At 47.2% G+C, this 280,709-nt stretch overlaps 10 protein-coding genes, 1 long non-coding RNA gene, 2 other non-coding genes and 1 pseudogene across 29 annotated transcripts; 6 read left to right on the forward strand and 8 right to left on the reverse strand.

Annotated features, from left to right (window-relative positions):
• Positions 1–3,973: 3,973 nt before the first annotated feature.
• ZBTB8OS (zinc finger and BTB domain containing 8 opposite strand) lies at positions 3,974–22,715 on the reverse strand. Of its 2 annotated transcripts, none has more exons than XM_030325487.2 (7): positions 22,463–22,715; positions 12,768–12,792; positions 12,117–12,238; positions 11,812–11,894; positions 10,781–10,833; positions 8,755–8,791; positions 3,974–6,063 (listed from the first exon to the last, which is right to left on the reverse strand). In XM_030325487.2, the coding sequence occupies exons 1-7, from the start codon at positions 22,593–22,595 to the stop codon at positions 5,977–5,979; spliced, it is 540 nt and encodes a 179-aa protein (XP_030181347.1). In that variant the 5' UTR covers positions 22,596–22,715; the 3' UTR covers positions 3,974–5,976. The 2 variants fall into 2 exon arrangements, with proteins under 2 accessions (XP_030181347.1, XP_030181348.1); XM_030325488.1 differs by having other exon boundaries at positions 5,964–6,063; positions 22,459–22,534.
• Positions 22,716–23,204: 489 nt separating this feature from the next.
• Positions 23,205–44,837, forward strand: RBBP4 (RB binding protein 4, chromatin remodeling factor). Its single transcript, XM_030327213.2, has 12 exons — positions 23,205–23,361; positions 23,943–24,090; positions 28,550–28,695; positions 35,624–35,797; positions 36,145–36,260; positions 36,378–36,538; positions 36,635–36,761; positions 36,899–36,976; positions 39,254–39,330; positions 39,437–39,494; positions 39,585–39,695; positions 43,840–44,837. Exons 1-12 carry the CDS (start codon positions 23,346–23,348, stop codon positions 43,903–43,905), a joined length of 1,278 nt encoding a protein of 425 aa, XP_030183073.1. The 5' UTR covers positions 23,205–23,345; the 3' UTR covers positions 43,906–44,837.
• A 1,076-nt stretch (positions 44,838–45,913) lies between these two features.
• Positions 45,914–61,183, reverse strand: SYNC (syncoilin, intermediate filament protein). 2 transcript variants are annotated; one of them, XM_030327211.1, is made up of 5 exons: positions 61,131–61,183; positions 54,512–55,652; positions 47,594–47,718; positions 47,351–47,427; positions 45,957–46,019 (listed from the first exon to the last, which is right to left on the reverse strand). In XM_030327211.1, exons 1-5 carry the CDS (start codon positions 61,181–61,183, stop codon positions 46,009–46,011), a joined length of 1,407 nt encoding a protein of 468 aa, XP_030183071.1. In that variant the 3' UTR covers positions 45,957–46,008. The 2 variants fall into 2 exon arrangements, with proteins under 2 accessions (XP_030183072.1, XP_030183071.1); XM_030327212.1 differs by lacking the exon at positions 47,351–47,427 and having other exon boundaries at positions 45,914–46,019.
• An 11,888-nt stretch (positions 61,184–73,071) lies between these two features.
• On the reverse strand, positions 73,072–78,064 carry LOC115521778. Its single transcript, XR_003971167.1, has 3 exons — positions 77,898–78,064; positions 74,489–74,617; positions 73,072–74,020 (listed from the first exon to the last, which is right to left on the reverse strand). It is a non-coding gene; the product is annotated as an uncharacterized LOC115521778 (long non-coding RNA).
• Positions 78,065–89,640: 11,576 nt separating this feature from the next.
• On the forward strand, positions 89,641–116,823 carry KIAA1522 (KIAA1522 ortholog). Of its 3 annotated transcripts, none has more exons than XM_030327205.1 (7): positions 89,641–89,875; positions 110,086–110,256; positions 110,341–110,396; positions 110,690–110,813; positions 111,393–111,509; positions 111,601–114,165; positions 114,596–116,823. In XM_030327205.1, exons 1-7 carry the CDS (start codon positions 89,641–89,643, stop codon positions 114,616–114,618), a joined length of 3,291 nt encoding a protein of 1,096 aa, XP_030183065.1. In that variant the 3' UTR covers positions 114,619–116,823. The 3 variants fall into 3 exon arrangements, with proteins under 3 accessions (XP_030183065.1, XP_030183066.1, XP_030183067.1); XM_030327206.1 differs by lacking the exon at positions 89,641–89,875 and adding an exon at positions 98,709–98,799; XM_030327207.1 differs by lacking the exon at positions 89,641–89,875 and adding an exon at positions 108,038–108,123.
• A 294-nt stretch (positions 116,824–117,117) lies between these two features.
• On the reverse strand, positions 117,118–146,523 carry YARS1 (tyrosyl-tRNA synthetase 1). Of its 2 annotated transcripts, none has more exons than XM_030327209.1 (13): positions 146,350–146,523; positions 143,180–143,326; positions 142,865–143,040; positions 137,498–137,627; positions 135,079–135,159; positions 128,836–128,928; positions 126,700–126,835; positions 126,151–126,236; positions 122,592–122,727; positions 121,710–121,807; positions 120,641–120,834; positions 119,956–120,097; positions 117,118–117,986 (listed from the first exon to the last, which is right to left on the reverse strand). In XM_030327209.1, the coding sequence occupies exons 1-13, from the start codon at positions 146,512–146,514 to the stop codon at positions 117,876–117,878; spliced, it is 1,695 nt and encodes a 564-aa protein (XP_030183069.1). In that variant the 5' UTR covers positions 146,515–146,523; the 3' UTR covers positions 117,118–117,875. The 2 variants fall into 2 exon arrangements, with proteins under 2 accessions (XP_030183069.1, XP_030183070.1); XM_030327210.1 differs by having other exon boundaries at positions 143,180–143,386; positions 146,350–146,431.
• On the forward strand, positions 136,014–184,473 carry LOC115521775 (S100P binding protein). 8 transcript variants are annotated; one of them, XM_032594250.1, is made up of 7 exons: positions 146,785–146,853; positions 153,167–153,279; positions 153,998–154,842; positions 155,487–155,575; positions 157,258–157,361; positions 161,238–161,265; positions 179,910–179,997. In XM_032594250.1, the coding sequence occupies exons 3-6, from the start codon at positions 154,000–154,002 to the stop codon at positions 161,240–161,242; spliced, it is 1,041 nt and encodes a 346-aa protein (XP_032450141.1). In that variant the 5' UTR covers positions 146,785–146,853; positions 153,167–153,279; positions 153,998–153,999; the 3' UTR covers positions 161,243–161,265; positions 179,910–179,997. The 8 variants fall into 8 exon arrangements, with proteins under 8 accessions (XP_030183077.1, XP_030183079.1, XP_030183078.1 ...); XM_030327214.1 differs by lacking the exon at positions 161,238–161,265 and adding an exon at positions 181,818–184,473 and having other exon boundaries at positions 146,786–146,853; XM_032594248.1 differs by lacking the exon at positions 161,238–161,265 and adding an exon at positions 181,818–184,473 and having other exon boundaries at positions 146,791–146,853; positions 155,490–155,575.
• Positions 184,474–187,556: 3,083 nt separating this feature from the next.
• Positions 187,557–195,078, reverse strand: FNDC5 (fibronectin type III domain containing 5). The gene is made up of 7 exons (XM_032594073.1): positions 195,006–195,078; positions 194,046–194,061; positions 193,247–193,418; positions 192,549–192,747; positions 192,117–192,206; positions 189,946–190,079; positions 187,557–189,077 (listed from the first exon to the last, which is right to left on the reverse strand). Exons 1-7 carry the CDS (start codon positions 195,076–195,078, stop codon positions 189,039–189,041), a joined length of 723 nt encoding a protein of 240 aa, XP_032449964.1. The 3' UTR covers positions 187,557–189,038.
• A 13,523-nt stretch (positions 195,079–208,601) lies between these two features.
• Positions 208,602–217,602, forward strand: HPCA (hippocalcin). Of its 3 annotated transcripts, XM_032594251.1 has the most exons (5): positions 209,295–209,339; positions 211,703–212,101; positions 216,408–216,513; positions 216,635–216,746; positions 217,427–217,602. In XM_032594251.1, the coding sequence occupies exons 2-4, from the start codon at positions 211,724–211,726 to the stop codon at positions 216,730–216,732; spliced, it is 582 nt and encodes a 193-aa protein (XP_032450142.1). In that variant the 5' UTR covers positions 209,295–209,339; positions 211,703–211,723; the 3' UTR covers positions 216,733–216,746; positions 217,427–217,602. The 3 variants fall into 3 exon arrangements, with proteins under 3 accessions (XP_030183298.1, XP_032450142.1, XP_030183297.1); XM_030327438.1 differs by lacking the exon at positions 209,295–209,339 and adding an exon at positions 208,602–208,636 and having other exon boundaries at positions 216,635–217,602; XM_030327437.1 differs by having other exon boundaries at positions 216,635–217,602.
• TMEM54 (transmembrane protein 54) lies at positions 217,551–223,716 on the reverse strand. The gene is made up of 6 exons (XM_030327434.1): positions 223,638–223,716; positions 220,731–220,924; positions 218,875–218,934; positions 218,543–218,731; positions 218,258–218,392; positions 217,551–217,838 (listed from the first exon to the last, which is right to left on the reverse strand). Exons 1-6 carry the CDS (start codon positions 223,651–223,653, stop codon positions 217,764–217,766), a joined length of 669 nt encoding a protein of 222 aa, XP_030183294.1. The 5' UTR covers positions 223,654–223,716; the 3' UTR covers positions 217,551–217,763.
• Positions 223,717–235,313: 11,597 nt separating this feature from the next.
• Positions 235,314–235,473, forward strand: LOC115522688. The gene has a single exon (XR_003971570.1). It is a non-coding gene; the product is annotated as a U1 spliceosomal RNA (small nuclear RNA).
• A 12,390-nt stretch (positions 235,474–247,863) lies between these two features.
• RNF19B (ring finger protein 19B) lies at positions 247,864–269,165 on the reverse strand. 3 transcript variants are annotated; one of them, XM_030323644.1, is made up of 9 exons: positions 268,392–269,143; positions 258,398–258,603; positions 256,864–257,008; positions 255,264–255,426; positions 254,702–254,816; positions 253,514–253,654; positions 252,108–252,315; positions 249,506–249,637; positions 247,864–248,697 (listed from the first exon to the last, which is right to left on the reverse strand). In XM_030323644.1, the coding sequence occupies exons 1-9, from the start codon at positions 269,021–269,023 to the stop codon at positions 248,235–248,237; spliced, it is 2,205 nt and encodes a 734-aa protein (XP_030179504.1). In that variant the 5' UTR covers positions 269,024–269,143; the 3' UTR covers positions 247,864–248,234. The 3 variants fall into 3 exon arrangements, with proteins under 3 accessions (XP_030179504.1, XP_030179505.1, XP_030179506.1); XM_030323645.1 differs by having other exon boundaries at positions 256,864–257,005; positions 268,392–269,142; XM_030323646.1 differs by having other exon boundaries at positions 248,694–248,747; positions 256,864–257,005; positions 268,392–269,165.
• A 4,429-nt stretch (positions 269,166–273,594) lies between these two features.
• LOC115522546 lies at positions 273,595–273,701 on the reverse strand. Its single transcript, XR_003971449.1, has one exon. It is a non-coding gene; the product is annotated as a U6 spliceosomal RNA (small nuclear RNA).
• Positions 273,702–278,937: 5,236 nt separating this feature from the next.
• LOC115519696 lies at positions 278,938–279,863 on the forward strand (annotated as a pseudogene).
• Positions 279,864–280,709: the final 846 nt, after the last annotated feature.

Below are 280,709 nucleotides of genomic sequence, written 5' to 3' on the forward strand. Positions count from 1 at the left end.
GGCTTACCAGGACTGTTCAGGGACCCCAGTGATCTGGCTCTGGTTTGTGCTGTTTACAACACAGTCCAAACCCTCAAAATAACGCTAGCGTAGTCCACAGCTCCAAGTGTAATTCCAAAATTACTCCCCTTTTTTTTTTCATTTACAAAATAAGATTCTTAATGACCCCAGTGATGCTGGGGTATTGCACAGCAACCTGGTCTGTCAGTGGTCATCCTCCCCATTTCAGAGTCGAGGAGACTAAGCCTCAGATAGGTTAAGGAAATTTCCTGAAGTCCTACAGTTCATGAATGACAGAGTCAGCATCAGAATCCATGACTCTAATGACCTTAACAGTTATACTTGGAAGCAGTTTAAAAAACACACACGGGGGCCTGGCTGGCCTAGTCAGTGAAGCATACAGCTCTTGATCTTGGGGTCATGAGTTCGAGCCCCACATTGGGTGTGGAGTCTACTTAAAAATACATAGATATAGGGGCGCCTGGGGAGCTCAGTCCGTTAAACATCCGACTTCAGCTAAAGTCATGATCTTGCAGTCTGTGAATTCAAGCCCCACGTCAGGCTCTGTGCTGATAGCAGTCCTGGAGCCTGCTTCGGATTCTGTGTCTCCCTCTCTCTCTGCTCCTCCCCCACTCATGCTCTGTCTCTGTCTCTGAAAAATGAATAAATGTTTAAAAAATTTAATATATAGATATAAATTAAAACACACACACAGAGTTGTATATTTATTTGACAGTGGGAAGAAACAGTAGAAATCCACCATTCTTTACTGTCTTGTCCTAGGAAACCAGATGTTTCTATAGTTCAAATGTCTCTGCTAAATAACATTAACTTTTGAACTTTCAGAATAAATGTCAGAGAAAGTGGCACAATCTTTGTCAGTGATCTCTTTTTGGGTTGTACCTTAGAAATATCACCCAAACATGAAGTGTTTCCTTATATATAAAATGTGAGTGATGGCTGCTATACTAACCTCAGAGGATCATTACATAAATGTGATTTGTTATATATTAAAGGATATGGTATGAAGACAATGAAGAGAGTCATACAGCCAGGTGGTTCTAGGTGTTACTAATTTCCATGTTTGTAAAATGCAGATACCACATATAGAAATACTGGAAGAACATGGAACACCTATGTGGCTCAGTCGGTTAAGCGTCTGACTCTTGATTTTGGCTCAGGTCATAAACCCATGGGCTGGGCATAGAGCCTGCTTAAGATTCTCTCTCTCCTTCTGCCCCTCCCCGACTCATGTGCACGCTCTCTAAAAAAAGGAAGAAAAGAAAAAAATACTGTAAGGACAAATGGGAAACATACTGAAAGCACTTGGGAAAATACTTCACACAGACCAGTCCTGGATATGCGTTTATGACAAAATAAATGTTGGCCCTTTTCCTAAGAGTACTTTCTTGCATGTCCAGAATTAGACATCGTTCATTTGATAGGTAACAAAATAAAAATTATTTATGTACATTAGATGGGCAACAACATTGATAAAGTACTATAGTCACTAAGTTCTGTGGATATTTGCTCTGAAAGCTTTTGGAGGACATCCTTTCCAATTCCCTGGTTTCTTAGACGAAGAAACAGAATCCTCGGTCTCAATCTGGAATCCTCAAAGCCTTCTGATTGAAGCTCAGACTTCAGAGGTGGGGACGGGCCAGAATTCTAGTTCACTCAGTGCACATGCCTCACCTTGAGGAGGGTATAAATTGTTCTTTTTCCACCCTTCTTGAACATTTTCTTCCAAAGCCCAAGTGGCAAAATAACAAAGTGGAAAGAGAATTGGCAAAGGGGTCACAGAGACAGATAACCACTTAGCCCACTTGGGAGGAAGAGACACCAGTGAGAAAAGGTCACCATGCCACTATGGAATGTCCACTATGGCAAATCGCTGCCATCAGAGCACATCCAGCCATACTCACAACAAAGGCTGTCTGATAAGAGTGAATGAGAAGATGCTGATGGGTGTGCTTTGGACCTAAACAAACAGAAACTGCAGAAACCTGCTCGTTCTCAGCTCACTTGTTTAAAATACAGTATACAGGATCACAGAAACTTAAAACTGGAAAGTTCAGGAATCACTAACACTCCCGTTTCATTTGTTTCCTTATTTTAAATGTTTATTTTTGACAGAGCCCATGCAGGAGGGAGACAGAGGTTGACAGAGGATCCGAAGCAGTGTGTGCACTGACATCAACAAGCCCGATGTGGGCCTCAAACTCACGAACTACGAGATCATGACCTAAGCCAAAGTCAGAAGCTCAACCAACTGGGCCACCCAGGTGCCCCACTAACACTTATAATATGCAGATGGGGAAGCAGGTCCAAGGTTAGACAGCAGAGTGAGGGCTAGAAATTGAGGCTTGTGACTTGCAATCTTACACTTTTGTAGATCTGCTCAAGGAGCTGATCTCTCAGAGCTCAAGCTCTGCTTGAGCTTGATGCAGTTCCAAGATGCTTAACCCAGAGACCACCAGGCGGTGATGGACCATCCGTTATGTGCCATCGGGAAGCACTCCTTCTGTTTAGAGGGATGAGCCTAGCAAACACTGAACAATTAAAACATTAAGTCTGCAAATCTTTAAAGCTAACTAGGGAGACATAAAGACCACAGAAGGCTAGAATATTAGGAAGGCCTCAAGAAAATGGGACTTGAGCTTTTTTTTTTTTTTAGTATTTCTTTTGAAGTTTATGTTTTTATTTTGAGAGGAATCGCGTGCGAGCAGGGGCGGGGCAGAGAAATCAGGAGACAGAATCCCAAGCAGGCTCCTTAGCAGAGCCTGAGGCAGGGTTCGAACTCACAAACTGTGAGATCATGACCTGAGCCGAAATCAACGGACGCTTAACCAACTAAGCCACCCAGGCGCCCCTTGAGCTGTGCTTTAAAGCAGGACTTTCCAACCAGCAACCTGTGGACGAGATTCAGCCTGCATTTTCCCATTGTGATGATCTATAGTAGTTTTTTTTCTTCTTTCCCCAAACTTGGGACTTTCACATAAAAATCCCAATTGTGGAGTGTCACGAAAAGTGCAGCACTAGGCCTGTATTCACAGTAGCAATAAGGGCAAGAGCTGTGAGGCAGCTGCCCCCGTAGCTACTGCATAAATCTTCAGCCAAACACCCACAGTTCACTCTCATTGCTTCTGTGACTCCTTGGGCACTGGATGTGCTGTTCATGTTTTCGGAAAGGGGCAAGACAGCCCAGATAGGAGAATAAGACACAAAAGTGACAATGAGTGGGAATGTTATACGGTAGGAGAAAAATATGCTCCCGAGGCCAAGACATAGCTGAAACTAAGAGTCGGGGGCGGCAGGGGAGACTGTACGACCATCTCAATAAAAAAACAAAAATGAACAAATAAATTGTGTGCTGCTGCTGGGTCAAGAATGCCAACTTCACACACAAAAGTTAACATACTCATTTTTCTTCCACTGAGTATCTTCATTTTGGCATATTTAAAAATGAACACAAACTGCATTTAAAAGAAAAAGTTTTTTTAATATTTATTTTTGAAAGAGAGACAGAGTGTGAGTAGGGAAGGAGCAGAGAGAGAGGTAGACAGAATCCGAAGCAGGCTCCAGGCCCTGAGCTGTCAGCACAGAGTCCAACATGGGGCTCAAACTCACAAACTGTGAGATCATAACCTGAGCCAATGTCAGACGCTCAACCGACTGAGCCCCCCAAGCACCCCTAACACAAACTGCATTTTATTTTATTTTTTTTTTATTTTTATTTTTTAACATTTATTTTATTTTTGAAACAGAGAGAGACAGAGCATGAACAGGGGAGGGCCAGAGAGAGAGGGAGACACAGAATCTGAAATAGGCTCCAGGCTCTGAGCTGTCAGCACAGAGCCCGATGCGGGGCTCGAACTCACGGACCGCGAGATCATGACCTGAGCCGAAGTCGGACGCTTACCCGACTGAGCCACCCAGGCGCCCCACAAACTGCATTTTAAAATTCACATAAAACAGTTAATAAATTATAAATTTATTATAAATAAAAGGAAATAGAATTCGTATTGTGTAATTAAAACTGACTTGCTTTTACTAAACCCCATTACACAGCACTGGTGGTAAGAGGTGCAGTTACCCGTTTTTTTCCCAGTCAAGACTATACCCTACTTGGCTTAATACATCCCAAGAGCTCTTATTCTGGATTCAGCTCTTCCACTGGACTCACAATATCCTCCTGCTCATTTTCACAATCAATGTCCCAAATAGCACATGATATACAAAGGGGTCTATGAAAAAAAGGGACCTGGGTTAGCCTGGAAATTCACCCTGACAAAAGGCAGAGAGGTTCTTCTAGACAGTTTTTGCTTAGAGGGCCACAATTCAAATAAAATGTACCTCAAAATAAAGAAGGGGAAGAAACACCACCCCAGTGATCCTGCTATGTATTCACTGCAAGAACTACTATTTAAATGGTAGGCTCTTGGCCTAGTCTCCATTAGCTCTATTTTCTAGAGAGCTAGCAAAAGATACAGTGCTGAGAACACTTCGGAAGCTCACCATTTCGTTTTAGGTCAAGTTTAGCATGCCGTAATGGTATCTGGCACCACCCAGTGGCAATCTTTTCTCCTGTATGTGCGAATAAATAGCAACTTTGCAAATTCTTGTGGTGGCAACAAATACCTCAATCAATGAATAGAGAACAGAATAATGTTGCAAATCAAACAGAAGCAGTTTCATTACATTACCAACTTTGAGAAGTTTAGATCATTTTTAACGTGGTTTTTTTCCACAATGAAGAACTTAGAAAAACACAAAGAAATGTAAAACACTTTTCTTCTCCAACTGTATAAATATATGGGCTTTAATATAAAATCACATTAGAAGGGCCCATTTTTTTATTTAAAAATTTTTTTAATGTTTATTTATTTTTTGAGAGAGAGAAAGAAACAGAGTGAGACTAGGGGTGGAGCAGAGACAGAGGGAGACACAATCTGAAGCAGGCTCCAGGCTCCAAGCTGTCAGCACAGAGCCTGATACAACGTTCGAACCCATGAACTGCAGTGAGAATCATGATCTGAGCTGAAGTCTGACACTTAACTGACCGAGCCACCCAGGCACTCCTGGAAGGGGCTCATTTGTAAGGGCACTGACTTGTTCTTACGAGAAAATAGGAAAAGTGTCCATACATTAGTGCTTTAAAATAGTGAGAAAGAGAGAAACTCAGGACTCTTTCTAGAGAAGTCTTCCAAATGTTCCAACTATAATTATTTCTTCTAAGAAAACCGAGTGGCATACAGGATGGCTCTGTCCCACAGGAAATCTAAAACAAAACCTCTCTTAATGTATATATAGAAAATATATGTGTTAACCAATTCAGAAAAAAGCAAAGTCCTGGTTGTAGGATTTCTCAAATTATATATTTTTTTTCAAACTGAATTCGATAAGACTATGGAAGGTTCAGAGTATCCTGGGCTGCTGGTGACACCGTTGGTCCCTCTGGGGACCAGGCAGGACGTTTCACTAGAAGGGTGCTACTACAGCAGGGGACTAAGAGATGAGAAGCCATACTTGCCACCTGAAGAATTCTTTAAAGTTTGAGTATTTGCGTAACACGGACCAAACCTGCACCTTGATGTTCCATTTCTGAAAGTCACACTTTAAGTTAAAAAGTTCTGTTCTGTGGGCGCCCGGGTGGCTGAGTTGGTTAAGTGTCTGACTTTGGCTCAGGTCATGATCTTGCGGTTCATGAATTTGAGCCCTACGTCGGGCTCTGTGCTGTCAGTGCAGAGCCCACTTCGGATCTTCTGTCTGTCTCTCTCTGTCCCTTCTCCACTCACACTCTCTCTAGTTCGAAAATAAACAAACATTAAAAAAAAAAAAAAAAGTTCTGTTCTGCAAATCTCCATATATCAACAGATACTGTAGAATTTATATCATGGTATCATGGTATCTTCTTAAAAAGAAGAGAAAAAACAGTTCTTCATAGGAGGGGGTTTTTCTTGTTTTTTTGGTATCTTAAATGTCAATGATCACAAAAACTTCTGGCTTCTCTTCATTATAGACCTGCATTGCTGAGTACGTTATTGCCTTGACTTCAGTGCCCTAAAGTTGGGGTTAGAGAAACAACAAATAGGAAAAAATGAAAATCAAACTCAGGATCAGTAACTCTACAACAATAGGCAGAAAGGCCAAATTTTACTATTATTCTGAAAAACTAAAAACTCACGTGATACAAGCAGTTATTTGTACAGCATTGTACAGTCATCCGGTAAAAATGAGAAGCCACATTGTGCACAGGGAAAGAGCGCTGACTGGGAGGTAAGAGATGAAGCTCTAATCCTGGCTTTGTTTCCACCTGGATAAGGAGGCTGGCTGACCTCTCCAGCATCCCCTTTTTCATTTACCAAGTGGACTGAGTCAAGGAGCCCAAAGCTTTCCTACGGTCTGGCTCAGAGCTCCTTCTCGGGACCTCCTCCTTATAGTCTAACCTGGGGCCTAGGAACACAGACTCCTCTCCTCCTCAGCTGCCAACTCACTTTACTTCCTGGGTTCTCTCTCCACATGTTTCTGATACATGACAATCCCCCCTCGCCTGCCCTGGTTTAAAACCACAGGATTAGATGTTCTCTTGGTTCCTTCCCATTCTAGAAAAGAATCTACAATAATTCTTTGCAGCACAAAACATAGCCAGCAATAGGCAACTGGCATTTGCTAGCTCTATGGCACAAAAGAAATCTGAACGTTTCCCAGATGGATCTGAATGGCACCCACCTTTGCTTTTTTCCCTCCGCCATAATCACCCGGTGAAACCACAACCTAAATCAAATTCAACTTTCTGCCTACGGCAGCACACACCATACTAAGTGGTGTCACTTTAAATCACATCCACAATCTCAAAAGGGCACTCAGCACTGACTAGTCATCCTACATTTGCCACTAAATTCCCTTGCTCAGTCTCTGAAACAATTACTTTCCATCTTCACCTCTAGGATTCCTCCCTCATTCTCACCCTCACACCAGGCCTCCTAGAGAAAACAGGAGCAATCAGTAAGAAGTGACTTATCTTCTCCATCCGTACTCACATTAGCCTTTCCTCCTATTACAATGAACAGCCCATCCCTGCTCCTATCAGAAGATCAGCTCCTGTACCTGAACACACCACCCCACACCCCCCTTTACCAAAACTTAAGGTCTTTGTTCTGAAATTATTCTCTTCCTCTCCAGCATGATCAATTTGCCCCAAGTTCCTAGATCATTTCCACACAGCCTACGCTGGTGCTACAAACCTTGTAGCTAAAACAAGACACACACACACACACACACACACACACAAACTGCTCCCTTTCCAACCGCATTCCCCTCTGGCTAGTACTGTTCTATTTGTTCCCCTTTTCAAACTCTTCAAAAGAACTGTCTCAATACACTGCCTCCACTTTCCTATCTTTCATTCTCTCTTTGACTCATGTATCTTTCCACTGATTTGTAAACCCATGGATAATTCTCAATCCTCATCTTACGCAACCTCTGAGCAGTCTCAAGATCATTAGATATCTGGCTTTAAGGGCACCCCCTCTTCTTTTGCTCCCTTTCATGAGGTTCTCCTTGTCTTTTACTTTTTGGCTCTGTCTCTTCCAAACTTAGTACCCCAGGGCTCAGTCCCCTCTATACTCTCTCTTATCTATACTCCCTCCGACATAATCTCATCTAATCCTATGGCTATAGATATCCTCTGCTCAGTGGTGGCTCCCAGATTTATGTTTGCAGAGATAGCTATCTCCTGAATAAGACATCCTATAGGCAAATGCCTATTATGAGACATTTCCATTTAGATGTCTAATATATACCTCACACATAAGATGTTCAAAAGAAAATTCCACGTGTCGTTGGTATTGTAATTCACATGCTCCCTTCTAGCGGTTTCTCTCTTTTTAAGCTTCTCTCCCAAAGTTCCCTCATCAGGCTTCATTTCATTATGTTGTGCTTGAAGAAATGATACTGCAGCTACTAGAAGCAACCAGGACTTCCCAGTCACTCTCAACTAATTTAGGTCTCTTTGGCCTAAACACAAGGGTCAGCAACTTGCAAATCACAGGGCAAACCCAGGCTGCCACCTGGTTTTGTATAGTCCTACCACCTAAGAATGGTTTTTACATGTCTAAATGGTTGGGGGGGAAAAAAACCACAAAAGAATACCTCATGACATTTGAAAACGATATGAAATTGAAATTTCAATGTCCATGAAGTTTTATTGGGATACAACCACATTCATTCGTTTATGTATTGTCTATGGTGGCTATAGTGATACAATAAAGGAGCTAAATATTGTTCTTCTATCACTCTTGTTCCACAAAGCTTTAAACATTATCTAGCCCTTTACAGAAAAAATTTGCCTCCCGCTATTCCTATATACAGATTTGACTGATATAGAGTGGAGTCATACAGGTTGGCAAATACAGAATCCGGAGAAGCACAGAAAGTAGAAGGTACTTTAGAGAACATTCAGTCTAAAACCTTCATCACAGGAAGAGATACAGAAGCTTGAAAAGGCAAAGGGACTTTTAAACCCCATAAAAATCTATAACAAACCTGACCCTGGAGCCCAAGTGCTGACTCCTAATCCACCAAATCAGATGTGTGGAATCAGCGTTTAAACATAACATGGTCAGGGAAGCCTGAGGAAAACTTACCACTTACTTCACACCAATTTGTTAGAACTCACTAAAGTTTACTGGCATATACTAACTTTATGGTAAGAAAGTAAAAAATGTTTTTAATGGCTGGATTTAAACATACCTGAGGGTGCTTGGACAATGAAAATTCTTCTCCCCACCTTAAGAAGGAAAATTAAAACATGATTTAGACTTCCAGGATTTAATACCTGTTCTCCCTTTACATATTTTAAAATAAATCTTATAAATGTGGTTAAGATATGAGAAGGCCAAAAGAGATGGGAGGGATAAGGGGCTTTAAATTTCAGTTTGAGGGGCACCTGGGTGGCTCAGTCAGTTAAGCGTCTAACTTCGACTCGGGTCATGATCTCGTGGTTCGTGAGTTAGAGCCGCGCATTGGCTCTGTGCTGACAGCACAGAGCATGAAGCCTAGAGACTGTTTGTAGTTCTGCGTCTCCCTCTCTGCCCCCGTGTCTCCCTCTCTCTGCCCCTCCCCCACTCATGCACCTGTGCTCTCTCTCAAAAATAAGCATTAAAAAATGTTTTTAATAGGGGCACCTGGGTGGCTCAGTCAGTTGAGCAGCCAACTTCGGCTCAGGTCATGATCTCATGGTCAGTGAGTTCAAGCCGCGCATCAGGCTCTGTGCTGACAGCTCAGAGCCTGGAGCCTGCTTCAGCTTCTGTGTCTCCCTCTCTCTCTGCCCCTCCCCTGTTCATGCTTTGTCTCTTTCTCAAAAATAAACATTAAAAAAAAGTTTTTAATAAATAAATACAGCAGCATGTTTAAAATTTTCACTGTACTTGGGGCGCCTGGGTGGCTCAGTCGGTTGGGCGGCCGACTTCGGCTCGGGTCATGATCTCGCAGTCTGTGAGTTCGAGCCCCGCGTCGGGCTCTGTGCTGACAGCTCGGAGCCTGGAGCCTGTTTCAGATTCTGTGTCTCCCTCTCTCTGACCCTCCCCTGTTCATGCTCTGTCTCTCTCTGTCTCAAAAATAAATAAACGTTAAAAAAAAAAAAAATTAAAATTTTCACTGTACTCAAGGCTATACAATGATTTAAATACTATCTCCCACTGGAGAAAGTAGGCCTGAGTATCACAGAGGCAAAATACTACATTCTGTAATATGCTCTTATTTTATAACTTTTGAAAAAGTGTCCATGGTCTGTGTATAGAAGGCCCTAGAAGGGTACTTTCCTAGAACCCGGGATAAGTATCTTCTCTCCCTTCAAGATGAATGTGGCTAGAGATCACAGTTGGAGAAGCAGTATTGGTAGTGAAAAGAACAAAGTTTTAAATTTCTGTTCAACCATTTATTAGCTAAATACCCTTGGATAAGGCTGATTCCATACCCATTTAAAAAAAAAAAAAAGGAGGGAGGAGAATAAAAGACCTCACTTTACAAAAAGAAAAAAGAAATGAATCAAATTCAACATGAAGTGGAAAAAATAGGCTTTACATAGAAATAACCTAAAAGAGGGGAGCCTGGGTGGCTCAGCTGGTTGAGTATACGGCTCTTGATTTCAGCTCAGTTCATGATCACACGGCTGTGGGACTGAGCCCTACGTGGGGTTCACACTGAGCATGGAGCCTGCTTATGATTCTCTCTCTCTGCCCCTCTACCCTACTCACACTCTCTCTAAAATAAATCTTAAAAACAAAACAAAACAAAACAAAACAAAACAAAACAAAACAAACCAGGGGTGCCTGGGTGGCTCAGTTGGTTAAGCGTCTGACTTCGGCTCAGGTCATGATCACAGTTCGTGGGTTCGAGTCCTGCATTGGGCTCTGCTGTACTGACAGCTCAGAGCCTGGAGTCTGCTTCAGATTCTGTGTCTCCCTCTCTTTCTGTCCCTCCTGGGCTTGCACTCTCTCTCTCTCTCTCAATAATAAATAAACAAAAAAAAATCAATAAATTGGGAATCAGGTTTAAGAACCAAAATTAACTCTGTTCTGACACATTTCTGGTCTTCCAAAGCTGAGGACCAAAGCCCTTGCTCCTAGGGTTCACAAAGCTTAATCTGCAGAGGCCCACTGGGCTGCAATGGGACCTCTGACTTAACATTTCTGTCTTCCTGCCCAGTACGTTCAGTGAAGAATATAATTTTAACATCTTTCATGGCTTGTTACTTAAAAAGATCTTCAAAACATACCCAATTGACCGTAATTTGAAATTTCTTTGATCGATATGAAGTACCTTCACTTCCTAAAGAGGAAAAGAAAATTTAATTTAAAAAAATGTTCATAATAGACCATCTACTAAAACATGTCTAATAACTGTCAAAACACTATGTTGTACACCTGAAACTGACATAATATTGTATGTCAGTTATACTTTAATTAACAAAAATATGTCTAGGTTGTCCCCTTTCCTAGAAAATAACAATGTACAACTTCCCTGAAGCAAAGAAAATTAAAATGTTAACTAAAGTAGAACAACAAACTAAATATATTTCAAGGAAATAAGGTTTTTTTCTTATATAGTGAAGAGAAACGTTCTTGAAAAATGTACACTCTAAAAACAGGAGTCAAGAACTTTCTCTGTAAAATAGAATAGAATGATACAGGATTTCAATCATTCTTGGCCCATTTTTAACTAACACTGTAGGCTCTTGAACTCTGCAGGACAAGGGACCAGTTAGAGGAGTGTATGTAGCATAGCTGGGAAGGGAGAGAATGGAGTGATTATGGAAGCAAGGAAGCAAGGCGCTGTGTGTTAGGTAACAGTGATGTTGAGATAGATTCCCTTCTAGAGGCTGATGGCAACAGGCAACCTCCATTTGGATTTTCCTTTTTCATGTTAAGGAAAACTGACAGCAATTTTTAAATTTAGGCCAACATGGCAGAGTTGCTAAATTTCACAAGGGACAAAGGAACATATGGATGGACATAAATATAGCTCAAACTAGGGAGACATAAAAAGTGTGGGTGAAGACAGCAGGTGCATTCTTATCACACAATCCTGATTAGTGACAAGTATATGGTAAGAGATCTAAATATTACAAGATGCATATCCATAGGCAAAGGCAGATTAACCAAGGAGTCCCTGTTTTCTACAAATCAGTATCATCTTAGGATCTGTATGGCTTGGTTTTGCATCACACATTCTATTCTCAATCATTTGTTCTCTTAAAATCTGAACTAGAACCCGTTTGCTCAGTAAAAAAGAAAAAACGTTGCTTACCCGGGGTATGAAGAATTCGTCAGCACTGAACTTATAAAGCCACTCATCCAAAAAGTGAAACAGAAGAGACTCTAAGTCATCTCCTACACAGGATCAAGAAGAACCATGACAGTATGATGTTTAATGATTCTCCTCTCTAAAAACTTGTTTGAATTTAAAAGTGTAATGAATTTCTTAGGCTAGCTGAAAAGAGGAAGAACAAGCTCATAATTAATTTAGTTGCTCTTATTGTGAAAATATACTGAAATCATGTACAACACTGCACATTTGCATAACAATTTCTTCCCTGAAAACAAATTGGTTACCTTGGGTTTCTACTTCTAGTGTTTGGAGGGGCTCCACAGTCCCAGTATCTGTCATGTAACCAAACATGGCCATTGCACATTGCTCAAATGCTTCCTCCAGAGTATCTCCCCACGCATGTAACCTAAAGAAATACATTTATGCCCTGTGTAATAAAATTCAAGACAGCAAGAGAGAAAACTTGACAGCAAAGTCAAAATAAAATTAGCATGGTAAATACAAAACCAAAGGCAGCAATCAGTTTAATGGCACAGAAACTGGGTCCTTTTAAACCATCATTTTCATGTTGTAAAGGAACGAAAATAGGAAGAGAAAATTAAAATTAGGGACATCAAGGGGCATCTAGGTGGTTCAGTTGGTTAAGTGTCCAACTCTTGATCTCAGCTCAGGTCATGATCTCACAGTTCGTGGGTCTGAGCCCCACGTCAGGCTCTGTGCTGACAGAGAGGATTCTCCCTCTCCCTCGCTGTCTGTCCCTCCCTGGGTTGTGTGTGCATCTGTGTGCACATTCTCTCTCCCTGCCTCACAAAATAAATAAACTTTAAAAAATAAATAGATAAATAATAAAATAAAATTAGGGACATCGAGATTAAAACATCGGACTTCCTATTTAAGAACATGATTTCAAAGACATAAATTGCAGGTATACTCACTGGACATCTGCCGTATGATCCAAATCTGAGGGAGAGAGGGGAAAACACATATGTCATTGAACTTGACTTGCAAGTCACAAGAAACTCTAGTTCATTATTAAGAATATTATCCTTCTGTGGTGCCTGGATGGCTCAGTCAGTTGAGCATTCAACTCTGTTTCAGGTCATGAGCTCACGGGGTTCAAGAGTTCGAGCCCCCCTCAGGCTCACTGCTGTCAGCACAGGCACGCTTCAGATCCTGTCTCCCTCTCTCTCTGCCCCTCCTCTTCTTGCTCTCTTTTTCAAAAATAAATAAATTATTGAAAAAAAAAAGTAGGGGTGCCTGGGTGGCTCAGTCGGTTAAGTGTCCGACTTCAGCTCAGGTCATGATCTCACGGTTCACTGAGTTGGGAGTCCCGTGTCGGACTCTCTGCTGTCACCATACAGCCCGCTTCAGATCCTCTGTCTCCCTCTCTGTGCCCCTACATTCGTGCTTTCTCTCTCTCAAAAGTAAACAAACATTAAAAAATTTTAAAAAAAAGTAAACTCAACACGATGTTTATGAGCTTCTTCCTGATTATCCCCACAGAAACACCTGAAAGCAACACCTGCTACTACAGCAAACTCCCACTGGATCTGTTATCCCAACATTTCAGTCTACTCTTCACTGTTATCATGACTTCTGTCAGTTCTTCCTACTTAGATCATTGAATATTCAGGCTAGAAGGAAGCCTTGCAGCTCATTTAATATAATTCCCTCACGGACAAGAAGAAAACTGGGGCACCGAGCTGGCTCAATCTGTAGAGCGCGTAACTTCTTGACCTTGGGTTGTGAGTTTGAGACCATGGTGGGTGTAGACATTACTTTAAAATTTTTTTTAAAAAGAAGAAACCTGAAATCCGAAGAGATCGTGGGACTTGTTAAAGACTACTGTTGTTTAGAGGCAAAGTTGGGCCTAGAATTGAGACGTCTTGAGTGCCAGTGTAGTAGATTTTGTACCATAACACATAGTTTTTTGTTGACACTCAAGGCTCAAATTCTTCTCCAAGTCACTCAAAAATATTCCCGTGGACTTAATATGTTTTAGGCACCAGAGATGATCAGCAGAGATGATAAAGAAATTAAAAGAAAATGACAGGTATTAACCTTAGAGTAATGAAAGCATGTGTCCAGAATGCTCACAGCAGTGGATTCCCCAAAATGAAAAACCGAAAGTTCACCGATAAGAGAACAGATAAAGATGCGATGCAATACTACTCAGCGATAAAATGGTGTGACTTACTGGGGCACCTGGATGGCTCAGTTCCTTAAGAATCCAACTCTTGGTTTTGGGTCAGGCCATGATCTCATGGTTCATGGGTCTGAGCCCCGCGACAGGCCCTGCGCTCACGGCAAGAAGCCTTTTTAGGATTCTCTCCCTTCCTCTCTCTCTGTCCTCCCTCCCCCCTCCGCTTGCACTCTCTCTCTCTCAAAAATTAATAAATGAACATTTTTTTTTAATGGTGTGATCTACTGACTCATGCATTAACATGAATCTCAAAAACATTAAGTGAAAACTGCAGAACTCTCAGCATGTAACAGCTCTATCCAAACTCCTCTGTGACAAGAGTGATCAAACTTTAGTACAGCTGGACTTCTAGCAGCATAAGCCTAGTTCCGAGGATCACCCAGGCCCGAAAGCATTAGATTACCTGCTGGGGGGGAAAGAGCTACACAGACAGGAGAATTTATTGTTCATTCCAACCAAAACCTAACAATAGGCCCTTAACCTCCCTTTCTTAAAGCATTTACTATAAAGGACTTACAACTGTGAATATTTATCTCTTACAACTCAGCAGGGTCCTTCTCAAGGACTCCAGAGCCACTCCTTTGAAATGTAATCAGCATAAAGGACTCCTGGTCTCAGTGGGAGGATCGAATCCTAACTTCCGTAACTGCCTGCTACCAAATCCTGCAGGCCTAATCAAATTTACGCAGACTAACTGTTTGTAATTTTTCACTTCTCTGAATCTATGAGGCTCCTGCTCTCCCCTCTTCTCAATTCTCCCTTTAAAAGGCCCCATCACCTCTGCAAAATTTGGAATGGAGTTCAGTTCTTTCTTTTACTATAATTACTGAAAAAAAGTCATTCACCACTTTAATGTCTGGCTGTGTTTATCTTTGATACTAAGTGAAGAAGCCAGGCATAAAAGAATCTATACTGTGTGAAACTTTAAAATAGGCAAAATTATGCTCTGGTAATAGAAATCCAAACTGCCTCAAAGTAAGGACATGGTGGGGGGAGGCTTATAGGAAAAAAAGCAAAAGGGAACTTTCTAGGGTGATGGAAATGTTCTACAATCCAATGTATAATACACTCCAATCATAAATGGATATATATGTTTATCAAAACTTATCAGACTCTACACTTAAGATCTGAGCACTTCTACCATATGTAAATTATATCTCCATTTTAAAAAACAATTTGAAAGAACAATGACAGATTACTATAGGCCAGTAGTTCTCAAATTTTTGGTCTTAGGAACCCTTTACTCAAATATTATTGAAGATCCCAAAAAGGTTTGATTTATGTGTTGTATCTGTCCATGTTAACCATACTAGAAATTTTAACGAAAAAACGTTTAAATACTTATTAATTCATTTAAAAACAACAACAAAATTGGGGCACATAGCTGGCTCAGTCAGTAGAACATGTGACCCTTGATCTCAGGATTGAGTTCTAGCCCAACATTGGGTATAGAGATTACTTAAAAATAAAATCTTTAGAAAATAGTAATAATCAATAAAAAACAAAGCCATTTCACTAAACATAAATTGCATACCTTTATAAAAAATAACCATATTTCCCCAAAACTTTAGTGAGAAGAGTGGCATCGTTTAGGTAAGTATTTTGAATGTCTTTCAATGTGTTGCAATATATTGATTTAGTTGAAACACGTACATAAAATCAACCTCACATATATGTAGGAGAAAAAGGGAGGAGTATCTTAATAGCTTTTCACAAAACTATATATAATCTTCCATGATGCTATACCGAAACTAGAAACATGCAATGTGGAATTTGAAGCTGTTATAATGAATTTTCATACTCTGTAACATTAAAATCCGTAACTCTATCTTGTGCCTAGAACGGATCTTATCTGTGCCTGATGGTATAACACCAAAGCACTGGTCTTTTGAAAAAATATTAGTTCATTGATTTATACAGGTAATGTCGACACATTTAATTATATGAAGTGAAATTACATATATACGTATATTTGGTTTTTTTTATTTTTTTTTCAACGTTTTTATTTATTTTTGGGACAGAGAGAGACAGAGCATGAATGGGGGAGGGGCAAAGAGAGAGACACAGAATCGGAAACAGGCTCCAGGCTCCGAGCCATCAGCCCAGAGCCTGACGCGGGGCTCGAACTCAAGGACCGCGAGATCGTGACCTGGCTGAAGTCGGAAGCTTAACTGACTGCGCCACCCAGGCGCCCCGCGTATATTTGTTAATATCACCACCAATCTCATCAGAAAGATCTTTTAGTACTAGGAAACTGTCAAGCTCATGATGACAGACACAAGTTTTCCAAAATTCGAATTTCACTCAAATACTTGAATTTTATCATTGCCAACAAACATTGTGTTCTTTTCCTTGAAGTGTTTTAAAGAAATTATCTGCCAAATACCCCTATCTGAATAACAACACTACATCTTTCAGTCCTTCTTTGGAGGAAAACAAAGGGGGGGGGGGGTCTTCCATGAAAAACAAAACCAAAACAAAAAACCAGCTCACAACTCAATTACACAAGTTCTTTTCCTCAAGGTAATCATCAATACCTTGACAAGCAACAGAAACACTGTATGCACATTTCCCATTCTGTTTCACAGAACATTAAAAAGGCATGTACTCACTGGTCAAGATTTAATTAAACTGACAGTCCTTACTGATTCATCAAGGACATCTCTAAGTGAAAATGATTTTTTCTTTTAACCTTAGGTACATAGTGGTTAAGGAATAAAGTGATTACCAGTACAGTTTGGTGTTGCCTCAATTTGTGCTAAGGGGACAGCAGGTGTACCTACCAATGCTTTTGCACCATCAGCACAAATACCAACACAGCGAAAGAGCAAGTATCTCAGTATTATTGCAAAAGTTTTTTGACATCACAGATCCTCTGAAAGGGTCTGGGGAACCCCAGGGGTCCAAGGGTCACACTTTGAGAACTGAAACATAGGAGAGACTAGGAAATAAACTTAACTTGGACTGAATTCCCAAAGGAAACAAGACTTAACATTGTAAGTGCCAAAAGACTAAGGGTGCTCTGTACGTGTTTGCTCATTCTCTTATTTCCAATTTTTGTTCAATGCATGATACACAACAGGTGTTCAATCATATTGCTGAATGAATCAATAAGATGACAACTACACGGTTGTCTACACAGTCTTAAAGGAAAAAACAGGGCTACAGGAAAAGCTTGGGGAGAGATTTGGGGGTGGTCTATGGAAAGAAATGAAGCTGGGAGAAAATACAGACTAATCTCACATGACATCAATTCAAAGACTGTACAAAATGTTGCCAAGTAGAATCCAGTATGACCAAGTGGGATTTATTCCTGGAATGCATGGATTCAGTTATTAGGAAATAGATTAATGTAATTCATATATGATCCTCTCCATAGATACAATCATGAAACATATTATAAAAATATTGACAGGATTTTTGAGCAAAAAGTTTTTTCTGTACAAATTAAAAAGTTAAACTATTTTTCTTCTCTCATTCTTTTTAATGCTTATTTTGAGAGAGAGAGAGAGAGAGAGGACGTGTGCAGGGGGAGGGGCAGAGAGAGAGAGAAAGAGAATCCTAAGCAGACTCCCAGCACAGAGCCCAACACAGTGCTCCATCCCACAAATGGGGAGATCATGATCTGAACCAAAATCAAGAGTCGGACGCTTAACCAACTGAGCCACCTAGGAGCCCCTTTTCTCTTATTCTTAATTGCTATATTTACTGAATGTTTCTGTGGTGTAATAAAGATATATATTTGGTCTTTGTCCCTGGTTTCTGGCAAAGCTCCTAAAACCCTTGGATTCTCCTGAGTGATGAGTGTTTTGTTATTCATTAATTATTACCTTCTGTCCACACCTGAATCTATGCCATGGTGGTGACTCAGGGTAAGGTCCCTAGATAGCCTTAGAATGGGGCAGTCACCAGGAAGATCATGATTAAAGAGCAGGAACTTCCAGCCCCACCCCCTCACCACCAGGTGTGAGTGCCTGGCCTGTGGAGGGTGGAGCAGGAGACTGAGTTATAGACTCTTAAAGAGATTTGGAGAACATCCCATTGGTGAGCTCATCCATGTGCTAGGAGGACGACAAGCCCAGAGGGGGCATGGAAGCTCCAGACCCTCTCCCCATACCTTGCTCTATGCATGGCATCCGTCTGGTTGTTCCTCAGTTGGATCCCCTATAATAAACTGGTAAACCTAAGTAAAGCATGGTTACCTGAGTTCTGTGAATTGTTCTAGCAAATTACTGAACTTGAGCCCAAGGAGGAGTGGGAGGAGAATGCATGGGAACACCAGAATTTGCAACTGGTTAGGCAGAAGTGTGGGTAGCTTGGGTACCCCATTTGGGGCTGCCATATGAAGTGGAAGCAGTCTTGTGCAATTCAGCCCTTAAACTGTGGGGTCTGTGTTAATTCCAGGGAGTTAGGATCAGAACAGAATTGAATTGACTGATACCCAAGTTGGTGTCAGAGAACTGGAAAACTGCTTGATGTGGAGAAACCACACACTTGACGTCAGAAGTGGTATTAGAGGAAAGAAAACAGAGTTTTATAATGCATATATTATTATAATACAGTTGAACACACAAAATTCAAAGTGTACGATGAAAAAAATTTGGATACTCTTGGGTATCAACTGAAAATTTTACTAACTATAAGGGAATACTATAAGGAAGCAGGGTAAAAAATTAATTATACAACTCAGCAGCTTTCACAATTATAGTTAATAACAGGATAGACAAGAGATGATATCAGGGCAGAAAAGATCATTTACATCAGAAACAAAAAAGGTGTGGGGGCCTGGCTGACTCAGTGAGTAGAGCACGTGACTCCTGATCTCAGGGTCATGAGTTTGAGTCCCACAATGCCAAAGACATTACTGTAAAAAAATAAATAAATAAATAACAATAGATGGGCGCCTGGGTGGCTCATTCAGTTAAGCATCCAACTCTTGACTTTGGCTCAGGTCATGATCTCCTGGTTTGTGAGATACAGCCCCATGTCAGGCTCTGCACTGACAGCATGGAGCCTCCTTGGGATTCTCTCTCTCCTTCTCCTGCCCCACCCACACTCACTCGCTCTCTCTCATAATAAATAAGTATTTTTTTAAAAAGGAAAAGAAACAAAAAAGATGAAATACCTAAAAATAACCTTCTCAGGATACACAAGATTTGAAAAATGGAAAGGCATACACCATTCCTCAAAAAAATCCTAATATAAATATTAAAGTTTTAATTCTCCCTAAATTTATAATTAATATGATTGAGAAAATACCAATAGTATTTTTTATCTGTGGTTTATTTTTAAAAGTTTTTGTTTATTTAAGTAATCTCTATACCCATTGTGGGGCTAGAACTCACAACACCAAGACCAAGAGTCACATGCTCTACCTCCTAAGCCAGCCAGGTGCCCCTATCTGCAGTTTACTTTAAAATAAATGAAAAGGAGGTGAAAGGTAGCCAGAAATATGCCACTCAGGTATAAAGATTATTTTGAGTTGAAGACAAATGAGAGAAGATACAAGAAAAATTCTCTGCCCTCCCACTATATGTCTAAAACATAAATGTATAAAGGTGCTCCCCTTTGCCTATCAGCAAGGACAGAAATCAATCATTAAAGAAAACTCTAGACCCTTATCCACCCAGTCAGCACCAGAGGAATCTACATAATAAAGTTTCCTAACTAGCCCTCACCTTCCATTAGTTTTCTATATATTTATCATCCCACAATTGGCCGCCCCAGAAGTACAAAATGCTTTTCCTTTGTCTTGTCATTTCTCTACAAAATTACTGCTCCTGTTAAGACGCTATATAAGCTCAAGTTCTAACCAGCCCTTTGAGTTACTCATCACTGAATACTCCTATGTGAGGGGCACCTGGGTGATTCAGTCGGTTAAGCAACCGACTCTTGACTTCAGCTGTTTGGGAGTTTGAGCCCTACTTTGGGCTGGGCTGACCGTGCAGAGCCTGCTTGGGATTCTTTCTCTCTCCCTGCCCTTCCTCCACTCACTCACACACTCTCTCAAAATAATTTTTAAAATGTTTTTTAAGTTTATTTATTTTGAGAGAGACAGAGAGCAAAGGGGGCAGAGAGAGAGAATCCGAAGCAGGCTCTGCACTGCCAGCGCAGAGCCTGATACAGGGTCAAACCCATGAACCGTGAGACCATGACCTGAGCCGAAACCACGAGTCAGACGCTCAACCCACTGAACCACACAGGCACCCCTCAAAATAAACTTAAAAAAAAAATACTTCCAGGTGAATGTGCAACACATGTGTTTATAAGTTTGTTTTTTCTAACTGATTTGTAGGGACCCAGCCAATGTACCTATGATGGGTATAGGAGAAAGATTTTTTTCCTCCCCTACAGAGGTATAAGGGTACAGATAAAAAAAGGTAAACCATTAACTGATCATTGCTGAAGCTGGGTGATGTGCAGATGGAAGACATCATACTAGTTTTGTATATATTTACACATAGCTGATGTTTATCTACATATAGAAAAAAAAACAAAACAAGAATGGCAGGAAAGGGGCCAATAGTGAGGGGAGAGTGTCCTACAACATATTAAAAGATAGAATAGGGGCACCTCGGCGGCTTAGTCGGTTAAGCGTCTGACTCTTGATTTTGCCTCAGCATGATCTCACTGTGAGTTTGAGCCCCAGTGTAGAGCCTACTTGGAATTCTCTATTTCTCTCTCAAAATAAATAAACATAAAAAAACAAAAACAAAAACAGGCAAAGATAATCTATGATGTTAAAAGTTAGGTTAATGGGGGGCACCTGGCTGGCTCAATTGGTGGCATGGGCAACTCTTGATCTCAGGGTTGTGAATTCGAGTCCTATGTTGGGTGTAGAGATTTCTTAAAAATAAAATCTTTAAAAAAAAGTCAGGATAATGGGAGCAGTGGGGAGGGCGGTGGTGACTGGAAAGGGGCATAAGACAGGATGCTGTAATATTGTTTATCCACATGGTTATTAGGTATACAGGTGTATTCAGTGTGTGAACATTCACTTATGGTATGTGCATTCTTCTGTATATTATACTTCAATGTAAGTTTGCATTTCCAAGGGCACCTGGCTGGCTCAGTTGGTAGAGCATGCCACTCTTGAACTCAGGGTGGTGAGTTCAAGCTCCACACTGAGCACAGAGCTTACTTAAATTAAAAAAAAAAAAAAGTTTTCATTTCCAAATGTACAAGAAAACACAGAATTGTTTTACAATCTTAGAGTGGACAAAGCCTTCCTAAGTATGACTACCCAGAAGTCATAAAAAGGGTTAATAAATTTCACTACATAAAAATAAATTTCTGCAGAGTAAAATAAGACCAACAATCCAATAGAAAAATGGGTTCAAAATATGAATATACACATCCCAGAAATGGACATACAAATAGCTCCAAACATACTTAAGTATGTTCAACTTCACTTATAATAAGAAAAATGCCAGGGTGCCTGGGTGGTTCAGTCGGTTGAGCATCTGACTTCAGCTCAGGTCATGATCTTGACTTCGGCTCAGGTCATGATCTTGTGTTCCTGAATTTGAGCCCCATGTCTGGCTCTGTGCTGACAGCTCAGAGCCTGGAGCCTGCTTCGGATTCTGTGTCTGCCTGTCTCTCTGCCCCTGTACCGCTTATATTCTGTCTCTCAAAAAATAAATAAATGTTAAAAAAAATTTAAATGCAACTAATATTACAAAATATTTAAATTGGAAAAGACAAAGTATGGTAATGCAGTAAATGGGCGGAAGTGTGAGGACTAAAGCACGCTCACATAATGACAGTGAGAGTATAAACTGTTACAACATCACTGGAGATCAATTTAGCAAAAACTGTTAAAGTTAAAAATGCACATATCTTGGGGTGCCTGGGTGGCTCAGTCTATTGAGCGTGGGACTCCTGATTTTGGCGCAGGTCATGATCTCGCGGTTCATGGGACTGAGCCCCAACATGAGGTTGACAGGGCAGAGCCTGCCTGGTATTCTCTGCCTCCCTCCAATATAAATAAATAAAAATCTTAAAAATGCACATATCCTTTGACAAAGCAACGTAACATCGGAAATTTACAGATACACTTGCACACGTGCAAAACAAAGGATGCACAAGTATATTCACTGCTCTAACCATCCCACTGTTGGGAGATACGTAGGGGAGACAACCCCGCAAATGCTTAGAAATATGGTTATCTCTAGAATACACTGATAAAATTCCCACAAGATAAATGTGACTAGATATATGTAGAAAGAGTTCAAAAGACTGTAGACGCAGCAGCCCAGTTCCCGCCTCTCAGACCAGGTGGGTTTTTCCTCCAGCATCCCCCGGACTCGTACCTACAATACAGGGCGAAATGGGATCACGCCTGAAGCACCTAATGGGGTAAAGCCGGAGAGGCCAGAAGACCTGGGCAAGGAAAGAGGGCATGAGAAAACTGAGCCACCTACTCACACTCGTATTTCCGAATGACTGGAGGATACTTGGCCTTGATTGCCTTCTGCTCTTCAGTCAAATTGTAATCTCGAATATCTTCCTCTTCCTGCGCCATAATTACAACCCTGGACACTCCACTTCCGCCCTTCATTAGCCGGACTTCAGCCCTGATTTACAACTTCCGCTCTAGACTCCGCCCCTTGGCACACACCCTTAAAGGACCAGAACTCCATTCACCCAGATGTACTTATACCCTAAGACTCCTGGCCTAGGACCCGCCGGTGGAAAAACGTCTTTAATAGACTTAGGCCCTATTCTCTGCGTTTGCTTCATCACTTCTAAGAACCCAGGAAACAAGTAAATTGGGGGACCTGGAAGTAGTAAGACACTTGAGCTGGACACTCCTATGCCTGAGTGGTAGACGTGTTTTCTTTCTGCCTCATTCCCAGAGTTGATAACTAGACCCGAAAGCATCCCAGATTTTTCACGTCAGTGCTCTGAAATTGTCGCGAGCTGAAAGGCCTTTAAGAAAATGGCTGCCCCCTGTAGAGTGCGGACTAAACATCTCACGTGACCCGGCGGGCGCCCTCCCACCAGCTCCGCGCGCGCGCAATCGAAGGAAGTCGGCTCCCGGCCGAGTGGGGGCAGGGGAGGGGCGCGCTCCTGGGCCCCGCAGAAAGCGATTTTGCGCCTCTGGATAGGCTGCGAACGCGGCTTCCCCGCCCACCCCACGGTTCGCTGCGCTCGGATTGGCCAGTGTTGGCGCGAAGGTGCGCGAGTCGGCCCTCACGCAGGGGCAGCAGGAAACAATAGAGGCCGCGCGCGCCGAGCGAGCGCCCGTAGCCTCCCCGCCCCTCCCGCAACGCTCGACCCCGGGATCCCCCCGGCTTGCCTGCCCGCCATGGCCGACAAGGAAGGTGAGGGTGCTGGGGCTGCCCCAGGAGGGCGGGGGTGCCGGGCTGGCGCCGCAGCCTCGACAGGGCCTAGCAGTGAAGGCAAGCCCGACTCTTGAGTGTTGTCTCCACCATCGAAGGCGTGAGGAGAAATCGCCCCGCGGGGTCGGGCTAACGGCGCGCCTGTTCCAGCGGCGCGGAGGCCTGTCGCCGCGGCGTGGAGCTGCCGGAGTGGCGGGGGGGGGGGGGGGGCGGAGGCTGTTTGGTCCCTCCCCGCGCTCCCTGTCGGTCGGCCCGCTTCTCCCGGGAGTGCCTACGCCGTTCCCTATCCCAGAGGCCGGTGCTCGGGCCTCCTCACCGGCTCCGTGGACCTAGCGCGTACCGGAGCGTGCTCCCGAGCTCGACGCCGTCGCCCCAACGCCTAACGGAGTGACTGGCCCGAGAGTGGTTGCGGGCCCGCGACGGTAGGGAGGGGGGTCGGTACCTCCGCCTGGGGGAGATTGAGGCAAATCTCCATTTCAGAATCGAGCTGTGCCGGTAGCTTTGGAAGTGTTTCCTCCGTTTCCATTTGTGTTTGCTAACTTAATTTGTTTTTAACTTTTTAGCAGCCTTTGATGACGCAGTAGAAGAACGTGTGATCAACGAAGAGTACAAAATATGGAAAAAGAACACCCCTTTTCTTTACGATTTGGTGATGACCCATGCTCTGGAGTGGCCTAGCCTAACTGCACAGTGGCTTCCAGATGTAACCAGGTGACGTGAATCTTTTGAACGTTATTTTGTTGTGTCCTCCTCAGTGGAGATTTCTCACATTGATTTTCCCTATTTTCCGCCAGTCTCTTGGAGAGGGCACGTGATCAAAGCCTATTGGTGACGTTTTTTTCTAGGCCAAAAAATAAATAAATAAAACAAAATGTAAAAATAATTTTGCAACTTAGCTGATAAGGGAAAATTTGTTTCCTTTTCCTGATATGAAATGAATAGCCTGTTAAGAACTATAGTTGGCCAAATAATATAAAACGTGTCAGCTTTCAAAAAATGCCATGATGGGTCATTCTAGTACTTTCAGGAAAACGTTTGAATGTATAGGTAGTAGCTGGTTAGTACACAGATGTGTATGACATGGTACCTGCCTTCAAGGAGCACATGTCTAGTTAGTTGAAGAGGCTGGTGTAGACTAATAATTATAGATACATGTGCTAAGAGCAGTTTTACGGAGATACTTAGGATATTTAGAACTAACACCTGAGGATGGGATGGTTTTTATATAAGGGAATTATGCATAGTGAAAGATTAATCACTTGTGTGTCTTACACGTGAGAAACTTACCTCTAAGAGGATAAAATAATATTTCATTTAGCTTACATTTATTGAGGGTCTGGTAGGTGCCACATATCAGGGTGTACAAATTGAGATAAGTCACCTTCCCTACCTCGACTCCTTGTGTATATGGTATGGTAGATTTCCCCTCCCCCAAACCTTATTTGTAGGGAATATGGCCCAAGATCCCCAGTGGATGCCTGGAGCCATGGATAGTTCTGAACTCTATGTGTTATGTTTCTTCCTATACATGCATAACTGACAAAGTTTAAACAATGTAGGCACAATAAGAGACTAATGATAAAGCAGGATGATTATAATATACCATAACAAAAGCTGAGTGAATAATGTACCATAATAAAAGCTGGTCTCTTGCTGTCAAAATTTCTCACTGTACTCACCCTTCTTGTGATGTTGAGAAGATAAAATGCACATGTGATGAAATAAAGTGAGGTGAATGACATGGGCCTTGTGATGAAGTATTAGGCTACTACTGACCTGATGTTAAGTCAGAAGGAAGATCATCTGCTTCCGGATGGGACTGTAGTTGACCAAACTGAAGGAGGGGTGCTACTATATTACAGTGAAAAATAATTATCATGAGAGTGGCACAGATAAAATTATCAGAGGAAGGAAAAAATCGCCTCAATTTAGGGTATCCTGAAAGGCTCCCAGGAGGAAATAACAATGCAAAGATGAAGGTGAATTTAAATAATACAAGGTTTTATAAAAACCAGTGTGCCTGTTGGAATAATGGGTTTTCTATTATAAAACTGTTTCACTTTTCAGAATAGCATTTAAAAATTACATTGTGTATTAAATAACTCCATTTCTTCAAAATTCATGTCTTTAGAATTCAAGATATTTGCCGAATATGGTTAATTAGGCCATGTTTCAGCTCAACAAGTAATAAAATTTGATACAAATTTTACTAATGACTTAAGAACAAGGCTGCTACCTTCACAGTGGCATTAAAAATGAGGAGATCTGTCCTAATGGTGTTTAACAAACTTCTAAAAAAAATACCTAGAAATTTAGAGTCAGAAGCTTTGTCATGACCAGGAATTCCCATGTTTAACTGATCATCAGAATTACTTGAGTTCAGGTTAAGTGGAGCCATTTCTGTCAGGAGTTCTCAATGGTAGTTCAAACCATTTAGGAGCTGGTGGCAGAGTAATTGATGAAAAATAGTTGAATGGTGATTCCACAATCATGAGCTGCATGCATCATATTGGAACAGTGGATCCCAAATACTGGCCACTGCATACCTACTAAATCATTCTGGAACCATATTTTTAAAAACCTTCCTATATAATGTAGTTAGTAGCTCAATTTAGAAAGCAATGAATTAGACTAAAGTTTATTTATTTTGAGTGGGGGAGGGGGGATAGAGAGTTGTGCCCGGTCAGTGCAGAGCCCGATGGAAGGGCTCAAACTCACAAACCATGAGATGATGACCTGAGCTGAAGTCGTAAACTTAACCGACTGAGCCACCCAGGAGCCCCAAAGCTAATTTTTTTAAGACGAGGGTTACTTAGAAGCAAGCATACCTATTGGCTTAGTGTTTAATATTTTGTGTCTGTTGGTCTTTTTCTTTTCTTTTTTTTCTTGTGGGGATGGTGTTTATTCATATCCTTTTTAAAAAAAAATACTACTATAGTTCTGTAGTATCTTTTTCCCCCACTTCCTGTGGTTCTTTGTTTAGCCGTCTAAATGTAGACATTCCCAGTTTTGTGTTGACAATTCTCTTTTCTTTCCTCTACTTTTTCTATGTAGCATATAGATGCCTATTGCCTCTGTGCAGAGGAATTTCTATTGGTTCTCTCTAGACCCAATTTCTGAGTTCTTCCTGAATTTTCAGCAGCCTACTGGTGTCTTCTCTAAACTATCTTACTGGGTTCCCCAACATGACATTTTCCAAACTGAGTATATTCTTTCCATAGAGGTCCCAATCGGCTTTCTCCTATTGTTCCTATTTCTCTTTATCATACTTGACTTTGGTTTGACATTTCCTAGGTTCTTCTCTTTTTCCACTTGATGGTTCATTTATAAGCCTCAATGAATTACATTTGTATAATATCTCTTATCTAGACCAAAGGTTCTCAAACTTTAACATGCATTGTAATCAGCTGGAGGGATTGTAAAATAGATTGTGGTGCCCTGCATTCCAGGTTTCTGATTTAGTAGGTCTGGAGTGGATCTGAGAATTTAATTTGCCTTTCTGGATGAAGTTCCTAGATGCTGATGCTGGTGGTCCTGATACCACACTTGAAGAACCTCTACTTTGCACTGTCAGATTAATCCTCCTGTGATAATTCAAATGGTGCTGTGTCCTTAGAAATTTTCCATGGTCCTTTGTTCCCTCTATAGTATAGAGTCTTGAATTCCTTAAGGTGGCACTCAGTACCCTAGAATCTGCTTTCTTGCCTTCTCTTTCCATTTTGCAATGTCCAAAGTCAGTTGGGATGTTGGTCCTAGTAGGTGTGAGTTCTTTTGTTTATTTTTAAAATAATCTCTACACCCAACGTGAGGTTTAAACTCAGGACCCCCAAGATCTAAAGCCATATGCTCTACCAACTGAGCCAGCCAGGTGCCCCTCTAGTAGTTGTGTGATCTTAGGCAAGTTGCCTAATTTTCCTAAACCTCAAGTTCATCTTCATCTTTTGATGCATGGTTTGTAAGTGTTTAACATGATATCTGGCATTTTGTAGACCTGCCCTTTGCTCAGTTCCCTTTCTTTGGAATACTGTCTTTCAAAACCCTTGTCTCTTCTAGGTTTTATCTCTCATTTTGATATCTGCTTAAGTATCACCTCTTTCATGAATACTTCTTTAATTCCAGAAGCAATCTTATTTATTTATTTATTTAAATTTTTTTTAGCGTTTATTTATTATTGGGAGACAGTCACAGAGCGAGAGTAGGGGAGGGGCAGAGAGAGGGAGACACAGAATCTGAAGCAGGCTCCAGGCTCTGAGCTGTCAGCACAGAGCCCAACGCAGGGCTCGAACTCAACAAACTGCGAGATCATGACCTGAGCCGAAGTCAGTTGCTTAACCAACTGAGCCACCCAGGCGCCCCTATTTATTTATTTTTAAATTCTCATATTCTTATGTACGTTTCATGTATTTATTGACTTGTGTTTTAATTATTTGTATATGTGATTAATTGCCCCTGGCTTTTTAAGGGCATGAATCATGTCTTAATCATTTTTTGTACTTCGTAGTTTTTGGCACAATGTGTCACTGATTAGGCACTTAGTAAATATTTGAACAATTAGTTTATCTAATAATTATTTTCTTTTCTATACCTTTTAATGAAATTAATGAAGTAACCTGAAGTGTTAGTGTACCCAGCGATTACTTTGTTTACCTCCAACCCATTGTGGAGGGTGAGAAATTAATTCACATTTTATTCTGTTAGATGTTTTACCCAAAGTAATTATAAATTTTTTGTCAAGAAAATGAAGTGCTATGTAGTCCTATTAAGTGCTAGGTAGTCTTCTCTATGGAAGACACATTAAAAGTCAGAAATGTGTAGGGGTGCCTGGGTGGCTCAGTCAGTTAAGTGTCCGACTTCAGCTCAGGTCATGATCTCACAATTCGTGAGTTCAAGCCCCGCGTTGGGCTCTGTGCTGACAGCTTGGAGCCTGGAGCCTGCTTTGGATTCTGTGTCTTCCTCTGTCTCTGCCCCTCCTTTGCTCATGCTGTCTATCTCTCAAAAGTAAATAAATGTTAAAAAGATTTTTTAAAAGTTAGAAATGTGGCTCATAATGACTTTGTTCTCTCAAAACCTGGTTATAATTGTGCCTTTTTGCGTGTATATGTATATCACTACTTCATTGTCTCTATCAGTGTTGCTAATTTGAATAGTGACCATATGTTGCTGTTAACAGACCAGAAGGGAAAGACTTCAGCATTCATCGACTTGTCCTGGGAACACACACGTCGGATGAACAAAACCACCTTGTGATAGCCAGTGTGCAGCTCCCTAACGATGATGCTCAGTTTGATGCTTCCCACTACGATAGTGAGAAAGGAGGTAGGAATCTTAAAAACAAAAGAAGGAATAATGTGTGGGTTATATTTTTTATATTTTTGAAGTATCATGAAACGAATGTTAAGTTTGATAAATTAGCCTGTCAAGTTAGTAATAAGATTTTGAGCTTTGGAAAGCCTGGGTTTGCAGTACGGATCTTAAGTCTGAGAAGAGCTACTTAACACATAACATGGTTCTGTGCCTTTTCTATAAACCTCTCTCTACTAAGGAGGTTTTTGTTGTTGTTGTCGTTTTCCTTATGTTTATTTATTTGGGGGGGGAGGTGGTATGGAGAACATGCCAAGCAGGCTCCATGCTGCCAGCACAGAGCCCAACGCAGGGCTCAAACTCATGAACCATGAGATCATGACCTGAGCCAAAATCAAGAGTCGGACACTTAACCAACTGAGCCACCCCGGTGCCCCTTTTTATTGTTTTTTAATTTAAGTAATCTCTACACCCAACGTGGGGCTCACACTCAAAACCCCAAGATTAAGAGTTGCATGCTCTATTGACTGAGCCAGCCAGGTGCCCCAAAAGTCTACCATTTCTGTTTTTGTGCATGCATTCTCAGCTTGGGAGATAATTGCCCCCAAGGGGATGAAAATTTGTTCTCAGAGAGTGGGATGTGTGAAAACCATCTTAATTCTTTAAATGTGTAAAGCACAGATGTGCATGGTGTACATAAATATACAGGGTATCTATGGTATTAAAATTTCATCAAGAGTGTCAGAAAAGATGTTTTATAAAACATCTTGTTTCTTGGGGAAAAAAGACTAAGAAACACTGGCTTAAATTACGCTTTCTCAGATTGAAGTGGTAGAAATGACAACCATGGCACTTGATATGTATATAAAAATTAAATGAGCCATTTAATTGTATCCTATTTTTAGGAGATGACCTAAGGGTTTAACTAAATACTTTTTCCCTTTTAGTAGAGGTGGAAATGGGTGAGTTACCTTTGTTGTTACCCTTGAACGCAAGTTAGTACCAAGAGGTAAAAGTTACACTCATTGAGATTTGCGATCTTTTAAAAAAAATGGATGTTTAATGTTTCTTTCTTTAGATTTCTCCTGACTAGCAGAATCCATTTTTTATCTAAGTTCTTTTGAGCTCCCTCCAGTTATTTGCCAGGATCGTTCTGTGCAGTTAATCTTTTGATTACTCCATATTTGCCTTAGGGTGATACAGAATGCAAAGTAGTAAGTTCTTAAGGTAATGATCTGCAAACATGATTTTGTGTCACTGACCCAAGTATATGTGATATGATTATTGGGAAGTTATTTTCTTGATAAGCATTAGTGTTGGGGGGGGGGTGGGCACTGAATCTAAGAATCCGAAGATTTTGGCTTGAGATCCTGTTATGCCTCTCACTAGCTGTGTGGTTTTGGATAAATCATTTAGCCTCTCTGAGCATTAATTTCCTTTTTATTAAATGAAGATAAATTGTGGGTCGCCTGGGTGGCTCAGTCGTTTAAGCATGTGACTGGAGCTCAGGTCATGATCTCACGGTTCGGGAGTTCAAGCCCTGCATCAGGCTCTGTGCTGACAGCTCAGAGCCTGGAGGCTGCTTTGAATTCTGTATCTCCCTCTCTCTCTGCCCCTCCCTCACTTGTGTGTGTTCTCTCTCTCTCTCTAAACATTAAAAATTTTAATTAAAATCTTTAAAAAAAATGAAGATAAGTTGTTTTGAAATAGGATTTTTGGTTTAGTGACAAAGCAATATTCTGATGGGTAATGTAATAAATTATTTTTTTTTTAATTTTTTTTTTCAACGTTTATTTATTTTTGGGACAGAGAGAGACAGAGCATGAACGGGGAAGGGGCAGAGAGAGAGGGAGACACAGAATTGGAAACAGGCTCCAGGCTCTGAGCCATCAGCCCAGAGCCGGACGCGGGGCTCGAACTCACGGACCGCGAGATCGTGACCTGGCTGAAGTCGGACGCCCAACCGACTGCGCCACCCAGGTGCCCCGTAATAAATTATTTTAAAAATCAAAGCAAATACTGAATGCCAGGGTTTTTCCTTGGTACTAGGGATACAGCATAGAATAGGCTTTTCTGGCCTGATGTATCTTGAACATCTTTTTGTGTAAGACATAGCTCCTTTTTTGTTTTGTTTTGTTTAGACATAATTTCCTTTTGATGGTTATATACTGTGTCATAATTAACTATCCCTTATTTGACATTTAGGTGGTTTCCAATTTTCGGACTTCAAAAACAGTACTTGTACCATATGTCCTTTATAGTTTTACTATAGAATAAGTTTTGTTTTTCTTTTTTAATTTTATTTTTTTGATGTTTATTCATTCTTGAGAGAGACAGCATGAGTGGGGCAGAAGCAGAGAGAGAGGGAGACACAGAATGCAAAGCAGGCTCCAGGCTCTGAGCTGTCAGCACAGAGCCCGACGTGGGGCTCTAACTCACAAACAGATCATGACCTGAGCCGAAGTCAGATGCTTAACCAACTTAGCCACCCAGGCGCCCCATTATAGGATAAATTTTCTAAGTGGAAGGCCGATCAGAGCAAAACTGCCCTCCAAAAAACATTCAATCCCACCAATAGCAATCGTATTTGTATGTTTCTCCATGCCCTCGGCAACATTGGATTTACCTGTCCAACTTTTCTCTGATGTCCTTCAGATATTGTGTCATTCTTTGAATGCCTTCATCATTCCAAGATTTTAAAATATTTAGCTGTTGTTTTCTGGTACTTATGTTTTAACCATTAAAACTATAATCTTCCTGGTATTTGTTTTGGTATTGTGTACGGAGTAGGAATCTAAGCATTTTTCTAAGTGGTTAGCAATTTTTTATCTTTATTTAAAAAAAAATTTTTTTTTTAATGTTTGTTTATTTTGAGAGCCCATGCCTGAGCAGGGGAGGGACAGAGAGAGAGGGAGAAAGAGAATCCCAAGCAGACCCTGCACTGTCAGCTCGAAGCCCCATGAGGGGCTCAATCCCACTGTGAGATCAAGACCTGAGCCAAAATCAAGAGTTGGAAACTTAGCCAACTGAGCCACCCAGGCACCCCAGCAATTTTTTAAAAACCATTTGCTGGCAAATTATTTTCTTCACTGGTTTTAGAAGTGGCATTTTTTAACATATATACTCAAGTCTTTTTCTGGTAATTGAGTTTTTTGAACAGCATCAAGCCAATTTTTGCTTCATCCCCCTTAATTAATGTTTAATTATGGAGAAACAACTTAAAATACCAGTAATTATATTTGTACCACTATATAAATCATCCTATTTAATCCTCACAAGGAAACTGATACTCATAGATGTTTTGTAACTTGCCCTAAGGTTACATAGCTTATCTCCCATTTCTCCCTCTTCTCTTTACTTCCCTTCCCTCTTCTCCCCCCCCCCCCCCCATCTTCAGATCACTGGATAGGCTTCTCTCCATATGGTCTTAACAATGATGGAAGTACATAATATCATAGTGTCTCTTAGGTGGTGGTGAAGTAGATAGTTACTAGTCTCTCTCACTCTCAGATGAAATGTCCTGGACTCTCAGATTGAACTATTGTAATGAGTTACCATCCACTTGACCCCATTTGGTTTTAGGTAATTGATGTCAGATAGCTTCAAAAGATCATTGAACTTCCAAAGTGAAAACTAAAAACTGACTTAGTCTTGTTTTGACGTTAAAATAATTTGTGTTTATATTAGGTTCAGCCTGGCTATAGTCACGTTTTAAGCCCTTATAAAATAGATTAGATGTAAAAATTTTTTATTAATACTTATTTTTGAGAGAGAGCAAGTGCACACAAGCAAGCAGAGGAAGGGCAAAGAGAAGGAGACAAAATCTGAAGCAGACACCACTCTGTCAGCGCAAAGCCCATTGTGGGATTTAGGGCTTGGGGCTTGAACCTACTAACTGTAAGATCATGGCCTAAGCCAAAGTCACAACTGACTGAGCCGCCCAGGTGCCTCTAAAATTTACATTTAAATGACTCTGTTACCAAGATCGTCCAATATCAAGTTTATTTCTAGCAACTTATTTGGGGAATTTTTTTTTAAAGATATCTTTAGTCTTTTGTCTGAATTATACATAATAAACTGTTATTACATCATGATGAGATAGTTAACGGATATTAGAGTTTACTCTTTATAGTGAAAAGGTTTTTTGTTTTTTTTTTTTTTTAATTTTTTTTTTCAACGTTTATTTATTTTTGGGACAGAGAGAGACAGAGCATGAACGGGGGAGGGGCAGAGAGAGAGGGAGACACAGAATCGGAAACAGGCTCCAGGCTCTGAGCCATCAGCCCAGAGCCCGACGCAGGGCTCGAACTCACGGACCGCGAGATCGTGACCTGGCTGAAGTCGGACGCTTAACCGACTGCGCCACCCAGGCGCCCCTATAGTGAAAAGGTTTTTATGGGCTGAAAGAGTGACTTAGAGGTAGAAGTCAGTGCCGGTTACCTAGTTCGTTGGGGAAAATACTGGCTGGGAGGGACACAATAGTACCTTCTGGGAGGCTGGAAATTTCTGTATTTTGATCTGGGTGGTGGTTTTCCTAGTGTATACATTTGTAAAAATGTGTCAAACTAGGCACTTATACTACATTGTAGCTCAAGTTTTTTTAATACCACTTTATATGGAGAGAAGCAAACAAAATAGAAATATAACTGGACTTTGATAGCCATTTAATTATTGTACATTGATGCCTCAATCTTTCCTATTTCAGATTTGGCCTTTCATATACCAGCTTTAACTTGAGAACCCCTAATTATTTTTTAAATTGATAAATCATCATCTTCACAAAAACTCAATTGTGAATCCTCTAAGCTGACTTATTACTGTACTTTATCCACAGTTAGAGAGTTCCTCTGTTTAGTATGTATCCCACACCAAAATACCCCACATTCTGTAGTTAATACCCTTGTTCTGCAGACTCTGTGCCAGCTGTTGTTCTTCCCTTGTTATTGGTATCTGTTTTCTGGTAGTTCTGCTTTTTTGTCATAGTCATCTGTAGTTACATTTTATCTCTGTGTGTTTGGACTGAAAGTTCCTTGCAATCACATCCTATCATGCCTTCTTTTTTTACATCATAGATGCTCATGGTCTAGAGTTCTGGGGGAAAATTCATTTAACGTGGTTTTTTTTCTCTTTTAGTGTCTATTTTGAGCTTTTATTTTTAGATTTTTAGCCTGTATGAAACATTTGCATTTCAACGTCTAAAAGTTAACTTGGAAGTTGAAAGTTATCTAATCTGCCAGCCATATTACCCATCTATATCCTTGCTTTTTAAAAAGATTTTTGTCCTGGGGTACCTGGGTGGTTCAGTTGGTTAACTGTCTAACTCTTGGTTTCAGCTCAGGCCGTGATCACTGTTCATGAGATCAAGCCCCATGTTGGGTTCAACACTGACAGCACAGAGCCTTTTGGGGATTCTCCCTCTCCCTGCCACCCTCCCAAATAAACTTAAAAAAAATTTTTTTTTGTCCTTCAAAGTGTAACACTTAGTAACAGTACTCTTGACAGCATTTTCATTTACAAGTTAATTTCACAGCTTTGCTTTATGAATAAAGTATTTGAGGCTCAGAGAAATTGAAGGTCTTCCCCCAAATCACTAAGCTAAGTGGCAGTTAGGCCAACATCCGACTCTTACTTAGATATCTTATTCTGCCTTTTGTAATTCTTTGACTGATAGTTAACTACCTTTGTTTGTGTATATGTTGCTTTGCCAAGATTTACATAATCACAAATTATATTGTTATACATTTTATGGTGACACTTGGGAGAACTAAGTGCATACAGTAGTCAAAAGTGAATAAGAAATGTTTTTATCTATTCTTTGCCTGGTTTATTTCAGCTAAGGATCATGGTTGGCATATGTAAGTGGGGGTTAGGAAAACGAAACTACCTCTTGGGCTCTGTGTTTTGTCACTGGACTAAAAGAAATGGTATAGGGAAAAGATAATGGTGTGATGGTATTTCAGAAAGGACATTCCAAACTAGGTCTTCAAATAAATGGTATAGGAAGAACTCTTTAGTACCTGGCATACTGTGTACTCTAATATTCATTAAAATAGTAACTTAGGTTCTGTTTATTCAGCACTTTCAGTATTTTAAGTGAGATTTAAAAATTGATTATTGACGGTGTTTGGGTGGTTCATTCGGTTAAGCGTCTAACTTCAGCACAGGTCATGATCTCACAGTTCATGGGTTTGATCCCCACGTCGGGCTGTGTGCTGAGAGCCTGGAGCCTCCTTCGGATTCTGTCTCCCTGTCTCTCTCTGCCCCTCCCCTGCTCGCACACTGTCTCTTTTTGCCTCTCAAAAATAATAAATAAAGGTTAAAAAATTTTTTTAATTGCTTGAGAATCTGCTTTTTGATTTATTTTGTTTATTATTTTTGAGAGAGGGAGAGGGAGAACTCCAGCAGGGGAGGGACAGAGAGGGGGAGACAATCTGAAGCAGGCTCTGCGCTGACAGCAGCGAGTGAGATCATGACCTGACTTGAAGTTGAATGCTTAACAAACTGAGCCACCAAAGCACCCCAAGAACCTACTTTTGAAGTGGAATTGGTATAGTGTTCCTACTTTTAGATAGCATATATATTTATTAATTATACAACTCTCCAGAGTTGGTGTAGTTATGGCTGAAAGAATACTAGACTGGGAATCAAAAAATGGGGATTCACATTAGGTTCTGCCAAAGTCATGTCACTAGGAACACATTAATGTAGGTACTCCAGATTTGTTTTTCTTTGTAAAAATTTTGAGGATATTAACTGTTCCCTACTGTGTAGTATTGCAGTAAGAATCAATAAAAGGTGTGAAAACACTTTATACTGCTGACAAATGCCTAGATTACTTCTCTTACATCAGTTTGCTGATAAAAAGCAAACTTGGCCTGTGTCATCATTTGAGTGACATAGGGTATCTCTTGCTTTGTCCTCATTTGCAATTTCTTATTTACAGAATTTGGAGGTTTTGGCTCAGTTAGTGGAAAAATTGAAATAGAGATCAAGATCAACCATGAAGGAGAAGTAAACAGGGCACGCTATATGCCCCAGAACCCTTGCATCATTGCAACAAAGACTCCATCCAGCGATGTTCTTGTTTTTGACTATACCAAACATCCTTCCAAACCAGGTACCTGCCCTCTTTAGTTCAAATACAGATAATGAGTCGCTGTGGGAATACATTGCTCCACTCAATTGGAATTTAATTGCTTGTTATTCTTTGTATAATTTATACTGGTGATTTATACTGGTATGTGTGGGTATTCTTCATTCTTCTTACCCAGGTGGGGAAAAAAGTGCTTTTTTACACAGAATAGAGTGATGCTCATTTAATTTTAAGCATTCTTTGATCATAATGGGTCTGTATCGCTGTAGATAGGAAGAGCCTTCGAACTCTTGATCAAAATTCCATTATGTTTAGTAGACCCAAGGAGGAAGTGGGCTCTGGATAGTCTTGATATGTCGGTTACTTTGCAGACCCTTCTGGAGAGTGCAACCCCGACCTGCGTCTCCGTGGACATCAGAAGGAAGGCTATGGGCTTTCTTGGAACCCAAATCTCAGTGGGCACTTACTTAGTGCTTCAGATGACCATGTGCGTATCCTTCCCATTTTGAAGCAAATCTGGGCTAGTTATCAGTTGGTTTCTTTTCTGGGGTGTGTGGGAAAGTGAGAATCTTCCATTTATATAATAGTTAATTTTACATTTAAGACCATCTGCCTCTGGGACATCAGTGCTGTTCCAAAGGAAGGAAAAGTTGTGGATGCGAAGACCATCTTTACAGGGCATACAGCAGTAGTAGAAGACGTTTCCTGGCATCTGCTCCATGAGTCTCTGTTTGGGTCAGTTGCTGATGATCAGAAACTTATGATGTGAGTAGAATCGTGTTTTAATTTTTTCTTTGTTATCTAAGTTTTATATTGTTACCTATTTTAAGCTTTTTTCCTGTTTTTTCTTTTTTATCAAAGCTGGGATACTCGTTCAAACAATACTTCCAAACCAAGCCACTCAGTTGATGCTCACACTGCTGAAGTGAACTGCCTATCTTTCAATCCTTACAGTGAGTTCATTCTTGCCACAGGATCAGCTGACAAGGTCAGTTTGTTTTATTTTAAGAAAAAACATAGGGTGAATTTCTCTGGCTTCCTTTGAATGCACAGAGATCTTTTAGTTACGGAATTTCTTCTCATTAAAAAAAAATTGATTGTTCTTGCTTTCCTTTTTGTATCTAGACCGTTGCTTTGTGGGATCTGAGAAATCTGAAACTTAAGTTGCATTCCTTTGAATCACATAAGGATGAAATATTCCAAGTAAGAGAAACTAATGTGCTTTTTTTTTTTCTTTAAGGAAAACCTGGATGTGTGAGTAGGCACACTTGTGGTTTATCCCATTACTATAAATAATAAAAACCTTCTACATGTTTATGCTAATCTCTGTAGGAATTGGGATTGTTATTTCTATACTTCCTCAAACTGGTCATTGGCCACTTATATTCTTGAGGTATTAAGAAAATTAGTGCCTGGGGACGCCTGGGTGGCTCAGTCGTTTAGGTGTCCGACTTTGGCTCAGATCATGATCTCCCAGTTAGTGAGTTCAAGCCCCGCGTCAGGCTCCACGCCTGTTTGGGATTCTCCATCTCCTTCCCTGTCTGCCCTTCCCTCCCTCCCTCTTTCTCTCTCTCTCTCAAAATAAATAAACTTAAAAAATTAAACCACAAAAAAAGAAGGAAAATTAGGGTCTGATTTTATTCTTGTCTCTGACCCTTGTCTCTTACCTTATTTCCAGAACTTGCCATGTCTGTTGATTTTGTTGTTGAAGCCTAAAGTGCTAGCTCCCATGTTTCCTGCCTCATGAGTTTAAGCTCCTTTCTTAATCTGGAAAAACTGACTCAGTCAAGAAATGTTGCACTATGTTCAGGGGCGCCTGGGTGGCGCAGTCGGTTAAGCGTCCGACTTCAGCCAGGTCACGATCTCGCGGTCCGGGAGTTCGAGCCCCGCATCGGGCTCTGGGCTGATGGCTCAGAGCCTGGAGCCTGTTTCCGATTCTGTGTCTCCCTCTCTCTCTGCCCCTCCCCCGTTCATGCTCTGTCTCTCTCTGTCCCAAAAATAAATAAACGTTGAAAAAAAAAAAAAATTTAAAAAAAAAAAAAAGAAATGTTGCACTATGTTCAAAGCTTATTGCTGGAAAACTGTGAGGAATATGTTCTAGTCTTTGCTGTCAAAGAGCTTACAATTCTATAGCAAGGAAAGGCCCATTTAGAGTCACCATAATAAAAGATGGTCAAGTGTTAAGAACCTAAAAGTGGTCAAATTTAATTTTGGTTGTGTGAAAGTGGCCTCTGAACTAGTCTCTAGGTGAGCCATTTTCCCATGCACTTAGTCTCACTTAACCTTATTTTCTACTCTCAGCCTCTCCAGTGAACATTTTGTCTTTACTCTGTCTTTTTGTCCTTGCCTGTAATGGTATTCTTGCCAGGAGTATGTCTAAATTCCTCCCTAAATGGGGCGCCTGGGTGGCGCAGTCGGTTAAGCGTCCGACTTCAGCCAGGTCACGATCTCGCGGTCCGTGAGTTCGAGCCCCGCGTCCGGCTCTGGGCTGATGGCTCGGAGCCTGGAGCCTGTTTCCGATTCTGTGTCTCCCTCTCTCTCTGCCCCTCCCCCATTCATGCTCTGTCTCTCTCTGTCCCAAAAAAATAAATAAACGTTGAAAAAAAAAAAAATAAAATAAATTCCTCCCTAAGTATTGGTCACTAATGCACTCTTATCCGTACCGTGAACCTAGGACTTTCTTATCAAACAGTGTAACAATATGTGATTTTGTTGTGTGTGTAGTAGCTAACTTTAATAAAGTCATTATTGTAAGGAGTCATTTTTTATCAGTTTTATAGTGCTGAATTTATAGTAAGTATTTGAGAAAATATTGTGTGTATGTGTTTTGCATTTTGGTTCTAAGGTCAGAATTGGATTACATTCAGCCAGAAGCCAGAATTCGTAAGAATAGATAAGATCAGATCCTCAAAAATATAAGATGAGCACCTGGCTGGCTCAGTTGGTGGAGCATGCAACTCTTGATCTTGGGGTCGTGTGTTCAAGCCCCACTTTGGGTGTGGAGCCTACTTTAAAGTTTAAAAATCTTTAAAATACATACGTGTAAAGTGAAAAAGAACAAAAGCTGACTTCCTAGGTTTAGTGATAGATTATTTCCATATAAGAAACAATATTATCTAGCTGTCAAGTTTTATAACATCTAAAATACGTTGATTTCTTCTTTTATTTACAAAATGTTTTAATTGTTAAATATAATTTAGGTATTTTCTCCTCAATTTTTAAATTTTTTTTTAATGTTTATTTGTGTTTTGAGAGAGAGACAGAACGTGAGTGGGGGAGGAACAGAGAGAGAAGGAGACACAGAATCGGAAGTAGGCTCCAGGCTCTGAGCTGTCAGCACAGAGCCCGACGTGGGGCTCAAACTCATGAACCGTGAGATCACAACCTGAGCTGAAGTCGAACGCTTACTGACTGAGCCACCTAGGTGCCCCCTCCCTGAATTTTCTAAATGCTTTTCTGTTTCCTTCATTCTTACTATAGGTTCAGTGGTCGCCTCACAATGAGACTATTTTGGCTTCCAGTGGTACTGATCGCAGACTGAACGTCTGGGATTTAAGGTAAATCTTGTGTTAGTTACTTTTTGTGGAGTTAACTTTATTTATACTTTCCCAAATTAGTTACTCAGGATAAATGTTTTAACTTATAAAAATTTTCTTGTGCTAGTAAAATTGGAGAGGAACAATCCCCAGAAGATGCAGAAGATGGGCCACCAGAATTGTTGGTATGTTACACACACTGAGTAGTATTGAAATAGTCTGTATTTATTGTCCTCTATCTGTTCCTCATATCTTTGTTTTTCTCCCTCTTGCAGTTTATTCATGGTGGTCACACTGCCAAGATATCTGATTTCTCCTGGAATCCCAATGAACCTTGGGTGATTTGTTCTGTATCAGAAGATAATATCATGCAGGTTTGGCAAATGGTAAGTGTTAATCATTTATTTGGGGGAGGTTAGGTAAATGAGATGTAGTGTCACTTCATATTTATAGACTTTAATGAATACCACTGGCCTCTCTGGTCAGTTTATTCCTGAGTATGACTTTAGCACTTAGCTGCACATTATCATTTTCAAGTGTCTGCTTGTTACCTTTATCTTCTTGTGCCAGTGGTGTTTCAGACTCAAACCAAACTTCTCTCCCCCTTTACCTTACTCCCCTTTCCTCCTGATTTTCCTGTTTCCTGTATGGCTCTAGTGTCTTCTCCAGCTCTTCCAACTTGAAAACTCAAGAGTTTATTATCACTAGACTTCTAAGTCTAGTTCACTTACCAGGTTTAACATTGTCTGTCTGCAGGGTCATATCTATACTCCTCTTACAGAATACACACTTACATACCTACTTTCCTGTTTCTACTACACACCCTAGTTTTTGTCAGATTCTTACTACTACTTTCTAGACTATAATAACCTCCTTGCTGTTGGCTTGCCTTCTGCTTTCCCCTCTTTGCTGGCAGTTGAATCTTTGAGAATGGCATTCCTTTGAAGTGGCTTATGAACATGCCCAGCACATGCCTACCACAGTGGCACAGCATCAAATACTATCATTTCTCCATAAAATTTTAGTAGATGCTGAAAACATCCCTGCCCTTTATACCCCGGTTGGAGGTGATTGAGGTGAATTCTTTGAATTTCCAGAGAGCTTGGAATTTAATAAAAGATAACTATGATGTCTAATATATAGCAGAGTTAGAAACACTTGCCTTCTGGAGATGGATGGTGGTTGATAGTTGGACATAAGGTGAATGGGCTTAATGCCTCTGAACTGTACACTTAATAATGATTCAGATGGGGGCTGTCTGGGTGACTCAGTCGGTCAAGTGTCTGACTTCAGCTCAGGTCATGATCTGGTTAGGTGAGTTCAAGCCCCGAATCAGGCTCACTGCTATCAGTGCAGAGCCCACTTTGGATCTGCTGTATCCCCTTCCCCTTCCCCACTCACACTGTCTCAAAAATGAAACGCTTTTAAAAAGTGGTTAAGATGGTAAATTTAAGATATTTTTCATAAGTTTTTTTGGAGAGAGACCATGTGTGCAAGTGGGGGAGGGGCTGAGAGGGGGAGAATGAGAATCCCAAGCGGGCTCTGTGGTGTCAGCCCTGATCCTGACGCTCAGTCCCACAAACTGTGGGATCATGACCTGAGTCAGAATTAAGAATCGGATATTTAACTGCCTTAGCCATCCAGGCGCCCCAAGATGGTAAATTTTATGTGTTTACCACAGATTTTTTTAAATGTTTATTTTAGTTTTAAAATAGCGTGAGTGGGGGAGGGGCAGAGGGAGAGGGAGACACAGAATTCAAAGCAGGCTCCAGGCTGTCAGCTGTTCGCATAGAGCTGGACACAGAGCTTGAACTCACAAACCATGAGATCATGACCTGAGCGGAAGTCCAATGTTTGAGCCACCCAGGTGCTCCTGAGATTAACATATTGTATGGTGTATCTGTACTTTGGAATATTATGTATCAAAAAGAAATGTGCTTTGTTTTTATAAGATACCCATGACATTTTAAGTAGGAAAAGGACAGGTTGTAGAACAATAGCATGCTGTAATCCCTCATGTTAAAATTATTGTAGCTAGTGTTTAATTAGGGGTGCCTGGGTGCGCCTGCATGCGTGCACTCTCAAAGATAAACATTTTTAAAAAATTATGTGTAACTATTTAGAAGGCTGTTTGTCAAAATGTGGTTGGTATATTTAGGGAGTATTTTTATTTCTTCTTTATTCCTTTTAGTAATAATTATGTGTTATATGTGTAAACAGAAAATCTGGCTCACCTTTTTCCTTGTATTGTACCCACATAAAATTAATATAAAAATTAAAGACGGAAAAGTGAAATAATCTGCCTTGGATAGCCTTTAAATTAAAAATATTTTAGTTGTTCCCATGGGATTGTTGTAGTAGATTGAACTACATCATCTTCAGGCAGGCCAGGTATTTTCTTTACTTGTTTTTTTTAGAATTGTGGTAAAAGAAAAGGAGAATTATAAAATAAATATTTGGTCTTTGTCCAGGTTCCTAGCACAGAGATCCTAAAACCTTTGGAATTGTCAGAGTGGTAGAAGTCTCTATTCCTATTTATAAAGAGCCCCTTTTGGCCACGCCTGAGTTTAGGCTAAGGAGGTAACTTAGGGCCACTGGATAGCCTCAGGATAGGTCTGAACTCCCAAAAGACTGAACAGTTGATTGGAAAACTTTTCAGTCCCTCCCACCCACAAGCAGAGGGGATTGCGCTCTGTAAAGACTCTTGAAAAGCCTCTATAAAACTTCTCGATGCAATGAGCTTCCAAGTTGTTAAATAGATCGATGCTGCCTAGGGAAGGCATGGACGCTCTGTGCTCCCTTTTCACCGTGCCCTGGGCATCACTGCCATTTGACTATTCCTGAGTTTTAAGTTGTAAACTGCTGATACTAAATAAAAGTTTTCATGATTTTATGAATCATTCCAGCAAATTATCAAATCTAAGATGGCAGGGGGTGGGAGGGCAGCCTGTGGAAACCCCCAAGTTTTATAGGCAAGTTGGACAGAAGTACATGGTTAGTCTGGGCACTCCGCTTGACACTGGCCTCTGAAGTGAGGATTATAGTCTTGTGGGACCAGGCCCTTAAACCTGTGGAGTCTGACACTACTTCTAGGTGTAGTTAGTGTCAGGATTGAATTGAATTGTTAGACACCTTTGGGTGAAAAAGACAGTTACACATTCGTTGTCAGAAAACATTACAAAATCGTATACGTTCCTGTTGCAGTCAGATCACAGGCTTTTTAAAGATAAGACTGTCCCATCCTCTGCAGCACCTAGCCTAGTGATTTGTGCACAGTAGATGCTAAGTAAGAACAGTTAACTTTCCCCAAATAAAAGTATTTTCTGTATTTAAGATTATGCCTTTGGCTGCAAGTTTCTCATCAAATAATAGAAGTAGAGTTTATGCTAGAGCAGTTTTCTTTTTTCTTTTTACATTTCTTTTTTTTTTTTTTTTTTGAGAGAGAGCGAGCACATGCGCAAGCAGGGGAGGGGCAGAGAGAAAGAGGGAGACAGGATCTGAAGCAGGCTCCATGCTGACAGCAGAGCACCCGATGTGGGGCTCGAACCCACGACCTGCAAGATCATGACCTGAACCGAAGTTGGACGCCCAACTAACTGAGCCACGCAGGCGTCCCTAGAGCAATTTTCTTTTAAAAATATTCATAAATTGAGATTTGAAACCCATGGTTGGGGGGGGGGGAGTCTCTTAATGAACGCTTATTTATTTTTTACTGTAATCACAGAATTATGCAACCGTCACCACAGTAATTTACCCCTCAGAAAAACTGCATACCCATTAGCCATCACTCCCTATTTTTCTCCAGTCCACCCAACAGTAGGCAATCCCCAGTCCACTTTACGGATTTGCCTGTTCTGGACACTTACTGTAAACTAAATAATACAATATGTGACTACCTTTTTTTTATTGCCACATACCATTTTTATTTATTCATCATTTGATGGGCATTTGTGGTGTTTTTACTTTTTTTAATTCTATAAATTTTTTTTAATGTTTTATATTTTTTTTGAGAGAGAGAGAGAGAGAGCGTGAGCAGGGGAGGGACAGAGAGAGGGAGACACAGAATCTGAAGCAGGCTCCAGGCTCTGAGCTGTCAGCACAGAGCCTGATGCAGGGCTTGAACCCACAAACTGTGAGATCATGACCTGAGCCGGTCTGACGCTCAACCAACTGAGCCACCCAGGCGCCCCTGTCGTTTTTACTTTTTGACTCTTGTGACTAACGTCCAATAAAAGGACTCCTGAAGGTTGAGTGTGAAGACAAACAGTAACCATACTTCAGTTTTGTGGGAATGTCCTAATCTACTTGGCCTGTGGGCCAGCTGCCTGTTTTTATTGGAACATAGCCATACCCATTCATTTTCAGATGGTCAATGGTTGCTTTCATGCAGCAACTGCAGGGCTGAATAGTTGCTACAGAGACTCTGGTTCAGTCTCTCTCTCTGGCCTGATCTGTTTTTGAAACTTTAACTTCAAGAAATATCTTCCATGTTTACTAAATGCCCTTTCTCTGTTTCTTGTTTTTGGGCAGGCAGAGAACATTTATAATGATGAAGACCCTGAAGGAAGCGTGGATCCAGAAGGACAAGGGTCCTAGATATGTCTGCACTTCTTGTGATTTTAGACTCCCCTGTTTTTCCTCTCAACCCTGAGATTGATTTAACACTGGTTTTGAGACACAGACTTTGTTTGGCTATCCCTCTATGATAGATAGGTACCATCAACAATGTTACTAGCCCAAACAGAGGGTGTTTTCTAAATATTAACTGGGGGACTTGATTCAGTAAAACCACAGACTTCTATTTAAATTTTCTTCAGGAATTTTCTAGTAACAAAGGTCTAAAGTAGCCACTTTAGAAAGGGGAATATTGTGTGTGGTTATTTTTCTTCTTAGGCTGTATCCCCAAGTTTTTCAGACTCCTTTAAGTTAAGGCTAAAGTGAGGAAGGAATAGAGCCAAGTGAGGTAGGTGTCTGAGCCATGGAGTATAAATACCACACGATGTCATTTTTATTCAGGAAATGGGGGAGATTCAAGTCCTATAAATTCCTCTTCTGAAATCTTCACACCTGACTTTCCAGGATGCACATTTTCCTATGTAGACCAGTCTCCCCTGTTTCTTCAGTTAAGTCAAACCTATGTGTTCCTCTTTCCCCATATATTTTTGCTTGTTAGTGTATTTCTTGAGCTGTTTTCATATTTCTTTCCTTTCTGTGAAATGGTTTTTTTAAAAAACTTGGGACCACCAAGTTGTAAAGATGTATGTTTTTACCTGACAGTTATACCACAGGTAGACTGTCCAGTTGAGTTGAGAAGAGTGAATTGATAGCTTGTATTTGTTTTTAAAATTAAATTAATCCTGGATAAGAGTTGCCTTTTTTTTTTTTTTTTTAAAGGAGTTAGTCCTTGACCACTAGTTTGGTACCATCTCTATTTTGGGTGACCTGTTTCACCAGCAGGCCTGTTACTCTCCATGACTAACTGTGTAAGTGCTTATAATGGAATAAATTGCTTTTCTACGTAACCCCATGCTGATGGGTTTTATTTAGTACATAACATTCATCAAACACCAGTCTGGCTTCTCGAAGGGTTGTTCAGAGGACAGTAATTGTCTCTGGTCTTTGACTATCAAGAGCAGAATTAAATATAATAGACCCAGAGCTAGAGAAAAGAGGTTCACTCCTTCCCAGGGAAAGTGCAAGACATAAAACGCTGAACCCGAGAGGCACAGGATTAGTCTTTGATAAAATCACATCTTTTTGAAGTCTCTCTAGAGAACTACATGGACTTTCAAGACTGTCAAAGGCAGTGTGGCAGAGAGCATTTAAGGCAAATTTTAAATTTGGAAAAGGTGTTTGAACCTTTTCCCATAGAGAGGTTGAATCTCCCCAGTATATTTTTCACTGGGGTCTGTACTTAGAGGTTAGAAATAATAGGCTCTCGAAAGCCTTTATCACCAAGTACCATAACCAGATAAAATGCCTGGTTCTTTGCCAGGCACTCAATTTAACTGAGTAGATCACTCTGACCCAGAATCATTTTCATGAGACACAGTCTTTGGGAAAATCTGAGTATTCTTAACCTTTAGGTTCAAATCTGGATTGGTTCCTTTTTTCCAAGTCAGTAGTTCTTTTAGAGTATAGCGAAAATTATCTTCACAGAATTAGGAGTAAACTGTATGAGTCTGCACAGACTTAAACTTTGTAAAAGGATTCATTTTAAAGTCTAATACTCATGGCACAAAAGAATTCAAATTGTAAACCCATATAATGAAAATCGGCTGCCTTTTTGACCCTACCTGTGCTCCAAAAAAGGTTTTTGTTTTGGGTCAACACAAGGCAAGATACATTCTTCACAACACTAAAGTGTGTCCATACATCCATCCTTTACTCTGCACGTGGGGGTTGCTACTGGAGAACAGAAGGCTTCTTTTTCCTTTGCTAAGTGCATTTAGCTTGGTACCAGCAGCCTATGAAATAGACTCCACCTAAGCCTTGACTGATGGTGTTCTGCCTCCAGCCAGCCTTAGAATCTTTTTAAACAGGTCAGCCAGTATTTGTAACTTTCCCAGGGTGAATTGCTTGCCAAGTCCCTGGAACTCCCTTCTCTTGGAAAAAAAGTATGTCCAGAGGGTACTTAGTGATCCTTTGCTAAGAAGTTTTGTGTTGCTGTTTCTGGATTGCAGATTTGGCCATATGTTTCTAAACAGCCCCTGTAAAGTTGAGAAAAGAAAAAATAAGTTTATATTTTGTGCAACTTGAAATAATACAGCATGAAGTTCATCACAACTTCCGAAGTTTACTTAGTGCGGGCTAAGTTGGGGAGAGATTGCTAGAGTGTGATTTACATATGATTAGGAACGCATTTCCCTCCAAATGCCTATTAGGGTGCCTCTTACCTGCGAAACTGAATGAATGGTAACCTATGTGGTGGTGATGGGACGGACTAGCTAGAAATTTTCTCTGCCCAGGTTAACCTTGCATGGGTGTTAACAATGACTGAAATTCTCGTTTCTTAAGATGAGTCGTTGCCCTTTCCTTCCCTATTGTACTTTTAATCTGATCCACACAAAGGTGTTTAACATACCATTTTCCTCAATTACAAGGTTCTCTAATCTCCCAAACAATAAGCGTAATCAGTTACTCCTAGGTAAAACATGGTAAAAGAAAATGCTAGTAAGTTACGAAAAGTATTGGTTATAACTGTTATTTGTGAGTTTGTATCTAAGACACAAGACTAGCTAGAAAGTAAAAATTAAATTTATGGGCATCTGTCTAGTATACAACTTAACATAGACCTTTTTTATCCTTAATGTCTTTATCCAAGAGAATCTAGGATTTTATCAGGAATATAAGAACATATTAGTATATAAAGAAATCAATGGATAGGCGTGTTGCTTGTTTCACATATTAAGCAATAATCGTGGAGCACCTAGGTGGCTCAGTCGGTTAAGCATACGACTCTTGATTTGGCTCAGGTCATGATCTAACAGTTCGTGAGTTTGAGCCCCGTGTCCAGCACTGTGCTGCCAGTGCAGAGTCTGCTTGGGATTCTCTCTCCCTCTCTCTCTGCCCCTCCCCTGCTTGCTGTCTGTCACTCAAAATAAACTTTAAAAATAAATTCTGTCCCTCAGGCTAAAACAATACCTACTTGAGTTTTTTGTTTTTGTTTTAACTTCCATATTTAGCCTTCTGGCCTCCTTTGTCGTCTGAATTAGGTAGTATAACTGTCTTCTCTGCTATTCTAAGGAAACTTTATGAATAGCTGATGGGGTAGAATAGGCCAAGGAAAGTGATGCACAGAGCCCCTAGATGTGTCATCCTCTTACAGAATTCCCAGTGATAATTAGGGCATATTTTGAGTCCTGCTAGAAACAGAAACATTCCAAGTGACTGCTGAATGCTTAAATCGGGCAATCTGGAGGTATGTGTTATTCCTAACTGACTTGTCATTTGACACACTTTTTTTTTTTCAAGCATTAGTATTGTTAAGTTAGGAAAGCAGCAACAAGGCAAACACCACTCTTGTACCCTCAAGGATCACCTTGAGACTGTGTCTCGATTCCACCTGTCTGAGAAGTGGGAGCGTTAGCCTGTCCCAGGCTCTTGGATAGCATAGCCCTTTAAAAAAAAGAAAGCCATTTTCCATTTGTCCTGGATGAGCACAGTTTAGAAATCATTTCCCAAGTCATTTTTTTGCTTTTCCATGTTAAGTGAAATTTCCCCTGAGCAACATCTCCCTCCCCAGCCAGTGTCAGTTAAGATCTGAATAGCAGCAAAAACTGACTTATAAGTTGAGAGCTCTTCGGCGAGGCTGATCCTTAGCTGCTCTATCTCTTTGTTCTTCTGTTGCTGGAGTTGTACCCCATTCCTTAACCGCCTTTGTCGTTCTTCCATTTCCTCCAGCTGTTCCTGCAGGTGAGAGGGTCAAGAACATCTCTAGTGAGCAGAACAATAAAAAAACTGGCATTGCCCGTTATAGTTTATAAAGCACTTTCTTAGATGTTTAATCTTCACACCAGTATAGTTTGAGAAACTGGTTCAAAGAAATGTTGGGACAAAGTAATCCTGCTTATGAAAATGGTGACCAGAAAGGAGTCTTGTCTATACTGGCAGACTACTGCTTAATAGAATCCTACAAAGGGTGGGTGGGTAGGTGCTCAGATGGTTTTTTGTTTGTTTTGCAGTTTTAAGAAGTGTTGGGGAGAATTTTGGTCCTCTAGTCAGTGTGCTGAGAGTTTTATGGACCTCTGGCTTTGTGCAAGTTTATTTCTATCAGGATAATCAGTTTTTACATCATCCTGCAACTTAAAGCAATTTAAAAGAAACCAAGTCTTGGGGGTGCCTGGCTGACTCAGTCGGTATAGCATGCAACTCTTGATCTTGGGGTTGTGAGTTCAAGCCCCACGTTGGGTGTAGAACCTACTTTGGAAAAAAAATCAAGTCTTTGTATGCAGTTATTCTTTTTTTTTTTTTTTTTTAATTTTTTTTTTCTTTCCACGTTTTGATTTATTTTTGGGACAGAGAGAGACAGAGCATGAACGGGAGAGGGTCAGAGAGAGAGGGAGACACAGAATCGGAAACAGGCTCCAGGCTCTGAGCCATCAGCCCAGAGCCTGACGCGGGGCTCGAACTCACGGACCGCGAGATCGTGACCTGGCTGAAGTCGGACGCTTAACCGACTGCGCCACCCAGGCGCCCCTGTATGCAGTTATTCTTAACTATTTTTTTGTTTATTTTGAGAGAGTGTGTGTGGGAGGAGCAGACTGAGAAGGGGAGAGAGAATCCCAAACGGGCTCTGTACTGTCAGCACGGAGCCTGATGCAGGGCTCAAACCAACAAACCATAAGGTAATGGCCTGAGCCAAAATTTTGAGAGAGATACAGCACAAGCAGGGGAGGGGCAGAGGGAAGGTGAGACAATCCCAAGCAGGCCTCACACCATCAGCACAGCCTGACATGGGGCTTGAACCCACGACCTATGAGATCATGGCCTAAGCCAAGATCAAGAGTTGGACACTGACTGAGCCATCTAGGCACCCCACTTAGTCTTGGCTATTAAATGTAGTTCTGAGAGAGTTAAAACTATTGGAAGTCCAGTTGTTTACAGGAAAGACTAAACACAAGTTTTGTATTTGAACCTCCTTGAAGTCCAAAATAGCTCTGCCCAGTACTTCTGTAACATCATATGCAAATAGGTGCTTTATTAGGATGTTGGCTATCCTAGTTGTTAATTTATAACCTTATACTGTTTACTTGTTACACAAAAAGACTGAATTTGTTCCAAAGTGCTAAGTTGGAAGATGAAGAAGCTATATACCCCAGAGGCCTTCAGGAGCCTTAAGATGATTGTCCGTTTCCCATTCTGCCCAAACCAAACAGGATATATTCTGTAAACTGTCTCTGCCCAGGATTAATGCCTGAGGAGGTAAGGAAGATGTCAGCAAATCCGTCTCTGGCATAGTTGGTAGCTGGCATGGATCCTCAGGAAGCATGAGGGAGATGGGAAGGGAAGGGTTGCAGCTGGAAGGCCTGTTTTAAAGGGGTAATGACTTCACCTCAGATTTTGAAGAATAATGAGCCAGGAATCCAGTTTAGGTACATGCTGTTATTAGAAGGATCTAAATAATTTGTTCTCTAAGTCATCCTTCATATACCTATGGCACATCATTCTGCAGCGTTTGATACTCTGGCTGAATTTCGACTTTGGTCAACCTTGTCAATAGGCCTTTTTTTAGTGCCTTAGCCATACTTTGGTGCCACAGAGAGATGCGGCCTTGCCATCTAAGCCTGTCTTCTGGAGGGAAGCACCTGCAAACCTCTGCGCCCCAATTCCCCAAGCCTCCCTTCGACATCTAGCAAAGCTGTATTTTGGTGAGACCTAAAAGTACACGCTTGGGAAGACAGTCTGTACCATCAATGATAAACTGACCAGGAGGAGCAACGTTACAAAATGAAACAAATATTGCTACCCTGACTGGCGTTAAAGACAGTCTCCGGTCTTAATCATGTAGCACCACAAGATTAACTTTCTAAAACTGCTTTATCGTGTTCATCTTTCAAAGACTTTCCACCTCTTCAGTCTGGCATTCAGACCCCCTTTAGTCTGACCCCTACCTCTAATTAGAACCTCCACTGCGCTTTCAGATGGACATTTTCCTCTAGCCTGCACTGTGTGGCAGGGAGGCCACGACTAGTCACATGTAGCTAATAAGTACTGGAAATGCAGCTAATCTGAATCCACATGTACCTAAGTATAAGCTACACAGATTTTTAAGACTTGGCATATAAAACAATGTAAAATACCTCAAATTTTGATATTGACTCAATGTTGAAATATTTTTATATACAGAGTTAAATAAAATACTAGTTTCACCTGTTTCTTACTTTTTTTTTTTTTTAATGTGGCTATTAGAAAATTGTAAATGACATCTGTGACTTGCATGATGTTTCTTGGTTCTAGCCTGCTGCTCTAGCCTGACAAATTCACAGATCTCTGTGTCTTTACTCCTGCCATTTCTGTCCCCTAAACAGCATCTGCTATATTACATTACTATTTATCTTTTTTCTTCTTGTGTAACTCCCAGCTTGTAGGTTCCTGTCCAGCACCCTGCACATAATGCTGGATGTGAAGCACGTAGATAGTAAACATTCTATAATCCCGCATTCACGACCTACCAATTTCATCTAAAAACTTGGAGACCATTCTCAGCAAATTCCTCACACCACCCACTGCACCAGTCCCCAAATCCTACCCAAATATTTTACTTCATGTATCTCACATGATCTCTCCCTCATAAGGCTTAAGTGGTCTTTCCAGGCTCCTTCAATCCATCCTACATGCCACCATTTTTAAAACTACGTGCCTGGGGCGCCTGGGTGGCGCAGTCGGTTAAGCGTCCAACTTCAGCCAGGTCACGATCTCGCGGTCCGGGAGTTCGAGCCCCGCGTCAGGCTCTGGGCTGATGGCTCAGAGCCTGGAGCCTGTTTCCGATTCTGTGTCTCCCTCTCTCTCTGCCCCTCCCCCGTTCATGCTCTCTCTCTGTCCCAAAAATAAATAAACGTTGAAAAAAAAAAATAAAATAAAAGTACGTGCCTATGTGCAAGTACTTTACAAAGATTAATTCATTCTTTCCAACAGCCTTATGATGTGTATTATTACTAATCCCATTTTACAGTGAAGGAGCAGAGTCACTGGTGAAGTCATTGGTCCGAAGTTTCCCAGACAGGAAGTAAGCCAGGATTTGCCACTGGCTTAGAAAACTCATACTTTACAACTGTGTTGTTGCCATCTTGTCTGTGGAGCTCTTCAGTGGCTCCTCAAACTGTTTTCCATGAAACCCCAGGAGAAAGCCATATGGAAGTGCCCTTGCCTCAGTTAGAAAGTAGCTCACTTTTACCTGTTTTACATGCTGGCATTCTATATCAAGTTGTGTTTGGGGAAAAGGGTCTGTGGCTTTGGAGAAAACCTTTTTTTTGAAAACCACTGACTTGAAGACTATGGAAAATCCTTCAGTCTGGTCCCAATCTACCTCTACAGCCACATCTATCTAGTCACATTCTTAGGATCCAGCCACACTGAGCGCACTTCCCTTAACATGTCTTTTTATGTTTTCATGCTTTTGTGTAAGTCATTCCCTCTGCCTGGAATGCCTCTTTCCCTTGTCTACCCAACGAATTTATTCTCCAAGGCTTGGTTCAAACACCTTGTGGAAGTTGAATGTGAACTTGGGCTAGATTGCACAGGGTCAGAATCCTCCTTCTGTCACTTCCTGAACAAATGATTTGACTTGTCTGTCTGGTTTCTGTTTTCTCATTTTTCATACAGTGACAGTAATTTATAGCTATCTCACAGAAAGGTAAGGATTAAATGTATTAATACATGTAAAAAACTAAAAGTACATGGTAGCTATTGTTAACTCTTAGGAAATTTCCCCTCCGTGTCCCCAGGCAGGGGTAATTATACGTACTTCATTGGTACAGTGCCTTATTCCTACTACTGTTAATAGTGTTTATCACTTGAAGAATATTAATGATTTCACTGATTCTATGGCTTTCACATTTTAACATTTCAGATCAGGGTGCATCTTAAAATCAAGTGTCTTTGATTTTACGCAATATGTTCATTATATCTGGTATCCTTCCTGGACCATAAACTATTTGAGGTCAGGAACTACCCCTCTCCCCCATTTCTCATCTCATCTCTTCTGCCAGCACATAGTTCACTGCCTGGCACATGGTAAGCAGGCGTAGAAAATATTTGTTGAATGAATAGATGATGGTGATGAAAGAGGCAGAGTGTACAACTGCCAGAGTGAAGTGCACCCTCAAAAAGTAGTCAGATGCCGTAAGTGACCTTTGGCAAACAAGTCTGGGAAGCCATTTCACAAAGCAGAATTTGCTTACTAGGACCTTGATTGCTACTTTATGACAAAGCAATAGGAGACATCCATCAAGAGTATTTTTCATAGAATGATCTTTGGAAAGCTGTACCAATCAGCAAATCTGAAATCCAGCACAGTGATGAAAATCACGGGCGGGTGGGGGGCGGGGACAATTCTACAACCCTAATACTATGTCCAAAAATTCCTCCAGAGGATTTCCTGTTGATGGTACCACTGTCCCAGTTAGCCTTGTCTGAAATCTTGACACCCTCTGTGACTTCTCACCCCTGCCCCCTTCATTCAGTGGCCACATTATCCTGCATTTGTTCTTGCATCCTTCCCCTTCCTTGTATTCCCACATTGGTTCCTCTTACCTATAGTAGCTTCCTGATTAGTCCCCTAGCTTCTAGGTCTCCAGCCCATTTTACACACTGCCACCCGTACTTTTTCTAAAAGTAGAGAAGCAATTATGTTACTCGCTTGATTAAATACCTTTACTGATGCAACTGAGTACTGAATGAAATCCAAACTCCCTAGTTTGGATTTCTGAGTCCTGACATGACCTGGGGCGCCTGGGTGGCTCAGTCAATTGAGTATCCAACTCTTCATTTTGGCTCAGGTCATGATCCCAGGGTTGTGGGATTGAGCCCCACGTCTGGCTCCACACTGAGTGTGGAGCTTGCTTAAGATTCTCTCTCTCTGCCCCCCTTCCCAGCTCACACACTCACTCTCTCTAATTAAAAAAAAAAAAAAAAAAAAAAAAAAAAAGCCCAACATGATCTGCCCCAACCTACCTTTACAGTTCAACTCACCTTTCAATTTTTCACCTGTCATATGCAGCGGGGTTGCAGATGTTGAGTTAATATATATATTAAAATTACTCTCACCTATTTTTTTTATTTTTTTAGTATGGCTACTAGCAAGGTTTAAATTATATTATGTCTTGCATATTTCTTTGGGATAGCACTGGTCTAGATCTTGCCTATATTTTAATACCTAGCTCAAATAACACTGCTTCTTCCATGGAGTGTTGTCTGATTTAATGGATGACTAAAAATAATTTCATTATCCTAGAGCACTCTTACCTGTACCTCTCTTCAATCACATGCTGCTCTTTCCCCTGGATTATAATTATTAATGTAATCTCTGAGTACAACTTAAGGATACATTTTATGCCAAAAAAATAAAAAGATCCTCTTTCACTAGACTGAACCAATTAAAAAGCTGCAGTGGGGGAGGGGATTGCTTTCATAATACAAACTACAGAAAGCTTGACAAAATTTTGAGTGAAGTGAATACAGCCATTTTCAACAGAGGATATGTTCCTTGAAGGATGTATCAGAATCTCTGGAACTTTTTAAGCTTATCCAAAGGAACATGTATTTCAAAAGATGAAAATACTGCTCTGAAAGGAACCACCGCATTGTGGTCCCCTCATAGTGGCCAGCAGCCCTTCAGTCAGCATTTAACTGATGTCCTCTGAGCCCGAGTGGCAGAAAAAAGTAAAGCAATGCTCCCTTCCTTCTGAAAGCTCACAGTCCGTGGGAGAGAGACAAAATTGTGTTTTTACTTTGTATTTATATCCCACCCTGTTCTATAAAGGGATTAGAACTGGCTCACACTTAATCAGAAGTAACTGGAATACAAGTGAAATGGTGATAATGCACAAAGAAGGAAAATGAGGACTAGAGCTTCATAGATTTCATCCCAGTTTTTGCTTTGTTTTGTTTTAAGTAATCTCTATGCCCAACATGGGGCTCAAACTCATGACCTCGAGATCAAGAGTCACACGCTCTACTGAACCAAGCCAGCCAGGCGCCCCTCATCCCAGTTTTAAAACTGGGAAGCTCCAAGGCAGAGATCAGCTAGGTGGGACTTGAGGGTGAATGTGCAGGGAGGGAGAGAATGAAAATCCCACCTCGCCTCATCCCCCTCTTGCTCCCTGCACCCAAGCATGATTCACCAAGAATTGGAAAACTGTGCCGTGGAAAGTGCACGGAAACATTCACGATTGGCCAGGCCGGGGTTCATAAACCACCAGCTCGCTGAGCCTGTTTCCTCATCTATGAAAGTGAGAACACTTGATCTGGAGGCTTAACGAGAGGACCGGGTGACGGTCGGTGTCAGGGCGCCGCCTACATTCTCAGCCCGGAGTGCCGGCCTAACCTGGTGGGATGAAGAGCGGAGTAAAGGAGCGGCCGCCCCGAGGAGTAAGCGGGTCCTCCTGCATGTAGGAGGGCCTCCTTCAAAGTGGCCGCGAGACCTGTGACTCCGGTCACCTTTTCCTGCCCCAGGCTAACTGTCCGTGCCCAGGGGGCCTACCCTGTACTGCTGCACCTCCTCATCTCGTTTCTGCCTCACGAGCAAGATCTGGTCCTCCAGGTTCCTGTTCTGCAGCTGGAGCTGCCGGGCCTCTGCTTGCAGGGGTCTCAGAGCCTCCTTCATCCCCTGGATCTCGGCCTGGGTTTTCTGCAGCGCTTTGGCCGCAGCTTCTTTCCTCTCCAGGAGCCGCAGCAGCTGAGGCTCATACTCTTCCTCCAGGCCTTGGCGGCTCTCTGCCATGAGGTTCTCAAACTGGGCAGAGAGCCGCCGGCTCTCCTGGAGAAAGTGCCCGTCCCTCTGGCTGGGAGGTGCTTCTAGTTGTTGCCGTAACTGCTCCTTCTGCTTCTGATAGGCGTCCCGGAGCTGGGCCAGTTCCTCCGAGAGCTGGGCTGCCCGTGTGGTCAGCGCTTCCCGGAGATCGGCAAACTGGGCCACGTCCTGCCGGCGGCACTCGAGCTGGTATTGGCAGGCCACGCATTCCTTCGTCACCTTGAACAGCTTCTGCTTGACCAGCCGGATCTCCTCCCTCAGCCCGTCCCTCTCCAGCTCTGCTTGGGCGTGCAGTTTGTAGGCGGCCAGGATGTCCTGATGGACCTGCTGCACCTCCTGCAGGGCTGGTTCCCGGAGCAACACCAGCTCGTGGATGAGCTGATCCCTCTCCTCTTCCAGCTGGGCCACAGCTTGGACACATTGCTGGAAACGCTCCTCTAGCAATTCCAGGTCCTCTATGCTCAGGCTGTCTGTGCTGGGACCAGGCCCGGCTTGGAGGCTCTCCTCAGGGCTGGGTTTCTCCTCGCTCGTGACCGTCTCTCCCCCGGAACCGGTCTGCTCTGGGCTTGCGGTCTTTTCTGGCTGCGTGGGCTCGTCCACATATAGTATCTCCTCTGGCTTCATAGGCTCGTCCATCTCCAGGGCCTCCCCTGGTTGCCTGGTCTCCTCGATATACAGTGCCTCCTCAGGCTTCTCCGTCTCTTCCACGTAGAGTGTCTCATCGAGGTCACCTGTGTCCCCCAGGTAGAGAATGTCCTCTAAGTTCAAGGTCCCCTCCAAAGACAGAGTAACTTCTGGGTTCAAAGTCCCCACCTCACGCGGGGATTCAGAGTTCTCTTTGAGAGAAGAACTGGCTTCCGTTCTTGTTTCTCTGCAAGAGAAATGACTTAAAGTCAGAGGGCAGCCACAATCCCGGGATGGTTCCTGACGGGAGCCATTGGGCTTTTTTCGGCCTCTCACATCTCAGAGGGCACTTGTCTGCTCCTTCCCCCTCCGTCAGCCTACCCCCATACACCCATGGCTCAGATCCCCTGACAACATCCCCATGACGTCAGCGTCTAGCCTCTGCTTACATACCTTTAAGGCCAGGAAGCTCACATCGTTCCACTGTCATAAGAAAATTCTAGTGTTGAAGTAAAACCTTGTCTGCAATTTTTTACCTGGACTTGGTTCCTCTTTCTGGAATCAGATCTAACTACTTTCCCATGCCAAGTTCTTTAAACACCTAAAGAAAACTAACATCTTTCGATTATTCCATGCATGCCAAAGTGTCCAGTGCCCTCCTCGTTTGGGTCACTTCTTTCTGACTCGGCTCCAAACTGTCACTGTCCCTTGGGGGTGGGTATTGGAAACAGTATCCAGGTATGTTCTGAGCTCTGGACACTATGTTTCTGTTGATAAGGCCAATATTGCCGATAGAGGGCAGCTCAATCATACTGGCAAATGCTGAGTTTGACTAAAAGCCTTTAAGACTGTCTCACACTGAGTACTTTTATTTTCCTAACTTTTTTAATGTTTACTTATTTTTGAGAGAGACAGAGCACGAACAGGGGAGGAGCAGAGAAAGAGTGAGACACAGAGTCCAAAGCAGGCTCCAGGCTCTGAGCTGACAGCACAGAGCCCGACGTGGGGCTCGAACTCACTGCGAGATCATGACCTGAGCTGACGTCAGATGCTTAACCGACTGAGCTACTCAGGCGCCCCTCAGACTGAGTGCTTTTAAACCACATCTCTTGTTCCTGTAAAAACATTCATCTTGTTAGAATTGGCCCATCCTCTGGCCTGTCAAAGGCTCTTGAATTCAGATTCTGTGATTCTGACAGAGAAGTTCCTTAACCCGGCTGCCAGTTGCCTGCTAATTTAACCAGCTTCTGTTAAGGAATATTCTCCTGCTTCTCTGGCCTTCAAATGGCTTTGGTCCTTCCTGTTTCTTTTTTTTTTCAACGTTTTATTTTATTTTTGGGACAGAGAGAGACAGAGCATGAACGGGGGAGGGGCAGAGAGAGAGGGAGACACAGAATCGGAAACAGGCTCCAGGCTCTGAGCAGTCAGCCCAGAGCCTGACGCGGGGCTCGAACTCACGGACCGCGAGATCGTGACCTGGCTGAAGTCGGACGCTTAACCCACTGCGCCACCCAGGCGCCCCCGGTCCTTCCTGTTTCAATTCATCTTACCTACCTTGGATCTCTGGGCAATTAATTCTTTGAAAATATAAAATACCACGGAAATAATAACAATAAATTACACTTAAAAAGGTCCTAATATCTGAATCTAATATCATTCAGGCTCAGTTCTAAATGATTTACGTATACCAATTCATTTAATCCTCATAACATTTTTATGAGGTAGTCATACTTATTATCCCCATTTTACAGATCAGGAAACTGAGGTGAAAAGAGATTAAGTAATTTGCTCAAGGAAACTCATACTCCATGAGCACCAGTTATAAAACAATTTAAATGTGAGTGTAGCTTACGAGAAACTTATTTTAGACATAAAGCATAAATGAAAAGCCCCATGTGTCAATGAAGTCATCTGTCTTGAAAAGGCCTACTTGTGTCCAGGTTTTAAGCTCTAGATCTCAGCTCCAAGTTCCCACTACAGATTACTTTTATTCTCAATCGTTGTGTACTCACTCTATCTTCCTCTCTAGCACCCCAGGAGTCCCTGGCTCCCCATTCTGTGTCTCATGGTGGCCCTCTGGAAACCACAAGTGTGGCTTCACCAGGCCCCAGACATCACTGGCTTCATGCAACCCAAGCACCTGCACCGAAATCTAAAAGCTTGAAGGCAGCCTCAACCATCACCCTGTCTGTTCCCATCACTTTACCACAAAGACTGATCTCTCTCACCTGGTGTCACCTAGCACCTCAAACTCAACTGCCCCCAAATTATCCTTCTCCCTGGGCTTACTATACCTGTGTTCTCCAGCTCAGAGAAGCACATCCCCATACAGCAGGTTGATGAGGCAAATAATCTACCCCCCCCCTTCTTTTTTTTAATTTAAATTTTAGTTAACATACAGTGCACTATTGGTTTCTGGAGTAGAACTCAGTGATTCATCACTTACCTACAACAGCCAGTGCTCATCACAACAAGCGCCCTCCTTAATACCCATCACCCACTTCGCCCATCCCCCCTCCCTCCATCAGCCCATAGTTTGTCCTCTATCATTAAGAGTCTCTTATTTGTTCCCTCTCTTTTCGTTCCCTGCCTCCCATATGTTCATCTGTTTTGTTTCTTAAATTCCACACGAGTGAAATCATATGGTATTTGTCTTTCTCTGATGGACTTCTTTCATTTAGCATAATACATTCTAGCTCCATCCATGTCACTGCAAATGGCAAGATTTCATTCTTTTTGAAGGCTGAGTAATATTCCATTGCATATATATACCACATCTTCTTCACCCATTCATCAGTTGATGGACATCTGGGCTCTCTCCATCGTTTGGCTATTGTTGATAATGCTGCTATAAACATTGGGGTGCATGTACCCCTTTAAATCTTTGTACAATAAACATGTACCCCTTTGAATCTACATTTTGTCCCCTTTGGGTAAATACCTAACAGTGCAATTGCTGCATCGTAGGGTAGTTCTATTTTTGAGGCAAATAATCTTTAAACAGCTCTTTTCCTCCCCCACATAGCCAACTCACTGAGAACTGACCTATCTCAGAAAGTCTCCAGTCTCCACCTCCTCCTCATCCCCTTGCCAGGGCCCTACTCCAAGTCATTGCATACCTGCACTCATATGCCAGCCTTTTAACGGGCATTCTTCCTTCTCATGCCAGCCTATTGCCTACAGTGCCACAGCTCACTAGAACATAACCGTGTCGCATCACTTCATGCACAAATAGCCAGCTGCTTAGCATAGACTCAAAGCCCTTAAAGATGTGGCCCCAACATACCTTTCCAGGCTCATCTCACAGTACCCGCCCCCGCCCACCCAGAGCATGTGTTAACACTTTTACACCTCCTACTCCCAGCCCACTATGTCTAAAGAATCCAGCTCAGAAAATACAGCTCCTTGTACACCATCTGATGAGAGAACAATCCTGCACCACCTGGAAAGGTAGAGCTCGTAGCACCAGAAAGGATGCACCTGCTCAGCCGGCCAGACCCACCTTGATCCTCAACACAGCCCCTGCTTTCCCAGCAGACGGCCCTCACAGGCTCCTGCTGAGTTCTCCACCCTGGAATGACGTAACTGTGTTCAAGGCAGTATTCCAAGTATTTTACATGCATACTCATGTATATGATGCTCATCTGTTACCCCCATTTTGTAGATGAGGAAACCAAAGCACTGAGTAAAGAACTCACTCAAGGTTCCACAACTTGTAAGTGGTAGAGGCTGGAGAAGAGCTGGACGGTGCTCCTTTTATCACTCTGTTCCCAGAACAGGCATGAGTTCTAAAACAGGTACAAAGCTACAGCAGGTCCAACAGAGCTTGGCACAGAGCATTCAAAATATACTTATCTAGAGGTGCCTGGGTTGGTTAAGCCCCAGTTGGTTAGGCATCCGACTTTGGCTCAGGTCATGACCTCACGGTTCCTGAGTTCGAGCCCCACGTCGGGCTCTGTGCTGCCAGCTCAGAGCCTGGAGCCTGCTTCGGATTCTGTGTCTCCCTCTCTCTCTGCCCCTTCCCTACTCTCTTTCTCTCTGTAAAAATAAATAAACTTAAAAAAGGGGGGGGGGAGATGCCTGGGTGGCTCAGTTGGTTAAGCATCTGACTTCAGCTCAGGTCATGATCTCACAGTTTGTGGGTTTGAGCCCCGCATTGGGCTCTGTGCTGACCACGAGGAGCCTGCAGCCTGCTTTGGATTCTGGGTCTCCTTCTCTCTCTGCCCCTTCCCTGCTCACACTCTTGTCTCTCTCTCTCTCTCTCTCAAAAATAAACATTAAAAATTTTTAATTATAAAAAGTTAAAATATATATATATATATATATATATATATATACTTATTTACCTACTCGTAAATTTCTATTCGTCTTTCAAGCCCCACTCATCTCCCCTGTGAAGCATTTCGCAGACAAACCCATTATTGTGTTCTCAAGGCACTTTGTGTGCAGCTCATCTTTGCACTTAGTACTATTACAGCAGTGAGCGTGTCCGTGTCCCCTGAGAGTCCATTTCCTAAGGACAAGTACAGTTCTCATTCTCTGTGTATCCCAGGGTGGGGCTCTGTAGAAGGAAGGCAGGCAAGAAACCGACTCAGATCCAAGGAGGAAACTTTGCCCAAAGTCAAGTGGCAAAGCTGGAAGTAGAACCCCGGCCACCTGTCTCCCAGGCAGCGCCCTTATCACACACTGTTGTTGCCTCTGTTGCCCCCCACAGTGCCAGGCCTCTGCTCGGTGCTGCCCTCACACAGCTGCCTCTCTCTAAGGGGCTGAGGAAAATAGGGTATGGGAGGTCGAGGGGCAAGGGAGCCGGCTCAGATGGGGCCCCTGACCTCAGGCTTCCTTGGACTCCAAGCAGCCTCCCTCTGCCACTCTGACCCTGGCCCTAGAGGACTCCAGCAGCTCCCACTCTGCACATCGAGGCTGTGGCAAGGAGTGTCTGTGACATGCTGCAGGCATGCGTTGGTGTGTGTCTGACTCTGTGTATCTGTATATGCATATGGCAGCACAGGTGACTGTATGTGCAAAACTGTACTCAGCTTTGTGCTGTGTGTGACAGTGAGGGGTGTGGGGTGTGTGTGTTTGCACCTTCACCTCCTCGGGATTATGGTCTGACCTGGGGCAGAAATACTCCCTACTGGCCCCAAATCCCTGAGCCACAGCCCTTTCCCCGTCACCAGTGGTAAACTGACAGAGTGGATGGTTGGGGGCGGGCCTTCTCTCGGGGGGGGGGGGCAAAGACCAAGGCCCTCCTAAGACCCTCCCCACCCCCCATTCCAGGCCTCAGACCGAAGATAGCAAGCTGCCCGAACAGGCTCTTAACTCCAAGCTGGCAGCTGCCCAACCTTGCACCAAGTCCCTTCCACACAGCGAATTCAGCAACTGGAGGCCTCCATCTCCAGTCGCATTTGGGGTGAGGAATGAAAGAAAGCTAGTAGCGTCCTTGGCCACTCTGGCCCAGTGGCATTTGCCGGTGGATGCCCACCAGTCTGAAAGGGTTAATCGTCACCCAGCCCCGGAGGGGGGGGGGGCGCTATAAAAAGCCACAGACAAACGGAGGTGCCGGGACCCCGGGCCTCCCCCATCTCCCTTGGTCGGTGGCTCCGCCCAGTGCCCGCGCCGCACCCCGGCTGGCCCACCACCCCCAGCCAGGCGAAAGGTGATCGCGGGGGGCTCGTCCAGCGCCCCCTCCCCCCAGCGCGGCGACTCGGGCCCTGCGCGATCCTACCTCGCGGCCTGGGCGGCGCCGTCCCCCTCGAGCCGGGGCTCCGGGCTGGCCATGGCTGCGCGACCCCGGGCTGGGCGGCCGCGTTATTAATAGCCGGCCCCGCCGGCCGCTCGCTCCGCGCCCGCGCCCGCCGCACTGGCAGCTGCCGCCGACACCGGATCCCGCCCGCCCCGGGCCGGGCGCGCCCACTTGGCCCCAGCTCCCGCCCGCGGGAGGAGGGAGCGGGCCGCGCGGCCGGGGGCGGAGGTGGGGGGTGGCCGATCGGCGTCTCCCAAACCCGCGGGCCCTGAGATCTTCCCGAACCTTCTTTCTCTCCACTCATTCCTTCCAAGGGTCCCAGCTGCGAGGGGGGGGGGGGGGGCGGGGGGGGGGGGCTCTGCAGCCCCAGAAGAGCACTTCCCCTGCCTGGGGTCGGGGCAGAGGGTTGAGGTGGGGGGACTCAGAGGGACCCGGCACCCCAGCGCGCGCAGCTCGGCGTCCTACGAGCCCCACCTGCGCAGGGGGAGGGGGAGGGGAGGCCTGAGCGCGGTGCCCAGCAGCTGTCCCGAAGGGCTGGGGGAGGAGGGGTCATGGCCACACCCGGTGCGTTTGGGGATAGTCGGGAGCCTGTTGCCGGGGGCTAGGGAAGGGCGGTGGGAGGACTGCGTGGGAGGGGCTTAAGCCTATAAGGTCGAGTCCACATTTAACACCGATGTCCAACCCCCGCGCTGCGGGGTTTCCTGGGGTCCCTCCACTTGCTCCACCTGTCACCCCGACCCAGCCGCTCCTCTGTCCACTCCGAGGCGTGCCCCCTCCCCCCAAGGCCTTAGCCCATTAGAGTCAGGGTCAAATTTCAACACTGAAGTCTTTCTACCTAAGCCAGAAGCTGCCGGTCCCTTCCCAGACCTGGGCCTCAGGCATTCTCCCTTCCGATGCCTTTTTTCCACTTAATCTCTCTGTCTGAGGAGGTCTTTGACTCAACCGCAAAAGAATGCTGTGTACTGTAAAGAGCGAGGGGCTGGATGTGTGTTTAATCAGAGAGGCCTTGAGTGTGGGGCGGGGGTGGGGCAATGGTGCCGCGGTGTTGAATGCGTGTGGGTTGTGTGTTGCGATCAACGTGCCCACTGCAGGCGGTGTGAACACCACATGGTTGTGTATGTGGAGGGGGAGATGGTGGGATTGTGTGCCCGTGTGTGACTCTGTGACGACTGTGGGGTACATGTCTGTGTGGGGGCATAGGGTTGGGGGCTTGTATAATCTTGGGGCGCGGGGTTGAGAGTGGTTGTTAGGGGTGGGGATCCGCGGTTGTGGACTCTTGTGACTGTGTTGTGGGGCACGTGTATGGGCCTGCGAGTGATTGTGTGCCCTCGAGGGACTAGGGCTGATGCGTGTTAGTATGCGAGTGGGTACTCACAGGGCCATGCCTGGCGTGTCCTCTGTGTGTGACCCGGGGCCTGCCGACAGGTTCACTAATCTGTGTATCTGAGGGTGCCGCCTGTGGCTGTGTATTTATATCTCTGTCTAATGCAAGGGGGTGAGAGATTAACACCCAGGGTAGCCAAATACACCCTTGTAAGGCATGCATTAGAAAAAGCCGGGTTTTAAGGAGGCGGCTGGTCATTTTCTGACTTACCCCTAAAATATTCCAGAGGAGGAGGTTGGCAAAGCCTCAGCTGCTGGTCATTTGACAGCTGCTGCCACTCAGAGAGGAGCTGAGGGAGCCAGGGTGAGGCCTGCGGCAGCACTATTTGCTGTAGGTGCTAGGCAACAGGCAGCAAGGGTGGCCTTAAGAAGGGCTATCCCTTCCCCTCCAACACCCCCCCCCCCGCCCTGCCCAGCCCAGGAGCTGGCCCTGGGCTGTCCCCAAAGCCGAATCCCTCACCCCTTCTAACCTTCCCTAAAGCCTTCCTTAGGCTGCAACCCCAAATCTCTCAGGGTCCCAGAAGCACTTCCACCTGCATACCTTAGTTTATGCTGTTCCCACTTGTCTTGTGGAACGCCCTTCACATCCCAGCTTCTACTCTTCTTTGGGTCTCTGCTTAACACACCATCTCCTCAGAAAACCTTTCCCTGATGTCCCCGTCCCCCAGCATAAATGTCTATCAAGTTACTATTTATCCCACTGCCTTATTTTCTGTACAGCACGGATTACATCTGAAATAATGTTGTTTCTTTTCCATTCCTTCCTTTTCCGCTTTCCCCACTAGAATGGAAGCCCCATGAGAGCAGGGACTTTGCATTGTCTTGTCCCCTGCTGTGTCCCCAAGACCCAGCACAGGGCCTGGTACATAACAGGATCTCAAAAAAAAAAAAAAAAAAAAAGTCTCTGCTGCTCACCACCAAGAAGCCCCTGTGTACTTAGGGAAACAGACATTCACATGTGCTCAGATTGCATATACTAAGGCTGAGAGAGGTATGTGAGGACACAGGACTCAGTTCACTTGGCATACGGCGGCATTCGGCCTGTGCGAGGGCCTGTGTCAGGGCAAACGGCCTAATTTGGCCCAGGCCCCTGCCTACAAAGAGCTCACAGTGTAGAGGATGCAAGAACTGTTGTCTGGGGAGACAAACCCATGCAGAGAATAATGCCGACTCAGTGCTACGCACTGAAAACCAGGGAAGCCAGGGATGGGACAGATGAACTCCAGGAGCAGGACAACCTCACAAACAGAGTAACCTGGACCTGGAAGGAGAAAGGGTGCTGATGTCCGGCACAGGCTTCTTTGAAAGACAGGCATAGCCACTCTGTTTCTCGGCCCCTCTACAAAGCCAAGTCCAGAAAGAGCAGAGAAGGCCCTGGGCTGGCTGCTCTTTGCCTAGCCGCCACCCTCCATGCCTCTCTGCTCTGGGGCTGACTCTGGCTGACAGTCTTACCTGGCCCCCTTGCCTTACAGTTTCAGGTGGAGTTTGGCTAATAGGAGACACTGACAGTGTCTAAGATCAGTGCGAAGGAGGGGAGTTAGACTGAGATATTTCTAACATCCACCTCCCCCTGTGATTTTGCCAGTTACTGTGTTCCTCCAGAGAGCCACAGCTCCTGTGCGGCAGCCTGCACCCATGGGTACAACTCGCTCACCAGGTTCATTAACAAGGTTCTCTCCTCTTGCCTGTCAGGTCCTTGGCGGGGGTAGGGGGGGTGGGGGGGTGAGCCCCAGGGTGCTTCACCATTCCTGCCCACACCTCTGTGAATAGTTCCTTCATTAAACACTCTTCCATTTGAAGCTTTGTGTTCCCTTTCTCCTGCTGAGACCCCTAAGGTAAGAACTAAACTGGGGCACCTGGGTGGCTCACCAGGTTAAGCATCTGACTTCAGTTCAGGTCATGATCTTGCCTCACAAGAGTTCAAACCTCGCATAGGGCTCTGTACTAACGGCTCAGAGCCTGGAGCGTGCTTCAGATTCTGTGTCTCCCTCTCTCTCTCTCTCTCTCTCTCTCTCTCTCTCTGCCCCTCCCCCGCTCATGCTCTGTCTTTCCCTCAAAAATAAACATTAAAAAATTAAAAGAGGGGCGCCTGGGTGGCGCAGTCGGTTAAGCGTCCGACTTCAGCCAGGTCACGATCTCGCGGTCTGTGAGTTCGAGCCCCGCGTCGGGCTCTGGGCTGATGGCTCAGAGCCTGGAGCCTGTTTCCGATTCTGTGTCTCCCTCTCTCTCTGCCCCTCCCCTGTTCATGCTCTGTCTCTCTCTGTCCCAAAAATAAATAAAAAATGTTGAAAAAAAAATTTTAAAAAAAAAAAAATTAAAAGAAAGAAAGAAAGAAAGAAAGAAAGAAAGAAAGAAAGAAAGAAAGAAAGAAACCGAAGGAAGATGAGCCCTTCCTTGGCAGAGAATTCAGGAAGCCCTTCTTTCTAAATTCCCAACCAAAACCAGAATCAGAAAAGTTGTAAACTGATCAAAATTCCATCCTAGGTGAACAGTGACCTCCTAGCCACCACCCTGGGCAGGAGCCCAACCCAAGAGGTCCCTCTTAGCTCACCTTACTCAGGCTTAGGCCGGTGGTTACCTTGGCCAAGAGGACGGGGCAGCGAGGGGGCTGAGAGTGGAGGAAGGGGAGGAGGCATTACTGGCAGGGGGAGGAGCTTGGAAGTAGAGAGCGGCACCAGGGGGCCGCAGAGGGGGCGGAGTCTTGGCAGCAGCCTCCGCCACACTCCAGAACGTGCCTCTGCGACCTTGGGAAGCCAACCTCGCTGAACCTCAGTTCTCTGTCCGTGAAATGATCAGTTAATATCCTCTTCACAGGATTGTTGTGAAAAGCAATCAAATGTGAGGTTCAATACACGAGCGGGTGGAGTGAACTTGCTCCAAAAGCTGAGAGTAGCACATTCCCCATTATTACTGGTGCAGGTAGAGGCCATTCTGCTGAGTTTCTGTGTGCCAAGAGCTCCCATCTAGAGGTGGGAGGAGGATAGGAAGAGCCCACTGCTTCAAGGGAGGCCAGGGACAAATCCAAGCCTAAAACCTGCTTCTGCAATTAGTCACTGTGGGACCTTAGGAAAGGCACTCTACCTCACAGATTGTTTTCGTCTCTGTAAAACCAGATAATATTTTTTACCTGATATGTTTGCTGTGAGGATGAATTGAGAACACAAAAACATTTAGTCTGGTACTAGATGCATTCTAAGTGTCCAAGAAATATTAACTATTATTTAAAAAACTCGCCTTTGGGGCGCCTGGGTGGCTCAGTCAGTTGAGCGTCCGACTTTGGCTCAGGTCATGATCTCCCGGTCCGTGGGTTCGAGTCCCGCGTCAGGCTCTGTGCTGATAGCTCAGAGCCTGGAGCCTTTTCACATTCTGTGTCTCCCTCTTTCTCTGACCCTCCCCTGTTCATGCTTTCTCTCTGTCTTAAAAAACTCGCCTTTCTCCCTCTTACTCTCCCCAAAACTACAACCAAGGACCGACTTACTGCAGTATGTCATTCATTCATTGATTTATTCCTTTATTCATTCATTCATTTCAACATTTATTAAGCCAGACAATGTTCTAGATCCTAGGAACATAGAGACAAGGAAGTCATTAAAGCAAAACAATATTGGGGCACCTGCGTGGCTCAGTTGGTTGAGTGTCCGACTTCGGCTCAGGTCATGATCTTGCGGTCTGTGAGTTCGAGCCCCTCATCAGGCTCTGTGCTGACAGCTCAGAGCCTGGAGCCTGCTTCCGATTCTGTGTCTCCCTCTCTCTTTGCCCCTCCCCCGCTCATGCTCTAGCTCTCTCTCAGTCAAAACTAAATAAAACATTAAAAAATTTTTTTTATATATTTTTATTTTTTTTCAACGTTTTTTATTTATTTTTGGGACAGAGAGAGACAGAGCATGAACGGGGGAGGGGCAGAGAGAGAGGGAGACACAGAATCGGAAACAGGCTCCAGGCTCTGAGCCATCAGCCCAGAGCCTGACGCGGGGCTCGAACTCACGGACCGCGAGATCGTGACCTGGCTGAAATCGGACGCTTAACCGACTGCGCCACCCAGGCACCCCTAAAAAATTTTTTTTAAATAATAAAGCAAAATAATATCTTTCTTTTTTAACATTTATTTATTTATTTTGAGAGAGAGAGAGAGAAAGTAGGAGGGGCAGAGAGAGAGGGAGAGAGAGAGAATTCCAAGCAGGCTCTGCACCATCAGCACAGAGCCTGATGTGGGGCTTGAACTCACAAACCATGAGACCATTACCTGAGCTGAAACCAAGAGTCGGATGCTTAACCGACTGAGCTACCCAGGCACCCCTCTATATTTCTTTGTTGTTGCATCCCTTAGCCCCCTAGGTTTTCAGTAAATAATGGCCAAATGAGTAAATTATATTAGTTGTTTTCCTGAGCACCTACTACAGGCCAGGTGCTAAGCTAAACATTTTATCTCCATTATTGCAAAGGATCTCAAAATGACAGCCCCAAACAGAAGGCCTGTAATTAAGCTCATTTACTAATGGTAAATCTGAGGCTCAGATTGGTTAGCAACTTAGTTGACTAAAGTCACACAGGCAGAAAAAGGTGGCAGTCCAATTCCGTATACTGCCTCAATTAATGACTTGAATTACTTTTTATCATCATCATTGTCACTATGCGTGACCTCCTGAGGCTGATCTTAGAGTCCAGTGAGTGTCCGGTGGCCTTTTCCTCTTCATACTTACCCAGGAGGAGCCCAGGTGTGGCACAGACTTGGATTCAAATCCAGTTCTTCATCCCTGGTTGTTATAACTTCTCCAAACCTCAGCTTCCACTGCTGGGAAATGAGGTTGAGTGGGTGTGCCACAAGAAAATGGAGAGGAAATGCCTAGCACCTTGCCCAGTACACAAGAATCGCTTGGTAAATGTTGTCGTCTTTATTTCCTCCTTCCTCCCTGCGTGGGAGCTGCTGTCTGGGGGTCTTCGGTCTGGTGCTGAGCGCCCACGGGGGACCTGCGCTTAAGGGTCGGGTTCTTGCGGCGATTCCGAGCGCTGCCTCCAGGGGGTGCCACCACACCGACCCCGGGTCTCTGGGGTGGCTGTTCCCACAGCGGCCGCGCCGGGTCGCCTGGGCCGGGAGCTTTGGGGGATGAGGGCGCGCGGATGGCAGGGAGGTCCGAACCCCAGCTGAATCAAAATGTTTTTGGCATCAAGGTCATAAGTAACAAAAAACAACAATAATAGTAATAGCACCAGATCCACTGGTAACTAGTGGTTACCGATTTAAGAGGCGTTTTTGCGTGCTGGAGGCTGTGGGACTCCAGGGAACAAGCCAGGTTTAGACTCAGACCAGGTTCCAATCCAGCCCGCTCTCTCTCACCCTGTGCTCTGCAACCTTGGGCCTCTCTGCGCCTGCTTCCTCAGCTTCCAAAAGGGAAAGTATAATAATATAGTTCTTGGGAGGAATAAATGAACTTCTGGAGAGCCCACTGAGAGCAGCTTGGGCAAGTGCATTTACTGTAATCCTTACCTCTTCCCTGTGAAGGAGCTATTGTTACACTCCCTTTACAAACTGAGGGTCCACGGGGAGGAGGGGGGCTTTTACCAGGCTCCCTTGGCCTCCCTGGTGCACTCTCTCTCCCTCTTCCCCTCTCTCTCTCTCTCTCTCTCTCTCTCTCTCTCTCTCCTTCTCTCCTCACACAGCCCAGAGACCAGTCCAGGAGCTCATCCCTAAACCCACCACCCAGCAGCATCTCCTCTCCTTGGAGTTGCCCCTTCCCCTCAAACCCCCAGGCTCCTCTGGACACTGTCCTTCCATCCCCAGGTGCAGATTCTGGCCAGAAAATGTCCCCTGGCTATTCCCACTACACCCCACCCCAACCCTCCAACTGAAGCTACGGCCCTCCTTTTGCCTGCCTAGCTCTTCTAAAACCCAAAAACCCATCCAGTCCTCTCTTCCAAGAAATCTTTCCTGGGTTCTCTCCCCCCAGGTCAGCACCCTTTGCATATGCTGTTCCCTCTACCTGCAAGCCCTTTCCCCAGCCCTAATGCCTGTGACTCAGGGCACAGTTTAAATATCCCACCTTCTAGGAAGTCCCCCTCCCCTATGTTGCTGCTGCCCCCTGTACTTCCTCTAAACAGGTCACAGCATAAAAGAATTGCTTGTTTAAATGTTCCGTCTACCCCCATTACATAGTGATGCCCTGAAAGCAGGAACCATCAAGGTTCAGCAGGAACCCTGTCGGGGTCTCCATGGTACGACAAGGCCTAGCCCAGTGTTGGAACACAGTGCACGCTCAGTAAATGCATGTCCAGGGAATGAGTGATTCGGCCCAGCTGGGTCCACTCACTGAGCCTCCTTAGCAGCCTCAGCTCAGAGGTATGTGCACAGTCACGGCAACAGAAGCACATACTCAGAGGCAACAGTCACACACAGAGTCACATGCACGCACAGTCACAAAGAATCGTATGCAAGACACATATGCACAAAGCTGAATTCATCTATTGCTCATTTCTGCTTTTCTGTGTTTACGTACCTTTGTATCCTACGTACGTGTTCACTTTCTTCTTTTGTGACTTGAGGTCCCTGAGAACAATGTCGTGTCTCCTTGACCAGCCTGGTAGCCTGCCCCCCATCAGACTAGGAATCCCAAGGGAAGTGTTATATCTCCCCAACTAGTCTGGGGCGCTGGGCCAGGGAGCCTCTTCCCCACCAGCCTGAGAGCTCTTGGAATAGTCTGTCTCCCACGGCCAACTGGGAATCCTTGGGGCAAGGGCAGTATCTCCCCCACTAACGAGGCTTGGAGACCCAAAGACAGAATGGGATCTGATTAAGCTGCAGGAGGAGAGCTGAGCTGGATCTCCCCTATCAGACTGGTGACTCCCAGGAGCGTGGCTGACTCTCCCTGACCCCTCTCCACTCCTGCCACCTGCCCACCAGCCAGGCCTTCCTCCCACCAGGGTACAATGATTAGGGCTGGGTGGGGCTGCTGGGGCTTTGGAAGCAGCGGCAAACCTAACAGTAGACCACACTGCACATCAGCAGGATCAGTGAGGCTCCAGCGGGGAGTGAGAGGGCTTGGGTCAGTTGTCCTGGTAATCCCGTCAGAAGTCTTCCATTCACTCCCCAAACCTGTCCAGAGTCCCTGGGCCTGGCCCTGGCACATGCTGCCTCTATTATGTTCCTTAATTCCCTCGCCAATCCACTCTTGGGAGACCATCACCCCATTTACATTACAGCTAGGAAACTGAGGCTCAGGCAGCAAGTGACTTGCCCTAAGTCACATAGCTGGGAAGTAGCAAAGCTGGGCTTCCCCCTTGCACAGGCGGCCTCCTGTCCAGGTTTGAGGAACACCGGGGAGATCTATTTGACAGGAAGCAGTGACTTTCCGTGCGTGCCTCACGTGGCCAGGTTTCTGGCTTGGACCGTGGTACCGGCTGTGGAGACAAACAACACCTAAGGACCAGAGGACGGGAATGCCAGCTGGGGAGACTGGGAACACCGAGGAGGGGCAGGATCCACAGGCAGCCAGCCAGGGCAGGCAGGAGGAAGGCCTGGAGCCCAGTCTTCCTGGTCTCGGTGCCCAGCACGAGCATCCCCTCCCCACTGGGCTCCTGGCACTGGAGTCCAGGATTCAAGTCCTGTTCACCATCTGACCCCTCTCTGAGGGTCTCACTTTCCGCATCTGAGAACCAGGGCAGAGACCGGATGGGGTCAGCGCTTGGGATTCCCGCTCCATTAAGCCTTTCTTGGCCAGGGTGCAGCCCGGGCGCAGGTGAGCGAGTTGCCACATCAGCAGGGCGAGCCCCGCCCCGTCCCCTCCCCCAGTTCCGGAGGGAGGCCCGGGAGGCCCCAGAGGACGGTGGGAAGTGGGTGGGGAGAGAGGGCTGAGCCCAGTTAGCTGCCGATTGGGGGAATGGCTGGAGAGGTGGGTGAGGGAGGCTCCGCGTGAGTCTACCCGACGGTACTAGCCTGTGTGTATCTGTGAGGATGTCTGAATGTTCCAGAGTGTACAGGAGCAGGTACACAATAGGTGCGTGCCTTTGACTCAAGTGTACATGCTGGTGTGCAAGAATGTGCGAAGGGTGTACACTTTGCGGCTGCCATTGTGCCTGTGGGAGTGGCCCTGGGTGTGCAGGAGTGAGTATGATTGTGTCTGAGTGTGTCCCTTTCGGTGTCTGTGTGAGTGCACCAGGGGGTCCAAGTGCGTGCGCCTGTGCGTTTGCCCTTCTGTCTGTGGATGTTGTGTGCAGGAGCGTGCGTGAATATGTCTGAATGTGTGGGTGTGTGTGGATATACTTGTGGATATACTTTTACACTTGAGTGTAAAAGGCATGTGGATGCGTTGGTGAATGTCTCTTGTGTGTGTCTTTGTGTCTGTGGGTGACTGTGGATGTCCCTGAGTGTACAGGAGTGTGTGGACCTGTTTGAGTGTTTCCAGAGTGCCTTTGTGTGACCACGTGGACAAGTGTGTGTGTGACTGTGTGTCGCTAGCAGAGTCCTCTGGGATAGGTGTGAGCCTTTGCGTCCACATCTAGCAGACCCCTCCAGCTGACCCCTGACCCATGGAAGCACAGAGCCTGCCCAACCTTCAGAACAGCCCAGTCCCCCGCCCCCCACTTCCTGGTGACTCACCTCCCTGCTATCCTTGCCCCCGCCCCAGGCCTCCTGCCTTCAAGGGCAGTCCCCCTCTTGCCCAGTTTGCTCTCCTCCCACTCAAAGGGAGTCTCCGTCCTTTCTTCCAGGCAGCCTTCTGCGACCAGACAAGGGGGACCTAGTTCTAGCCACGCATGTTCTAGTGATTTTTCACTTGACATGAGAACAGGCTCAAAGCACTGCAGTGACCTGCTGGAGGTCACATAGTGGGCACATGTATTTAATCCCATGATTCCTAAAGCTCAGGGTGGGGCCACCGGCCTCCTCCAGCCCCACGGATGGCCCCAGCCCAGGGCCCTGGACCTGGGAAGGAGAAAGGGAACTGACATTCAGGGAACCCTCCAGCCACTTGCTTGGCCCTTCCCATGCTGTCATGTTGGTCACTCCCATCTTGCTCAGAGAGGCGAGACAGCTTGTCCGGGGTCACACAGTTAGGAAGCAGCTGAGCTAGGATTTGAACCCAGATCTCTCTAGCTCTCTAGCTCCAGAGCTCATGTTACTGGGTGGGGGCGCCACCCAGGCTGACCGGCCACTAGTCCTCGCAAGAAAGGCAGAAAGATGATGAGATATGGGTAGAAATGAGGAAAGGTGGCTCGAGACAGTTCCTATGCAGCATCACACCAAGAGCTGAGGTGACACAGTCTCATGTGAGTCCCAACAACAGCCTGATAGGACTTCCTGTTCTAACCAGAGTCCAGCTCCCTGCCTGGGGCCTCTTCCCCTGGACTGAGGCACCGGATTGACAGAAAATGTGACAGAAAATGTGACTAAGTGGACCCAGACTTGAGCAGCCTCCCCACTGGCTGGTCACAAGTGTTTGAAATGCCACAATGCCTCTGACCTTTGTCCCCCAGAGGCTTCTCTTCTAGATCAAAACCCCAGGCTCTAGGAGAGGTGGCTAGAGCCCCCAACCCAGCCTGAGGGAGTCTGGTTGGAGCTTGGGGTCCCAGATGGATGGAAGTCCTGGGGCCAGAAGGAGTGTGAAGGTTGGGGAGGCTGGAGCGGCCTCTTGTCATCCACTATCTCCTTTCATTCTCCCAACAGCCCCTGGGGCAGCAGGCACCACTCCCATTTCTGATGAGGAAGCAGGCGCTCCGAGAGACGCATATGTGGTGAAAGCGGGACTCGAATCTCATCTGTGGACTGAAGTCCAGGGCTCTTGCTACCAGATGTGGCTCCTCTGGATCGCAGGGCTGGCTTGGCCGGGAGGAGGCCAGAGAGGCAGGGATGTGAGAGACGATGCTCCTTTGGCTCCTCTGGATGACAAGCACCAGAGAAATGCTTAGGCAAGTGCTTGAGGAGACAGCTCAATGGCAAGGCTATTTGGGGAGTTGAGGAGGACGGGGCGGGTGCCCCTCATGTCCCCGCTTCACAGTGTCCCCACGGGTGCTCAGGAAGCAGAACAGGTCCACTGACCCGGACACCTGGTCTTTGCCTTGGCTGCAGGTGCCCGATACTCCCACATTTGACACCGTTGGTCACAGAGGCTCCATCGTCCAGGGCCTCCACTGATGTTCTTCCTGCCTCATGTCATTGCTGTGCTTGTTCCTGAGCTCCTGATGAAACGATCCCGTTCCCAGCCTTCTTTCCCTCACTCCCCAAATCAGTGAGTCTGATTCCTGGAGGGCAGTTTCAGCCAGACCACTTCAGGGGCCACTGGCCGCCTCTGGTCCACTTAACTGGCAGGGCAGTTAGGTCACTTGGTTCAGCGTATGATGACCTAAGAGACCCTTAGAGAGGACTATGGGCAAGGCAGGCCCTTAGAGCATAAACAACTCCCTTCCTTTTTTTTTTTTTTTATGTTTATTTATTTTTGAGAGAGAGAGACAGAGTGTGAGCAGGGGAGTGGCAGAGAAAGGGGGAGACACAGAATCGGAAGCAGGCTCCCGGCTCTGAGCTGTGAGCACAAACCCTGATGCGGAGCTCGAACTCACGAGCTGTGAGATCATGACCTGAGCCAAAGTCAGACGCTTAACCGACTGAGTCACCCAGGTGCCCCATAAACAACTCCTTAAATCTAGATCCTGGGTTCAGCTGCTTGCATGAAGCTGGGGACAGTGCCTTTTCACTTCTTTCCCCCTAGTGCCCAACACGGGGCTGGCAGTGTTGAGTTGCGGTGACTCAGTTGATGGACAAGTGAATGAGGTCAGCCAAGGAGCCTTGGGGCTCTGCTGAAGGCTGTGGCTGTGCGGTGGGGCCTGTGAATCCCGTGTCCTTGTCCAGGGTCGCCCTTATCTCCAGAATCAATCAACCTCCCTGCTGCTGCCCCTATGGGCTTGGGTCTCTCTCACGTGGGTCTGCTCCTCTGTGTCCTGGACACATTTGGAACACCTGGTGGCCACCCCTGCCACCCCAGACTCTCTCTGCCCGCAGGTCTGTCTGTGTATCCCTGATCCTGGAACTCAAAGCCTCTCTCCCTTGTTCCTTGCTGCCTGGCTGTCCTCCTGTTTCCGGCCTCCATGGGTGGCCCTGCCTGACCTTGTCCTGGCCTGAGGGGCGGGGTAGGGGAATGGGAGGGGTGTGCACAGTGCAGCTCTTGTTCAGGGGATCAGGGAGGGACCAATGCCTGCTCTTGTGTTCCAGTCCCTGGCTTGGGTCCTGGCCAGCCAAAGGGTGAACTGCCTCTCTGCCTGCAGCATCATCTCAGCATTCGTTCCGCTGGCGGAGCAGGCCCAGAGCCGCTATGGAAGCTGACCGAGAAGGCCCTTAGCTGGGCTCTCCTTCCAGGCTGTTACTGATCCCTTTGCCTCTAGCTCCTCCATCTCACGACCTGCTCCCTGGACCATGAAGACAGGATGTGGCTGGTTTGGCTATGGCCAGAGACCACGTGGGCATGACACAGGTCCCAGGGCTGCACTTTCAGTGTCCCATCTGGGAACTGGAGGTTGACAAATAAGGTTAGGTTAGGGAGATAGGGAATCAGTGAGGGGGTGGGGGCCAGTGAGATGATGGGGGTTCAGTGAGAGGACAGCAGTTCAGTGAGGGCTTGAGGTAAAAGAAATGGGTACATAAGGCTCTAGGGAAATTAACTCAATGATCCCTTCTTAACATGGCTCAGGCCCCCGAGCCTACCCTGGGGTCTATAGTCAGCATGACTGTGAGGGACATGGCTGGGCACCTTGGTGCCAGGCACTCCTCCAAACAGTTGGAGGGAAGCTGGAGACCTGTGTCTGCCAGGAAGGGACCCAGACGGGCAATACCACAGTCCTGAGCACCAGACTGTGAGGCCTTAGGGGCTAGGAAGCCAGGGCTGGGAGTGAGTCCCTGGGCAGCCAGCCAGAGAGAGGCAAGGAATGGCCTGAGGCCATGGAGGGCAAGGGAGACCTTCCTGGGAGCTTCCTCCTACCTCCGGGATTCTGTAGGCTGGAAGCAACTTCTAGGAAGGCATTTGGAATCCTGGGATGGCCCTATCCCGGGATCTCGAGGACTGCTCCTTCTTGCCCCTCAGGTTACAGCCCTTGGCAAGCTTCCAGAACTGGGAGGGGAAGAAAAGGATGAGCACTGGGACCACATAGCAGATTCCTGAGACTTCTCAGGAAACTCCTTCCCTTCTGCCCCCTCCCCAACACCCTCCTCATCCCTGAGTCACCATCCTTTTACAGAGGCCCTCCCCCTTGACTGAGTCAGCCCCTATCCCTAGAGAGTCCCTAGCTCTTTCTGGGTCTCTGTCCCCTTACTGAGTTCAGGTCCTCCTCACATAGCTGTCATACCAGAAATAAAGCCAGTTTTAAATCTTTCACATGAGTGTTTCAGGCACTGTCCTTTATTTCTCACCAGCAAGGAGGGCTGGATTACCCCTGGGCCCATCCATTCAGGTTCTATTGTCTAAAAACCTGAAGGGGCTGCTAAAGGATCACTTAATATATACATATTTTTTTATGTTTATTCTTGAGAGAGACAGAGAGACATAGCACAAGCAGGGGAGGGGCTGGGGCAGAGAGAGAGGGAGACACAGAGTCCAAAGCAGGCTCCAGGCTCTGATCAACACAGAGCCTGACGCGGGGCCTGAGCTGGTGAACGGTGAGATCATGACCTGAACTGTTAAGTCTGACACTTAGCCAGCTGAGCCACCCAGGCGCCCCAGGATCTTACAATATTCAAATGTCCAAGCCTGGGCTGGTGAGGAATGGCTATTTTGCATACTTCCTTTTTAGTGAGGAAAAACTCAAAACTCTCCTCCCTCTCCTGCTCGGAGTCTGACTTGAGGAGAATCCTAGCTGGGCTCTAAACAGAAGGTACAACAATGCAGAATGTTACATAGGAGCTATTTGGGTACTAGACCTCCAGGCCTGGGGTGGGAGAAGAGGCCAGGATTTTCTCCCCATTCCCCAGAGGAAGCCAGGAGTTAGAACAGGGAGTAGAACCAGAAGAGGAAATGTTCTTGGAATGTTAAAAACTGAAGTGATTTTTTTTAAAGTAGGTTTCACGCCCAGTGTGGGGCTTGAACTCACAGCCTTGAGATCAAGACCTAAGGTAAGACCAAGAGTCGAATGCTTAACCGACTGAGCCACCCAGGTGCCCCCAAACTGAAGTGATTCATAGGGATTTCTTGGACCCTACACCACGGCTACACAGGATCTGCAGATTACCACCCCCTTCTGTGTCCATGGCAGACATGATTAGTTGAGCATGGCACTCATTTGAGCAGCAGTTAGCATGTGCAATTAAATTCATCTTCCCTTGGGGTGCCTGGGTGGCTCAGTAATAAATAAACATCTAATAAATGAATGAATGAGTGAATGAATAAACAAACAAACAAACAAGTAAATAAATTTGTCTTCCCTGAGTAGTTCAACCCTTTCCTTTCCAGATAGGGAAATTGAGGCCCAGAGAGGATGCAGGAAATGTAGATTATATCCATCCCGACGCTACCTGCCCATCCTAGAAGCACATGGGTCAGTCCCCTGGGAGGGTGAGGGACTAAAAGGTCGCTCTGGGTGGAATTGCAGGTGACTTTTATCAATGACTTTGTGCTTTTCTGCATTTCCCAGATTCTCTTTGAGCATGAATTCATTTTGTAATCAGAAGTCTCTTAATAATAATACTAGTTTGAGGCATCTGGGTGGCTCAGTCGGTTAAGTGTCTGACTTCGGCCTAGGTCATGATCTCTCTGGTCTGGAGTTTGAGCCCTGCATCGGGGCTCTGTGCTGACAGCTCAGAGCCTGGAGCCTGTTTCAGATTCTGCATGTGTGTGTGTCTCTCTCTGCCCCTCCTCTGTTCGCACTCCGTCGTCTCTCTCAAAAAGAAATATAAAAAATTTTTTTTAATTTTTTTAATGTTTATTTTTGAGAGCGAGGGAGAGACAGAGAATGAGCAGGGGAGGGGCAGAGAGAGGGGGAGGCACAGAATCCAAAGCAGGCTCCAGGCTGTGAGCTGTCGGCACAGAGCCCGATGCGGGGCTTGAACTCAGGAACCGCGAGGTCATGACCTGAGCTGAAATCTGACGCCCAAGCAACTGAGCCACCCAGGTGCCCCAATATAAAAAAATTTTAATAAAAAAAATAATAGCCTTTTTCCCCTAAACACCATGTGGTTCCTGCCTTAGGCATTATCTAAGTCAATCCTGACAATCACCCTGGGAAGGAGGTAGTATTATTGCTGTTATTCCCATTTTAAAGAGGAAGGAACAGGGGTGCCTGGGTGGCTCAGTCGGTAAGCATCCGACTTCGGTGCAGGTCATGATCTCACAGTTCGTGAGTTCGAGCCCCATATCATCGGGCCCTGTGCTGACAGCTCAGAGCCTGGAGCCTGCTTCGGATTCTGTGTCTCCCTCTCTTTCTGCTCCTCCCTCACTCACACTCTGTCTCTCTCTCAAAAACATTAAAAAAAAAAAAAAAAAGAGGAGGAAGGAACCAAGACTTAGGGAGGTCCAAAAATTTGCCCCAAAGTCACATAACTAGTGGCACAGCTGTGACTCTAGCCACAGTAAACACAATTAAATCAATTAAAAGTTAATATCAGGGATGGTCTGGGTCTATGGAAGAGTGCTGATTTCCATGTTCTTCTGAATAATAGAAGTGGGAAGCCCCATTAGGGGGAAATGACTTGCCCAAGGTCACACTAAATGTGCTGTGAAAAAGCAGCCTGCACCCCAGAGAAGGTTTCTGAGTGGCCTGGGACATGTGCAGAGGCCTGGCATGATTCTCCCACCTCTCCCCAGGACCCAGACACCTCTCTGCTCAGGACAATGGGGACACTGTGCCCTTGCAGAATGCAGGATAGCAGGGTACCACCTCCTGCCAAGGCTCCTGCTATTCCTCTCGGCATGAAGTGAGGAGAGAAGGAAAGACACAGAAGAATGAGGTAGGGGTGGCTCAGAGCTGAGCCAACAACAGCCAAGGACAGAGCCGGGCGTGGGGGAGAAAGGAAGGTCTTCCCTCCACTGGGACTTTGGGAAAGGGCCATTTTATTTGTTTGATTTTAAGTTAAAAAAATTTTTTTTGGGAATCTCTACACCCAACGTGGGGCTCGAACTCACAACCCAAAGATATAGATTTGCACACACGTCTGACTTAGCAAGCCAGGCACCCTTGGGAAGGGGCCATTTTAGCAGGAGCATGGGCTGAGTGCCTCCTCCAGCCTAGTTTTTGCAATGATCACCCACTAGTGTGCCGGACCCCCTGGGCATCTTTTTTCACTGTCTCCAAACACCACCCCCTTCTGTGTGCCCAGAGCATGGGAAGGGGACACAGCTAGACCAGCTCTCCAAATCTGTGTGGCCCTGCCCAAGCCGCTTTGTTTCTGAATCTTCTTACCTGTGAAACACAGATGACAAACCCTACTTTTCAGGGCTGTTCTGAGCAGAAGAGGTGGTCACAGAAGTAAAGGATCCAGAGTGAGTAAAGCAGCCCAGCAAATTCTGGTCATTAGTAGAGCAGGGGCTCTCCTCTCCCAGCCCGCCCCTCCCAGCAGGCAACGTGAGGAGAGCTTGTGGGAGGGAGGGGGAGGGAGGAGCCTCTTCCTTCCTACCCCTTCCAGCTGGGTATCAAGATCTGAGACCAGATGTGTGGCCAGTGACTCAGCCCTTTCCTGCCTGGAAACTCCTCCCTGCCTGCCTCACCGGGCTGGGCCAGGGAGGGTGAGACAGCAGATTGGAGGTCGGGGTGGCTGGTCCCGAGCAAACTCAGGGGAGCAGTGGGGGCAGAGTGGAGGAGGGAGACAGAAGGAGGAATGAGGATAGCATGGCCAAGCCACGCTGGGGAGGGCATGGGGGTGGGTGGGACGATGTTGAGGAAGAAGTTGAGAGTGCCCTTGAGTAGAGAGTGGCTGGCTCAGCCTGAAATGCTCATCTGCTCACCCCCTCCTCCTTCCACCTGCTCACAACCCTTCCCCAATATTTCCAAGCCAGCCCCAACCCATTTGCCCTACCCTCCTATCCACATACCCACAGGGTGCTCCCTTCCTTCCCTGTTCTCTCTTCCTCTTCCCAGCCAACCACCTCCACTTCCTCACCTCCCACTCAGCAGGTCCTTTTACTGACTCCTCGAAGCACGTGGAAGCAGCAATCTGGAAGGTTGTCTCTTAGTTGCCAAATCTTGCACCCGGCCCAGCCTGATCTCTCAGCAACAATAGGCACGGCTGGGGCCCTTCTTGGAGCTCTTTTCTTAGCCTGAGACACCACCCTGCTGGTTTCCCTATCTCTTGGACAGTTCCCTCTCTCATTTGGGCTTCCTACTCCCACCCACTCCACCCCCACCCCCATGAACATGTGTGTCGTATAAGCTCAGTCCTTCCTAGTCTAGCGTATGGAGAAGGAATGGACTTTGACTTCATATGGATCTGTGCTCCACTCCTGGCTCTGCCCTTTACTAGCTGTGTAACTTTGGATAAATTCTCTGAGCCTCAATTTTCTCCTCCAACGAACGGCTTAGTATTACCTATGTCTTGGGGATCAAATGGGATAATGTCCATAATGCATTCAGCACTGCGTCTGGCACATAGCAAGTATTCAGTACTGTTTTGTTTTGTTTTAGGTTTTATTTATTTAAGTAATCTCCGCACCCAACATGGGCTCCAACTCAATACCCTGAAATCAATAGTCACAGGCACTCACTACCCACTGAGCCAGCCAGGCACCTCTCCATTACTGTTAATATCCTTTCTTCCTGGCCAGTTTTCGTCCACCTCACTCCCAACTCCTAACTGCCAGGCGTGTCCTAGTGACACCTCAGGTTCCAAGCAAATGCTCATCCTTTCCTTTTCCTCCCCAAACACCAGGTTCTCTCTCTCTCTTTTTCTTTTAGAGAGAGAGAGAGAAAATGTGTGAGAAGGGAAGAGAGAGAGAATCTTAAGCAGGCTCCATGGTCAACTTGGGGCTTGATCCCACAACCCTGGGATCATGACCTGAGCCCAAACCAAGAGTCTGGTGCTCAACCAACTGAGCCACCCAGGCATGCCATCAGGTTCTCTTCTTGATGTCCCTATTTCCATGAATGCTCTACCAGCTTCCCCCAGGCCCAGCCCTCGGGGATGCCAATCCATTCATTCAATAAGTGCTTACTAAGACTACAAAGCTCCATGCTATGAAGAGACTTGAAAAACCATTGTCTTTGCCCTTGAGGAGCTCACAGTCTGCTGAGGGAGACAGACGAGCAATTAAATATAATGAGATAATTGCTGTATTAGAGGTTTGTATGAAGGAAGCCAATCCAGGAAGCCTTCCTAGAGAAGGTAGCGCTTGAGTTGGCACTTGTAGGCTGAGTAAGAGCTTGAAAAGTAGACAAAAGAGAGCAGAGGAATCACTTTCTGGCCAAGGTGTGGCAGTGTGGTGTGTGAGAGGGCAGAGACTGACTGTGTCTTTAGAGCCAGAAGCTCACATTTGCGTTCGAGAGCTCCCTTGGGGCAGCATGGAGGACTGCTGGCAAGAGGCAGAAATGGAGGTAGCAGGGAGACCCCGGAGGAGGGTTCGTGTTCAAAAGTTTGCCACGCACAGGCTGTGCAACCTTGGGAAAATCACTTGACCTAACTGAGTTTACATTCCTCATCCGTCAAAGGAGACAATAATAGGCACCCAAGGGGATGTTGGGGAGGGTGGAACGAGCTAATGGAAGGGAAAGTGCTGCACAGACACAAGCTGTTGTTATTGTAGACAATCTGCCAGGCAGGCTGTGTTCCAGCCACAGCCCCACCTCAGAAATGGCCTCCTTGAGTCTCCTCTGAGCTGGGCCCACATCCTCCCTGCTGGGGGTGGGGTACAGGATGCCTGGAACATGGGCACACACCTGACTCTAGATGCTGGCTCTCGCTGGCTGTGTGATAGGAGACCAGCATCTTCCCTCTCTGAGCCTCACCTCTCTCTCCAGCTGCAGAAATAGGGCCGAGAACCCAACCTGCAGGGCTGTTGGGAGAATTCTGTGCCACCTGGTAGGCGATCATTAACTGTAAACAGTTCCGTATCCCCTGCTCTCTGGCCCCCCGCCCAGGGCCTGGCACCAAGCTGAGCAGAGTGGGAAACAGTAAATATTTAATAACACACTGGCTCCAAACTCCTGACTGAAGGGACATGTGGAGGAGGCTGAGGACATCTGCTCCCCCAGCAGGGTCTGTGCAGATGTCCCCGGACTGCAGGGGCAACACTGCTAGATCCTGAGGGAACTCTTGTCTTCAGTGACTTCCTGGGGAATCCCAGTTAGCAGGGGCCCTCCCTGGGTGTCCCAGCCCCCTAACATGTCTCTTCTCTCTCTTTTTTAATGCTTAGTTATTTTTTTTTTTTAATTTTTTTTTTCAACGTTTATTTATTTTTGGGACAGAGAGAGACAGAGCATGAACGGGGGAGGGGCAGAGAGAGAGGGAGACACAGAATCGGAAACAGGCTCCAGGCTCTGAGCCATCAGCCCAGAGCCTGACGCGGGGCTCGAACTCCCGGACCGCGAGATCGTGACCTGGCTGAAGTCGGACGCTTAACCGACTGCGCCACCCAGGCGCCCCAAGTTATTTTTGACAGAGAAAGAGAGATCATGAGCTGGGGAGGGGCAGAGAGAAGGGGACAGAGGATCCGAAGCAGCCTCTGCACTGACAGCAGTGTGCCCGATGTGGGGTTTGAACTCATGAATCATGAGATCAAGACCTGAGCTGAAGTCAGATGCTTAACCAACTGACGCACCTGTCTCCTATCGTCTGTTATCCATTCACTGAGCCATTCCTCACTATGCCAACCAAGCCTGTGCAGGCACTGAAGATTCAGAGATAAACATGTTTGCCATAATGCGATTGTATGTGGTTTGATCAAGGACTGACTTTCAGGAAAATCAGACTGGAAGGAAGGGACTTAACGTCTCTGGGCCTCCATTTAACCATCTATAAAATGGGGACAATACTCATCTCTCTAGGGCTGTTGTAATGATTAAGGAAGATGATTATATAAAGTACTTAGGGCAAGACCTGGAAGCTGGTCAGTCTATCAGTAGTGATGATTTTTAAACATTTTTTAATGTTTATTTATTTATTTTGAGAGAGAGAGAGAGAGAGAGAGAGAGAGCAAGCAGGGGAGGGGGGGGGGCGGACAGAGAGAGAGAGAGGGAGAGAGAGAATCCCAAGTAGGCTTCCAGCGCAGAGCCTGATGCAGGGCTCAACTCACCAACCATGAGATCATGACATGTGCCGGAATTAAGTCATTTAACAAACTGAGTCACCCTGGCACCCCAGTGGTGATGATTTTAAATCTTGAGGTGATGTCTGCTGGGCAAACTCTGTGGGTTGGGAGTGGGAGTAGGGGTGGGCGTAGGGACTGGAGGCAGGGAGGGATTCTGCATGGGGACGTTGGAGAAGGCTCAACACGAGCAGCATTTGAGCTGGTCCTGAGGAGAAGTGCTTTGCCAAATCGCAAAATGGGGAGAGGCAGGTTGGGTCCCGGGACTGAAGGGCTCTATGTTTCTAAGAGGCTGGGATTTACTCTGGAGACAACAGGAAGGGATTTAGCAGAGGAAGGGCAAAGTCCAGATTTAGCCTTAGAAAAGGTTCCCCTGGGGGCGCCTGGGTGGCTCAGCTGGTTAAGCATCAGGTCAGGATCTCACCACCTGTTGAGTTCCAGCCCCCCCATCGGGCTCTCTGCTGTTGGTGATGAGCCTGCTTCAGATCCTCTGTCTCACTCTCTCTCTGCCCTTCCCCTGCTCCCACTCTCTGTTTCTCAAAAATAAAATAAACATTAAAAGAAAGAAAGAAGGAAAGAAAGAAAGAAAGAAAGAAAGAAGAAAGAAAGAAAGAAAGAAAGAAAGAAAGAAAAGTTCCCCTGGGGGCATGTGGAGAAGGGACTGAGGTTGGAGGCAGGGGTCAGGAAACTGGAGGAAGCTGGGGTGATCTGATCGTGCTGGGTGTTGGAGCCCTGTATCACTTAGTCACCTGCCTGGTGCTCACCTAGGTCAATGAATCAAAGGTTCCAGTCTCTGCTCCTTAACAGAAATTTATAGGAACAACGCCTATAGCTCGAAGAGTCGACCAAAAGACCCAGAGCAATCCGGGGCTGAGGGCCTGTAGGGCCTCCCTTCCTCCCCAGTCCAGAGGTGCCACCCCTCCCCCTGCCCCTGGGCCTGGGCCTCCCCTTTGTGAATCTGTCTGCCTGTGAACGTGTGGTTGTCTGCCGGCTGAGGCAGCAGAAAGAGCATTTTGGAGTGAAGCAGAGCTACATCCAAATCCTGATTCTGCTGCTAAGTTAGCTGTATGATCTTGGTCAAATTTCTTAACCTCTCTGAGTTGGTTTTAAGGAAAATGTTCCAACTTGTAGTATCTTTACATGCTTGTAGGTAAGTGCATAGAAAAAGTATACACTGCCCACTAGCATTGCCAGTGTTTGGGTGGCCTGGGGGACGTGGGTGAAGAGCCAGTTTCCCATTTTATCCCATTTCCTTCCGCATTGTTTGGGCCTTGTATACACTTATGTATTCTACATTATCGTATTTGTAAGGAGCCTGAATACTGCTACCAAACTCACCGGTTGTTGGAAGGATTTTTTTTTTAACGTTTTTATTCCTTTTTGAGAGACAGAGACAGAGAGCCAGTGGGGGAGGGGCAGAGAGAGAGAGGGAGAGACGCAGAATCTGAAGCAGGCTCCAGGCTCTGAGCGGTCAGCACAGAGCCCGATGTAGGGCTCGAACCCATGAGCTGCGAGATCATTACCGGAGCCGAAGTTGGACGCTTAAACGACTGAGCCACCCAGGTGCTCCCAGAAGGATTTTTGAAGGATCCCGCAGATAAAACTCCTTTCATGCTGCCTGTGCAGAATTGACCCTCACCAGGTATTAGTTCCCTTCTCTTCCTCTTGCCTGGATCTGTGCTGGGTATTTGTGTATCTGTGTTTCTACTTGTAACTGTTTATCTCTTTATATCTGTATTTGTATAACAGGGCCTTCTGGATATCTCTCTCTGGTTTATGGGCCCCTGAGCATCTGTGAATGTTCTGTTTTTGTGCCAGTGGATGTCTGTGTATGAGGGTCTGTGCTTCTGGGAATGTGTGTATTTGTGTATCCGTGTGTGTCTGAATCGGCATGTCTGTGTGTTTGGGTGTGTGTGTGTGTGTGTGTGCGTGTGCGTGTGCGTGTGTACGTGTGTGATACGTCTGTGTAGCCATTTATGTTTCAGTACATCTCTGTATCTGTGTATGTTTAGACATCAGTTCTGTTGCAGTGTACCTGAGTGTTTATGGGTACCTAGATGATTGGTTAATGTATGTCTGGGTTTGTGCTTTACTACGTGCGTCCATATATCTGGGTATGCCGGTGTGAACTGGTGTGCGTGCGGGTGTGTCCACCTGTGTTTGTGTCTCAGTGTGTCTCAGTGTGTGCAGGCCTCTGTGGATTGTGGGCGGTTTCTCAGAGAATCCACATCCGGCTGTTTCCCTCTGATCGCGGGCAGGGAGCCTCTGCCCGCAGATCTTGACCCTGCTCCCAGCTTCTTGAAGGCCCCAAGTGTGGGTGTTTCCCTCCTGGCCCAGCCCTGGGGCACAGGGCCAGGCTTGCTGCCTAGGACTGGTGGAGCGGGTGTCTGCAAACACCTTGAGGGCCCCACCCAGCAGCCCCCTACATGAAGCCTCATCAGCTGGCAGGTCACGCTGGTCATCCCCCTGTTGTGGGGGTGAGAACTGAGAACTGAACCCTTCTCCCTGGAAAGCAGTGAGCCCTGTGGATCTTGGGTCAGGAAATCCCTGCTCTCTTGGCCTAGGTCAGTGTCCATCTGGTCTGGCTTTTTGTGCTTGTCAGATGCAGCCAGACAGTTGGGAAACAAAGCACGTCTCCATGGCAACCCGCCTCTGCCTTCGAACTTGGGCAGTTCAGTGGTTTTGTGGACCCTTCTTCAGGCCCAGCTCTGGGAAGGGGGTAGGCAGCGAGGATGAGTAATGAAGTTTCCGCATATGTGCACAGCACCCCTGCACACACCCCAACACACTCAAATACTCCATACACGCACTACTTTCCTAGGTGAAATAGAACACTCAGATGGGAAACTGGTGCCCAGAAAGGGCAAGTGTCTCACCTGAGGACTCCCAGCAAGTTAGTGGCGGGATTGAGAAGAGAACAAGGTTAGGGTAACTTTTTTTTTTTTTTTTTTTTTTTTTGAGAAAGAGCATGGGGGAGGGGCGGAAAGAGAGGGAGAGAAAATCCCAAGCAGGTTCTGCACTGTCAGCGCAGAGCCCGATGTGGGGCTCAAACCCACGCACTGTGAGATCATGACCTGGGTCAAAATCAAGAGTCAGATGCTTAACCGACTGAGCCATCCAGGCACCCCAACTTTTTTTTAATCTTTAAAGTTTATTTATTTTGACAGAGAGAGAGAGCACAAGCTGGGGAAAGGCAGAGAGAAGGAGAGACAGAACCCCAAGCAGGTCTGCCATCAACGCAGAGCCCCATGTGGGGCTTGAACTCATGAACTGTGAGATCATGACCCGAGCTGAGATCAAGAGTTGGGCACTTAACCGACTGAGCCACCCAGGTGCCCCTGAGGTGCAGTACTTTCTAATTACTTATTAAAACAAACTGCCACAGGAGTAAGTTGAATATTGTCAGTGAAAACCAAAATCATCACTTATAACTAGGGTTTCAAATTTTTAGTCCATCACAATGTCATCACTGTTTTCGCTGATTCACTCTGTGGCAAGTAAAGGTTATAAGTTGATTTATAAACTAAATTTATGCGTACAAAACATTGCTTTTATCCATTTTATCTCTCAGACAAAATTCAGGTGGCTTTTGTTTGAGGGGAAAAATAAAAATTTAAGGCTAAAAGAAAAAGTTGGAAAAACCATTTTTCCACACTGTGGACAAGCTAAAAGAGAGTGGCGATCAGATCACAGACTAACTGGGCACATCTGGGAGCCTGGAGCACACACAGCTGGAGCTCAGGAGATGTGTGTTGAAAGAATGAAGGGAATCAGAATTTGTTCCACACTGGAGCCTGGGCAGCAGCAACAGCTACCTCTCCTTTCTCTCTTGCTCCTCTGCTCCCTCTCCTTTTCCTTCTCCTCTTTCGCTCTCCCCTCTTCCCTCCTCAGCCTCCTAGGAGCTGGCACCAACTTAGAGCCAGGAGGATCCCACAAGGCTCTGTCTCATTCCAGCCACCCATCACAAGCACCTTGGGTGTTATTTCGCCTCTCAAGCCAGTAGGGGAAATGGGTGCAAATCGGCTTAGGACCCGATTCTAAGAGGTGCTGGGAAGATCAAAGAAGACCTCTGCTGCCTCAGGTGCCAGCGGCCAGGGGAGGGGACACAGGAATGCCCACAGTGGACAGGACCTGCTTGGTTCCTCCCACCCCCACCCCCAGGTTAGGGAGGAGAGGGGATGAGGGCATCAGGCAGGGAGCCTCTTTCTATCTTATCCTCCCACTGGAAAGCATCAAAGGTGGATTCTTAGTTCGTTCTGAAATAGGAACCTCTTTGGGAATCTGGTTAAAGCTGTGGACCTTTCTCCTGAAAAATGCATCCAAGGGCATTCAAAGTTAAGCTGAACATTTTGGAGGCCCCAGGATAAGTACTTTTCTTTTTCCAGCGGTTTTAACTGCCTATCCTTGCAAGCAGCTGGCATGGGATAGGGAGGCTTGACATAAAGCAAGCGCTCAGTTAGGAAAACACACACGCAAACACACGTGGACGCAAGCCAGTTTTAAACTCCACCTCTGCCCAGAGGTAACTGTGTGACTGTTGGCAAGTGACTCCATCTCTTCTCTGGCTGTCTTGGCCATGGAATAGGAATATTATGAACCACCCAACATCCTGACTTTGCAGAATTTCTCCTCCCTGCACTATAATTTCAGCCCCTCCAATTGGTCTAAGGATTGAGGGGAGCCACAGGTGCTCCTATTCTAGGCTGTGCGATTTGCAGGCTCTTTTCCTTCCTGGTGTCCCCTGTAAAATGAGGCAGGCTCAGCCACACCTTGGCCTGGCTGCCCAGTCTCCAGTTTGTGAGAAGGCCAGGCCCAGCAGGGGACAGAGTTGGAGCCTAAGGGAGGCAGGTCTCCTGGTGGGGAGGAGGTGAGGGAGTCTTCGGTGGGTATGAGGGCAACATCAGGGTGGTTCTGGGTTTTCCCAAAACAGAGAGGGCAAAGCTGGAGGGCCTTGGGGGCAGCTGCCCAAGCCTGGTTGTTGCTGGTTCCTCCCTGGGGTTGCAGCTTCCTGCCTGGTCAGGTGACAGACTGGCTCCAGGATGGACTTTGGGCCCTGCTGACAGGGGCTGCTGGGAAGTCTGTTTCCTTAGCTGCAAACAGGGCCAGCAAAGAAATGTAGCTGAGCTGAGTAGCCGTGAAGCTAGAGGGCAGGGTTGCAGGCTAGCCCTTCCCAGGCTAGTCCTCTCTGGGTGTCTCGGAAGCATGTCTGTCCATTAGGCCAGGAGACAAGAAGGAAAGCTGGGGCTGTTGGTCCGAGGGCAGCCCAGGTTGGAGTTGGGAAGGGAGAATGTCTGGCTGTTGGAGTTAACAGCAGGGAAAGAAAAATAACGCTGACCTCTCCCTACCCTCTCCTTCCCCACCTCCAAATCGGGGACTTAATCTCTGAGCGGACTCCTGGGGATTGTGGGTATTTTTTTAAGTTTTTTTTTTTTTTCTCGAAAAAGTTTTTTTAAAAAATTAAGTACGCTCTGTGCTCAACATGGGGCTTGAAGTCAAGACCCCAAGATCAAGAGTTGCATGCTCTTCCAACTAAGCCAGCCAGCGCCCCTGGGGGGAAGTTGTGGTTTGAGGGGAGACTTTGCTGGGGAATTATAAGAGCCACTGGCAGGGCCAACTTCATACACCCCGCTACCTGGCCCTGATGTCAGAAAGGCCCCACACTTGGTCTGCTGTTGCCTTCTTGAAAAAGATTTTTTTTAGGTAAGCTCTAGGCCCAAGGTGGGGCTCACACTTTAGGATCCTGAGATCAAGAGTCACATATATGCTCCACTTACTGAGCTAGCCAGGTGCCCTGCCTTCTTGAAATTTTTAATAATGTTTTTAACAAAAGGTCTTGCATTTTCATTTTGCACTGGCCCCTACAAACTATGTTGCCAGTCCTGGCCACCGGGAAGGAGGTGCTGAAAGGGTTGGTGGGGGGCAAGACTGATCAGTGTTCCTCTCCTGATCGCCCCTTCCCAAAGCCAGAGTATGTTTGCCTTCCTCTCCCCTCCCTATGCTTCCCAATGCTTCTAGACTATCCAACAGGCCAAAGTCCTGTACATCACTCTTTCTCTGAGTCTCAGCCTTGCTTACAACACTTCTCCTTTGATTCTTACCAAGTGAGAGAGGGGAAGGGCCCTTAGGGCTAGCGTTGGGCTGGGCAGAGAGGACATGAGGACAGGGCCCAGTGTGATCCCTGTGCCTGGCCCAGTGCCTGACCCAGAAGGGGTGCTCTGGGATGTGGGCTGGTCCTTAATGAATGGTGGCTAGTTGAGAAACTGAGGCCTAGCAATGATAGTTATCTGCCTCAACGTTTGCCACAGCTGAGCCCCTGGGGTCACTCAAGGGGCTAAGGCAGGTTAGGGAGGCCAAACTCTGTACTCTAATTATTTTCAATGTTAGAGTGAGTGCTGTCTACACCATGCCAGGGCTGACTGGAGTGGGTGGCCCAAACAAATGGATCTCTGCCCTCGTGGAGACTAGGATCAGGAGAAAGCTATGTGTTCAGAGTCAGGTTGGGTGGATGAAGACAAATTCTAACTGGTGGAGGCACCACAATGCCCTTCTTGAGGCCCAAGGAGGGACTTCAAGACCACTGAACCCATGGCTGGACCTCAGGCAATTTCTAGTCCTAGGGACCAGGCGGAGACAAGACCTAGATTGCTGGTTCTGACTCCTCTGCTGCTGACCATCTCTATGCTGTTGGGCAATCACTGTCCCCTCCTGGCCTCAGTTTCCCTTTTGTACTTTGGGGGTAAAACTCCCCACCCTGCTTCCCTCATAGCTTGTTATGGGATCAGATGATTTAAAAGTGCTGGGTCAGCTATAATAAAGAGCCAGAGCCAGGGGCCTGGAGGAAATGAGCACAGCATTTTCATGATTCTTAAAGGCTTTCTTCCCTAAGAGCTCCCTTAGTCACACTTCTTACTTACAGATCTCAAAGCACCTTGGAAACTGTGAGTTTATCAAGCCCAAGATCAGCCCTGCTCTGTGCTGAGCATCTCAGTGGGAATCCAGGCCCAGGCAGGGATGCTCTGGGGCCTGACAGCGAAGTCCAAGGGTAAACCTAGGCACAGGTACACTGAGGCACCACTGTCCTCATTCCCCTCACCAAAGGGTGAGGCGGGAACCCACGAAACATGGATCCCAGCTCCACGTTGAGGGTTGACACTGGGGGAAGGTGCAATGATTTGGGGAGAAGGAGCGATGGGGTGACTCTCAATCGCCAGCCTGCCGAGGAAGGCCCACTGTCGGTCACAGGTCTCAGGTGCGTCTGAAGCCTCAGTCTCTAGAGCAAACCGTCAATACCGTCCGAGTTCTGGAAAGAATTCTCAGAATCCCCTTATTCCAGGAGAATTTCAGAACCATCCCATCTTCTCCTGAACTGAACTCAGGATACCTAGCAGTCCCGGGGTCCAACCCGAGCATTTCTCCGCCCCTCCTCGTCGTACCTCCTCCGGCGAGGCGGACTCCCTTTCGCGCCCCCGCCGGCACCGAACCTCAGTACCGCCCCTCCCGCCCCGCCCCGCGACCCCGCCCTCTGGGTCCCGGGCCGTCGCGCGACCCCGAGGACACGGGAGCGGCTCGCTCGGAGCCCGACCTCGCCCTCCTCGGGCCCCCCCGAGAGCCCAGAGCGGGGCCGCGGGCCGGAGGCGGCGGGGAGGGCGGCAGGCGGCGCCGCCCCCGCCCCGCGGCCGCTCCCTCCTCTGCTCCCGGCCGGCCTCCGCGCCCCGCCTGCTCGCCGCCCGGCCCGCCCCTCCCGCGCCGCTCCCGGCGCCCGGCCGCTCCCCGCGGGCTCCGCTTCCCGCCGCCCAAACTTTTCTCCCGCGCGTCTCCCCGCGGCGGCCGCCTGCCCGCGCGCCCGCCCCGCGCATGGGTGCCCCGCCGCAGGGGGCCTGACCCCCGCCTCCCGGTCCGCCCGCCGCGCCATGGCGGCCCGCGCGCCCCCCGCCGCACCTGCGGCCGACGAGCCGGGGGGTCCGGGCGGCCCCCCGCGCAGGAAGAAGTCCCGCTCCGGCGCGTCCGGCCTCCGGCGCGCCTTCAGCTGGCTGCGGGGCAAGCGGCGCAAGAAGAAGGCGGCGGGGGCCGAGGGCGCCGAACCGGCCGCCCCCCGGGCCAAGAAGGCTGACGACAAGGCCAGGAGGGCCAAGGGTAAAGGCCGAGGTAAGGCGGCCGGGCACCTGGGCTGCGCGCCGGGCGGCGCCGAGGGTGCGGCCAGGGTGGCTCCGCCAGGGGTCCGCGGCGCGTTGGAGGGTGAGCCTCTAGGCACTGGGGCGGGGGGGAGCGAAGAGTCCGGGGCTCAGCCCGAGCACCCCCATTCTGTGCGCCCCACCCCGCCAGCATCTCCCAGAGTCAGCCCGGCCCCGTTCTGGAGAGAAGGGACCCCCGGCTGGGGCAGGAATCTCCTGGTTTAAGCAGGAAGTGCTGGCAATCTGGCTCTTGGGACGGTGAGGCAGTCCCCCTCCCCCAGGCTCACCCCGGTTCTGCCCTCTGCTGAGTCAGGGGGTCAGAGACTTGGCTCTGGCCTGGGGCCCATGGGAGAGGCAAGTGGCCTTGCGTCTCTGGTGGGGGTTCCTCCAGGTCTGGAAGGTCAACTGCACTCAAAAGGTGTTTCAGCCCCACAGAGGACCCAACGTGGGGCATAGCATGCTTTAGGTTCTTAACTGTGTTAGCTTTTCCCACCTGGCTCCCCTCACCACTCCCCTGGGCCAAACCGCAAACATCCACCTCCTGGGGTGGTGAGCTCACGGATGAGAACGAACCATGGCGCCCCTCCCCATCACTCCTTCCCCCAGGCCTGGTAGAAACATGCCAGTGTTGGAAGCGTGCTTACAGATGGGGGAAACTGAGGCCCAAATTAACGGAGAAGCTGTATCTGGGCTGTGACGGGTACTTAAAACACAACAGCCAATTCCCTGTCTGTGGGCTCTCTGGCCTGATGGATGGGCAGCCTGAGGGGAGGTGGGGGGGGGGCGGATGGCTGACTTGGCTCATCCCTGCCGGGGTCACTTTTCTTTCGGGCACTTGCTTGGTTCTTTTCTCATTTCCCCCCTCTGTTTCTGTCTCCCGTTTGAGGGGTAGGGCATGAGTCTCTGCAAGAGGGTGGGGCTCCCTTGGGGCTTGCCTTGCTCCGAAGTCTACCTTCCCTGTGGCTCCTGCTGCAGTGCCAGAGGTGAGGAAATGGCGGTGTGTGCGGGCCCATCCCATCTGTGTTTACCCTCCCAGTGTCCTTTAACCACCTCCTCTGCAGGAGAATTAGAAGGAACATTTGAGGGGTCAGGAAGAGGGTGAAAAGCCTCTTGTGTGATCGCATCCGGCCTGATCTTCCTTTTGGATGAGGGCCCTGCTCCCCTTTGGCCCAGGCACAAATAGAAGTCAGGGTGCTGGGGCAGGGATGGCTGGGCCAAGCCCTGAGGGAGGGTTTGGGTGAAGGGTGTTTCCAAGGGCTCTGTACTCCCAACTGGAGGCCCGAGTCTGTCCTAAGGCTGTCCCACTGGGATTCGGTCTGAAGTCATCCCCCTCTCAAGAGGGCTTGGGTCAGAATTGCAGCAGGATGGATTGTGGTCAGACTGTGAGGATTGGAGATAGAAAGCTAGTGGTGTACCCCAGGGAAGTGGACCCTTTTCCCCAGAGACCAGCCTGGAGGCAGGGGCTGGGAAAGCTGATCCTATAAGTCCCTGCTCCAACCTCCTGGGGTATATCTGTCATTGCTTCAGTGGCGAGGCCTCCCCCTGCGTTGTGTTTGGTATCCAGTAGCACTGGGCTTTCTGGGCAGCAGTCGGCCTGATTTGAGCCCACGTGCATGGGAAACACCTCCCTGCCCCTGGCTGTTGTTTCCCCAGGTCTGGGGGTGGCCCTGGGTATGACTGGAGGAAGTCCTGCTCCATTTTGCTCCAACCTCCTATTATTCCAATTGTTTCCTTGTCACCTGCCTGGCCCAACTTCTTTTCTGTTTATGAAGAGAAATGAATCCAATCTCTCTAATCTCCACTGGCACTGCTGATCAGGAAGGGGAAGCCCAAAGAAGGCTTAACTATTTCTGGGGAAAATGTTCAGAATGGAAACTGGGGAAGATGGGAAGGAGGAATATACAGAAAATTCTTGAGAGGTTAGGAGCTTTTGCTGGGAAGCTCCCCCATCCCAGTCTCTGAACCAGAGACCCAGAGATGCAGGTCATGGCTCCCCTCATCTGACTCCACTACAGTTAAGATGGGGAAACTGAGCTTAGAGTAGAATTTTGAGCACTTGTCTTCCAGGACTGCCCTGCACAGACTTAGAAAGAAAAGAGAGGAAATCTGACAATTATTGATTATTCTGAATGTGCCAGGAGCCCTTTATCCATTATCTCATTTGAGCCCATTTGCAGATGAAAAAATATTTGAGGCTCAGTGACAGTGAGTGCTGAATTTGCCCAAACTCGGATTTGAACTCAAACCATCTGCCTCTCCAACCGGTACCGTTTTCATAAATAAGACATACAGGTGGGACATAGACCGGGGGTAAGGCTTAAAGATCTTTTCTTCCAACCCATTCTACAGAAGGGAAAAGGTCCAGAGAGAAATAAGGGAAGTTGACAGAGTGGGAGGAGTATGAGAGTCAGGCAAATAAGAGTCCAGATCCTGGCTCAGTTGCTCGCAAGCCCTGTGATGTTGGGCAGCAACTTCTCTGTGGTCCCACTGATTCCATTACTGGCTCAGGGAAGACAGGGGACCTTCTCACAGGGGTGACCCTCTGGCTGGACGTTGCCTTGGTGGGTTTGTGACTCCAAGATTTCTGTCTCTGTACGATTCTCAAAAGAGGGGACGTGAAAATTTTGTGAAAGTGAAGTTACCACAAAAATGCAAAGGGTCGCTATTAATCACCTGAGCTCTAAGGACCCAGTCTGGAGGGAATAGGCTCAGGGCTGACAGGACAACTCTGCTGCCCCTCCCAGGCTATGTGACACCCGCAGATTATTAAACCCCTCTAAGCCTCAGTTTCCTTATCTGTAAAACAGGGATAATAAATCCTGGCTTTACAGGGGTGTTTCAGGGACCCAATTAGATAACAGCCATGCAAGTGCTTTGTGAAGCTGTGGACAAAGGTCTAGAGGGTAGCAAGTTTCTGCGGTTGTGATGCTGAGGACTTGGACATTAGCTGATCCATGTTTGGAAATCCACTCTTGGTTACGCCTCAGATACCCATGGTGGTAGTGGTGATGATGATTGAGGCGGGAGCCATAGAAAGAATCTCACCTCTGCCCAACAAGAGGACTCAGGCATAAGAAAAAGTAAACAAATAAGAAGCCATATTTTCCAGAAATATCACCTGGACTCCAGACAAGTATGTGGGGAGGAAGTGTTTCTGGGACAGATGCCAGGACTGGAGCCCAAATAGATAATCAGGGGAGGCTCTCTGCAGGAGGTGAGCAGCGCAGAAGAGCAGGGTGCCGGCGAACTTGAAGAAGTAACAAGAAGGCTGCTCTCTGGCAGACCCCGGCTGGGCATCTTTATGAGTGTTTTCCTTTGTCCTCGCAACAGCCTGAGAGGTGGGCAGTTATTACCATTTATAGGGGAGAAAATAGGTCACTCGGCTTCATTCATTTGAAAAAGACCTATCCTTTACTATGTAGTGTCAGGCACTGTTCAGGGTAACGTGGATACCTGGGACAAGACAGGCAAGGTCCCCACCTGCATGGAATGACAGAAGCACTCAGTCGGCCTCCAGAGGCCACACTCTCCAAACAAAACAGTATGAGGCTGGGTGTGTTTCTGACTCTGGAGAGGAGTACATAGGAGGAGGTAGCCCTCCCGAAGAAGGTTACTCGTGGGCAGTGGACAGTGGCCGGGTGGGGAGTGGGATCATTCTTGGGATCAGAGTTAGAGGACTTCAGTACTCAAAGAATTCAGGAGCCACCTTGCCGAGTCCAGCAGACTTCACCTGAAGAACTCTGGCCACTCACTCAGGGAGAACTGCCCTTGGTGTGGGGTTGTGGAGAGACTCCTGAGTTTGAGTTGTGCTCTGTACACGTTCTGTGGCACCCCACGGTGGGCCACACATGCCCCGTCTTGACAAAGATGGGGTTTCATGGCCTCTGACAGCCTCTCTGGCTCTAGAATTCTGGTTTAAGGATGGGCTGGGGCCATGAGGGTGGGAGCTATGCTCAGGAAAGGAGAGGCTGCCTTTTGGCCGGTCATGTACAAGACATTGGGACCGAGTGGCCTAGATATTATAGTAAGGAGGGCCAGGAGAATAGTGTGAATAATGCCATCTCTCTCTGCTGAGGAAGGGGCCTGAGGAGCTCCAAAACAAAGTCAGGACCCTAAGGCACTTTGGGTAATGGACACTTTGCCTATCTAAGGACAGGAGAGTGTCTGTTTGCTTTTCAGTAAACACTCTATGTATTTCCACATTCTGTGCCATTGCATGTGCCGTCTCCCCTACTTAGGGTGTGCATATCTTCACTTCTCTATCCGCTGAACTCCTGCTCATCTCTCAAGGCCTGGCACCAGTGTTCTCATCTCTGTGATGGCCCCCAGGGAGCTTACTGCCTCCAGACTAGGACAGGGTGCTTAAGGGATTTGGAATTGGACAGTATATGTTTTTCTGGCCACCTTCTTGGGTAGGACATCTCAGTGTCCTTAGCCTGGGGCCTGGACCAATTTGTTAGGGGTAGGTTTCTCTTTGCTGTGGGATACGGCCAATGGGGGAGTGACTTCCTTAGAGGAATCTGGGACCACCTCCTCCAGGCCCCTGTGAAGGGATGGGCATTATCTGCCTTGGGTCCAGATGGGAGAGGGTGCCTCACTATTGTATTTCAAAATATTGATTAAGTATTTAATATTGGGTAATAAGTACCTATGCTATGTGCCAGGCATTGTTCTGGGGATGAATGAGAGACAAGGTCCCAGTCCTCATGAACCTCACAATCTGAGGGAGGAACCAGACATGGAACAGGTAATGAAGGGTCAAGAAGTGTGACAAAGGAGGGAAGCACAGTGATCCCAGGGGGAGATCAGGGACGGCTTCCCAGAGGAGGTGACATGTAAACAAAAATGGAAGGATGAAAGGAAGCTGGGGTTGAGGGATTTGCAGTGCTGGAATCAGGCAAGGCGCCTGCAAGGAGCTGGGGCCAGCTGCCTCTCTGGGTTCTGTGGGTTGCAGGAATCACCATACCTCATAGTTTTGAACACCCTGAGGGCAGGACTGGGTTGATGGTCCTTTCCCTCTGCACTGCCCAGCACAGGGCCTGGTGCAAAGTGGCTTTGGGTAATAGCTAGGTGATCTGATATGGGCCCCAGAGCATGGGCATCTGTGGATCCTAGATGCTCAGAGTTGATGGCCTGAGATGCTGCAGGCTGCCGTAATGGCACATACAGATGGGCAGCTGAGGCCCAGAGGACTAAGTGTCTTGCTCAAGGTCACACAGCCAGCCAGCATTATAGGTGGAGCAGGAACCCTCACCTGCCAGGCTGACCTTAGCTTCCCTACTCCTTTGTTCAGACTTCAAATGGAAAATCCGGCCCCAGAGAGGCGCCTCTACCAGGAGTGGGATGAGATGAGCAGGAAGCTGAGTCCAAGAAGGGCTCCACCCCCTCCTTTACCTCCAACACCTTCAGGGGCTCATTCCAGCTGCCTCTCCCTCTCCCTCCTGATGGAGGCCTCAAATCCCCACCCATGGCACACATCCCAGTGTTCTGGAAATCCCCTTCGGGCTAGGATGGGCCCTCCCCCCACTATTCTGTCCATCTCCTGCCCCTGAAGCAGGGCTGGCAGCAAAGTTTGCTGAACTGGGGTGGCTAAGCCCGGTGGCCAGAAAAATCTACACTCTTGTCAGAAAAGGACAGAGGGAGAGCCTCCCCTTACCCAGCTGTCCCCTGGAAATCCCCGTCTCCCCAAACCTCAAAGCTGCCTCAGCTGCTCCTGGCCTGTCACATGCCCATGAAAACTAATGAGAGGAGGCATTGTATATTGTTTGGGCCACCGTGACGGTGGTGGGGCAGGGAGAGCAGGTATCCACACCTCCACCTTCTGTCAACATACCAGTGTACCCCAGCATACCCCACGGCCACCTCTAGGCCCTTGGCTGACTTGGGGGAGGAAGTAAGTTGGAAGCAGGTTGGAAGCAGCTACTATGGGCCGGAGGGGTGGAATCGCTGTTGGGTCTCTCCCATTAGTATACTCCACTGTCTCTGTGCTTTTGTGTTTACTGCCCCCAGGGGCTGGTTCATCAAGGGCTGTCAGCCCTACTCACAAGGTGCCCAGCCCTGTGATTGGCATGGAGGGGAGACAGACACAGCTCAGCTTGCAAAGAGTTTAAACCCCAAATTTTCTGGCACAGTGCATAATTCCCAGGAGGCTGCTGCTGGGGTCTGCTCCAAACAGGGCCCCCTGTCTGCTTAGGACACCCCTCTCCTCCAAGCCTCTAGCTAGGCGAGGTCTTCACCATGATTCAAGAAAGTCACCAGGCGCTCAGCCCAGTGTTGTGGTTTCTAGGAGTTCTGGTCTTCCATACCAGCTACGTCTTCCCACAGTCCTACCCCAGGCTCTCTCATGCTCTTGGCTGTGGCCAGTACTATTTCTCCAGGATCCTGGAGCAAACACAGCCTCTGTAGTGAAAGAACGTAAGACTGGGACTCTCCTGCCTGTGCCTCTTCACCTTTCCCAGTACTTAAGTGACATCATCACCACCTTCCTCCGCGTCAGCGGGCCAGCCCCACCGTCTCTGCCTCCACCAGGTCCTGTTCAACACCGCACAGCAGACGTGCTGCGTGCCCGACACTGTGCTGCGTTTGGGGTTACTGAGAGGAGGGAGGCGATCACTGTCCCCGAGGAACTTGTTTTCTGGTTGGAAAGGGAGATACCACACCAAGCTGTTGTCTTGAGACGAGTGTTGGAATGGTGTTGCAGAGGGTGCTGGGGGGCCGTGAGGTGTGATCAGTTCTATCAGAGTGCAGCACTAGTGCCTGTGGGAGCACAGAGGGCTGAGCTGGGGGAGGAGGGCTGCAAGGAAGACTTCCTGGAGGAAGAGACTGTCCAGCGGGATCTTGAGGAAAATGAGGAATCTTCCAGGCAAAGGTGGAAGAGGAAGAAGCGTGTGGGAAGGCTTGGAGGTGTGTATGGGTGTGTGTGTGTGGCAAGCAGTTTTGTGCAGCTGGAGCTCTGATGAGGGGTGTGGTGGGAGATGAGTTGACCTGGGGGCAGGGCAGTTACTGCAAAGCCTCCTGCAAAGGCCAAGGCACCTGCTACACTCCAGACGTCCTTTGAAGTTCTTTGCATACACCCTCGCTCAGCTTATGTCAAGAGATCTGGACGTTACCCTTGAATGTTCTCTTTGCTCCTTCATACCACCTTTCTCCTTTGTGGGCCCCATCTGTAAATTAGGGGAATCGGACTAGCAGATACTCCGAGGTCTCCCAGCTTTGACGCCAGGGCCCTCTTCTCTGCAAAGCGGGAACCTGGTGCACACATCTTGGTATATAGTGTATGCGTGATGAGTGGATGAATAAAATATAACCCCTCGGGGACTGCACTGTTGTTAATCGCAAACTCTTAGCAAGGCATGGACCTGAAGGAGGGTGGGGCTTGACTCCGCAATTTTGCAGGGAGGGACAGGGTGCCCTGGAGCCACTGGGCATAAGAGGCAGCTTGGTGCAGTGGACAGGCTTACCCAGGTGGCAGAAAGGATGAGCAATATGGGGATTAGAACTGAAGGCTCTGGACTTCTAGCCCAGCAGTCTCTCTGCTACACCATGCTGCCCCTAGTAGGAGAGACAGGGCAGAGCAATGGTAAAGGAGAGTCACTGCCTAGGCTGCTGAGCCCTGGGCACAAGGGCGTTTGTGAGGACACAGAGGTGAGGATAGCCTGGCGGCCTGGAAGGTTTTTAGAAGAGGTGAAGTGAGGCCTAGGTTTGAAAGATGAAGACTTGTATAAGGGTAGATGAGTGGGGGGCACACAGACATGAGTGGCCTCACATGTTTACCTATACACTCCATTACTTACACTCACAGACACAATGTGACAGAGCCTGCCATAGTTACGTAGGTGGATACACAAAAGCGCATATCCAGATGTTTGAAAACAGACTCAGTGATATGGATAGATGCACACGGATGATTACACAGAGGAACCCACACGTTCAGGGTCACAGGTATGTACACAGGTACACAACTACACAGCCACATTCAAGCATACAGTTACCAATGCCCAATTACATGCCCTCCTTCAAGGTTATGCAGAGGCACAGATAAACAGTAGGGGTAGTAGCATGGATCAGTGGGTATTGGAGTCAGTCTGGGTTTGAGTCCTAGCTCTGTAGCTTACTGATGTTTGACTTTGGGCTAGTCATCTGACTTCATGGAACCCCTATTTCCCCATCTCTAAAACGGGGATGATAAAACTACCTACCTTATAAAATTGTTTTGTGGCATGAAAGCAGTTTATCAGAGTGCCTAGCACATAGTAAGCGCTTATATAAAAGGATGCTGTTATTGAAACACTATTAAGACAGAAATACAGTCAGATCGATACATGTGTACACACAGGCACAGAGACAGGAGATACACACACAGACACGTGACACTCACGGGGTGGTGGCTGGTGGGCCCCAGCAGCAGCGGGGCTCCGGACCCCCCTTGTCTGGAGACCTGGCCCTGGTTCTCTGGGCGCCACTGCAGTCCTCAGAGAGGCGGCCGCTGGGCTGAGAGAGCTGGCGACCCGCCTGCCCCACCTGGACACGACGGCCTTTCCCGAGCGCTCTGGGTGGGGTGGCTCAGCTGGTCTCCCAGGTCCCGGGAGGGGTGGAGCCTACGGGACGCGCGCCAGGCCCCGCCCCTCCACCGTCCCCGCCCCCGGCCCGGCCATTGGCCGCAAAGCCTGGAGGCGTGGCTGAGCTGGGGCTGGGGGCGCCTGCGGTGGCCGCCCGCGCGTCTCTCTGCTTCCCTCCCGGGGCTGCGGGCCCGGCGGCCGGGCTGGTTGGGCTGCGCTAGGGTTTCCGCGCCGGCTCCCGCGCCCGCCATGGGCAACTCACACCACAAGAGGAAGGCCCCCAGCGGCCCCCGGGCCCGCAGCTTCTGGCGGTTCGGGCGGTCGGCGAAGCGGCCGGCAGGTAGGGGCCGGGGGTGGGGGCGGGGCAGGCGGGGAGGAGGGTCTCCCTGCCGCAGCCGCCGCCACCGCTGCTGCCCCCTCCCGGGGCTTGGTGGGTGTGAGTGTGGGGGGCCGGGAATCCCCCGCACAGACCCCACCCCTCACATGCGCAAAGAGACACGCGTACATGCGAATACCCACGGGCGGGCACACGTCCATGTTCACAATTTACACAGTCACACACAACACCCACTCAAATGTACGGACATGCAGACGCAAAATCGCATACACGTTTACACCCACAGCGTCGTTGTAGAACGCACAGACCCTGAGACAGGTACATACACCTAGGTATACGGTTTACACAGCCACAGGAATTATACCACACGCGGAGATTCGCACACTCGCACACACACATCAGTCATGTAAGTACAGTTGCCCAGCGTCTTAGGCACATAGATGTACCCACGGGTTCAGAACTGCACAACCAACCAGACTCCCACACTCGGGCTCAAAGACCGACCCTAAGGCACTTTTACACACACACACACACACACACACACACACACACACACACACTTGTTAGCCCCCAACGGGCTGAAAGTTTGCAGGAGGGACAGGAGACAAAGGTGCAGGAGAGAAGCAGGAAACCAGGGGGCTGGAGACTATGGGCCGCCTCCATTTGACGTGATTGGGAGTTGGACTGGTTCTTTGGGCTCTCTCCCCACCCCCACCTGCGTCGCCGCTGCCTGTCGTCCCCCTTCCCCCTACCCGCGGTTCCCGTGGTCGCTGCCGCATGTCCCCCCTTTCAGTGCAGCCACCGAGCTGGAACGCAGCCCTTCCCGGCGTGCTGCGGGATCCCTCCGCGGGTCACATTCCAGCCTCCAAGTGGGGGGTGGGTGGAGGGGGAGAATGGAGAAGGCTTCCAACTCTAGGGTTGGGAGATAGGATTCCTGGTTTCCCCCAGCAGGTGCGACAGTTCAGGGTATCCCCCAGAGTCCCAAGGGTTGCTGGAGGAGGGGCTGTTGAGGGTGGCCAGTTCCCTTACCTGGTGAATCCAGAGATGGGGTAGGGGCTGGGGGTTAGATCTGCTTTTCCCCCTGAGAAAGATAAGGGGATCTCCAACAGAGGCAGGTATTCCTTCTGGCCTTTGGGAGTGGAAGAATCTTGGAGAAGGTGGGGTGGGGTTCCTTTGGCTGTGGTGGGAGAATCCACCCATGTCTTCCCAGGGTGGCCCACATTCCTAGAGGTTCTGAAATGAGCCTGATGATCTCATCCCTCCACACGGGGGCAGGGGGTGACAGAACCTGTGCTGGGAATTGGGGGGTCTGGATTTTCAGTGTGACTCTGGTATGGGCTCTGGTGACCTTGAGCAGATTGCTTTCACTCCTCTGGACCTCCTGGCTCCCACGGAAGGGCCTGTCTGTGAAATTAGGGGGGTCTAGCCATTTTATGGATAGAGAAGGTGGGCTTGTCTAAGGTCATGTGCTAGTAGCGGTTTGAAGAATAACAGTGATCAAAATAACAGTAGGAAAAGGGTTAATTATGTTCTGGTAGACTCTGAGGATTCCTCAGAAAGTGGATTGATGAGAGACTCCAGGACCCTCCAGTAGTCTCCCTGTCCCAGCAATCCTGAAATCCATCTGACCACCTGTCTCTCTTAGATTCTGCACCAAGGGGTGGGGCTGGGGCTCTTCCCCTGCTTTCCCGTGGCCACTCTAATCTGATGGTTTCCTGAGAACCAACTGTGGGTGCGGACTTGTGACCATTTGTGGTAGGAGAGAGAGAGAGATGAGAGGACTAGGTTTACAGTCTCTTGCCCACTAGTCCCTGTGCTCTTACAGTTCCTGCTGCAACTCAGGCACCAACCAGGCTTTAAGGTGGTCCTAAGAAACCAGAAAGCAATGTCAAGACAACAGAGAAGTAAGTGTGGGGGCTGAGGAATATTCAGAAGGCTTTTGGGTTGGGGCTAGTTTTAGAAAACTGGAGAGATGGTCTTAATTTGGCCTTCGAAGAAACTACAGGGTTGGAGGGAGTCCTGATTGTTGATTAAATGAGAGAGAGATGACCAGGGATGCTCTTCAGCTCTGGGAAATGGCCATGAACAAAGGCAAGAGTTGAACCTGAGCATGGAGGCTGGAGAGAAAACTGGTTGAGGCTTCTTCCTTGTGCCTGGGAAGAGAAATTCCATTGTGAATGCAAACTTCAATCCCTTTGGTTTTACTTGTGCTGAGGATTGTTAAGGCTTCCTCAGCCTGGGCCTCTGCCCAGGTATGGGACTGGGGTTTGAGTACTTATCCATTTGATTCGTTTGTGAGAGGATGAGGGAAAGGATGCAAGGCAAGCAGAGAGGGCAGGAGTCTGTAGACCATAGGGAGCCAGTGAAGGTGTTTGAGCAAGGGAGGAGCCTATGAAAGTGTTGTGTTGGGAAGATGGCGCCAGAACAGGGCAGGTGCAGGCAGGACAGGTTGGGGGGTGGAGCAGTGAGAGTGGAAGCTCAAGAGAGCAGTCTGGAGGCTGTTGCAGTAATCCAGGGGAGAGGTGGTGAGGTGAGGGCTAGGGACAGGGTGGGGGCTGTGGGAGTGGAGAGGAGTGGCAGTTGCAGACACACCGAGGAGGAGGCGGCAGAAGTGATAGGACCTGGGATTAATCAGATGTTGGGCGTATGGGCCAGAGAGGGCTGTGGAGGCTTAATGCTCCAGGCTGCTTTGCTGGGGGGGTTGGTGACAGAGATAATAATTCAGAGATAAAAATGAGGTTCTGTGCTAAACCCTTTCGTCAGTTAATTCATTTGTCCCCCAACAGGTATAGAAATAAGCTGGAAGCCATTATCCTTCCCATTTTACAGATGAGGAAGCTGGAGCTTAGAGAAGTGAAGTCGCTTGCCCAGGGCCACTCAGCAAGGAGGTAGCTTTGAGATTCAAACTCAAGCCTATCAAATTTTAAAGACTGTGCCCTTAATCAGTTTAGGAATAGATGGGTTCCTTCTTATGATTGAGGGGCCTGCAGGTCCTCTGGGCAAAGAAAGCCCGAGGCCCTGGGGGTTTGGGGAGCACAAGTGGAGGAAGCACTGTGGGAGAGGGGCAGGGGTTGAGGACAGAGCACCGAAGCCCCCCAAGGGCTCAGAGAGGGAGCAGGTGAGAAATGGAAGGAGAACTGAGATTCAAGGAATGGCTGGTCCATTGGATCAATGCCCTTAGATGAAAGGGAATGGTAAGGGTGGACAGGGAGAGGCCTTCTCACTGCTGGAAAGATACTAACCTGCTGGGATTGTTTGCCCTTGGATCTCAGGAATCCAACCACACCCCCATCCCTCCCCAGGCCCACTGGCGTCTGGTCTTGGGAAGTTTGGGGGATTGGTGAAAGATGTGAATTGGGAGTCCGGGAGCATCTCCCACCATACCACCCTCCTCTTTTTTTTAAATTTTTTAACATTTATTTATTTTTGAGAGAGAGAGAGAGAGAGAGACTGAACATGAGTGGGGGCAAGGGGCAGAGAGAGGGAGACTCTGAAGAGGGAGACTCTGAGCTGTCAGCACAGAGCCCGATGCCAGGCTTGAACCCAAGAACCGGGAGATCATGACCTAAGCCAAAGTCGGATGCTTAACTGACTGATCCACCCAGATGCCCCTGATCCTCCTTTTTTTTCCCAGACATTGTACTGTCAGGTTTATACACAGCCACCCCCTTCCCCTGCCCCCGTGGGATTTATTGTTTCCATCTTGCTGATTGGGAGATTGAGGGAATAGACTAAGTCATTGGTGGAGTCAGACCACCTGGAATTCTTTTCATCCCTCCCCCTGCCTCTGTACTTGGAGCACCAGGGGTCTTTGGTAGGTCCCACAGCTGGGAAAAGTCCTGTTCCTCTTACTCACCTGCCCCCCAGCTTCTCCCTCCATCTCCTCCCCCTTCCTGGGAGAGATTGTGACCAACAGTGTGTCTGGACTTGGTTGTGGAAGCCTTGGGCTTGCAGACAAGGGGCTGGCCCAGCCCTCTCTGGTCGCACGGATCACCCCCCCCACCCGCTTCTGCCCCAGGCCCTGACCCAAAGTGGGGGACACTACCCTCCTAGGGGCAGAGCCCACATGCTAAGGGACCTTTAGAGATCATTTCTCCGACCCTCCCATCTCATAGATGAAGAAACTGAGGCTCGGAAAAGGGCACGTACTGGCTCAGCATCGTGCTGCAATTGAGGGGCAGTGAGAACTCAAACCTTGAGGCTCTTGACTCCCAGGGCCCTGGGGTCTCTGGTCTGGGCTTGGAATTCCCTTCCCTCCCAAACAGGAGGATTAGGACTAAGTCACTGAGGAGCTGATAGGGAACTCTTGTTAAAGTGTCCCTTATCAGGCTTTATCTTAATAATGGTCCTTAAGGCCACTTGGGATTTGAAGAGAGCTGCGGAAGTGGGTGGGAGTGGAGGCCTCTGGTGGCATGGGAAGAACAGGATTGTGCAGCCAGTCAGAGCTGGGTTCACACACCCTGAGTCTGCCAGTTACTAGCTGTGTGACCTTAGGTAAGTCACTGACCCTGAGGGAGTGCCTCTGTATGGCAAGGGGGATTTAGTGAGATCATGTGTGTCTCAATCAGTTGGTACTATCAATACATGTGAGTTTATTATCCTGTTACCAGTAGAAAGGCAGAGGGGCCTGAGAGAGACCTTTACCCACCCCTACACCCTGGAGAGGCAGAAGCTCCCTTGAGGACCACACTTTGTGCTTAAACTTGGTTGTGTGGCTTTGGCTTTCCCAGCTACTCCATGAGGTAGGTGTTGGTCCTTTACAGATGAGATTGAGGCCCAGAGAGGCTGATTCATTTGTCCAAGGCCTCTAATCCAGGCTTCCTGATTCCCAGGCTTTTCCCCTCTTGACTTCATTGTGGCTGCCTCTCCGCCATATATAAGGTAGGGATAATTGTGCCTTGAAGGAACAAAGGAAAGGGTTTTTGGAAATTGAGACTCGCACCCTGGCCCAGAGAGATTATTATGTCATTGTCAGGAGCAGATACTGACCCGGAAACTCATTATGATATTTATTAATATTATTGTAGCTAATTCCTCCCTGCACTACTGCTGGTTCCTGCAGCCGCCTGAGGCATGGGATCCTCCTCTCCTTGTTGGGGCACTCCCTGCCCCCCCATATTTACCTTAAAACCGGCCTGTCAGCTCTGCAGCTCTGCTCTAGGGCGGGGCTTCCCACTGAGGGGAGGGAGGAGGGGGATTTCCCTTCTGCAGAAGTGGGGTGCAGAGCTCCCCCTCTTTGGGCAGGGACTGAGGATGCATGCAGCCCCCCTGATCCCTTAACTTCCTCGGACTTAGGACCATTGCAGTGTTTGGAGTGAGACCCAAGTTCCATTGTGGGCTCAGCCACTTCCTGGTTGAGTGACCTTGAGCAAGTCACTTTCCCTGGAGCCTCCTTGTGCTCTTTGTGAAAAGGGAAGTCAGACATACCTTTCAGGTTTTTTGTTGGGTGTTCTGTGAGACTGAAGAGAAAGAGAAACTTCCACGTGAAGGTTTTTGTTACACTCATTTCCCTTTGTCTTGGAGAATAAAATCTCCATACGTTCTGGGTTCTGCTCCTATTGGAAGGCCCTGGGTTGTTCACCAGTACAGAGGGGCTTAGGACCTCTAAACACCCTGAATCCTGGCTCCCGGGCCTGGCCAGTGGTCAAATGTGGTGGGGGAGCGGGGTCAGGCCCAGGCCTGGAGGGCTCCAGCTCCTGAGTAAGGCCACCTGGGCAGCTGTTCCCTCCCCCCGTCATTCCTCTCCCCTGAGTCAGGCCTGCCTGGCTGTGGGCGCGCCACCACCCCCGCCCCTTGCTCTGGAATGGGGCAGGTTGAGGCCTCACCCCATGGAGGATGTTGCCAAGACAGTGTGTACGCATGCGCACAAATGTGCCCTTGGCCTTGGGGGTTGGGGGCTCCCTCCCCCTTTCTTCCCTGTCCCCAGGCTCAGGAAAGCCCCACAGTGGTGGGTACATGCACCTGCCTTTGTGTACACACAGCCACCTGGCTGGGCCCTGCGTGAGTCTGCGGTCCTGCTCCTGTGTGAGGACACGGACTAGGGTGGCCTGGGTGTGCTTTGTGGACGTGGTCCTGCGAGCACCCACCTGTGTGTGGGGGGGCCCAGTGGGACATTTTGGAGGTGCAGGCGCACATACTTCTGCTGGTTGGACTATATCTGAGCTCACGAACTAGCATGTGTGCTTCCTGGTGTGCCCTTCATGTTAGGGGGTGTGGCCGAGAGCAAGGTGTCTTCTCTGATCCAGGAAGCTTCCTTCCTCTGGCAGGTGGGGGAGGAGGGGAGGCGGAGGCTGCAGGCTGAGCCAGGAGCTTCAGCCCCAGGCTGCACCTCTGGACTGTGCCAGGGCAGAAGGCTCTAAATACAGCCTTGGGCAAGGTCCTTCCACTCTCTGGGCCCCAGTTTCTTTGTGAGGTCCCTGTCCTCCACTGGAGACTCTGGTTGCTGAGCTCCGCCCTAAGCAAGTCACAGGTGTGTGGACCCGAGCCTTGCCTTGCCTTGCGAGGCTCAGAGAGGCCTCAGGCTCTGGCCAAGCTGTGGGTGTGGGGGGAGGGGTGTTGCTGGAGCAACCAGATGTTATCAAGTGTGAGAGCCTTGGATCCTCTGGGACTTTGCAGCTGTGGCCCTGACTGCCAGCTTGGGCCTGAGACCTTGAGCTGATGTTCCCCCATGCCCTGAGTGGAGCTCAGCCCTGAGTTTCCTTGGTTAGCGGGTAGCTGAGGATGACTGTGTCCTGTGTGGGTAAAGCCTTCAGTTTTGGAGCCAGCCAGGGTTTGGGAAGTCACCTAGCTCTCGGAGCCTCACAGGTCCATGATCAACAATGGGAGAGAATCCTCGAGAACCTGCCTCCAAGGGCTATTGTAAGATCCAGGAGGGCAGAGACTGCCTTCCCCCAGCACCTGGCATTAATCACCCTATAAGTATGAGGCCTATTGCTCTTTTCAGTCTGAGCGGGACTAATAAGGGGGCAGGTGAGTCTGGCCTCAGAGAGGGAAGAGGGGAGGCTGTGGCCAAGAAACTTTGAATTTCTGGGGATGAGAGGGTCCCTCAGCCCTTGTTCAGAGGGGAGATAGGGTTCGTAGCTGGCATGGCAGACAGAGCATAACTTTTGGATTCCAGTTGTCCTGAGTGCAAATACCACCTTGCCCTTTCCCAGCTTGCCCCTTCTAGCCTCCATTTCATCATCTGTAAAATGGGGACAAAAGGGCCTATTTCCAGGATGCCTGGGTGGCACAGTCGGTTAAGTGTCCAACTCTTGATTTCCGCTCAGGTCATGATCTCGAGGTCGTGAGGTCCTGAGGTCAAGCCCCGCATCGGGCTCCACACTGGGCTCAGAGCCTGCCCAAGATTCTCTGTCCCACTCCCTCTGCCCCTTCCCAACTATGACAGCATTTTTTCTCTGTCTCTCAAAAAAAAAGTGCCCACTTCTTAGGATTGTTGTTTAGATTGAAGTGATTTGTGGATTTACATACTATCCAGCTGCATAAAAGTTTGTTTTCTAGAGAGCAAGGGCTCATCCTCTGAGTGGTCTGAGAGGTGGGGCAGCGAATGGGGAAGGGGCTGCAGAGGGGTCTTGCAGCATGAGAGCCACTGTGAATTCTTAGATCCTTAGGGGCTCAGAGAGAAAGGTGTGGTGAGAGAGGAGTGTCCTGAGGTTAAGTTTGGGGGACATCACTTCACAGACTTTCTCTTCCACCTTCTCAGCTACTCTTTTTGGAGTTGCCCAGGGGATCTCTTAACACTGTTCCTACCCAGTTTAACCTTCATTGTTGACCTCCTGGGGCTCTTTGAATAAAAGCCAGACTCTGCCATGGCCTACCGGGCCCCACCTTGACCTGGCTCCTGTCATTCTCTCCCTTGCTCACCGTATTTCAGCCCCACTGGCCTCCTTTCTATTCTGGGAGACACCCCCCCCCCCCAACTCCTGCCTCAAGGCTGACACTTGCTCTTCTGTCCCTAGGGCTCTGTGCCCAGCACTTGCCCTGGCGGGCTCCTCCTCCTTCAAGTCTTGGTTCCAATGTCCTTTCCTTAGAGAGACTTTCCTTGATGCCTCTTATAGGCACCCCCTTCTCTATCATAGCTTCCCAGTCTTCACTAATCTAAAATTATATTGTTAGTCTACCTCATTCATGTATTCATCAAATGTTTATTGAACTCACAATATGTGACAGGCACTGATTTAGATGCTAGGGATGTACTGGTGACCAAGACAAAGTTCTCCATTTGCTATAGCTCTCAATACTAGCTCGATAAATTCTGCTGATTGAATGAATGGGTACAACTGTCTTATAAAGAGGACTTATTGGCCTTGTTTCCATTTGAGGTCATGACTTGTGTGTGATGGAGCTGGATTTGAACTTGAGCCCGACTTCCCTCCAGTTCCCTCCTCCCACCTTCCACTTTTACTGCCCTCAGCTGTGAGCTGGTTTCTTGGCTAGTTCTGTTCTCCCTACCTGGTGATTCATCAGAGTCACCAAGTCACAGAGTGAGGCCAGTGGGAAGGATCCTGGGCTGGAAGAGCAGGAGGGGGACGATGAAGCCTACCTCTGCTGTGTGACCTTGGATAGTTCATAGTGCTTCTCTGGGCTGCTTCCACCTGACCAAAGTGGGAAGAAAGTCCCGAACATACACAGGAGGAGTTGTTCCCACCGGCCACTGTGTTTCTGTTCTGGGCATCTCCCTGGCTTCCTAGTACTGTGTCCTGGGCTGTGTCCCAGCGGCTTTCGCCAGTGAACTTGCCATCACAGGCAGTTCTGGGCTGCCTGGCTGCTCCACCTCTGAGTTCCTTCCCCAGGGAATTACCCTCACCAGCCAGGAGGACTTGGGGATCATGCCAAGTGTATTTTAGTGGCTCTTCCACCCACCATCTGGCAGCTGGGACCCCTGCCATAGCTCTGGCCCCTGACGGTTTAGTAAAGGACTTGGGGACGGGTTAATGGTCTGCTCCTGGGACTGAGTGTCTTCAGCCCTGCTAGTCATACTCTCCACCAGAGCCGAGCATCTGCAGACTCGGGGCCTCAGTTTCCCCGTGAGAATCTGGGATGGTTCTTGCTACTGCACTCCACTTGAGGGGCGGGGTCGGTGGGTGGGCGGGACCAGTGGCGCAGGTGGGAGGAGGACCTGGAGAGCAGCCCCTCCCCCTCCTCTGCCTGGCGCTGGCTCTGCAGCTGGGCGGGCGACTCGCACCACTCGGTGCTGGGTTACGGTGAAGGCGGCGCCCGGCGCTCCGGAGAGGTCGGAATAGGGGACGGCCCGAGTGGCGCCCGCAGTCATGGTGGTGTTCCTGGGCCGCCGCCTTCCGGTGCTCCTCGGGCTCTTTAAGAAGAAGGGTGAGTGGGTGTGGCTGGGGAGGGGGAAAAGAAGGACCCCGACACCTCTGTTTGCCAGAGCCTTCTGTAAAAAGGGGATCAAAGCCGGGGAAGGCTAATGGGTGGGGGATGGGGGGCAGTAATGAGGCCAGATTACCCTGTCCTCCCCTGTGCCTTTGTCCAGCGGCTTTTCCGCTGCCTTTGTCTGGGCCCTGCTTGGGTTTGGGAGGATGGATCCAGATGTCTCTGACCTTGAAGCCTGCAGCCCTTGGGTGAGACTGCCTCCCTTCAGGGGTACCCATACTGTACTGGGTACATCCCAGTACTTCAGTTCTGAGAGGCAGGGCACCCTCTTCCAGGTCAATCAGCATGTGTGGAAGGATGGGATGTGGGGAGCAGAGAAGAGAGAAAAGTAGTGCCCCTGGAATTTGGGGCGTGATCATTGAAACGCTGTTTAGAGGCCAAGGTGGGGCCCCTAGAGAAGTTTTGGAGGGCGGGGTCTATGCCTGCTTACTGCTTCTCTAGGAACTGGGCTTTCAGGCCTGGATTAAGACATGGGGGCCATGGTTTATCGACTTTCGCCGGGGGTTGGGGGGGGGGGAGGCGGGCAAGCAAATGTCCTTGGTTGGAGTGTGGTCCAGGTGTCCCCTCTGGGAACCTGGAGTTTAGTCTTGGCTCTGATTTGCTGGATGACCGTAGGCAAGGCCTTTCCATCGATCTTGTTTCCCCAACTTGTAAAATGCAGGGATTAGGTGAGACTCATTGGGATTGTTGGGAGACTTAGGAGCTCTGACCTTGTAGGGTTCCTGCAGGTTCCCTGGGCAGGAGCTGGCTGTTGAAGAGTGGGCCAGGGAAGAAGAAATGGGCAGGTGTCTGAGCTGAAGACCCTCATCCTGGGGCGTGGCTCTTTAAAGGGCTTGTTTTGTTTCTGCCCCTCTCTACAAGGTGCTGCCAAGGTCACATGACCCTCCCAGCGCTTTTGCTTATGTTGTGGGTTCCATTTAAAAGGGGGGCTGGGGCTGCAAAGTGCTGACACAGCCCCCTATTCCCAGGATTAGATGACCAGCTTCCCCATGGGCGGGGCCTGTAACAGGATCCTTTGTAATGGATCCCTGGCTCCTTTGCACCAGGGGTTGGGGCCTCCAGGAGAGGGGGATGCCTGGGACTGTTCTCCCAAGAGAGGCTGGAGCTGCCTTGTCTGGGGCTAGAGGGGCCCGGAGGAGGGCCTTCTCCCCTCCCCTTCTTTCCTCTAAGGGATAGCCACATGGGTGAGTAGGGGACATAAGAGGCCATGTCCCTTATTTGTCCCTCCTACCAGGACTTCCTGGGAATTCTGGTTGTGACCTCTGAAAGCCCACACCCTTTCCTAGTGTCCCACAGTGTCTTCCTGGGCCTGGGCCAAGGGGGTGTTTGAAAGGGGTGGTTTTTTTTCTGTAAAGTAAAGCTCGGGGTGTGGAGACAAGACAATGTATTTGCTACGGGCTATATGTATACAGGGTGCCTTACATCGGGCCCTGTGTGACATGTGGATACACAGTCGTGTATGTACTTGGGTATTGTTTGTATATGTACAGAATGGGAACTGTAGCTGTTGTGTATAGACCTAGGGGCTGGCTGTGTTCTCTGGGGGCCCCTGTGTTCGATGTTGGTTCCCAGATGTGTTTATACTGGGATGCTGTTTGTGTATGTCCTGAAGCCTGTGGGTGTTGTGTGCATATATGGTGGGCTTGTGTGCCCTGGGTATGGGGAACTTTGTGTGGTGTGGGTGCTCAGATGTGTACTCTTGGGTACAGTTTGCGTATGTGCATGGGGGCTGTGTGTATCGCGTGTATAACTCAGAACTGTGGGTTGTGTCTACAGATTGGGGGAAGCAGGCCTTGCATGTGTGTGCAGGGACCGTGTGCAGTCTTGGGACTGGGGGTGTGTTGTGGTGGAGCCTGTGCATCCCCAGGCCTCACTTCTCTTCCTCCTCCATTCCGCTAGGCTCTGCCAAGGCTGAGAGTGACAAACGTCTAAGTGTGGGGTCCGGCCAGGGGCCAGGGTCTGTAGTGGATGAGCACCAGGACAATGTCTTCTTCCCCAGTGGGCGACCGCCTCACCTCGAAGAGCTGCACACGCAGGCCCAGGAGGGGCTCCGTTCCCTCCAGCACCAAGGTAGCCTTCACTTCCCCTCCAGTATCCCTCTTAGCTCTCCAAGGTCAGGGACCTAGCCCGACACACCTTTCTGGTGTCTTCCAGAAAAACAGAAACTGAATAAAGGTGGTTGGGACCATGGAGACACCCAGAGCATCCAGGTGAGCTCTGCCCCCAGCTCAGTCCTGACTCTGCTTTTCCCTTCCTGCTGAATCTCTGGCAAGTATGGTCTTTGAACCCTTTTGGATCTCAGTTTCCTTTTTGTATCATGAAGGGCTGGACTAGATGACCCCTCAGGGCTAGTCCAGCTGATAACCCGCTCAGTGCTAGGTGAAGCTGGGGAGAATCCAAGTCAAAAGTCCCAAAGGGAAGCCCTGAAGAGGCAACAGCAGAGGCCCACGTAGGCCTCTGGGATGTCTGAGGCCAGGGCCTGATCTCCTTCTTCCCTCAACAGTCCTCCCGGATGGGGCCAGATGAAGACAGCATCTCTTTCTGCAGCCAGACCACATCCTACACGGCTGAGAGCTCCACAGCAGAGGACGCTCTCTCCATCCGCTCAGAGATGATCCAGCGCAAAGGTGTCTGCTCACCAGCCAGGATTCCCGGCGGGGGAGGGGGCAGTGGGCACTACCTCGGTCCCAGCACCTGCTCCTTGCCCCATTTCCTCTTCATCTGGCATTTCCCAAGGCTCTGTGAGTCAGTGAATCCAGGAAACACAGTATCCTGCGTTTTTCTTGGAGACTCACCATGCACATTAACTGCAAAGCAGGACAGTTAGCAGTCAGGAAACCTGGGTTTGAGCCTGGTGTTGCTGCTTCCCAGCTGTGTGACCTTGGGCCAACCCTTAACCACTCTGATCTTTGGTTTGATGTTGTATAAAAATGAGGTTAAGAGTACTTACATTATTGGAACGAGTGCCAAGTGTTCAGCATGCTAACACATAATAATTGTTCACTAAGTGGAAATTATCACTGGAAATTATCAGCCTTCTAGAAGAGAAGTGTTTAGCTTTGTTTAACCTAGCTTGGCCCACGCCTCCTTGATTATGGAAATCTTTTTTTGCAGAGCACTGATTAGTGATTCCACAGAAGTAGTGCTCTGCAAAATGTGTCCTGAGACCTGCTCTAACGGTTTCTCTCCCCTGGACTGGCCCCCAGGGTCCACCTTCCGACCCCATGACTCATTTTCCAAATCGTCCGGGAAGTCGGGGCGGCGAAGGCGCGAGAGGCGGAGCACGGTGCTGGGACTGCCGCAGCACGTGCAGAAGGAACTCGGTGAGCCTGGCGGGGAGGAGGGCAGTGGTGGTGAGTCGGGAGCTCTGGCTGAACCTTCCGCTGACCCCCCGGTCCTCCATGTCCCTCGCAGGTCTGCGGAACGAGCGTGAGGCACCAGGTACCCCTCGGCCTCCTGGTCCTCGGGATGCCGTCCGCATCCCCACGGTGGATGGCCGTCCAGCGGGCCCGGCCTCAGGGACAGGGGCCCGGGTGTCCCTGCAGGCGCTAGAGGCACGGGCCCAGGCCGGTGCCGAGGCCGAGGCCATGCTGCAGCGCCACATCGACCGCGTCTACCGGGATGACACCCTCGTTGGGCGGTCCACAGGAGCCCGGCCCCCGCCAGTGACACGGCCCATGTCCTTAGCGGTGCCCGGACTGACAGGAGGGGCAGGGCCTCCAGAACCCCTGAGCCCAGCCATGTCCATCTCGCCCCAGGCCACCTACTTGTCAAAACTGATTCCGCATGCTGTCTTGCCGCCCACGGTGGACGTGGTGGCCCTGGGCCGCTGCAGCCTGCGCACACTGAGCCGCTGCAGCCTGCTGTCGGCCAGCCCGGCCTCTGTCCGCTCGCTGGGCCGCTTCTCCTTGGCCTCCAGCCCGCGGCCCCGCAGCCGCCATCCTTCCTCCTCCAGTGACACCTGGAGCCACTCTCAGTCCTCTGAGACCATTGTGTCTGATGGCTCTACCCTCTCCTCTAAGGGTGGCTCTGAGGGTCAGCCCGAGGGCTCTCTGGCTAGCAGTAGCGCGGCACCCCCTCCCCAGGCGGGCAGTGGGAGGGGCTCTCCCAGCGGGGGCAGCACCGCCGATGCCTCCGACACTGTCAGCGTTCGGAGCAGTGGGCAGCTGTCCGGCCGGAGCGTGTCCCTCCGTAAGCTGAAGAGGCCCCCCCCACCTCCCCGCCGGACCTACTCACTCCATCAGCGGGGCTCAGCAGCACCCGATGGGCCCTTGGGGTTGCCGCCCAGGCCTGAGCGGAAGCAGCAGCAACAGCTGCCTCGGCCACCCACCACTGGTGGGGCAGAAGGGACGGGGGCAGCTCCGTGTCCCTCCAACTCAGCAGGCACCTGGGTGCCTGGCTTGTCTCCAGGTGGCTCCCGGCGTCCCCCACGCTCCCCAGAACGGACGCTCTCACCCTCCAGTGGGTACTCGAGCCAAAGTGGTACTCCTACCCTCCCTCCTAAGGGTCTAACAGGGGCCCCTGCTTCCCCAGGCAAGGCCCAACCCCCTAAACCAGAACGTGTCACTTCCCTTCGTTCCCCTGGGGTCTCTGTCTCTTCTTCCCTCACATCTCTATGTTCCTCATCCTCTGACCCAGCCCCCTCAGACCGGTCTGGTACACAGATGTCGACTGCCCTGGGTGACAGGTTTGCCATACCTCCTCACCCCAAGGTGCCCGCCCCTTTCTCCCCACCCCCTTCCAAGTCCAAGAGTCCTAAACAAGCCGCCCCCGCTCCTGCCACTCCTGCTGTGGTCCCCGGGCCGGTCTCTACTGCTGATGTGAGTCCCGAGCCCCCACCAACTCCGCAGACCTCCCTGACCCCGCCACAGGAGTCACCCAGTGCCCCCAAAGACCAGTCACCCCCACCGTCCCCACCTCCATCTTATCATCCTCCCCCCCCACCCACTAAGAAGCCTGAGGTCGTTGAGGCCCCATCTGCCCCAGAGACTGCTGAGGAGCCCCTCCAAGACCCCAACTGGCCCCCACCCCCGCCTCCTGCACCAGAGGTGCAGGACCTTTCCATGGCTGACTTCCCCCCACCTGAGGAGGCCTTTTTCTCTGTGGCTGGCCCTGAGCCTGCAGGCCCTTCAGGCCCCCCAGAGCCTGTTAGATCCCTGGCTGCTTCATCCTTCTCAGTTGCTGTCTCTTCCCAGAGCCAGCTTCACGGTTCCCCAGACCCTCCTCCGGCTCCACCAGCCCCACCTCCAGCTGGTTCTGTCTCGGGGCTTTTGGCCAAGCTCCCACGGAAGGAACCGGTGGGCTGCAGCAAAGGCAGCGGGGTTCCCAGGGAGGATGCTGGCGCACCCCTGGTCACGCCCTCACTCCTGCAGATGGTTCGGCTGCGCTCTGTGGGCGCTCCTGCGGCTGCTGCAACCCCGGCCTCCGGGCCGTCAGCCCCCCAGAAGCCGCTACGAAGGGCCCTGTCAGGGCGGGCCAGCCCAGCGCCTGCCCCCTCCTCAGGGCTCCATGCTGCTGTCCAACTCAAGGCCTCCGGTCTGGCTGCCAGCAAGGACCCTGCGAGTGCCCAGCCCAATGGACCGCCTGAGGTGGAGCCACGGTCTCCCCAGTCCCCTGCCTCTATGGCCAGCTTCATATTCTCCAGGGGCACCAAGAAGCTGCAGCTGGAGAGGCCAGTGTCCCCTGAGACCCAGGCTGACCTCCAGCGGAATCTGGTGGCCGAACTTCGGAACATCTCAGAGCAGTGGCCACCCCAAGCCCCAAAGAAGCCACCTAAAGCTCCCCCACCCGTGGCTCGCAAGCCCTCTGTGGGAGTCCCGCCATCCACCTCGCCCAGCTTTCCTCGGGCTGAGTCCCTTACTGCTCCTCCCACCAACGGGCTCCATGCTGAAGACAGGACTAAGGGGGAGCTGGCGGAGAATGGAAGTGTCATGCAGCTGGTGGGCCTGGAGGAGCAGAAGCTGGGCCCACCTGGCTCAGGTACGGTGGATGGGGGTGGGGGTGGGTCCCCATCACTGGTGTGGGGAAGCAGGTGTCTGAAGTCCCACTACTGGGAATTTGTTACTGGATCTTTAAGATTTCCCTGGTCTCGGGCTGCCTGGGAAGGGTGAGCGATCACCGTTGATAAGCTAGTGAAGGAGCATGGTATGTAGGGCTTTGAAGTCAGACCTACTGAGTTTGAACTCCAACTTTGCCATTTTATCTACCCATCCTGGCCTTAAGTTCCTCACCATAAAGTGCAGGGCAATGATGCCTACATTAGCATGTCAGAGGTATTGTTTGTAAAACATCTAGCTGGTGCTGCTGGCATCGGTCAGTTGAGGAGGTGAGGATGTGCCTTGGGCTCTTAGTAGCCAGAACTAAGCCAAGACGCCCCTTGCTGAATGTCCCTTCTTTTCCCCTGCCGCAGACCCACAGAAAGAGCTGGTCTGACCGCCAGGCACCTCACTGGCACTGCTGACCCATCCCAGGAATACAATCTCAGGGACCTGAGCAGCTCCAAGGATGAGACGATACGGCAGACACTTAACCTAGTAGAGAGGATGCCTGCAGCCTTAACGTTCACAGCCTTCGATATTTATGCAAGCCTGGTGTTGATCCTGCCCTCCAAGTCATCCAGCTCATGCCTTTTCCTCCCTGGATGGATTCCCCTCTGGCAGCTGCTGCTTGTCTTGGCCTTAGCCTCATCTTGAAGGAGGTAGCTGGTGGGAGTGGGTGGCTGCGCCCCCTGCTGGCCCTGAGGCCACACGGTTGGGAGGAGAGCGCCTCACATGAATTTTTCCTCCCCCCCCCATGTCCAAATCATGCACATACTGTAGTCCAGAATCAAAGCACTTTTGACAAGTGGCTGCATGTCCATCCTCCAGGGCCCATGAAGCCTCACTCTAAGGGCCTGTTTACATGGCGGCAGCATCAGTCCCTGGTAGCCAGCCCATAGCTGGGACCAGTCTGCTCCCTCCGATCCAGTTTGCTCATTTCCTAGTTCTTGGAGGTGGGCGAGTCATTGTATTCCCACAGGTTTCTCCAGGCTGGAGGTAGGAGCGGGGCTGTGGAATTCCAAAGCACAAAAGGGGCAGCAGGGGTTAGCCCTCCTGTGCCTCAACTGACCACCAACCACCTGCCTTCCAGTTCTGCCAGGTGCTCCATGCAGGGGACAAGAAGTGGGGACTGCCTGGGCCCGAATGAGGGAGGGGGTGGGAGGGAGAAGAAGAGAGGAGGTCCACAGGCTCTGTCCTCAGAGAGTGGGAGGACAGAACAGGGAGGCCTCTCAGCGGGCACTTGGTAACGCCAAGCATCTGCCCCCTTGTTTCACTTGATCAGGTTGGGGTGGGCAGGCAGGCGCAACACTTCAGAGGCAGGAGCCCATGGGCTGTGGCAAAGCTGTGTCCCTTTCAGCTGTGCAGGAAGCCCTGAGGGAGGCGGGTGGAGGGTCTGGCCAGGGGAGCGCTTATTTGGGCAGTGGGCCCAGACCTGGCCCTACAGATTACATTCTCTGACCTTTCTCTTTACTCGGTGCATGTTCTTTCTGCAGCTGCCTTTCAGCACAGGTGGTTTCACTGGGGGGAGCTGACGCTGAGTGACAAGGATGGGAAGGAAGCCAAAGGTGCATTCTATTCCAGACTCTTCCCTAGTCAGTGAAGGGGGTTCAGTGCTCCTAGGGAGCAGGCTGGGCGATTGCCCCCTGGCCATCAGCTTCTGCTACTGAGGTCTCCTCTAGGAATTTTAATGACCTATTTTCAGCCTGTGCCTCCTATCTAGGTAAGCTGGCTTCCCCACTGGCCCCGGTGCCTCCCTTCACAGTAGTGTGACTGCCACCAGGTCCATCCCTTCTGGCCTGATCCTCTTTCCTCAACAGTGACTTGGGCTTGAGGAACCTCACTTTTAGCTGCTTCTGTGGAGGCTGAACCCCTCCCAGAACCAGAGCTGGGAACACAGGGGATGTGGTACGAGAGCCCAGGTTCCTGGGGCCCTCCCTCACTGCGGTCTTCTCCCTGTGGCTGTAAACCAGTGTTCTGTAAACCAAGGTTTCCCTTGCCCTTTGGGTAATGGAGAGCGGCTGCTGGGTACATGTCGCACCTGTCCAGTGGGCCGGGGAAAGAGGAGAGTCAGTCAGTATGCACTGCTCTGCTCAGAGCTCCTGACCAGCCCCCTGGGAACCAAGACCAGGCCAAAGCCTCCACGAAAGAAACCTGGCCCTGGCAGCAGTCTTGGAGCTGTTGGAGATGGAGATGGGAGGGAGCCCAACTTCTGTGTCTCTTCCCCGCCCCCCCCCCCCCCCCCCCCAACGTTACTTGAGCTCCTTATCCTCAGTTAGAATCTTCTGAGCTTGTTTCCCCACTGGGTGGGACAGAGTACAAAGGAGAAGGGAGGATCTAGAAGAGGCAACCCTTCTTTGTCCTCTGGGGTAAATGAGCTTGACCTAGTGCAAATGGAGAGACCAAAAGCCTCTGATTTTTAATTTCCATAAAAATGTTAGAGAGAGAGAAGTATATATATATATATTTCTTTAAATTTTTGAGTCTTTGATATGTCTATACAAACAATCCATTCCCTCTGCCCTGAAGCCTGAGTGAGACACATGAAAGAGCTGTGTGTGTGTGTTTCATTCAAAGGTGTTAATTAAATGATTAAAACGTGGCTGTGGTTTGCTGTTTCTTAATGGAGGGACAGGGTGGTGGTCTGGGCCCACTATTATGAGAGGATGTTCTTTCTGCCTCCTGTAAGCACTGGACCCCAAAGTGGGCCTCTTCTGCTTTTATCGCGAAGGAAAAGTCAAAGTGTTGGTCATCCATCCAATTCACTATCTCCCAACATTACAGGGTCAAAAGTCCAAGATATGAGCAGCCTAGGTTGGGTGAGGGGCCCAGAAGCTGCTCCACACCTTTTCCTCTCTCCTGGGATGGTCCAGCTCACAGACAGGCCTCATCCAGACACCTTTGTTCAGATAGTTTATTTGAATTCATGACAGTGATAGTGATTCTGATTGAGATGCCTATGGAGAAGTACCCCACCCTCTCTGAAGGAGGATTCAGGCTGTGCCCGCCCTACTTCCGATATTAATAACACACAGCTGGTTTAGGGAATGTCTCAACCCAACAGAATCAAGGGAGAGAAATTCCAGGAGCCCTGGGGGCTGGCCCTGCCCCCAATGCCAAGCCTCAAGTTTGGCGGCCACTGGGGAAAAAAGCTGCCAACCCCTCGGTAGACCACTAGGTTCTCTGTTTTCTCTTCCCCTTGCTTTTGGAATCCCACAATTTCCTGTTGGGGAAAGGCTGTAATTAGCCCAGTTCAGGCACCAGATCCCAGACAGAGACAGCCGCTGGGATAACTCTAGGAAAACAGGAACCAATATTTTTCCAATTAGGACGACTGTGGCATAAGCCTTTTCTAGGACTTCTATTGAAACCAGATTTCTCCAGTCAGCTGCCGAGGGAAGAAGGTAGAGCTGAGCTCCCTGCTGCTGCCTCACCCGCATGACTACCTGGGAGGTCAGCGGCTCACTTCAGCCAGACAGGATGGTTCTGGATTCTGGGGAGGCTGAGCTGCCGCTTACTGAGTCCCACACCTGATAAAGTCCCAAACTTCCTGCTTCGGTGTCCTGGGAGATGGATAAATGGGTGACGGACGGAGCAAATTAAGACAGCAGATGACTCAGGGTGACGGGAGAAGGGAGGAAGGTGCCCGGTTGGCTAGCTAATGTTGCCCCCTTTCAGTGATTTACAGGAGATGCACCCCAGCTTGGTCATGAAGTTGGCTTCCTTCCACTGTGCGATGCACTCCTCGGAGGTTTTAAAGTCAGCCTGCATGGAATAAACAAAAGCAGTGAATGTGGGGACAGCGGGACTGCAGGAGAGCAGGCTCTCTGATGCTCTAGCAGTGTGGACAGGCCGAGCTTCTCTGTGAGCTGCGCACCCAGCTCTCATTCTTCACCTCGGGAAGCTCATTTTAGGCATTTAGTTTAGGAAAACAGTCATGAGTAAGTGCAAAGGACTATGTACTGAGACCTCCATCTCAGCGTTCAAATAGTGAAAACCCAAAGAGAACCTCAACGTCTAATAAGTTTAGATAATTTCATTAAATTATAGTAATTATGATACAATAGTATATACAATAAGATCCCCCTCTCAGTGTTTATTTTTTTTTTATTTTTTTATTTAAAAAAAAATTTTTTTTTTCAACGTTTATTTATTTTTGGGACAGAGAGAGACAGAGCATGAACGGGGGAGGGGCAGAGAGAGAGGGAGACACAGAATCGGAAACAGGCTCCAGGCTCTGAGCCATCAGCCCAGAGCCCGATGCGGGGCTCGAACTCACGGACCGCGAGATCGTGACCTGGCTGAAGTCGGACGCTTAACCGACAGCGCCACCCAGGCGCCCCCCTCTCAGTGTTTAAAAAGATGGGGAAGTTTTTCTAGCACAAAGTTAAATAAACATATGGTGGGACTCAAACTGTAAATATATCATCTCCATGTATAGAAAAAGTCCAGAAAGAAATGACCACTAATGCTATTTTCTAGTATCACTAGGTGTCAACACTATGCATATTTCATTTTCTTCATATCCCCTCCACTTTAGACATTTCTACGATGAAAATTTTTTATTGGGGCGCCTGGGTGGCTCAGTCGGTTAAGCATCCAGATCTTAGTGATTTCACGGGTTTGTGAATTCCAGCCTTGCATCGGGCACTGTGCTGACAGTGTGGAGCCTGCTTGGCATTCTCGCTCTCTCCCTCTGCCCCTCCCACATTCTCTCAAAAATAAATAAATAAACTTAAAAAAATTTTTGATTTTATAGCCAGAAAAAATAAGTGATTTAAAAAACCAGTCTGGAGGGGCGCCTGGGTGGTTCAGTCGGTTAAGTACGACTTTGGCTCAGGTCATGATCTTGCAGTGTGTGGGTTCAAACCCGTATCAGGCTCTGTGCTGACAGCTCGGAGCCTGGAGCCTGCTTCGGATTCTGTGTCTCCCCCTCTCTCTGTCCCTCCCCCACTCACACACACTCTGTCTCTCTCTCAAGAATAAATAAACATTAAAAAACATTAAAACAAAACAAAACAACCAGCCTGGAAAAGCAGAAAAGGAGGGAGCGGGTAAAACCACCCGCCATATGCAGGAGGACGGATGGAAGTAGACAGCACTCTAGATGCCCCCCGCCCAGAAACATTCTGGCTGAGCGAGGAAATGAGGTATTAATTCCTCATTTGCTCATAATCACACATGTTGGTTCCATGAGGAGAGTGAACTGTTGCTACTTTGTTCACAGATGTAGCCCGTGTGCCCAGAACAGTGGTGGGCATACACAGCAGGGGTTCAGTATTTGTTGAGGGAACGAATGTACTCAGGGGTCACAGGGACAGGCTGTATGGAGTCCATGTCCCAGAGAGCAGACAAAGAATGAGTGGTTCTAAGATCAAGGTAGGCTGGGGGTGGTGGTGGGACCCTGGCTTCATCCCTGCTGGTGACCCTGTGTGGCCCTGGCAGGTATCCTGCCAGGTACAACAGGGACAGGCCTCTGATCACGGGCTGAAGATCAAGTGAGGAAACTGAAGTCCCTCACACGGTGCCTCAAATAGCCCGTCCATGCTAGGTACGTGCGAGGGCTCCCGTGCTGCTCAGACACCTCCCCCGGGGCGGTCTGGACAGAAGGAAGAGAGGGGCTCAGACGCAGGAGGGCCCAGCGGGGGAGAGGGCAGTTGTGGACTCAGCAGTAGCAGTCTGGGGACACGGTCCAGGCGGCCCAGGCCAGAGAGGGGGCACTGCAGCTTTTTACCTGCAGCTTCTCGAAGACCTTCTTCTTGGGCTTGAGCTCTTCATCCGGTTGGCCCTTCTCGTAGCCCTTCACGAACACTCGCTCCCCGGGAGCAGAGCCGGCAGGAGGGTCCAGAGGCTCCACCTTGCGGTTTACCCCTTCTCTGGGAAGACACACAGGAGAAGGAAAGAGTGAGACTATGGACTGCCTGCAGCGGCCAGCGAAGCCAGAGCACCGGGGCCTTCACTGCGGGGCTTTAGGGCTTCCTCAACGCCAGAGGCCCAGGAAGTCCTCGGTGCCGTACCACATTTGTGCGTTGGGTTAACCGGGGCTAGACTGAAACCCTCTGTCAGGAGAGACACCGAAATCTAGGCTTTTAGGGGAGGAAGTATGACATAACAGAGACAGCAAGGCCTGAACAGCCAGTCAGAATTAGTCTTGAATCCTGGCTCCATCTCTCACTAGTAGAGAGACTTGGGCATGTATCTGCTGCTTTGAACCTTCAGTTCCTGTGGTAATAAAATTAACTTTGGGTAAAGCGCTTCATTCGCAGTACGTGCGTGGTGAGTAATTCCTTCACGCATCATGTTTTGGACAGTTTCTCCAAGTGTTCCGCCTGATGCCTGGAGGGCATCACGTGGGCCAATTCCCTGCACTTCCTGCCCCCCACGCTCAGGCCCGCGCCCCACCCCAAGCTCTCACTCACGTAGAAGCACACAGAAGCATGCCTTGGGACTCGACACCCCTCATCTTCTGGGGTTTCAGATTGCACAGCACCACCACCAGCCTATCCCGCAGGTCCTCCTCGGGCACAAACTGCACCAGGCCGCTCACCACAGTCCGTGGTTCAGCTTCCCCCACATCGACCTTCTCCACATACAGGCTGTCTGCGTCTGGGTGCTGCCGGCAAGAGAGGTTAGTCCCGGACGGTATCGTGACGGAAGGGACCATGGGGGTCCGGTGAACCCTCTGACTGCTGAAAGGGGCATCTACTCTCCAACAGAGGCTCCTAAGGGACCCTCTGCAGCAAACTCTTTCCAGGTCCCAGAGAGCAGACAGGAGGATGGGCCTTGAAGCTCCATTTTACTCTCCCCCAAGAGGCAGGGTTTGACTAACATGAGGTGCAGGGAGTCTCCTGCACAAGTAAATGGCCTGGACTGTCTGGGCGGCTACCGCTATGGCCACATGCTACACCAGCTGAGTCCTGCGTGGCCTGGAAGATGAGCGGAGGACAATGCTGGCCTCACCATCTGAAGGAGGCAGCCATCTCAAAGTACTTTCAGTAGGCTCTGTAGTGAAAAACAATGCTGGGAAAGAAAGAAAAGTCCACAACAATGGTCCCAGGTCGCTGGCTGCATAACCTTCTGTCTCTGGGTAAAAGGAAGTCCCTCTCCCTTCCCCATTTGCAGGGGTGGGTGGGATGGGGCAGGGAGACAAAGTGGCTGTTCCCAGATAAGGCCTGCAGCCAAGTCCAGACAAGCCAGTAGAGACCAGAAGAGTCTATCAGACCAGATTTAACTGATAAGCAAGCTCCCTCTGACTAATATCCTCTCCTCCCCAACCCCGGCTCTGAGTTCCTGGCTGTGTCTGGTTGCAAAAGATCCAGAGGCAGCAAAGGGAAAAAAAGCCTGACACCTGGAACTAGACACCTGTGTTCTGACTTGCAATATGACCTCAGGGATGTTACTTCCCATCCCAGGCCAGGTTTCCTCCAGATGGAAACAGACAAACGTGACCCCTATCGGCCTCTCTGGGATGTGGTGAAAAATGAGTACCTTGTCCACACTAATGACTTTGCCCACACGGATATCCAGCCGGGATGGGATGACCTCCTCTGGTTCTGAATTCTTGGCAGGACCTTTGGCAATCGGCTCTGGGAAAGAAAAGAACCCCAAGGGATCAGAACTCTCTTCCTCTGCCATGACAGGCCAAATGCTGACCCCACCAAATGACGACACTAGCAGGGTTTAGCGCAGAATCCCCAGAATCTACCCATTTAGTTTTTTCTTATTTATTTTTTTTAAGTAATCTCTATGCCCAACATGGGACTTGAACTCATGAACTAGGCGCCCCTACTTATATCTTCTCTAAAATAGGACTGGCAACCTTTGGGAAGGGACAGTAGTAGCTTTGCTACCTCTAGGTGTTTCTATTCATGCATCCCACATGAATTGATGGAGTCTTTTCTGGGAGAGTCACACAAAACCATCCAAGTTAATAACTCAGCATCATGGGTCAATGGATGGCCAACTAAGAGCCAGTCAGAAGCCCATGCAAGGGAACTGGGCGAAGCTGAAGATGAGCTTTCCTAAGGAGCTGTGCAGACTCTGCCTGAGCAGTTGTGTTACCCTCATGGTCTAACCCAACTGGTCTCTTAACTGAAGAGGATTTTGTGAAGTATGAGATCACAGGCCATGTCTCACACAGTAGACTGGTACGGCAGGACGTAATCACTTCACAGCATCGCCCAAACCAAAATCCAGATGACTCCAGCTCCATTCCAGGAGTCAATGGGGTACGATATTCCTGTACTTCGGGCCCCCTGGCTTCTCGGGCTCTCAATTTAAGGCAGACCTTCTTCTGAAGCCCACTGACAGGCTCTCTGTCCTGATGATGCCAAGCACCCCTTGGCCCTCCCCCTTCCTGGCTCGCCTTACTCTGCTTTGAGGGGTCTGGGTAGGCAGCGCTGGCCAGTTTCTTCAGTGCAGGAGTATTAAACTTTTCCCGGATAGGATCCAGCAACTTGTTCAGGGCGACTTCAACAGAATTCTTGAGGTCTCCAGGGTGTACAACCTGCAAAAGCGTACAAAGGCTCTGTGAGATGGGGCGCGTGGGATGGGGCACAGGACGTCCAAGTCCACTAAGGATAATGTGTGTGGAGGGTGCAGGGTGTTTCCCCAGCGGTCTCTATTTTTTTTAAGTTTATTTATTTATTTTCAGAGAGAGAGAGAGAGAGTGCGCAAGTGGGGAAGGGGCAGAGAGAGAGAGGAGGGGGGAGAGAGAGAGAGGATCCCAAGCAGGCTCCATACCACCAGTGCAGAGCCTGATGTGGGGCTCGAACTCATGAGATCATGACCTGTGCTAGTGAGCTCCCAGAGCCACCCAGACACCACTGCTCCCTACAGTCTTACTTGATCCTTAGAACAATCTTGTGAAGCTGACAAAGCAGAGAAGGGGAAACAGGTTCAGAAAGATTATCTCACTGTCTGAGAGTTAGGGTTTTTGACTCTGAATTCCATACCAACTTGAGGGTTTGTAGAGGCTGAATGTTTTTATTAGTCAAAATCTTCTAGTCCCTCCATTCATGCTTAGAAGAATGGCACAAACCAGAGGCATTTAGAGGCAGAGAAACATTCACATATGCAACCCAAGGAGATAGCCCGAGGGGGACCGAGCCGCGTGAGCCAGAAGAAAGAAGGGCTCTGGAGTTAGACCGGGGTTAGAGTTCCAGCTAGCTGTGTGACCCCTGGACCAGGCAGTTAACTCCTCTAAGTTTGGGATTCTTCACTTAAAAGCTGAAGATAATACCTATATCTCAGAGAGTCAGAATGAGGATTAAATCACATAACGTGGGTGAAAATGGTGAGGAATACAAGTATGCAGTTAAGAGTTGAGCAATTCAATTCTTCTTGTGTCCCATGACTCGTGCTTTTATATCCCAAATCTGGCCTGAAAGCACCTGTCAGCTATTCCGAGGTGATGTCTCTTAGGCATGAACACCTGTAATATAACAATACCTACATTTTTGTTTCTAATATTCCTTCATTTCCTTGGGAAATTTTTGAGAGAGAGGCAGAGCATCAGTGGGGGAGGGACAGAGAGACAAGGAGCCACAGAATCGGAAGCAAGCTCCAGGCTCTGAGCTGTCAGCACGGAGCCTGACACGGGTCTTGATCTCACAAACTGCGAGGTCATGACCTGAGTCGAAATTGGACGTTTAACCAACTGAGCCATCCAGGGGCCCCGGGAATGTGTAATTTTAACAACAGGAAAGCTTTAGACCGGCTCTGTCCAAGATGGGAGCCACTAGCCTCATGTGGATATTTCAGTGTAAACCGAAATGCAGTTTCTCAGCTGCATTGGGCATGTTCTAAGGCTGACCAGCCACACGTGGCCAGTGGCAGCTGTGTGAGGAGGCAGTGCATACAGACCATGTCCATGGTCACAGAAAGTGCTATTGGCTAGTGCTGCTCCAAGCTCTTTTTTCAGACACATTTCTTCTATCCTTCTCGTTACTCCCACAAATGACCATTCACAGGACTGAGGAGTACAGTGTGGGTTTTGTGGCCGGCCTCAGACTGCAGACAGAAGGGTTTCAGAGCAATGGCTGTGAAAAACATCCAAAAGATGGGCTTTGAGGGCCGCAGAGCTCAGAGGTCACCGAGCCTTTTCTTCTACTTGATGTTCTGTCCCTTACACAGCGGTGTCCTGCAGTGGTCTTCCAGGCTCTGCCTGAACACCTCAGTGACGGGGACGCAAGGTCAAGTGAGGCAGCCCAGTCCATCGCCACACAGTGGAGGTCACTGCACAGCTCTCCCTGATGTTGAACCCGAACACACCTATCCCCGTGGTCCCCGCCTGCAGACCTGGTTTAGCTTTCTGGTGCCACAGGAAGAAATCCAACCCCTCTCCCACAGGAATCTGTCATGTATTTGAGGATGACGGAACACAGGCCTGATTCCCAACTAAACATCCCCTGTTCTTTCAACTGTGCTCTTGTGACAAGGGCTTGGGTCTGTTCCCTATCACAGCATCCTCCTTCTCCCCACCAACACAGCCCAGATGGTCAAATAAACTTCAGAAAATTGAAGTTCAGGGCTGAATGCACAACCCCAAATGTACTCACAACAGTGGAGAACTGAATGATCAACTCTGTGGTTCCAGACTCTACACTTCAGATGACTTACACTAAGACTTCATTACGTTTCTGACAGCCCGATCACACTGCTGATTCAACCCAAAGTCAGAGTCAGTCAAAAGTCCCCATTTCATTCTCCACATGCACCATGGCCACATCTTCCCTTTATGACCTGGCCCTGCCTATCTCTCCTACAACACTCTGCCTCACCTTTTGGACTCATGTTAGATCAAACCACTTGTAATTCCATACTATGCTGTCTCACCTCACCATGTCTTTGCGCAATTTCTTCCCTCTGTTTGGAGGCTGTCCCCTCTGTAAAGCTTGACCAGCCAGGCAATCACTTCCTCCTATTATATTTCTGGACCATACGTGTACATCGTCATCGTATAGTCACATAGCAGTGATATTTGTTTCTATGTCTGCCTCTCCCACTGGACCATGAGCTTCATGAGGATTCTCTAAAATTTATTTATTTATTTATTTATTTATTTATTTATTTATTTATTTATTTTTAATGGTTATATTTATCTTTGAGACAGAGAGAGACAGAACATGAGCAGGGGAGGGGCAGAGAGAGAGGGAGACACAGAATTCGAAGCAGGCTCCAGGCTCCGAGCTGTCAGCACAGAGCCTGATGTGGGGCTCAAACTCACAAACCATGAGATCATGACCTGAGCCGAAGTCCGTTGCTCAACCGACTGAGCCACCCAGGCACCCCTTAAAATTTATTTTTGAGAGAGAGAGGGTACGAGTGAGTGAGCAGTAGAGAGAGAGAGGGAGAGAGAGAGAATCCCACGCAGCCTCTGCACTATCAGCGTGGAGACCAAAGTGGGGCTTGGGCTCATCCGGTGCAGGGCTCGAGCTTACAAACTGTGAGATCACGACCTGAGCCAAAGTGGGATGCTTAACCGACTGAGCCACCCAGGCATCCCCTTCATGAGGATTTAATCCTCTGTAATGCCAGCCCCTACCATGGTGCCTAACACATGGGCACCTAGCAATTCTTTTGTTAAACTGTCTGTTGAGATCATCAGTACCCTTTAGCTAGCTACCTTCCACAGGTGTTTCTTTTTTGAACCTGGACTTTGCATCTCTCCCTGAAATGCTTCATCTTGCTGGGTTTGGTTCTTCATTCCAGGCTAAATCCTTTGCAGAATGATGAGGACATCAATATACGAGCTTCGTGCCATCTGCCCATCTAAACTGTGAACCACCCGAATCCTCATTAAGACACTAACACAACACACATCAGCATCAAGCAGAGCCTTGCGGCGCATATTAGAAACCTGGCTGGGCCAAGATGGAGACGTCTGTCAGAAGGAATTCAGTGGGGATTACTCCTCCTTTGGTATTACCTCATCAGCAAAGTCCTTTTCCAGGTCCAAGTAAGCGGTGTAGGTTTTGTTTCCACCCCATTTCTCATCTCGAAGGATCACAAACTCTGTAAGAAAATGGATCTATGCCAACAAACTCATTGATAATGGCAGAGTCAGCATTTCTAGCTCAAATATTATGGGTGTTTTAGTTTTTATTATATATTTTGAACTTTATATGGCATTTTATTGTTCTTAAATCAGATGAGCTAGCAAACCAGCTGGCACCCAAGCTCAAGGGGAAGGATCGTGCCTTACATTTCTTTTGTATTCCTCTAATTAAGCATGCCTGCCTTCATCTCTACACCCCTGCCCACCCTGACACCCCGCTTAGAACCTAACCTTGGTAACAACCCCACGGGCAGTGAAATGACATCCCAACTCCAAATGCACGTCGGTATATGAGAAGTCAGAGCACAGAATCAGGGAAGCCATCGGCGAAGGAAGATTCGGACAAATCACAAGGGCGACCTCAGCACTACTTTTGCTACCTCGGCCTGGCCTCTGAGAAGCAATAAAAGGGTGTCTTACCAGACTTAAGGGGAAAGAGGACATGCTTGATGAAAGACAGAACTCCATTGTTCTCCACGTTCCCTGGCTCACAGAAGGCCTTCTTTAGTTTTTTCTTTACATCCTCCTTCCGGTCAAGGAGATCAATCTTGGACTCCTAGAAGCCATGGAGGAGAAGGGACCTCTTATGGTGGGAAATGAGATATGCTCAACGAATCTGTGTATTTCCATTTTTTTTTTTTTAAACGAAGGTTTAAACAGTAACAACTTCAACAAAAGCAGAATTAATCAGAGTCAAGAGCCACTCACAATATTGCCCCCCAACAAAAATAATTAATTCAGTTTTCCTGTGTTCTTTCCAGGCCTTGTCTATTACACACAGAATCGTTACAAATCTGTAGTTCGAGAACAAATGTCTACTCTTTGCTTTGTCACTTGAGACTCTATCATAAGTATTTCTGAGTGGCTACCTCACCCTCACTTGTAATTTTTATGGTGTATTATAGTCCCGATTACTAGTGACAATATAATTTCTTTAACGATTTCTAAACTGTTAGATTATGTTCTAATTTATACAATTTATATATATTACAATGAATATCTTTGCAGAGTTGTTTTTTTTTTTTCCTCCTTCTCTGAGATTATTTCCTTAAGCTACCCAAAACTGCTAGGCCCAAAACGATTTTCTGAAAGGGGAAGACTAATTGACATTGCCACAAACAACGTGTGAGGGGACTTGTTTCACAGCAAGCCCCCACACTAGGTACTGTATATTACCTAGAGCCATTTTTCCTTTTTAGGGTAATAGGAGTTGTTTCTTATTTTGAAGTGAGTAAACTCACGGATCTCTGGGTTCACAGTGGTTACCAAATTCCGGTCCACGTATGCCTGTGTATGAATCACCTGGGGTGCTTGTAAAAAAATGTGAATTACTGGGAGATGAGTCAAAATCTCTTGAGGTTGGGCCAGATATTTGTATCTTGAAAAAGCTCTCTGTGTGATTCTGATGCAGTTCATATTCAGGAACTGCTGCTAACTAACACGGACTTCCGGGGTTAAGATAGGGTGAGTGTCACCAAATAGGGTGAGTGATAGGATATTTTGTCAGAGAAATAGCTGATACATGGATCATCTTAACATAGAGAAAAACGAATGAGTATATTCCTTTAAAAATAATAAGAAAAGTTTCCATGCATATATTTACTGATCTCTGATCAAAGATTGGGAAGCCAGATTTAAAGAACTGGATGGGCACCCAAACGTGACTTCAGTCGGAATCACCTAGTAGAATCTGAAAGAAAATACAGATTCCTGAGTTGTTTCCCAGAACCGCTTTATCAGAATCTCTAAGAACAGAGTCTAATCAATGCTTTCCCTAGGTGGTTCTCGAGGTCAGCTGTGTTTGGGAACCCCGAACTCAAACTTCCACATCTCTGGGTTCCACAGAGCCCTCCATTCTGTACCCTTCGTGATCAAAACAAAAGTGCATTTTCCCTAAGCAGTACTTTTAAATGTTAAAAAATATTGTATTTGTCATATTAGTTATATCAAATATCACTCTAAGAATCAAGATGCTATTTGGTGAAATGTAACCCTCACCTCATTAACCTCATTAGTAAGGCTGAGATTTACCACAGTCGATGAACGAAAACATTACTTTTGCTTGTGTGCTTTATCACACAATATCACAGCAGTAAAATTGTTAAGATTATGATTGGATCCTATCAGGACTGCTTCTGGGTCCTTCAATACTCAAGAACCACTGGAATTAATGGGATGAACCTCAGATTCCTTGGAATTCAAATCTACAAGAATTCAAGTTAGCCAGGTAACTGTTCTTTTGAGTCTTCAATATCTTCATCTCTTGCTGAAGATTTCTTTCTTTTAAAGTTTAAGAGGGAGAGAGCGCACATGCACAAGCAGGGAGGGGCATGGCAGAGAGAGAGAGAGAGAGAGAGAGAGAGAGAGAGAGGAGAGAGGGAGAATCCCAAGCAGGCTCCACACTGCCAGTGCAGAGCCCAACGTGGGGTTCAATCCCAAGAACTGTGAGATCATGACCTGAGCTGAAATCAAAAGTCGGATGTCCAACCAACTGAGCCACCCAGGCATCTCTCTTGCTGAAGATTTCTAAATTCAAGTCAGAGTTGGCAAACCTACCTCTTCTGAGGAGCTCATTTTGCTGCCAGTTAATCCTGGAACCATAGGATTCATCAGATGGACCCGTTTTGAGTAACCAAGTGCAGGGAGGTACTGAGGGGTTAGAAAGAAACACACAAAGCAAATGTTAGTATAAACTCCTCCTCAGTGTCCTGATCCCATCTAACTTGGCAAGCAACTTAATAGTTTGATATAGTCCTTCCAATCTCTTTTCCTACTGAGTAGACTTTTTTCTTTTTTAAAAAAGTTTTTATTTAAATTGCAGTTGACATACAGTATATTAGTTTCAGGTGTACAATATAGTGATTCCGCACTTCCATACAACACCCTGTGCTCATCCCAAGTGCCCTCCTCAATCCCCTTCACCTACCTAACTTGCTCCCCCCACCCACCTCCTCTCTGGTAACCATCAGTTTGTTCTCTATAGTTAGGAGTCTGTTTCTTGGTTTGCCTCTCTTTTTCTCCTTTGCTCATTTGTTTTGTTTCTTAAAATTCCACATATGAGTGAAATCATACGGTATTCGTCTTTCTCTGAGTAACTGATTTTGCTTAGCATAATACTCTCTAGCTCCATCCACATCATTGCAAATGGCAAGATTTCATTCTTTTTTGTGGCTAATAATCCATTGCATTGGATATACAACCTTTCGATGGTGTATACAATAACATAAACAAAGTTTTCCCTACTGTTTTTCTACTAGTATTATGTTGTGAAGCTATTGGATTTACCCTACCACCATAAACAACTATAAAAGCTGGAAATATATAAAATGACCATTTGCAGGCATTTGACAGCAACAGGTGTAGGACTATGAATTTTTAGAGAAGGGAAAGCAAAGGTGACCCCACACTCACCCTGGCTTTCTCCTTGAGGGCATTTTCCCCAAACGAGGTGCTGAGAGAAAGAGAGTCTGACGAAGGAGAGACAGAGACTGGAGTTCTGGGCTGCCAGGAGGCTAGGACTGAGGAAAGGTTCTAGAGAGAAGTGAGCCCCCCACCCCCAAATCGAAGTCAAAATTCCCCACTCATTTATTAGCTGACTCATAGCGATGTGTGCATACGGAGATGCCAGGAAGCCTAGCAGAGAACAGGTGCTGGGAGGCTGGCGATCTGCGCACAGACTTCAGAGGCTGCACAGTGCTGGGGAGACAGAGGTTGAAGTTTAGGTCCACTCCAAGTGGAGAGGTCTTTGTGAACACCCTGAGATTTGAGTTTGAGATCCCAGAAAGGCTGTATCCTAGGAATAAGACCCACATTGTAGAAGGGCAAACTGAAACAGACTTGTTGTTCTTTTTTTTTTTTTTAATGTTTATTCATTTTTGAGAGAGAAAGAGAGAGGGTGAGGGAGAGAACGTGCACAAGCAGGGGAGGAGCAGAGAAGAGAGGGAGACACATAATCTTTTCTTTTTAAGAATTTAAAAAATTTTTTTGAATGTTTATTTTTGAAAGAAGACAGAGCATGAAAAGGGGAGAGGCAGAGAGAGAGACACACACACACAGAATCTAAAGCAGGCTCTAGGTTCTGAGCTGTCAGCACAGAGCCAGCCCCATTTGGGGCTTGAACTCATGAACTGTGAGATCATGACCTGAGCTGAAGTCAGACGCTTTGACTGAGCCACCCAGGTGCCCTGAAACAAACCTGCTCTGACAAAGCCTAAAACCTGCCCCAGACAGGATCAAGGTGATAAGTCAGTAATTTAACAGCCTACAGAAAACACCGCACCCTATAAGCATAATCCAGAGTCTCTACCACATATCTACGATATCTTTGATACAATAAAAAAAAGTATTAGAAATGGGGAAGAAGCAAAAAAATGATTGATAATTAAGAGAAATAAAAGCAGACCCAGGAACAATCCAGATACTGGAATAAACAGATCAGGATGACAAAATAACTATGATTGGTGTGTGAAAGGAAACAGGAAAAGATGGACAAACTGGATAAAAGAGAATTTTGTAAAAGGGAGCTGGAATCTATAAAAAAAGAACCAAATGGAAGTTCTAAAATGGCACAGTACAATATTGGATGGATTTAACAGAAGACAGGATTGATAAGCTTGAAGAAAAGTCAGTAGAGAATAACCAAACTAAAGCACAGAAGGGACAAAAAAAAAAAAAAAAAAGAAAACAACAGAACAGAATATAAGAGACACATGGGAGGGGCACCTGGATGGCTCAGTGGGTTGAGCGTCCAATTTTGGCTCAGGTCAAGTTCTTGCAGTTCAGGAGTTTGAGCCCCATATTGGGCTCGCTGCTGTCAGCCTGTCAGCGCAGAGCCCGCTTCAGATGCTCTGTCCCCCTCTCTTTGCCCCTCCCTCACTTGCGCTCTCCCCCAAATAAATATTTTTTTAAAAAAGACACGTAGAGGGGCGCCTGGGTGGCGCAGTCGGTTAAGCGTCCGACTTCAGCCAGGTCACGATCTCGCGGTCCGTGAGTTCGAGCCCCGCGTCAGGCTCTGGGCTGATGGCTCAGAGCCTGGAGCCTGTTTCCGATTCTGTGTCTCCCTCTCTCTCTGCCCCTCGCCCGTTCATGCTCTGTCTCTCTCTGTCCCAAAAATAAATAAACATTGAAAAAAAAAATTAAAAAAAAAAAAAAAAAAAAAAGAAACGTAGAACATAGTCAAGAGGTCTACCCTATGTAGAATTAGGGTCCCAGGGCAGGAGACAGAGAATAAGACCGAAGCAATATTTAAGGACATAGTAGGGGACAATTGCCTCAAATTGCTGAAAACAGACTCAGGAACCTCAGCAAAATCCAAGTAGGATAAATATCAAGAAAACTAGAGCCAAAAAACATCATTGTCAAATTGCTGAAAATCAGAGACAGAGAAAACCCTAAAAGCAGCCAGAGAAAAGCAGTTATTATCTCTAAAAGAGCAACAGTAATACTTATAGGTGACTTCTCAACGGAAACTAAGGCAGCCAGAGACAATGGGATGACTCTTTAAAGGGCTAAAAGAAAAATAACTGCCAACCTAGAATTTGATATCCAGTGAAAACAGAAGAAGGATGTTTTCAGACAAAAGAAAGCTGAAGGAATTCATTACTAACGACCTGCACTACCAACACCAAATCCAAGGTGGGGCTCTGCAGGCCGAAGGAAAAGGACCCCAGAAGGAAGCACAGAGGTATGGAAGTGCAGGAAGGAGTCACGAATACCAGGAAGGGTAAGTAGGGATGAGTATACCTGAAAATTGACTGCTTGAAAAGGAGTTATAACGAAGTCTTTCGGATTTAAGATATATGTAAAAGCGAAATATATGACAATAGCACAAAGGGCAGGAAGGAGTTAAACTGCAGGTTCTTACATTGTTGAGAAGTGGTTAAAATACCTAATTTAAACTGTAATAAACTATACAGACACATGTTGTAATCTCTAGAGTAAGGATGAGCAAAACTCCTCTGTAAAGAACCAAAAAATAAATATTTTAGACTTTGGGACTCTACTGCATATTCTTTTTATTTATTTAAAAGAAAAATTTTTTTAATGTTTATTTTTGAAGGGGAGGAGGGGCAGAGAGAAAAGGAGACACAGAATCCAAAACAGGCTCCAGGCTCTGAGCTGTCAGCACAGAGCCCAACGCAGGGGGTAAACTCATGAATCACGAGATCATGACCTATGCCAAAGTCAGACACTTAACAGACTGAGCCAGCCAGGTGCCCCTCTACTGCATATTCTTCTTCATGTTTTGTGCAGCCCTTAAAAAATATAAAAACCTTTCTAAGAGCTTGTGAGTCACACAAAAAACAAGCCATAGGTCACATCTCTGTTAGAATAATAAAAGTAGGTTCAACCAAAAACTTAATAGACAAGATAAAATAGAATAATGTGAAATACCTAATTAAAAAATTGACATTGTAAGCATTCCCCATTCATTAAATACACCCCAAAACCATAAGCCGGTCAGAGAAAGATAAATACCACATGACTTCACATACATGTGGAATTTTTTATTTAAAAAAAAAAAATTTTTTTTTAACGTTTATTTAGTTTTGAGAGAGAGAGACAAGAGACAGAGCCCAAATGGGGGAGAGGCAGAAAGGAGACACAGAATCCAAAGCAGGCTCTAGGCTCTGAGCTGTCAGCACAGAGCCGAACGTGGGGCTTGAACTCACAAACTACGAGATCATGACCTGAGCTGAAGTTGACTGCTTAACTGGACTGAGCCACCCAGGTGCCCCAACCCATATGTGGAATTTAAGAAACAAAACAAATGAGCAAAGGAAAAAAAAAGGTGTGTGGGGGGGGTGGAGAGTCAAACCTAGAACACCCCTAACTATACAGAACTGATGGTTACCAGAGGGGAGGTGGGTGGGGGCCTGGGGGAATGCACTGAGTCATCTATAGAACTGGTGAATCAGTATACTGTGCACCTGAAACTAATATAACACTGCATATTAACTACGCTGGAAATAAAATTAAAAACTTAATAAAAAAGACATCCAAAAACCATTTTAAATACACTATACAATATTCCATTACAAGGAGTTATCATAACATATTTAACCAATCACTTGTCATTGGATAGGAATTTATTTCTAGTTTTTTTAAAAAAGATATTTAAAAAAACTTTATTTGAGAGAGTGCGTGCGAGGGAGAGGGGCAGAGGGAGAGAGAATCTTGTTTTTTTTTTTAAGTTTATTTATCTTGAGAGAGAGACAGAGAGAGCATGCATGCACAAGTGGGGAAGGGACAGAGAGAGATGGAGACAGAGAATCCCAAGCAGGTTCCACAATGTCAGTGCAGAGCTTGATGCAGGGCTCAAACTCACAAACCGTGAGATCATGACCTGAGCCCAAGTTGGATGCTTAACTGAATGAGCCACCCAGGAAGCCAAGAGAGGGAGAATCTTAGGCAGGTTCCACGCTCAGCATGGAGCCCAATGTGGGGCTCAATCCCATGACCCTGGGATCATGACCTGAGCCAAAACTGAGCTGGGCATTCAACTGACTAAGCCACCTAGGCACCCCAGATTTTATTTTTAAGTAGTCTCTACACCCAACATGGGGCTCAAACTTACAACCCTGAGATCAAGAGTTGCACGTTCTACTGACTGAACCAGCCAAGCACTCTTATATCTAGATTTTTCCTTTAAATTGATAATGTGATAAGTACTTTAATATATAACCGAAATTGCACTTTTAAAATTATTTCCTTGGGGTGCCTGGGTGGCTCAGTTGGTTAAGCATATAATTCTTGGTTTCGGCTCAGGTCATGATTTCATGGTTCGTGAGTTCAAGCGGAGCCTGCTTGGGATTGTCTCTCTCTCCCTCTCTCTCTGTCCCTCCCCTGCTCACACACTCTCTCTCTTTCTCAAAATAAATAAACTTAAAAAAAATAAAGAAATAAAATAAAATTATTTCCTTAACATTAATTTGTATAATTATTAGGGCAAACTACCCTTCAGGAATTTACATTTCCACTAACAGTGTTTTCTCCATGCCCTTGCCAAGATGAGGTTTTGAGCAGCTTTCAAAAATACCAACCATTTCTCAATAGTTCTTTTCAACTTACTCACGTTCTTTCCCCAAAAAGAACTAAAGGGTTTGCTCTGATTTCTTCCTTTAAACCCTGCTAAACCTCAACTCAGATGAGTGGTTTATGTAAGATTCACAGCAATACAGACTGAATGCTCTGAGAAAGATCAGTAGTTCTGCCTGGTGGTACCTTTCCCTAGAAACTGCGCTACTAGGGAAGAAGCAAATCCAACAGGTCTGGGGGCAGTTTCCTGGTGGCAGCCAGAGCATGGGCTTTTTTTCCCCCTTTTTTTAATGTTTTATTATTTATTTTTGAGAGACAGAGCGAGTGTGAGTAGGGGGAGGGGCAGAGAGAGAGAGAGGGACAGAGGACCTGAAGGGGGCTCTGTGCTGCTAGCAGAGACCCTGATGCGGGGCTTGAACTCATGAACCGTGAGATCATGACCTGAGCCAAAGCTGGATGCTTAACTGACTGAGCCACCCAGGTGCCCCTACACAGGTTTTTGTTTTTAAAAAAAGATTTTTCTTTTTAAGTAATCTCTGCATCCAACGTGGGGATCAAACTCACAACCCCAAGACCAAGAGTCCCATGCTCCACTTACTGAGCCAGCCAGGTCTGAGTGCTAATTTCTGCTCAGTCGTTAACTGTGTGATAATGGACAACGTTCTTTCTCTGTAGTTATGAGTGGTGGGACTGGGATATTCAGTAAACTGTAACTGCACACCTCTGAGGCACAAAAGAAAAAAAAGAAAAGAGGACACCAACCTTTTCTGCAAAGGTGAAAATCTTTCTCTGATCAACACCTCCAAACTGGGCATCTACTTTCAAATACTCTTCATCTAAGGCCTGTGGGGAAAAAAAAAACACATGAGCACAAACTCCTACTGTATTTCTTCTATATGGATCTGAGAAATCAGAAGCTTGAAATTCATTAGGTTTTTTTCAGAAAGTAAAGCTAGGAAGCAAATAAGCAGCATTCAGCCTCCCTGTTGGCCTCAAGAGCGGGAGAAATGTTTGCTGAATGCCTGTGGTGAATAGTACTCCATGTGGATGTCATGGGGGAAAAAAAGAAGAGCTTCTGCCTTTAAGAAGCTCACAATCCAGTGGGAAGAAGGAGAAGACACAATATGGTTGTGTCAAAGATACAGTGACCAAGGCAGCCTGTGACAAATGTCAGATAATGGCATAAGAATAAAGTGCTGTGAGAGGTCAGGAGAAAAGGGCACTCACTATTAAACTGGTAAGCAAACAGGTATTGTCACTACATGCCAGGCCTAGAACCAGCCCTGTGGACGCAGAGTTGACCCAGACTCTGCCTTTAATAAGCCAATTAAACAGTTGAAAAGAGAGACATGTTAAACAGATAACTTGAGTACAGTATGCGAAGGGCTACCCTGGATGTTCATTCACGGAACAGTGCTAACACAAAGAAAGAAAGAAAGAAAGGCTGATCTCTAGCTGGTCAGACAGGTGGCAGTGAAGGCTTCCTGGAATCAGACTGTGGGCTGAGCTTGGTTTTGAAGAATACATAGATGTTTTTCACCATGCAGCGGAAACAGATGTCAGAGGGCACAGAGGTGTGAAATGTCTAGGGAAATTATGAGTGATTCGGTCTGCAAAAGCACAAACTTCAACGGATGCAGGAAGTGGTTAATGATGGCATCAGAGAAGTAGGGACCCTAAATGTCATGCTAGGGTGCTAGCATCATCCCGGCCCACACCGTAGAAAGACCATACCAGTAAGAGGGCAGACAGAGCACTGAGTGGAGGCCTTTGGATTAGAACAAAGAAAATAGCTAGAAGGCTGCTATGAGAGTCCAGGTAAGAAACAATGCTGAACCAAGTCAGTGGGAATGTAGAACAAGAACAAAGATTTTAAGATTTTAAAGAAGATTTTAAGAAGCAGAATTGATAAAATTTCATGTCTGATTGAATGGAGGGATGAGGAAGAAGGAGAGGAAGAGAAAGGTGAGCAAGCAGGAATAATCTACAACAGCACTGTCTAGTAGAATATTTTGGAATGATGAATATATTCTCTATCTGTGTTGTCCAGTAGGTTAGCCACTAGCTACATGTGGCTTGTGAGCACTGAAATATATGTGAAAGATAGCCAATGTGACTGAAACCTAAAAATTTTAATTATTATTTTATTTTTTAGAAAGAGAGCGCATGAGCAGGGGAGAGGGGCAGAGGGAGACAGAGAGTGTCTTAAGGCGGCTCCACGCTCAGCGCAAGAGCCTAACACAGGGCTCGATCCCACAATCCTGGGATCATAACCTGAGCAGAAACCAAGAGTCAGGCGCTCAACCGACTGAGCCGCCCAGGTGCCCCAATTTTAATTATTTAAAAAAATTTTTTTTGAATTTTGTTATCTTTCTCCTTGTTCATACAAATATAATGTACACACACATGAAATATGATGTGCTTTGTTTAACGGAAAATAGGACCATGCCTGAAATTTATTTTTGCACCTCACTCTGAAATTTTCTTCACTAAAGTGATTATGATTAACACAGAGAAGATGTGTGACATTGCAAAGCATTCTCTGGGAGGTCTGGTCTCTGTGTGTGTCCTGTACTGTGCAGACATGAAAAAACAAACCCATTTACTACATTGTGTAAACAGCCTGGTCATCAGGCCATTTTCAGTCAATAGTCACATCCAGTGTAACTCTGTACAGAAGACTTAGGGTGTGGTTTGTAAGTACGATCTGTAAATAACTGGTATGAATTCCCATGGATACCTGTGTAAATAGATTTGTTGGCTGAAATGTACTTTAAGAAAATATAATATCTGGGGGCACCTGGCTGGCTCAGTTGGTGGAGCGTGTGGCTCTGGATCTCAGGGTTGTGAGTTTAAGCCCCACATTGCGTGTAGAACTAATTTACTTAAAAGAAACAGAAAATTAAAAAATCTGTAAATAAACTGATTTGTAAACTAAAAAAAAAAAAAAAAAAAATGTGTGAGATAAGTAGCATTTTGAAGGACAGATGGGGAGGATCTACAGCTGAGAAGTCAAAGGCTTGCAAGAAAGGGGAGGGGAGGGAGACAGGAAGGAAGGCCCACAGCACAGCCAAGGAACGGCAAGTACATGGACTTAATGGAGGCTGAGAGAGAGGTTTATGACCAATACTTGGAAACAGAGCAGAAAAGGTCACTGGGCGACTCCATCCCTCTTGAGTACCTGCAGTCCAGGATACAGCAGACCACTCAGCAAAGGGTGTTCCACCTGCTTTACCACCTCAGCCCCGGCTTTCTTGGCATCATGTTGTGTGACCACGGAGGAGAGTCTGTACACATCGAGTGTGTACTCTCTGAAGAGGAAAGGAAGAGGGGACAGCTGTGAAACTGGGCCAAGGCCTCACTATGATCCTAAAGCACATTAATTCACTCTCCCATTCCAAGAGAGCATGGCGGCCTGGTAGCTCCTAAAATGTAGTGGTCCATCCTCTTATTCAAAATATCACTCTATTTTTTTTTAAGTTTATTTATTTGAGAGAGAGAGAGAGAGAGAGAGAGAGAGAGAGAGAGAGAGAGGCAGAGAGGGAGAGAATCCCAAGCAGGCTCCATGCTGTAATCACAGAGCCCGATGTGGGATTCAATCTCATGAACTGTGAGATCATGACCTGAGCTGAAATCAAGATTCAGACACCCAATCCTGGTCCATCCTCTTATTCAAAATATCACTCTATTTTTTTTTAAGTTTATTTATTTGAGAGAGAGAGAGAGAGAGAGAGAGAGAGAGGCAGAGAGGGAGAGAATCCCAAGCAGGCTCCACGCTGTAATCACAGAGCCCGATGTGGGATTCAATCTCATGAACTGTGAGATCATGACCTGAGCTGAAATCAAGATTCAGACACCCAACCCACTGAGCCACCCAGGAGCCCCTGAAGGTCTTAATTTTAATTGGAATTCATTTATCTTTTCCTGTGATTTGTGCTTTTGGTGTTTTTGTTGAATCTTCCTTGCCCTGAGATTATAAGATAGTCTTACATATGTACAGTCTTTTTATGTTTTATAGTTTGGCCTTTACAGTTAAATCTCTAATCCTCTTGGAACGGAGGGATCAATTTTTTCCCCATATGGGTAACTAATTGTTTTGCACCATTTTTTCTTAAAAAGTATATTCTTTCTCTGCTGATCTGCAATGCCAGCTCTGTCATAAATTAAGTTTCCATGTATATGAGGATCTATTTCAGAATTCTCTATTCTGTTCCAGTGGTTATTACTCTATCCTCATGTTATATAAATGACAAAGGATTTGCTAGGAATGCAAAGGATTTGCCAGGAATTCATAAGGAACTCCTAAAAAAAAGAAAGGAAAATGGGCTACTTGCAAAGATACTTCACAGACAAGGAAACAAAAATGGCCAAAAAAGACATGAAAATAACTTTTTTCAGATAAATATTTTCAAGTATTTTACTCCTACACTTCAATGGTAGTTCAGGTAGGCACAGATTTTTTAGGCTGTAAATTGGTTTCCTTCAGAATCTTATTTTATTTTTCATTCATTCACTCACTCACTCACTCACTCACTCACTCATTCATTCATTCAGAGCATGTGAGCAGGGGAGGGGCAGAGCAACAGGGACAGACAGAATCCCAAGCAGGCTCTGCACTTTCAGCACGGAGCCCAATGCAGGGCTCTAACTCATAAACCGTGAGATCCTGACCTGAGCTGAAATCAAGGGTCAGATGCTCAAACAACTGAGGCACCCAGGCACCCCTAACATGCTAGGTTTTAAGACTCATCTAGAGGGACACCTGGGTGGCTTAGTTGGTTTGGTATCTGACCCTTGAGTTTGGCTCAGGTCATGATCCCAGGGTTGTGGGATCGAGCCCCACATCGGGCTCTGCATTGGAGCCTGCTTAGGATTCTCCTTCTCTCTCCCCTTCTGTCCCTCTCTCCCACTTACCTGTGAGCACGCAGTCTTTCTCTCTCTCTTAAAATAAACAAATAAACAAATAAACACTAGCATGATATAGATTAATTAGCAGTACTAAAAAAATTTTTTTTGAAGTCTACTTATTTATTTTGAGAGACAGAGCAAGCAGGGAAGGGTGGAGAAAGACAGAGAAGAGAGAGAATCCCAAGCAGGCTCAGCACTGCCTTCGTGGAGCCAGGTGTGGGGCTTGAACTCACAAACTGTGAGATCATGACCTAAGCTGAAACCAAGAGTCGGACGCTTAACCGACTGAGCCACTGAGGTGCCCCAGCAGTTTTTTAAGGGCATCTTAGATTAATTGAAATAGTGTCTTTTTTTTTTTTTAAAGATTTTATTTTTAAGTAATTCTACACCCAAAATGGAGATGGAATTCACAACCCTGAGACCAAGGGTTGCATGCTCCATGGGCTGAGCCAGCCAGGTACCCCTGAAATACAGGATCTTTGTATTCTCACTTTTGTTTGGTTTCTGGCCACTGAGTATTCTTGACTAATTTTTCAATCTACTGATCTGAAGCATTCAGGAAATGTAAAAAATATTTTATCCAGCATTTTTTAGTTGATTTCAGCAGTAAGGCTGGTCAGAGTACCTAGTGTGACAGACTGCTGGAAACAAAAGTCCTTATCCACATCTCAAACACTCTTACAGTTTTTCTGTCCATCTCTCTAGGCTGTATTCTAGGCGAATCTCTAGTTTTCTCTTCAACTTTATTCAGTCTAGAGTTGATGCCTTCTATTGAAGGCTGGTTTGTGGGGCTTTTTTGCTTTTTTAAAGTTTATTTATTTACAATCTCAACATCCAACATGGGGCTTCAACTCATGACCCCAAAATAAAGAGTCACCTGCTCTTCTGCCTGAGCCAGTCAGGTGCCCCTGTGGGGTTTTTTGTTTTGGTTTGGTTTGGCATTAATGACTAATTTTTACATTTCTAAGATTTCTAAATGATTCTTTTTATTTCTATACATTCATTTTCATTTCTGCCTCTGTTTTATAATTTCCTTTTTAAAAATGGATGTTATTCCTTAGCATGTTAGATCTATGTCTTTTTGTAAATATCACAGATAGAACACTCAAAAATGGTGGGCAGCTTGGTTTAATTCTTGGTATGCTTATATTCTAATCTCCATAGGCCTGAAGTTTGATAAAAGTCCCTAAAGACCCAGGCAGGTGACTAATAGTGCCCCCATTCCCTGGCTCTACTCTCCTTGATAGGTAGGGATGGGAATAGGAAAAGGGGAAAAGCGTTACTTTATGCTTTGGCTTTAAGCAGTAAGCCTGGTTTGTCCCCACTGCCAGCTTCTTGCCTGGAGCCCAGCAAACCTGTAACTTCAGCCCAACTCACCAATTTGCATTTCAATTCTGTTTCTCTTACCACAGAGATGTTTGGCTTGTTTTTGAACCTGGCTATGTCCTTTGTTTTGTTTTGTTTTTTTTAATGTTTTTATCATTGCTGTTGTCTGGAACAGAGGGAGTGCATCAAAGTGCACACTTACAAAGCCATCTTTCTTTGAAGTCACTTTTGTATATACAAAAAGATCAAGTGACTTTGAAGCAAGGTAGCTTTATTTATTTATCCCATCTCCTCCTACCCCAAATTCTGTTCAATTCTAGAATAAAAACCTTGCCTGAATCCTTCACTGTTATGATCCCGGTACCTAGAACAGAGTCTGGCATATAGTAAGAACTCAATAAGTGTTTGCATGACTCCTTTCTTCACCTTCTTCAGGTCTTGGTCTAATATCTTCTTATCATAGAAGTCTTCTCTAACCACTCTATTCAAACAGAAACCCCCCACTCACCAAGAACTTTCTCTCCCCCACTCACCTGCTTTGCAGCACCTATCACCATCTGACACACTATATATACGTTACTCGCTCATTTGTTGTTTTTGGCTGTATCCCCTTGCTTAAACATAAGGCCCGTTAAGATAGGGGTTTTTGTTTTAGTTTACTTCTGTACACCCAGGACCCAGAACAGGGTTTCCCATCTAGTAAGTGCTTCATAAATATCTGTAGAATAAATGTAGATATAAACGGAATCTCAGGCGCTCTACTGAAACTGTGGATTCAAACATCTGTGTACGTTAGAGTGTTATGTGCCTTATTTGAAACTTTAAATGTTCAAAGTGAGGAAGGATAAAGAAAATTATGATCGGGGCGCCTGGGTGGCTTGGTCGGTTAAGCGTCCGACTTCGGCTCAGGTCATGATCTCACGGTCCGTGAGTTTGAGCCCCGCGTCGGGCTCTGTGCTGACAGCTCGGAGCCTGGAGCCTGTTTCGGATTCTGTGTCTCCCTCTCTCTCTGCCCCTCCCCTGTTCATGCTCTGTCTCTCTCTGTCTCAAAAATAAATAAACGTTAAAAAAAAAAAAAAGAAAATTATGATCAATGAAGTAAAAAGAGAAATGAACTTGTAAGCAAGAGATCTGCGCTCACCTCCTGGCTCTTCTACTTACTGAAAGTATACACTTGAGAAAGTTAAATCTGCATGTGTTTCCTTATCTGTGAAATAGGACATACCAATGCTTACCTTAAAAAGTTGTTCTGGGGTGCCTGGGTGGCTCAGTTGGTTAAGTGCCCGACTTCGGCTCAGGTCATGATCTCACGGTTCATGAATTCGAGCCCCACATCAGGCTCTGTGCTGACAGCTTCGAGCCTGGACCCTGCTTTGGATTCTATGTCTCCCTCTCTCTCTGCCCCTCCCCTGCTCATACTCTGTGTCTCTCTCTCTCAAAAATAAACATTAAAAAATTAAAAAAAAAAAAAAAAAGTTGTTCTAAGGGTTCACATGCAAAAGTGACCAGTAGAGTGATACATAGTTTAATTGAGGTTTTAAAAATTAAAAAAAAATATGGAGATTATGAGGCGGCATGGAGAAACGACTTAGGAAATAAATTAAGTTAAAAATATTAGGACAGGGGCGCCTGGGTGGCGCAGTCGGTTAAGCGTCCGACTTCAGCCAGGTCACGATCTCGCGGTCCGTGAGTTCGAGCCCTGCGTCGGGCTCTGGGCTGATGGCTCAGAGCCTGGAGCCTGTTTCTGGTTCTGTGTCTCCCTCTCTCTCTGCCCCTCCCCCATTCGTGCTCTGTCTCTCTCTGTCCCAAAAATAAATAAACGTTGAAAAAAAAATTAAAAAAAAAAAAAATTAGGACAGAAAAATTGTATCTCTGCTAATATTACAAGTATGAATAAAATTGATAAAAGTATGAAGCAGTAAAAATTGTTGGGGAGGTGAGAAACAAGTGAAATATTTTTCTTTCACATTCATTTTATCATTATTTGCTAAGGCTGGAGGCTGGAAGGAAAAAGGGAGGCTGAATTGTTTATCGATTCATCTCTCCTCCATATGCTGGGAGCCCAGCAAGGCCAAGGACTTTGCTTTGGTTACATTTGTATCTCCAGCAAAATGGATAGTACACAGGCCTTCACAAGTCAGTACATTTTTGATGGATGAGTTAAGAGGACAAAGAGTATAAATTTTTTAATGGCTTTTAATTGGTAGCGCCAAAGCACTGCTAATCCAAATTTATAGAGTGCCTGGACTCCACAGGACCTGTAATTAGCTAGAAGCATGAGAGCCACAAGGAGGGTGGATGATCCAGAACTTACTTGCTGAGCTGGTAATCAGTGCCTTTGACGAACCTGAGCTTCTCCAAGGGCACACCAATGCTCTCCAGCATTGCCTTGATCACATTCTCATAGTAGCTGGTTCGGAGTTCTAGAAGTTCCCATGGGGCTTTCATGTTATCCAGGTAAGCGTGAAGGTCCGCAAACAGAATCGTTACCTGGACATAACAGACGAGGAACCGCCAAAATGTTATTCTGTCCAAGTCCCTCCAAACACCCCTCTTTCCCCTGCCCTTGTTAAATCTCTTTCTTGGCCATTCCCCAGGGAACTCCTTGATTTATAACCTTACTTCTTACCTCACATCCTGCTTTCAGGAAGTCTGCAATCTTAGACATAGGCACGAAGTAAGCCACGTGTGGCTTGCCTGTGGTTGCTGTTCCCCAATAAACTTTAAGCTCCCGCTCCTTGAGTATCTCCTTCAGCTTGTCTTCCCCCAGAACCTCCTGTTGTGGAAGCAGAAGAGCTGGTTTAATGCTGGTGCCCCACCTTGCTCATCCTTTACCCTGTGGCAAGGAAAACAGAAGCATGTGTCATTGGGGGGTCTAAGCTCAGAGCCAGCAGGGAGGTCCAGCCATGCTCTCAGTGTCAAGTGACAGTCAACCTAAGTTGGTGCTGTTGCCAGTGAAATGCCACCACATTAGAAAACTGGACACGTCCCTACCTGCATGATCCCTTCCATCTACTCTAACTCATGTTCCTTCCTTTCATCGTCAACTTCTTGAAATAGCTGTCTCTTCTTCTGGTCTTTATCCCATGTTGCTAAATTCAATGAAAACTTTTTAGTCCTCACTCCCTCCCGGAACACTCTTCTCTTTTGGTCCTCCTCTATTTTATTCTCTTAGTTGTCCTCCTACTTCTTTGGCTGATGGCTCAGATTTCTTGGCAGCGGTTCTTCTTCCTAATCATTAAATATTAGCAATCCTGGGGCACCTGAGTGGCTCAGTCAGTTAAGTGTCTCATTTCGGCTCAGGTTCTCATGGTTCATGAGTTCGAGCTCCACTTTGGGCTCTGTGCTGATAGCTCTGAGCCTGGAACCTACTTCGGATTCTGTGTCTCCCTCGCTTTCTGCCCCTCCCCCGCTCGCGTGAGTGTGTGCGCGCTCTCTCTCCCTCTCTCAAAAATAAACATTGGAAAAAAATTTTAAAAAATTAGCAATCCTTGCAGCCCTATCTCTTCTCTTCTTACTCTACATTCTCCCTAACTGATCCCTTTCGAGTTGCTTCAGTTACTACTCATGAGCTACTAACGACCAAATTTCCTGCTCATACCCATATATAGAACAGTGTACTTGTTATCAACCCAGTTAATTCAAACTCAGCATGTTCAAAATTAACCTCATGCTCTCACCTTCCCACCTCACTCCCCACCCATCTTTTTCATTTATAGTTTCACCCCAGCGCAGTAAATGGTAACTATCATTCACCAAGTTGCCTAAGTTACCCCAAAGCTCCTAAATCCTCCTCCTCTCTGCCTCCATCGCACTTCCCTGGTCTAGGCCATCAGCTCATACCAGGACTACTGTAAACAGCTTTCTAACAGCTTGCTCTCTCCAGCCCATGTTCCAGAAAGCAGCCAGAGAGATCTTTAAAACTCAAAACTTGATTAACTTGTTCACCTATTTAGATACTGTAATGATTTCCTTTTGCCCTAAGACAGTATTGGAAAAATCCTTATAGGTCAATATGCTGCTAATAAAAGAGATCTTAGTGTCTCTTCAACGGATGGTTTGGGGAGGCTGTTGGAAGCCATGAAAGACAAAAACTGTTTTGCTGGTTTGAATCACCTGTTAGCAGGACTTATTAAAATCCTGTTTCAAGGTGGCTGGATGGTGGATCCTGCATTCTCCAAGCCCCTGACTATTTGGACACTTGGAGAGTTCTTGCCACAAGGTCATATTACTTACTCTTGAAAACCTGAGTGAGTCATTGCCATTAGCTCTATTTATGCCTTGTCCCCAACCAGTATTATTTTGTGGAAAGAGACTAGGACAAAGGATCTGGCTAAGAGGAAGCATGCAAAAATTACCGATTGAGATCAAGTTACGAGTAGAAAGAACCCAAATGTCCACCAACTGACGAATGGAGAAACCAAATGTGATATATCCACATAATGAAATATTTCTCAGCCGTAATAAGAAAATTCTGATAGGTGTGACAACATGGATGAACTCTGAAAACATGCTAAGTCAAAGAAATGAGACATAAAAAGCCACATATTACATGGTCCCATTCATATGGAATGTCCAGAATAGGCAAATTAGAGACGTAAAGTAGATTAGTGTTTCCCTATGGCTGCGGGGAGTGGGAAATGGGCAGTGATTGCCAGTGGGTACAGGTTTTATTTTGGTGATGAAAAAGTTCTGGAATCAGATAGTGGTGATAATTGTACAACCTTGTGACTATACTAAAACCCACTGAATAGTATACTTTAAAAGAATGAATTTTAGGGTCTGTGAATTGTATCTCAAAAAAGGTAAAAAAAACCCAAACTGTGGCTGAACCAATGTATCACTGCTTTTAGAATAAACTCCAATTTTAAGCATAACTTGCAAGGCCTTCATAACCTGGTTCCTCCTTACCCCTTCTCAACAAACAAGTAAAATATATAGTACGTCAGATGGTGATAAGTTATATGGAGAAACAACAAAGAAAAAAGTTAGAACAAGGGATGAGACAGTTCTGGTGGCAGGGGGTTTGTTATTTAAATGAAGTGGTCAGGAGAGGCCTTCCTGATAATGTGACAATAGTCAGAGGCCTGAAGGAGGTAAAGAAATCAGCAATATAAATATTTATTAAGGGTTTCATCTGCACTTTGCTTATCCTACTCCTGCGAATTTAGCCTTCTCTCTGAACCAGTGTTCTTTCTCCCCTCTGGGTCTTGACCTGGGTTCTTACCTAAAATGCTCCCCGACCCATTCTTCTTCTGGTTAACTTCTACTCCCGCAGTTCCTGGAAACAGCAGGAACAGATGTGGAGTGAAGTGATTTGCATCGCCAAGGCGCAGTTCAGAGATCACTTCCTCAGCCTTCCCTGACACTGCCCCAGTCCTCTCCCCTAAATTCCTCCCAAAGCTCCACGGATAGGACTTGACAGTCCTTGTTTCAACTGTAACTAAGTGCCTGAATTATGGGTTATTCTTAACGTCTGATTCCCTCCAGACAAGCCCTGGGAGGGCAGGGCCCTGACGTATCGCCTGGCACATAACAGGGTGGGTGGGGTGGCAGTCCTAGATTCAAAGCTTGGCTCAATACAAGGTGACTGCACACAGGTGAGCCCACTGTCATTTCTGTGGGACCCAGATGACTGCTGCTTGACTGAACGACTGACCGACCAACCAGCAGTCTCTCTGAATTGCCTCGGTGCGGAACCCCCGACCCCACACAGTTAGGACCCTGTAGTGGCACTCAGGGTCACTGGACCTCGAGCCCCCAGTCCTTGACAGCGCATTTCCAACCCCGAGGCCCTACCTGCAGGTTCCGGGTGATAAGGTGCAGCTTCTCTTCAGGGCTCGGAGCGTCCCCCATGGCACCGTCGCCCCTGCTTCCCGCGCTCAGGCCGGCACCGCGCCGCTTCCTCGGTCGCCGCCGCCGCCGCGTGCCGGGAAGTGGCACGCGGGCCCAGTTAGGTTGCATCAGCTGAGCTCGTCGCTCGGCTTGCTCGGCCTGGACCCTTCGCCTGAGAGCAGCCAGGGAAGAGTCAGGAGCAGCTGAGAGTCGAGCGGGTCGATGAGACGAGAAGGGGAGGAGCCAGTAGGCAGGATAGGCGGTACGGGGGCGGGGTCGCCGCGCCTGCGCGGGGCACAACCCCCTGAGGGGCGGGGCGGCTTCCTGCCAATCACTGCCTGTTTGCCCTCCCCCTTGCGCTGGCCCGGTTGGCTAGGGGTGGGGGAGGTCGGGGAGGGGGCGATAAAATGGCGCAGGGGGCGGAGTGAGGCGCAGTCGTTCGCACAGGCTTCGGCCCCGCTTCCGGAGGTGAAGAGCAGGAGGGATGAAGGGGTCAGCGTTCCCGGCTGGGAGGGGGGATGGGGGCGCCTGTTGCTTCTCCAGGGGGCCGTACATGTCTGTCCACCCTGTTGAAGGGTTGGGAGGCCTTCGCCCTGCTGGGAAAGGGCTCGTTGTCGTTCCTGAGGTGATGGCGGCGGGAGGGGGAGTGTCCCTGCGCCCCACCTCCACGTCGGCTGGCGACAGATGCCCCTCACCCTGCTGAGGAAGAGGGAGGCTGTTGGGTCACCTGCGAGACGGAGAGCGCCGTCCGTCTCCCTGCCCAGTGGGGGTGGGAGGATGGGTGTGTTAGGTGGGTTGGGGGTGCTGCTGCTCCATGCCCCACTTGGGGGGCTGTTGCTAGGGAGAAGATCGTGGTCTTACAGCAGCCCCTTAAGGGCGGAGGAGAGGATGACCCACCCCTAGGGCTGGCGGGGCGTGGGTCCCGCGGAAGTGTGGGTGTGGGTGGTCACTATCAGGGTGAGGGGTGCACCACCGAGGCCTGCGGAGGAGGTCGGTTTGGCCCCTCCGGGGGGAGGGGCGCGGAGCAAGCCCGCGCTTCTCCCGCCTTCCACCGGGAGGCGGGAGTTTCTTGGTGTTTTCGGGGGAGGGAAGAAGGGAAGAAGGGAAGAGAGAAGGCCCAGCCCCAAGGGCGATGCTGTGCTGGGGCCGTTGCATTCGTAAGGAAGAGCAGGGGGAGCCCAAGTAGTGTCCTACGAAGGGTGGACTTGGGCCCGGAGGGGTTCTCGGGACTGGTGGTGCTACGTGTTCTTTCTTGGGCGGAGGGAGGGTAGTTGGCACCGCAGCGGGGGCCCCGGAGAAGGGAAAGAAGTGATTGAATTGCTCACCTGCTGCCCCACCCTGATCTCCAGTTTCTTCTGGATTTGTTAGAGGCTGCGATCTTTGGCAATCCTGCCTAAATTAGTTTAAAAACATTTTCTTCTAAAGAAGAAACCTGTTGCTGCATTTTTTTAATATTTAGTTTTTATGCCCCTGTGGGATGAGAGTCCTGGAATCCATATCTAGTGAAATGTTAACCTAAAGCAGAGATTTCCAGCCCTAGGTTGTTTTTCTGTCCTACGGTGTTTCCAGTTACTTCAAAGGAAGTTGCAGAATTCTTACAGATAATTTCAGTTCACTTTGATTTTGTTTAAATGTTATGCCCATTTTATAGAGAGATAAAGCCTAGTGAGTGTCTTTTGTGCCACGTGCCTCACATGTATTGGATATGGGAAAGGTTGGAAATCAAAGGCCTGTCCCTTGGAAATATTCTTTGCTCTTGGCCATAGCTTGGTAATGGTCTTGGTTTTAGAACCTTGAAAGAGGGATATGGGGTTGTGTCTGGTGTTGCAGTTTTAGTGGCCTGAATAAAATAAGGCTCTGTGCTTTAAGGCAATAGGTTTTCTTAGGTACGATAAAAATAGAAAGGGAACCAGTTTCTGAGGTTGCAGCTAGGTGGTTAGAGAACAGAGCGAGGGGGTGGTAAACTGAAGTGTGAAGAAGGGGGTGGACAGGTGAGAGAGACATGGAAGGACAGAATAGGGTCACAGAAGGGATGGGGAGCAGAGGAATAAGAGACAGACTTGGAGATGGGAAAAATACTCTTCCCTTAAAAATAAAGAGATCTCATTTTAGGTGGCAGTTACAAAGCAAGTGCCAAGAAAGTCAGCTAATGGTAGAATGGCAGACAGAGAAGTACTAAGGCCGTCTTGTGGAACTTCATTTTAGAACTTAATTTTATCTGAGTTTTTTTTCCCCCCACCTCTTGCAAATTCATTAAATACCAACTTTCATTAGTATAGGGCTTTTAGGTTTAGAGTGCTTTCATAAACATCCCCTCATTTGATCTTCATAATCGGTGTTTGAAGTTAACAGTGTATAATTATCCCCCATTTTTCAGATGAGTGTTCTCATCTGTATTGAGGTTCAGAGACTTTCAGTGACTTGCGGAGGTCTCTGAATTTTAGTGCAGTTCCTCTATACAAGACACTTCAGTAACCATTAATTTGCAGGATTTGCCTGATATTTCAGACGTGCACACAGCCTGGTCTTTAATTCAGTGGCAATATGGTTGAATGCTGGGTTAAACTAGAAGAGATTAGAGTATACTGGATAATTTCTTAACAAGCAAGGACCTAGGGGGAGTTCTCTATTAGATTAGCACTCTTTCCTACCATTTCTATGCTTCCTTAAGATTCTCTAAGGGTCAGGGAGGTGATGATGTGGGATGAAATAGAAACTATAGCCAGTACTTATTTAGCTTTTCCATTGTGCTTCTATTGTGCTAAGTGCTCTATGTTCACGGTCTCATTTAATTCTGGCAACAACACTATGAGGTAGCTACTGTGATGGTCTCTATTGTACAGAAGAGGACATTTGAAACTTCAAAATGTAATCATTGTCTTTCTCCACTGGCTTCTTAATTTAGAAATATTTTTATTCAATATTTTAAGCATATGAAATTTGTAGGAAGTAACAAAATAATACCATTATGCACACCATTCAGCTTTATCTTTCTTATTGATGTAGGCAAGCTGAATCTGAGGACTCAGAGGGGTCTGAGGCTCAAGAGAGTCCTTGGCTTAGTTCAGGATAGAAATCAAATGTGAGCCAGGAGGAAGTGAGAACAGAGTTCATTGAATAGTGTAAGTGAGAGAGTAGAGCAGATGGAGTGTCTGGGAGACTTGGAAGAGGAAAAGTGAGTCTCGCTGTCACTTGGGGTTATGAATTTATATTGGAAGGGGGTCCAGGGTGCATATTCTTTCAAGAACCCAACATAGCCTCTGATCAAAAGTGAGTGTCAGAAGAACAATAGGTGTTATTCCATAAATTACCAAAGGGAGGGGGCAACATTGATGCCAGTGTTGGCCAAGGTTTGGAGCTAATGCCCTGGAACATGTTTGGGATCCAGTTGTCTTAGATGTTATCAGGTGTTTCAGGGCCTAGGATGGAACTTAGAGGAATGATTAACTTTCTTGCCTCCCCCTTGGAATGGGAACATAGCTTCCTTTATTTTACTTTCATTATGTTGCCATATTTTTTTTTAAGTAGTTTCTACACACCCAACATGGGGCTCGAATTCATGACCCCAAGATCAAGAGTCTCAAGGTCTACTGACTGAGCCAGCCAGGCACCCTTCGCCATATTTCTTGGAGGTCTTTTTGTTATTTATTTATTTATTTATTTATCTATTTATTTTTTAAGAAGTAAAACATTACAGATAGAATTGAAGGTGCTCATGCCCCCTTGACCTTCCTCTTCCCTCTCTACCACCAGAAGTAACCACTATCCTGAATTTTGTGCTTCCTAGTCCCATGCATATTTTTATAATTTAATGATATATGTGTGTGTCCATACACTATCTGGTATTGTTTCTTTAACAAATTGCAAGGAAAAAAAGATGGGGAACCTATAGATTAAAATATAAAACATGTCAGCCAATTGCAGTGTGTGGACTTATATGGAAACCGATTTTTTTCAATCTTAAAAAATAAGACATTTATAAAATAATTGGAAACCTGAACCATGTATTTTATGATAAGGAATTCCTGTTATTTACAGATGAAATGATGTGATGCCTGGGATTTGCTTCAAAATAATCCAGTAAAGGGGGGAAGTGGATGGGACAAGATTTACTATGGGCTGATAGTTGTTGGGGCTGAGTGGTGGATCTATGAGAGTTTGTTATACTGTTGTGATTTTTGTATATGTTTTAAGTTATGTATAATAAAAAGCATTTTTAATGAGGAAATAAAATTGTGAAGAGAATGATTTGTGCAAGTTAAAAATTATCTGTATATTGTATTGTTTTGCATAATTTTGCTCCCAAACCTATTGGAACATTCTCTGAAAGAAACTCAGAAGAGCCAGCTCTGTGCTTCTGGATGTCATGTAGTATAGGGATTGATGTTTTCAGTTCTTGTGAAGGATATTGATCCTATGTGTGCACAGTAAAGCTTGCCAATAACCATGATTTTCTTCCAGTGAGGTTTGGCTGCATTCAGGAGTATTTCTCATGTTCTTCTATTCTACCTGGGAAGTCCGGGGAAGCCTGTGTTTAATAAAGTGGCTTAAGTTATTTTTGCTGAGGGATTAAAAGCCCTCTTCAGTATCTTTACCTTTCATAGTATGTTAGAGAGTGTGAAATTGGAAAGCTCTGCCATTTGCTGACTGACCCTGGGCAAATCTCTGACAAGGGTAGCAGGAAAAAGCATTACCTTTGGAATTAGACCTGGGTTTAGATCCTTGTTCTAGCATTATTAGCTCTGTGTGCTTGGTTAAGTTACTTCCTGCCTTTTTTTTTTTTTTTTTTTTTTTTAAGATTTTATTTTTTAATCTCTGCACCCAGCATAGGGCTCGAACTCATGACCCTGAGATCAGGAGCCACATGCTTTACAGGCTAAGCCATCCAGGCACCCCTCTTAATGCTTCTTAACCTGAGTTTCCTAAGAGTGAACATTTATTGAACTCTTCATTTGGGCAAGCCAACTGCTTGAACTAGACCTTTTGGAAGAAGTTTGAATGAGAATGGAGATAGTGGCTTAGAAAGGGCTTCTCAGAAATAAAGCTGCTTAACCCGGTGCCTATGATACTTGTGCTTTACACCTACAAACTTTACATATAAACTTTTTCTTACTGCTGCCTAAAGAAATAATATAAAATAACCCAGTCACTGTGCAGAGAAATTACTTTTTCTTCATAGAGGCACCTGTTTCAGTGCCTGCAGTGCCTGGAACTCTCTCACAACAATGCTGGAATATTGGTAAAATAAGATAAAAAGTCTCAGCAGCCCTAAGTTTAAATGCAACAGAAAGCTTAGTTTATTTGGTAAGGTCTATATTGCAGAGTTATGTTGAGTTAAATTAGAAGTCGTAAAATGTGTCTCGTAGTGACTGGTTTATAATAGGTACTTAATATTTCTTTTTGTCCCATCTCATTTATAAGATGGGTAAGTTTAAGTTCCTTCTTTAAATTTTTTTAAATTTATTTTACCCCTAGTTTTGTTGAGATACAATTGACATATAGCACTGTATTAGTTTAAGGCATACAACATAATGGTGTATGTACATAATACTAAATGATTACCACAGTAAGAGTAGTTAACACATACCAACTCACATAGTTATAAATTTTTCCTTGTGATGAGAACTTTTAAGATCTACTGTCTCAAGCAACTTTCAAATATAAAAATACAGTATGGTTAACTATAGTCAATATGTTATACATTATGTAAATCCTTTCTAATGCTAGTGTTCTGTAATACCTCTCTTTTTCTTCTCATTCTCTAGTACTTTATTACTCATACCATTTTATATTTTCTGATATTAGTGCATAACTTTCAATGGTGTCTTCCTACCAAGGTAGGAAACTGTATCTTTGTTTTTAAGAAGTCATATAGAAACATGTCTTGCTCAGTATTGTGTGATGATAGTAGCTCAGAAAATGTTTTCTGAAAGAGTGCATGAACTAAAGCTAAAATTCAGCGTGTGAAGGAAAAGTGGGGTGGGGGAAAATCACCGTTAAAAGGCTAACAGGGAGTTTTTGAAATTATTTGAGTTTAGTGTATAAGCATTTCTTAATAGCTTCTCAGATGTTGACGTGATGTGTGAAATACAAGCTTTATGACCTTTACCATCTAGAAAATAATTTCGATTAGGTCCATCACTGTGTAAAAGCTAGGTTTTGATTACATAAGTAATATACAAATATTCAAGTAGAATAGTTGACATTATTCAGAATGACACTGAAGTCTTCCCTTGAGATCTCTTGGTCCCATCATGGGTTATAACAGTCATCAGTTTTATATTTTTCTGGATCTGTTCTTTGCATTTATATATAAACTGAAAATGAGACGTTGGTATGTGTGATCATGATGAACTTCTAGATCTTGGTGGAATCTTAGACATTGCCTAGTCTGCCTTCCCACCCCTTTCCCATTTTATAAATGAGACAAATCCAGGGATTTAGTGACTTGCCCAAATTATTACAGCTGGTTAGTGACAGAACCAGGACTATAAGCAAGGTCTCAAGACTCCCAAGCCAGTATTCGTCTTACGGGAGCAAATGATAATTCTCAAGAAAGAACAAATTGTTGGGAGGAACAAAACTAGTTCCTTAGTTGCATAATTTTCCCTCTAAAGATTTTTCTTTGATGTTCTTGACTCAAAATCCAACTTTCTGGTATTTAAAAAAAATCAAGATCAAAATTAATAGGTGGAGCACCTTAAAGCATAATACAGTTGACTTTGTAATTAGCAGAGTTGAAAGTGATGAGAAGATCCTCTAATTTTCTTTGTGCCTGCAGGAAGGTGGGAGTCAATCATTTTGACAAGTCTCCTGAAAGGAACAGCTAGCAGGAGCTGAAACCTTTTTCCATTTGGTCTCGTGGCAAAGAGATCACGCCAGCAGCTCCACACAGTATGGAAGACAATTCTTGTATTCTTAAAGTTTTTTTTTTAACTTTAAAAGTTATACGTGTTTGTTTTTTCAAAGTGTAAACTGAAAATCCAAGCATTTTACACAATATATACTTGTTTTCCTTCTATGTTGTGGATATTATTCCATGCTAGTATATAGTGATCTATTTCATTGTGTTTTTAAATAGTTGTAAAGTATCCCATAGAATGAGTGTACCATGATTCCACTAAATAGTTCCGGTCATGGACATTAAGGTTCTCTCCAATATTTGGCTATTTTGAATAATTCTGCTTTGAACATCCTTATAAATGCATCGATGTGCATTTGTATAGGTACTACTGTAGGAAAAATTGCCAGAAGTAAAATTGTGGGGTCAAATGGTATTGCAAATTACTCTCCACAAAATATTGTGCTGACTTAATGGTCTTATTCTGATTGTGAGAGCGCTTATTTCCTACATCCTTACCAACTTAGATATTGTGACATCTTAATTTTTACTATTTTGTTAGGAAAAAAAGCATGTCACTGTTCGAATGTGTATTTCCATGATTCTGGTAAGGTTAAATATCTTAAAATTCTTTCTCATGTTATAAGTCATGGTGCAAAGAATTTGAAATATTAGGATACTTTTTCTTTGTAAAAGAAAAACCACTCTATAAAACAGAAGTTGATATAGGGATTTCCTGTACCTCGGTGAAACTGTTTCTTATTTTTCCAGATATGACGTGCTCACTAGTGCCCTCTGAACAGTCTTCTGGGACTTCTCTCTTGCCTAAAGACAATGCCCCATTTTCATGGGGTTCCTCGGATGAGGATGGATTGGATGACTCCTTGCTGGATCTGTCTGAGGGAGAAGAAGATGATGGCCATTTCAGTTTCACAGAGGAAGATATTCAGGAGCTCTTGAAGGATGATGACCTATCAAATGAGCACTTTTCTTGGGGAGGAGGGTTGCTTAAAGATGACAGCAGTCACGTTGAGAAGGGAGGGAAAGGGGATCAAATTCTATTTGATACTTCCCAAGAGAAAAATTCATCATACACCTTGGGACCAGTAGCTGAGACCCCTGGCCTCTTAAAACTACCTCAGCTAAGTACATCAGTTGGTCATGGCCCAACTCCTACTAAACCGTTAAACAGACACTTTGCACTAGAAAAGAATCTTGTAAAAGTAACAGTTGCACCATTTAATCCAACAGTTTGTGATGCTGTGCTTGATAAGGACAAGACTGATTTATCCAAAGATCTTGAAAAGCCCTCCTCCCTTGGGGAAGAGATGAGAGAAGATGGTCTTAGCCCAAATGAGGGCAAACTCTGCACTGAATCTGAAGGGATCAGTCCCAATAATTCTGCTTGGGATATGCCCCCGCTCTCTTCTCCAGACAGTAACTTTCAGCAAACTGTGTCTGATAAAAATATGCCTGACAGTAAGAAACCTACACCTGTATTCTCTCAGATCTTGGACAATTCAGAGACTCCTCATTTGGGGTCATCCTGGAAAAATGGATCACATAAATCAAATTGTGAAATGACGTTTCCAATTGTTTCCAGTTCATCAAACAAAGTACGTATATTTTTTCAAGGTAAAGAGAAAAATTATTTTCATTCACAAGCTGTATAGCAAAGCTTTGTAGTCATCAAACAAATTGGGATTTGAACCCTGACTAGAACTGTGACCTTGGGAAAATTATTTAGCCTCTCTGTTCTCTCATATTTCTTATCTATAAATTGGACTAAATAATACTTCACACATATATGGTAAGGATTAATTAAATAATGTCTATATGGTAACTGGTATATAATATTAAATTGCTATTATTGGCTAATTACTAAGATAATGATGATATTACTATTACTTTTCCTTTTTGGGGGGGTTTTAACCCTAAGTCTCAATCTCTGGTTGCTATGCTAAATGAGATACGGCACCTGATCAGCCACTGAAGAGCTAAAAAATCTTCAACAATTTACCTAACCTCTTTAAGCCTGATTCCCTGTCAAATGGGCATACAACTTAGGGTTTCTTTCTTTTCCTTAAAATTAGTTATTATCTCATTTAAGGCATCTGCTATAGTGCCTGTTACACAGTAGGGTACAGGAATATGCCTTTGTAGCCTATAGTTTAAGAATATGTCTGTAAATGGTGTTTTCAGTTTTTTTTTTTGTTTTTTTTTTGTTTTTTTTATGACTATCTTCTGCTTTGAATGAAAGCAGGATGTTCTTGACAAGGATTCTGGGAAGCTGAAAGTCAACGAGAGAAGACTAGGCAAAGTCATACCTGTTCTGCAAGCCAAAAGAAGGTAACAGTATGATAATATTCTGGTTTCTGTTGGTTCTCTTCAATTTCTGTCTTCCGCTCCTCCATTTCCCCTTAATGTGGAATAAAACCGTGCACCAGGAGTAAGCATACTTTAAGTTCTGGGACCACTAACGTGTAGCTGTCTAACCTTGGGCAAGTCAAATAATCTATGTTTATTTGTCAACAAAATGAGGCTAATGATGCCTTCCCTGCTGTTTCTCACAGTTATTTTGAAAAGTCAGAAAGACCTATTAGTGAAAACACTGTATAAATGTAAGATTTCTTTTCCTGTGTATGGGGAAGCCTGGTCACAGATATGATAGGAAGTTAGAATAATTTGAACACAAACATTAAAATACAACTATGTAGAAGATCATTTAGTCATCTCTTCCAACTTGAATGCAGCTGTCCTTGAGGGAAAATTCTAGTAGAGGTTGCAGATTTGGGTCACTTTACAATCTGTTCTCTTGTTGCCAGGAGATGGCAGTGTCTCTACATGGGCCTTTTCAATTAGCAGAGCTTTTTTTTTTTTTACTGTTTATTTATTTTTGAGAGAGAGGGAGACAGAGTGTGAACAGGCGAAGGGCAGAGAGAGAGAGGGAGACACAGAATCGAAGCAGGCTCCAGGCTCCAAGCTGTCAGCACAGAGCCCGACGCGGGGCTTAAACCCACGAACTGTGAGATCGTGACCTGAGCCGAAGTCGGATGCTTAACCGACTGAGCCACCCAGGCGCCCCATAGCAGAGCTATTTTTTAGGTTGAGTCAGATTGACTTCCCTACAAAGGGATTAAAAAAAATTTTTTTATTACACAGATACTATATTTATTTTGCTTTAAATTTGTTTTAAGTTTATTTTGAAAGAGAGAGAAAGCACACAGGGCAGAGGGAGAGAGAGAATCCCAAGCACTCTGCACCACCAGCACAGAGCCCTATGCAGGGCTCAAACCCACAAACCACTAGACCATGACCTGACCTGAAGTCAAGAGTCGGAAGCTTAACCAAATGAGCCACCCAGGCTCTCCTCTGCTTTAAATTCTTTTTAATGTATTAGAAATAAGGCTAAAGTTTCCTTTGACTGCTATCCTTAATCCCAGTTTGTTTGTTTGTTTGTTTTGTTTTCTTTGCACAATTGAGGGAAACTTGGTGAATTACTTACAGTGGAAGTTATACCAAAGAGCCAAGTCAGGCTACTTAGAACAGTTATGAATTTATTATCTCCATATTCTAATCCACTGACTCCATAGTACAGTGCAAACAGGATGAGCAAGGGCCAAAAATTGTTCTTGCCAAGGTCACCAGTATTCTAACTGCCACACCCAGCTGGTTCTTTTTGGTCTTTATCTCTTTGAGTTTTTCTGTGGCTCTGTGAAGTTATTTCTTGATTAACCTTGAATTACTCAACAAGTGCTTACTTTCTCTGGGGACTGGATAATCTTCACTTTCCTATGCCTTGTTAACAGGAGGTTGTATCTGTTTCTCACCTTCCTTTTTTTCTCAACTCCATACTTGATTTCAGCTTTATACTATGTGACTAACACTGTCTTCTGTCACTGGATCTTAAAGAGTATTTTGCCTCTGAAAGTTAGTTGTTCTAACTGATCAGCAATATGTGACTTCTCTCTATAAACACTACACTCATGGTTCTAATGGGCTGTTTTTCCTCCCGGTTTGCTTTGTTCAAGGACTAATGTTCCGACGTTTTCACAATCAGATCTAGAAAAGCAGAAGCAAAGTTATCTCAAGGAAGTCATTGCTCATATAGAACACCCAAAGGACACTAACCAAGGTAACATGGTAACCAGAGAATGGCATGTAAAAGATGTGATGGGACTTCTTTTTTTTTTTCCAGTGTAATATAGATTAAACTGGGAGATTATTTTGAATTTTCTAAAATTGATGAGAAAGATAACTTCTTTACCCAAAGATTTTTACTTTAAAAGATTGCCTAACCAAATAATTCCCCAAGTGGTTTGGCTAACCTGTATTAGAGAGGGGTCCAAGGAGACTCATACCACTATGTGAAGAGTGCGTCTTCCATGGCTGAGGGCTGTAACCAGACCTGTAGTTTTCTGATAGGGAATTTTTTTGTCTGAAAAATAGAAGTGGATGACCAAGGGCTGCTTAGTAATCACTAGTGTTTTATATAGAATTATTTATTTTCCCTGTTTCCTTCAGGATTTAAATGTAAAAAGGCAGGCATTTCAAATAATATTCTGTATCTGCATTTGAATAAAAGCTCCTAAAAGGTTTTGACTACCTTCCAGATTCTTCAAGCTGAGTTCTCCCTAGTTCATTAAAAGCTATTACAAAGCAAAGTGGCCGGATTCTTTCTCAGCCCTCAAAAGATATAGGCCCTGTTATCATTCATCCTGGGCTAGTAGCTGGTGGGAAAACTCCTAAAGGGAGGGGAACTTGTGGGCTATACTGAAGGGGCTGAGGTTAGAGAGGTACTGATAAAAGTTATCTTCTCCTAAATATCACTCCATATTTGGTCATCCTCAGCTTCTTTCTCTATTCATTTAGCAAATCTTCCTCAAATATTTTCAGTGGTGCTAGGTTTGAAGGTTAGGAATTTGAAATGTAAAGAGGACCAAAGTAGGGTCCTAGCTTTCTAGGGATTGATAGTCCAGAGAAGGTAAAGATGATTATACCACAATATTGATTAGTGCTCTAAGAGAATTATGTATAACGTGCACTAGGAACAAGGAAGAAGCACTTCTGTTTGTGTTTGGGGAGAGTGGAGGACACCCTAGGTAGGCTCCATGGGGAAAATAATTCTGTTATTCTAAGATCTGTCATAAATTACTAGGAAGAGTTTTAGGAGAATTCTTGACCAAAGATTCGGAGGATACTTCTCCCTTCCCTTTTTTTTTTTTTTTTTTTTTTTTTTTTTAATTTTTTTTTTTTTCTTTCAACGTTTTTATTTATTTTTGGGACAGAGAGAGACAGAGCATGAACGGGGGAGGGGCAGAGAGAGAGGGAGACACAGAATCGGAAACAGGCTCCAGGCTCTGAGCCATCAGCCCAGAGCCTGATGCGGGGCTCGAACTCACGGACCGCGAGATCGTGACCTGGCTGAAGTCGGACGCTTAACCGACTGCGCCACCCAGGCGCCCCCCTTTTTTTTTTTTTTTTAAACAAATCTTTAATTAGTAGTTTTGGAACTGAGGCATCAGCCAGAAGAAGTTTTTTTTTCCAGGTCCTTTTATTTTTTCTTCAAAGACTTCATTAAGGAATCAAATACTGCTTGTACTGATGGCTCAGCCCTCTGCTTGTGAGATCTCTTTGTTTGAACTATTTTAAAGTTTTGTTTTTTTTTAAGTTTATTTATTTAGAGAGAGAGAGAGGGCGAGAAAGAGACTCTCAAGTAGGCTCCACACTGTCAACACAGAGCCTGACGCAGGGCTCAAACTCATGAACTGTGTGATCATGGCATGAGCCAAAATCAAGAGTCAGATGCTTAACCAACTGAGCCACCCACGTGCCCCTTGTTCGAACCATTTGAAAGGTCTGGTGGAACTAGAGACACCCCTCTCCCATCGGCCCAGACCCCCTCGCTGCGGGTCATTAACTGGAGGGGCAGATTGAAAGAAGTTTGTGTGTGTTTAACCTCTGTGGAAGAGACTTGAGCATTGCTTTTCCCTCTGTGAGGTGACTTTCTTTTATGTCCTAGGCAATTCACACTGATGATACCCAATTATATTTCCCTTCTCGTTTGGGGCATTTAGAAGAGAAAATTTCACAAGAAAAGCAATGAGCAGCTACTCATGTTACGGCGTCTTTCCAGTCTCTTTCCCACTTAGCAGTTCCTCTCCCACTTTACCATAATAATCTATATCCCATAAGAAACAGCTAGAATAACATGCATAGGGGAAAGACAGCATACTTTAGTGGTTGAGAGAGTAAAGTCTAATCTAGAGTTAACTTCTGGGTTCATACCCTAACTCCACTGCTTACTGGCTCTGTGACCTGAGCCAATAAAACTCAGTTTTCTCATTTGCAAAATGGGTATAATAATGAGGTTTAGCATATGTGAAAATTAATACTTGTAAGCACAAGTATAATGCACAGAACAGTACCTAGCCACTAACAGTACCTAGCAGCCAACATTTATTGAATACTTGGTATTATTTGCAAGAAAGGGTATCTTTTCAAACTGAAGTTTTTATAGGTAAAGTAGTATGATGTCAGGTGTTTGTTTTCAACTCTTAAAAAAAAAAAGCCAAAACCCTGGAAAATTAGAGGGAACAACTTTTACAAAATGTTGATTAATTAAGCTGAGTGATAGTTATGTGGGGATTCATTATATTTTCTACTTTGTTTTTTGTTAATTTTTTTTGAAACATTCATTTTTGAGAGACAGAGTGGGAGGGGGAGGGGCAGAGAGAGAGGGAGACAGAATCTGAAGCAGGCTCCAGGCTCTGAGCCATCAGCACAGAACCCGACACAGTGCTCAAACTTACGGACTGTGAGATCATGACCTGAGCTGAAGTCGGATGCTTAACCAACTGAGCCACCCAGGCGTCCCTATATTTTCTACTTTGGTGTGTATTTGAAAATATCCATAATAAAAGGTTATTATTATTATTTTTTAAGTGTGTTTTTTAGGGGATTCTTTTTTGAATTGCCATCATCACCAGTTTTATTCTAAAAATTTCAGAGTCCTCTAGCACTTGCTTCTGCTTTCCAGGAACCCAGTGTGATACCATGTTTTTGTGTTACTTCCCACTGCCCACTACTCATGCGCCCAAAGTTTAAAGATTCTGTACAAAATTGCAGAGGAGAGTGGGGATATATTTTATTCCTCCTCTATTTATATATGAAGTAAAGAGTAGCCAGAAACAAAAAGAGGAAGCATATAGTGCCTCCTGTCCTTTTTGATATGTTAAGTGCTATTTCACCTTGGAAAAGTATAACTCTCCAGGTTCTTTATTAGAAACAGAGAAATTAGTAATGTAGTTCCTGTCAATTCAGTTTGAGTTCTCTCCATTGGGTTAATGTTCTTTCACTTTATCAATAATGTGTATGTTATTGATACAGAATATGATAATACAAGTCATCCTTCAACTCCAGTATTCTAATATAAATATAATCTCTTTTTAGTTTAATGCCAGGTGAGTCTTTAATAGCATTTACAAAGAATTACCAGCTACTTCCTTCCTGACATTCCAGCTAATGGAAAACTTTATATGGAATTATAAGTTCTTAGAGTAAAAAAGGAGCATTAAGATCTTCTCTTTAATCTCCTAACATATAAATCTGTTCTATATATCTTTGCCAAGTGACCATTCAGCTTTTGCTTAGAATTCTAATAACACAAAACTCATTAACTCATGAAGCAGGCCATTCATTGTTTAAAAAATTCTGATTGTTAGAAAGTTATTCCTTACACTGAGACAAACTCTACTTCCCTATAGTTTCCAGTGATAGTTCCTAGTTGTGCCCTCTGGGATCACAAAAAATAACTATTCTCTTCCATATACTTAATGTCTTCTAAGGACCTTTTCATGTTAATTATCTCAAATTAAGATTTTTAATGATTAGAAAGTATTATATAATTTATTATTCCATTTGGATAATTAGGTTGTGCCCATTTTCATTAGTAATGCTGCAGTGAACATTCTGGTCAATAAATATTTATGTACAACTCTTATTTCTATAGGATGAATACCTAGAAGTGGAATTGCTGGGTAAAGTATATAAATATTTTAAAAACCTCTGTTACATGTTACCAGATTGTCCTGCCCCCCAAAAAATGTATTAATTTTTATTGTCACCAATTTGATAGGTAAATTTTAACATATTTTGTTTTAATAATTAGTGAGGTTAAACATTTTTTATTTATGTTTATTGGAAATATATAGTTAATCATGATTTTTAAAAATCATCTAGTATCTAGTTTATATTCCAGTTTCCCCAGTTGTCCCAAAAATGTCTTCTTGTAAACTGTTCAAACAGGATCGAATCAAGGTTCACGTGTTTAATTATTGTCTCCTTAGTCTCTCTTAATCTAGGTCACTTGTTTTGTAGATTGTCTCACATTCTGAATTGTGTCTGATTGTTTCCCTGTGGTGTCATTTAACTTGTTCCTCTATCCCCTGTATTTCCTATATATTGGAAGTTGGATCTGGAGGAGGGATTAGATTCAGAGTAAGCATTTTTGACTGGTATAATTCATAGGCACTGTTATGTATTCGATCTTTATCAGATTAGGGGACACCACACAGTAACAGGGTGTTCTTTTTTCTTTTTGGCATGGTGTTCTAATAGTGATGCTAAGTTTGATCACTTTGTTAAAGTGTTAACTGTCATATCTTTCCATTGTAAGGTGCATTTTCCCCTTTGTAATTAGTAAGTCATCTGTGGGTGTTGCTTTGGTATCATTTGAATATCCTGTTCCACAACAATTCTTAATTGTTTTAGTATTCATTGATGATCCTTGCCTAACGGCTACTACACAGAGAATTGCATAGAAAGTATTCATTTTCTAAATAATTTCTAATATAATTTCTTTTGCAATGAATACCTTCCATTCTTCAATAAAGATTTTTTTAGTATCACTATTACCTCATAGATTCTTAAAAATTAATGTTACAGTGGTCATTATATATAGTCATTACTTTTTAAAATTCTGTTTGTCTCAAGTTTGACCAGTGGGGACTCCTTCCTTCCAAGTAGGCTCCTGTGTCTTCTGACATGACCCCATTAATCTTTTTTTAAATTATGGTAAGAAAAGTAATACCAATTGACCAATTAAATCATTTTTTTAAGTTTATTTATTTATTTTGAGAGAGAGAGAGAGTTGGGGTGGAGGGGAGAACGTGACCAGGGGAGGGACAGAGAAAGAGAGAGGGAGAGAATCCCAAGCAGGCTCCTCACTGTCAGCGTGGAGCCCAATGCTGGGCTTGAACTCAATGAACTGTGAGATCATGACCTGAGCTGAAACCGAGAGTCAGACACAACCATCTGAGCCACCCCGGCACCCCACGATTAAACAGTTTTTAAGTGTGCAGTTCAGTAGTGTCAAGTTTATTCACATTGTTGTAAAACATCTACAGAACTTTCTTATCTTATCAAACCCATTATAAAACAACTAGCCTTTTCCCCTTCCCTATAAACCCTGGTAACTGCCATGCTAATTTCTGTTTCTGTGAATTTGCCTATTTTAGATACCTCATATAAGTGGAGTCAAACAGCACTTACCTTTTTTGTGATTGGCTTATTTCATTTAGTATAATGTCCTCCGTGGTGTAGCATGTGTCAGAATTTCCTTCCTTCTTATGGCTGAATAATAATCCATTCCATGTATATACCACAGTTTGTTTATCCATTCATCCTTCAATAGACATTTGAGTTGCCTCCATTTCTTGGCTATTGTGAATGATGCTGCTGTGAACATGGGTGTGCAGATATCTCCTCAAGACCCTGCTTTCAATTCTTTTGGATATGTACCCAGAAGTATTGCTAGATGGTATGGTAGTTCTACTTTGAAGTTTTTGAGGAACTTCCTTACTGTTTAACATAGTGGTTGTACTATTTTACAGTCCCACCAGTAGTGCACAAGGATTCCAGTTTCTCTGCACTCCCAGCACTTGTTATTTTCTGTTTTCTGGGAGTAGCTGCCCTTATGGTGGTTAAGTATTCATCAGTATTACAACTATGTAAATATCGTTCACTGTCAAGCCAAGCACTATACTATAGTTTCATTTTCTTGAATAATTTATTTTTCTGGAGTAATTCCTTCTCTCACTTATTTTTTATTTATTATTATTTTTTTTAATGTTTATTTTTGACAGAGAGAGAGAGAGCGAGCACAGGCAGGGGAGAGAAGAGGACAAAGGATCCAAAGCAGGCTCTGCGCTAATAGCAGTGAGCCAGATGTGGGGCTTGAACTCATGAACCATGAGATCATGACCTGAGCCAGTCAGATGCTCAAGTGACTGAGCCACCCAGGTGCCCCTACCTCACTTATTTTTTAAACTACAAATTAATTTGTCTTTAATCTTTTTGCAGTTTATATCCTTATCTATGTTGTCTGTGTGTCTGGGTTGTGCCCCTCTACAAATGCACAAACATACCTAGTAATCTATCAATTCCTTTAATAATTTTTTTCTGGAGACCTTCCTAGAGCCTTGCGTCCTTCTGCTCCAATTTATACTGCTTGTTCTCCAGCTTTGCTGCAGAGCTATCATCCTGTTATTTCTTTTTGCTGCCCTCCTCAGTTGACTCCTGTTCCTGGACCCCTGTTTCTTCCTCTTGATCTGTTTTGGTGGAGCACCTTCTCTGAGAATTTTTAAGAAAGTGTGACATAAATTTGGACGGCCCTCCGTATCTGAAAACGTCTTTATTGCCATACTTGATTGGTAGTTTGGTAGAGAATTCTAAATGGAAAATCATTTTTATTCAGAATTTTGGAGACCTACATCTAGTCTTCTTGTTAAGAAGTCTTTTATTAATTTAATTTTTATTCCTTTTTGTGTAACTGTCTTTTTCTCTCTGGAAGTTCTTAGGGTCTTCTCTTTATCCATTATATTATGCAAAGTGTTCTACTTGCTGGAATATTTTTTTCTTACTGACTTCTTTCCTTTTTTTTTTTTTCTAAGTTTATTTTGATAGAGACAAAGACAGCATGAGCAGGGGAGGGGCAGAGAGAGAGGGGGAGAGAGAGAGAATCCCAAGCAGGCTCTGTGCTGCCAGCAGAGAGCCAGATGCGGGGCTCAAACTCATGAAACTATGAGGTCATGACCTGAGTTGAAACTACAAGTCTGGTGCTTAACAGATTGAGCCACCCAGACGCCCCTTGACTTCTTTATTTTTATATTCACATTTATGATTTCTGAGAGCCTTTTCCTGTTTTGTTCCCTTTGTTTTGTTCTTTTTTATGAACTAATTTTGTTATCTCAAGATTTTGTTTCTTTTTTATTGTAATTGAAATTTAGTAAACTGCACAAATTTAAAGTATACAACTTGTCGAGTTTTGACATTTGTATACACCCATGAAACTCATGCAACTGAGATAAACATACCACACCCCAAATTTTCTTTGTGTCTCTTTATAGTTCCTCCCTCCTACCTTTCCTTGACTCCTTTATTCCCCAGGCAACCACTGATCTGCTATCACTATAGTTTGTAATTTCTAGAATTTTATGTAAACGGAATCATATAGTATATACTAGCTTCTTTCTTGAAGCATAATTATTTTGAAATTCATCATTTTGATAGTTTATTCCTATTCATTGCTGAGTAGTATTCCATTATATAAGTATACCACAGTTTGTTTATCCATTCACCTATTGACGGGTATTTGGGTTGTTTCCAAATTTTGGCTATTACAAATAAAGCTGTTATGAACATTCATGTACAAATCTTTGTATGGATATGCTTTCATTTCTCTCGAGTAAAAATCTAGTGGTAAAATGATTGGATCAGATTGTAGGCGTATGTTTAGCTGTTTTTTGTTTTTGTTTGTTTTAAGAAACTACCAAACTATTTCCCAAAGTGGTTGTACCATTTTATATTCTCACCAGCAGTGTATAAATTCCAGATCCTCCCATATTTACAAAGGATTGTTCATGCTGGTTTTTAGAAATTCAGTTGATTTTTGTACATTGACCTTATATTCTGCAGCTTTGCTAAATTCACTAGTTCGTTTTGGTACCTATTTTGTAGATTGCATCAGTTTCTACATCTGTGATCATGTCATCAGCAAATAAACACATTTTTACTTGCTCCCTTCCAATATGGATGCTTTTTATTGGCTTTTCTTGCCATATTGCACTGGCTAGAACCTCCAGTACAGTGTTTAATACAAGTAGTTCAAGCAACTTGTTGCTGATCTTAGGAAGAAGACATTTAGTCTTTCACCGTTAATTATTATTTTAGGTTTCTCTTAGATACCCTTTATCAACTTTAGGATGTTCTCTCCTATTTATAGCTCATTGAGAGTTATATTAGAAATAGATGTTGGATTTTATTAAATACTTCCTCTGCATCTGTTGAGATGATCATACAGTGTTGTTGTGTTTTTTAAAGTCCATTAATTGAGAATTGTATTATTTGATTTTCTAATGTTAAGCCAGTTTTGCATTCCTGGTCTTATGCATTCTGCACTTGGTCTTAAGGTGTTATCCTTATAATGATAGCATTGGGTTGATTTGTTAAAATTTTGTTATGAATTTTCATATCTGCCTTAAGGGGTATTGTTTTATACTTCTCTATAATCTCTTGATCTGGTCTTGGTATCAGAGTAATGTTGGTCTCAAAGAATGAATTAGGAACTATTTCTACCTCTTCAAATTTTCCAGAAGAGTTTATATAGAAGAAATGGTATCTCTTCCTGGGTGAGCTTTGGTGGTCTTTCAAGGACTTTGACTATTTCATCCGAGTTGTTAAATTTATTAGCAGGAAGTTAATAACATTCCCTCATTAGCCTTTTATATAGTTTTCTTTAGTGATGTCATCCTCCCATTCTTGGTATCAGTAATTGTGTTTTCTCTCTTCCAATCAGTCTGGCTAAAAATTTATGAACACTGTTATGTAATTCCTTCTTTAAAAAAGAATCCAGCTTTTGTTTCACTGATTTTTCTCTATTTTTCTGTTTTCTATTTCATTGATTTCCATTCTGATACTTACTATGTCCTTTTTTTCTGCTTACTTTGGGTTTCATTTGCTCTTTTTCTAGTTTCTTTAGATGGTTGCTAAGACCATCTATTTGAGTCTTTTTTTTTCTAATTTAGTAAGGGATGTTAGGAGTAGGAGAAGCTAAACTCATGCAGTCAATCTCTGTTTCTCTGGATGTATGCCTTGACCTGTGTTTTTAATCAGATTTATTGATCTATACTTTACATGCAACAAAATGCACCCATTTTATAGTGGCTTTTTTTTTAAGTTTATTTATTTATTTTGAGAGAGAGAGCAAGTGGGGTAAGGGCAGAAAGAGAGGGAGAGAGAGAATCCCAAGCAAGGCTCCATGCTGCCAGCATGGAGCCCAATGTGGGGCTTGAACTCCCAAACCGTGAGGTCGACCTGAGCCAAAATCAAGAGTTAGGCACTTAACTGACTGAGCCACCCAGGCACCCCTAAAATGCACCCATTTTAAGTGTACTTTTTGCTGAACTTTGACAAAGTTATGCACCTGTTAAATCATCACAACAATCAAGATTGATAGAACATTCCCACCATCCCCCAAATTTTCCCTGCGCTCCATCTCAGTCATTTTGTCTCTATCCCACTCCTGCACTGGGAAAGCACTGATTTCTTTTTGGTCACTATAATTAGATTTGTCTTTTCTAGAGTTTCATATAAATGGAATCATGCAGTATGTGCTCTTTTGTGTTTGGCTTCTTTTACTTGGAATAATTTTAAGATATTTATCCATGTTGCTATGTGTATCAGTAGTTCTGTACTTTTGCCGTTGAATTTTTCCTTGTATTAATATACTGTAGTTTAATCTCGTCACTTGTTGAAAGACATCTGTGTCTCTAGTTTTTGGCTGTTATGGATAAAGCATCTATGAACAGTCATACATGGGTTTTTGTATGGATATGTGTTTTCATTTCTCCAGGGTAAATGATTAGGAATGGAATTGCTGAGTCATATAGGGTTTGTATAACTTTTGCAAAGTGATCATACTATTTATTGTGGGTTTTATACTGCAAAGGCTTAAGGGGTTTTTTTTGTGTATGAATATTTAGTTCTAAATTTTTTGAATAGATTATCCTTTCCATGGGTTTCTGAATTGTCTATTTTGTTTGACATATATATATATATATATATATATGTGTGTGTGTGTGTGTGTATGTATATATATATATGTGTGTATATATATATGTATATATATATATGTTTTATGCCAATATTCTGTCTTGATTACTATAATTGTAGAGCAAGTCTTGAGATTGTTTAGATTTCTATAATTTTCTTAAAAATTAACTTTAGCTTGTCAGTTTGTTCAAAAACACCTGTTGGGTATTTCATTGGGATTGTGTTGAATCTATAATAGATCAGTTTGGGGAGAACTGACATCATAACAATAGTAAGCCTTCTAACCTGTGAACAGGATATATTTCTCCATTTATTTATGGCCTCTTTAATTTCTGTCAGTAGCTTTTTTTCTGTCAATAACATTTTGTCGTTTTTATTGTACATATTTTGTTAAATTCATTGGTATCCTAATGCTTTTTTATAATGTAATAGATGGTCACCACCATAAGTGTAGTCACCATCTGCCATCATACAGTGTTACTCAATATTATTGACTATATTCTATATGCTGTACTTCTCATCTCCATGAGTTATTTATTTTATAACTGGAAATTTGTACCTCTTAATCTCCTTTATTTCACCCATTTCCCCACCTGCCTTCCTGCTGGCAATTAACAGTTTACTCTCTGTGTTTAAGAGTCTTTTTGAGATTTTTGTTTTGTTTGTTTGTTTTGTTTTTAGATTCCATATATAAGTGAACTCATGGTATTTGTCCTCTGACTTATTTTGTTCAGCATTATACCATCTAGGTCTATCTATTTTGTTGCAAATGATAAGATCTCAGTCTTTTTTATGGCTGACTAATATTCCTCTGTGTGTGTGTGTGTGTGTGTGTGTGTGTGTGTGTGTGTGTGTGAGTGTGTGTGAGTGAGAGAGACATCTTTTTTTCTAAACTTTTTTTTTAATGTTTATATCTGGAGAGAAAGAGACAGTGTGTGAGCAGGGGAGGGGCAGAGAGGGATACACAGAATCTGAAGCAGGCTCCAGGCTCTGAGCCATCAGCACAGAGCCCGACGTGGGGCTCAAACCCACGGACCATGAGATCATGACCTGAGCCAAAGTCGGACACCCAACCACCCCACGTGTGTGACATCTTTTTTATCCATTCATCTATTATAGACAGGTTGCTTCCATATCTTAGCTATTGTAAATAATGCCACAATAAACATAGGGGTGCATATATCATTTCAAATTGGTGTTTTCATTTTCTGTGGGTAATTACCCAGTTGTGGAATTACTGGGTCATAGGGTATTTCTATTTTTAATTTTTTGAGGAACCTCCATACCATTTCCATAGTGGTTGTACCAATTTACGTTCCTACTAATACTGCACGAAGGTTCCCTATTCTCCACATCCTTGCCAATACTTGTTATTTTTTGTTGTTTTGATACTCACTGGTATGAGGTGATATCTTATTATGGTTTTGATACTTCTGGTAACTTTTTAATAAATCTCTTAGGATTATCTGTGTTAACATGATAATATCTGCAAATAAGGACAGCTTGTTTCTTCTTTTACGATCTATATAGGCCTTTTGTTTACTTTTCTTGCCTTATTGCACTGGCTAGGATCTCTAGTAAATTAACTGTGATATTAGCTGTATATTTATCATAGATACCCTTTGTTCAGGTTTGAGGAAGTTCCCCTTCTGTTGGTAGTTTGGTTGAGGAAGTTCCCCTTCTGTTTGTAGTTTGATTGGAGTTTTTATCATAAATGGGTGGTGAATTTTGTTAGTTGAATTTTCTGCATTTATTTAGAAGGTCATATTGGTATTTCTCCTTTTTTCTGTAACATGGTGTATTACATTTATTGATTTTTGACTCTTATGCCAACTTGCATTCCTTGGATAAACTCATTGATCTTCATGAATTATCCTTAATTCAGTTTGCTAATATTTTTAACAGTTTTTACGTCTTGTTAATAAGGAGTATTGGGTTTTAGTTTTTCTTGTATTGTTCTCTAGTTTAAATATTGTGGTAATACTGGCTTCATAAAATGAGTAGGGAAATGTTTTCTCAGTTTATGTAGGATTGGTATCATTTCTTCCTTTAAATGTTTGATAGAATGTATCAGTGAAGCCATCCAACCCTGGAGTTTTCTTTTTGGCAAGGTGTCAAAGTACAGATGTAAAAGATTCAGGGCTTTTCAGAATTTCTTTATCTTTGAGTCCATTTTAAAATTTTGTCTTATAGGGAATTTGTCCATTTTATCTAAGTTGATGAGTTTATTGGCATAAAATTATTTATAATGTTTCCCTAAAGATTCCTTTAATTACTGTAGGATCTGTAGTGATGGTCACTGTTTCATTTCTAACGTTTGTCAGTTTTACTGATTTTTTTCCCCCAAAGTAGATTTTTAGTTTCATATTTCTATATTGGTTTTGGCTATTACATTTAATTTTTTTCTACACTTTGTTGTTTCTTTCCTTCCACTTACTGTGGGTTTAATTTGCTTTTGTTTTCTAGCTTTTTAATATGGAAGGTTAGATCACTGATCTGAGACCTTTCTATTTTCTGCAAGCATTTAAAGTCACAGGTTTTCCCTTTAAGTGCTACTTAGGTGCATCCCACAAATTTTGATATATTTTCATTTTCATTTGGCTCAAAGCAATTTCTAATTTCCCTTGTGATTACTTCTTTGACCTATGGGTAATTAGAAGTGTGTTGCTTAATTTCCACATATTTGGGACTCTTCAGCAATCTTCTTATTTCTAGCTTAATCCCTTTGTGGTCAGAGAATATTCTCAGTATGAGTTCACTTCTTTTAAATATGCCGAGTCTTATTTTTATAGCCCACCATATGGTCTGTTTTGGTGAATGTTCCCTGTGCACTTGAAAATATATATTTCTGATGTTGGTGGAGTGTTCTATACATTTTAGTACGGTTTTGTTGGTTGCTGGTGGTGTTCAATTATATATCCTTACAGATTTTCTTACTAAAAGGAGTGTTTAAATACCTCCAACTCTAATTGTGGATTTTCATGTTTTTCCTTTCAGTTCTGTCAGTTTTTGCCTTGTGTGTTTTGCATCTCTGCTATTGGATGCATACACTTATAGGAATATTACATGTCTTGATAAATTGACACCTTTATCATTATGAACTTTTTTTTACTCTTAGCAACATTCAGTACTTACATTTTTATTAATATTCTGTTTTGGAGTCACTTTGTTTCATATTAATGTAACTATTCCAACTTTCTTTTCACTACTGTATGCATGATGTGGTTTTTTTTGTTTTTGTTTTTGTTTTTGTTTTTTTTAAGTAATCTCTACCCCCAACATGGGACTCAAACTCACAACTCCAAGATCAAGAATTGCACACTCCTCCAACTGAGCCAGCCAGTGCCCCTCATATCTTTGTGGATGTCTTGTAGACACTATATAGTTGAGTGTGGCTTTTTTTTCTCCCCACCTCAATCTGAGTCTTCTTTTTTTTTTTTTTTTAATGTTTATTTTTGAGAGAGGGACACAGAGTGCCAGCAGGGGAGGGGCAGAGAGAGAGGCAGACACAGAATCCAAAGCAGACTCCAGGTTCTGAGCTGTTGGCACAGAGCCTGATGTGGGGCTCGAACTTATGAACAGTGAGATCATGACCTGAGTCAAGGTCAGATGCTTAACTGACTGAGCCACCCAGGCGCCCCTTATAATCTCAGTCTTCTAATTTAAGTGTGAGTCCAGTCAGTATGGTTGGTTTTAAATCTGCCATCTTGTTACTTGTTTTCTGTTTGTCTATCTGTTCTTTGTTTTTTCTTTCATCTTTTCTTGACTTTTTTTTTCAAGGCTCTTTATTATTATTGCTAGTTTTTATTTTTTTATTTTATTTTATTTTATTTTTAATTTTTTTAATGTTTATTTATTTTTGAGACAGAGACAGAGCGTGAACAGGGGAGGGTCAGAGAGAGAGGGAGACACAGAATCTGAAACAGGCTCCAGGCTCCAAGCTGTCAGCACAGAGCCTGACGCGGGGCTCGAACTCATGGACCGCGAGATCATGACCTGGGCTGAAGTCGGCCGCTCAACCGACTGAGCCACCCAGGCGCCCCGCTAGTTTTTATTTTTAAAAAATTTTTTAAGTAGGTTCCATCCACACCCAACATGGGGCTTGAACTCATGACCTGAAATCAAGAGTCACAGCTTCACTGACTGAGCCAGCCAGGAGTCCCCTTTTTTTGCTGTTTTTAAAGTATTTTTTAGTATTCCATTTCATCTCCATTCTATACCTCTTTGTTTTATTTTTCATGGTCGTTCTAGGGTAGTAGTTCTCACGAGGTTTTGGTCTCAGGACCCAGTTACACTTTTGCAAATTTAGGACCCCAAAAAGTGTTTTTGTTTGTGTGGGTTACATCTGTCTATACTTAATCATATTAAAAGAACTGAGGGGCGCCTGGGTGGCGCAGTCAGTTAAGCGGCCGACTTCAGCCAGGTCACGATCTCGCGGTCCGTGAGTTCGAGCCCCGCGTCAGGCTCTGGGCTGATGGCTCAGAGCCTGGAGCCTGTTTCCGATTCTGTGTCTCCCTCTCTCTCTGCCCCTCCCCCGTTCATGCTCTGTCTCTCTCTGTCCCAAAAATAAATAAACGTTGAAAAAAAAAATTAAAAAAAAAAAAAAGAACTGAAAATTTATTTTTTATTAATATATTTTAAGATAATAAACTCATTGCACGTTAACAGAAATAATGTGTTTTTACTAAAAATAATTTTTGGAGGAGGCATCTGGGTGGCTCAGTCAGTTAAGTATTCGTCTCTTGATTTCAGTTCAGGTCATGATTATTATATATTAAATGTTCATATACAGCTGCATCTATTTCTAAAGTGTTGTTTTCTCTTCTATTTTTAGTCTTCCCTGTCTATACAGGGAAGAATGCTATACCCTTTTAATTATAGTGACCTTATAATATGTTTTTACATCTACTAAGGCCAGCAGTCTGTCATGTACACCATTGCACCCATTCCCCCATTTTTTTCCTATTTGTTGCTTATTTGTTCTTCCAAGTTAACTTTATAATAAAAATTTAAGCTCCAGGAAAAATTCTGATGATATTTTCATTGGAATTATGTAAAATGTATAAGTTAACTTGGTTAAGGATTTCAGCTGAAGTCATGACCTCATGGTTCATGAGTTGGAGGCCCGCGTCAGGCTCTGCGCCAACAGCATGGAGCCTGCTTGGGATTCTCTGTCTGTCTGTCTGTCTGTCTGTATCTCTCTCTCTGCCCCCACTCTCAAAATAAACATTAAAAAAAAATGCAGTAAGGGTGCCTGGGTGGCTCAGTTGGTTAAGTGTCCGACTTTGGCTCAGGTCATGATCTCATGATTTGTGGGTTCGAGCCCTGCCTCGGGCTCTGTGCTGATGGCTCAGAGCCTGGAGCCTTCTTCAAATTCTGTGTCTCCCTCTCTCTCTCTCTGCCCCTTCCCCACACATTCTCTCTCTGTCTCTGTCTCTGTCTCTCAAAAATAAATATTTAAAAAATAAATAAATAAAAATAACTTTCTTAAAAAAGTAACCTCTACATGGGGTTTCAACTCATGACCCTGAGATCAAGAGTTGCAGGCTCCACTGACTGAGCCAGCTAGGTGCCTCTAAAAATAACTTTTTGAAAATGAAACCAAAAATTTTGGGAAAGGAATGGCATTGATTTACATTTTACAAATCTCTTTTAATGCCTGGCTAAACAGAAGACTGCTAGATCCTCACTTGTGGTTCTGCACTCTAAATCATGTCGTACAGCCTCTTGAGAACTCCACAGTACACTTTTTTTTTTTTTAATTTTTTTTTTTCAACGTTTATTTATTTTTGGGACAGAGAGAGAGACAGAGCATGAACGGGGGAGGGGCAGAGAGAGAGGGAGACACAGAATCGGAAACAGGCTCCAGGCTCCGAGCCATCAGCCCAGAGCCCGACGCGGGGCTCGAACTCACGGACCGCGAGATCGTGACCTGGCTGAAGTCGGACGCTTAACCGACTGCGCCACCCAGGCGCCCCAACCACAGTACACTTTTTAAAAAATGTTTATTTATTTTGAGAGAGAGTGCACACACGCACGAGAGAGAGCAGAGGAGGGGCAAACAGAGAATCCCCTGATACGGGGCTCCAACTCACTACCTAAGATCATGACCTGAGCCAAAATCAAGAGCTGGACGCTCAGCTGACTGAGCCACCTTACACAGGCACCCTACACAGTGGAAATGCAAGTGGAAAAGACAATAACATCTTAGTGTTATTATGAAAATCATTCTGACCTCGTTAAGCCTCAGAAGGGTATTGAGGGACTCCCAGGGATTCTTAGACACACTTTGAGAGCTGTGATTCCGTTGTTGACAATATGCATCTTTGACTTATCAGTCCATCTTCAAAATAATCCACCACTTAACACATAAAGCCCTAATAACAATATACTTCCAAATCTCCAGTCTGTTTTTTTATGCAATTCTTTTTATATACTTTTTATATATAAATACTTTTTATATACTGTGTGTATATATATATATATATACATAAATATATATATACATATATATAAATATATATATATATTTAACTCTTCACATTATTTTTACTTTTTTTTTTTAATGTTTGTTTATTTTTGAGAGAGCGTGAGCAGGGGGACAGGGAGAGAGAGGGGGACCGAGGATCCAAAGCAGGCTCTGCGCTGACAGCAACCAGCCTGATGTGGGGCTTGAACTCTTGAACCGTGAGATCATGACTTGAGCCGAAGTTGGATGTTCAACCGACTGAGCCACCCAGGTGCCTCAACACATTATTTTTATTTTAAACAGTTATTTTTGAAAGACTTTTTTAAATGAGAAAAAGTCTTTTCTATTTACTCACATACTGACTGTTTTCAGTGCTCTTGATTCTTTTCCATCTGTTACTTTCCTTTTTCCTGATGAACTTTTAGTTTCTTGTAGTGTAGGTCTGCTGGTGAGGAAGTCTCTTTGCTTTTGTTTATTTAGAGTGTTTTGCCTTCATTTTAAACTTTTTATTTTGAAAAGTTACAGACTCAGAGACTCACAAGAAGTTTCAAGGTGCACCTCAGTGGTTTCCCTTCTTGGGAATCAAGATTCTGAGCAGTCTGAAAACAGTTGTTTCATATATTTTGCCCAGTTTCTGTTTGGCTCACAGTAGGAGGTAAGCCCATTCATCATGCCTGGAAGTCTCTGCTTTGATTTTTCCTGGAGATCACAAGCAGCAATGGTTATGTAAATTCTGATTTTGCATTTGGCATTACTGTCAAGGACATTCCTATATCACTCAGTATCCCCTACCTAACACATCACTTCAAAAATGAGTTATATAATACATAATATATAATAATTCCTATTTCTTTCTTTTGCTTTTTGCCCTGTCTGCAAGGAAATCAGTCAAGATTTGCAGTAGATCATCGCAGTTTTGTTGACCTAGAGGTGACATGTTTGCATTCTTGTTTTCCACTCATCTCTTTTTCCTTTTTATTCCTATTTTATTAATGTATTTATAAAAGCAGTAGCCTGCACCCATATAGCATATTTTGTTCTTTTCCTCTTCATTCCCTTTCCTGTATTAGGTTTTTTTTTTCTTATTGCAAGGAATAGAGAGAGACCTTGTGATTGCCTTTAAGTAATTGGAGTTTAAGGATTTACAGGAGAAGATGAAGATTAGACACTCAACAATATAGCCAGTTCTCATAGTAGAAAGAATCAGCCGTAGATCCAGGCCCCATGTCCCCCAGAAACTGGTGCCTTTGTTCCCTGTCCAGGTTTTCCTTGCTGACTCAGTGATTCTCATACTTATCTTTCTCTGTGACCAGTGCTTCTATTAGCTGTCTCACGTGTCTGTTCTCTCCCGGAGCCCTGCCTGTGTGTTCTCTCTCATTTTCATTACTAAAGCTCACACTCACATTCCAAAGGAGAGTGTCTGACTGATTTACTTAAAGACCTATTGGTGCCAGGCCAGCTCTTTAGGTCCTTAGCCAGCTGAGAGATTCTCTGTTCTTGGGTCATGTGCCACACTGAATTAAACAGGGTCATGTATAAAGTGTGAATCTAAGATTTCAGGAGGGCCATCAGCATAGCAAGCACTCAGCATCTTCCATTCCTCCTCCTTTCTAACAATTGATTGACCTGACTTACTAAGGACAGGTATTAGACTGGATTTCCACCAAAACTAGTCATCTATATATTTATAGATTAAGGTTTAGACGGACTGTTTATCTAATTCCCGAAATGTTAGGGTTTTTTCCTCTTACTTTCATTCTTAGATGAATTTCATTCTTAGGCACAAAACAAAGGACAGTCTTCACCACCTTTTAGCCACAACTTAAAATAAACCCATGGTACTGATTGTTGGTCCAAGAAAGCCCATCTGTTAGAGACTGTGAAGAGAAAATTCAAACATTTCCATTCTTGTTAGCATCTCTAAATTTGGAAGAAGAGATAGAAGCTATGAGCTGAAATAAGGTTCTTTGGATTATTAGCTCCACCTGGGTTTGAATCCTGGCTCTCCCATTTACTAGATGATAGATGGGTATCTTTTCTAGGCTTCAGTTTAATCACGAATAAAATGGAGATCATGGTATTTGCCCCATGTGGTGGTTAGGATTAGATGATAGGGTACATGCAAAGCTGTTAGCAAAGTGCCTGGCACATAATAAATGCTTGATAAATGTAGTTTTCATTATCTCTAGATCATTAAGTCTTATTAATAATTAATGTTCCCATAGTCCATCAGTCAGTTCTTAGTGCTAAGGAAAACTAACATTTGTTGGTGCATGAGCTGAGACCTGATTATTGAGCCCTTGTTTACTTACCACTGTGTGAGGTAATGAGTATGCAAATACACATATTGTGGTAGAATTCTTGCTTTCTAATCCCCAGTGTGAAATGTCAGTCCCAGAAAAAATTGTAAGGAAACTCAACTCGATGGTATTATATTGTTATTCAGGCTGTTACTAACTGTGTGACCTTGGGAAAATTGCTTCTCTATGTCTCAGTTCCTTCATCTGTGAAATGGGGAAAATACCTCATAGGATTATTATAAGGAACAAATGAGTTAATATATGTAAAGCTTGGGGCACCTGGGTGGCTCAGTTGGTTAGGTGTCCAACCTTGGCCCAGGTCATGAGCTCATGATCTCGTGGTTCATGAGTTTGAGCCTCGCGTTGGGCTCTGTGCTGACAGCTCAGAGCCTGGAGCCTGCTTCAGATTCTGTGTCTCCCTCTCTCTCTCTGCCCCTGCCCTGCTCACGCTCTGTCTGTGTCTCTCTCTCTCTCTCTCAAAAATAAGAAACATTAAAAAAAATATATATATATATGTATGTATATATATATATAAAGCTCATAGGACAATGTCCAGTAACATGGTGAGTGCTATATGTAAGTTGCTGCTGCTAGATTTTGACTCCTAGCAGTTTAATACTTGAAGCCTTGGGCTTAATCGGCCACTTTTTCCTCCTTTTAGTTTAAAGTGAATAGGTTTTTTGTTTTTTTTGTAATGTTTATTTATTTTTGAGAGAGAGCGAGCAAGTGCTTGCATGTGTGTGAGGGGCAAAGAGAAAGGGAGACAGAGGATCCAAAGTGGGCTCCTCCATGCTGGCAGCAGAGAGCCTGACGTAGGACTCGAACCCACGAACCATGAGATCGTGACCTGAGCCACCCAGGTACCCCAAAAGTAAATGGGTTTCTTCATAGGAGGCTTATAGCATATCTTTAGCCTCCGTCATCAGGATAGTTTTATAGGCTGTAGCTGGTAAGAGATGAGTGAACTGAAGGACATGGTCCACAGATAATCTTGTTCCATTTTGAGATTGGACGCCACAATACCCATATCTTGCCAGCCATCCTTTGATGATGCTTTGGCAGGAAAAACATATCTTGAAATCCTTCAGAGACATTTTTTTTGCCGGCCTAGAAGGATGGGGTGCTGGGATGTGAAAGCGGGATATGGGAAAGGCAATTTGAATTGAGACCTTTGATTTTAGTTTAACATCCAGCAGGCAAGGGATTTTCTAATCTAAAGCTACTTCCCTTCTTAAAGGAGAAACTCTTTTCTGGTTTATATTTCCTTCTCAAGAAGTGAGATTCATATGTTTTCTTCCCATATTAGTGAGATTGAACATCTTTTCATTATGTTTACTGATCACTTGTATTACTTTGGTGAATTGCCTATTTATGTCCTTTGACCTCTTTTATTATGAGGAGATTACTTCTGTAGAATAAGGGCATTAAAACTTTGCCGTATGTGTTTCAAAGATATTTTTCATTTTGTCAGTTGTCTTCTTTTACCCTTGGTTGTACTTTTTAATTTTAACTGCACAGAAGCTTGTGATGAATCTATAAATTTTTCCTGAAAAGTATCATCTCATTATGGTTAGAGAATTTCTGCTGAGTGCTGTAACACATATCTGAGTTTATGTGTAGACTGATCCACTTAATAAACATTTTTCCTTACAGAGAGGCGATTGATTGCCACATGATTTGAAGAGTCTTTGCAAACTAACATAGGCCTGTGGCTGTAACACCTTAATAACAATAGTTACCACTTACAGCTTTGTGCCAGGCAATATGCTAAGTTTTTATGTGCTGTATTCCTAATATTCAACTTCATGCTACATATTATTGTCCATATTTCATAAATGGGTTAAGTGGGCCTAGAAGTGAAACGATTTGTTCAGGGTCTTAGAACTAGGTAGTGGCTGGATTGGAATTTTAATTTAAGTCTGCCTAACTTCAAAGTATATACTTTCTCTACATAGCTTGGCTTCTTGAGGCTTCAAATAAATTAGATTCGTCCTAAAAGTTAAGTAAATATCTTTTATCAGAACTTGAAAAGATGGGCTGTAGCCTAGTTAAACTGCTTCCGGTTTCTGAGAGCACAATGAAGGCAATGAGAAGTATGTAAACTGGCCGAAAGAAAAGTCTGTACCGTCTAGGGCAGTGGTTTTCAAAGAGTGGTTCCCAGGCCAGCAGCCTCAGCATCACTTAGGCCTTTATTAGAAATACAAATTCTCAGGTCCCACTCCAGACCTACAGAATCAGAAAGTCTGGGGTTGGGCCCAGCTATCAGTATTTTATAATACTTCTGGCTGATTATGATGCATGTTAAAATTTGAGAACCACTGGTGAAGGGAAATTATTTTATTCTCTCTAATCATAATTTCTGCTTTTGTGAGCTTCTCCTAAGTCTCAGCCCCTAAATGCAAAATTAGCATTATCAGAAAAGCATAGAGTCAAACAGGAGCCAGTTTTGAGATCGGTTTAATGAGCATTTAAAGCAAGTCCACCTCACCGAGCCACAGTTTCCCATCTCCAAAGTGATGTTTTAAAAAAACTTTTTTACTGTGTATTTATTTGTGAGACAGAGACAGAGCACGAGTGGGGGAGGGGCAGAGAGAGAGAGGGAGACACAGAATTCGAAGCAGTCTCCAGGCTCCGACTGTCAGCACAGAGCCCGACATGGAGCTCAAACTCGTGAACCATGAGATCATGACCTGAGCTGAAGTCGGACGCTTAACCGACTGGGCTACCCAGGTTCCACCTCCAAAGTGATGTTTTAGTAACATCTATCTCCATAAGATAGTATGTAAAGCGCATAGCACCTTGCCAGTCTCCCAGATGGTTGAGAAATTGCCTCTAGCAATTTTTCTTGTTAGCAAAAAAGCCCCACCTACCTTCTATTCTCAACTTCTTTCTTTTTTTTTAATTAATTTATTTTTTTTTCCTCCAGAGCTTTATTTTTTTTATTTAAAAATTTTTTTTTCAATATATGAAATTTATTGTCAAATTGGTTTCCATAATTAATTTATTTTTGAGAGAAACAGAGCATGAGCGGGGGAGGGGTGGAGAGAGGGAGAGAGAAAGAATCCCAAGCAGGCTCTGCACTATCAGCGCAGAGCCCGATGTGGGGCTTGAACTCACAAACCATGAATGAGATCATGACCTGAGCCAAGAGTCAAACACTTAACCGACTAGGCCACCCAGGTGCCCCAACTTCTCTCGTTTCTTGAATGTATTTTGCTGTCTTGTATCTCTGAGCCTTTGTATTAGCTATTTCTCTTGGACACCCCCACCCCTACCCCTGTCTGCCTCACTAACTTCTAGAGATCCTTTTGATCCCTGCTTGTAGTTTACTTCTGGAGAGGGCTTGCTCAAACCTCCACCCTCCAGTCTCTGCTCACATAGCAGCCTGTGTTTCTCCTGTCACTGCACGTATCACAAATTTTGGAATTGCCTGTCTCCTTATACAAACTTAATTGAGGGCAGGTAGTGTCTTGTCTACTACCATATTCTAGGGACCAGTAAAGTTCCTCACACACTATAGGAGCTAATAAATGTTGAATGAATGAATGGTGGCTGTCATTATTGCCGCTGCTGCATCGTCATCGTCATCATCACCATCATCGTCGTCGTCATCATCACCACCACCATCTGAGAGCGAGCTTCCCTCTCTGGCTTATAGTTTTTGTGCTGACTGCTTGTGATAATCATAGATAGTATTAGGATCAGTGCCTGTTTTTTCTTTCCCTGAAAGCACGGGCTTTGACCTAGACTGATATGGTAGTTCATTGAGCTGCTTCCTAACCACGATCCCTCTGTGTCACAGGTGCCTTGGGGGAACTGTGCGCCTTGATGGGTCAAGTTCATCATGTGCCAAACCCAAAATGGCAGCATCCTTCGGACCTCACCATGCGGTGAGTGGGTGATGAGGAGGAGGGGGAAAGGGGTAGAATTTGGCCACGGGAGGAATGTGGTGGGGAATTGGGTGTAATTGTATAATTCCAGAGGTAGAAAAGAAGCGGTAGAGTATAGTGGAGTAAGAACTGGACTGAAATCCAGGAAACGCGGGGTCGGGTACTAGCTTTGCAGTTTATAACCAAATGTATGATTCTGACCAAGTCACTCCATTCCTCTGGTCCTCACATCAGTAAAACTAGCATGTTGCACTAATTGACATCCAAGGGTCTTTCTGTTCTGAAATCTTCTGGATTCTTGATGCAGGGTGGTTTTACACATCGATTCAGTGACTTTGATTCAGTTACAGAAACTTTGGAGTCATCTTTGACTTTCACCCCATATTCAGTCCATTAGCAAATCCTGTAAGTATATCCAAAACTTGACCATTTCTCATCATTTTCACTTGGACTGTTGCAGGTCTTCTAAATGGTCTCCCTGCTTCTGCCCTTGCCCATCTACTATTCTCAACTCGGCAGCCAAAGAAATTCAGATTCTCTGCTCAAAACTTCCCATCTCACATTTCCCACCCTCACAGTCCCCTATAAAGACCATGGCCTGACATTGTTAGCTCACCAGCCTCATCTCCTACTACTCTTCCCCTTGCTCATTCTGTTCTAGTCACACTGGCCCCCTTGCTATTTTTCTAATATGTCACACGTGTTCCCACCCCAGGGCCTTTATGCTCAGTGTTTCCTCTCTAGTTGCCAAAATGATAGCAAATCTCAGAAAGACAGGGCAGTGTAATGGTTATTAGATGAACTCTGGAGACAGGTATGAATTCAAATCCAGGCTCTTGTACTTACTCCACTTTATGACCTTGGGCAAGTTATTTAACCTGAGACTCAGTTTCCTTACCTGTACAAAATACTAATGAGAGTGCTTTTCTGGCAGGATTGTTATCAGCATTAAATGAGGTGAGGTATTTACAGAATTCAGCAAGTACTTGCATATAGGGCCAGATAAATGTCATAAGATGTTATAATTATTTTCAGTTCTGGCTACTCATAATCACCTGTGGAGATGTCTAAAAATACAGATGTCCAGACCCTGACTCAAGGGATTCTAAATCATTAAGTCAGGGGTTGGGGTGGGGGTGTGGTGCAAGAATCTCAATCTTTAAAAAGCTTCCCAGGTGGTTATTAGGAAGAGCTGGGGTTGAGAATGAGCTCAGATTATCACACAGGGTCTTTTTCAGAAGTACAGCCTAAAGGACTGGGGGTGACTAAAGGAGAATCTCAAGAAACTTTGAGTCCGTGCTATTAATTATTCAGTCTCCAAACTTGCAATGTGATACTCACATGATGACTTACCTTCTCTGGGAATTTTATTCTAATTTTAACTGCTGAGTCCTGAGCAACCTTGAGCTGTGTCAGACAGTGAGGTCCTGTTGGAGGTACAAGCATGATGCAGTGAAATACAGATCCTGTTCTAAATGTTTCCTGAGGGAGAGAATTTTTTTTTTGCCTACTTGAGTGTTATTATACATTATGTATTAGGTTTTCTTAACATTTGTGTATGTGGCATATATCACCATAATACCTATGTGGCAATTTGGCTTTGGGAGTTGGAAGGAAATAGCACTTACGTTGTGACTTTCATATAAATAAAATAGTACAAAGTTTCTAAAATTGTGAGGATTGAAATGTAAAATTAGTATCTGCTATCCAAAAGTAACGATACTCTTCAAATAGTTGCCTAGGCCATTTTTTGTGTACAAATAGCCATTCTAGCCGAAACACTCATTTTTCCTGTTTTTATTTTCCCTTTCTCCTGATAGAAACTACGCTCGGTTCCGACAGAAACCTCTGCAAAGATACAGTCTGACTCAGTGGGTTGACAGGAACATGCGAAGCCACCATCGGTTCCAGCGTCTCCCAGATTTCCCACCGAGTCCATTTGTCTCACCCCATCAGCAGTGAAGGTCTCTATCCAGGGTCCTGTTCCAGGTCCTGTTTGGAGCAGCAGCTCATCTTCTGCTCTTTTGTGCTTTGTAGATTTTGAATTTTATTTTTCACGAGATTTTTATTTAAAGAACTTGCCACCTTTTGGAAATTCCCGTTGCTGACTTGAAATTTTTTTGTATAACGTCCTTCTTGTTTGTCTGTGTGCATGCGTTTAAGCACTGTTAAGTTTTTATTTTTTTTATTTAAATTGAAGGTGACCACTAATTGAAAGCCAGCATCAAGCCAGAATACCTAGGCTCAGGCAAAGCACCCACCTCTGCACAGAGGTGAAGTCTACTTCTGGTGCCCAAAAGAAATCATCTTCTAATCTCCTGTAAGGAAGAGATTACCAGGCTGCAAGCCAGCATTAATTACTGCTAATGACTTATAAGTGGATATAAGTCACTTTTAACAACCCCTCTTACTTTTTTATTTGAATCTCTGAATACCTGTCAGTATTTTAAAGTCGGTAATCCAGCACATCTGAAGTAGGATGGAGCAGGACAAAAATCCTGTTGAAGGGACAAATTCAAAGTGTAAATCTTCTCTCTTTTCTGTACTTACTAGCCTCCTTTATTTATTTATTTTCTTTGCCCCCTGCCCCCATTCTTCATTAAATTTGTTTTGCACAATAGGTTTACAAATGTTACACATCTTAACTCTGACAGAAGACTGCTGACTAACCCTTGTTGATTTGTGGTCTTGAGACTGATTGTCTTCTCTTTCTTTTCTCAAGGATTTGCCTTCTTTTTCCCCAGTGACCACTATGCTCCTTAAATTCTGTTGGTGTGTTCCTGTATCCTGTTAGACATAGACATGCCTCTTAAGAGCAGCCTCCCTGCTCTCTTTATTAAAGAGCTTCCCACCCAGAGTCTTCACTCTAGGACAGGCCAGCAAACCAGTCCTACTGAGGTGTGAGTTGGTTTTCAGTTTCATCTGCTCAACTCCAACTTCAAGTGTGAGTTGATGTGTTAGTCAGTGAGTCCATCATCCTGTGGGAGAGACTCTGGAGAGGCACTCTGTTGTCTCCATTAGTAGTTAACAAGAGGTGCCTTTAGCTTCCGGATGTTACCATCTCATTTGGTCAAACCTCTGATACACAGCTTGACAAAACTGATAATGTGGGTCTAATCAGTTGTGATTAAGCCTGTGCACGAAAGCATTACCTGACCTTCAGGTTTGGTATTCTACCTTAAGTTGACAGACTTTGTGCAGCCTAATGGATGTCAAGGAGTTCGTCATTCTTTCTATACAGCCAGCTCTAGACATCTTTGGGGAGATTTTACAGTCCGGCATTCACGCTACTGTTCACGCTCCGTGGAGGCTGGGCGTAGTCGCTGTGGCGCAGCCTGTGGTACCAGGCTAGCTGCCTCCTTCTGCTTTTGTTGTTCCATCGGCCCATCTCTGCATTCATCTTAAACAGCCTACCCGGCTTTAGAAAACGACTTGGGAAAAGTTTAGTCATTCAAGCCACCAGTAAACTTAGATGGATGCCACTAAGCGTTTACTGTTTTTATCCAGGTGAGGAGTCTCTTCCTTGGACATTTGGTTTAGATTCTGGAACCAGATGCAAAGAAGTTCTGTTCAGAGCCAAGAGTCAAAATCGATTTCAGTTGGCATAATGGACATTTACTCAATCAGTCACTTCTCCAGATTTCCCTAAATTAGCATGATGGAGTGAGCGAGCAGACATCCACCTTTGGAACCACAGCATAATAAAAATTAATTGGAGCTGGAGTAACTAGCACTGTGGCTGTCTCGTTCTCCACAGTCGGCCCAAGGAGTGAAGGGACAGCATTTCGCTTTGGCTCATGTTCCTGCACTCCTGGTACAAGAGGGTTTAAGCCTGAATGTGTAATGGCAGCCTTGCCTTTGCCAAATCAAATGAGTGACGGGTTAACTAGAAAATGTGACAATCACATTTCCTCTTTGCTCAAATAATTCTGTTTTTCCAAAGCTTTAGCAGCTTAATTAAATCTGTTGGACTGGGGGAGGAGAGAACTGTTCTTTAGCGGTTAACATGGTATTCTTTAAGAAGAAAAAAACAAAGCCAAAGAAAACTCATTATCAGGCATGTTTGCCTTAAAGATGGTGGTGGGTAAAATCTGGAGTTTTAATCTGTATTTAAAGCTGCATATCTCCTATGTGGTGCTGGCCTCTCAGACTAGTATTTGGTGATGAGTTCTTGCTGTATTGTTTTATTGGAGTGACGGTTATGTGCATTTAACTGCCTACCTAGCTTGCTTCGTTCATGATGGCATTCTCACCACGGGGGTCTTGACAAAGAGTAAAAATGTGCTGTTTACATAGTTTACTTTTAAGAGCCTGAAATAACCTGTAGTTTTGCATCTAACACAGGCCTGATTTACTTGAGTTGTCGGGATCAATTATGAAACTGAAGTTTGGTGCCTCCTCTTTATCATGTTTTTTCCCTTGTAGCAGTTGTGTTTAATGTCATTAAAAAGAAATAAAAGTTCTTGTCGTGGCATATGTACTGTAGCCGTCTGTTGCAGGCTTTGAAGGAGGGTTCCTTCCTCTTTTGCGTGGGTAGGTTAGTGGGGTCTGGGCGGGGGTGGCAGTTAGTAGATTGTGGTACTGGGGAGGCGAGGGTGCGTGCTCCCTATTCTTTTGAGGGTAAATTACAGTGTTGAGAAAGGCGTTCCAGCAGTTCAGAAATGTTGAAATTGATTGGGATCTGCAGCTACATATAGTGCATGTCAGGAGCCTGACATAGAGAAAGCCTGAAATATCACTGTGCTGTTTTTGCAGAGGGGGAGACGGCTCAGCCCCATCACACAAGCGCTGCCTTACAGTCCTTCCCACAGCTATATGGTTGACCTCTATATCAGTCTCTCCCGAGCCACTGCTGATTAAGGAGGACGCTGAGCTATCCCAGGACATTCTCCCTTTAAAAGGGATGTGGGAAACCAGAATTGATCATACAGAATTGATGGTTGTTCTTAATCCAGCTTCTCCAGAAACTGACTGCTCCTGGAACTTGGATGAAGGTGGCATTAAGCGTGGGTAGTTGTGGGAGACACGACGTTCCTTCGATCCCTTTTGTGAGCCTAAGCTTCTTAGACTTGCCCCAGGAGACAGGATGAAGGCAGTAATAGCTTGTCACCTATATTAGCCAATGCTTTTAAAATCTCCCCTCATGCTGAGGAAATAAGTAGCAACATGTTGGGACAGGCTCTCTGTCCTGCTGTTAACGTAAGTTTTGTCTAGTGGATATTGTATAGTCCAGGCAAAAGCTTCAATATAAATTTGCTAAACACTCAGCTGTTTGATACATATCCATTTTGTTTCTGTCAGGTGGAGATCCCTTGTCCAGGGAGTTGCTTATTTCCTTTTTAGCACCGTGTCACTGCAGACATCAAAGGTTTCAGAGACGAGGCTGCATTCTCTGAAGTGATGATGTCCTTTACCCTTACCTTAGTTCATGTTATGTTATAGGAAATTGAGGGGGAGGAGAAATGGACCTTCTCTCAAAGGAATGGGGTCATTCTCTAGCCTATTTTGAGCTTTTACAGGAAGAAAAAAAACCCAACCACCTAAAACTAGAAAGCAGAGTTCCCTGCTTTTCTCAGTGTTGTCCTGCTTTTCTCAGAGCAAACAATTCCTAAGCTGGTTCTAGGGAATGCTTGCTTTGTATGTCAGGGCACCTGTCAGGAAAAAAATTTCCACTTGTCACAGGAAGTATCAGCTGGTCAGCAGTGGAATTCCTTAATGAACAAGCTCCTGCCTTGTCAGTCCTCTCCACCTGTCCTGTCCGATGACAACTGGAACATGCCACAGACAGAAAACCAGGCCTTCCCCAGCACCCACTGAGAAGGGGGTGGGATGCGATCTCTTGGACAAGCTTTAAAACGCTCCACTTGGTAGTCCTGAATCACTATCGTTCTCATTAAGGAACTATTGGTATAGAAGGAGCTCCTTCAACTTAGCTTCCAATGACACTTTGAGGGTTTGGGAACATTGTACTGATGGAGCTTGGTGCGGATGGAGCGGGGCCGGGGCCGTGTCCCATTTATGGAAGCAATTCGTTCTTGGAGGCCACTTAAAAGCGAAATCCAAAAACTGTCAAATAGGTTTAAAGAGGGTGAGAAATAACAGCAGTCTGAAACATCACGTGACTGGAGTGGTGCAATATTACATATTTTTGTAAAAGGGCTGAATTAGCTTACCATGGATTCTAGAGGCGGCCACCCTGAAAAGCCTGGGTTGAAGGGACAGGATCAGAAAGAGCAAAGGACTGCCCCACAGAAACACTCATGGTCCTTCCTCTCCCAGACCCTGGGGCTTCCCTCTTCCTGTTCTTACCCTTTTTGTTTTTGACACATAAGGAAACCACCCCCCAGAGAAGTAACTGGCCTGAGAGGTCACGTGGTGACAAGGCAGGTTCTCTGCCCTCCGTCCAGCATTGTCCAACATTCTCCCACAGGCCCTGCGTGGCCTGCGGGTCAGGTCTCCGTCTCCAAGAACTTGCTTACATCCATCCCAAGCTGTGAGGAATCTGCGGATCTAAGTGTGGTGAAGAGGGGACCCCAGCCCAAGTCATAGCTGTAGGTTTACTGTGCAATGACGGCTGGTCTGAGAAAAGCTCAGTCGTAGAACGTGGGGTTTTTAGGGAGGTAACTAAAGAGAATGGGGTAAATTTATCTAAACCAGAAGTGTCCACTCCACTCCTCTCCCCTCCCCCTCAGACCCTCAGCCGATGTACTGCAGGCCCTGCTAAATTCCCCTTAGCAGTGCCTTCCTGACCACCGACAGCGATCTGTATTTACCTAATGCCGACTTAGGGGCTTCTCCACCGCAAGGCACCAGACAGGCACACAGGACCCAGGGCTTGGCAGGTACCTGTCTCTCAGGTTGGGGTTAGAGTTCTGGGTGCTAATAGATTTCCACTTTCCCACCCAGCCTTCAAGACCTGTCTTCCTCCTCTTGGAACCTTCCAGAACGTCTACCCTAAGCCCTGCTCACCTGACATTTTCTCTCCAAGCTCTTGCTGGCTCTGGACAAAAAGTATCTGAGGTGTCCCATTTACCAGTTTGCTTATTGGCTAATGGCATCATTACTCCACCTTTCAGCCTGCTGTTTGGGCTCATCATGACGTTCCTTGGATAGCCCCAAACAGCAAGCTGGGAATACTGCGCTGCAGCAGGCCGCTTCCGCAGCTCCTCTCCGCTCCCCTCCTCACCCTGGGGAGAAACAAGAACCACATTCCTTCGGGTCGGGGAAAACACCCAGCGCTGCCCAGAGGGGAAAACCCTTTGTTTTAAAAACTGAGCACCAGCCTGCATACCTAGGCGATGAGGCAGCCCGAGCCTGGATTTGGGGGCCTCAGTAATGGGATGATGGAGCAGCTATTTTCTCCTCCTACACGTGCACCCCCATCTGTTCGAGATTTCCCTTCCAACTCCAGCTTGGCTGGCAGGCATGTCCCTAAGAAGCTGCAGGCCAAAATGGAGAGAGAGAACCGACTCCCTCCTCCACACATCCTGACTTGCTGCCAATTGCCAGAAAAAGAGGGCAACATTTGGGCATTTACCAGAAGACAAGGATGTGCCTTTTCATTTGTCTTTTATTTTACATTTAAAAAGAGGTTATTGCTCTAACTGAATCAGAGGTAAGGACCTCTCCCCTAAGCAGCCTTGGCCTTGCAGTCCCATTCAGCAGGGATGGAAGTCACAAGACAATGAGTGGAGCCTCATGCCCTCCCATGAGGAAGCCCTTAGTATTGCTGACATCTGCCTTTCACCCTGTCTCTCCTCCCTCCCTGTGCTGCCACACCAGGGCAAAGCAGAGCAGTGGCTGGCCTAGCCACGAGAGCTCTTATAGACCGGATGGTGGGGCCGGTCTTTGGGTGATGGCTTTCAGCTCTCTGGCTTGGGGGCCACTGCTCTTACCATTCAGTTCAGCAGGTATTCACTGAGCGCCTACTGTGTGCCAGGCTTGTGCTAGGTGTGGTCCTCCCACATGCCCGTCCTTAGCCACCAATGGAAGACGCAGAGGCCCATCTCTTCCCACGCAGGCATTCAGCGGCTGTAACTTGCAGTCCTAGGGAAGAGTCTGCCTTCCCTTGTCAAGCACCATTTTTGTTTTGTTTTGTTTTGTTTGCCAGAAAGGGGCAGTGGAGAGAGAGACCTGTCACCTCACACCACTCAGGCTCTAGGGAAGGACATGAGGACCCTGGGTAGCTTTCACAGAACCCTGGATGAGATGGCAAGATATGGAGACCTCGGAGGCCAGGGCTGCTCTGTCTGTGGTAAATGGCTCAGGCCTGCCTTCTAGCAGCTTCCATTCCAGAGCGGGTGATTTAGCAGCCCCCAGGATGTCCCATGTGGACACACCTTTTCAGTCATGTAAGCCAACATTGTCACAATTCCAAGACTCTTCCTAAAGAAATGGGGCCAGTACCGTCCAGGTCTCTTTCCTACCTCGTCTTCTTAAGACTGCAGACTAATTATGTTAAGGGTCAAAATAAGGGCCAAAGAAGACAGAGGCTGCAGGCAACCAGCTTGGGGAATTCCTCTGCCCTCTGGAGTGAAGCCCTTCCGTCACATTTTCCAAAGAGACAAAACATAACATCTTACACACTCGCAAAGTTGTGCATCACACCGCAAGTCCTTGATGGCTGGGTCCAGGAAAGGCTTGCTGGCAGCCGTGCTCCTGCCCTGTGGCTTTCCTGAAGGCTCTCAGTCTGAAAGACACAGCTGAAGTCAGTCTAGGTGCTTGTCATCTCCCGGGAGCTCTGTGCATTGTCTCAAAGAGGAAGCCAGTCCAGAAGAGGCGAGGAGGCAGAAAGAAGGCTGTGTCTCATGCAGCTTTGCCTTTTCCAGAATGGGGCCAGGCCTTTTAGTTTTGTGGCTTGTTTATTTTTTGCAGATTTTGGGTTCACAGTTCGGTTTCCTTCAGCAGACTAGGATGGGGAAGAGTGCCAACGGTGCGGCCGGCTGTGCCTCCCCCCATCCGCAGTCCTCCCCGTCCGGGTGCCCATGGACCCGGGGACAGCAGAGAAGAAAAATGAAATCCTTCTCCCTGCAGACAGGCAGTCATGCTTCGATGATGTTCACCGAGGGCTTGTTTGGAAACTGGGAGGAAAAAAATGAGAGAAGCAGCCAGGGCTAATTGAATAGACTTCTTGCAAGGTTGGAACTAGAGAGAGGACACGAGAAGGAAGGGCTGCAGCCTAAAAGCCAGGCTCTCGTCCCGCGTGGAAGGAAAGGAGTGGCCCTGCCCGCGTGCCTTGTCTCTCTGCCTTCTTAAACCCAGCCTTCGGCCTCACTCGCTTAGTGGCCAAGACTGGGTGCTGGGCCCTCGGCCCCAGGCCCCCTGTCCACCCCCGGCAGGGCCATCCCGCCGGCCGTTTCTCGCGCATCCTGCGGACCTGCCTCTGAGCGCAGCCTCAGCCACTGACATTGTTGAGGTGCTTCTGGAGATGGGGGTTAAAAAGAGGCTTCAGGAAAACACGGCAGAAAGAGAGAAGCCAAGAGAGAGGACAGTAAGCCAGGGGGTGTGAGGAGATGGAGGGAGGAGATGTGGAGAGGGCCAGATGTTTGTTGGGTAATCATCGTCAGAACCATGACATCTCTCACTTCTCCACCGTCTCTTCTGAGCTGCTCAGAGCGAGCACTGAAAAGGTTCTCATATCTGTTTTGCAGAAGAGGAAACGAAGGTACAAAGAGGTGAAGTGCCTGGTCAAGGTCACACAGCACAGCAGGAGCAGAAATGGGCCTAGAACCCCCTATTTGCGTGGTCCCACACCAACCGAGAATTCTGCCCTCCCCGGTCACCGCATCTGTTTAACCCCGCTGGCCCCTACAGAAGGTCCAAAATCGATGTGCTATGTCCCGTGTGTCACACAGGCAGGGGCCAAGCGTGGCCCTACCCAGCTGCAGCCATGCTGGGACCCGAGCTGAGCCCAGGGGCTGCCCACCCAGGTCCGAGACTCCCTCTCACCTTGCTGCGGAGAAGACCTCCGCCCTGGTGCTCTGGTGTGCTGGTTTCCGACGCACTCTTGGTCTTCTCCTTGTTGTTATTGGGTTCGTTGTCCTTGATAATGTCATACTGGCGGCAGAAGAGGGCAATGACGCCTGGGAGGGGGGCAAGAGAGAGCAGTGAGAGGCCAGAGCTCGAGGCCCGCCTGCCCGCTTCATTCCCGCTGGCATCTGCTGGGCCCCTGTTAGATACTGAGCTCCAGATGGCCTCTCCCCTGCACCACTGCACCTGTCCCCCACTAAGCCAACCCCTTTGCTGCCGCTGGGCTGATCTTCCTATGACACTCATCTGATCCCACCTTCCCCGCATTCAACCTCGGACAGCTCCCTTTTCCCCTTAGGGGAAATAGAAACCGTAACATTCGCTGAGCATGTGCCAGGCCCCGTGCAGTATGCACTGACTCGGCCGATGCCACCGTCCTCACAGCGCCGGGAGGGTACCTGTAATTACCCTCCCCAGGTTACCAGTGAGGACGCCGATGCAGAGCGCCTCGGCACCTACTCCAGGTCCTGCGGTGGCGGAGCCGGGATGCACACTCCAGGGCCTGCGCTCTGCTAGATGTTCATTGTTAGCAAACGAGTAAGACGTGAACGTCATAGTTTTTGAAAGTCAGATACTATTAAGGCAGCCAACTCCAGTGCTGGTAGGTGTCTTCTCCATTTTTACCTCTGTGTTTTATTTATAGTGCTATTTCTTGATCTGTTTTAGATACTATCTTTTGACTTTCCACCATGGTAGATACCCCGCTTCCTTCCCCACGATCCTAACAGAATCACATCACAATCTTGGGTTAGTTCACCATGTTTATATTGTTACGGTTATCTAAATACTGTCTGTGCCCAGTCTAATAACACACCATAAACCTCTTTTGTAAAATCCTTTGTGTTTTTTGGTCCTTTTTCTACAAGTGCCTGTTTTTTGTTTTTTTAAGTTCTTATTTATTTTGAGAGAGAGAGAGAGAGATAGCTCAAACAGGGGAGGGGGCAAAGAGAGAAGGAGAGAAAATCCCAAGCAGGCTCCAAGCTGTCCGCGCAGAGCCCGACATAGGGCTTGATCTCATGAACTGAGAGATCGTGACCTGACCCGGAATCAAGAGTCAGACACTTAACTGACTGAACCACCCAGGTGCCCTACAAGCACCTGTTTTTTGATGTGCCTACAGAACATTTTTTCCAAACACTTCTCAATACAGCCTGTCCTCTCAACCACCATGCTAATGCAGATTTGGCATGGTGTTCGAGTCCCTCAAAACAGACTCCAGCCTACTTTAGAGCCTCACCGTCCTTTACTGTCCCCTTTCTACCTTCTCTTTTGGGTCACAGCTGCACTGAGCCAGACTGAACTCAATTTGTTTCTTCTACACACTGTCATCAGAACACTGTTCCTTTTATTGGCTGCCTGGTGAACTCCTATTCATCCTTCAAAGCTCAATCCCCATGTTTCCTCCTCTCTGCGTTCTTCCCGATTTCTACTCCTAGCCCCAGAATTAATTCCCTCTCCTCTGCCCTCATGTGATGGCACTCATCACACTGAATCACAGTTAAGTATGGGCCTCCCAGACCCGGTTCCTTGCAAGCCCAGGGCTCTCCTTAGTCACGACTATAGTACTACTATCTGGAATGGGATGGCCGTTCAGAAAATGCTGGTTGAGTTAAGTACAAAGATGACGTTTGTTCTTTATCCTCAGGTAGCTCACAGACAATTGGGAAAAGGGAGAGACATGAGCCCAACTACCTCATCTAAGAAAAGCTAAAGAGAGGGAAAAGCAGTGCATTGTGGGAACAAGATGCAGGATGGCCATTCTAATGGATGGACTGGAGACCCAGCAACCCAGAAGGAGGCATGAATGCTGCAGCCAAGGCCAGAAGGCAAAGGGGCTGTGGATGCGTCCACCCCAGGAGCCTGAACTACTCCTGAGGGAGGGAAGGCCAAGTGCTCCAAGGCAGCTCTCAATCTACTAAGTTTTTTTGTGAGAGGTCAGATCTGGCCGCCAGAGCAGGACTTTGAGGCTTCTCATGTTATCTCTCAGCTGCCTCCAAGCCCCCACCCTTCGCTCCTGTGAGAGAAGGGGTCTGGCCAGGGGCCTTCATTCCCCGGAAGTCGAGTGAATTAGAGCTTGGAGGCAGACTCACCGGCCCACATGAACAGGACCACCACGATGATCAGCACCTCGCCGGTTCGCAGCTGTTGGCTCCTCCCCATCTCCTTCATGGTTACCTCATCTGTGGGGAGGGGGACACTAGGTCTGAGGCTCCGTTCATTCCCAGCCACCCCTCTAGGGCCAGGCCCAAGACCTTAAGTGCTTATTTCTATAGGTGCCCAGATATCTAACAAAAAGAGATTTGAGAACATGCCGATGGCTCCTTGGGGCAGCAGCAACAGGGCCTTGACCCAAAGCTGAGAAGCTATATCCTCATTGTTTGGGGACTAAGGTCCCCCTGGGGACCTCCTCTCTCAGGTACTGCTTTACTAGGCAGCAGGGTGTGGGCAGCGGGGGAGGAAACGGGGTTGGCGCTTTCCTCAAGCCTCACCCTGCATCCCCCCCAACAGTGCCCTGGGCCTGCCTTTGTTCTTGGCCGCCATCTTCTCAGCCTCACGAGGGGTCTTGAAGAGCACTGGCTCGCTGGCTGGGCTCTGGCCCTGAATGGAGATGGCCTGCACGTGCACAATGTACTCGGTGTCCTCTTCCAGGTCCCAGAGGGCGCACGAGCGGGTGGTGGTGTTCACCTCCTGGATGAAGCGCAGCATCCGCACGTCCTTCTTCTGCCAAGGAAAATGCCAGGCCCACTGCTGTCAGCGCCCCGTCACCGACCCCACTCTGCCCACCTCTCTGGCGGTGACATGGGCTCACCCAGCTACCATGCTTTTATAAATAAAGCCTTTACACACATACGCTTCCTCCCCGATCCCCTCACCTCCGCGGGGAGCTATCGTTATCTCTGTTTCCAGATAAGGAGACTGGGTGCTGAGAGGTTACAGAAGTTGCCCAAGACCGTCTCCCCAGTGAGAACTTGAACCGGGCCCCAAACCTCGGTCTTATGTTTAAGATCAAAACCAGGCTCTTGATTCCCAGATTCCAGTCAAAGGCCCCTGAGCCCTCCTTACTGATCCGTTCCCCGCTGGGGTCCCCATTCCAAGCCATGTGTGCAATTCTTCTGCCGGTCCCTCTTGCTCCTTGTTCCTTTCTATTTCTGCACCCCCTCCCCCCCATCCCCTGCTACTATCTTGATGTGTTCTTCCCTCCCAGACCCTCAAGGGTTACCTGCTGAGAGATGGCAAATCCGATGACAACCTCATCCTCCAGGACGTCCCAGCTCACCACTGCAGAGTTGGCCTTGAGGTGCCTGACAGTGACATTCACTGGGGCCGAGGGGCTGTCTGGGGGTGGGGAGGCACCTGAGCCTGAGCACCCCCTGCTGTGGGGCCCAGGCCCACTGTCTCATAAGTGGAAACCTGGGGAAGGCCACACAGTGGGGAAGGAAGAAAGCAAGGCCTCCATGGGGCTGGCACATCTCAGTTCATCAGTGGTTGAAGAGCCAGGCCTGAGAGGCCCCAGGCTCCTCATGTCCAGGATGGGAGTCCCCACTGGTCACACTGGCCCGATCAGCAGTCCAAGTTAGAACTGAGAGGCCTGGGCTAGGGCCAGATCTAACGGAGGAGTGGAAAGAGGTTGGGGGGTGGGGGCGCTGGTAGGGCGGGGGGGAGGCATAGGTGGCCAGGGTTGCAGGTGCTGAAAGTTAGTCTGATGAAAAGCAGTCAGAAGGACTCCCAGTCCAGTGCTCTTTCTATAATACCACATTGTCAAGTGACCTTGAGGGAAGGAGAAAGACCCAGAGGTCGAGAAGAGCCAGGCCAGGGTGAGCCCTGGGTTGGGACTGAGGATCACAAGAGGAACCCCCAGTATTGTAGTGACCCAGGATCCAGACAGAACGAAGCCCGGGGAGGGGTCTATCTAGGTGAGCCTCTTCTCCACATTCTGCCAGCCTCGAGAGGCAGGTAGGGAGGTGGCAGGGGAAGACGGGGTCACGCAGAGCAAGTTCTCTGGGGAGAGTCAAGAGTACGGGTGGGTCAAGTCTTCTGGATATGGGAAAAGGGTGAGAGGGGGTCAGTCAAGAAGGGAGAGTGACAGGATGGTGGAGGTCAGGGAAGGAAGAACCTCTCTAGGAGAGGGGCCGTGAGTCACACAGCCTCTCTGTCTCCCAAGGGGCAAGTGCGGCAAGGGGGACACCTGGCCCTGACCAGCACCCTTCACCCCACAGAGAGGTGGACCTGAGGCCCAAGGGGCTGGGCCTGGGGCGACAAAGCCAAAGTGGAGATAGAGACAGAGGGACACAGACAGGTGGCGGCAGACACAGAACCAGAAAACAGACAAGTGGGCTATCAGAGACAGACGTAGAGAGGAAGCAGAGAGAGAGAGAGAGAGAGAGAGAGAGAAAGCACTGAGCCACAGAGAGATGGGTAGAGGGACAGATGAGCGAGGCGCCAGAAGCCAAAGGGACAGATACAGAGCCTGGGGAGAGCCTGGGCTGGGTTAGGATGAGGCCGGCACACGGGGCAGGCCAGACAGTGACTGCAGTAGGCTCAGGGGTCCATCCCGCCCACCCAGAGCCCTAGGGTGCCAGTCCCCATCCCCCTCACACATGCTCACGCAAACTGGAACCCCATCCTGCTCCGACCTGCAGAGTTGTCCTGCAGGGCTTTGGGGACAGGGAGGGAGGCCCAAGGTTGGGGGACTGGTGTCCTCGGCTGCTCCCCGGGCCAGAGAAGGGAGCTCAGCTCAGGCACCTGAGGCAAAGGCCTGGGGTCAGGGCAATGGGATGAGGGGACCGGGGAATCACAAGACCCTAGACCCCAAAGACCCCAGGGCTGGGGTGGTGGGCAGGGGTGGGGCAGGGGCTGGAGGACGGGCCTGGGGGTCAAGAGGTGGGGAAGAGGCCGGGGGGCAGGGAGGCAGGAAGGGCCCCGAGGACTCCCGCCCACCCGCCCGCCCCGCGCCGAGCCCCCCGCCCGGGCCCCCTTACCCGCCTGCACCAGCGCGAGGCAGACGCAGCCCAGCCACAGGCGGAGCGCGGCGCGGGGCGGCCCGGGGCGCATGGCGGCTCGGCCGGCCGGCCGGCCCGGGGCGGCGCAGGGGGACGCGCTCCGGCGCCCGCGGCCGCTGGCGCTCGCGCTGCGGCCCGCGGCCCGCCCGGCCCGGCCGCCCCGCGCCGCCCCGCGCCGCCTGCATGTCGGCTCCGCGACAGCGACTCCCGCGCTGCGGCGGCGGGCGGCGGCGGCGTCGCGTCCACGTCGGGCGCCCGGGGGGCGGGGCGCCCCCGCTGCGGGGAGAGGCGCGGGGCGGGGTGAGGGCGGAGGGCGCCCCCACGCCCGCCCCCTCCCGGCCCGCCGGCTGCGCGGGGCTCCCACCGCTCGCCCGCGCGCAGCCCCTGTCCCCCTCCCCCACCCCCCCCAGCACACGGCCCGACCTGGCCCCTGCCCTGCCCTTCCCCAGGGAGAGGGAGGACGCGCGCCCCGAGACGCATATCGGTGCCCCCCACCGCCCGCCGTGGCCCGCCCTCCCTCGGCCTGGGGGTCCCCATCCCTCACCCCAGACCGGAGGCCTCGCAGGCCTGGACAGACGTGAGCCGAGGGGAGTGTCACAACAGGGACTGGGGGGCCTAGAGTGCCTAGTAGGCGCTGGGGTGCATTCAGTAGGTGCTCAGCGTTTCACCGTGGCGGAGAAGAGGGTGCTCCGACTCACTGGAGACCTAGCTCTGTGACCCCGGCCGGCCAGTCTTTCCCCCTTCTTTGGACCTCCATTTTTGACCTCCATGAGAGTAACAGCCCGCACCTACTAGGTGCCAGACACTGTGCCGAGGGCTTGACTTGGGCGATGCCCCTTGCTTCTCACTGAACCCCTTAAGGAGTGCTCTGCGGCCCCCGTTTTGCACAGGAGACTGCAGCTCAGAGGGGTCACTTGACTTGCCCCAGGACTCACAGCAGAGCCAGAATTTGAACACAGGCTGATCTGACTCCCCACACGTGTGCTTGACTCGATTGTCTCCCCACCCGGAGTGAACTCACCCACCCTACCATCCCTGAGATCCTACAACTTGCCTGTGCTAGCTACTCCCCAGCCAGAGAACAATCTGGAACAATCTCTTCCCAAGAGCGGCTGAGGGAAAAGTAGCTCCAGCCCCCTCCCCCACCATTCTAGCCTGGCTGAGTGCTGTGAGCAGTGAGTGAGCTAATGACTCTAAAGTGCAGGGGGCTTTGGAGACTTGGCAAGTAACCACAGTTAATAAAGGGCATGGATGGCTCCTTCCTCACCACCCTGGGGACACCCATATGCCTCCCGCTCTCTTCTGCCCAATCTACCCCTTTTCTCTTCCTGAAGAGGCAGAGAGCTGCCTTTGCCCTGCACCTGCTACCCTCTCCCTAACAAGGGGACCTCTGGAACAGCAAGCCTCGAGGGAAGCCCCCCACCTTGTGGCACTCTCCACCCTGAGTCCCAATCAGAGAAACAAGGTTGAGGAGGGCGGCATAGACCAAGACCCTAGGCCCCTCAACAAGGAGGCGGTCCCACACCTCCAAATGAGTCTCTCTCCACCACTCCGAAATTCCACCATTGGGGGGCATTCCTTTGGGTCTTAAAGACCTTCTGGTCTTCCCCCAGGCTCCAGGGGAAGAGCTAATCCTTTTTTGAAAAGGGCCACTTTGCAGTTATCCCACAGAAGGTCTTCGAAATCTCCCTCCACCCACCATTTTAGATGGACAAACTGAGGTCCAGAGATGGAAAGAGCTCCCCGAAATTCACACAGTGGGTCAGGAGGAGCAATGGAACTTTCCTCTCCTAATGCCCACCCCAGGACTCCTTGCTGACCCTCAAGTTTCTGTGGGTCACCAGGATAGGAAGGGGCTCAGGGATTCTTACTGAGAGCGAACTGAACTGGCCAGCCCATCAGTACCGCCAGACTTGCTCTGCTTGGCAGACTGAAACCCCCCAGCCCCATCTGCTTCCTCAGCCACATACCTTGCGCTGGGGTGAGCTTCAGTTGGGACCTCCACCTGTTTGGGGCAGGAGCCAAGGAACCAAAGCACCTCTATCTCCTTTCTCCTCTCTTCTCTCCTCTCTCTCCCCCCAGCAGCTGCTTCTGCCCCACCCCGCCTGGCGCCGCCCCACCAGCTGCAGCTTGGCCCCTGGGGACCCCCCTCACCCACCAGGCAGGAAAAGACAACCCGGGGCCTGCAGGAGCAGCTGGAGTCTCCTTAGGCCTCATCGCAGGAGCCAGCAGGAAGGAGAGGGGTCAGTTAGAGGTCACAGAGTTTTCTCCTGTCCCTGATGGGGAGAAAAGGCGAGAAGGGAGAGGGTCCTGGTGGGGTCTGGAGTCCAGTCTAGCGCAGCGGGAGGCGGGGCGGGGCGGGGGGCGGGGGGCGGGGGGGGGGGCTCAGCGCCACCTGCTGGCCTCTCCAGGTATAACCCCGGGTAGATGTAGGGCACTGGGAGGGGGGTGATGGCTGTGTCTAAGGGTTTCAGAGGGAGGGGGAAAGTGGTTGGAGGAGAGCGTGAAAGGCAGGGAGGATTTGGAGAGTCGTGCCTGTGGAGGTGCAGCCTTCCCAGGCCCCATGATGCATGGGGTGCTTGGGCATTACCAGATTCAGGGAAAAGTCTTGATGCCTGGAGTGGAAGCAGGGTAGGGGGTGGCAAGAGTTGGGAAGATTTAGAGCCCCCCCGGCACTCTTGGGAGGGGCCCAGGACCAATGATTTATGGGCACTATCTATACCACCATCTCTTAGCACAGGGCTAAGTGCAGTAAGCACTCAATAAATGTTTGTTGAATTTGTGGGATAAAATTGTTCTCCTAACATATATCTAATGAGCACCTATTATGTACCAGGCTCTGTGCAACACTCTGTAAATACAGCATTGGAAGTATGAATGAATGCATGAGTGAGAATCTGGGTGGGGATTGAAGGATAAGCCTCTGTCCTCCCAGGCCGCACTGGTCTCCATTTGGAGGACTCCACAGACATGTCCTAAAGGGCTGGCTAATCATGAGGACTTGGACCCTCCTGAGCTGCCCAGAGTCCTAGCACCTCACCCAGAATGCAGGTGCCCAGCCCAGACCCGCAGGTAATCACTTAGAATGGGAAGGCTCCTCTTCACAGCCTAGAATGGTCATGGCCCTGTCTAAGGGATCTCCCTAGATACACACACCCCAAATCACAAGAGGAATCAGAAGGGCAGGAGATGGCTTTGGGTACACAAATAATCAAGCACCTACCAAGAACTTGGCTTTTTGTCCATGTTATTCTGAGTTTTAGGCTGGCACATGTTACTAGCTCCCGTTCCAGATCAGGAAGCTGAGGCTCAGAGAGGTGTGAGCACCTGCCGTGGGTCACACAGCCAGTGAATTAGGGAGTCTGCTACCTCCTCCCTTCACCCGTGGGGGCCCCTCAAGGCAGGAATCCTGGCCCAGGGTTCACTAAAGGACACACATTTTCCTTCCCTGGAGGGCCTGAGGGGGCTTGCTGCTCACAGAGGCAGTTGCTAAGCCCAGGCCCAAGATCACACCAGGGAAGGGGCGCACCACTCACCCAACAGTTTCCACATGCTGGCACATTACACACATAAGAGAAGCTTCTTTTGAATCCTCACAACCCTGAGATGTCAGGATTGTCATACCCATTTTATAGATGAGGAACCTGAGGCTCTAAGTGGCTTGCCATACAGCTGGGAGACCCTGGTCCTGCCTGTCTAATCCCCAAAGTCCCTATCACTGCAGTGGTGACACCAGCCCAGCTCAATGCTTCCTGAGTGCCTGTACCAGGCCAGCCTGGGCCTGGGTGCTGAAAGCCTAGTGATGAACCAGATCGGGCCTGGCCCTTGAGGAGAGCCCAGGGTAGAGGAGAGATACACATTTAAAAGACAGAGGGAGGGGGCCTGCCTGGCTCAGTCGGTAGAGCTTGCTACTCTTTTTTTCCCCTTTTTTTGAGAGAGAGAAGGAGAGTGTGCAAGCGGCAGAGAGGCAGAGAGAGAATCCCAAGCAGGCCCTGCACCGCCAGCATAGAGCCTGATATGTGGCTCGAACCCACAGTGAGACCATGACCTGAGCTGAAATCAAGAGTCAGATGCTCAACCAATGGAGCCACCCAGGAACCCCAAGCTTGCTCCTCTTGATCTCAGGGTCATGGGTTCGAGCCCCACATTAGGGGTAGAGATTATTTAGAAAAATAAAATCCTAAAAATAAAATAAAATAAAATAATATCAGAGAGAACACTACCCTCTGGACCTGGAGGCACCAAGGGTCTAAAGAGGCCAGAAGAGTGGTGCCTGGGTGGCTTGGTTGGTTAATCGTCAGACTGTTTATTTCAGCTCAGGTCATGATCAGTGTCATGAGGTCAAGTCCTGCATCTGGCTCTGAGCTGGGTGTGGAGTCTGCTTAACATTCTCTCTCTCTTTTTCTCTCTCAAATAAATAAATAAATAAATAAATAAGTCAGAACAGAGCATTAATTTAAAAGGAAAGCAGGGAGGGCTTCTGGGAGGAGGTGATGCCTGAGCTTAACTAATCCTGAGAGTCAAATGGGGATTACTCAAATGAGGGGGAACAGGCAGAGAGAAAAAGGAATCTTTGGCCCCGAGGCCGGGGAGAGCAAAGTGTTCATGTTGGGGGGAAGCAGGGGAGACGGAGGAGGATGCAGAGAAGGGTGGGAGGAGTTGCTATGAGCTCTGGGCTGTGACAATGGGAACAGGAAAAACAGCCCTGGATCTGGAAGACTGTTTCAAGCTGCAACAGAGGTTGGGCTAGGGAGGGCTTTAAGATTTTTTTTAAAAAATGCTTATTTATTTATTTTTGAGAGATAGAGAGAACATGAATGGGGGAAGGGCAGAGAGAGGGGAAGAGAGAGAATCCCAAGTAGGCTCCACCCTGTCAGCTCAGAGCCCGAAGTGGGGCTCGAACCCACGAACCATGAGCCCATTGACCCGAGCTGAAATCAAGAGTCCACTGCTCAACCGACTGAGACGCGCAGGCGCCCAGGAGGGCGTTATTCATCCAACAAATATGTATGAACACCTATAGGTCCTGGGGACACAGCTGTGACCAGGATGGCAAGATTCCTGCCCTCGCAGATCTCACATTCCAGTGGGAGAGACAGGCAATAAACAGTGAGCTAATGACTAAATAAAATACCTTCAGAGACTCCCCTGGGCTATGAAAACGATGCAGTGATGTGGTAGGGAATGGCTGGGTGGGGTAATGTTAGGTAGTGTGCGGCAATGGGCTGGCCGAGGTGTCCTGGTTGGGTAAAAGAGACGTCCTCAAATCTCTTCTTCAGAGTCTACGAAGGAACTGACTCCCATCTCACCACACCCAGAGAGGTTGAGAATCTTGCCTAGCCTCACACAGCCAGTCAATGACAGCCCCATGCCTCAAACTGCCACAAACCCTAGGGTCCGCTTCGCCTTTGGAGACAGGTTCTCAGCTACAAACTACAGTCCCCAAGATCCCTCAAGAGCCGTGGGGCCAGAGGCCCTGTTGTAGGAGCCCGGATGTAGAGGAGGCTGCAGTAGGAAGTGAAGGCAGCTGGAGTAAAACTTCTTCCCCACTAGGGAGGGGTGGAAGGACGAGAGCCTGGGAATCAGATAGCCCTTAGACTCCAACCTCTGCTCAACCTTGACCGTCTGGGTGACCTCAGGTACCACCATCTGAAGTGAGAGTCCGAGGTTCAAGGGCCTACCCACCTTTCACATCCCAGGTACTGGAGGGTATGCCTCCGCCTTCAGGTGGTTCCGCAGAGCCAGGAAATGGCCAGCAGAGGGCGCCTCATTGGCCATCGTGAAGCCAGTGTTGCCCAGAACAGAAAAGGCTCTAGGAACCAAGAGCCCTAACTGGGGGGAGGCTGTCCTGCTTTACCCCCGAGGCCAGCTCCCAGGTGCACAGACCACAGACTCAGCAGCCAGGCAGAACGTAGGTCTCGCTGTCCCTGCACCGTGCACAAGTCACTGACCTTTCTGAGCCTTGGTTTCTTCATCTGTAAATGGGCCTAACAATCATGCCTGCCTCACAGGTTTCTGTGAGGAGTCAGTGAAGATCAACCCCATAAGGTCTGATCTACAGGGGCTGCTATTTTTATTAGCAGTAGTGGTAGTTGTATCTTTAAGCTCCTGACTCAAAGGGTATCCAATCAGTGGTAACTATGACAATGACAATGATGAGGATAATGATGGAGGACTCAGTCACTTTATTTTCAATTTCCTAAGCAGGGAGCACCAGCACCTACCCATCTGGGATGCCTCCAGTGACATGGAGCTCACTATCTCCTCAGCAGCCCATTTTCACTGTTAGAGCTCCTCCTGCTGAAAGGTCCCTCCTGGATGACGCCCCCGCCCAACTCATTACTCAGGGTGACCTGGCTGGCCTGGCCTCTGAATTCAGGCCCCCTCATCTCTGAAGGGTCTGTCTGAGAGGCCCATGAGGTCGAGGAGCCAGGACCTCAGCAGCTGGATTGCTGCCTTTGCTGGAAAGGTAGGGAGCTCACAAGTGAACCCAGGTAGCTTCACCAGCAAGAGATTCCTGGTGGTTCTTGTTGCTGTTCAGAGTTCCTTTTCTGCTGACTGGGAGAAGTGGAAAGAAAGCCCCTGCTGTCCCTTGGACCTTCCTTCAGTCCCCAGTCTCAAGAATGGCTGGATGCTGGAGAGGGCATCCGATGACCCAGAGCCACAAGTCCAGGAACCCTGGCATTCTAGTTGGGAGGCCTCAGCTCCTGCCCCACCTCCTGCCAGGCCTCCTCATCTGTATTTGTGGGTCCCAGGGAAGTGCTCATGGGTCTGGCACCAACAGGTGTGGTGAGGAGGGCAGGAGTCAAACAATGCTGGACTCAAATCTTGGCTCGGCCCATGCCTTCTCTGGCAAGTCCCCCACCTCTCTGAGCCTGTTCCCTCACTGGGCACCCGTCTCAGCATGGCGTTGTGGGGAGTATGTTCTATGTGAAAAGGAAAATGCAGTACCGGGCACATAGTAAGTATCCACTAATGTAGCAGGGGGTACAGAAGTGCCTCATGTCTCCAAGACCCTCCTTGTGCCTGAGTGGGCCAAGGTGGCTCTGGGAGTGGGTTATGCCAGGCACGATCATATCCTGATCCATTTCTCGGTTAGCGGGCACCTTGTGCGTGTGCCTGCATGTGCAAGGGCGCACTTGTGTGTTCACAAGGGGGGATGGGTGTGCACACGTGTGCATTGGGTGTGTATGCATGTGCAAGCATGTGCGTGAGTATGCATGTGTATGTGTGCTTGGACCTAAGGCTGTCCATCCCGGGGATTCCCAGGGCACATGCCTACTTGCAGGTGCCGGTGCAGAATCCCTGCACTGATTCAGGAGACCCCTCTGTTCACTGTTACTATGGAAACAAAGAGGCAATCCTCAGTCTTAGGGAGAGCCTAAGGTGCCAGCAATGAGAGCTGACCCAGTGTTCTCAGCAAGGGAGACGGATCGGGAGCATGAGGCCCTGGCATACGGCGACCTCAGCCTCTGGGGGTTGGGTTCTGGGACTCTGGGAGCCTCGGAACCTTGTGGGAAGCCCACACTTCTCCAAGGCATCCTGGCTTACTGGAAAGAGCTCAGGAAATAGAGCTGGGTCCCATCTTGGATCTGGCCCTAATCTCATGCACAGTCTCAGGCAGGGAACTCGATCTCTTTGTGCCTCTGTTTCTTCATCCATAAAATGGGGCCAATAGTGGGTGCCAGCAGAAGCCTTGGGTTGGGATGTCACCTTTCCTCTCCCCGGAAGGACCTACCCTCTAGGCTGTATGAATGTGTACCCCTGAGCCCCGCAGTGTCACACAGTAGCCTCCTTCATGTGAACCACCCTCCAGTGTCTTGTGGGCTCCTCACAGCACCTCTAGGAAGGAGGAGGTTCACAGAACTGAAGCTCCAGGAGAACACAGCTGGCCGTGGTGGGATCAGGTCTGCTGCCCCCACTCCTGTGGGCCCAGTCTTGTACCACGTGTGCAATCTCTCAGGCTACCAAGCCCCGCTGCAGGGGTGACTGGGGATTCCATCAGCTTCTCTGGATTGTAAGAGGCAGGCGGGGGTGGGGGAGAGTCATCCTGTGGCCATGGGCCCTGGGCAACCCCCCAGAGCAGAGCTGAGCTGCTGGAAGGCTTCTGGAGAGCAGATCCCAATTTAGGAAGGACTTCAAAGATTTGGGGGGCAGCACCTGGCTGGCTCAGTCAGAAGAACTTGCAACACTTGATCTCAGGGTCATGAGATTGAGCCCCACGCTGGGTATAGAGATTACTTAAATAAATTTAAAAAAACTTAAGAAAAATTTTTTGAGGGGCGCCTGGGTGGCTGTCAGTTAAGCGTTGGACTCTTGATTTCAGCTCAGGTCATGATCTCATGGTTTGTGAGTTCAAGCCCTGCGCTGGGCTCTGTGCTGACAGTGTAGAGCCTGCTTGAGATTCTCTCTCTCTCCCTCTCTCTCTTCCTCTCTCTCTACCCCACCCCCATCTCTCAAAATAAATAAATTTTAAGAAATAAAGACATGTAAGAACTTAAAACAAGCTTTTGTTTGGACTCTTTAGATTTTGACTCAAGTCTCAAATGAGGTCGAGCGCCTGCATGCAGGTTGTAGACATGCATATAGAATTTCATATACAGTTACAAGTGAACACTCAGCTTCCTGCCCTTTATCCTACTTCCAAGAGTGACTATCCCATTTGCTGTGACCCCAGGAACAATTTTCAAACAGAGATATACCAGGAGAAGCTGCAGGAGCAGACTGAACGTGTAATGCGATGAAAACGTGTAAGAAAGACCCAAACACTTATTTGCAGAAGAGCTGTCACAGAAGGGGCCACTTCTGATTTGAGGAGGGGGCAAAAGAGTGGGCCTGGATGGGGGACCTAAGGCAAGCCATCGAACCTGAGGCCCTTTCAGCTGAGAGTTGCTTTCACCAGCAGAGAGAAGAGGAAATATTGTGCAGACAAGGGGTGGCTGGGATGTTACCTCACCTGCCTGCATCACTTTACCCCACCCCCGCCTAGGTTAAAACCCATATGCAGGGAGATGGGGGTCAGGGAGCCCCCTTCCCTCAGCTTTGACTCCAGATCTTTTCTTCAGCGTAGAAGGGCCATCTGTAGAGGAGATGGGCCTTGGGGGAGTTTTCGGAGGAAGGTGGAGGGTAGGAGCTGAAGTGGAAGGCAAGCGTTGGGTGTATTATGAAAAGTCTCCAACACCCACTTACTCTGGTAGTGGTGGGGAAGGTTATTAAGCAGGGAGGAAGATTAGATGTGGAGAAACTGAAGGCTGGGGAGCTATAAGAGGACCAGGTGATAATATAGGGCCACCAGAGGAGGGAGTGGGGTGGAGTGGGGGGTGAGTTGGGGGTAGAGGACAGGGCAGGCCTGAGAGGAATGCTTTGGTTGAACTCTGACTTGGGAAGTAAGTGTGGGATGAGGAGAAGAGAGGGGTTCCTGGAGGGGACCCAGGCACAGGGCAGGCTGGGTGGAGGGCCATAAGCTGGATGCTGGCTAGCTTGAGGCCGAGGTGCCTGGGGGCTGGAAATACAGGCTTTACTGAGAAGAAACCAGAGTCAGTGGGGTTGTTTTTGTCAACTTTTCCAAAGCTGGGAAGGGGTCACATCAAGATGTGAACCTGGGTCTGTTTCCCTGCAATGTCTGTAAGTTCACACTGAGGGACCAGCAAAGGTGCAGCCCCTTTCTGCCTCCCTTTGGCTCATGGATTCTGAGCGTGGCAGAGAGATCAGCTGCTCATGTTTTTTTTTTTTTTTTTTTTCTTAAGAGAAAGAATGCTCACATGAATGGGGAGGGGCAGAGGGAGAGAGAGAATCTTAAGCGGGCTCCAAACCTAGTGCAGAGCCCATTTAGCACAGAACCTGCCTCGAGTGGAAACCAACTCAGGGCTTGATCTCACAACTGTGAGATCGTGACCTGAGCTGAGATCAAGAGTCGGATATTTAACTGACTGAACCACCCGGAAGCCCCTCAGCTGCTCTTACCCAGGAGCAAGTGGGGGATGAATGGAATGAATCTTACTCAGGACTTGGTGCTTTTCTTGGGGGCACTGTGGCCATCCCACCACCAAGGAGCCCAGTAACCTCAGGGACTCTGCAGGCAAAATCTTTAAGCCCAAACTTCTTCTCAGTAGGGGGACCATCTCCAACCAACCCCTGCCTTCCTGATCCCTCAACACCAGCGAGGCCCTGTTAGCTGGCTGGAGCTGACATTAACAGAGCACTGACTGTATAGGCCCAGTGTCCCGAAATTTACAAGCTTCCTCTCACTTAATCCTCACAAAGACCCTTCAGGGAGGCATTAAAATTATCGTTTCTATTTTATAGATGAAGGAACCGCCTGAACCTTCCAGAGGTGAAGGTTTGCCCCCCTCCACTGTGGGGTTAGGGGGCCGGGTCAGGTTGAGGCTGCTGTGTGATGTGGCCCAGCAGCTCTCTGAGCCCCATCTGTAAAGTGAAGCTTGCTGGAGGGACGCCACCCAACTCTGATTTCAGTTCTGCAGTCCCAGCTCGCAGGACTTTCCCAACACCCCCACCGCCCCCGTTGTGTTCCTCATGGCCCAGCTCCCTTGGGAACAGCCAGGCCCGCCCCCTCCCCCTCCCGGGCTGTGCTCTTGGCAGCTCTGAGGCCCTGGGCTCTGGTCCGGGGGTGGTCCCCGGCGGTGGGAGGGGTGGGCAGAAGCTGGGATCCGTTGGGCTAAGACTGGGGCATCCTCAGAGACCCCCCAGACCCCCACCTCTGGGTCCATGGTGCTCCAGGCTGGGGTGGGCAGGGCCCTTTGGAAAGGGGTGGCTTGAGGTTTAATCACTTTATCAATGTTTGTTTGTGTAATTCAGCCCTGAGATGCTTTTCCCTCCATCTGTCCCCACCATCTGCTCCCATCAGGATTTTCCAAACCATTTGGGACCTAAGAGGGGAGGGTGGGGGCTGTGCCTCTGAGGGGGCTGGGGAGGGGCTGCTTCCACCTACCTCACTGAGAGACTTCCAGAGAGGAGCCTGGGCTCCTGAGTCACATGGAATTGGGTTCAAATTTTGGCATTGTTACTTTCTTGCTGTATTACCTCCAGCAGGTGGCCTCACTTCTCTGAGCCTCAGTCTCCACATCTGTGAAATGGCAGTAACATTATTGACTCCTCAGGATTAGTTCAGATCAAAGGAGGTGATGCCTGCAAAGTACTCTGCATACAGTAGGTGCTCAAGAGATCTGCAGTCCCCTCTCCATTCACCCCCCACTTGCTTCTCTCTCTGGCATCCCTCTTTAGTGCTAGAGGAGGGTGGCCACCTCTGGTTTCTGTACCCCAGCCCCACTCCTCAGACCCTGAGGACACCGCCTCCTGTGGGACTTGCCCTTTCTTCTATCCCCCATGGGTCCTACTCACTGCTCAGTTCACTCAATGACCCCGCTCAACATCTACCCTAAGCTGTGCCTCTCTCTCCCTCCTGGATGCCTCAGTTTGGGGTGGGAGGGGGATGAGTATCATCAGCAAGGACACCCCCTCACCCTCACCCTCACAACAAGTCTTCATAGAGCCCTTCAAATCTGCAGGGTTCCAGGGCCACTGAGGCCTCCTGTCTACTATGCTCATGCCCAGAATTTCAGGCCTGAGGAGACTGTGGGGCAGCAAATGAGGCCTGTCTGGTCAGGGGTTTCGACAGGGGATGTCAAGGCACCCAGGTCACTTGTTTAGACTCTCTGTTCCAAAAGGGGAAAAGACTTGCTCCAGATTATCCAGAAGTGAGGGACCCAGGTAGGTCTCCTGACAGATGCCCCTCTGGCCCGCTTTTCTGGGCTATATCTCAGGGCACTAACTCTTGGGCCTTGGTGTACAATATGGGGAGCCCCAAGCCTTCCTCTTTGGCTCTGGGGGACCTCCCATTGCTTCTTAGGCCCCCAGGAGGGGAGAGGTGGCTGATTGGAAGTAGTACAGAGCCTACCAGGGTTCACACTCTGCCCCCAGATCTACCCCACTCATTCCAGGTACAGGGAAAGTCAAAAGAAGGTGAGGCTTCCAGGAAGAGGAGAAGGCATGGTCCTGCCATCAGAAGCCCCATCTACTGGGGAGACAGAATTCAGACTGGGGGCCCTGAGGGCAGGGCATCAGAGTTACCCTCATAGGGAAGAAAAACAGCGGGAATAGAAGAAGGCTCCTGAGGGGCTCAGCCAAGAAGTCAGTCTGTAGGAGGTCAAGCTGGCAGGGGGTAGTGGGAAGAAGCAGAGACAGTGACTGAGCAGCACCCTGTGAGGATAAACTGCGACCCCCCCACCCCAAGGATGGAGAGGAGGATCCAGACCCAGCTGGGAAGATTCTCTGGCTTCAGGCCGAGAGAGAGGAAGGAGGAGGATGGGGAGGAGAAGCCCAGGCAGTGAATGCTGGGCAGTCCCCTCATCCAGCTCCAAACAGGGCAGGCTCTCCAGGCCTAGTGGGGAAGATGGAGGAAGCTTGTCACTCCAGGGGCCTGGGGTGGGGCCTGAGCAGCAAGTCTCTCCCTGCCCCCAGGTCCTCACACAGGAGGCAGCTGGGAACCACCCACGCATGTCTGGCATCTCTCACGCCTCCACTGGGGGTCCCAACACCAGAGCCAAGGCACACGGAGGAACTGATGTTCTAGAGGGCCCACATGTCCAACCTCCCCCACCCCCTCCACCGCCGCCTGGCTCCCCAGCTCCTCCAGTTGGGACCTCCCCATCCTCAAGCAGGAAGGACTAAGACTAGACTTTGACCATCTGAGTGGCCTGGTTGGGGACCTGGAAGTGGAGCTTTGGTCTGAGCCCTGGAGAGCCAGGGGTGTCCCGGCTGCCACCGACTTGGGAGGAGGTGTCCAGTCAGAAGGCAAATGCTGTCGGCTCACCTTCAAAGTAACCAGACTCCTCTCTCTCACCCTGAAATGGCCCCTGGCTTCCACCCTGGCCCCCACTCTTCAAGTCTGTTCTTGACAGAATGCCTGAGTAAGCTTGACCTGAAAGTCAGACCCTCACTCTGCTCAAGGCCCCAACCTAGAGCATCCCATGTCACCTGGAATAAAATCTACAATCCTTGGAACGGTCCTCACAATCTTTGGAATGGTCCTCAGCACTGCCACCATCCCAGCCTCTAAACGCCGATCTCAACTTTTCCCAAAATATGTATCTAATACACCACAGAGTTGACTTGTATATTTTGTCCACTGTTTACTGCCCGCTGCTGTAACCCCACTGCCTAGAAAAATGCTGGGCACAGAAATAGTGCTTGATGAATATTTGTGCGATGAAAGGATGAAGGCATATGGATTCAAGTCCAGGCCTTCCATTCACCAGCTGTGAGACATGGGGAAAATCATTTACCCCTCTGAACTTCAGGTTGCTCATTTGTGAAGAGGGGACAATAAGGCCCACCTCCTAGAGATAAAGGACAAAATTCGAGCCCAGGATGTGTGTGTGTGTGGGGGGGTTTGTTGTTGCAGAAGCTGGCTGAAGGAGGATGCAGCCCCCATCCTGGCAGGAGGAGATGTGCTGGGGGGTCAGCGACTCCGGAGAAGGGCGTTCCTGAGGTAAGGTGCCTACGCACTTCAGAACCCCCGAGACTGGACAGCAGAGGCAGAGCCTGGGGACGGAAGCGAGTATGGGAGGAGCAGTTTAGATCAATGTTGGGAGGTGAGATTCATTCTGAGAGGGGTGGGGGGTGGGGGGAAGGGCGGTGAGATCCGGGGCGGTGGGCAGGAGATGGGGGCGGGGCTCTCTAAGGCCGAGGTGGGGGAGGGGGCGTGTCTCCCCCCCGCCCAAGACCTCCGGGACTGGAGAAATGGGAGCTGCCCCCTCGCGAAAGAGCCCCCAGCTCTGTTAGTTCGCGAGTTGAGGCGTGGTGGCAAGGAGGGCGCCTATCGAACCGCCCAGGCTCCGGATTCCGCTCGCTGAGCGACGTGCGGCTTCGCGCCCAGGAAGGGTTGGGGGTGCAGCGGCCGGGGTTGTCCCCAGCTCGGAAAGACGTCTCTGGGCACTGACCCCCCGGACCCCATTCGGGCTACCTGAGTCGAGATGCTGAGGAGATGGAAACCTCTGTCCTCCTCCCCCGGCGGGCGCTCCCTAGTGAGGGGGCCGGGGAAGTGAGGGCGTCCCCTTCCCTCTCCCGGGCAGGGGCGGGGGCAGAGCCTAGCTCACTGCTTCCCCCCGCCCCGGGGCTGGAGGGGAAGGGGAGGAACAGGGACCCCCCCCAGGGGAGGGGCTCCGGGCCAACGCCGCGGGGCGTCTCCCTGGCAGTCCCTCCCCCCGCCCCCCGCCCGCCCCTCCGGCCGCCTCTGCCGCCGCGCGCCGCAGCAGCGCCGCCTTCCCTGCGCAGTCGGTGTCTCCGCGTCGCTGGGTGAGTGGGGGCCGCTCCGGCCGGGGCTGGGTGATGCGGGGAGGGGGCAGCCCGGAGGGAGGGGGCCCCGTCCAGCCTCTCCAGCCCCGCCGCTCTCGCGCCTCCCGGGGAGCCTCCTTCCGAGGGCGCTGGGGAGAAGGGGGCTCCCCAAGGGGAAGAGCGCGGCGTTCTCCAGGGTCCTGACCGCCGAGTGGCCAGCGGGGAGGAGTCGCGTTCCGGCCGCCTCGGAGCGCCCCCTCCAGGAGGGGCCCCGCGCCCGGCGCTCTGAAGCGTGGGCTCAGGGCGAGAGCTGGGGAGAGGTTGGAGAAGGTCCCCAGGGCGAGTTTCTCAGGTCGAGCTGGGGGGCCTCCCACTCGGGGGACTAGGGGTCTTTGAGGAGACAACAGAACCTTCTACCACCCTCGTTTCCAAGTCTTCCGATTTGGAGGGGCAGTTCTGAGGGTGGCAGGGAGGAGGGGGCCACTGGAAGATCTCTCCTGCCCAGCGCATCTCTCTGCCCCCGCCCCGATGACCCAGTTCCTTGGACCTTGAGGAGGGGACTAAGGGACACACTTCTCCGCCCCAGCCCCACGCATTTCCTCAGTCCCCTCCCACACACTTGTTCATTGGGTCCTCAGTCTGGGGCAGAAAAGGCTGCTTTAGAATGGAGGGTCACCAACTTGCAAAAACATGCATGTGACACTGCTGAGGACACACACAAGTCCACTAAATGGCCACTCAGGCATATCCCCCTCATACTGTGATGGGTGCGTACCTAGTCACATGCACATATATTGACTGAAACACACGGGAGTCAAATGCCATGCAGAAACCCGAGACATATGTGCGTACACGAACCCAAGCACTCACACACATGTTCATCCACATGTGCACAGAGCTATGTGCAAATGCACACACAAGGAACATCCTCACCCTGTCTCACTCACAGCCCGAGGCTGGGGGGAGGGATTCACTTGCATACACCCCTACACTCCTGCCTGGAACTGCTTGGCTGTCTCCTCTCCATTGCCTTCCCCTCAGCCCTCCGCGCCTTAACCTCCTTTACTGAGGGGATCTTTCTGGACTATGTGAAAGGTAAGTATTGGGGAAAGGTTGGCTGGCCAGGGCTCTCACTGGAAAAGAGGCCCCTGTTATGTCTGAGAAGGGCTGCAGCTCCCTCTCCTGGGACCTGCAAGCACCCCTGGGAAAAGAAAGATGGCAAGGCTGCCTGAGGGTCCCACGTGCAGCTGGCCATGTGAGAGGTGTCAGCATGGGAGTTGGCTTGTGATGGCATTTGTGAGACATGTGGGGTCGTGGGCTGGTGTCTTGATGCACAGGGTATGGGAGCTGTTCGTGAGTGGTGCCGTGTGTGTCAGTACATGTGAGTTGTGGAGCAGAGGGAATGTGGTGTGGAGGCATGGTGACCCATGGTGGTATGTGAGTGGCCTGGGAGCCAGTGTATGGATTTGGTGAGCTATGTAGCATTAATATGTGTCAGTGTGTATTCATTTGTATGTTGTTGTGCATGAGTCTTGTGGCATCTGGGTACACATAAATCATTTTTATTTGACACTTATGTAGCACATATACGTGTAGGCATCATTCTAAGTGCTTCGCATGTATTAACTAATTTAATCCCCACAATAATGAGGTAGGTACTATTACCCTCATTTTACAGATGAGGCAGAGAGAGTATAAGGAACTCATCTAAGGTCACCTAGCTGGCAAGAGGCAGACCTGAGATTCAAACCCAGGTGGTCTGGCTCTGGAGCCTAGGTTAACATCTATCTTACACTGGCCTTTGTCAGGCACACATGTGTGGGGGGAGAGAACAGGTCAGTGTCTGGGCTGCAGGTGTATTTTGTAATGAGCAGGCATATGCGAGGCAAAGAAGGAGCAGGAGGGAAGAGGGAAGAGGACCAGAAGGCCTTTTTGCACCTCCCTGGGCAACTCTGGGAGGCAGCCCTGTCACTCCACGGCTTTGCGACCTGAAACAGGTCACCTCACTTCCTTGAGCCTGCCTTCTCCTCTGTAAAGCGGGGCTAACTCCTGGACTTCACTTTGTGAGTGTGAAATGATATTCACTTGTGAAAGCCCAGTGGCCGGCACTGAGAAGGCTCTCCGGTAAATGTGAGTCCCCTTCCCTTCCTCCGTCTCCTGGTCTGTTCCCTGGGAAACTGTAAGGTCCTGGGAAATGGTGTGGAGCGTGTCACGGGCAGGATGCCGGGGTATGGGCTGTTGACTTTGGGCCAGCTGCTCTCTTTCATTGGGTCAAATGAGAGACTGGAGAGCCTGGTGTCTGGGGGGCCTTCCTGGAGTGGCGTCAAGGGGCCGAGAGGGCCTGACCATTTCCTCTCTACCCCTTGACCCCCTCGGGAATCCAGGTGGGACTTGGCTTGGTGGCCATGGGCAAGCAGAACAGCAAGCTGCGGCCAGAGATGCTGCAGGACCTGCGGGAGAACACGGAGTTCTCGGAGTTGGAGCTGCAGGAGTGGTACAAGGGCTTCCTCAAGGACTGCCCCACGGGCATCCTCAACGTGGACGAGTTCAAGAAGATCTACGCCAACTTCTTCCCCTATGGTGACGCCTCCAAATTTGCCGAGCACGTCTTCCGCACCTTTGACACCAACAGCGATGGCACCATTGACTTCCGGGAGTTCATCATCGCGCTGAGCGTGACCTCGCGTGGCCGCCTGGAGCAGAAGCTCATGTGGGCCTTCAGCATGTATGACCTGGATGGCAACGGCTACATCAGCCGCGAGGAGATGCTCGAGATTGTGCAGGTGGGCCCCTGGACCCCTCAGAATGCCAGATGCAGGGCCCAGCAGTTGGCACCCCCCATTCCCTTTCACCCTCTCGAGAGCCCTTGTGGGTAGGTAGTGGCGGGTGCTACTCTTGTGACCCATTTAAAAAACTATTAGGAACTGGTTTCCAATTTAAAGAAAAGTTGAGAAAACTGTCATATATCCTTTACCCAGATTCACCAATTAACTTTTGCCATATTTGCTTTATCATTACGGGCATGCGAGCGTGTGTGCAATGCTTCGCTGTTGTTCTGAACATGACCCTCCACCCCTGAATACATCAGGATGTATTTCCTAAGAACAGGAACATACTCTTACATGACGCATAATATAATTATCAAAGTCAGGACACTTAATGTAGAAACTATTTTCTAACGTAGATAAATGCTATTATCTAACTTACGGACCATATTCCAGTTTTGTCAACTGTCTCGAAATGTTCCGTAAGGCACTTTTTACCCAGGTTGAGGATCACACATTGCATTTCATTGTTGTGTCTCTTTAGAGTCCTGTAATCTGTAGTAATTCCTCAGTCTTTGTCTTTCCAAACTTGACATTTCTTCAGAGTACAGGCCAGTTATGTTTCATTGATCCTCATTTACTCAGGAGAAAATGAATGCTCAGGTAAAGACATTGGCCCAAAGCCACACAGCCTGTAAGTGGACTACCTTGGGTCCACCATCCACTTTCCATGAGGATACCCAGCCACCTTTCAACTGACTGAGGGCCCATTAAAAACCTAGTACTAAGTGATATGTTTATATCCATGAGCCAGTGCATCCTTACAATAACCCCGTGAGGCTCAGAGAGGTGAAGTGACTTGCTCAAGGTCACACAGCATGTATGTGGTGGAGTCAAGTTCAAGCTGGCCACCACTCAGAGTTGCCCCTAGAAAGGGATCTGGCTTCTAGTTCTGGAGTTGGCTTCAACTCTTAGATTTCCCATTTGTAAAATGGGGATGGTGATACTGACCTCACAGGGAGATTTAAGGACCTGATATAAATGCTCTTTCTTAGTACAAGTTTAAGTGTAGCATATATTAGCTCAATCTTCCAGAGTGCCTATCCCCCTGGCCCAGCATTGAAGTCCATCAGGGCTCTGGTTCTAGTCTATCTATCCAGTTCCTAGTTCACTTTTTGCCTGAGCCTGTGTTTCTTCACCCATATAGTGAGGGTGTTAGCTCCCTACAGTACCAGGTTGTTGCAGGTATAAAGTGGGACAGGGGCTCTAGCAGGAGAGAAGAGAGTCCTCCATATGATTGTTACTTGGCAAATGTTAGATGCTGTCGGTTGCTATTCTCTCCTCTGCACATTCTCTGCTCTAGCCAGAGTGGCCTTTTCAACATCCTTAGGATATGCCCTGAGTAATCCCACTGCACAGCTTTGCACAAGCTCTTGCTCTTTCCTTTTGCCTCCCTGAATCCTTTCCCTCTGGTTCCTCGGCTCTGCTGCTTCCCCTTCCATTGCATCCGGCCCCTACTGGATTCTTGCTTTGGCTTCTCTCTTGCTAAGCATCGGGGTATGCTCTCTTGAGCTAGACTAGCATGGGCTGCTTGGGGATGCGCTGCCCTCCCTGTGTCTATCGCTAGGGGTAAAGCCTTAATGTTTGTGACCCCCATGGACCAGGCATGAACTCTCTAGCTGACGGACAGTGAGAAGTTCTGGGGGTCCTGGTGGAAGGGCTGGGGCAATCAGGGTGATGGAAAACAGCAACAGCTCAGGGATTGAACATACCAACCAATATGAGAGATGTTCACGTTTTACCACTTCGTGTGGTTGCACTGCTCTATACTGGTAAATCTCAGCCCTGTTGGGGGCGCCAAACCCAAGACATCAGTCATGCCCAGCTTCATTCCTTCAGCCTCCTCAGGACCCCTGCCTGGCTGACCTCTGCTACGTAAGCCCTGATTTCCTTTATGGCAGCCGGGCAGCCCGAGACAGCCGGTGCAGACAGAGCTCTGCAAATCCCAGTGACTGATTAATTACAAGTTGGCTCCAATGAAACAGTAAGTGCACAATTCCAGACAATTAATTAGGAGGCCCAGGAGAGGGCTGTCACGAGGGGAGCAGTCACTCTCTAAGTCACCTGGCCATCCTTCTCAGGACCCAACCCTGTGGACACACCATAAGGGAAAACGCTGCGTCTTGGCCTCTTGGGGCTCCCACTCTGGTGGGAGAGAAGAAGTCTGCACTGACTAGCTAAATGTGGCATCTGGAGTCTAGGGGACTGAAAGGCAGGGAAGGCCTGAGGATGTGGTGGATGAGTAATGATTATATTATGAGCTGCTGTTTGCTGACCACTTACTCCAGCCAGCTACTATTCTAACTACAACAGTGTCTCATTCAATCGTCTGGACAATCCTAATGAGGGAGAAATGAGGAAACAGGTTCACAGAGGTTAAGGACTTGTCCAAGGCTACACATAAGGATTTGTCCAAGGCTTCCACATTAGTGGAACCATGATGCCACTCCAAGTCCATCTTACTTCAAAATCCCTGCTGGTCATCACTACCCACAAGCATCTATCCCACAACTCTGAAGGAGTGGATTCTAATTCAGTCTCTGCCGTCAATTCCCTTTCCAAGCCTCCATTTCTTATCTGGAAAATGGGGATCACGATACCTGCTTTTCAGGGCCGTTGTGAGGTTAAGAAATAATGCCTGTAAAGTACCTGGCACACGGCAGGAGACTGACAAGTGGTAGCTAGTACTATTATTCCAGGAAGAGGCTGTATATTCTGGGAAACCTGAAAGGCATGGAGGGGTTGGTTGTGGCAGGGTCACTCACCAGGGGAGGCCTGATGATGGAGAGGTCAGCAGGGACCAAACGAGAAGTACCTTGAGTGACCAGGGCTGAATGGTTTGGACTTGGTACAGAGGGCAGTGGGAGGCACCAAAGCCTTTTAAGCCGTGGAGTCCCTGCCAGATGCCAGGCACTGTGCTAAGTTCTGAGGATGTGGGTACTAGCTAGATATCCATGATCTTTAGCTGTATGCTGGAAACTAGGTGCAATCCTACAAAATTACTTTCAGAGAGGTGTCCCCAAAGGAAGAGCCCAGGAGGCTCTGGGCCAGCATATGGACCTTGACCCAGGCAGGATCAGAGAAGGCCTCCCTGAGAAAGCGCTATGTAAGTGGAGTCCCAAAGAAGAGTGGGAGGCAGCAGAAGGAGCGTGGGGCAGCATCCAGAAGGAGCTGGGTGCACGGTGGGCCTGGAGGGAAGCCTGTGTGTGATGGGAGCGAGGCGGCGGCCCACTGGGCTGGGGACGTGGCGGTGGAGATCTGTGTTTGGAAAGCTTTCAGAGGCAGCGTGGGGGACAGATGCGAGGGAAAGAGGCCGGAAGGGACCAGTACGGAGGCCGGATCTGGATCTGAGGCAAGGGAAGTTTATGGGATGGGAGAAGGGAGGCTTCTTGGCAGAGGTGTCAGTTGCAAAGAGCTGGAACATCGGGGGGGATCCGTCTGGTCCTTGAGTTCTGGGGCGCCAGGACCCAGTCTGTCCCACAGGCCAAGCCCTACGTGCTCTGCCTACATTTAGCACAAATATCCTCCTTCGTGTTGCCTCCAGAGATCCTGCACGTGGCAGCTGCAGTTCTGGGCACAACTGAGCGCATGCTGTCCCCGCCTCTGGCAGATGCTCATTTGCGTTTATTTGCATAATGCCCCCGCCCTCTCTGGGCCCTGCGGCCTCGAGCCCTACAGCCCTTAGTGCGGCTCTGCGCCCCCTGCCGGGCCACACAGGCGCCGCAGCCCAATGTCACCTCCTTCGTCCAGCGCCCCCTGTAGGCGGCCGAGCGCGTGCTGCCCAGGGCCCCGAAGTTTCAGAAAAGCAGCCCTAAGCCGGTACTCATCCTGGAGCCCGCAGCGCCCCGCACCAGCTCCTAAGCCCGATGTTCTAGCCCCTTCGCTATCTGGGTCCCGATATCCTCCAACCTCTCTCCTGGCCCACTGCACTCAGCCACCCCCAAATTCTCGGCGCCCCCTCAGCTTCCTGCTGCAGGTCCTTTGTACGTGCAGATTGCTCTGCCAGCAATACCTTTCCCACCTGGCGCTCCAAGGGAACTTGGTCAGGGCCCGCTCCAATAGCCCCCTCTTCTGGGAAGCCTCTCCAGGCACTCCTTCCTAAACTAACCCCCCTTCCCGTTCCCCCACGCCTCCGTGACCATCTCTCCACCTCACCCAAGCGGGGGCAGCAATCTTCTGCGTGTGTGGAGGCCGTTTTGGATGCTGGGGGTGGGGGGCTCGGGCAGGCTCCTCTCACTCCCTGCCTCCCCCTCCCGCCCCTCAGGCCATTTACAAGATGGTTTCGTCCGTGATGAAGATGCCGGAGGACGAGTCGACCCCAGAAAAGAGGACCGAGAAAATCTTCCGCCAAATGGACACAAACAACGACGGTGAGGGGGCAGGGATGGGGCGGGGCGGGTGCCACTCCCCCTTCCTCTCCCGCGGCTCTGCTCGGCCTCCTCTCGCTGCGCGGCCGCCTTCTCCAGCATCACTGCTCCCCTCGCCCCGCAGGCAAGCTGTCCCTGGAGGAGTTCATCCGCGGGGCCAAAAGCGACCCGTCCATCGTGCGTCTGCTGCAGTGCGACCCCAGCAGCGCCTCCCAGTTCTGAACGACAGGACCCAGGTTCCCCCTCCTCCCTGCCTTCACTGGCCCTCTCCCGGCTTCCTTTCCTTGTGTCTATCCAGGCTGGGGGTCAGGCTGGTCGCACCCCCCCCCCCTTGCCCCCACCCCCCGCCCCCAGGGCCTGCACTCTGGGGTCTATGGAGAAGGCAACCCTACAGCAAGCAAGCGGTTAGCACCCTCAGTCCAAAAGGCAATATCTCCCTTAGGCAATGATTGAGATGCAGGCTCTGGCTGGGTCTGCCCTCCCTTACCCAGAGGGAACTTCAGCCATTCTCCCCCGCCCCCACCCGCACCCCGACTCACACGCAGCCTCGAGCTCCTCCCCCAACCACCGGGCAAGCTCCCCCACCCCCACCCCGCCCTTGTAGCTCTCAGCCTGGGTGGAGGGCGGAATCATGCCCAGGTGAGGAGGCTGTCTTCCTTTGGATAGGAGGAAGGATTCCGGAGGTGTGGGGGTTTGAGGAAAAAGCTTCCTTGAGTCGTCCTTTCCTGCAGGAGGGCCTCGACCCTTCCTGCTCCACAGCTCTTGTTGGCCTGGAGGCCACGATGCAAAAGGACCCCCCCCCCCCGCCCCCGCAGTTCCAGGCTCCCAGCTGTGGGTCCCATGAACCCCCACCTGCCTTTCAGCACTCGGATGAACACAGACCCACCGATCCCTCTGTATATTTTTCCTCTCTCAGAAAGACACACACACAGGCCCACGGATGGGCAGACACATCCAGAGCCCCAACCACAGCATCCTGTGTGGGAAAGAAGCACAGGGCCCCCGGCCGAGTCCCCTCCCCTGCTGCATGCATCCACGTGGAGCATCTCTGTTCTTTTTAATAACTTCAGAATAAAGTCTCATTTCAGTGCAGTGGGCTGGGTAGCTGAGGGAAGGGGTTGAAAGCCCCACCCGGGCCCCTGAGTGACCAGTGAAACCTCTCGGGTCTGTTCCAGGAATCCTGACCTGGTCACAGTGCAGACTTGGTTGCAGGGGGCCCCAGTGGTCACGGGGCCTGGACGGGCCACCAGCTCTCAGAGGGTCAGCGGCTCAGAGCTGGTGCAGCTCAGCAGGTCATGGCCCTCCACGGGCTCTGGGCTCTCCTGCATCTGCAGAGACACAAGAGGCTGCCGGGGAACTGGGTCTGCTCCTATAGGACACCCAGGGGAGGGGATGAGGGGAGGGCTGGGAGGATCTCTGGGGCAAAAGAACCTCACTACCCCCTCCCATGCAAGAGCCAGACCATACCCTTGGAGTGCCCCCAGATTGAACCCAGATACTCCTCCCTCTCCCTCAAGACTCATCCTGGGCCTTGGGGGAGCCAGGTTTCAGCTGTGTGACTTAGCTGGGAGATCTGACCTCTCTAAACCTCCGAGCTTCTCCCTTTCATCCTGGAGGAAAAACTGCCCCAGTTCTCAAGGCAGGGGCCCCATGCAGAGGGTAGGGGCAGACCAGCCTGGGCTTCCCAGCAAGGGCTCCCAGGAAATATGGGGAGTCGGGGGCTGATGGAGGGGGTGGCGGGCCTTACCATGTGGTGGCTGCTTTTCCCCCACCAGGGCCTCAGTTCCAGCAGCTGGTGGGCGAGCTGGGCACAGCGCACAGCAAACACGCTCTCTGCCACGCAGAACACTAGCGAGATGCCCCAGAGGCACAGGCTGGAGCTCTGCGGGGGGGCGGGCACAAGGGGCAGGATGCAGGGTGGGTCTCCAAGAACCCTTCCCACCTCTGATGAGCCCCTGAGTGTCACCACCCATCCCCCCACTCCTCCAGCCCTGCCCTGCCCCCTCCTGCAATCCCAGGCCTGAGCACTCACGTAAATGCGCGTGGGGTCGAAGGGACAGTCAGGCACCAGTACCAGCAGTCCGGGGCTTCCAAAAGTGCAGGCAGCCAGCAGCGCCCGGCCTTGGGTGGCAAAGGTCACGGCGATGGAGGCCAAGAGGCCCAGGGCACAGGTCAGAGAAAGAAGGGCACAGGCCATGCTCGAACTAAACACTGTCCAGCGCTGGATGGGGGAGGCCACCGGTCAACGGATGTCAGGCTTGGTCCCATGGGGTCAGCCTCACTCCCTCCGGGCAAGCTAGGCCCTTTGGGGTGGCTGCTGCCCCCACCCGACCCCTACAGCCCCTCCCAGGAGGAGCCACATACCAGGGGGATGCTGGGGAGGTAGCGTGACAACACGATGGCTGCAATGCCTGAGGTGATGACCTGTGGGGAAGGAGAGCAGGCAGGTGTCAGGGGCAGCTCCGGGTAAAGATTCCACCGAGGCCAACTCTAGCCCTCCAAGCCCCCGGCCCCTCATCTCCGCTCAGCTTTGGCCTCACTACCTCCATCTGCACAGAGGCACTGCCTCCTCACGGTCCAGCCCCGAAGAGATGTTTCTAATATCCGGTAACTCCCTGCCTACAACCTTCCGTGACTCCCCACTGCCTATAGGTGTTTAACTCAAACGGGGACCTGTGTAGCCCAGGGTCACAGGGCCATGTCACAGGCTATACATGACATGTCTCTCTGGAGTGGAAGGATTTGGGGATAAACTAAGTAAACTCAACTGGCAAGGAACTAAGCACAAAATTGATATTTTAACAAGTCAGAACACTTCATGGAGGAGAATTCAATGGGCTGAGCCCATGGGAGGCAGGTGGTCTGATGGCCACCCAGCAATGGCTTTACTTCACTGAACAGCCCCACGTAAGTGCCCCAAGCTCTGTGGGCTAGGCCCCAGTCTGCAGGATGAGCTCACAGAAAGGACACTAGCTTTGGCGTCAGACACAAACAGTTTCAGATCCAGCCTGGCTTCTTTGTATCGACAGGAGGTTGGGTGAATCCTCAGTGTTGGTTTCCCCCTCTGGAAAGCGGGGGTAACAGACGCCCCCTGTTGCCAGATGCAGTTGAGGATTAACGGAGGAAATGAGGGCAAAGCTGAAGGGGTCCAGCCCAGAGCCCATCCCCGGTGGATCTCCAAACCCTGAGCTCACTGCTCTCCTGGAGTTCCTTACAAGGCTGGTGAGAGGAACACTGGGGTCACTGGGGAACCCCAGGGGTCACTCCAGGGGACACCACACATCTGCACAGCCCGGCCCGTCCCACTGACTGAGGCTTCTCCCGCTTGCTGGGGCATGTGATCTCCATTCACCTAAGTCTCGGCGCGAGCGGGCTGTTGGAGCTTCACTTTGTAGAGGAGAGACTAGGCTTAGAGAGAGGAAGAAGTCTCTCAGCCGGGAGGTGGCAGAGACGGAACTCAAGGCTTTGATGGATGGATGTTGCCCAAAAGCTGCAGCCACCTCTGCTAACAGGTGGGAAAGAGCTCTGTGACCTTCAGAATGCCAGGCCCCTTCATTCGTGGATTCCTCAAACAGGTACTGACACCTAGTCATAGCCACGGCCACCATTAATTGAGCACCTACCATAGACCGTGCCTAATGCTAAGTTCCTGCCAAATTTGTTTTTTCGGTGTCCCCAGAATAGATCTTAGCCATTCCCACCTCCACACCTTTGCATCTGCCATTCTCTCTGTCTCTGGAACGTCATCCCAGCTTCCTCTCCTACTTGCTGGCCCCAGCGTGCCTCCTATGTGGGCTATGGTAATTGCAGCCTATCTTTGAACTCCTACTCATCCGTCAATATCCAGCTCAGGGGCCTCCAGCTCTGTGAACACTCCTGGACCCTCCCAAGCTCAGCTGATGCTCCTTCCTTTTGTCCAGCACTGCCTTGGTTACTTCCTTGTCATCATAATAATCCCAGTTCGCAAGCGTGAGCACTAACCATGCGCCAGATACCATGACACGCACTTTACGTGGATCTCATTACGTGGATCACTTTACGTGATCTCATTCATACTCACGGGGACCCTCTCAGGTGGACAATGCTACAATCCCCATGTAATAGACAAGGCAGCTGAGGCAGGGAGAGGTTGAGAGACCAGAGGCTCGGGGCTCTCTCCTTGCCCACCCCAAGCCCCCTCCAGCTCCCTCTCGCCAGTCACCCTCCTCGCCTGGCCATACCACGATGGCGGACGTGACAGAGAGGATGTTGACCACGCAGTACTGCAGAGCCACGGCATCGCGTGGGGCAACCACGTAGCGCAGCACAGTGCCGTGCAGAAGAGCGGCTGCAATGAAGCTCACATGGCCCAGCACTACCAGCACCAGCCCTGTCTTCATCAGCACCTTCCGGAAGTCCCCCACACTCAGGCCACCTGTGGGGGGACAGCCAGGTCAGGGCCATGGTGCGGCTCAGCCTCTGGCAGAGGAGAAGGCTGAGGCCCTGGCAGGATTAGTGGACACTGGGTGCTAAGTCTGTTTCCGGAGGGCTTGGGGTCAGTGACTTGTCTTCTCTGAGCCTCAGTTTCCTCATTTGGAAAAGGGGTTCACAACACCTTCGTGAGAGTCTTTGGGGCTCTAAGGCTGGAAAAGCACACAGGTGGTACTTAATAAAGGGCAGGAGTTCTTGTCAGTGCTCAAGGTTACGCGTGACAGGGCCACAACTTGAACCCAGGTCTCTAGCTCCAGGTCCATGATCTTTCTACGAAGCTCCCCATTCATTGATTTATTCATTCAGGAGTTTGTTACTCAAATGCTCAGAGTGCCTGCTCTGTGCCAGGCCCTAAGGTACCACGGCGAGTTTGACAGTCACTGTCTAGGCCCCAAAGAGCCCCTAGTGCACTGGGCAGGGATCAGATCCTGCTTGGGATTCAGTTTGGTGTGTAGAGCCTGGCACATAGTAGTCAACTCACAATTGCTGAACTGACTTGGGGCAAGAAACTCAAGCCTCTGAGGACCCATCTCCTCATCTTTAAAATGGGAAGAGGGGTGCCTGGCTGGCTCAGTCCAAAGAGCATATGACTCTTAACCTTGGGGTCGTGAGTTTGAGCCCCACGTTGGGTGTAGAGATTACCTAAATAAATTATTAATTTAAAAAAATAATGAAATGGGAAGAATAACCCTTGTCTCCCAGTGGAGGAGGGTCCCAGGAGGAGACAGATGGGAAGGTAGGTGGGGCATACCCTGGGGGTGCTGGGAGAAGCAAGCTCTTGGTGCAGGGAGACTGGACAGGGACAGGGCAAGTGGGGGAGGCTGGGACCAAAAGAACATCAGAGACTCCTCTGCAGATTCTGAGTGGCCAAGTGGCTATGCAGCCCCTGTCTGCACACCTCACGGGGAGGGATCTCTCCTCCTTGGGCAGCTCAGGCTGTTCCATATCTGCTCTTTGGAATGTCCCCTATGGGTCCTGGCTTGGCCCCAGAGGACACACACTATGCCTCCTGGCCCTGTCAGCCCCCTCATTCCAGCCAGCTCTGGGAAACTGGCCAGGCCTCTAAACTAAGTTCTAGGAAGTCCTTCCTACACCTCAGTCTCCTCATCTGTGACAGAAAGGGTTGGATCCTATTCATATATGGGAGCCCTGTAGCTAAAAGAAATGAAAGAAAGAAGGAACGAGAAGCGAGCAAACGACTCTGAAGAACGAGGATTAGAGAAGCCGAGAGAGAGAGAGAGAGAGAGAAAGAGAAAGGGGAGAGGGAGGAGGGGAGGGAGGAAGGATGGGAGGCAGGACGAGAGAGAAAGGAAGGACGAGAGGGAAAGGGGGAGGGAGGGAGGAAGGAAGAGGAAGGAAGGAAGGAAGGAAAGGAAGGAGGAGGAAAAAAAAGAAAGGAAAGAGGAAAGAGGTAAGAAGGAGGAAAAAGAAAGGAAAAAAGAAGAAAGAAAAAGAAAAAAGAAAAGAGAAAGAGAGAGAGAGAGGAGAAAGAAAGAAAGAAGAAAAAAAGAAAGAAAGAGAAAGAGAGAAAGAAAGAAAAGGAAGGAAAGGAAGGAAGGAAGGAAGGAAGGAAGGAAGAGGGACGTGGAGGGGAGGGAGGGATCATAGGGTGGATATTCTTGGGGCCCTGTGCCAAGAAGCAGTCCCTGGGAGCAGCAGGGTAGGGCTGCTGTCATAGCCCTTCTGTGTGACCTTGTGTATATAAACTCGGGAGGGGCCAGCACAGCTGGTCGCTGAGACACCTGGGGCCCTGCAGGACCCTCTGGAGCAGGACTGGGTCCTCAGAGCAGAGGGCAGGTGATGGCTGGATGGGACCTTGGAACTGGGATGGGCCTCATGAAGATAACTGCTAGTCAAACAGGAAGCTTTGTCCCAAGGGCCTGACCCACCTCGCCCCATCCACCCACCTGCCTGGCAGCCCAGACACCACCTGGCTCAGGGTTGGGCTTACGAACAACAACCTCCTAGGACCAAGACTTGGTCAAACTGGAGGGACAGGGCCAGTGTGGGGCTGTGCCTGGAGCCCCGGACAGAGTGTCAGGGCAGTCCTGACCTCTCCTGTCTAAGTGATCATTCTTAGAGCACTTAGCAATGGGTTGGCACTTCACTCTCAGGAGCCAACTTCGTTCCCACAGCAGTCCTGGGAGGTGGTGCTACCACCCCCATTTTACAGATGAGGAAACTGAGGTTCATGAGGTCTCTTGGCCAGAAAGCGGGGAGTCCCCGGGTCTGTCTGATGCCCAAGAGCAGCATCACTGTGCCCAAGGAGTGAGGCGAGGAGACACACCAGTCCCGCTCCGTCTGGATCCTGTTGGAGGAGTGGAAGGTTGGAGGTGGGAGGCTTTTGCGAGGCTGAGGAGGCGAAAGGGCAGGGAGCCTCTGGCTCAGGGGTCCCCGGGCCCTGGGTCTCCCTCCCTCTGCTCTCCTTCTGGGCCAAGCGCGCGCTGCTCTCTCCAGCGACTCTCCTCCCGCCTGGGGGTTCCCTCCTCCGCCGGAAAGGAAAGTGGGGACGGAGGGCCGAGGCGCTACCCCACCTCCAGAGGATACCAGCGGCCCTCCTCCCTCCACCGCATTGCTGGGGAAACTGAGGCCGAGAGCGGAAAGTGACCCTCAGAGAAGGCGGCGGGGGCCTCGCGGGCCGTCCCGCCGCGGCTCACCCAGGCGCAGACACATCTCGGCTCCCGCGCGGGCTCTCCGCGGCCGCTTCAGCGGGGCTCCGGGTGCCGCGGCCGGCCGCGGGGCCCCGCTCCCATCCCGGTCCGCAGCCTGGGCGCCCGCCCGCGCCGCGTCTGGGTCCCGGGCTCGCCGGCGCCCGGCCGGCCTCCCTTCCCGTCACCCCCCCGGGCGGCCCAGCCCCGGGCGGGCCCTGGCGGCTCGTTTGCATCCCGGGCCGGTCCGACCGGCTGGGCAGCCCTTCCCCGCCCGCCCGCCCGGCTGAGTCACGGCGCTGGCCCCACCCACCCGCCTGCCCGCCTGCCCGCCTCGGAGATCCCAGCCCTCCCCAGTGGTCCCATTGCACAGATGGCCACTGAGGCTCCGAGGCGCAGCCGTCGTCCAGATGGGGGCCGTAGGCGTGTTGGCTGTGGCTGCCGTGACCTGGTGGGCGCCTGGTCGGGCAGCCCCAGGGTGAAGTTGGGAATCTACTTCTTTCTAGAAGATGGGTGGTGCAGGAGCACTACGTGGGAGACCAGAGTCTGTTTCCTGACTTACTGTAGGACCTCAGGCAAATCACTTTCCCTCTCTGGGCCTTAGTTTTACTGGGCAAAGAATGGGCTCTGTCCTGGGAGTCTTTGGTCCTCCAGGCTGAGCAAGGCACTTTATTCCCCTGTCTTGGAGGTCTCTGCTCTCTCATTGGAAAATCAAGGATAATAAATATTCTACGCGGGTGATGAGACAGAATGAGATACAAAAATGAGATAAGAAAACACTTTGAAAATTCTCTAGAGTACCTTCAAAGACAGAGTGTAGACCCAGCAGGATCACGCAGTAGGAGCTATATCCTGGCTACCGGTTACTGAGCCTCTTTAAAGTGCCAGGATGGACCCCTGCCCTCCTGTGTTTTGTCCTCAGCATCTGGAAGTGGACTTGCCCAAGAGCACCCAGCTGGACGTGGTAGAGTTAGTGGGAACCCAGATTCCCACTCGGGTCTCCATGCCCACGTTTCCCATTGTGGCCGAGCTGGGGCTGCCTCCCAGGGCTTTCTCAGCCCTCAGAGCAGGCCTCTGGGAAGCACTTACGTGGCATCTGGGCAGTGGCACTTCATCGTCCGCACCCCCCACTGCACTGGTCAGTGGCCTAAACGCAGGAGCTGGCTTGGTACTTCTGACACCAGATGTCCACTGAATGTGTGCCTTTCTGCACGCCTGTTACTGGTGGCAGCTGTGCGCCCTGTGTGTCTGACACCTGGGTCAACATGCAGAGCCTCTAGAGTCTGGAGGACGTTAACACCAAAGGAGGGAGTGGAGCCGTCTGAAACTGGGCCCGGGAAGCCCCTGGGGGTCTCGGCAGGCTGCCCTGATAATCCCTCAGCAGACATGCTTCCCAGTTACCTGCTGTCTGACAGGGGAGCGGTGCACGGCAGGGACCGAGTGGGGAGAAAGACTTGCAACGTGGAAGGCAAGTTGGGGGGGGGGGGGGGGTAGAGGGGGACAGTTCATGAAGCCACTGGGCTGATGCTCCCCCAGGCTGGCATTTGAATTTTTATGTCCATGGAGACAACCTTTCAGTAGGGCAGTTGGGCAGGAGTTATCCACATGGCAAATGGTCAGACACTTGTACCTGTGACCCAGCAATTCAATTTCAAGGTCTTTACCTTACACACCAAAAAGTGCAAAGATATGTGGGGCGTCGTTATGGACAAGCTGTTCCTATAGCAAGCGAGTAACACCAAAGTGATAACCAAGAGAGGTGTGGCTCCCACGGAGAGGGAGGGAAGGATTTTTGCTCTTTGTTTTACACATGGCTATATTGTAGAAGTCTCACAGTGAGCATTTATTCTGTCTTGCTTTCGTTACAAAGACAGAAAAAAAGGACCCCTGGTCACCGCCACCCTACCCCCACTCCCACCAACAACTTTCTGATGACGAAAGGCCACCTACCTCCCAGGGGCCGCCCTGGAGGGCACATGTGGTCACGTGTGTGAGTGCATGTGGCTTCCCATCAGTGTCAGGTGGTTCCCCTGACACAGCCCATCTGGGCCTTCTTGGAATTAGGCTGGGGGCCTGGACCTCTTAAATGCCTCTGCTTTCAGATGCACAGATGAGGATTCTCTCTTTTTATTCTTGGAATAATACTGAGCTAAAGATTATTATCCTGTTTTAAAGATGAGAAATTTGAGGCCCAGGCAGGTGAAAGGCTTTTCAAACATCACACAGCATGGGGGCGCCTGGGTGGCTCAGTTGGTCAAGCATCCCACTTCAACTCGGCCCAGGTCACGAACTCACGGTTCTCAGTGATCTCAATGATCTCATCCTTCGTGGGTTCTCAGGTCATGATCTCATCGTTCGTGAGTTCGAGGCCCATGTTGGGCTCTGTGCTGACAGCTCAGAGCCTGGAGCCTGCTTTGGATTCTGTGTCTCCTGCTCTCTCTGCCCTCCCCCGCTTGTGCTCTGTCTCTCTAAAAATAAATAAGCATTAAAAAAAAAAGATCACACAGCATCTATCAGTGGTATGGGGCTGAGACCTGTGTATTTGTAAAGGCTGCTCCTGAGTGAAGGAGGGGACTGTGGGGATGGGGAAAAGGGGGAAGGGGAGCCCTAGCCTCCAGGGATGGGCCTGGCACCCTCCCAGGAGGGTAAACTGCCTGTCGTTTTCTCCCAGATAATTTCCCAGCCATGGCCCAGCCTTAGCTCCCTGGTTATTCCATTTCTCTTCCTTATTGCCAAGTGGTCAAAGTCCAAGCCACCCAGTGTCCCTTGCCTCTTCCCACACCCTTCTGCACACTGCCTGGCTTCCGGGAAGAAATCTAGGCAAAGCTCTAGTCCCTTACCCTCTACCAACACACTGTGACACGCTGGCAGCTTACTGCCATTCACCGGACCTCAGTTTCCCTGTCTGTCAAATGGGGATAATGATTACTTTCTCTGCCTCCTAGATCTCTATGGTATAAATAACTTGAGAGACATGAGAGTGGGTAGAAACCTGGCCAGAGAAATGCAAGCAGTAATCCCCCTTTTCCTGGAACATTTAACAACCAGGTATGGCCCAGTGCACTTCAACTGAAGGCTTCAACTGAGTGTCTTCCCAGGGCATGGCCTCCCGGCTGGGCTGCTCAGCTGGAGAGAGGGTTCAGGCCTCTGATTATTCGAACACCTTCCTCCATGTAAATAAAACAATCATGCACAAACCCTACCATATTCTGGGGTGCTTAGGTGGCTCAGTCTGCTGAGCGACCGACCCTTGATTTCGGCTCAGGTCAGGGTTGTGGGATCGAGCCCTGCATGGAGCCCCTTGTAGGGCTCCACACTGAGCATGGAGCCTGCTTAGGATTGTCTCTCTCCCTCTGCCCCTCTTTTCTGCTTGTGCACGCTGGTCTGTCTCTAATATAAGAATAATAAAAATTAAAAAAAAAAAAAAACCTGGGGCGCCTGGGTAGTGCAGTTGGTTAAGCGTCCAACTCTTGATATCAGCTCAGATCATGATCTCACAGTTTGTGAGTTTGAGCCCCGTATTGGGCTCTGTGTTGATGGTGCGGAGCCTGCTTGGGATTCTTTTCTTCTCTCTGCCCCTCCCTGCTTGTTTTCTCTCTCTGTCTCTGTCTCTCTTCTCTGTGTGTGTCTCTCCTCTGTCTGTCAAAATAAATAAATAAACTTTAAAAAATTAAGCCCCCCCCACCATATTCTATTTTAGGAGTGTATATACATATGCATAAAACAAAAAAAAAAAAAAAACAAAACAAAGATCATGCTTGTCTGAGAGGAGAAGGTACTTAAAGGGGACCTTGGGATGTTTACAATTACAAATTCTAGATGCTGTGAAAGGGGACGTTTGTCATTTGTATTTTTTTCCTATCTTTTACTTTTCTAAAAACATTTCAGGGGCACTGGGTGGCTCAGTCGGTTAAGTGTTTGACTTCAGCTCAGGTCATGATCTCATAGTTTGTGGGTTCGAGCCCCACGTTGGGCTCTGTGCTGACAGCTCGGAGCCTGGAGCCTGCTTCAGATTCTGTCTCCCTCTCTCTCTCTTTCCACCCCCCCCCCACACTTGCACTCTGTCTCTCTCTCTCTCAAAATAAATAACATTAAAAAAATTAAAAAATTTTCATTGTAGGAAACTTGGAGGAAATAACAGGAAAGTATAAAGAAGAAATCAGAGCTACCCATAATCCTCCCTGCCCTCACGGACAACCCCACTCACACTTTGGAGGGTCTTTTCCTGTGTACATGTATCATTTTCTCCCTTTCTGAAACTCCTGCCCTCTGGCTCTACTTTGCCACCCTTCTCATCACCCTGATCTGTTGCCCTCCCTGTCACCCCCCTCCATCCATCAAGGACTTCAGAATTTCTGTCAGGCAGTCTGTCCTAATGTCCTGTCGATCCATGCAAATAACCCTCCAATACCCTTCCTTGATCTCCTTGGTGACCTTCATCATGACCCTGCCATCCTCTCTGGGGCCACATCTTGGATGTTCCCCTCTGGAACCCCAGCCTCAAGCGTTCCCACAAGGCCCCCTCCTGCAGAATGCCTGTCTTCCGACTCCTGGTGCCTCATCCCCTGACTTCACAGAGGCCACTGGCCCATTCTGTTTCCTTCTGTTCAGTCAGCCTCTCCTGGCCGCTGGCCCAGCAAGCCTACACCCCAAGGCTGAGCGTCTGAAGGCCAGCACAGTGATCCAGGTGAGGAATGCAAAGTGGAGGACTTGAGCTTGAGGAGGAGAGGGGGATTTGAGACACGTGATTGGTGTGCACCATTCCAAACCCTCTCTCCTCCTCTCTCCTCCTCCCAGGCGTTCCTCCAGCTCCACACATGGACCCCACTCCATCCCTCATCCCCCCCCCATCCTCCCTGTCAGCCTGTAAACACACCCTTGTCTCTTGGATCCTAAGATGACACCCCCGCCCCTTGACTCCCTTTGCATTTCTAGCTACTTCTTTTTCACTCCTTTCTCCCTTCCCCTCCAAACTTCTGGAGTGAATCATCCTTCTGTGCTGCCCATCTTCTCAACTACTGTCTGGGTCACCAGGGACTTCTAATTCGCTGGATCCAACGGAAGCATGTCCGCAAGGCTGGTTAGTCACCCCCCTGCACTCACAGAGCACACTCCTTGTTCCTGGTTGTTCCTTCTCGGTCTCCTTTGTGGACTTTTTTTTTTTACGCTTATCTTAATTCCAGTATAGTTAACATTGTTATGTTCGTTTTGGATGCACAACATCATGATTCAGCAATTCTATACATTCCTCAGTGTTCATCAAGATAAGTGTACTCTTAATCCCTTCACCTATTTCACTCAGCCTCCCCCACTCACTCCCCTCTGGCAGCCACCAGTTTGTTCTCGAAGGTTAAGAGTCTGTGTTTTGGTCTGTCTCTTTCTTCCTTTGTTGCTTTGTTTTGTTTCTTCTCGAGTGACATCATCTCTGACTGGCTTATTTCGCTTAGCGTTGTACTCTCTAGCTCCATCCATGCTGTTGCAAATGGTTCTTTGTGGACTTTTTGTGATCCGCTCTACCTTTAGATATTGGTAATCCTTTTTGTATCTTTTCTGCTTCCTTTATTGTTCCCGTTGGTTGGCTACTGTTGTCTCATGGCTCTCCTTTTATATGACAGTTCTCAAATCACCATCCCCAGACTATCTCCCCTGAGCATCGGACTCAAATATCCAGTCTCCTGACTTTCCCACCAGTCATCTCAAGCTGGACAAGTATCAGCTGATCATTTCCTCTTTTCTCCCAAACTGCTCCTTGTATATTTTCTGTTGGTGGCATCACCATGTACCCAAGTCAAAAACCTGGGAGTCATTTTTTTACTCTTTCCTCTCTTCTTTTTATTTTTCTTTCTTTTTTCTTTTTTTTAAAATATTTATTTATTTTTGAGAGTGAGCAGAGGAGGGGTAGAGAGAGGGGGACAGAGGATCCAAAGCAGGCTCTGTGCTGACAGCAGAGAGCCTGATGTGGGGCTAGAACCCATGAACCATGAGATCATGACCTGAGCCGAAGTCGGAGGCTTAACTGACTGAGCCACCCAGGCGCCTCACTTCCCTCTCTTTCTATACAGAGTCAATCATCAAGTCCTGCCAAGTTACATCCTAAGCGATTCTGTAACAAGTGCTTTCCTCTTTGTCCCTGCTACTATTGCCCTTGTTCATATAACATCTCTCACCCCCAGCTGTTTTTCCACACACCACTGGGTACTCTTCCTAAAGTATAAATCCGATTATGTCATGGGGCGCCTGGGTGGCTCAGTCGGTTGGGCTTCCGACTTCAGCTCAGGTCATGATGTCACGGTCTGTGAGTTCAAACCCCACGTCAGGCTCTGTGCTGACAGCTCAGAGCCTGTAGCCTGCCTCAGATTCTGTGTCTCCCTCTCTCTCTGTCCCTCCCCCGCTTACACTCTGTCTCTCTGTCTCTAAGAAACAAATAAACGTTAAAAAAAATCAGATTATGCCACTCTTCTGCTTAAAATCAGCAATCTAAAAGAAAATTCAAAAGACATAAATAAATGGGGGGGGGCACCTGAGTGGCTCAGTTGATTGAGCGTCCGACTTTGGCTCAGGTCATGATCTCACAGTTGGTGAGTTCAGGCCCCACATCAGGCTCTCTGCTGTCATTGTGGAGCCCACCTCGGATCCTCTGTCCCCTTCTCTCTCTGCACCTCCCCTGCTCATGCTCTTTCTTTCTCAAAGATAAATAAACATAAAAAAAAAAAGACATAAATAAATGGAAAGCCATCCTGGGTTCATGGATTGTAAGACTTAATATTGTTAGGATGGAATTCTCCCCAATTGATCTGCAGATTTATTGCAACCTCTATCAAAATCCAAGCTTCCCCCACTTTTGTGTTGTAGAAATTGACAAGATGATCCTAAAATTCATATGGAAATGCAACAGATCCAAAATAGCCAAAACAATCTTGAAAAAGAAACAAGTTGGAGGACACACACGTTCCGATTTCAAAATTTACTCCAAAGCTACAGTAATCAAGACAATGTGATACTGGGCATAAGGATAGACATATACGTCAATGGAATAGATTTGAGAATAAGAGCATATAAAGAAACCAGAAATAAACTAGAACTAAAAATACATACGTGGTCAATTGATCTTTGACAAGGGTACCAAGGTGATTTAAAGAAGAAAGATAGGGCGCCTGAGTGGCTCAGTTGGTTGAGCGTCCGACTTTGGCTCAGGTCATGATCTCACAGTTTGTGCAGCTGAGCCCAGAGTGGGGCTCTGTGCTGATATCAAGGAGCCTGCCTGGGATTCTCTTTCTCCCTCTCTCTCTCTGCCCCTCCCCAGCTCACATGCTCTCTCTCTCTCAAAATAAATAAATAAACTTAAAAAAGGAAGAAGAAAGAGTAGAGGCACTTGGCTGGCTCAGTCAGTAGAGCACATGCCTCTTGATATTGGGTTTGGGAGTTCAAGCCCCATGCTGGGTGTGGAGCTTAATTTAAATAAATAAATAAATAAAACAACCATTGACTTGGAGAAAATATTTGTGAAGCATATATATATATATATATATATATATATATATATATATTTGTGAAGCATATTGTGAAGCATAAGGGTCTAGTATCCAGAATAGACAAAGAACTATTATGCACATGAAGATGCCCAATCTCATTAGTCAGTAGGGATATGCAAATAAAAACCATAATAAGATGCTACTTCATCCCCACTAGGATAGCTGGCTATAACCAAAAAGACAGACATAACAAGTGTTGAGGATGTGGAGAAATTGGAACCCTCATTCACCACTGGTGGGAATGCAAAATGGCACAGCCACTTTAGAAAAGTTTGGCAGTTCCTCAAAAAGCGAAACAGAGAGGTACCGTACAACCGAGCTTTTCATTCCTAGGTATGTACCCAAGAGAACTGAAGATACATATTCACACAAAAATTTGTACATGAATGTTCAGAGCAATTTTATTCATAATTACCTCACCACATCCAAAACAGGAATCCATGCTCTCTGCCTTCTTCCTTGTTACCATAAATGAAGTCTTCTAGGGTTTCTTTCTTTCTTTCTTTCTTTCTTTCTTTCTTTCTTTCTTTCTTAGAGAGAGAGGGAGAGTGTGAGTGGGGAGAGGGGCAGAGGGAGAGAGAGAATCCCAAGCAGGCTCCATGCTCATTGCAGAGTCTGATGCGGGGCTCAGTCTCATGACCCCGGGACCATGACCCGAGCCGAAATCGAGAGTCAGGAACTCAACCGACTGAGTCACCCAGCTGCCCCCTCTTGGGTCTTTCTAAGAGAACTTCTCTCTTTATCAAGGGCTTTGCTTCTGCAATTATATCCTTTCTTTCCTGCAACATCTAGCACTTCTTCACCAGTTAACACCCAGACATATCTCCACATCTGTGTATCTCCATCTTAAAACAATACAAAACACACACACACACACACACACACACACACACTGCCCCCAGACTCATTTCTCTGCCTCCCTTCCTCCTTCTTCAAATCTCATCATTTGGCAAAAGCTTCTATCTGCAGCCTCAATGATTCTTTACCTTCATGGGATGCCCATCTCTTGACTGACCCTTCATGATAGCATGCCTGAAAATTTGGGCAAAGACCTCTTCTCTCTGTCTGCACCCTCTTTTTCAATGATCTCAGCCAGTCCCTTGGCTTCTCTATTATCAAGATGTCAATGGCCCACGTGTGTATCTCCAGCTCTGAGCCCTCACTATGTGCCAAGCTTTTGTGCCCAGCTGCCTGCTTGTCATCTCTATTTGAATGCCTAACGCCCGTCTAAACTTAGTGGACTCAGGAAGAGCTCTTGGTTCCTCTCCCCTCGATTCATTCTTCCCCTAGTCTCTCTCATCTCAGTAAACAGCACCGTCATCTACCTACACGTTCAAGCCCAAAGCACAAAAGCCTTCCCTGATTCCTCCCTTTTACTCATTCTCCATATTCTACCCATCTGCAAGCCCTGTTGCTCTGTCTCCAAACTATGTATCATGTCAAACGGCTTCTCTCCATCTCCGCTGTCCCTCCCTTCATCCAGCAGCCTCCCAACTGGCCTCTCTACTTCCACCCCTACAACCCACTTTCTACACAGCAACCATTTACTTTCAAAAAACGTAAGTCAGGTCATATAAAAACTCCCTTTCATGGCCTACGTAGGGCTTCACTGTGGCCTGCAATGCCCAGCACGCCCTGGCTCCCCTCTACCTCTCCAGCATCATATCCTATCACTCTCCCCTCGATTTCTACCCATCAGCCACACTGCTCTTCCTTCCTTTCTTTCGATCCACCAAATTAGTTCAAAAAAAAATTTTTTTTTTCAACGTTTATTTTTGGGACAGAGAGAGAGAGACAGAGCATGAACGGGGGAGGGGCAGAGAGAGAGGGAGAACAGAATCGGAAACAGGCTCCAGGCTCTGAGCCATCAGCCCAGAGCCTGATGCGGGGCTCGAACTCACGGACCACGAGATCGTGACCTGGCTGAAGTTGGACGCTTAACCGACTGCGCCACCCAGGCGCCCCCCAAAAAAATTTTTTAAACATTTATTTATTTTTGAGAGACAGAGAAACAGAGCACAAGTGGGGGAGGGGCAGAGAGAGAGAGAGAGAGAGAGAGAGAGAGAGACGGAGATAGAATGTGAAGCAGGCTCCAGGCTCTGAGCTGTCAGCACAGAGCCCCATGCGGGGCTCAAACTCACCAACCGTAAGATCATGACCCGAGCCAAAGTCGGACGCTAAACCGACTGAGCCACCCAGGGGCCCCTAATCATCCTATTTTCTTTGCTTCTCCTTTTTTCAGTTTTATTGAGAAACAATTGACATACATCACCGTATAGGGTGTAGGGTGTACAGTTTTATTTTCTTCGAAGCATTTCTCTCTAGGTGAAATAATCTTACTGATTTATTTCTTTATTAATTTTCAGTTCTTTCTACAAGAATGTGGGCCCTATGAGAGCAGAGGCCTTAAGTATCTCGTATATCACCACTCAACGCCCAGCGCCTGGAACAGTCTCAGGGACACAGTAGGTGCTTGGTGCATATTTGTTAATGGATAAATAAAGCATTAAATCAGCGCTCCTCAAAGCGTGGTCTACAAACTCCTGAGCATCCCCCAAATCTTTTCAGAGGCTCTGTGAAGTCAGAGCTATTTTCGTAATAAATACTAAGATGTTATGTTGCCTTTTTGGTGGTGGGAAAGTGATGGCGGATACAGCAGCTGGCCCCTTAAGATAAAGCGAGGCGAGGCTCCAGGCTGTATTTGTAATCACTGTATTCCTCACTGCTGTGTGTGCTCAGCAAAGGAAACAAATACAGCAGTTTCATTCAAGAATGACTCGATGAGGGTTCCCTGGGTGGCTCAGTTGTTTAAGCGGCTCTTGATTTCGGCTCAGGCCATGATCTCGTGGTTTGTGAGCCCCAGTCCCACGTTGGGCTCTGTGCTGACAGTGTTGAGCCTGCTTGGGATTCTCTCTCCTTCTCTCTCTTCCCCTTCTCCTTGTTCATGCTGTCTCTCTCTCTCTCTCCCTCCCTCAAAATAAGTGAATAAACTTAAAGAAAAATTTCAAAGACTGACTTGATGAAACAGTACAAATTATTAACTTTATTAAATCTCTACCCTTGATTATACTTCTTTAAAGAAAATTTTTTTTAATGTTTTTATTTATTTTTGAAGGAGAGACAGACAGAGCATGAGTGGGGGAGGAGCAGAGAGAGGGAGACACAGAATCCGAAGCAAGCTCCAGGCTCTGAGCTGTCAGCACGGGGCCTGATGCGGAACTCGAACTCACGAACTGTGAGATCATGACCTGAGCTGAAGTCGGACGCTTAACCGACTGAGCCACCCAGGCGCCCCATTGACTATACTTCTTTTAAATATTTTGACAGGGTGGGAAGAATTCTGCTATATGCCTAAGTACCATGGTTGTCTCAGGAAGATCACTTGTGGAATTATTTTGAGTTGCAAGTTGAACACCATTTTTACCTGGAAGAAGGATTGAAAGACAGACCATGGTTATGCAAATGTAGGTTTTTTTTTTCTCATTTTTTTATTTTTGCAGACATTTTCTCTAAAATGAAAGAAGTGAGCCTATTGACTCAAGGGGGAAATTGACCATATTTGCTGCTAATAATAAAATTTCAGCTTTTGAGTGAAAATTAGCCTTTTGGAATGTTTGTATCCACCACTGTGAGTTTAGTAGCTTCCCAATACTTAAGGACTTAAAACAAATTTTTTTTAATGTTTATTTTTGAGAGAGACAGAGACAGAGCAGGGGAGAGGCAGAGAGAGGGGGAGACATGGAATCCGAAGCAGGCTCCAGGCTCCGAGCTGTCAGCACAGAGCCCGATGCGGGGCTCGAACTCACAAGCAGTGAGATCATGACCTGAGCTGAGGTCGGACGCTTAACCGACTGAACCACCCAGGCGCCCCTACTTAAGGACTTCTGATGAGATCAATGGTGACATTAATGAACATAATTTCTTTTACATTGTATAATAACATGTGTCGACATTTAGAAGATCTCCATAGCTCAGTGAACCCTATTTTCCAAGTGTTACAAAATCAGTCACAGATAAAAGATGCATTCAAAGTGCATGATAGACCAATGTATTTTAACTTAACGAAAAATTGGTTTCAGATTCCACACTGAAACTAAATTTTGCAAGTCTTCATTTGTTAAGTTTTGGTATAGTATCAAAGAGGAATATCCACATACTTACCAGGCGAGGGAAAACCGTGATCATAAAGGTGCTTTTCCGGGCAAGGCCCATCCATTGCACTTCTCGGGGTGCCGATCTCTTCAATTTCCCCAAATGCGGGAGACTCGGTTGTGTAATTTAAGGCAGTGGGGGATTGCGTTCACTTTCTTCTCTTAAAAAAAGGAAAAGAGGAATATCACAGTTATCTGAAAAAGCTTTTAAAATAATCCTCCTTGGGGTGCCTGGGTGGCTCAGTTGTTTAAGCATCGGACTTGGGCTCAGGTCGTGATCTCCCAGTTTATGAGCTCGAGCCCGCGTCGGGCTCTGTGCTGACAGCTCAGAGCCTGGAGCCTGGTTCGGATTCTGTGTTTCCTTCTCTCTCTGCCCCTCCTCCACTCCTGCTCTGTCTCTCTCAAAAAAATAAATACGTAAACATTTTAAATAAAGAAATAAAATAACCCTCCTTTTTCCATTTTTATATCTGTGTGAGGCTGAATTTTGTTCATATACTGCAACTAAAACAAATCTCAACAGATTGAGTAAAGGAGCAAAGAAGCAGTTATAGGGATCTAGCCGCCTTTTATTAAGCCAGACATTTAAAGAGATATGCAAAACTGTCAATGTCATTCTTCCACTAATTTTTTTTTGATTTGGAAAATGTCGTTATTTTTCATTGAAAAGGGTGTTATTTGTGTTAACTTTAGTGGGTTCATCATTTTTACTTAAAAATATGTTTTTAAACTTTTTGTAATGTTTATTTATTTTTGAGAGAGAGAGCATGCACGCACGAGCAGGAGAGGGGCGGGGGGGGGGGGGGGGGCAGAGGATCCGAAGAGAGCTCTGTGCTAACAGCTCAAACTCACAAACCGTGAGATCATGACCTGAGCCAAAGTCAGACTCAACAGACTGAGTCCCTCAGGCACGCTTATTTTTTAAACTCTTAATTTGACTTCGAATATGGCAAATATCGATCATGTGACCCATATGAACAAAAACCCTTTCAGGTCTTCAGTTTTTCAGAGCGTGAAGGGATCTTGAGAGCAAAAAGTTTAGGAAACGCCACTACAGATAAACACTGAAGTTAATCAGCCCCATACGTAATACCTTGGTGTACAGGCGGAGGGAACACAAGATAATTATAAACACCCCTATTTGGAAAAGGAGAGGAGGCAAAACAGCACCCAATGGTCTGTGGGGTGTATGGAATGTGTATTGCATCCTGGAGGTGGAGAACAGCAAGGATGCCCTGCCTTGGGAGAGTGAAGCTGGTTTGTCTGCTCTGCCGTGTTGGCTGGTCTCCCCTATTTGTTGTAACTTTCAGGCCACATCTTAGAAGGATTGTGAAGATGTCCTGTTCGTATTGTTTGGAACTGAGACAATGCCCTAGGGGTTGATCAGTTGCAAGCTTTCTTGTGCCAGGATTTGTTTTGTGTGGGGTTTTTTTGCAAAACCACTCCCTTAAAAGATGCAGAAGGTTTCTGACTATTCATATTTGGATAACTCTAGGGGTTAATAACCAAGTCAGAAGAATTGTGAATTATGGTCTCTGAATCTAGACCGGTGGGGGAGGGGGGTGTCTCTCAGCTGTGGGACCTCCTAGTGCTCAGCCTAGGGTTTCCATCCTCACTGCTTTGGAGCAACTCTGACCACTAGGCTCTATCCCAGTGGAAAGCTCTTTGCATAGGCTAAGTCTCCTGTTAGTGGGGACAGGCAGGAAGGGCTTGGGTGGGGCTGCGTTTCCTGCCTTCCTGCCTTTGTTTCCACTCAAAAAACTTTTTTTTTCAAAGTTTATTTTTGAGAGAGAGAGACAAAACGTGAACAGGGGAGGGGCAAAGAGAGAGGGAGACACAGAATTCGAAGCAGGCTCCAGGCTCTGAGCTGTCAGCACAGAGCCCGATGCAGGGCTCAAATTCATGACCTGACCTGAAGGTGGCCGCTTAAGTGACAGAGCCACCCAGGCGCCCCTGTTTCCGCTCACTTTGACATGAAGAGATGAGCTTTTTCAATCTTGCAAAGCACGTGACCTTCAGACTGTGTCAGCTCGGACTGCTGGCTCCAGGAAGTCTCTCTTGGCAAAGCTGTAGGCACACAAGGTCAGGGGCCAGGCTGCCCGGCTTCAAGCGATCGTTGCAGCTCCCTGTCTAGCTTTGTGACGTTGGGTGAATGGTGCTGTGTCTCGATTCTTCCAATGTAAAATCAGGAATAACAACAGTACCTACTTCTTTGTGTTATTGTGAAGGGTCAGTGGATCAATATGGGTAAAGCTCTTAGAGCCCAGCACAGGACGAGTGCTTCAGAAATATTAGCTTTTTGGGGCACCTGGGTGGCTCAGTCAGTTGAGCGTCCAACGTCGGTTCAGGTCATAGTCTCGTGGTTTGTGAGTTCGAGCCCCACATTGGGCTCTGCACTGGTGATGTGGAACCTGCTTGGGATTCTCTCTCTCTCTCTCTCTCTCTCTCTCTCTCTCTCCCCCGCCCCTCTGCCCCTTCCCCATCTGACATGCTCTCTCTCTCTCAAAGTAAATAAATAAACTTAACATTTTTTAAAAAAAGAAACATTAGTTTTTTATTATTCATTATTCTGTCTGCAAAATTTGTGTCTTTGACTCCGAACTAAAGGCTTGGGAAAACAGCCAAAACAGACAACCTTCTGACATATTTCTACCAAGTCCCCGAGCTCCTACCTGTGTTAGGTACATGGTCTGAGCTCCAAGAGACCCTGGCTGTATACCTGCATGGCAGGGAGTGCCGACCTCCCAGCCAGGGATGGGGAGATCCTCACTCTCTGTACCCTACCTCCCCCCTGCCAATGCCGTGTGTTAGGAATCACGACCAGTAACACCCCACTTCCTGTATTAGTCAGAAACTCTTCAGTTATAGATGACAGAATCTTAACAGAAGCGGGCTTTGGATAGGGAGAAAGAATTTGTTGGATTACGGCATGGGAAATTTCAGGGACTTCAGGCATGGTTAGAATGATGTCATATGGTGGTTTCAAATGGTGTCCCTGTCTCTTGCCCTCCGCTTCTCAGCTCTGCCTTCTGCTGTGTGGCTTCAGTGTCAGGAAGTCTGTCCACATAGTGGAAGAGCCACACTCACTTATGTCCTTCCAGCTTAGGAACCTCAGGAGAAAGCAGCCTCTAGTTCTCCGAAATTCCAGAAAAGTTTGGGATTGTCTTGAATTTCTCCAGCTCTAGCTGTGTTCCTTAGCCTTGTAACATAACACCCTGAGTGATGTCGTGTGTGACTTCAGAGGACTGGAACCACCCAGCCGGGGAGGGGAGGAAGGATTGGTATTTATCAACCATCTGTTCTGTTGGAGGCATTGTACTCCTTCTCCTAGCAAAGATTAGCCCCTTTGGGAAGGACACTAAATCTCGCGGCTGTCTTCATGTGCCTCCAAGCTGCGAGGGGAGGGCCCCTTCTTGTGTCCGCAGCCAACCCTTCTGCCTGCCCTTGATTTCGTCCCTCTGGCTTCTAGAGACGGAGCACCGTTAAATCGCTTCCTTTCTCTCCGTATTTCCTCCTGAGGGTCCAGACGTGCATGAGTCTCTCCTACTACAAAAAACAAATCTCCCCTTCTTAGGAGAGATCTGTCTACCGCCTCTACCTCCTCACCATCCACTCACACCTCAACTAAATGAACTCCATTTTCTACTGCGGCTGTCTTCCGAGATGGCTCGCTCTCAAGTCAGCAATCGCTTCTCATGTGACGAACTCACTTCTCGGCCAGCTTGACCTCACATGTCCGCTAACCGTGCTTTCCTTCCCGAAATTCTTGGGAATTTCGGACCCCGCTTGGCTTCCGCTGTCTTGCTCGTTCCTGGGTTCCCCCTCGCCCCTTTTCTGGTTGCTCCTTTCTCTGCACGTGTCGGTGAAAGGTTTACGAGAAGAGAAAGCCAACTCTCCCGTCATTCACATCTGTGGTTTCAAATGCCATTTTGTCATTGGTGATTTCCCAGCTCCACGGCCCGTGTCTGTCTGTGTCTGCCCAGGCACAGGGTCCGAGCAGAGCCCTTGTCCACATATAGCGAGCGACGGATGAATTTCCTCCAAGGGAGGTGCCCGAGGAACGACAAAGCAGCATCTGCATCTAGAACTATACCCCAAGCCACTCACAAAGGCAGACACACAGAAGTAAAGTTAAGCAGCAGCTCCAGCACAGGCTAAGAGGTGGGGCAGTGGCCCTGCCCTTGCTGGATCCTTCTGGTAACACCGCAAGCCTCAGAGTTCAACTGCACAGTGCTGGCAGCCTCCTCTGGTCCCTGCACCCATGAAGCCCTTTCTCCCTCATACTGCATGTGACACGGCCATGTCAGAGTGGAAAGAGTGTGAGGTCTGGAATTCCAGATCTGGGTCTGTGGCTTGCTTCTTCCTCCTCCGTATGTTTTTTTGTTTATTTTTGAGAACGAGAACACAAGTAGGGAGGGGCAGTGAGAGGGAGAGAGACCGAATCCCAAGCAGGCTCCACGCTGACAGCAGCGAGCCCGATGCGGGGCTTGAACTCACAAACCATGAGATCGTGACCTGAGCAGAAGTCAGACGCTCAACCAACTGACCACTCAGGCACCCCCCTGCTTTTTTTTTTTTAATCTGGCTGTGACCCCCCAGAAAACCAGTGGCCATGTTTGGGTATGCTCACGAGCCTCTTCAGGTGTGCAAGCAAGAGCCATGCTCGGATGACTGACAGTAATGGGGGCTGTGGAAAGGGCAGTGAGGAAGTACGGTGGGCAGGGAAGCCATCCCGGCAGCCCACGCAGGTCCCTGGGGAACAGGAACGATGATGTGGTGACGCGCTCTGGGTGTGCTTCTAATGCTTCTTTCTCCCATGTCTGGCAGTCTCGTCTCACACAGGCAGTTGGCCTCCAGCACATGTAGGTTGTTCACAGCGGCACTTGGCTTGGGCCCAAATCCTGTGTCCAATCAGCTGCAGGAAGGTCGGCAGGGCTGGCTTCATCGGATTTACGTGACCTAGATCGCAGTGATTCCATGAGGCAAGACCAGCTCAGGTCCACGGGCCTTGGGAGGAGGCTGAGGGAACCGCGGGCACAGCTTCATGGACGGTGTGTTGTCCTTATCGTGTCTCAATTCCCTTCTTCATTTGACAAATGAAGGAGTTGGGTCATTGATCTTCAAAGGTGCTTCCAATTCAGACTTTCCAGGAATTTATTATTATTATAGCTTGATTGCCCACCAGCTCTAGCAAAATGGCATGTCACGAACAGGCCCATTGGCCTTAGCTTACTTAGCTCACTTGATGAGAGGCGGTGTGCAGACAATGAATAAGGCATTCAATAAGTTCATGGATGATGGTGATGATGATAAATGAAAATATTAGCTAATACATAAAGCACTTACTACAGTCTGGGCACTATTCTCAGTATTCATGTAATCCTCACAGTCCCAAATGATGAAGCTGAAACAGAGAGGTTAAATCATTTGCCCAAAGTCATAAGCTACTTAAAAGGTAGAGTTAGAAATTCCCATCCAGCCGTTCTGGCTCTGGAGTCTATCCTCTTAACCACCATGCTTGTGAGAGTACAAGCAAATTTAGAATAACGGGGAGGGCGGGCGGCTGGGTGACTCAGTCGGTTAAGTGTCCGACTTCGGCTCAGGTCTGATCTCACTGTTCGTGAGTTCGAGCCCAGCATCAGGCACTGTGCTGATAGCTCGGAGCCTGGAGCCTGCTTCGGATGCTGCGTCTCCCTCTCTCTCTGACCCTCTCCCGCTCACATTCTGTGTGTGTGTGTGTCTCTCTCTCTCAAAAATAAACAAACATTAAAAAAACTTTTTTTAGAATAATGAGAAGGGGGGATGTCTTTGGTTTTGTAATAATCTAATTTCAAGTTTGTGAATATTTTAGGCTTGACATTCATGGAAACAAGCCAGATCTTGATTTTCCACTGAGGAAAATCCCCGTGTCCTCTGTGATGGGAGGGAGCTGATCTGCTACGAAACGTGCAGCTCATCTCCCCAGACGACGGAGCAGGGCTCAGTAGTAAGCCAATACCAGCTTCTAAAAAGAATAGGCCTTGCCAAAATCGCACAACTTGACTCCAACATCGTTAGGCCCTGCACTGTGATTCTCTTATGGAAGTTTGCTGGCGTGTATGTATACACTATCCTCATTTGCCAAGGGGCTTTGCCCACCATTGGATCCGCTGAATCATAAAACCCACGCTGCTTACACTGCAGCCTATACCAACTGGGGAGCATCTTTTCTTCTTGGCCCATTGGAGTTGGTAGCCGTGTGAGATACTTGGCAAACAGGTCAGCGCAGCATAACCAAACGTGGCCTATTACCTCCAATATCAAAAGAGATCAAATTCTCAGGGTTTCTGAGTGGTGGCAGGCGTGCAGTGAGTGCAATAGCTTATCTTTCACTGTAGACATCCTGCCATGCTCCACACTATTGCTCTGGTTTCCTAAAAACTTCATGGAGGAGGAAGTGCCCTTAATCCCCACGGGGATTATCTCCCAGCCTCTAGAACACATGTGCTTTACCGAGGCATTTAGACACCTGCTACTTCCTATTCAGTCCAGAAACATGATTTCATCCCATGTAGAGCGGTGTTCTGGGAAACGAGATGACTTAAGTGCCTGCAGATTGGATTTCAACAGAGCTGGTGAGGTGATATGACCCAGATGTAGGACAGTAAGATGTACTGTTGACCCTGATAGGTGAAAAGTATTCTACTTTTGACGTTTTCTGCTCCTAGGGCTAGAAGAGAAGAAAGCATCTTCCAGGTCAACAGTTGCATGGCTGCAGGTGCTGGGGCAGGTGCTGACTTGCTTCATGAAGAGATTACATCTGAAATAACAGCTGCAAGTCCTGTACAGGGCAAACAAATAATTTTAAATGGAGGTGAGATAGAGATCAATCAGCACTCCTGGATTTCTCAGTCTTTGACGAGGCAGCAGTATCTGTCATGCCCTCAGGGGCGCACTACTGCTCTTGGATTATTCTGGTAGGGAGGGACGGATCCAGGGGCTTTCTTTTACTCTTCTCACCACAATAGCTTTAACCGTACAGGTCGTTGTGAAAGATTCTGCCAGTTGCCAAGTACGTCTAGAACAACTGTGACCACTCGAACTGGGAAGTAACCACAGGACGAATATGTGAGATAGACCCGGGCCAACATTCCTTTTAAATGGCTTGATCCCCGGGGCACCTGGGTGGCTGAGTCAGTTAAGTGTCTGGGTCTTGATTTTGACTCAGGTCATGGTCTCATGGTTTGTGAGGTCAAGCCCCACGTCCGGCTCTGTGCTGTCAAGCACAGAGCCTGCTTGAGATTCTCTTTCTCTCTGCCTCTCTCTCTCTCTCTCTCTCTCTCTCAAAATAGACATTAAAAAATTCTTTGATCCCCATATATTCGTTTGCTAGATATGCTATGACAAGTACCACAAACTAGGTGGTTTAAACAACACAATTTTATTGGGCTAGAAGTCTGAGATCAAGGTGTGGGCAGGCTTGGCTCCTCTGAGGGCTGAGGGAGAATCTCTTCCAGGCCTCTCCCCTAGTTTCTGGTGGTTTGCTGGCAATCTTCGCAGTTCCTTTGCTTCTGCTGCATCATCCCGATCTCTGGCTTCATCTTCACATGACGTTCTGTTTTTGGGTCTCCGTGTCCAAATTCTTCCTTTTCACGCGACACGCATCATATCGGATCAGGGGCCTACCTCCTCCAGTATGACCTCACTTTATGCAATTATATCTGCAACAGCCCTATTTCCAATAAGATCACATTCTGAGGTATGAGAGGTTAGGGTTCCAACACATACATTTTGGAGGACACCCCTCCAAACCCTTGATACCCCACAAACCTCAATTCTAACTAGTGGAACACAGACCTTTTTGGGGATTACTGTTAGCATAGGGCTAGTTTCTAAGTATTCCCTAAAGGCCTGGGTATTTCCATTCCCCTAAGCACAGGAACATAGATAAGTGGCTTAAGATTCCCTTGGGGAACACTGAAAGATTTGCAATTACAGTGATGGTTATATTGTTGGGTGCTACCTTCAGGGTACTCCGCACCCCTTTATTCAAGGACCTTGGGCCCGAGAATTTAGTGAGAGTTCGTAACTTTCCATTTTGGTGACTCAAAACAGGTCTCTTTTTGCCAGATCTGGAGTCTTGATTTGGGTTATACCAACCAAATAGGACCTTGGAAGGTTCTATTTCATCACTCCGGCTCTGTTGCCTTGGTACTGCCCCTTGGCTCCTCCACTCCGGGACCCCATCATTCTTACTGACGTCAGGGATTCCATTTCAACGGCAGCATCTCTTAGCTTCATTCCCAGCCTATGGAGGATATAAACTACAGCACTCTCCAAGATAAGGTGTTCCTCTTGTCTACATACTTTCCAATTCCTTGGTGAAAGGAACATCCTCTGAGCAATTCTAGAGGGCAAAATTAGATTAAGTCACACATATGACAAATCTGCATCAACATTTCTATCTTCATGTTTTTGGATTTATCTTCTGCTATGCTAAGGAATTTTAGGAGTTTCAATTTGAACATACACCGTGTGCAGTCCAGGTTTCATCTAACCAACCAGCTAAGAGCCACTCGTAGCTGCTAAAGCCAATATACTGAATCCAGAATCTCTAGAATTTCCATATCCATAAATTCAACCCAAATGAAATAAAATTTTGTTCTTTTCTTCCTGGTCTAATTTAAACCTTTAAAACCCAGGTTTCTGCTGATTCAAATTAACTAAGCCTTACCATTCTTCTGTAAGCCTTCCCTCGGATCAGACTTTGTGTTTGCCTTCCAGAAGCACATCGGGATCTAACTCTAGTTACAGATCTGGTGGCAACATGGGGTAGTGGGTTGGACATGAATATTGGCATTCCCTTTCAAGGCAACTACCCAAGGTCTCCAAGTAAGACAGGACCAGCCATATTAGTGAGGGGAAGAAAGGCTGTTTCTTCTGGTAAGAGACACTAAGTGGAATCTGGATTCAGAACACTGGGACTTACCTAAATCCACTCAAATGTCCCCATTTCTCGTTTCAGGGTCCCATTCTCTCCCAAACAAGGTTCTAATTTTCACATAAGAGACATGGTAAGGCTATGAATTTAACTCATGCTGTAATTCTGTAACCCAGAATCTCCTTCTGATTTTCATGTACATCGGCCTTGCAGTTGCAAGAGACAAAATTCTTCTGGGGCTCTCCTATACATGCCTGGAGCTGAAAATGTAAAGTTCTGGGGTCTTTGGGTTTTTCGCTTTTTTTCTCCTTTACTTCTTTAGCATCGCCACCACCATCTAGGCCCTCATTTCTTACATGATGGTCTGTAGTGGCAGCCATTTGATCTGCCGACGTCCTCCAAGAGACTTTTCGTTTCAACCGAAACACAAATGTACGTAATCTTTGTCTACTTTTTTCCAATGGCAATTTATCCTCATTTCCTTCAAATCCAACAGTCATAACTAATCTAAGAGTGCCATCTGTGAGGGCCTACTGCCTATAACCACTTTCGGAAATAAACGGTTATTGGAGTTTAGTAGTTGCAAGACACAAAACCCTACCTATTTTAAGTAGCAAAGGATTCAACGCAAGTAAATAGGTGCTTGCAAGAACTGGAAAGCCTGAGCAGTGGGCTCTAGACTGGATCTCCAGGTCTACCCTGGTAGCATTCCCTCTGCCACCATCAAGATGAGGAATCATCAGGCCACCACAGGCTGACTACAAGAACACACATCACTGTTCTTTATGATCAGGAAGCCCTTCAACACTCACAAAACTACGGGCGGATATTGGGTACCACTGAAGAGAAACCCAAGGTCTTTAGATCCTTGCAGTAGCAACAAAGTAGCTGAAGATGGCCCCACAATCACTTCTTCCTTCCACATCTTATTTATACATTTAATTGGCAAAATTTAAATTATATTCAGAACCTTGCTTTAAGGAAGTTTAAAACCCATCGCTTTTAGCTTTCCAGCCTCTGGGTACAAGAAAGTGTATTAGAAAGGGTCAGAATGAATGAGTACGCATTTACCATATCCACGAGTTTCTTTACATGACCCCGTTCAAGTGGGACTGGTGACACACCCTCTCCCAGTTTTAGCCCATTTGAAAGCTGACTGCAAGCATCCCATCTGTCTGGCTTCGAAGATTACCTCTCTTCCTGGACTCAGAGAAACTTACAATTTCCTGGTCTTCAGAGTTGTTTTGCTGATCTGTACAATCTCACCCCCAGCCATCTCTTCAACCTCCTTGGTCCACATATTCCAGCCAAATAGGTCTCTAAGCTGTGTGTGTGTGTTTTAAACAGGCTAAAGATGCTCCACCAAAGGGCCTTTGTATTTTGTTCCCAATGCCTGCTATGTTCTTCCCCTAGATAGAAAGAACCATTTGGTTCTTTCTCACTCCCCTTAGGATTCTGATCAAATGTTCATGAAAGACGCCTGTACTACCATCTGAAGTGGCTCCATCTACCACTCTCTCTAGTCTCTCTACTCTGTTTTCTCCAGTGCACTTATCCTCATCCAGATCATCCATTTTATCGTCTTTCCCCCACTAGAGTGTACGTTCCACGGGGACAACAATTTTGTGTTTTCTTCGTTGTTGCATGCTACACTTGAAATGTAGTAGGTGGGGCGCCTGGGTGGCTCAGTTGGTTAAGCGTCCGACTTCAGCCAGGTCACGATCTCGCGGTCCGTGAGTTCGAGCCCCACTTCGGGCTCTGGGCTGACGGCTCAGAGCCTGGAGCCTGGTTCCAATTCTGTGTCTCCCTCTCTCTCTGCCCCTCCCCCATTCATGCTCTGTCTCTCTCTGTCCCAAAAATAAATAAACGTTGAAAAAAAAAAAAAGAAATGTAGTAGGCATTTCAAAACGAAGGAATGCTGTACAAAGAAGTTAAACTTTCCCCATTTTCTAAAGGGAGAACCAACTTTTCCAACGCATTACTCATGTTCTCCTCCAGGTGGTGCCGAAGGGCCTTTTCATCAGCGAATGTCTAGGCTATACAAAGTAGTGTTGCAAAGGATTAGAATAAGCTTAGTTTTTCATAGCCTCTGGTCTAGAGTTCTGGGCTTTTCTTAGATGACCCCCATAATCTCCCTTAACTTATTTATTCTTATTTCTGCAGGAGAAAAAAACATGGGTCTTTACCAAAAGCATTTCAGTACACCATGTCAATCTTTGCGACCCCATAATTAACGATTATTTTCCCCATTTTGGTTGAGTGACAGCAGACTCAGAGGCAACTGTCCAAGTGTCACAGCAGGAAGAAGTGGAGCTTAGATAAGAACACAGGTCTGGCTGCCAATTCTTGCCCCTCCCAAAGACTTCTTCCAGTTTATCAAAGTTAACTGCTGTCCTGGTAAGGCTTCAAGAGAACTGCAATCTTGAGCTGATAATTTGCATTTCACAGATTTGCAGACTGTTTGCACCCTTTTCCAACAGTTTCCCTTTTTCACACAAGGACACCCTCCAGGGCACTTTCTTCCAGAGACTCAAAGTCCGCTAAGAGCACTTCCCATCTCAGGTGCAGGGAAATGTGCTCAGTCTGGCTGCAGTGCCCAAGAGATAAGAGTCTTCCAAGTTGTCTGTTGTCCAGACTCATCATCCTCATTGTGGTAAAGCACAGGCCAGGAAGACAAGGAGCAGGTGCATCTGTGGAAGGAAACAGAAAGCCATCTGGTCCTTAGGGAAAGGGTGTTTTCAATTCTTCCTCTGGGCCCAGGGCTAAGGTGCTAAAGAAGTTCCTTAAATATTGTGGAAGAGTTGGGGAAATTAAGAGCATGAGAGAAAAACTGACTCACAGGTCACAAAGTAAGTTACTGCCAGGTTTAGAATCTTACATCAGGTTTCATGAATCTTTTAGTTTTGCTGCTACACTATGTATGCGCTCTCATTTCTAAGGCCAAAACCCCAAGTAGTACTAACATAGCTCAATTCTGACAAATTTATAAGAGCAGATAAAATCAAATGTCGAGATTTTGACGGCATGTCTCCTATCTCCTTTCATTATGAGTTTTAGTCACATTCCTTAGTCCCTCTTACTCAAACTACATTGGCAAAACTAAGAAAGCCTTTTGGAACGGGGAATGTGTACCCAGGAATGTAACAAACATTCGGGGTTATTGCTCGGTGATTATGCAAAACCAGTACCTTTCCTCCTCCAGTAAGAATACTCGGTCCCCAGCCTGTAACCTCACATCATTCACTGGGACTCTCTGAAGAGTCACTGGCACAGCCACCCCTTCTCTCCTCTGAAGCACATTCCTACTGGCGGCTACAGTGCGGAAAAGAAGTAAAGCTTGAACAGGAAAACTGAAGGCTGCCTCCAGAGGACAAACGAGGTTCCATTTTAATCTACAGCTTCTCCATACAGCTGACTCAGCTAATTCTGCAGTCTGACCCTGGAGTCCCAAACAAGCCAAGCTTCGCTTCCTGTCAGGCTCGGAGTCGTTGGTGTATAGGGGCTCCACTGCAGTCTAACTAGAACACAATGCTTCTTCCCTGGGATTAGGAAAACTCCCATCCTGAGACTGGTCTATTCAATCAAACACTTGGCTCTGTAGGACTGTCCCAAGCCAAGGAAAATGAGAGGAGTTGAATTACGACAGAAATCTTTATTAAAATGTGTTTCTTTCAGTAATATGTTAGCATACGTACAATATACACACATACATCTGTACACTCTTTGACACACCTCACGGATTGCCACTTTCAGTTTAACCAATAAATTAAAACTAAAACAAGGAGGGAAGGGGTTGGGGGGTGGGACGAAGGGCAAAAATTTCCATGTTTTACCTGGTAAGAAATAGCAAATTTCTCAGAATTTCCCTGGGGAAAACCTGTGACCAGAGAATATTTGAAATAAAATACATAAATTCCCGCCCACCCCCCCCCCCCCCACAAAAAAAAATTCCAAAAGATGCAGTTACAAGTGTGCTTCTCAGAACAGGAGCATTCATTCCACTTCATACTCTGCCTTCTGCACCTTCTGGCTTCAAGACAGTCTTCCCCTCGGCTGGGGCAGAGAGGTTCATATGGGCACTTGGGCTCGGTGCACCTTGGGCTCTGGGAGTGGAGGGGCAGGCTGCCGTCTGGGAGCGAGGGGAGCCACACTCATCTGAGGTGATGTCCGGCACATCGTCCGACTGCGTGTCCGAGCTCTCCAGGTCACTGCGGATGCTCTCAGGCTGGGCCAGGCTGATGTCCCAAGGTTTGCCGGGCAGGCAGTCTTTCTGTTCACAGCTTTGGTGTTTGCAGGGGGGGTCCTCTTCGTTGCCGACACTGCCGCCACCGCCACCACCTTCTTCTTCGTTCTCTGCCATCTGGGCGTGAACGTGGAGTGAGTCCTCTGTGCTGCTTCCACTCACCAACTGGTAGTGGCTTGGTTTGGCTTCAATGTCCACTTGGATCTCCATATTGTTGCATTCTCTGTGGAGACAAAATCCACTTTGCTGAGTCACGTACGGGTCATGCTATACCTGTTGGTACAAGCAGTTTGTGGGTTGAGAATTAGAAAGTCCGAAACACAGGTAGTCAGGAGACGAGAGCTCACTTTTGGCAAACGTAAAAATTTAACCTAACTCTCAAGTGAGATGGTGAAGAACTAGATCTCTTTCGATGATTAAAAACACATACGCACCTCTGCCAATTTCTTTATACAACTACAAAAGAGCTTTCAAAATTCAGCTAAGGGTCGGACCCTCACACTATCTTACTCAAAACATGAAAGTGAAAGGAGATTCATAGTGTTTTGCTATTGTGTCACAGTTGGAAGGAACCAGAACCCCTCCAGCAGGGGGTGCTGCAATCACACCATGTCAGTTACACCAGTTCCTCAAAAATAAAGAGAAATAGGCAACGGGAGTCACATCAAGCAATGAGCAACATGAGAGCAGAAACCACAGACCCACAGACATCAGTGAACAGCAACCGAGCTCCTTAAGTTTCATGTGAATAATTATACAATAGCCAAAAAAGACCCAAAAAAGGGGAGGGGGGGGAAGGAAGAAAAGGGAGAAAGAAAGAAATCTCTAAAAATCAAGTGCTAACAAGAAGAATCAATCAAGAGATCTCAGACACTCCTATACCAAGAACCTGCCGGGTGAACTCAAAGGGCACACACGATATATCCCATCCGATAGCACACGCAGCCCTAACAGGAGGCGTTGAGCTTCTGAAGGCCTATACCCAACTACAAACTCCAACCTCTCCTGGGCATCTCTGACTGTTCACATACCTGTCCTGTGGGTTGTAGGAACTGATTATGGAACCGGCCATAGCACGAGTGCTTGCGTTGTCACTAATTGCACCAAGACTGGCTGTGTCTTTAGGGAAAATTTCCTTTTGGACATCGGCTTGAACTTCTAACCTGTGTAAAGAGGGGACGTTCACGTTAATATGAGACCTGGGTATTCTGAGACAGTCTGCTTCCTGGCACACATCTCTTCTATTATTCTCTTGCAAACTGAGTTGATCTGATCTTCTCCAATTGTCAAATAGCTCAGATAGATGCCCACATATTTTCTCTCTTGAATACCTATTGAAATCGTCCCCTCCTTTCTATCCCCATTGCTACTACTTAACTTTAGGTGCTCAACATCTCCTCCTTGGAAAACTGCAGTTGGGTTCTCTCTCCAGCAGCCCTAAGTCCAAGTCCAACACCTTCCAGATCAGTGCCAATGTGGACAAAGACCCGATCACTCTAACAGTCCTCTCTTGGTTCTCTACTGCCAACAGGCATTTAAAGTCTTCCTGATCTGCCTCCAAGCTCTCTCTCCAGTTTCGTCTCTCACCACAGTCCTAAATCATAATCACTCTGAATTATTTCTTTCCTTACACACCTATATACATTGTATACTCCATGACTTTGCACATACCATTCCCTCACTCTGGAAGTTTCCTTTCTTTATGTGACAAACTCATATTCAGTCCTTAACAACAACGGAGGTATCATCTCCCCTCATTCTCCCAGCAAACCAGTCATTTCCTGTTAAGTGCTCCCATAGCACCTACATACTTATTAAATCAATTCGTGCATCTCTCCTCCAATCATCTGTGAGCTCCGAAAAAAGGAGAGACCACATCTCATTTATATTACATCTTGCACATGGGAACTCAAACACTTAGCTATCAAATTACCTCCAGACGATGAGACTGAAGGACACAGAGGATCCGATCTCCCACAGGAGCAGCAAGCTTCCCCGATTGTGTCTCAAAGCTGAGAACCCATAACAATTTCCCTTCTTGGCTGTAACACCAGTTTGCAGTTCACCTTAAGTATTTCCTCTTAATAGGTTTCACAGTCAAACCCACCTGACTCATGCACTTCCTATAAAAGGCTTTCACAGAACTGGAACAGCTAGACTGGTTAAGCAGCAGTTTCAGCAAGTCAGTCTCCAATTATGTCTGTCTGCTTCTTTACAAGGGTGATGGTTTTAAGAAAGCCCAGCAGTGAATTCTCTGGCATGTGGGGGCGGGATCCCCTAACAAGAGACGGCCAGAGTCATGAGATACAGACAGGTCAGCAGCAGCCTTCAGCTGCACATTTGAGCAACCACCATCCTGCTGCCTATGCCTTGCTCTGTAGCTCCGGCCTCAGATGCCCTCAAGCATGTGCCACGGCCCAAGAGAATGAGGCGTCAGATCACAGACTTGGGTTCTAGTTTTGGCTCTTCCACAGATTCGGAGAATTGGAAGAGACTTCTTCACAAACACCATCCATTAGGTGCTTCCCAGATGCCAGCTTGTACAGTGACTGTGCTAGAATCACCTGGGGAGCCTTTTCCAAACATAGATCCCCAGGTTCCACTCCAGGAGATTCAATTTATTCATTTTGGGATAGGGCCCTGAAGTCTATTTTTAAGAGGCTCCCAGGTGACTGACAGGTACTCAGGTGTGGGATCCAATCCATCTGTCATCTGTTGCTTGACTCCTTAGCCAAAAGGCCTAATAGCCAAATGGCCATCTGGTCTTACTTTAAATAGTTCCAGGGATAGGCAGCTCAGTATTTTCAAGGTTATCCAATCCAATCCTTCTTTGGATTTTTATATAGATTTTCCCTATAATCTCTATAATGAAACAAAATTAGTTTCCCTCTAACTTCTGCTAAGTTGCCTTAATCTACCTCTTGGCATGAGTCAGAATCCCTTCTTCCAACTCAAGGTCCTTCAGCTATCTGAAGGCAATAATTTCTCCTACCTCCTCGCCTTGTTTTGCCCTATCCACAGGTCTCCCTTCTCCAGTGCACTCAACTCATTGCTTCTCATGTGACATCTGTTATGCTTCTCTGAATATGTTCTGGTTTATCTCACTGGTAAAATAACTGAGCAGGTCAAAACGTTTTTAGTCATAAAGTTTTACATAGTCTCAACACATGTTCATAGAATTGATTTTCCTTACCTATCAAATAGAAGTAAGAAGGTAATAAGGATCACAACACCAATAAGCCAACAACATACAGCATGAATGCTGTTCAACTGAAAGTCAGTGACAAGCCTAATGGGGAGTGCACTTTAGTGATTGCCACAAAAACGTGTGCTTTCCCTTCCAGAAGCAGGCAGCTTAATGTAGTAGAGGGAAGATTTGAAGTCAGGATTACTCTTTATGTGGAGTCGCTATGGTGCAGTGGGAAGAACACCAAACTTTCTGTAATTCACTTAACATTTCTGAGCCCATTTCCTCATTGTGAAGTTAAAAACACAAAACCCCCCGGCTCCACTGGTGATTACATCAAATGAGATGATATAGGAGATGTGCCCAGCACAGAGAAATGACTCAAAACAGGTATTTTACTTCTTATGATTCCAACTGGTTCTGTCAGGAATTATCTATTTGCTTACCTGCTATATTTTCCCTTGCCACTGGAAAGAATGCCACCACTCAGCGTGCCCCCTGAGAGGGCTGCAAAGCTGGCTGTTTCGCTGTATGGACCCTGCATAACACTAAGTCCATCTGTAGGGCTTCCGCTGGTGCTCAATACACTAGTCAGACCTTCAATGCTGCTCTCCCCAATGCTGGGGTTCTTAAGGGCTCTCCAGGCATCTGCCACTGGGGAAGGAACGAAATATCTCAATTGAAGATAACACAGCATCAAGACAGAGTCTGTTATTTTCCTGTAATGACTCTTCAGAGTGGAGAGCATTCATGTAGAAGAATACTCGTATGTCCACTTAATGAACAGCTACTACATGCAGCCACTACATGTCAAATGCTTGAACATATGTTAATATTTAATCTTCCCAATAACTCGGCAATAACAGGCCCAATTTCAGCTGAGGAAGTGAAATCTTAGAAGTAAATGACTTGGGGCGCCTGGGTGGCGCAGTCGGTTAAGCGTCCGACTTCAGCCAGGTCACGATCTCGCGGTCCGTGAGTTCGAGCCCCGCGTCGGGCTCTGGGCTGATGGCTCAGAGCCTGGAGCCTGTTTCCGATTCTGTGTCTCCCTCTCTCTCTGCCCCTCCCCCGTTCATGCTCTCTCTCTGTCCCAAAAATAAATAAACGTTGAAAAAAAAAATTAAAAAAAAAAAAAAAAGAAGTAAATGACTTGTCCCATTAATGGCTGGTCACACAAAACTACACTTCGGATTCTAAGCCCACTATTATACCACAGATGCCATCTAATCAAACATGAGGATTTCAAAATATGTTCAGGTCACGTGCTGATACTAGTAGGAAGCTTAAAAAACTTGTGGGACTCTCTGTGCCCTAGCTTAGTTAATATGGTAAAGCAAAAACATCAAAGTAGAAGTTGGGGGGGTGGGGAGGCGGGGAAGAAGTCGAAAGACTTGCTCTAGTCCCAGCTCTGCAGAAGCTCTTAAACCCATTTAACAGATGTTGAGACAAAAGCTTAAAGAAGTTCCCATTAAATGCGGATGATAATAGCCCTTGCCTTCCCTATTCAGAGAGCTGCTATAAAAACCAGATGAGATAATAACTGTGTAAAGTCCTCTGAAAATTATAAAGTACTGTGCAGGTATAAGACTTTATTATAATCACTACTATTACCAGCATACTTGGAGTTACTTGGAATCCTACTAGTTTGTACCTGCCACACAGAGCCAAGTACCAGAGGAATTAACCTAATAACTCTGGAACAAAGAAATGAAAAGCTAAAAATACTTTACCCCCTACAAAGCTCATTACCCAAAGTAATCCAATGACAATCTCTCTGTAAAATGTACAGAATTCTACTGATTTTTATCTTCCGTCCCATAAATTTAAAGGGAAATTAAAATTCTCCCTTTACCTGTGATTGGACCATCATCTTCATCAAACTCAATTTTCACCCCCTTTCCATTGGCTGTGCTAACTCCACAGCCACCTCCACGACAGAGAGAAATGGGCACAACCCCATAGACATAAGCCAGCATAATGGGGACACCAATACCTGGGGGAGGAGAAGGAAACAAGTCAGCAGGCCATCAGGTTTCAACCGCCCTAAATTTTCCTTTCCAGCCTGAGCACAGACAAACCACTTTATAAAGGGCCACAGAAAGACAGAAGATGGCTTATCCTAAAGAGGTAGGTGGGACTAAGAGACGATGACCGGACTTGGAATTAGGCCTGGATTAGAATCCTGGCTCCAATTTACTAGCTGTATAACCTCGGACATATCTTCCCAGGGTTGTCAATGACCACAAGAAAAGTATGTACAGTGCCCAGCACAGTGAGTACACGTTGCTTTCATTTTCCCTCTTCTACTCACTGCTGACATGCTAATCCAAGAAACAATCAATAATCAAACATTAAATAAGTGGGGGCTTAGAATCCCCACGCCTGCAGAGTGTTAATTCCAAAATCTTACTGCTGTGAGAGGCAGAATGGCTTAGTTAAGAGCATAGGCTCTGAAGTCAGACTGCCTTGATTCATGTCCCAGCTAAGTGACCTTGGGCAAATTACTGCACCTTTCTATTACAATTGTGCTGCTGTGAGGATCAAATGAATTAATACATGCAAAACACTCAGAACTGCTCCTGGCACATGGAGAGCCGTAATAAATGTTACTTATAATAGTCTTATTCTAGAACAAACCCTGATGCCTCTTAAAATACTATGAGGCATTAAGCAAATCAAAATAAAAGTAATTTTATTTTGTGGGTTCCCTGGCAAGTGGAGAGGAAAGGTGAAAAACTAGGCCTTAAAGTGATATCCTTTAATTCAAACTTTTCTATGTGCCAGATGGAGTTCTAAGCACTAATTTAAGAATGAAAGATCCCAAAGTGTGACAATTTAGTGCAGCTGATAATCACAATGATAGTGCCTAAAAGAGTTAACTCCCAAGGTGGGTTTGGCATAGAATGTAGGAGCCTCCGAGGTGAAGCATCTGGCCAGCTGGCTAAACTGCTATAGTTGGAAAGCGAGAGGTGGGGGGGGAGGGGGTGCTAAAGAAAAGAGAGGGAGGGAAGGAGAAGAGTTGTGGTCTCGGCTAGCTTACCCACACTAACTGCAGCAATGACTGGGGATGCAATGACTGACAAAGTCACTCCTCCTGTGATAGCCAAATTCCTCTTGTGTTTGGAGGTTTTCCTTCCCTCATATCTGCTGTGAATCTAAGAAGAAGAAATAAAATTCAGGTCAGCAGGTTAGGATATCAATCTTTTTGCTAGGGTGAAAAAAGACAAGTGAATATTCTATCTGTATTAAAATATATCCCCCACCCACCAAGAGGCCATCTTACTCCAATTTGAACCTAACTCAGACCAGGGTGACATAAAGTAACACAGAAAAAGTTAATCCAAGAAGAGACAAAATAACTCAGAGGAGTGAGGAAAAGTATTTCACCTTTAAGTCACCGAGACAAACCAGGCCCAGGATGCTAATAAGAACTTCCAGATCTCTCGGGGTTTATGAAAATCCATTTAAGAAATTAAGGTTATTTTTATCCAAGAACCAGCTGGTTTTCAGGAAGCTCTAAAATATAAGCTCCTCCCTATTTCCTTCAAACCTTTACCAGCAAACCTGGGGATGGAACATACATAGAACTCAGCATGTCTTACCTTCCTGCCAACATAAACAGGAATGCCGATGACCATGGCAGGAATGGCAATGCCAGCAATGAGGGATATCCCCACTGGAGCACCAATCAGTGTGCCCAGCTGCCAAAGAATTTTCTTCTTACGGCTCCACGGCTTCTTGCCCCAGAATGTGCAGCCAGAGGGGCTGCAGAGGAAACATGCTGAAGTTAATGGTAATATTACAAATGCAGCTACTGTCACCAGAGGGCTTACTAAGAGCAAGAGCCTTCTTTTTCAACAGGAATGATTAATAGTTACAAGAGGTTACAGGAAATGAATATATCATATGAGGGGGAGCAAAAGACAAGGTCAGATTATTAGAGCTCTGGGCCCTTTACTTTTTGTAAAGGTACGCTTCCAGCCTTGAAACCTCTCTCCTTTCTTTTCTGTTGAACTCTGTCCTCCTTAACCTATCAACACTGATTCCGCTTCCTTGACTGATATACTACTTGGGATCCTGAACAACCTACACACTCAATATCGCATCCAAAAGCACTGTGCCCGGCAGCTAATAAACACTGATTTGCATAGTTTTCTTGGCATCTGTCCTACCCATATCCAATAGATAGTGTAAACTATGTTCCTGGGAAAGGACATAAAAAGACTTTGTCACACCCTTTATGTCAGTTTCATATTCCGAGTTTGGCTACTTTTATACCCAATCCTTATGTGTTCAACCATTTTTGCTCACTCCCTTTGTCCCATCTTCTTGACTAGACAGGATAAGCAATTTTGAAAGTAGGGATCATGTCTTACACACTCATGTCACTGATACTCGGTATAGTGTCAGTACTCAATGCCTGCCATATTGGAAATGAAAATGCTTCATGCACACAATGAATGTTAAGTTGGTAAGTATTAACTCCTTCAGGACAATATTTTAATATTCAACCTGAATCCTTTAGAATCCTTTAGGAAGTCATTACATGCAAGAAACTGTAAAAAGGTAAGTCCGACCTTAATAAACTTATGCAGTTTAGCAAAATTAGACTTGTATATGAAGCAAAAGTAGTGATGTTTATTAACAAACATTTAACGAATGCCAATATAGAAGAATGAGGCAGAAAAAGCTGGGGAAGGCATCATAGACAAAATGGCATTTAAGTGACCTCTGAAAGGTGAATAAAAACTGAACAGGTTGAGATAAAAAGAGGTTGCTGGGAGGGCGATGTGATCAGAAAGCATTCTGAGCAGAGGCAAGAACATAAACAATTATGAAAGAACATGAACAATAAGACAGCACAGAGCAGACACAGGGAACAGCAAGCCCAGGTTACCTGTAATATATAGCATGTATAAAAGCAACATGGAAAAAGCGAGAAAATTAGATGATGACCAAATTGTGGAAAGACTTAAAGCCATGCTAGGGAAACTGAACTCTATCTGGAAGGTAATGAAAACAGTCCCTGGAAGTTGCTGAACTCGAAAAAAAACATGGTCACAGGAGTGCTTCAGAAGAACTTTTTATAGCTTCCTTACTCTGTAATGCGAGGACAGACAACTATGTCTCTTTGACCTCCTTTTTCCCCTCAATCAGTAAAAGAACAAGATTATAAAGCAATGGACACATTTGCCTTCTCACCTGAGGTAATGCAAGTCTGAGATCTCTTTCATACAAAGCCAACAGAATTCACAGCCACACACTGCACAGGTCATATGATTACAGCTCCCATCATTCATCTTGATAATGTAAGCACTGCATCGTGGGCATGGCTTGATGTCATCTGCTAAGAGGGGAAGGAAAATCGGGTAGAAAAATATCCCTAGTTAAACCTAGTTTGATTTATTATTCCTAGGAATATATATAAAAAATGAGGAGGCAGTCAAAAACTCTCAACTAAGAATTCCAAATTGTGCAACCCACTTCACTGGAAGGCTGGCTATGTCTAGACCTCAGGAATTTTCATAAAATGGATCCTGTCTCATATTGAGCTGCCTATCCCCCAAACTGGCATCTTACACAGCACTTAAGCCACACTCTGAGCAAGAATACTTCCCAAGAGAGAAAGAGCGTTCCAAGAAAAATGAAATTTCATCAGCCAATAGGCTGGCAGAATTCAAAGCAGAGTCCTGCAGGAGGAACAGTCTGCAAAAAAACTTTAGCTCAAGAAACTCATTTCTCAGTCTCAGTATCATTGTGATTTGCTGTTAACACAACCCACAGACCCTTCCCATGATACTTTCAAATTCAAAACCTAAATATAAGTGGGTATGCTATGTAGCACACACCTAGTAATTTTCACAGCAAGCTAGGAACTATCCTATTAAAATGACAATTTAGGAGATTATGCTGTGCCAGGAAAAAGTAAATGGTAAAATCTTTCCTACCAGCCTCTCCCAAATGACATCAGTGAAATAAAATACATTTATAAAAGGCAATAAACTCAGTGAAATTTTTAAGTAGGTTTACTCTGACTTGCCAAGGTTCCTCCTTTTAAGGTTAATCATTAATCCATACTAATATTATTTCCTTTCCTTAACTCTGTACCCTACTTCCAAAAGCAGTGGTGCATTTAAAGCTGGTAGGAAAATAATAGAAGTTTAATACTAATTAAGTGTCTTTCTGCTTACAATGAAGGTTTTGAAAAAGTCCTTAGCAGAAGGACCTAATTACTTTCCAATATGAGACATATTACTAAGAAGGTAGAAACTAGAGGGGCTCCTGGGTGGCTCAGTCGGTTGAGCATCCGACTTCAGCTCAGGTCATGATCTTGTGGTTTGTGGTTTCGAGCCCCGCGTCGGGCTCTGTGCTGACAGCTCAGAGCCTGGAGCCTGTTTCGGATTCTGTGTCTCCTTCTCTCTCTGCCCCTCTCCCACTTGTGTTCTGTCTCTCTGTCTCTCAAAAATAAATAACTGTAAAAAAAAAATTTAGAAGGTAGAAACTAGAGAATTCAATTTTGTTGCATTCCAATTTTACCAATTTATAGGTTGGAAAACCTATAGTTATTAGAGAGAGAAGCTACATATCAAATACAACGTTGAAGGTATTACCAAATACGTTCTGCTCTCTGATCCCAGGAAACACTTGGTTATACATTAAGATAATCTCTTCTAGCTTTAGGCTCATGTTATGAAATATCAAATAAAGAGAAAAATGAGAAAATGCCAACTTATACCTGGTCCAGATTCTTGCCCATAACTGAGACCTGAAGTGTGCTTGGTCCGTACTCGCAAAGTCTGTGCCCTCTGCTGACGGGCCATATCGCATGTCTGATTTGGATGCCATATTTGCTTGCAGTGGTAGCAGAACTCCGTTTGGCAGCCTTCCCTCTCACAGGTCAGCTTTGGGCAGCTGGCACAGCCATAGGCAATAACAGCATAACTGGGTAAGGACACAGGAAGAGAGATCAGTAAGGTAAGAAAGATCAGAACAAGACAGACATTATTCATCAGTGTCAGTGGGGTAACACTGACACTCCTTGTCACTACACATGATATAGAGAGAAAAGAGTACACATATCACACATAACATATACACACAAGCATGCCGAACAAACTGTAAAACATATTCTGTGTGAGAAAGTAAATTTCTTCTTGAGATTCTAAAAAAACACAAATCACTTATTTGTGAAAAAATAGGGGAAAATACCATAGGTAGCCTGAATTCTAGCACATATTCAGTCACAGTTCAAGCTGCTTTAAAAGCAGTTTCCCACAGCAAGTTTCATAAATTACAGGGTACAAAACTATATCCTTTTGATGGTTTACTATATTTAGAGAGATTAGAATTTGTTTACATTAAAGGACAGAACATTTGTAAAACAAGCTATAGCAAAAACTAAAGTGTACTTTTTTATTTTTAAGTTCCACAGTGAAGCTGGTCTGACCACACACAGCCTGAGACAAGAGCCACAGATGGATCATGACCAGCTTCTCCTATTGAAAGCTCATTTTATCTTTCAAACTTTTTTTTTTTTTTTACTCAAATCTATACCTTGAAATATCTACTTCCTTGACAGGCTCCAGAGTCCAAGAATATCATTCTTCTACCTTACTAATTAGTACAGAATAAGGTTATTATCTCCCTCTCCTTCCTTCTCTCTTCTGATACACATTCTTAGTAAAGACGGGCAATTCAGAATCTATCTGCACCAACATCAACTGTTTCTTATAATTCATGTTTATTTTCCAAGAATTCTCTCTCACAATCCAAAATATTAATAACTATTAGCACTTTTGACTAGTTCTAAATATGTCAACTAAATGTTCAGATTACCCTAACAAGTGAATGCTTGTTTAAAATAAAAAAAAAAAAATTAAGTAATTTAAAGAAACAAAGAAGGGAAAATAGCAGTTGTGAAAGTTCAAACAATTTTTAAACAGGTCAATGACTGTAGGCTTAGGTGTTGCCATTGGGCTTTGCTGTCCCCTATTCCACTTTCTCTTCCAATTGCCAAAGACCTTAAACAACTTTTATGGAAGGCTAATAAAAGTTTTCTTGGGTTTCTTCTACTGTTTATTTGAATGTACACTAGATGTTCATAACAGCAACTCAAGTTCTCAGGTTTATTATAGATTCTGCAAGTTGATTTGAGAATGACATTGAAGGTATCGATGACATATCATCTATGTTACATAATATAGTCTGTATTAAATCTCTTCTCAGAAACAGCAAAGGGGTCAATGTATGAATGCAAATGATTCATATCCTGTAGGAGTTCTGAGCAAATTTACCCCACCTCGCTGCAAAATAACTACTACAGATAAACAATGTTTCTCCTGAAGAAAGTGACTTCCTTACTATTCTGGGTTATAGGAAAGGTACTGGATGGCCTCTGAAAAGTAGTCAACTTCTGATGATACAAATTACACAGTCAGGAAGCCTTGATCATTTCCTGATCCATTCCTACCTCACATGGTGGGAGTAAATATTTATTAACAGAATCTTTTATTTTTTCTTTAAAGAACATTTGACAAGATTGATAATGTCAATTTTGGGTGTAGAATTTGGTTCTAAGGAAGTAAAATAACCCCAAATACTCACGAACACACAGCAATCTATTACCATGACACAGAATTACTCAAGGCACGAGACTTGGCATTCCTGTTTTTGGGCGCCTGGTCTGGGCTCCTTGTCCCTGACTCATACTGCATGACACTGAGCTAATTTAAATCTCCAAGCCTTAACCTCTACCCCAAAAATGGAGGTATAGGTGCTTGCCACATTTAAGTGGAACTACACATACTCTAAAACTGCATTTGAGATCTTGCCCTGAAAGGTATGGTATAAAAACACAGCACATTTTATCCTACTTCATAGCCTTTGCATAATCCACTCCTTCTGCCTAGAAATGTTCTTTCCTTTCTTCTTCTTGCCCTGGCAAATACTTTATCCATTTAAGAACCGGCTCAAATTTCATCTCCCTATAAAATCCACTTAATCTCTCTAGGCGGCTGGTTGCCTACTTTATGTCTATGTATGATTATTTCATATTACTTATCACATTATGTTCTAATTATTTGTGTATACATATACTTCCCCAACCAGACTAGACTCAAGGAAAAGTATCATCCTTTTTTTTTTAATCTTCAGGGTATAGTATACTGGTTCATGCTTAAAATGCTTGTGTTCAACGAATGATAGAGACCCTCTCCTGCTTAAGTTCTTTACTTTCCCCAGGCCATTCTAACTCTTCTCATGGACCATTACTCTGTCCTAAAGCAATCTTTAAACTTTATCCATGTATCTACTGGTTTATTATATGCCAGGTACTATAACTTAGCCCTAAAACTTTGTCTAAGCCCATTTTAGGAGTAAACTCCTAAATTCTGAATAGGGTAATCTTCTTCCACAGGTAGTTGAAAAAAACTTCATCCTTGAGACCAAATCCACCTTGATGATCTTGTTCTTTCTCTTCCATATCCCACACTGGAGTCTCTCTCCCACCCTGTTCTTAGATTAACCAAGCACTCAGGCTTGCTAATTAGAAGCTAAATGGGGGGGGTGGGGAGGGAGAAGCAGCAGCTAAATAGGTGTTGGAAATTACACGCTGCTAAGAAAACAGACGTGTCCTTCTCCCTCCCCTTAATTTCATACAAATTTACCAATTTTATTCACTTCCTAAGTCTTCAGAAATATGTGTGACAGGCTAGACCACAGTATTACCTAACTTCAGCCCTGGAGAAAAAAAAAATCCCATTATTATTTGATTACGTTCCACATACCCTAGTAGTTAAAGAAATGTGTTCCTGGGGCGCCTGGGTGGCGCAGTCGGTTAAGCGTCCGACTTCAGCTCAGGTCACGATCTCGCGGCCCGTGAGTTCGAGCCCCGCGTCAGGCTCTGGGCTGATGGCTCAGAGCCTGGAGCCTGTTTCCGATTCTGTGTCTCCCTCTCTCTCTGCCCCTCCCCTGTTCATGCTCTGTCTCTCTCTGTCCCAAAAATAAATAAACGTTAAAAAAAAATTAAAAAAAAAAAAAAAAGAATGTGTTCCTATATTATGTCTGCACTTTGTAGCTCCAGGCCATGTAACTTCATTTACAAATGGACCCTGAGCATGTGTAAGGGTAGCAGATATGCACCAAGTTGTCATGAGCTGTACTCTTACTATCTCTCCCTCCTCTATTCCCACCCGCTTGGTTCAAACTCATGTCACCTCTTGGCCAGACAACTCTAAGAGTCTACTATCTAGTCTCCTTATTCTCCACTCCAATCCAAATTCCAATTCCAGAAAGTTATCTATCATGATGTTACTCTTTTACTTAAAATCCTTCAACGAAAAAGAAAAAAAGTCTTTCAAACCTAAACTTTGCATGGCTTAGATAGGGCTATCAACTTGAATCCAGTCTATATTTTCAGACTGATCTCTAGTTACTTTCCAGATCATGCTCTCCATATTGTGCATCCAGAGGCTGACCAAACTAGCCTCCAGACTTAGCATTGCATTTTTATACCTCTATGTATTTGCTCATAACCCTCTGATTTAAGATGCTTTTTTCTCTACTTGCATCTTTATTTGCCTTGTAGGAATTACTACTCATACTCTTCAAGGCCCAGATCAAATATTACCTGCTCTGCGAAGTCTTTTTTTTAATAAAGATTTTTTAATGTTTATATATTTTTGAGAGAGAGAGAGCACAAGCAGGGGAGGGGCAGAGAGAGAGGAAGACAGAGGATCTGAAGCAGGTTTCATGCCATCAACACAGAACCTGATGTGGGGCTCAAACCCATGAACTGTAAGATCATGACCTGAGCCAAAGTCAGATGCTTAACTGAGTCAGCCACCTAGGCACCCCTTTCTTGACACCCTCATACAAAATCTTTCATCTATCCTCTAAGAGGATTTGTATTTTCTTTTTTTTTTTTTTTTTAATTTTTTTCAACGTTTATTTATTTTTGGGACAGAGAGAGACAGAGCATGAACGGGGGAGGGGCAGAGAGAGAGGGAGACACAGAATCGGAAACAGGCTCCAGGCTCCGAGCCATCAGCCCAGAGCCTGACGCGGGGCTCGAACTCACGGACCGCGAGATCGTGACCTGGCTGAAGTCGGACGCTTAACCGACTGCGCCACCCAGGCGCCCTGAGGATTTGTATTTTCTTTAGGATGTGTTACACTGCATTTTCTTTCTTTCTTCTTCCTTTCTTCCTTTTCCTTTTTTTTCTCTTTCTATCTCTCTACCTACCTATCTACTTACCTATCATCTCTTCTAACAGGCCAAACTCCCTATCAAGAGGACCATGTCTAAGTCCTTTTTGTAATACCCAATATTTACCTAAGGTTCAACACTTTATAATTCTCAAAAGTGTCTACTTAATGATCATCTGTCCTCTTCTTACCCTCCCCCTCATTATCTGCTTCTCTTCCAAAAACTGTGCTATTCATTATCTTTATCTATCTTCAACTATCTAAATTCAATATCCCATTCTTCTGAGATCTAACTGAAAAATTTTGTTCACAGTGTTGTGGAAAAAGTTGGAATACAGATATCCTAGTCTAGCTAGAGGAGCTCTTAATCTATTCAGAGTACAAGATTCATTGTTAAATAAGGACACTAACAGAAGACAGAATAGCTGTTAAAGGAGTTGGAAAACTGCAAATAGGGAAAGTTTCAGTTAAAGATGCCATCGAAAAAACAAAAACATGTTTCCTGTTGGTCTAAGTTTGGGGAAATTACACCAGATTGAAAATTACACTGTTTATTAGCATTAGCAAAATTTACAGTGTATATTAGCATGTTTAAAGGGTCCAGAAAGCTCAGAATTTTTTTTTTTTTTTTTTGCTCAAGCCGGTATTTCCCAAGCTTATTTGGTCACAAAACGTTTTCCTTTCCAGTAATACGTATAATATACATTGGAAAATACTGTTGTAGGTGAAAAACGGAAAATAACATGAAAAGATGGTAGAAGACTATCATGGGGCTTGCATTATAAGGGTAGATCATATAAATAATCACTTCTTAAAGACATAAGAAGTCATCTTATATGTCAGGTATGAACAGGTTTTTTTTTTTTTTTTTAAGTTTATTTATTTTGAGAGAGACAGAGATAGTGTGACTGGGAGAGGGGCAGAGAGAAAGGGAGATGGAGAATCCCAAGCAGGCTCTGTGCTGCCAGCACAGAGCCCAATTTGGGGCTCAAACCCATGAAACCTTGAGATCATGACCTGAGTCGAAACCGAGAGTCAGACACTTAACCGACTGAGCCACCCAGGCGCCCCAGGTATGAACAGTTCTAAGCAGGGGAGTGATATAAGATGTTCCACTTTAGAGCGAGTACTTTGGCAAATATGGGAAAGATATATGGAGCTGGAGGATGATGCAGATGGACAAGCGAGGGATGGGGGGCTTAAGAGGCTTAAGAGACTTAAGAGTTGTGAAATAGAAGGTATAGACATCAATTAAGAGAAAACGACCAGATCAACTTTATCTCAATTTTTTACATGTCATACCAGAAAGAAAGACACACACACACACACACACACACACACACACACACACACACACCAAAAGAGAGAGATAAAAGATGTCCAGGAAGGTTGCAGAGAGGAAAAGAAAATCCTCCCTCATTGACTGAGAATTTTGTCTTGCTCATACGTGTGCTAGAGATGAACAGAAGGTTCCTATTTACAGGATGGTCCAGTCCAGTTCTCCAGGAAGACCAACAGCTGATACTACCTGTTGGGGTCACGTAGGAGGGGGCACTGAGAGAGAACCAGCAATGAGAGGCTGGAGTGGTGGAGTGGTGGACCTGCACAAAGAATTTAGGTCAAGACAGCCTTGGGGCGCCTGGGTGGCGCAGTCGGTTAAGCGTCCGACTTCAGCCAGGTCACGATCTCACAGTCCGTGAGTTCGAGCCCCGAGTCAGGCTCTGGGCTGATGGCTCAGAGCCTGGAGCCTGTTTCCGATTCTGTGTCTCCCTCTCTCTCTGCCCCTCCCCCGTTCATGCTCTGTCTCTCTCTGTCCCAAAAATAAATAAAACGTTGAAAAAAAAAATTTAAAAAAAAAAAAAAAAAAAAAAAAAAAACAGCCTTATCTCCTATTCATTCGTACAGAAGGTCTGCTGTTGTACACCAGGAATTTTCTTTGCCTCCTCTGCTCACCCCTCAGTCTTCCGGAGATTCTGAAAGGGTTTGAAGACTGGCAACACAGTACTTGATAGGAAAACATTATATATTTACATGAGGTGGGGGTTTCTGAAAAGACCTCATGCTTAAGCAGAGACTCTAAGCAGTTATAATCAACTGCACCACTTATTAGCACTGAGACATTGAAGCCCACACTTAAACTTCTCTGGGCTGGTTTCTCCTCTATAAAATAAATTTACCATAAAGAACTATAAAAAGATCAGTTATTTGTATTTTCAGTTACTTTTACCTATTAGAAAGTATGTTTTAAATGTACTTGGTAATGCTGTACTTAATAATATTAAATAATAATGTAAATGTTTCCCCACTGAAACTGGTCCTCTTATTTATGATTAAAATAAAATCATATTCAAGTATGGGAAAAGAAAAATTCATGACTCTTTGCTCTGCTCTACAAATACCTTGTAAACAAATAATTTTTAAGGTTTATTTATTTAAGTAATCTCCACAACCCACAAGGGGCTCGAACTCATGACCCCAAGAGTCAAACGCTCTTCAGACTGAAGTCAGCCAGGCGCCCCGTAAACAAATAATCTTTTAATATACAGTGTTCTCATTATCATAATCACAGTGAACCTAACGATCAGAACTCTGTAAGATCAATTACATGCCTCCTTCAAATACACACACATATACACACACAGAGCAAAGGGAGGACTTGATAAATCTGGCTGCAAGAAGTTGATTTATGAATAAAGGTGGTCAGGTTCAAGAAGAGAACAGGGGATTATGCTTCTCTAACTGCTCATCCAGAATTTTAACATAGAAGAATAGAACCATTTGATTGAAACAAAACAAAATAAGCTACTTTTCTCCTGGCATTAAAAAGAGGTGGTGGGGCACCTGGGTGGCTCAGTCAGTTAAGTGGCTGCCTAACTCTTGATTTCGGCTCAGGTCATGATCTCACCGTTTGTGAGTTCAAGCCCTGCATTGGGCTCTGTGCTCACTGCACAGAGCCTGCTTTGGATCCTCTGTCTCCCTCCTTCTGCCCCTTTCCCGCTGATGCTCTCTCTCTCTCAAAAATAAACGTTAAAAAAAATTATTTTTAATAAATTAAAATAAAAAGAGGTGGCAAAATTATTGGCCACATCCCCAGGGAACTCAGACACTTGTTTGGGAAGTGACAGAATTTTAAAGTTACTCTCTATTTATCTAACACCTCCAACTGCACACCTCAAAACACTTTGTAAACATTAATTAATAAGCCTCTCAAGTCAGGAAAGGATTAGGCCTATTTCAGATAAGAAAAAACAGATAAGTGGCTCTTCACAAAAAGAATCAGAAAAGAAACTAGATTCTAGCATCCTTGGCTCTTTCCATGTTGTCCTTAGGCTACAACATTTGACAAAATGATCCAAACAGTAGCATCCCCAATAATGCCAACAATCTCATGCTTTTAAAAAGAGGAAAGAATATTGGCCTTGGTTGGAGTTAAGTGTTTCAAGCTTGGTTCCACCACCCACTAGTTATATGACCCTCAACAAGTCACTCAATTTATTTAAATTTCATTTTTCTCATCTGTAAAACTAGATCAAATCTATCTTACAATGTTGTAAGAATCAAATTCAATTATGTATGCCTGGCACATGTATACTCAGCTGCCAGCTTGCTTGCTTTCTCCAAACTCTACCTTCTTTAAACCCACACATAACACACTTAAAAATATAGTTATATAATTTTTATAATTCTCTTAACTAATTAAAAAAACTCTGGATGATACTAATCCAATACTTGGCTGAAATAAGAAATGGTCTTAATTCCTTAACAGCTTTCAGTAAAGGCTTACAGTTTACCATCAAGATGGTAAGTGAATTCCTGTCCATTTTTATTGATGTGAGCAAAGATAGTGACTGATTTCATAGAAAAACAAAAAGGGAGTTTTTCCAGAAAGATAATCAGTGATGCCACATTTCTCAGTTAAAATTCAGGGAAAGACATTTCAAAAAAGTAGTTTAATATACTATTCCAAAATTAACCATGCAATGTTCTCCTAATGTTCTTTTAGTTCAGAAAATAGATCAACAGTATGTATGATGCCTGCATATCATATGTATATTAACCTCTAAAGGCCATTAAGATCACCAGACCACCAGAAATAAGAGCCTACAAGGTTCCCTCCGACACTTATTAATTGAAAGCGAAAGTGATCTACCATAGACAAACACCATACCTCTGACTACAACCCTTCAAAGTAATTTAGAAACTCCATCTCAGTGAGGTTAAATAACACACCCATCTCTAAACAAGTCTGGCAAAATAGAAAGAAGTTAACTCTTCTAGACACTCTTAAGACAGCTTCTTTTGAAGGAGACAAATAGCATCGGGGAAATCTTAAAACAGCCTTGATATACAGGCTACAATTAAAAGCCCTTCTTAACTCCTTTGAGCAAAGGACCATGCCGCTTTTTACTGGCATTACATTCTCACACTGCAAGGAAGTCCCTAGCATCTTTTGCCCCCAAAGCATAATACACAAGAATAAAATGATCTGCCCAAGGTCACAGAATTGGTAAATGGCACTGTCTGACTCCCAACCACTTAGATAAGCTCTTCTTTGCTGCATGCAACCATTCATGGTTTGTACTGACAGTAACACACAGATTTTTTTTCAAGGGGGGGGGGAGGGTGGTCTCCACTGACTTTAGATAGCAAAACCTGCTGGAATTCTGTCCCTGTAAAGACTGCATATTTTCTCACTGACCTTAAAAATTCAGGATATACGGTGCATGAAAAAGACTGTCATCAAGAACTCACGATCAGAGGGGCCGGGTAACACATTTTCTCCTACCGTATCAGCCTCTGGGCATCCTTCTTCTCAGTGCCCCGTTGCTTCTCTGGACAAAGAAAGGGCCCGTCCACCCCTCACTCTGCCCGAGGCAGCAGTGTAAAACCACAGCGGGCCTCCCAACAGCTTAGCACAGAAGGCACACGATGCCCCGGGTGCCCCAGAGCTGCCAGTGAGCTGTCCTTTCCCCCTTAGTGCCATTTCCATCACCTCCATTCCAACTTTCAGCCGCGGTGGTCAGAACACACCTTCTCCTGCAATGCTGCTAAGTCTGCCCATGGCCAAAGGGACACACCCCTCCGACTGCTGCGAGCCCCTCAGAATGATATTCTCATTCCATCCTTTGCCAGTCATTCCCTCCCAGCCCTCATTAAGACATGCCCCCTACACCTCTGGACAGAGGGGCGTTCACCCGACCTAAAAGCCTCTCCAGGCCTCCTGACTTGATGGACAGCTCCCTTGCCCTCGAGGACCGCTCAGCCCCCACCTCAAGCCCTCGGGTAGGGCGGGTGGTGGGTGCCTTCCCCCACCGGTCTGGGCTTGCCGATGGGGGCCGGTTACCAACCCGCCGCACTTGCCGCCTTCTCCTTCCTCCCGCTGTTCATCCCTCTCCGCTCCCTCGGTGCTGGGCCACACACGCGCACCCTGGGCGCCGCCGACCGCCTCTCCGGGCCGGCCACACGCGGGCCCGGGTCCCCCTCCGCCGCAGCCCCTGCCCAGGCGGCCACGCCCCCGCGCTCACCCGCAGTCCGGGGCCGGGCACCAGCGGCAGTCGGGGTCCGAGGCCAGGTAGCGGCGCAGCATGAACTCCTCGTACTTGTGCATGAGCGGCGGGTCGGCGAGCAGCAGGCGGATGTCGTGCGGGTTGAGTCGCTCGCTGCACTCGGGGCAGCTGATGGGCACCCGGCTCTCGCTGATCTCCAGGCGCAGGTAGTGGCGGAGGCAGTCCCGGCACGAGCGGTGCGGGCAGCTGAGGAGACGAGGGGCCCGCTCGGGCGGCAGCCGCACCAGGCAGAGCGGGCACTCCACCTCCTCCGGGCCGGGGCCGCCGCCCTCCGCCGCCTCCTCATCGTCGAACCCGGGCCCGGCCGCCGCCGCGGCCTCCGCCTCCGCCTCGGCGGCCGGCTCGGCGGGCAGCGCCTCGGGCGGCGGGGCCTGGGCCGCGGCCGGGACCGGGGCGGGCGGCGGCGGCGCGGCCGGGGGCGGCGGCTCGGCCTGCGGCTTGGCCCGGGCGCGGCGGCCGCGGGCCGAGGCGGAGAAGACACTGTGGAAGGTGAGGCGCCGGCGCCGGCCGCCGCTGCGGCACTTGGGGTCGGGCGCGGCCGCGTGTAGAGATGTAGAGCGCGGCGACTCGGAGTCCTTCTCGGAGCCCATGGCCCCCAGAGGCCCAGGAGCGAGGGGCGCCCAGCGCCACCACTGCTCCCGCCTCAGCGCCCCCTCAACCGGCGCGGCGACCGCCGCCGCCTTGGCCGCCCTCCCCGAGCTAGAAGCCGAGCGGCCGCGTCGAAGTGATTATAAAGCCTCCGCCCCGCGCGCCGCTGCCCACTGCGCAGGCGCTTCGCTGAGACACCTCACAACCCGCACCGCCCCCCCCCGGAGAGGGGGGGGCGCTGGGCGGGGCCGAGTGGGGTGGGGCCCGGCGCGCTGGGGCGGAGCTCCGCTTCCTCCCGGTCATGGGGTTCGGGGCAGCCATCTTGAGGAGCCACACATCCAACTGCTTTTCCCGGCCCCGTTCCTCAGTTCTGTACCCCCTACCGCCTTCATCCTCGAGATGGGAGTTTTCGGTTTGCCTTTCCTCGCGGATAGGCTGATTGCCACTTCCAGCAAAAGATACTTAGGTTACTTCACCTGTAAAACCCGGACAGGGGTGGATCAGGTGGTGATTCCCAACTGGTCCACCGCGCAACAATTCTTCTGTCGTTTAAGTTAACAGCATTCATTAATAAAGAATATAGTCATTCATTAAGCATCTACAAAGTGGAAGCATTACTAGATAAGACAGACAGGGTGTCCTGTCCGCCAGGGATTTGCAGAATAAAGTTCGAATTCCTTAATCTAGCATTCGGTGCTCTCTGTGAGCTAATAAACTGTATTCTTAGGCCCACCTCCCATCCTATCCTCCTGGTAGCTTGGTTACTTACAATTGCGGAAGGAGGCCCAGCGTTTCTTTCCCCCTGGAGGTGTCTGTCCTCTGCTGTACGCAGGCTTCCTGGTGGGATGTGAGCATGCAACTACGACAGCGACAGGAACGATCAGTTAGGATGAGGTTCAGTTGCAAATGACAAAAGAAAAAAAAATAATAACTTACGATAGAAATTGATTTCTTTCTTCACAAAAAAGTCCAAAGGTAGGCAGTTTTGAGCTGCTCTGCTACACTCAGCGCTTGGTTTCCAATCTTAAGTTTACCTCATTGTGCTCCACCTTTGGAAGCATGCAGGAGAGAGGGGGAAAAGTGCACCCTTTTCTTTTTAAGAGACTGCGCTGGAAGGCCCACGCATTTTTGCTGACATCTCATTGGCCAAAATAATGAGCTACGATGAGAAATGTCGCCTTTTAACTAGGCGCGATGTGCCCGGCTAAAAATAGAGGCTCTGTGATTGATAGAGAATGGTAGAATGAATACTGGAAGGTACCAGCTGTCTTTCTCATGGGTGGCATTTACAACCTCGAGAAAGGTCCCCAGGAATAAGCCCTAAGAAACTTCAAAGTTTTGAGGTAAAACAGTGGAAGAGGAGCCAGCAAAGGAAACTGAGAAGCAGGGACTGTGAGAGGAGAAAAACCAGACAGGTGTGATGTCACAGACACCAAGATGAAATGTTGCGATTGTCAATTGTGACAACTGCTGCTGAGAAGTCAGGAAAGAAGAGAGAAGTGACCAATACCGTAAGGAGGGGGCATGTTTCTCCTCAAGTAAGGAGGTTTGCTACTGGATGGCTAAAACAACAACTAATTTCTATATATTCGTCAGAATAGGCTAGGCTCTGCTATGGTAACAAAGAACCCGAATGGCTCAACGGCTTAACCCAACAAAGGTTTATTTTTGTCACTCATGCAAAGCCTGATATGGCTCAAGGTGCTCTCCGGCATACCGATCCTCTACTCCACTGGGTAACTCAGAGATCCAGGTCACTTCTACAACCTCAATACAAGGCTTTCAGGATTGCCTCAATAAGGGAAAGGTTGCTACATAGAAGGTAATGTACTGGCAATGAAAGACTTCAGCCTGGAAATGACCCTTATTACTTCCATTCAGACTATTAACCAGACCTTGTCACACAAGCCGAATCTAACGGCAAGGGAGGCTGGGAATTGTAGGGGGGAAGCCATGGACTATTTAGTAAGCCATATTATCAAAGCTACAGCTCCCTAGAGTTGTTTTTTACTCTGTCCTCAGTGCCAAATGTCCTGATCAGTGGCAGGGTCCCTTCAAGGAGGTGTGTGCCTGTGGTGGGGATGAAGGGTAGAGAAGAGGCTGCCTTGTTCCTTGGGTCAGATTGTGTCTGAAGGAGACAGGGACTCCTGATTCCAGGCAGACCCAGACGGCTTTTAGTTGTTTCTCCCCACACAGCTGTCAGAACCCAAGCTTGCTGAAAAGCTCAACACTGAATGTTTGCTTGTCTTGGCACTGGCGTCCAAACAAACTCTGCCTCAGCTCAAAGCTGCCACCATCAGTGCTTTGGCAGAAAGCTGACCTCTCATAAATGCCATTGAACTTTGCAATGGCCCCATTCCTTTCCTACTGGGTTTTCTTCCCTCCTGGATCCATCACCCTTGAATCGAGGGACTAAAGCAATTCCTCCTACTTTTTTTTTTTTTTCCTGTGTCTCCACTTGGTGGAGACTGAGTAGTGACTCAGGGGGATGGCACGAGAGAAGGAAGGATTCTTACTCATTTTTCACTCATTCAGTAAACATTTGTGATTCCTTGTGCTAGGCTGTTTGTCAGGCACTAGGATCATGGAGATGAAAAACAGAGCCTAATGAGGGTTGCAGACAGGAAAGCAGGTCATTGGGATACTAGGTGACAAAGACATGGATAGGCCAGAGGAGGGCAATGGCAAGCCTTGCTCGGGGTAGTCAGGGATGGCTTTCCGAGCAAGAGCCCTTTGAGCTGGGTCTCAAATGAGGAGTAGAGTAGGGAGTCGACACTTGTCAGTAGGGGAAAGGGCAGAGGGAGTCTGGAGGAAAGGCATAGGAGTACAAACACAGGATCAGTCTGACAAGTGTGGACAGCAGCGTGTGACAAGAGTGGAGAATGTCCGAAAGGATGCGAGAGAGAAGAGAGAATGGAAAGCCTCTGTGTTATGACTCCATTGGATGCAAGGAAGAGAAACCCAACATGAACTAGCTGATACTAAAAGAGGAGGTTGACTCAGGCAATCCTTTGAGACAAGTACTACAGCAAAGGGGCCCAAGGACCCACTGCAACCAGGGAACCACCTGCACTCCTCCATCATTCATCTTTGCTTCTCTGCCTGGAAGCTCCTCCCCCTCCTCTTCCTCTTCCTCCTCCTTTTAACTGTGGTAAAGTATACATTACATAAAATCTACCATTTTTACCAATTTTTTTTAGTGTTTATTTTTGAGAGAGAGAGCGAGCGAGCATGGTGGAGGGGGAGAGAGAGAGAGGGAGACAGAGGATCTGAAGGGGGCTTCAAGATGACAGCAGAGAGCCCGATGCGGGGCTCGGACTCTCAAACCGTGAGATCATGACCTGAGCCAAAGTCGGACACTTAATGGACTAAGCCACCGAGCTGCCCTGCATTTTTACCAGTTTTATGTGTGCAGTTAGTGACATTAAGTATGTTCACGTTGTTTGTGCAACTTTTGTTACCATGCATCTCCAGAACTTTTTTATCTCTCAAACTGAAACCCTGTACCTATTAAACAGTAACCCTCTCATCTCCCTACTGTGGCTTTTCAGACCACTTTCCTCTCTAGGCTGGAACTGTGCCCAACAGCAATCCCCAGCTCATGCCTTCTAGCTCCCTCACCAGAGAGATGAGAAATTCTCTTCCCTTTGTTCCAAATCCCCAAAATCCCGCAGGAGGATTCTGACTGACCAGGCTCGGTCACATGCTCACTCACACCCTTGATCACAGGGAATGGGATGCCATGATTGATAGTTCCCACCTGGACCATATGTTAGGCCAGGGGAAGAGCAATTCTTGTTTTCCGAAGAAGGGAGGGGCCAAAAGTGACCAGGTGAAATATGAAACGTTTACCAGAGATAGGTTGGGGCCAGGTCACCAGAAGCCTTGAACACCAGGCTGAGGACCTCAGCTTTTATTCTGTTATGCAGCGGGGCATTGTGGGAACATTTTGATCAAGGAGAGCGATATGTACAATGAGGTTGGTCTGTGAAATCAGCTCTTTCTTGAGCCTCTATTTTTGACCTTTCTCTTGCCTTTCAAGGTTGCTCTGAAAGGTAATTTTTATTCAGATGTCACCTGAATACCAACTGGGCCCCAGCTCCTTCCCCTGGCCTCAGAAGTGACCCCTACTTCTTATGACCCCTACTTTTGGCAGTCCAATCTGGGTCACCTCCTGTCTCCTGGGTTTCCTGGCCCTTCCTCCCCACCTGCTTCAATGAATGGCCTCTCCATTCCCCTAGACGTTCTCCTGCCCCTGACCTGTCCTCCAACCCCCCAAGTCCAGTTAACCTCTAAAGTGTTTCTAGAACCTCTCTTGGCTTCAGGCCTCATTATTTCTCTTGCCTGGACTTTGGCCCCAGCTCCTCAGTTGGACTCTTTTGTAAAGCCACCAACTCATGCCAATCCCTTCTACAGTTCCCACTGTCAGCCTCATCTCCTTCCATGCCTCTTAGAATTGAGCTATTTGGCCTTTTTTTCCTAAGTAATCTCTACACCCAACATGGGGCTGGAACTCACAACCTGGAGAGCAACAGCCACAGGCTCTACCGACTGAGCTGGCCAAGCGCCCCTTAAAAATATGGGAGGCTTCACAAATTTGTGTGACATCCTTGTGCAAGGGGCCATCTAACCTTCTCTGTGCCATTCCAATTTTAGTATATATGCTGCCAAAACGAGCACCATTTGGCCTTCTTGATGCTATCTAGGCATGCCCAGAATTACCAAGTTTTGCTTCCTTTGCAGATGCTGGTCCCTCTGCCTCTTATGCCCTTCCTGTCTCTCTTCACTTGGTGTAATGGCATGCATTCTTCCAGGCTCATTTCCATGGTCACAGCCCCCCTTTCTACAGTCAGCCCCACCACCCTCCCACCTTTGTGTCCCCAGGGCACGGTGTAGATAACTCTAGTATCACACCTATTACTAGGATGACCATATAATCTACTGTCCAAGCCCAGGACACTTTTGAGAACGAACGGGGACACTATTATTTTTTCTTATTTAATGTTTATTCATTTTTGAGAGAGAGAGTGCGTGCACTCAGGGGCAGGGAGGGTCAGAAAGAGAGGGAAACGGAGGACCTGAATCAGACTCTGTGCTGACAGCAGAGAGCCTGATGTGGGGCTTGAACTCACAAACCACGAGATCATGACCTGAGCCAAAGTCAGATACTTAGCCAACCGAGCCTCCCAGGAGCCTCAGGAATGCTATTATTATTATTATTTTTTTATGTTTAATTATTTTTGAGAGAGACAGAGCGTGAGTGGGGGAGGGGCAGAGAGGAAGACAGAGAATCTGAAGCAGCCTCCGGGCTCTGAGATTTTAGCACAGAGCCTGACGTGGGGCTCCAACTCAAGAACCATGAGATCATGACCTGAGCCAAAGTCAGAAACTCAACCAACTGAGCCACCCACGTGCCCCCAGGAACGCTGTTATTAATTAACTGCCCTGGTTCAACGGGTGTCAACTGGTCTCTTTCAGGCAAAGAAGGAGGTATAGTCGCCCACCCATACCTGGCATTGTTGTAAAACCTGGCACTCAACGTTTTCATTTGTCTTGTTCATGTCTCTTAGATAGTATTATTATCCCCCATTTTTAAGATGAAAGGATGGAGCCTTTGAGAGAGAGGAGATTTGTGGTCACATAGCCAGAAGGAGACAAAGCTGGCCTGGGAAGCCAGATCATTAGATTCCAAACCCTGGACTCTTCTGACTCTAGAGGTCATTATATACCACCACACCTGACCCCTCCAATACCAGAGTCTTATTGTTGTTTAGGTTGGTCATGTGTGGTCCCCCTAGATGAAAGGTAGAAATGGTGTCTTACTCGTCTTGTGCACTGGCCTAACATAGAGAAGCCCCCAGGGCACGTTTGTTACACAGATGACTTCTTGAGGATAGAACTGTGTGTCTCACCTTAAATTCTGTTGTCCCTTCCACGGCTAGTACCTAGCATGGGACTTGCCGTGCATCTATTCATTTAATAAAAATTTATGAAGCACCTAGTATGTGCCGGTACTGTGTTGGTGATACAGTGATGAGCAAAACGACAAGGTCCTTGTTCTCATGGAGCTTACTGTTCAACAGCAATCACACAAATAAACATACAGTATAAACTGGGATAAATCCTAAGGGAAAATACCCGGTTCTGAGGTTTAAGAAATATTTTGGAGGTAAATTTAATAGGTTTCGGTCATAAATTTGATGTGGGATAGCAAGATGGACACGGCTATTGGGTTTTTGCTTAAAACAGATGGCGAAACAAAGAAGGAGCAGTTCGGGAGAGACTGCGGTCGGTTTGGATGTGTGGGACTTGAGGTGTCTGTGGGATTTCTAAATTTTTTGTTTAATGTTTACTTATCATTTTTGAGAGAGAGACAAAACGTGAGCAGGGGAGGCGCGGAGAGAGAGGAAGACACAAAATCCGAAGCAGGCTCCAGGCTCTGGGCTGTCAGCACAGAGCTTGACGCGGGGATCGAATTCACGAACCCCGAGACCATGACCTGAGCCCAAGTCGGAGGCTCAACCAACTGAGCAACCCAGGAACCCCCTTTAAAAAAATTTTTTTTTAATGTTTATTTATTATTTTAGAGAGAGAGACAAAGCGTGAGCAGGGGAGGAGCAGAGAGAAAGAGTGTCTGTGGGATTTCTATTTGAATCTTCCCCACTTCCAGCCAGGTTAACTGATTCGCCCAAAGCTGCAACATTGTGGCAAGTAACACAAACCTGCTTCAGCCAGTCCTCGCAAAGCTGGCCTCCAGGTAGCACGGTAGGAAAAGGGACAGATGGGGGAAGGCAGGAGAGACGCAGAGAAGGGATGTGTTCACTGAGACAATAATCAGACCTCCCAAGCTGCAGTGAGGATCTCGGCGAGAAGCCAGGGTCCTGGCAGCGGTTAACAGGACAGAGAGCCCGGGCCCCGCCCTACCCTGCTCGGCGCTGGGCCAGAGCATCCCCTGCGAGCCCGGACACGCAGGAGGGGCTGCTCCGTGCCTGGAAATCCGAGCAGCCGGGCAGGCAGGGCTGCGGAACCGCCAATCGGGCTGCGCCTGGTGGCGGCGCCACGTGACCGGCCTCCTTCCCCCACCCCCTTCTCCGGCCTTCCAGGGAAGACGGGCATCCCCGCCACCCCGCCGCCCCCGCCCCTCGCGTGCCGCAGCGGCGCGGGAGGGCGCGGAGGCGAGGGGCCGGGATTCCGCCGCAGTCCGCTGCGGCGCAGGGGAGGGGAGGGGAGGGGGGGATAGACGAACGCGTTGCGGCCGCGGCGCCTGCAGTGTTTTGCGTCAAGGTCAGGCGTACCCGTTCCCGCGCAAGGCTGTCTCCAGAGTCCCTCCCTTGCCATCGTCCCAGCCATTCCCACCGCCGCTCCTGGCCGCAGCGTCCCGGGCCCTCCTGGATCACGGCCTCAGCCTCTCGCTGGGCTTTCTGGGGGGACATTCGGAGGGATGGGAGGGTTTCAGTCCATCCCGTTATGAGCTGCCCAGCCCCTTTTCTCATATGCACACCCCATGCCGTGTCCCTGCTCTAAACCCCACGCTGGCTCCCAGTGTCCTGTAAGAGAGCATTAAGGCCCTACAGAACCAAGCCCCAGTTTAACCCTTTACAGCCCCCTAGCCCAGAGACCCAGTTCCTCCGGACCCCTTGCCTTTCCAGGAACAGTCACCGATTGCATACCTAAGTGACTACTGTTGCCGTATCTTCTGCCTAGGGTACCCTTTGCGAACCTAGCACATTTATAGACCCAATTTGATTGTAATAACGCAGTGGAGGGTGGAAACCGGTGCCGAAATGCCCTTTAACAAAGGTCACAAAGTTGAAAGCCTACAGGGATCAAGCAGGAGAAATAAGGCCAGTGGGTGACAGCACAAGAAAAACCTGTCTAAAGGGCAGAGACTCTGCTCTCCATTCAGGCCAACATGCTCCTTGGGAGGAATGTGGGTCCTACGATGACTGATATTACGAGTTTACATGAAATGCCACAAATCCAGATTTTCATGTGTAATCTTTGAATTTTTAAGTGTTGATTTGATTTCTTAAGAACATCCCTGCGGGCCAGTTGCAGCTCATAGATCCTCAGCATGTGACTTCCTGTCCTAGAGAAGAGGATGGCTTTGGTTGGGAAAACACTTTGAAAAACTGTTGAAGGTGAAAGTTTGTTCTTGAAGCTCTGAGACACAGCTGCTGTGGAGGCAACAAGAAAGTGGACTAGGATTTGAATTTTTTCCTAAAACGACACTGGATGTTTTAAGCTACCGAGCACTCAAGAGAATCTACCGGAAACTGGAGGACTGGGTCTTGAAAATGGGGGAGGCAGGTCTGCAGCCAGCAGCTAGCCAGGGTCACCCACCCACCACCATCAACTACCAGGAATGATTGCAAACATTTTTTCCCTTCCTGTGGGGGCTATGAGAAGGTGGGAAAGGCACCCTGTGGTGCTTTACTCATGGGGGTGTCGTGGGTGGCTGGGTGAGGGAGAGATAGGAGGGAGAGCCAACCCTTCCAACCTCTATGGCTTCCCACGGTGGGATAATGCCCGGAATGGAAATTGGAGAGCTCCTTAGGAAGAGGGAATTGGAGACAATAGCCAAACTATGGCAGCTGTCCCAAGGCTGAAGGGCTGGGGACAACGGAAAAGGAAGCAGAAGAGAAGGCTGAGGCCATCTAGGGAACCAAGTTATTTTTAGTTCACCCTGAGGTTTTTTGTAACTATGATGTGATGCCTTTCTCTGTCTCCCATCCCTGGAAACCTTCAAAAAAGCCTCCTATACTCACTGAGGCTGCCTAGATTGGGGTGTTGTGGAAATAGTGGAAGGGGCCAAGTTTTACATCTATTTTGGTATAATGTTGACCAAAGACAGTACAGGCTGAAGCAGGCGCCAGGTCAGGAGAGATCAAGTGTCCCAGGAATTTGCAGTAATCTTGAAGAGGGTTTTGCAGTGGGTGCTTGGGCTCATCTTGTGAGGATCTCAAGGGGTCAGGCGGCCCCTGGCTCACCTCTAGGTTGCAATAATGAAGAACCAGCTACAATTCACCGAGTTCTTGCTTGTGCCCCTGTGCCACACATATGCATTATGTCTGTTATCTCTGCAGTGATTGTGTGAGAGAGTCATACTCTCCTATATGAGGCATTCCTCATAGTCCCCATTTTACAGATGAAGAAATCAAGGCCCAGAGAAGTGAAGGGACTTGCCCAAAGCCACAGAGATTTAAAAAAAAAAAAAAAAAAAGTGGACTGGATCTGCTCTCCAACTGATTGCCCCCCCCCAAAAAGAAATTGTCCTCTTGTCTGGGGTTTTCATGGGCAGCACTTGCCGTGCAGAGTTATAAGTACCGTTTTGCCTTGCATGCCTGTCCTCTCGACTCATCTGTGTGGGGACAGGAGCCATGCTGCTAATTGACGTGCCTGGCACACAGTGGGTACTGAATACATAGTAAATCAGTTCATTTAAGGAAGGTCAAAAGCAGTGCCCTCAAGCCTCAAATCCCTGTGTCCTTGAGCCAGTCATACACCCTCTCTAGGCCTAGATGCCTTCTGTGGAATAGGAATTATATACAGACCTCACAGGATTATTGGTGGATTTACATGAGACCAAGTCATAGAATTTCTGGAAATTGCCATACAACCGGCAGCTGTTGCTGCTGCTAATGATGATGATGGTGGTGGTGACTGAGGAAGGAGCAGGGAAGGAAACCAAGATCCAGAAGTTCCAGCACTGCATCAGCTCAGATGGGAAATTCTCAGGAGGGCCTGCCAGTGTGCAATTTCCAAGACTGCTGTGTCTTTATACGTTCATCATTGTTGGGAGACCTACTACGTGCCGATGCTTGATCTCATTTCAATAAACACTCTGGTTTTCAGTGTGCTCTCGGCTGGAGCGGCCGCCCTGAGGAGAAGGCCATCCCACCTGCAAACATGGGGCATGTGTGACTCCAGGGAGCTACTTCTGCTGTGGTTCTCGGTGCTGGCAGTGGGTGGCCCTGAGCATGTCTACCGGCCTGGCCACAGGGTGTGTGCCATCGGGGCTCCCAAGGGCCCCGAGTCGAGACTTTTGTGTAGCGAATGTACCAACCCTTCCTCACCACCTGTGACAGTTCTGAGCCTGCAGCACCTACTGGACCATCTACAGGACTGCCTACTGCCGCGGCCCTGGGCCAGCCTCCGCCGGGCTTCGCCATGCCTGCTGCCCTGGCTGGAAGAGGACCAGCAGTCTCCCCAGGGCCCGTGGAGCAGCAATATGCCAGCCGCGGTGGCAGAACGGGGGGAACTGTGTCCAGCCAGGCTGCTGTCACCGCCCTGCAGGATGGCAGGGCGACACCTGCCAGACAGACGTGGATGAATGCAGTGCTGGAGGGGGCACCTGTCCCCCGTGGTGTGTCAACACCGTGGGTAGTTACTGCTGCCAGTGTCGGGAAGGGCACGGCCCATCAGCAGATGGTGTGCTCTGTTTGCCCGAGAGAGGGACCCCCAGGGTAGCCCCGAACCCCACAACAGGAATGGACAGTGCGGTAGAGGAGGAGGAGGTGCGGCGGCTTCGGTCAAGGGTGGATGTGCTGGAGCAGAAGCTGTAGCTGTTGCTGGCCCCACTGTACAGCCTGGCCTTGAGGGCCCTCGAGCACAGGCGGCCTGAGCCCAGCAGCTTCCTGGCTCACCCCTTCCAACAGCTGGACCGCATCGACCCTCTCTCTGAGTGAGCAGATCTCCTTCCTAGAGGAGCAGATGGGGTTCTGTTCCCGCAAGAAGGAGCTAGGACAGGCTTGGCCCAGGTCCCCGGCTCTGGCTACTGACAGCCCATGCCCACTGTGCTGGCCGGCACCCCTGCACGCCCACCAGTGGGCCCATGGCTGAGGGAAGGTACGAAGGTCCCGTCGGGGGGCACCTCTCATCTGTGTCAGAATAAAATGACGGCTCAGGGGAAAATAAAGCTCTGTGTTATTAAGAACAGATACTCAGTTATTTTCATTTTACAAGTGAGAAAATGAGGTTAGAGAGATGATGTGACTTCCCCAAAGGGAGCACAGCTGCAAAGTGGCAGAGGCAGGATTTGAACTTGGATCTGTGTGGCTCCAACAGTCTTTCCTCTGTTCACCAGAACATTTATCAAGCATCAACTAGGTGCTATGCCTCCTGCAGGGGCAGGGGATACAGGTCAAGTTGGGGAGGCAGACAACTCAGCAGACACTCACAATTCAGCATGATCATCTCTCTGCTGGGGGGATGGAGGTGATAGAAGAGGGGCTGTTGCCTTAGCCTTGCCTTTCTCTGGTCCATGGACCCCTGAGGCACAAACTTGCCAAACTTCTAAATCCCTCCACCCTAAAGTGAGGAGGAGGCACACCTTCATCCCTCCTCTCTGGGTAGAGGGGATTGTTGCAGTGGGGACCAGACAATAATCAACAGCCCTGTCCAAAAGAAATCCCCCCACAACCAGCCTCTCCTCTGTCTCTGTATCTCTGTGTCTGTGTCTGTTTCAGTTTTTCTCTCTCTCTCTCTCTAACACAAACACACTCCATGGTGACAAGAGGTAGGTGATGGGTTAATTCGGGTAGAACCAGTTTCTTCATCCTTCTGGCATGCCCTGTCTGGGTGGTCCTTGGCATTTGTTGCCTCCGCTCTAAATGCAAAGTGACAGGAAACTTGCATTTAAAACCCTGTGATACATGTATTAAAAAGAAATCAGGAAGAAAAGTTCGC

This window comes from Lynx canadensis, chromosome C1 (assembly GCF_007474595.2).
Source record: "Lynx canadensis isolate LIC74 chromosome C1, mLynCan4.pri.v2, whole genome shotgun sequence".
NCBI classification, from domain to species: Eukaryota; Metazoa; Chordata; class Mammalia; order Carnivora; family Felidae; genus Lynx; species Lynx canadensis.

What these genes read in the sequence shown, in the direction of transcription:
- RNF19B (XM_030323644.1), bottom strand. Translation starts at nt 269,023, where the DNA reads ATGGGCTCCGAGAAGGACTCCGAGTCGCCGCGCTCTACATCTCTACAC. An exon ending in TGCCCGGCCCCGGACTGCGG is followed by an intron (nt 258,604 to 268,391) that starts GTGAGCGCGGGG and finishes GTCCTTACCCAG; the next exon opens with TTATGCTGTTATTGCCTATG. An exon ending in GGCAAGGGAAAATATAGCAG is followed by an intron (nt 249,638 to 252,107) that starts GTAAGCAAATAG and finishes CTCTTTACACAG; the next exon opens with GTTAGAAGTTCAAGCCGATG.
- HPCA (XM_030327438.1), top strand. Translation starts at nt 211,724, where the DNA reads ATGGGCAAGCAGAACAGCAAGCTGCGGCCAGAGATGCTGCAGGACCTG. An exon ending in AGATGCTCGAGATTGTGCAG is followed by an intron (nt 212,102 to 216,407) that starts GTGGGCCCCTGG and finishes CCCGCCCCTCAG; the next exon opens with GCCATTTACAAGATGGTTTC. An exon ending in AATGGACACAAACAACGACG is followed by an intron (nt 216,514 to 216,634) that starts GTGAGGGGGCAG and finishes CTCGCCCCGCAG; the next exon opens with GCAAGCTGTCCCTGGAGGAG.
- KIAA1522 (XM_030327205.1), top strand. Translation starts at nt 89,641, where the DNA reads ATGGCGGCCCGCGCGCCCCCCGCCGCACCTGCGGCCGACGAGCCGGGG. An exon ending in CCGTTCCCTCCAGCACCAAG is followed by an intron (nt 110,257 to 110,340) that starts GTAGCCTTCACT and finishes GGTGTCTTCCAG; the next exon opens with AAAAACAGAAACTGAATAAA. An exon ending in AGAGATGATCCAGCGCAAAG is followed by an intron (nt 110,814 to 111,392) that starts GTGTCTGCTCAC and finishes ACTGGCCCCCAG; the next exon opens with GGTCCACCTTCCGACCCCAT.
- SYNC (XM_030327211.1), bottom strand. Translation starts at nt 61,183, where the DNA reads ATGGCCAGCCCGGAGCCCCGGCTCGAGGGGGACGGCGCCGCCCAGGCC. An exon ending in AGGAGGTGCAGCAGTACAGG is followed by an intron (nt 47,719 to 54,511) that starts GTAGGCCCCCTG and finishes TCTCACCTGCAG; the next exon opens with GAACAGCTGGAGGAAATGGA. An exon ending in GAAGAGCTCTCAACTTATAA is followed by an intron (nt 47,428 to 47,593) that starts GTCAGTTTTTGC and finishes TTTTTTTTAAAG; the next exon opens with GGCTATGCTATCCAAGAGCC.
- YARS1 (XM_030327209.1), bottom strand. Translation starts at nt 146,514, where the DNA reads ATGCAACCTAACTGGGCCCGCGTGCCACTTCCCGGCACGCGGCGGCGG. An exon ending in TTATCACCCGGAACCTGCAG is followed by an intron (nt 143,327 to 146,349) that starts GTAGGGCCTCGG and finishes CTTCCACAACAG; the next exon opens with GAGGTTCTGGGGGAAGACAA. An exon ending in TGCTGTATCCTGGACTGCAG is followed by an intron (nt 135,160 to 137,497) that starts GTACTCAAGAGG and finishes TTTTCCCCACAG; the next exon opens with GCCTTAGATGAAGAGTATTT.
- RBBP4 (XM_030327213.2), top strand. An exon ending in CCACAGGATCAGCTGACAAG is followed by an intron (nt 36,762 to 36,898) that starts GTCAGTTTGTTT and finishes TTTTGTATCTAG; the next exon opens with ACCGTTGCTTTGTGGGATCT. An exon ending in ATAAGGATGAAATATTCCAA is followed by an intron (nt 36,977 to 39,253) that starts GTAAGAGAAACT and finishes TTCTTACTATAG; the next exon opens with GTTCAGTGGTCGCCTCACAA.
- TMEM54 (XM_030327434.1), bottom strand. An exon ending in ACCTCCCCAGCATCCCCCTG is followed by an intron (nt 218,732 to 218,874) that starts GTATGTGGCTCC and finishes TCCCCCATCCAG; the next exon opens with CGCTGGACAGTGTTTAGTTC. An exon ending in GGAAAAGCAGCCACCACATG is followed by an intron (nt 217,839 to 218,257) that starts GTAAGGCCCGCC and finishes GTGTCTCTGCAG; the next exon opens with ATGCAGGAGAGCCCAGAGCC.
- FNDC5 (XM_032594073.1), bottom strand. Translation starts at nt 195,078, where the DNA reads ATGCGCCCCGGGCCGCCCCGCGCCGCGCTCCGCCTGTGGCTGGGCTGC. An exon ending in GATTTGCCATCTCTCAGCAG is followed by an intron (nt 192,748 to 193,246) that starts GTAACCCTTGAG and finishes TTTCCTTGGCAG; the next exon opens with AAGAAGGACGTGCGGATGCT. An exon ending in GGTCCTGTTCATGTGGGCCG is followed by an intron (nt 190,080 to 192,116) that starts GTGAGTCTGCCT and finishes CCCCCCTCCCAG; the next exon opens with GCGTCATTGCCCTCTTCTGC.
- ZBTB8OS (XM_030325487.2), bottom strand. Translation starts at nt 22,595, where the DNA reads ATGAAGGGCGGAAGTGGAGTGTCCAGGGTTGTAATTATGGCGCAGGAA. An exon ending in TTCAAATTACGGTCAATTGG is followed by an intron (nt 8,792 to 10,780) that starts GTATGTTTTGAA and finishes TTCCTTCTTAAG; the next exon opens with GTGGGGAGAAGAATTTTCAT. An exon ending in CATTGTCCAAGCACCCTCAG is followed by an intron (nt 6,064 to 8,754) that starts GTATGTTTAAAT and finishes CCCCAACTTTAG; the next exon opens with GGCACTGAAGTCAAGGCAAT.
- LOC115521775 (XM_030327217.2), top strand. Translation starts at nt 154,000, where the DNA reads ATGACGTGCTCACTAGTGCCCTCTGAACAGTCTTCTGGGACTTCTCTC. An exon ending in GTTCTGCAAGCCAAAAGAAG is followed by an intron (nt 155,576 to 157,257) that starts GTAACAGTATGA and finishes GCTTTGTTCAAG; the next exon opens with GACTAATGTTCCGACGTTTT. An exon ending in CCTTCGGACCTCACCATGCG is followed by an intron (nt 179,998 to 181,817) that starts GTGAGTGGGTGA and finishes TTCTCCTGATAG; the next exon opens with AAACTACGCTCGGTTCCGAC.